We start from the raw sequence: 288,358 nt of genomic DNA on the forward strand, positions 1-288,358 counted from the left end.
TCTCAATTGGAAGTATACATTTTATTAATTCTAGTATTCGTATTAAATTCATTTCAGTGTAGAATATCTATCGTCACATGCTAGCTTGGATCACCTTCAGAATTTTTAATGAACAAATAAGGATATTCTAATGTCGGACATAGGTTAGGTTAGGTTAGGTTAGGTGGCAGCCCGATGTATCAGGCTCACTTAGACTATTAACTCCATTGTGATACCACATTGGTGAATGTCGGACTTATTTACATCAAAAAAAAAAAATTGTAAAATCCATTGAATGAATAAATGAAATGAACAAAATTTGGCTACCTTGACAAACTTCTCGACACAAAGATATTGTATTCTTCGTTTTGTAAGCTTGTCAAGGATCGCTTAAGATGTCAATAAACCCAGAGGAAAAATATAGACAAAAGTATCGCATCAACGAAGTCATCACGGCCTTTCAAGAGGGTTTTTGGATGAAGGTCGATTTTTTCTGTATAAAAAATATAATCTCGACGTAGTTGAAAGTATTTTAATTGACTTCCTAAATTTTGCAAAATTGTGTAAATTACTATTGCTTAAAAGGTTGTACTAACAGGTTGGCTAATAAGTTCCGGTCTGACACATAGATGGCGTCGCTAGTATTAAATGTATATTACTTTTATATAGCACCAACCTTCAAATGATTCGTGTCAAAATTTGACGTCTGTAAGTCAAATAGTTTGTGAGATAGAGCGTCTTTTGTGAAGCAACTTTTGTTATTGTGAAAAAAAAATTGGAAAAAAAGGAATTTCGTGTTTTGATAAAATACTGTTTTCTGAAGGGAAAAAATACGGTGGAGGCAAAAACTTGTCTTGATAATGAGTTTCCGGACTCTGCTCCAGGGAAATCAACAATAATTGATTGGTATGCAAAATTCAAGCGTGGTGAAATGGGCACGGAGGACGGTGAACGCAGTGGACGCCCGAAAGAGGTGGTTACCGACGAAAACATCAAAAAAATCAACAAAATGATTTTGAATGACCGTAAAATGAAGTTGATCGAGATAGCAGAGGCCTTAAAGAAAAGGAACGTGTTGGTCATATCATTCATCAATATTTGGATATGCGGAAGCTCTGTGCAAAATGGTTGCCGCGCGAGCTCACATTTGACCAAAAACAACAACGTGTTGATGATGCTGAGCGGTGTTTTCAGCTGTTAACTCGTAATATACCCGAGTTTTTCCGTCGATATGTGACAATGGATGAAACATGGCTCCATCACTACACTCCTGAGTCCAATCGACAGTCGGCTGAGTGGACAGCGACCGGTGAACCGTCTCCGAAGCGTGGAAAGACTCAAAAGTCCGCTGGCAAAGTAATGGCCTCTGTTTTTTGGGATGCGCATGGAATAATTTTTATCGATTATCTTGAGAAGGGAAAAACCATCAACAGTGACTATTATATGGCGTTATTGGAGCGTTTGAAGATCGAAATCGCGGCAAAATGGCCCCATATGAAGAAGAAAAAGTGTTGTTCCACCAAGACAACGCACCGTGCCACAAGTCATTGAGAACGATGGCAAAAATTCATGAATTGGGCTTCGAATTGCTTCCCCACCCACCGTATTCTCCAGATCTGGCCCCAAGCAACTTTTTCTTGTCCTCAGACCTCAAAAGGATGCTCGCAAGGAAAAAAATTGGCTGCAATGAAGAGGTGATCGCCGAAACTGATGCCTATTTTGAGGCATAACCGAAGGGGTACTACCAAAATGGTATCGTTAGATTCGTTGTATCGCTCTTGAAGCGAGCTATATTGAATAATAAAAACGAATTTTGAATGTGTCTTTCTTTTGTTAGACCGGGGACTTATCAGCCAACCTGTTATCATGAATTTTTATTAGCCAACACGATATATAGAACGAATTGTACAATAATCAAAAATAGTAAAAAAGACAATTTAATTTAAGAATCCAAAGATGTTGCAAATTAAGTGGCAGAATTTAACCACGACATTCATCATTTAATTCAAGCAGGAACTAAACTACAGAACCGCTCCCATTTTAGCACACGACTTATTCGGGAATCTTTTCGAATGTGTTTTTGTGGAATGAATAAATCAAAGCAGACCTAATATTTGTAATCTATGATGAAATAGACGAAAGCATTAAAACAACTTGAAATGAACCAGTCACTGACCGCTAATGAACTAGTGAACTAACTGACCGAAATGTTTCACTGATTCGAAAAGGGTTGAAGTGAGCGACCATTCCTCTGAACACTATGCGTAAGACCAATCTACCACCACCTTTGACGGAATTTCAGCAGCTGGTGAGGAGAGCAAAACAAGGTGCTAGCAGGTGGGGATGCCATTTAACATTTGCAAACCGCATAGTCTACCTTACAGAACCTGATGTATGGATAACAGACTGAAAGCGTTCCGAATAATCTTTCGAAATGAGCAACGATAAAAGTTTTGGAGCAACAGTGGCTAATATTAAAACTGAAATTAAATTTACAAGGCTATTTGGAATGGGTATTGTGGCATTTGGCGAGTCTTTTATGTGCTATAATCGGTTTAAAAAAGGCCCAGAATATGTCAGAACGGCAACAACCGCTGAAAACATTGAAGCAGTTAAGGAAAAGTTAGTCTATGCGATTTGAGTTGGAATAATGGACGTTTGTAGAACCTGTAAAACTGTGCAGAACACCGAGATGGTCGCAAGGGCGAAGATAACTCTATAGAGAAGTGATATTGAAGGCCCAGTTTTCTCGAATACGACTATCGAACCTTATTATATTTTGTGAACCTTTGGAGAATTTCCTCTTCCACTGCCCTGGAGTGGAAATAAATTGTCAAATTCATCTGAGAGACAGAAGTGTTTAGTTTTTCTTATAACTCTGATTGGCAAAACATATTTATGCTGTTTGCGGTCAACTGTTTGTATACTATCGGTCAACATAATGCGAAGTAATGTCGACCTCTGCAAATTATATATAAATTTCAGCCTCTGATCATATCGATCAGAAATATAAGCTATGAAGTTCACAAATTGGTTTCAGCTTTTCTATATTGTCCTGGTAATTACTCCTTTTTTATTAATTCCTATTGAATGTGATCTAAATCACCACTCCAATCATCAGTAATGGACTTAATGCCTTAGGTTTTGACTTAGACTATTCAGGCCATTGTGATACCAAAAGTGGTGATCTTCTCTCATATAAATGAGTGCTGTCCCTTTGTATGCAAGGCGGGCTTGCTAACCATTACACCACGTTGACTTCCCACTTAATTCTTTAAGGTGATCAACTAATCTTTAGAGTTATCTAGTGATCATCCTAAATGATATTTCTTTTGTAAGTGACTTATTGATAAGACTGACGTTAACTCTTCCTCTTTAAGAATCCTTCCACTACATCGATCTTCAACTCAACCTACATTCACTCTTATTGCTACTACTACTACTAAGTTTATTCGAACAGATAGAGAGATGTCTTCGTCGAAAAAATTATGGCAAATATCCCAAGGTATCCTCAAGTGAGGCACTAACGGCTCGCATCGATTGATAGTTGTTCTGGAAATTCTCCCGTAGAATTAATTCACGGGTTTTACTCTTACCACTGTGCACCGAAGCGGCACGGGCTATATTGTTTTCGATGTAGTTCAATTGCTTGAGTAGATCGTCAGCACTGCATGACTTCTGAGATGAACTCGAGGAGAGCGATTGTAGTTGAGCAGCGTTTTTCTCATTTCTACGTCCTATGCTGAATGATTCGCGCTTGCGATAGGATTGCGATTGCCGCCGCGAAGCTATCGAATAAGAACGGGACGATACACTGTTCTTGTTATTCGTACTCGAACAGAGACTTTTAATGTCAGTGGTTTGACTCAACTTGACATCGGCAAATACGGCAGCAGCCTCTACGCTTTTCTTGACACTCAGAGCCTCATGGGACTTCAAAGGTTTGCTATTGCCATTGTTGTTAAGATTGAATAGTTCGTAGTCCACGGCCAATTTTTCTGATGACTTTCGTGTCGATGAACGAGATTTGCGTCTGTGCAATTTATTCTTTCCATTGGCTTCCAAAGGTCGGTTGCCGGCATTGAGGGCTATGTGCTTGCAATAGCATTTGCTGGCACTAACGCAACTGTCGGTGTCACACCAGGTGGTGTCGGAATTGTGTGTATCCTCTTCTGCTGCAGTGGCAGCATTCTCCTCCTCTACCAGGGAACAATAACACTTGTCTTCTGACTTGCAAGAAATTAAGGATTGACGATTGGCTACGACATTGTGCCTTTTCGATGATTTACGCTCATTGCGTCGACGCAGCTCCCGTTCGTTAAGTTCATCTGTTCTCAAGCTGCAATAGCAACGATCTGCCGATGTACACGTGCATGATTCAGAATCGTAGCTACATTCCGAGCAGGAGACATAGCTGAAAATGGAAAATAAAAATTCTTCAGAAATCGGTTGAAAGCATTGTGCCAGAAGATATAGTATAGTCGGGGAGAATGAAGGTTGTTTTTGGTGAAAACCGAACCTGCAAGGTACATACCCGCTGCTACTGTTCCTATTTAAGCCAGGAAATGCATTATCTGGACGTACCAGAGATACATCGGAGCCACTGGTGGTGGCCCGATTTCTCTGATTGTGTTGATGATTAGGAGCACGTCCTTGGTTGGGATGTGAAGAAATGGCCGTGGGCGGTCCAATTATGATGGGTGGCTCGGATTTTCGATGATTCTCTAGATCTTTATTACGAGGCGGTTTCGGTGGTTTTCCACGACACGAGCGAAACTGTCCTAACTGAAAAACCTTCTTCAAACTTTTTGTGCCAAAAATAGGGGTTTTCGGTTTTTTCTGTAAAAAAAGGATTTAAGGTTTGAAAATGCAACGAATTTTCTCTGGTTTTCAACAAACATACCTGGGAATTACTGGAATATAGTTTGCGCTTCAGTTTCTTCTTCTTCTGTCGTCGCATGATATTTTTCGATCGTTGAAAGAGTTCATCTTTAGTTAGCGTTACGGCCAGTTTCAGCAGAAATTCCTTATAGATGGGCTTCAGATCATTGAAGGACATACCATCGGCATCTATGATGGCTGACAAAATATCATCCAAGGAGTGGAGATTTTCATGTAAACGGAATTCATTGAAGAGTTCGCTGAAACCAAGTGGTGAACTAGAAACATTGAAATGGAAGTAAGGAACGACTTTTCCGTAATTATGTTACAATACTAAATGGAATACATGGTAAGGGTGCATTTGATATCGGATATTCCAGGATTGTGCAAGACATAAATAGTAGTGCATGATTAGGTGGGAGTGTGCGTGTTTGGGATTTTGCATCTTATAAATAATCACAAACAATAATGTCACATTGTCATTTTCTTTGTTATTCCGTATATTTATGCACCTATAATGGTCAATGTTAGAAAAAAATGTCCTTAATGCCATTACCCAGTATTATTTTAACAGCACAAGGTAATGGCTCGTACCTGCTTCACAGCTAAGAATTGCCAAAAAGTATAACAAACAGTGTAAAAAAAGTGCCATGTAAGTGAGGTCGAATTGATCACGAAAAAATCGCACTCAAAACAGATTGAACCATTCAGGGCAATAAGTCAATTCAGAACTTGCTCATAAAATACTTCAGATTTTTAAATTTTACAAAACACTAAGTTTTCTTTAACACGTGGCAAAAAAAAAATAATAATAATAATATACATATCTAATCAATTTTCTAAAATATGTCGAAAAATATTTACTTAGGGTATGATCACATCAGGCAAATATTTGCCCAAAACGTGTGCCAAACTTTACTGAGGTGGGATAACCCACCGCTGAAAAACTTTTTGGTGTTCGGTCGAAGCAGAAATCGAACCCACGACCTTGTGTATGCAAGGCGGGCATGCTAACCATTGCACCACGGTGGCTCCCAGGTCTTGTTTAAAGCTGGGCTTTATCGATACAGCCCCCCATATATACCGATCTCCCAATTTGACTTCTTGAGTTTCTAGACGTCGTAATATTTACTCAATTAGTTTGATTTAGAAATGGACCGATCATATTGAGGGCATAGAAGCCGCAATTTTCCTCCGTTTTGACTGTAATTTGAAAAGCAGTGTTGTTTTGGGACTACAAATAGCCAAATATACCGTATATCGGCCCATATTCTGTTATAGACACCCATATAGACTGATTTCCCGATCAGTCTATATGGTTATATAGAAGGCGCAAATATTTCATTCCATTTTCTTGAACGCTCGAACGTGAAGTATAAGTTTTCACCAGAACTCAAGCAAAAATCGTTCTTATAAATCCAGAATCTGATGTAGTCTGTTCTGGGTAATTTCTAGATATTTGGGGATTTTTATGGGGACTTTTCGAAATCTGTTCAGTATAATAAATCAGGTTTACAAATTTTTTTTTTACATTCCTAAAATAGGTTTGGAAGAAACGAACCCCATTTATTCCACGACATTTGGACGTGAATCAGAAGCAACATTTTATTTGTGTGACCCAAGCTCCAAACTATTGGTCCCACATCTGCGTATATTACTGGCCGACCGAAAAATGAATCCCTAAGAGACACAGAATTAAAAACTAGGTATCGCTCTATATACCCTAGTAAAAATTGAGAGATCAGATTTGATATAATTGGGGGTCAAAAATGAGATATTAGATCTATGCAGATATGAATGTATATTTAAAAGCATCCCAGCAAAAAAAAAAAAAAAACGCCGCCAAAAAGTAGTGAAAATGTTCTTTTGGATCCGAAAGTGGTGCAAAATTGTCCCAGAAGCAATGAATTTAACATGGACTTGTCATATGAGGGATGTCCACCATTTCAACAGCCGTTGTACTGAATCACTTCTTAAGGTGTGATCCGATTTAATGCTTTGGATGTGATATGAACAAATTTGTGATATTTTGCCAAATAACTAATTTTTATAATTTTTAATGTATTCTAGCGCTTGTCTCAAATGTTTGACCTCAACTATTTTCAAAAATCCGCAATTTTTTAGGAGGGATTTCGCAAATTTGTCGAAAATGTTTAAATAATTTGTACCACTTTATTAATTCTTACTCTGTTTTTGCAAAATTTGAAACAATAAAAGATAAAATTACCCATAAAAATGTGTTATAAAAAATTAATTAAAAGAACTTCTTGTATAGTTAAAATAAAGAATATCTTTGCGAGGAAAAATTTGGAAGTATTTTTAAAGTTATGCCTTTAGAACTTCCAACTTTTTTCTGGGATGGTGTAAAGAACCGTCAGATATGAACAGATATTATGTAAGTTCTGGCAATATCTGTTGATATATTTAATTCTATTTGTACCATTAGATCTGTGTCATTTTTGAGATCTGATAATATTCAATTCAATATAAATTAGATTTAAGCAGATTTTCGGATAAGGTTATACCAAATTAGATCCTCCAATTTTCACTTCAAATCAAACTATATTAAACTAGCGTAACCCGGCCCGCTTCGCTGCGCCTCCTAAAGCATATTTTCGTTAAATTTGTCAACCATATCCTTCGATCTGAAAACAAATTCGAAAAGATTTGAACTCTTTTAAAGAGTAGGGTCAGGGGAAGGGCACAAAACTGTAGTACTGATTAATCACTCCATGGTTTCCACACACGTGCCCTGTACGTTAAAAAAATCGGACTACTTGCTTTTTCGTTTATATACAGAAATAGGGCAGTTATGCAGATGTAAAACGGATCGGCTTAACAAACGTCGGGTAGGGGGTGCTCACTTTCAAATCGTTGGATAATCTTCTACATTTCCTTTGAATTTCATGCGTGGTTTGTCAACATACCGTCCAATAAATCGGAAAAAGTAAAAGTAAATTGACCACATTAACATGTGTTTAAGTGTTGGACACGGAATATGTTTGGGAGCCTTTCCCAAACATATACCGGAAAATAAAGTACCTTCTACGTTGCCTGTCAACTTCATGTAAACTTAAGTTTTTTACTTAAAAAAGTCTGGCAGAAGTCTGTGGAAAGATCATAATATTATGTACCGAGTTCCCATTTATCGACAATCCTCTAATTTCAAAAAATCGGACAAAAGGGAACCCCCTCCTTCGCTCCTCCCCGACCAGATATCGTAAATTCAGGTACCCTATATTCATTTCACAAGCTACCCAATTTCACTATTCCCTTCCCCAACCAGACATCGAAAAATTATGAACCCTGTATAAATTTAATCATCTTCTCCCAATTTCAAATAAATCGGAGATTTACTTTTTTTTTAGATTTTGGTCTATTTTTGGTAAAGGGAGTTCACTTTCTTTGCAAATTCCAAGAAAATCTGTAAACCTTCCTTCAAGTTTTATAGAGTGGGGCAAGGAGAAGGTTCCCGTCCAAATATCACAAAATCAGATATCCATTATAATAATATAACCTACCCCACATCCTCTGTAAATTTAAAATAAATTGGAAAAGTTTAGTTGTTTCACGGTATGTACTTGAGGAGAAATGAGGTCTCCGTGTGCCCTTTTATTTTTCCCCGACCAAATATTAAAAAATCATATACTTAATATAAATTTCATAATCTTCCCCAAGTTGTCCGTAAAATGTCAGTAAGGGGAGGCCCCCCCTCTTCGACCAAATATTGAAAAATAAAATACCTGTTCTTTGCCTAAACGCCCCCTTCAACATTCCCTGAAAATTTCAAGCAAATCAGATAATTTTGTTCCAATTTTAAAAAAAGTCGGGCAAGGGGGAAGTCCCCCTTCCCGACCAAATGTGAAGAAATCAGGTATCTCATAATAAATTCATAACGTCACGGCGTGTTCTCTGTAAATCTCAAGTAAATATGCGAATTTTTGTTGTTTTACTGTACTTTAAACAAAAATCGTATTAAGGGTGGTCCAACTCCGTGACCAAATGCCGAAAAAAAAGTAGCGGTTCTATGTCACCCAAATCGGAGAACGTTGGACCAATTTTAAAAAGTCTGGCAAGGGGGATGTCCCCTTCCCTCACCGAGTATCAAAAAATGAGGTACCCTATTTTCACCACATGATTACCCTCTACGTTCTCCGAACATTTTCCACGTGAAAAAATAAATTATTTCATAACAAAGGCAACTGCGATGAATTCAAAATAGAAATTTTTGTAATGTGCGATGTATGTAAAAAAATATTTTCCCGCTTTTCCGTTCAAACTTTTCTTGATTTTTTTTGCTATACACCTCACAGAGCCCGAGACCATTCCAACGAATGCAAAGCCGTGGAAATCGGTTCGTGCGTTCTGGACATGCATCAAAGATGGCGCAGTGTATAAAAAAATTTCCCGCTTTTCCATTTAAACTTTTCTTGATTTTTTTTATACCCACGACCATAGAATGGTGACGGGGGTATAATAAGTTTGTCATTCCGTTTGTAACACATCGAAATATCGATTTCCGACTATATAAAGTATATATATTCTTGATCAGGGAGAAATTCTAAGACGATATAACGATGTCCGTCTGTCCGTCTGTCTGTCTGTCTGTTGTAATCACGCTACAATCTTCAATAATGAAGCAATCGTGCTGAAATTTTGCACGAACTCGTCTTTTGTCTGCGGGCAGGTCAAGTTCGAAGATGGGCTATATCGGTATAGTCCCCATATAAACCGACCTCCCGATTTGGGGTCTTGGGCTTATAGAAATCGTAGTTTTTATCCAATTTGCCTGAAATTTGAAATCTAGAGGTATTTTATGACCACAAATACGTGTGCCAAAAATTGTGAGTATCGGCCCATATGTTGGTATACCCCCCACATAGACCGATCTCCCGATTTTACTTCTTGGGCTTATAGAAACCGCAGTTTTTATTCAATTTACCTGAAATTGGAAATCTAGAGGTATTGTAGGATCCCAAATACGTGTGCCAAAAATTGTGAGTATCGGTCCATGTTTTGGTAGGGTCCCCATATAAAACGACCTCCCGATTTGGGGTCGTGGGCTTATAGAAACCGTAGTTTTTATCCAATTTGTCTGAAATTGGAAATCTAGAGGTATTTTAGGACCATAAAGAGGTGTGCCGAAAATGGTGAGTATCGGTCCATATTTTGGTATAGCCCCCATATAGACCGATTTCCTGATTTTACTCCTTGGGCTTCTAGAATCCGAAGTTTTTATCCTATTTACCTGATATTGGAAATCTAGAGGTATTTTCGGGTCATAAAGAGGTGTGCCGAAAACGGTGAGTTTTCGAGACGGTCCATATTTTAGTATAGCCCCCATAAGAACGATCTCCCGATTTAACTCCTTAGGTTTCTAGAAACCATAGTTTTTATCTGATTTGCCTGAAATTGTAAATATTCTGGTATTTTAGGCTCACGAAATTTGTATCGGATTAAGTTTTTATCGGTCCATTTGGTAATGCCTCCATATAGACCGACTTCACTTCTTGAGGGTGTAGAAGGCGCACTGATCATGAAAATTGCTTGAAACTCAATTTAAAATTTCCACATTTTACTTCTACAGATTTAAGATTTCAAATCAAGACATTATTTTATAATTTTCTTGCACACTTACAAGAGATGTTAATGATTCCTCTAAAACTCAAACAAAAATGGTTCTTATAAATCCAGAATCTGATATAGTCCTCATAGGTGAAATCTTAAAATTTATCTTCGGGAAGTGTCCTCAAGTCCTCAAGCCCTCCTGAAATTTCAAAGGAAACCCTAATATTTGGTTCATGGTGTTGGGTATTTAAGATTCGGCCCGGACGAACTTTGTGCTGTATATACTTGTTTTGCTATAAACCTTACGTAGCCCGAAACCTTTCCAACGAATGCAAAACCGTTAACCGATTTCCACGGTTTATATGGAGGCTATACATAAAAGCGGTCTAATATGGCATTGACAATACCGCCCGACTTACAATAATAACAAGTACTTGTGCCAAGTTTAAAGTCGACAGCTTGTTTCGTTCGCAAGTTAGAGTGATTTCTACAGACGGGCGGACATCCCTAGGTCGACTCAGAATTTCACCACGACCCAGAATGTGTTATCCCATCAAATGGAGGGTATAAAAAATCTTTTTACTTCCATTTACTACAGTTTTTTTTGGTCTACTCCATTCTAACAGCCATTTTCTCGGCATATTATTAAATCGGAGAATGCATCCCTATTTGTCTAACAAATGTTTGAACTATTTGCATACTTTTAGGCTAAACAAAAAAAAAATCGTTTTGAGTTATAAAATATTGAAATGTGTTCCTATAATATATATTTTACTGCACATGATAATTCGACGATTATTGGCCACACAGGCGATATGTGACATATTTTTGGATATATGTGAGTGGTAAATTGTACAGTTATCACCAAAAGCCACTTGCACATGAAAATATAATGGATCTAGACATGTGTGATTTTCATAAAACCTGAGAAGCAAGTTAAACGACTTGTAGATCAATTAGAGCAATAACTCTGACATTAATCTTGCGGAAAATATTGGAACGCATTGCCCAAGATTTCGAGCGAAATATTAAATATTCAGATTACGAATCGAGCCACAATCGTGGCTCATATGTTCTTACGGTATGTTGATGAATGATATGACCAACACGTTCCTTTGATATCGTTAAGGCCTCTGCTATCTAGATCAACTTCATTTTACGGTCATTCAAAATCATTTTGTGGATTTTTTGGACGTTTTCGTCGGTAACCACCTCTTTCGGGCGTCCACTGCGTTCACCGTCCCCTGTGCTCATTTCACCACGCTTGAATTTTGCATACCAATCAATTATTGTTGATTTCCCTGGGGCAGAGTCCGGAAACTCATTATCAAGCCAAGTTTTTGCTTCCACCGTATTTTTTCTCTTCAGAAATCAGTATTTTATCAAAACACGAAATTCCTTTTTTTCCATTTTTTTTTCACAATAACAAAAGTTGCTTCACAAATAACGCTCTATCTCACAAACTAATTGACTTACAGACGTCAAATCATTTGAAGGTTGGTACTATATAAAAATAATATGCATTTAATACTAGCGACGCCATCTATGTGCTAGACTGGGAACTTTTCAGCCAACCTGTTATTAGACAAGACTAAATGAGACCCAAGGAAAAGTAGCACCTTTTTTAAATTCGCATCTTAAAAAAAGGCATCCTGTCATATGTTTCTGGCGATTAAAGGTGAGTACTATGTTCGGTTTTTTCACCAAAACACTAAATTATAAGTACAAACATATTTATGAAGACGATTATATTTTGATCAAGTCTTACCAAATAATGGATGGAAAAGATCCAAGGAATTGATTGCAAATAATTTTATATTTCTAAATTAATTAATAAAAAAGTAACCGTGAAAACATGCTAGTTTTTAGTTAGAAAACTTAACATAGTACTCAGCTTAAAACTTAAAAATGTTGTTTTAAAAATTCATTCATAAACTTGACTACTTACCCTCCACCGCCGCAACCGCCAGTTCCAATTTTCTCTGAATTACGGCGTGCTGCTCTCGATTTGTACCGTGTAAGGCCTCCTGTGTTAAGGAAGCTACCGGATCTAGGTATTGCAACACGTGTTAAAATATCACCACTTGCATCGCCAGTTCGTAGACCATTACCGGAGGAAGCCACTGCAGCTGCTACAACTGCTGGTGGCATACCATTGCCCAAGAGCTGCGAAGCTCTATATACCGCATCGCCGCTTGATTTCCTTGATTGTGGTGAATTTCCATTCTTAATATTGTCATCAAATTTACCGAGGTATGATAACGACGGGGAATTTCGACTTTCTCTGCCTGAGGAATGCAATTTTCTGGACATTTCCCCAGGAATTGTAGTGGGTATAGGTGGCGCCCTTTTCGATTTGTGAGATTTACGTTTTCTCTCTTCTGTTGAAGTCTCTGCAGCTTCATTGATAATGTTGCTAGTGGAACTAAGTGAACTTGTTGCAACTCGCTTCTTGCGCCCCGATCTAGAGGATACCGAAGGTACATTTCCAACGCTACCGCTGGTACTACGAAAAGAGCTTTTCCTACCACCTGATGTAAGTTGGGAACGTGATAGGTAATTGGATCCCGTAATGGCAGAACTGCTGGCAATGCTTATACAGCTGACACCATTCTGATTACGTGGCGCTCTGCGCTTAGTACTGCGATGAGAGTTCGAACTTACATGGGCCATCAGACTTTGATACAGTGTCGCAGCAATGACAATGGCATCCTCGGTGCTCTTGCAGATGAATCCATGACACTCAAGAATTTTAGGCATACCAGCAGAACGCATCACTACAGCGAAAATAGGGGCATGCTGGTTGTTGGCTAGGCGTTTTTGTTCTACCACACTACAAATAGACATGGACATAACATTAGGATATGAGTACACAAATAGTTTGAGTAAATATTAAAAGTTCTTCCAAAGTCATTACTATAAATGTAAACCAAATGGTTTGTGAAGTGGGAAATAAGCGCATCTCTGGAAGAAAGTTTTTCTATACACAGTTTACCTAATGACCTGGGAAGAAGTTCCAAATTGGTTTGCTGGGATAGATAACACATCAATCTTAAGGCCAATTCTTTTTAAAACTTACCTTAATGGCTGAAATAATAAACTCTTGTCAATATTTTCAGGCGAAGTAATCAGTGGTAAAAATGCTGCTCCGCCATCATCTGCTGAGACTGTGAATTTAACCGCTGACCATACTGCAATATTGTGGAAAGGTGTGATGTCTCCTACTTCAGTAGACTTTGTGCTGTTGCTTTTGTTTGTGATCTTCACACGAAGACCTGTCGCACAAATGTCCAAAGTTCCTACATTTCTTTTCTAAAAGTAAAAAAAAAATCATGAGTTGTTTCATATCGTGGTAGGTATTCACTATTTGACCCTCGTACCTCTTCGTAGACTTCCTTTAAATAAAGCTCTCTCAAAGGCTCCTGTAGGCCCTGCAGACTAGTCACCTTATCTTTGAGTGGCAATGAACCTAGACAGGTTACGGGAAAACTGCTGGTAGCATCTTTAGCGACATCTGTAAAAAGCTGTTCGATCTGTGCCTGGACACTGTTGCTAATCCGTTGCACATCCTTTTTGGCATTGTCAGCCAGTATTTTTGCTGTTTCGTTTGTCTCATGCAAATAACTGGTGATGGAGCGTGTACTATCGGCCCCTGTACTGGCCAGTTCGCTGCGTCCATACATAATGATGGATCTGGTTCGATGAGAACCGTGAGGATCATCGAGGCGTTGGCTTCTTGCAGATCGGCTGAAATGTGTAAATAAAAGTATAAATATTAGAAATATTTATGTCTTTTATACAGAAAAAGTTTAAAACTGAAAAATCATATCTACATTAAAATTACACTGAAAAAATATTTACGTGATATTAAAGATTACGCAACCTAAATTTTATAATGCGCAATTTACAAAACATTAAGGACAAATTTCTTTAAAATAATGAAATTTTAATTAAAATAAAGTTTAACATTTTTGCTAAAAAAAATTATTTTTATTGGACACAAATTTTTGCTAAATTTTCTACTAAAGTGAAAAAAAATAATTAAAGAAAACGTCCTTAAATTAACTGAAATATTGAAACTTTAGAATATATAAACTTCGATAAATGGGATCTGTAACCTAATTTTAATTTTATTGATCCTAGATTTATAAGCAGATAGGTCGCTTAGAAATGTCTTTATTCGCGTCGCGTCTTTGGCTCGAAATCAATACCAAAATCCTTAAGGTCAAAATCGTTGGATCCAAGTAAACTTTTCTGTTTTTTAGGCTATGGTTTATTTTGAGTATGTTGCATTCTTGATTTAATTTTTTGAAATTAAAGAAATTCGTTGAAAAGTCTGCTATTATTTTCATTTTTAATCAATCAACATCTTATGATGATGGATATAAAAATGCTTAGAATATAGACTTATTTTGAGGAGGTATATTTTTTAAATTTTTACTGGCTTGGAGTCGCTACCGAAATCCTAACGGGAAGGTCAAAATATGGATCCAAGAAAACTTGTTATTGAGTGTATGGACCAATTTTTGCATGGTATTTAGAGGTCATCGTGCAGCGAATTTCAACCTGATCGGGGGAAATTTTCTTCTTACAAAATATTAAGGGAACATTTCATTAAAATAAAGAAATTTTAATTAAAGTAAAGTTTATACTCGTAATCTTTGCTCCAAACTTATTTTCATTAAATTCATTCAAATTAAAATTTAGGACAAAAATTTTGTAAATTTGCGTCCCTCCGTCAACGTCGCATGTCTTTTTAACTAAGGCTACTTTTTCTTAGAGTAAAGAAACACATTTTTAATTTAAAGAAATTGTCCTTAAGTTAACTGAAATATTGAAACTTTTGATTTAAGATAAAAACGCTTCAAATATAGCCTAAGACTTATTTTGCGGATTTAGCGTCTTTGGTACGAAGTTTTCGGTTTTTGGAATTAAGAAAACATTTTTTACTTAGATGTATCCGTTATAATTTGGATTTTTAAACTGGCATTTGTTTGTACGTGAGTGCCTTTATTAATAAACCGCGAAAAGTGAATGAAAATTTGATAAATGAGATAAAAATTTCTTTATTTTAAAGAAGCCGCATCTTTGGCTCGGAATCAATACCAAAATGCTTAAGAGAAGGTCAAAATCTTTGGATCAAAGTAAATTTTTTTTGGAGTGTAGGGGGGATATAAATAATTATGGAATGATATGGGCAATATTTTAAATAGCTTCTAGATGGCATAGTTGATAGCTTGTTTCGTTCGAATGGGGAATGAGGCCTTCTCTTTTTGGCTGGCTTTATACCGCGGTTGTAAGACCTGTGGCCACATATGGCTGTCATGTTTGGTGGACAATCGTGAGACACCAAAATCATATATCGAGAATAAATAGGGTAAATAGGACTGAACTCATCTATATGACAGGTGCGATGAGGACCACAGCCACTGCCGCTTTGGAGGTACTGATGGGATTTATCCCACTCGATTTACACGTAAGGAAGACGGCTGAACTGACACTTCTGAGACTTAAGAGCTTGAACACGCTGGAGAGGACAGCCTGCAGGCATACTGAAGTTCTGGCCGGGCAGTATAGAGAGACGGACCATATGGCCACGGAGCATGTTTATCATCACCAACCGACATACATTATAGCAAGTATGGAGGAGTGGGAAGACAGGAGGATACCCTTCGGAACCCTGAACATGTATACGGACGGATCAAAGATGGAGGAAGGAACGGGCAATCTATTGTAGTGAACTAGGAATAATAGAGTCTTACACGCTGGATAGTGATTGCAGTATTTTCAGGCTGAGATTTCTGCGATCACAAAGGCTGCTGAGTCGCGGTTGATGTGGCCGTTATTCAGAAGCGATATCAGCTTCTTCATCGACAGTCAGGCAGCTATAAAGGCATTGTTCAGTGCTGACATAAGGTCTAGGGTAGTCAGCCGCTGTTCAGTGAGAACTCAAGGTTCTCACTGAACAGCATAATATAACTCTGTGCTGGGTACCTGGGCACTATGGGATAATAGGAAGTGAGGAAGCGGATGTGCTGGCTAAGGAGTGTGCTCGTGGAACGAACAACGTCCTAGCGGACGTTTTTCCTCCACTATCTTCTTATCATTACAGGATAGAGGTTAAATATGATGAGCAATGGCGAAGACGCTGGGTCTCTTCGGATGGTTGCGAGCAAACCAAGTTGATATGGGATGAAAAGAAACGTAGGAACTGTGAAATTTTGTTGTCGATGAACAGAGAGGATTTACGGCCATTGATTGTTATCATAACAGGACATAACACACTTGGGAAACACATGGTAAGAATAGCACTTAAAGACGATGATACCTGGAAGTTACGGAGGACTCGTGCCACTTCCTGTGTCAGTGCCCAGCTTTATCCTTTAAAAGAAACAAGATACTGGGCTCCTTTTTCTTTCAGGCTCTCACTGATCTGCGGGAGTGCAGCTTAAGGAACATACTTGCATTCATCAGGGCCTCTGGTTGGTTATTCTGAGATTTCTTTCAAAGAGAACGAGTAGGTGGAAGTTTCTGTGGCAAAGCGGACCGCATCGGAAGGAGAAAGATTGAAAAATCACATCGAGGGATCACAATGGACCTATACTGGTCTAAGTGGGCATCAATTCAAGAAAATTGATGTTACCCTCTACAACCTAACCTAACTAACTTTCGTTCGAAATTAGCGTGATTTCAACAGGGGGACAGATAGCGCTAGATCGAACTACAGTCGAAGCTAGGTTTTACGAACGTTATTTCGTTATTTAGAAATATTCGTTAAATTGAACAGGAATATTAAATGTTAACTTTTATTGAAAATCGTAGTTTTTGTTACCAGGTGAGTAAAAATTCAGAAGCATTTGGCAAAATTAAAATACAAAGGCATTTAAAAAATATTACTTTAAATAATCCTTAAAACCGGATAAACTTGATATATCTAGGTTAGGTTAGATTGCAAAGAGGATCCAAAATTCGCTGTCTCATTAGAGCCTATATATACCCATGCCAATATTCGCCTTGATGTGTGCTGTAACTTCTTAGACCAATTCCATAATTTGTTTATAATCCCCGGTTTAAAGATGGGCCAGGCATAGGTAGTGTTCACAATAACGTCTTCTTAAAATGTCCAACATACACCATTACTCTGCTGCTCCTGCCGGCATAGACGTACTCTCAACGCTAGATCACAGTTTCGGCCGAGCACCAAAAATGTTTTTCAGCGGTAGTTTGTCCCTCTAAGTAATGATGCTGATATTCCTGTGTATTTCATTGTTTCTCTTCAGCTATAAGAAGGAGTCTCCTTGTCATTGAGCTAAATATAGAATCGGGTAGCACTCATTACTACGTAAGAAAAAAATTCACCACCTGTCCAACTGGCGATCCTACGAAAATTTGGTACATATTGCCACTAACAGACCTACCACAGGATTAGTACCAGTGCCCCAGTTTGTCGCATTCATTTCTTTCTATATTACTTTTCTCATCATTTTAAAGCGAATAAATTAATATTTGAAAAGTAAAAATGTTCCCACGCAGAAAATATATCATCAACATTTTTCCAAATGAAATTTCAGAAAATTTCAATGAAACTGTGACTGATTCCTCTTATTTTTAATTAAAATAAATCTCAATTATAAAAAATTTAATAATTTTTAATATTTAGTTTAACGACGTTTACTATTTTCTATGCTTTCATTTAAAATCGTAATTATGCCAATTAACAATTTAATTCAATAAAAAAGGTTTCAATTAAAAATATTAAAGAAAATTGTCTTCTATTACTAAAATCAATTAAATTTTTAATTGAACCGTTTAAAAATTAATTGAAAGTGGCCAAGAAATCAAGTCTATTTGCTTATAAATAATTCTATGATTGATACTATCATTTTTGTGATTGAAGACATTTTTATTAAAAAATAATTGGAGCAATTAATTTTGCGATTAAATCAGAAAAAATTCTGCGTATATGGTCCTCATAATTTTATTTTTTGAACATCTTGATTTATATGGACTTCACTTGATGATTGTTTAGGCCCGTGTTTCTTAGACATGAGGGTGGGACGTCCTTGGTTGTAAACCAGAACAGTCGGGAATAGAGCCAGTTTTATAGGTTTTCTTAAAATGTTTCCACTAAACCCCACCGTGGCGGCGCTATTGAGCTACATTTTCTTTCTTCGCCCAACAAACGCAATCGTGAGACTAATTCAGAGAAGTGTTTGACGGTTGCACGAGCTATCGCTGTGTTCGAAAAAAGGCATGGCCACAGTTCAAACCTCAAAATAATGGCAGATTTGCCAAACGTAGTGGATTACATTTTGGCGAATCCCTCTAATTCCCAACAGTGAGGCGTGGAGCACACAGACCCCGGGGAATATAAGTTATATAGATTCTGCACCGATCGTTCCAAATTGGATGGACAAGTGGGTTTCGAAGTATATTCTAAGGACCTGGAACTTAAAATAGCGAAACGGTTACCTAATCACAGTAGTGTTTTTTAGGCTGAAATATTGGCATTAAAACAGGTGGCAGATTGGCCGACAAATAATGTTCCAACAAATGTTGGCATTAATATATACTCAGACGGTCAAAATCCTTGGACTCTGTATTCTTTAACTCGAAAACGGCTATAGACTGCAGACCGCAAATCTCTCAACGAGATGACTGAGCAGTATTATCACCTAAAAGAGTGCCTGGCGTGATGCCGTGTCGTGCGTGAGCGTGAGTCACGAAAATAATATCTTCGTGAGTGTGCGTGAGTAAGGAATTTCGGAAAAACACGCTCACGACAATAATCCCGTTTACGAACATAAAATGCTTACGAATTAAACTCATTTATAATTTTAGTGTTAAGAGTTTCACAAAGCTCTCGATTTTAATCATATTCATATTTTCACGCAGGTTCTATATGTAAATTACTCATAAAATTATTCGTGAGTCACGATAATTTTCGTGAGTTACAACATTTAAAAGATTTTCGAGTGTGAGCGTGAATTCTACTAAAAAATATCTATCGTAAGTGTGCGTGAATAAGATCTCCGTCGTGAGTAAAATATTACTCACGTGCACACATCTAGTGCCTGGCCACAGGAACACGCCAGGGAACAACGAATCGAATGAGATAGCAAGGAACTACCCATTCTCCAGGGTAGCTAGAATCTTTGGTATGCCTCTGGCTATTTTCAAACTCATACTGCGTGAGAAATCTGTTATGATGACGAATGTCCGATGGGATAATAGCAAGGTTTTGCAACCACACCAAACAAATATGGCCCATTTAAACATAGCTGTACACTAGATATGCTAATATACTCAAGACGTCAGATAACACTCTTGATATCTGCTTTAACGGGTCACTGCCTGATAGGCGAGTGCGCAAACTCTATTTGCGTGAAGTATGATGCGCAGGAAAAGTAATCAATAAGGCGCCTCTTGTGTGAGTGTCCTGCATTTTGTGTAAGACGTAAGTTGGCTTGCCAGATGGCCGGGATTCGCCAGGACTATCCCAGAAGTATCCCGAATCTTTCACAAAATGTTAAAAAATCCCAGAATTTCAATTACTTGAATCGAAATACTAATTTTATGTTGGACAGCTGTTAAACATTATTTATTTAAAAAAAGAATTAGAAACTCATATTGGCTATAGAAAATAGCGCAAATGTCATTGTAGAAATTATACTTTAGTACTTTGAGAAATAAGCAAAGTTATGTCTACAATGCAAAATGTTCCGTTAAAATATACCACATAGTCCATACGTGATATATATTTAACTAAAAAAGGCCGATTAAATACGTATATAATAAAGTTTAAAGTTTCTATAGAAATAAAATTTTGACAAAATAAAATTTTGACAAAATTTTCTATAGAAATAAAATTTGGAAACAATTTTCTATAGAAATAAAATTTTGACAAAATTTTCTATAGAAATAAAATCTTGACAAAATTTTCTATAGAAATAACATTTTGACAATGTTTTCTTTAAAAATAAAATTTTGGTAGATTATTTTTGGCTCGAGTGGCAACCATGATTATGAACCGATATGGACCAATTGTTGTGTGATTGGGGATCGGCTATATAACTATAGACCGATATGGACAATTTTTACATGGTCATTAGAGAACATATACCAACACCATGTACCAAATTTCAGCCGGATCGGATGAAATTTGCTTCTCTTAGAGGCTCCGCAAGCCAAATTTGGGGGTCCGTTTATATGGGGGTTATACGTAAAAGTGGACCGATATCGACCAATTTTTGCATGGTTGTTAGAGACCATATACCAACACCATGTACCAAATTTCAGCCTGATCGGATAAAATTTGCTTCTTTTAGAGCAATCGCAAGCCAAAATTGGGGGTCCGTTTATATGGGGGCTATACGTAAAAGTGGATATATATGGCCCATTTGCAATACCATCCGACATTTTATGCTTGTCCCGACAAATCCCGGAATGTACGGCGCAAAGTCCGGGATTTCGGCAACCATCATGTGGCAACCTTAGGCGTAAGCGAGTTTTAGGGGCATATAACTTTAGATTACTGGTGGACTTGGAAAACGTTCACTTAAGCAGTCTGCTGATGTTTTTGGGCCAATCAGGTTGGTTCAACAGAAAGAAATAATCGGGCGGGTTCAAAGGTAAAAACTAGAAGTTGATATATGATATGTAACATAATAGGTACTCTTAGTTAATGTGGTATATGAGCCCGAAATAAATCTTTAACTTAACATAATCTAATGGAAATAAAATAAATTTTCATTATTTTTTTTGGCAGGGGTGAATAATTAAATGCAATTTTTTGAGTGAATAATTATGTCCATTGCAAGTTAATCAATATTTTCGGGAACATATCGAACCATATGCTGAATTAAGTAAAACACGAGCTGCATATGATGACTTTCGGTGCCTTCTATCTGAATGACTACATCGAAGGCAATGGAACAAAAGCCTTATTCAATAAAAGACAAACCGGATTGGTCAAAACACACATCATATGGAGTGACCATGGCTTAGAGAACATGCTAACACCGATGATGCTCCATACACTTCACTATGATCATCGATTGCATTGGTGATTGGAATAGCATTGTAGCACAATGATCTTGGAATGGATTAATACCGCTAGATGACACAAAAAATCTAAATCAATGTTCCCCGTCACCATTGTGTATGGTACGTCTAAGTCGGGCGACTATTGTCTTCATGGAAATTATGTTATCAATGGACCTGGAATGGAAGCTGTGAAGAGCAATCAAAACACCTCTTTTGGATTGAAATGCGAAGTCGATCAGTATGGCAGCAGTTGTGTGTGTGTGTGTGACTTTCTCATGGTGGCGATCAATTTATGGGACATTTGCGAGGCATTTGTTTGCTTGGTTATGGCGGCTTTAATTTAGGTGGCCTAGAATCGTCCATAATCGTAGCGAGATTTATTACCACAAAAAAAAAAACAGAAATAATATTGTAAGCCTCATTTGGAAGCTAACAGTTCTTTGAATTTAATTGTTTTATATTTTCAATAAGAGGTGTTTTGATCATCGTCATTGTTTTTACGCTTTGATATAGAAATGAAAATAATGGCAGGGTTATTCATACAAAACTCGCGGAATGATACGCCTTTTGTTTTCGTAGGTTCTTCTTTGTATGGCGATCCGAATATAATGCCAAGCCAAGCGTGTGGTCCAAGAAATGAAAGTAAACAGATTTTTTTTTAGTTTGTATGTAAAAACAAAAACTCTAATCATTAGAACGCTTCGGTTAGTTTGAAAAGTTAACGCAATACTTTTTCAAAAGAAATTCTCCGAAGAGTGGTTTCAATTTAGCAAGAAAAAAACTCGAATTAAATTTCATACTGAGAACATTCCGCAATTATAAACAATCATGGTGCAATGTTTATTATACACAAAACAAAATTGTCTATTAAAAAGACAATCATCATTATCATCTTTATTCTTCCAGTGTAGGAACCGGTTATTCAAACTAATGGTTGAAAAACCTTTAAGTTTCGTTCATCTTGAAATTGTTAAGAGAATTATGGGGTAGCCTTATTGACCGAGTATAAAATAGATGCCATAGGTCATTACCTTTTCGATACCATTTTTATACACTCCACCATAGGATGGGGGGTATATTAACTTTGTCATTCCGTTTGTAACACATCGAAATATTGCTCTAAGACCCCATAAAGTATATATATTCTGGGTCGTGGTGAAATTCTGAGTCGATCTGAGCATGTCCGTCCGTCCGTCTGTTGAAATCACGCTAACTTCCGAACGAAACAAGCTATCGATTTGATACTTTGCACAAGTAGTTGTCATTGATTTAGGTCGGATGGTATTGCAAATGGGCCATATCGGTCCACTTTTACGTATAGCCCCCATATAAACGGACCCCCAAATTTGGCTTGCGAATCCTCTAAGAGAAGCAAATTTCAGCCGGATCGGATGAAATTTGCTTCATGGTGGAGGGTACATAAGATTCGGCCTGGCCGTAAATACTTGTTTGTTTTTGATTTTAAAAATATTATTTTAATATATATTTATGATCACTTTATAAATGTAAATTTTAAAATTTTTGTCTTGTTCTGTTGAACATGGTGCTTACGTCCTTTACTAATAAACCGGGAACAGAGAAAGACAATTTGATAAATGAGATCTGTATCCTAATTTTATGTTATTGATCCTAGATTTAAAGCCAGATATGTCGCTAAAAAATGTCTTTATTTTAAAGAAGCCGCTCCGGAGGGGAGCCTCTAAGTTTTAGTGGGGGCTATATATATAATTATGGACCGATATGGATTAATTTTTGCATGAACAAAACATTTCGTTAAAAGTACGAAATTTGTCATTGTTTTACAACCAACGAAACTTTTCATTAAAAGTACGAAATACTTCGTTCATTTGACGAAGAAAAGTTCTTACAAATTTTTCGTAGTTTGTAAGAAAAAACTTCGTACTTTTTATAAAAAAGTTTTATACTTTTTATGAAAGAATTTCGTTTTTTTTATGAAATTGTTTCGTACTTTTTACGAAAAATTTGCATAGTTTTTATGACAAATATTACATACTTTTAACGAAACACTTTCGTACTTTTTAGGAAAACCTTTCGTACTTTTTGTGAAAAATGTTCGAACTTTTAGAAAAAAAAATTATAGTCCAAATTGCATTTAGTTGTAGTAACAAGTTTGAAAAATATCTTCAATACTTTACATCTTACGTTTTTGAATAACTTTTAGTTTGTTTGAGGGGTTTTAGACGATGCAATTGGTTGCGTGTAATTTTTTGTATTCTCTTTTAAAGTTGCTTCTTAAAAACTTCAGCATTTATACGTTGAAATTTTTCATGCAATCGCTTGAAATTTCAAGTTTCAGAAATGTCAAAAAATTGCAAGAGGAACGGAAAACATGAAATTTTTCTACCCCCTTTGCTTCTCTACCCCGTTTGCCTACAAACAAGAATTGCGTGCAATTATTGCATGCAATTATTGCATCGTCTAAAACCGTTCTTTGCTTCACTTTTATTCATAGCATGCTGTCACCAAAATGAGAAGTAGCATAGACATGCATTAAAAAATTGAATAAAGGAATACACTCAAGCACATTATCAACGACAATTTTATGTCACGAACGGAAATTTTTCAACTTCAAATGAAACTTCTTTGTTATTTCAAAGAAAATGTTTCGTACTTTTTATGAAGAAATTTGAATGCAGAATGTTTTGTAAAATATTCGTAAATTCATAAAAACTTATTCACAAAAGTCATGAAATTTGAAGAAAGTTTCGGTAAAAGTACGAACTTTTTATGAAGAAAACTGGAATATTTCGTAGACGTTTCGTATATTCGTAAAATGTTCTTCGTAAAATTTACGAATGAAAATTTCGTTGTTTTAATGAAGAATTCAAATAAACCGACCCCTAGACTTGACCTCCGGAGGTGTTAGTATACACCGAAAGAATTATCTTCATTAATTTTACGAAGAATTCTTCATTAACTATTCAATGAAGAATTAATTTAAATGCCTAAAAACTTAGCTTGAAATGAGGTTCTCCGTTAAAGTCATATGTCTTTCAACTAAGGCAAATTTTCCTTAAAGTAAATAAACATATTTTTGATTTAAAGAAATCGTCATTAAATTAACTGAAATATTGAATCTTTAGAATTAAAATAACAACGCTTCAAATATAGGCTAAGACTTATTTTGAGGATTTAGCATGTGTGGTTTAAAGTTTTTTCTTTGGAATTAATAAAACATTTTTTACTTTGAAGTATCTGTTATAATTTATTTGCTTGCCTTCAATACATTCTCTCATATGTTTGAAACATTGAAATTAATTTCAATTTGAAAAGTTGTTGTTAAGAACGCGACTATCTCAACAATTTCTCAAGTTGATTTCTAAGCTAATTCATTGAAAAAATTTTCGAAAGAGTTATCAATATACGGCATTTCCTCATTTCCCAGCAAAAAGAAAGCGTCGCCAACAAAGTAGTGAAAATTTTCTTTTTGAATCCGGAAGTGGTGCAAAATTGGCACATAAGCTATGAATTTAAGATTGGCTTGTCATAGGATTTAGCCGTTGTACTGAATTTGCATCAATTCTTGAGGTATAATCCGAATAGTGTGTTTTTTGAATGTGAATTATAAAATTGTGTGATACTTTACCAAATAAAAAATTTTTAACTTTTTTACGATTTTAATATATTCTATCGCTTGTCTGGAATGTTTGACTTCAAATACTTTCAAAAATTCACAATTTTTCTAGAAGGAATTTAGTATTTTTATACCCTCCACCATATGATGTATATTAACTTTGTCATTCCGTTTGTAACACATCGAAATATTGCTCTAAGACCCCATAAAGTATATATATATATATTCTGGGTCGTGGTGAAATTCTGAGTCGATCTAAGCATGTCCGTCCGTCCGTCTGTTGAAATCACGCTAACTTCCGAACGAAACAAGCTATCGACTTGAAACTTGGCACAAGTAGTTGTTATTGATGTAGGTCGGATGGTATTGCAAATGGGCCATATCGGTTCACTTTTACGTATAGCCCCCATATAAACGGACCCTCAGATTTGGCGGAGCCTATAAGAGAAGCCTATTTCATCCGAAATTTGGTGAGTGGTGTTAGTATATGGTCTCTAACAACCATTTAAAAATTGGTCCATATCGGTCCATAATTATATATAGCCCCCATATAAATCGATCCCCAGTTTTGAGCTTCGGAGCCTCTTGGAAGAGCAAAATTCATCCGATCCGGCTGAAATTTGGTACATCGTGTAAGTATATGTCTCTAACAACCATGCAAAAATTGGTCCAGATCGGTCCATAATTATATATAGCCCCCACATAAACCGATCCCCAGACTTGACTTCCGGAGCCTCTTGAAAGAGCAAAATTCATCCGATTCGGTTGAAATTTGGTACGTGGTGTTATTATATGGTCTCTAATAACCATGCATGAATTGGTCCATATCGGTCCATAATTCTATATAGCCCCCATATAAACCGATCCCCAGATTTGACTTCCGGAGCCATATAAAGCGACCCTCATATTTCGATTCTGGCTCTCTAATTACCGCGCAAAAGTCCATATCGGTTCGTAATTATTTGCAGACTTACCTGTATATACCTTTTTTATGTAATATATACCACGTATGGACTAACTTACAATTTAGAAGACGGTGTTAGGAAGTTTTGAGATACCGCGCCATTGGCAAGTGTTACCGCTACCCAAGTAATTCGATTGTAGTAGAAGTTTCTACGCAATCCATGGTGGAGGGTACATAAGCGTCGGCCTGGCCGAACTTACGGCCGTATATACTTGTTATTATTCTTATAGCTCATTTACACTACATTTCCAAAATCCACTTTAAATAGATTTCAACTGTAATTGGCATTATATATATAAGGGATTTCAAATCCACTTTGAATAGATTTCGAGCCTAATGTGTATGAGGTATTACTCTGTTTTTAAAGTATTTGAAACAAAAAGAAAATGGAAAAATTATCACATAAAAATATGAAAAAACGAGTTATACAAAAGTGAACAAAACTTTCCGGGTTGCAAAAAATAAACAAATAATTTTGTTGGGAGCACATTTTTGGAAGTGCTTTTAAAGTGGTGCCTCTTGAATAACTTCCAAAATTTTTTTGCTAGGTTTTTATGTTTATTGGCAATATATGGAAGACGTACGTAATATGAATAATAATGTACTAATTGAATTATACATAAAAAAGTACCTACCTTGTGTCGTCAAACATTAAATCGATTTTTAATTTGTACACTGAATTACGGCTAACACTGGATGAGGTCTCCTGGTGATCACTATCCAGGAGTCTAATTGCTGATGAATTACTACCGTTGGCTTTGCGTGAACGGACAGAATTCATTTTTGGCAAAGCAACAAGTTGATTATCCGATTTGCTGGTCACCATTCTCGATATTTTCAGAACTTTCAGTCAAAATAACTTCAAATGTTTAACAATCCTCGGACAATGAGTAAGCTAAGGGGAACACGGTGGTTGCATGTGGATGTGGCAAATAGCTGAGTAATAATCACTATGATTATTTGGTTTTTCTCGTTTCCACTTTGTATTTTTTTTTCTTTGTTGGAGGTTTTGTAATACTTCACATTCTGCTTCGTATTGTTGTTAAATATTTCAATTAATTATCAAGAAATTCACAAACTTTGCATCACAACAAACTTCCATGAATGTCTGTTTTTGTTGGAGCTATTTTGCATGCAATGTTGCCAGCAGTTGATTGTTGTTGACTTATTTCGAGTGTCCACTGTAAAATAGCAAGTGTTGCAAGCAAACATATAAATGAGATTGATGGCTGTTTCGTATGGCTGTAATAAATGGTTAGATACAATACATGAAAATATGGGCAGTTAGTTATGATTTAAGTATACTGCGAGATATTTAAATAAGACCAGCCATGCTCACATTATTATAGGATGAAATGAATTGTCCTTAATTAAACTTTTTTAATTTTTGCAGTTTGAAACTGCATTATCACGTGATTGTGGTACTATTTATGTGGTATCCAGCATCATTATTATATAATGATGCTGGATACCACAACCAGATGTATACAGCTGTGGTCGAAACAATATTAGGGTTCAAATCTTTGCATTCATGTGAATATTAGGAACATTTTTCGATACTTTATAACACTGCAAAGCAAAGTCAAATGAAAATTTCGATCTGACATTAGAAATTAACAATTCGTTTTGAGCGTTTAGAACAAACATTATATCTGGGTCGAATTAACACGCACCACCATGGATGACATATTAAAATTTTCCTTTGAGCAAATCGCGTCACAACGTATTTCATGATAATATATAGAATTTCAGATCAAATGATGAAACTTACTCCTTCAAGAAAATCCGTTCAAATGCTAAAGTTAACGAAACTAAGCTAAACTAAAATTTGCACTGTATGGAGACTACATAATACTCTAGATCTACAAGAACAATTTTTTCTGAGTATATACGGCCGTAAGTTCGGCCAGGCCGAATCTTATATACCCTCCACCATGGATTGCGTAGAAACTTCTACACTGAAAAAACAGTGAACCCACCAGGAAGAAATCTTTCGGTTGATTTTAGAAAATTTTGAATATTTGTAGAAAATTTTAACTAAACAGTATTACAAACGCTGGCAGCTCGCCGATGTTATAAAAATAAGTAAATATTTTTCGACAAATTCAAGAAAATTTATTGGACATAATTAAGTTTTTTCACTTGTTAAAGAAAATTTTGTAGTTTGATGGAAAATATTGGAGTTCAAAATTGCAAGAATGTCTTTAGTGACATACGAAGTTCATGATGAACGCATTTGTAGAAAAATTTACAAATTTAAAGAAATAATGAACTATTTTGTGGAATACACGAATTTAGTTAATCTTTATACTTCCTTTGTGTATATTTTTTTCCACGGTTTTAGTTAATTTAACTAATGTACGCAAAAAATTATTAGAGTAAAGGAAACTTTCTCCAAACATAATAATTCCATCAACTAAGATAAAGTTAAATAGGCTTTAGTGAAATAGAGAGTTCACTTTTTTTGAGTGTACTAAAGACTCTCATCCACAATCGAATTACTTTGGTTGCGGTACACTTGGCAAGGTATCTTAAAACTTCTTAACACCGTCCTCTCAATTGTATGTTAGTCCATACGCACTGAAAAAAAAGCATGCCCGGCTCCAAAGATTTTGTCTTTACTTTAAAAATTTTGGTATTGATTCCGAGCCAAAGAAGCGGAGAATACAAGTAAGGATACTATTAAGACACAATTCTCTTTTAAATTTGGGTTTTGTGTACTTGCTTCTAGGAGGCAAATTTTAATTTTTCGCTTTTTCAGCTTTTTTTCTTCATATTCTATCAAAGTCCTTTAAAAACGAGTTAACGACAACTTTATTTTCCAAATTAAGACTTGACTTCCAGTAGAAATTATGATATGTTTCAAGTAATAAACGTCTTTAAAATTAAGTGTTGAAAAACATGTCCTATATTTGAACGATTTTTTGCTTTGTAGTCAAGATGCAAAAAGGCAACAAATTTAAAGACAATTTCATTAAATGTAAAGAATTTTTCTGAGTTATTAAAGTCAAGTTGACCTTAGCCCAAAAATTTTTTCTCTCATGTTATGATACCCATTTTTAAGTGAAATCACTTAATTCTAAGGATAATACGACTTCATTGAAAAGTTTATCGACTTCTGGACAAGGAAAAAAACTTTATAGTAGAGAATTGCGTCTTCCGTGCTAACCAAAATTTGCATTCTTATTTTAAAGACATGAAATCTTTGACCAATATTTTTTTCAGTGCGGGGTATATATTAAACATAATAAGCCGATTAAATACGTATATAATTCAGTTTGACAAAATTTTCTATAGAAATAAAATTTTGACAAAATTTTCTATAGAAATAAAATTTGGACAAAATTTTCTATAGAAATAAAATTTAGACAAAATTTTCTAAAGAAATAAAATCGGGACAAAAATTTCTATAGAAATAATTTATTCTGATAATTGGTTGATAGTTTTGCTGCAAGTAGAGGATGCTGATGAGGAATGTGGTAATTCCGAAACGTGCGTCCATCCAACCATCTTGCAGTCTATAGGGCTTTGCCCAAATAAATTTGACAAACATTCTTTTCCTCTGTTGGTTAAGCTACCCTTGTAGTTTAGTCAACACAATGGTTTTAAAGCTGAGATCAAAACAACAAATATGATTGAAGTACAAACCCACAATGAAAAACAAATCACGAAATAAAATTTTGACAAAACTTTCTATAAAAATAAAATTTTGGTAGATTATTTTTGGCTCGAGTGGCAACCATGAATATGAAACGATATTGGCCAATTTTTGTGTGATTGTGGATCGGCTATATATAACTATAAACCGTTATGGACCAATTTTGGCATGTTTGTTAGCGGCCAAATACTAACACTACGTTCCAAATTTCAACCGGATCGGATGAATTTTGCTTCTATAGACCGATGAGGACCAATTTTTGCATGGTTGTTAGAGACCACATATTAACACCACGTACCAAATTTCAAACGGATCGGCTCCGGAGTTCAAATCTCAAGAGGCTCCGGAGTTCAAATCTGGGGATCGGGGTATATGGGGGCTATATATATTTATTGACCGATATGGACCAATTCTGGCATGGTTGTTGGAGACCATATATCAACATCATGTACTAAATTTCAGCCGGATCGGATGAGGGTCTGCAAGCCAAATCTGGGGATCGGTCTATATGTGGGCTATATATAATTATGGATAGGGACCAATTCTAGCATGGTTGTTAGAGACCATATACTAATACCACGTACCAAATTTCAACCGAATCGGATGAAATTTGCTTCTCTTAGAGGCTCCGCAAGCCAAATCTGGAGATCGGTTTATATGGGGGCTATATATAGTTATGGACCGATGTGGACCAATTTTTCCATGGTTGTTAGAGACCATATACCAATTCCATGTACCAAATTTCAGGCAGATCGGATGAAATATGCTTCTCTTAGAGGTTCCGCAAGGCAAATCTGGGGGTCCGTTTATATAGGGGCTATACGTAAAAGTGATCCGATATGACCTATTTGCAATACCATCCGACCTACATCAATAATAACTACTTGTGCCAAATTTCAAGTCGATAGCTTGATTCGTTCGGAAGTTAGCGTGATTTCAACAGACGGACGGACGGACGGACATGCTTAGATCGAGTCAGAATTTCAGCACGATCCAGAATATATATATATATATATACTTTATGGGATCTGAGAGCAATATTTCGATGTGTTACAAACCGAATGACAAAGTTAATATACCCCTCATCCTATGGTGGAGGGTATAAAAACGCCCCTTTTGATGGCTCGAGATCATACGAAAAGTAAAATAGGAAAATTTTATTTCCACTTTCAGGCAATTTAGAAAAGAAGTCAACTTAGGAGACCGGTGAATATGGGGGGTTACATCTACATTTAAAATTTTAGGCAAATTGGATAAAAATGCGTATTTTTTACTATCGCATTCAGCCATCCATTTGTGGATGCAAAATAACACAGTGTTCAAAATTTCATCGGCGAATCGGATAAAATATATGACGTTTAGCTGTTGAGAAATCAAATCGGGAAATCTGAGTATATGGAAGCTATACGAAATCATTAACTGATATCCATCAAATTTGACACATCTCTCAGAAGATTTAAAATACCTCTATATTTCTAGTTTTAGACAAATCGGTTAAAAATTGCGGAGTATACACAGGAAAAAAGTGAACTGTTCTATGCGAAGAATAAACTACCTACTGCGAAACTTGATCTAAAGTGTATTCCATTTTTTTGAAATTTCCATAGTGCGGTGTTAAAATAACGAGAGTTTTTCATTTCTATTTTAAACACCATTAACATATGATATTAACCAAGCCGTAGTTCATTCTTACTATGTTTGAGGAATATACGAAAATTTTCTTCTGCTTTTAGCATTGAACTTATTTGTCATCAAAAAATTCCACAAATGTGAAAACTTCTTAAAAATAAACTAAAACCAAATAAACCTAAAGCCAATAAAACCAATGTAATAGGGACGCGTTATTACAACAGATAGACAGACAGCCGGATGGACATCGTTAGATCGTCTTATTATTTCACCTGTTCACGAAATTTTAAACAAACGTTTTTATCTAGTGGAAAATCGATATTTTGATGTGCTATAAGCGGAGATGGAACTTCTTGTTATTTGGTATTAGCTATACGATTTTAAAAACTATAGGATATTTTCTTCCGTACCGTAATTATAAGAAATCAGTTGTGCGGGTGTTATTCAATAAAATAAATAAAAAATCTTTCCATATATAAAAAAATTTAACACGCCAGTACACTAAAGCTAACATTTGATCACATATGTGCATAATTTAATTCACATAATAATGATTATTTTTTCACAAAATAATGACATTTGGAGTATTTGTTAGATTGAAATTGAAAAAGATATTTTTTCTTTGGGTGTCAGTCAGATTTTTTTACACAATATGTAAATATTCATTTAAGAATTTCGTTATTTAATAAATTCGAAGAGGGCTTCTGTAAAGTAAAGATAATAAATTTTGCACAAATTTTACTTCAAAGTGCTTTTAATCTTCAATTTAAAACCAAGATTTTCATTTCAAAGTTAGAAATCTCATATTTTAATACTGCGTCCCTGTGAAGAAAACTTCCTTAATTTAGGGAACCAATATTCAAAATAAGTGATATATAGAACCTTTTGTTTGAAAATGAAACTCTTCAAATATAGCCTAAAAATTATTTTGAGGATGTTGATCGATTTTTGATAGTGGCCACAAACGACTTGTAGACTTGTACTAAACACAAAGTTAATATTTGATAGAAGCGGACATTTGATGTAAATACTAGAGGTCTGCACAATTTCATTTGTATATGCAGTATTTGCTAGATGCGTACACTTATTCGAAGTTTCGCAAAACAATTTGTTCATATTTTTATGAACAACAAAATCTACGAATATCTTCTTTTGTTACCCTCTTGTCTTCACTACCAACGAATTCAAATTCCTCTTTCGCTCTTCAAGTGTACTCAGAACGATCACGTCGAATATGTTGTGAGAACAAAACTGCATAGAGTACTACATGTACAATATGCAGTTTGAGAAATAGAAAGAACAGTTAATCTCCATTCTATATGTTTTCGGTTTGTTAAACTGAACGGCTAACGTTAAGGTAAGTATGTGACATATACATACATATATGAAATATGTGAGATACATACATATCTATAATTAGTCACAATGGAATGTGTTGCTTGGCACATAACTGAGAAATACTTGTGGTACCACGTGAAGTGAACAGAATTCACGTTGTACTCTTCCTCAAGTACTTACACTTTTATTGTTCCTATTTTTCGGAACACATATTGTTTCGGATAAGTACTCGTTCGTATTTGATAAGGAAGAGTTCTCTTCACTTCACTGCCTGCGCTCTGAGAGACATATAGTGTATGTACTATATTCGAAAACGAATTTCATACATGTAGTGAGAAGTTATTCGATGCAGACCTCTAGTAAATATTTTCGCGGTAACTTTGATAGTGAGGGTAAACAATTCATATTAAATTGTCTTCTATTGTAGTCACTCTGAATGAAAAGATTTTGTTCTTAGTTGTTTATTTGCTCTTATATAAAATAGTTGTTGAAACGTTTGCCTTTAATCTTTTTTATTTGCTGTTAAAGAATAGTTTTTAGCGTCAAAAGAAAACTAAAATTTGTATCATCAGAAAAGAAAAGTCTTTTATCTATGTTTCCAAAAAAAAGGGGTTGATTATCCTTTCTCAGTAAGCTGGTGACATTTCTGAGAATTTCACAGCTTCTCTAAGTGTTTGGCTATGAAAAGGAAGTATATTGCCATTGACACATAATCGGGCAGGATTCAGCGATAAGAGAGAAGTTCACCACTGTGGTATGTGATACCAAGCCTCATATATCGGGCTGCCAATATACCTAACCTATCTTTTTGTGTTATGCAAATATTTCTATGATAAGAAGATGTAAAATTATCCGCTTTAAATGCAGCTCAAAAAATTTAAAATGTACTACACCGAAAAAACTATTCTCATGAGGCCAAGGATTTCATGACCTTAAAAAAAGAATGCTAATTATGCTTCTCAAAAAAGACGTATTTCTCTGATATGAAGTTTTTGTCCAAAAACCGATAAACTTTTCAAAGAAATCGTTTAGTCTCCATAGTCAGGTGATTCGACTTAAAAATGGGTATCTTTAAATGAAGGAAAATTGTGGTTAAAAAGGTCAACTTTTATTTACTAATTCTGAAAAATTCTTTAATATTAAATAAATTGTCTTTAGATTTTTTGACATTTTGTGTCCTGACTACACTCAAAAGAAAGTTTATTTGGATCCAAAGATTTTGACCATCCCTTAAGAATTATGGTATTGATTCCGAGCCAAAGATGCGACTTCTTTGAAATAAAGAATTTTTTTAGCGACATATCTGGCTTTAAATCTAGGACTAATAAAATTAAAATTAGGATACAGATCTCATTTATTAAATTTTCATTCTCTTTTCACGGTTTATTAATAAAGGTACTCACGTACAAACAAATGCCAGTTTATAAATCCAAATTATAACGGATATTTCAAAGTAAAATAATTCCAAAAAAAATTTAAACCAAAGACGCAAAATCCTCAAAATAAGTTTGAGGATTTTTTATCTTAAATCTAAAGTTACAATATTTCAGTTAATTTAAGGACAATTTCTTTAAATCAAAAATGTGTTTCTTTACTTTAAGGCAAATTAGACTTAGTTCAAAGACATGCCACTTTAACGGAGGGACGCAAATTTACAAAATTTGTGTCATAAATTTAATGAAAAAATTTTTTGAAGCAAAGATTATGAATTTTATTTTAATTAAAATTTCATTATTAAAAAAAAAAAATTGTCTTTAATATTTTGTAAATTTCGCATCCTAAAATTTAGGTTGCATAATCTTTATTATCACGTAAATATTTTTTTCAGTGTACAAAGCAAAAATTCTTAAAAATAGAAGATATTGTCCACACTTTATTTTTTACTTGACGTCGAGTTCGAATTTGGACATCTAAGATGTCCGTAGAACATTTTTAAAGGACTTTGATAGCACCTGAAGAAAACAGCAGAAAAACTGATAAATTAAAAAGGGTCTTGTGTCTTAAATGTATCATTATTTCAATTCTCTGCTTCTTTGGCTCGATACCAAAATTATTAGTGTAAAGACAAAATCTTTGGAATCGGGCATCATTTTGTTCAAGGTAAAAATCCAAGTTTTTATAAAAATTCGACTTTTTCAAATTTCCAAAAAAAAGTCAAAAGGTCGAAAAGTTGACTTTTTTATAATGATTGCAATATTTTTCACTAGTGGAATTAAAGTTTTGTATTTCCCCATTGAAAGTCATTTAGTTGACTTTGACCCACATTAAAATTCTAATGTGCAGTCTCAGTTAGCTGCTGGCCTTATTCATATGGACCATAGTGTACATTCAGATGCACATATTGAGCACAGAGTTTAAAGTAGGTTTTTCACACACATCAGCTGACAAGTACATACAAACATATTGCCTAGCTATATTATATGGCTAATAAATTGAATACAAGAAATATTTATTGTTCAGATTTTTTTTTTGATTGGGTAAACAATCCGGCAATGGGTAGGGGTGGAGGGAGGCAGGGTTATTAATTTTCGTTCATAATTTGCACTACAATGGGATCGCATCGGTTTACTTTCACTCGAATCATTTGTGTGGTATGAACGGACCGTTGTTGCAGTGCTGCAAGCGGGCATGGATGGATTGTTAGCGTTTGACTTGCGTTAATTAGTCAACAAAACGAAGCAACGAAAACATAACACTTATGAGAACAGGTTCGATGCAAAACAACAAAAAAAATGAGGTACCATTCGATTTTTCGTTCCATTTTTGTGTTGCATATAAAATTGGCTATGCCGGGTGATACCTTACCTATAAAGTGTTATTGTCGTTTTTTCTTTTATTTTATGTTTGATGTCACAAATTCCTTAGTGTTTATTTACCTCAAGCACCAAATGTATTATTTTCGTTTTTTTCTTCTTCTGTTTTCAAATAAATTTGAAATAAAATTTCGCAAATTTATATTTTTTAAATTATTTTTCATTCAACACATTTTTCAAAATTACTCGTGATGAGGCCTTTTTGTATATGAAAAATAATTGGCTTTGGTAGATGCATTTCGAAAACAAAACCGAAAACATATTAACTAATTCAAGTGAACATACAGATACAAAACACATTTACACATACACGCACATACTTAAGTACCAAGTAGTTACAAAAAACAAACACCAAATAAGATATAAAGAAGATTTCCTTTAGCGCGTAACAAATGACTAAGTAGTGGAGCAATAATAAGATTTCAGTCAAAAAACAAAAAAAAGGTACTCCACTCTATTTTATGTTTTTCTCCGTTCCGTCGACATTGTTCAGATCATTTAAGCCGTGGTTAAGATACACGCGTTGTTTTCTTGACGAATGCGCACGCACAAATGTCGATGAGCTTTACAGCGTAAAGCTGAATGAACCTGAAAGCAGCTACTGCCGCTAAGCAGATGGCTTAGACTGAGAGATGGATGGATAGACTGACGGACGGACGCTTGGCAGGCAAGCAAGCGAAACCTCTAACAGCAAGATTTAGACAGTCTTAGACCCCAGCCAAGTGGCCTACAACTGTGCTATGGGCCAAGCGCTATTTCAGTAAGTGAAGGGGCAGACCCCATATGGACAAAGTTGATAATGGCTTTGCTAAATGAAGAAGAATATCTGAATGATGGAAGTTCATAGTAAGTTTTTTTTTTGCATGGGCGTATGTACCTGCACAATGCGCCCAAATGGCCATTGAACTAAGAAAATGCGGGAAATGAACGGTCTGTTGCATCTTCCCCATACACTGGCCAACTGTTTTGCCAAGCATTGAATCATATCTAATGAACTACATGTATACATGGATGGAACCACACCAATGTATACTAAATTTTATGGTTTCGGTTATGAATTAAGAAAATGAAAAGGCCAGCTAAATGGCCTCACTGGTTTGACACTGGTGCATTTTGAACATTTTTGGTCAAAAGCCCAATAACATAACTTTTTGGACCAAAGTATAACCAGAGGTGATCGTGGCTGTTCCTTGACATATTTATCTTGACCAACCGTACAGAGAAACAAAAATGAATCCATCATAAATGAATCCATGTAACTTTAACTATAATGACAACTTTAACTATTATATTTTAATAATTGCCACATAACATTTTCAAATTGAAGAGAATTTTTAGTTGTTTTCATTTGAGCTTAAAACCATACGTTGACTAAACTACAAGAGTAGCTTAACCAACAGAGGAACAGTATATTTGTCAAATTTATTTGCAAGATGGTTGGATGGACGGCCGTTTCGGAATTACCATATTCGTTATCAGCATCCTTTACTTGCAGCACAACTATCAACCAATTATCAGAATAAATTTGGTCAACTCACTAAACCCAAAGTTAAGTACACTCTAACCTCCCGAAAAAAGGGTTTCGATAGTCGGCTGTGCCTAAATAACTATCAACTATCGAAAACCTTTTTTCGGGAGGTCCGAGTGTAATTCACATGGTTTTAGGGCTTTGCCGAAATACATTTGATAAATATAATTTTCCTCTGTTGGTTAAGCTACTCTGTAGTTTCGTCAACGCATGGTATTAAGTTGAAATCAAAACAACAAAAATTATTGAAGAACAAACCAACAATAAAAGCAAGTGAGTAAAGTAGAAAGTCGGGCGAGGCCGACTATATCATACCCTAAACCACACCTACTGAGTTAGTAAACATAAGCATTTGTGGGGTATCATTGGTATGGTTTTTGGGTATCATTGGTATAGGTTTTGGAGATTTCCATATTTAAGAACATAAAAGGGGTACATGTTTAGGAGAGTCTTGTCACAATCTGAGCAGAAATGTCTAATATTAGGAGCTATAGTTTATTTTGCACCAAAAGAGTTAGTATGCCACTAATATTGAATCCATTATTAAACAAGTAAGTAAAGTAGAAAGTCAGGCGGGGCCGACTATATCATACCCTAAACCACAATTACAGAAATAGTAATCATAAGCATTTGTGGGGTAACATATAGGTCTGGGAGATAAACCGCAGTTGCATATTTAAGAAAATTAAGGGGTATATGTCTACGGGTGTTTTGTGTCAATCTGACTATAGCTCATAGTCAATGTTGCCAGGGAAAATGTTTGGTTTACCCTACAAGGACAAAACAAGTTCCCTACTTTCACATACATTCCCAAACAATTTTCCCTACTATATTTTTCGTTAAATTTAAAAAAATTTACAAAACAAAAATGGTTCTAAGTACTTTATTATCTTAAAACATGAATATGCAACGTATATAACTTAGAATATAAATTTGTATTACCACCACGGTTGCCACAGCTGGTAGAATTCTACCCAAATTAGTAATCTTTTTTGTTAAATCTCTATAAAACTAAAATTTAGGAAAAAGTTTCTACACTGAAAAAAATATTGTCGTGAGGTCAAAGATTTCATGTCTTTAAAATACGAATACAAATTTTGCTTAGCATAGAAGACGCATTTCTCTAAAATAAAGTTATTTTCCTTGTCCAAAAGTCGATAAACTTTTCAATAAAGTCGTATTGTCCTTATAATTAAGTGATTTGACTTAAAAATGGGTATCTTAACATGAAAGAAAAAATGTATAGGCTAAGGTCAACTTGACTTTAATAATTCAGAAAAATTCTTTAAATTTCATGAAATTGTCTTTAAATTTGTTGTCTTTTTGTATCTTGACTACAAAGCAAAAAATCGTTCAAATATAGGACATGTTTTTCAAAACTTTATTTTAAAGAAGTTTTTTACTTCAAACGTAGCATAATTTCTACTGGAAGTCGAGTCTTAATTTGGAAAATAAAGTTGCCGTTAACTCGTTTTTAAAGGTCTTTGATAGCATATGAAGAAAAAAAGCTGAGAAAGCGAAAAATTAAAATTTGCTTCCTAGAAGCAAGTACACAAAACCTAAATTTAAAAGAGAATTGTGTCTTAAAAGTATCCTTACTTGTATTCTCCGCTTCTTTGGCTCGGAATCAATACCAAATTTTTTAAAGTAAAGACAAAATCTGTGGAACCGAGTATGCTTTTTTTTCAGTGTATAAACAAATTTTTGTGAGAAATTTTTCTATAGAAATAAAATTTTGACAATAAATTCTATAGAAATAAAATTTTGAGAAAAAATTCCACAGAAATAAAATTTTGAGAAAAATTTTTATAGAAATAATATTTTGAAAAAATTTTCTATAGAAATACAATTTTGACAACATGTTCTATAGAAATAAAATGTTGACAAAATTTTCTACAGGAATAAAGTTTACCACACATTGTTAAAGATCAAGCCTTGCCGGCTTCTAATTTCCTCCTCTAGAGCCAACAAAATGTAAAAATTATTGCAAATTGTGTTGAGTGAAAATGTCCTATATTGTGGCCCTACGTCCCTACAAGACGCTAAATATTAGAAAAACCCTACATATAGGGAATTTCCCCTACTTCTAGCAACACTGGCTGTGTTGATATTGCACCTACGCAGTTAGTATGCCACTAATATTGAGCCCATTATTAAAACAGAGAAAATCGTTAAATTAGTGTGGGTAATAATTACAAATTTTTAAAAATCGTGCAATATTCTGATGTAAGAGCTACAAGTACGTATAAGTACGATCGGCTAGTACATCAAAATTTGAAATTTGAGTAACATTGGTTAATAAATAAGAGTACTATGGCCAAATTTGGGAAATTCATATATATGGAAGCTATATCTAAATCTGAACCAATTTGCGCGTTTGATTAATACCACAAAAGGTTACCTTGTGCAAGATTTGAGTAAGATCAGTTAAGAAATGAGGCATGTTTGGTCAAATATAAGGTTATTAGGGGCGAATTTTTCAAAATCGGGTGATACATATATGGGAGCTATATCTACATCTGAACCGATTTCGATGAAATTTTGCACATATAGTTAGTACTATAGAGGACTGGATCTAGCCAACTTTAGTAAGATCGGTTAATAAATAAGGGTTCTATGGCCAAATTTGGGAAAATCGGGCTAGACATATATATGGGAGCTATATCTAAATCTGAACCGATTTCAATGATTTTTTGCACATATAGTTAGTGCTATAGAATACTACATTTAGCAAAATTTGGGTAAGATCGGTTGATAAATAAGGGTTTTATGGCCAAATTTAGAAAAATCGGGCGGTACATATATATGGGAGCTATGGCTAAATCAGAACCGATTTCGATGATTTTTTGCACATATAGTTAGTGCTATAGAAGATAATATTTAGCCAACTTTGAGTAAGATTGGTTGATAAATAAAGGTATTGTGGCCAAATTTGGAAAAATCGGGCGATACATATATATGAGAGCTATATCTAAATCTGAACCGATTTGGATGAAATTTTGCAGACTTGAAGGGCAATGAACAGAATTACCTTTTGTCAAATTTGGTGACGATCCGTTTGAAAAAAAGCGCAACGTGACCATTAGCGTAGCTAGATAATTTTCCTAGGGGGCGCTATAGCCCCCCTAGCTAAAAATTTATAGACTGAACTTATAGGTTCAATTAATGTTTTATTTCATAAAGTTGAATAAAAAATTAGACATCAAAATAACTCGACAATTAATTTATAACAAAGCAACTAAAAGTAGTTCCACACATTTCCCAGCAAAAAAATTGTGAGTTGTTCTAAAGGCACAACTTTAAAAACACTTCCAAAAATGTCCTCAATTATTTTAACTACACAGGAAGTTTTTTTACTTCATTTTTTTTTCCATATTTTAATGTGTAATTTTTTGTTTTCTTTTTTTTCAAATAGTTAAAAAAAAGAGTAAGAATAAATAAATTGGTACAAATTATTCATTTATTCAAACTGCTAAATCCATTATAGAACAAGTATATACAGCACTAAGTTCGGCCGGGCCGAATCTTAACTACCCACCACCATGAACCAAATATTAGGGTTTCCTTTTAAATTTCAGGAGGGTTTGAGGACTTGAGGACACTTCCCGAAGATATATTTAAAGATTTCACCTATGAGGATTATATCAGATTCTGGATTTAAAAGAACCATTTTTGTATGAGTTTTAGAGGAATCATTAATATCTCTTGCAAGTGTGCAAGAAAATTTTAAGCAATTTTCATGATCAGTGCGCCTTCTACACCCTCAAGAAGTGAAGTCGGTCTATATGGAGGTATTACCAAATGGACCGATAAAAACTTAATCCGATACACGTTTTTGTGAGCCTAAAATACCAGAATATTTAAAATTTCAGGCAAATCAGATAAAAACTACGGTTTCTAGAAACCCAAAGAGTTAAATCGGGAGATCGTTCTTATGGGGGGCTATACTAAAATATGGACCGATACTCACCGTTTTCGGCACACCTCTTTATGATCCGAAAATACCTCTAGATTTCCAATTTCAGGCAAATAGGATAAAAACTTCGGATTCTAGAAGCCCAAGAAGTAAAATCGGGAAATCGGTATATATGGGGGCTATACAAAAATAAGGACCAATACTCACCATTTTTGGCACACCTGTTTATGGTCCTAAAATACCTCTAGATTTCCAATTTCAGACAAATTGGATAAAAACTACGGTTTCTATAAGCCCAAGACCCCAAACCGGGAGGTCGTTTTATATGGAGACCTTACCAAAACATGGACCGATACTCACAATTTTTGGCACACGTATTTGTGATCCTGTAATACCTCTAGATTTCCAATTTCAGGTAAATTGAATAAAAACTGCTGTTTCTATAAGCCCAAGATGTAAAATCGGGAGATCGGTCTATATGGGGGATATACCAAAATATGGACCGATACTCACAATTCTTGGCACACGTATTTGTAGTCCTGTAATACCTCTAGATTTCCAATTTCAGGTAAATTGAATAAAAACTGCTGTTTCTATAAGCCCAAGATGTAAAATCGGGAGATCGGTCTATATGGGGGCTATACCAAAATATGGACCGATACTCACAATTCTTGGCACACGTATTTGTAGTCCTACAATACCTCTAGATTTCCAATTTCAGGTAAATTGAATAAAAACTGCGGTTTCTTTAAGCCCAAGAAGTAAAATCGGGAGATCGGTCTATATGGGGGCTATACCAAAACATGGACCGATACTCACCATTTTTGGCACACCTCTTTACGGTCATAAAATACCTCTAGATTTCAATTTTCAGGCAAATTAGATAAAAACTACGATTTCTATAAGCCCAGGACCCCAAATCGGGAGGTCGGTTTATATGGGGACTATATCAAAACCTGAACCGATATAGCCCATCTTCGAACTTGACCTGCCTGCAGACAAAAGATTGCAAAATTTCAGCACGATTGCTTCATTATTGAAGACTGTAGCGTGATTACAACAGACAGACAGACAGACAGACAGACAGACAGACAGACAGACAGACGGACAGACGGACATCGTTATATCGTCTTAGAATTTCTCCCTGATCAAGAATATATATACTTTATATAGTCGGAAATCGATATTTCGATGTGTTACAAACGGAATGACAAACTTATTATACCCCCGTCACCATTCCATGGTGGTGGGTATAAAAATCGATAATTTTGGAAATTATTCGAGGAAAAACGTTTCAAACATGCATTAAAAATCATAAAAACAATAAAAAAATTATTTATTTGGGAAAATATCACAAAATTTTTTAATTCACATTCAAAACACTGAATTCGGATCTCACCTTAAGAAGTGATGCAAATTCATTGCAACGGCTGTTGAAACGGTGGACATTTGTCCTATGATAAGCTCATATTACATTCATTGCTTCTCCGCCAATTTTGCACCACTTCTAGACCCAAAAAGAACATTTTAACTACTTTTTTGGCGACGCTTTTTCGCAGCATTATTAAGATATTAATTTATGAAAGAATAGTTTTAATATTAATTACATTTTTTTAATTAAATTGACTAAACTAAATCAATCAAAAAGTCAACCACGGCTTTATTTCATAAATATCTGACTTCAAACATTGACATCGGCAACTGCTACCACAACCCAAGTAATTCGATTGTTTAGAAAGTGTTTAGCGGAACTTTGTGCGATTGTATATACTTGTTTAATTGTTATAAAAATTAAAAAAACTATTGACATTTATTGAAAAATGAAAAATCATAAATAGAGTTTAAAATTCTGGGGGGGGCTAAAATTTTTCTGGGGGGGTCTAAGCCCCCTCCCCAGAGGCCTTCCTACGCTTATGAACGTGACCCCATTTGTCGAAATCGGGCGATACACATATATGGGAGCTATATCTAAATTTGATCCGATTTCTTCCAAACAATAGCGTTCGTCCTTGAGCCCAAAAACCTCCCTGTACCAAATTTCAGCAAAATCGGTTAATAATTGCGACCGGAATCCTGTGAACAACAAATACATGGACAGAAGGACGGACGAACGGACACCAAGCGCTAGATCGATTCAGGAGGTGATTCTGAGTCGATCGGTATATATTTTATGAGGTCTAAAATCAATATTTCTGGTAGGCACATTTTTTGACAGATCAAACTTATTATACGCTGACCACTATGTGGTTTAGGGTAAAAAATACATTTAATACATGACGGTTTTAAAAAAATACATTTAATACATATACTATGTAAAAATACATATTTTTCAATGTTGTATATAGTTCATTTATAATATTAAAAATTTCATTAATATTATGTATACATTCGTAGTCAATGAAAACATGTATTTTTTTTAATTTATGAACTTTTTTCATACGATTTATGAATTCCGTGTTTGAAAATTTTTTGAGAACACTATTCATAAAAAAATGAATTATTTTTTCAACTAAATCGGATGAATTTTTCTCCTCCAAGAGGCTCCAGAGGTCAAATCTGGAGATCAATTTATTTAAGGGCTATATATAATTATGCACCGATATGGACCAATTTTCGCATGGTTGTTAGAGACAATATACTAACACCACGAACCAAATTTCAATCGGATCGGATGAATTTTGCTGCTCCAAGAGTCTCCGGAGGGCAAATCTGAGGACCGATTTATGGGGGCTATATGGACCAATTTTTGCATGTTAGTTATAGATCATATACCAAATTTCAACCGGATCGGATGAAATTTCCTTCTCTAAGATGTTCCGCAAGCCAAATCTGGGGGTCGGTTTATATGGGGGCTATACGTAAAAGTGGTCCGATATAGCCCATTTGCAATACCATCCGACCTACGTCAGGAGCCACCGTGGTGCAATGGTTAGCATTCACGCCTTGCATACACAATGTCGTGGGTTTGATTTCTGCTTCGACCGAACACCAAAAAGTTTTTCAGCGGTGGATTATTCCACCTCAGTAATGCTGGTGACATTTCTGCGGGTTTCAAAGCTTCTCTAAGTGGTTTCACTGCAATGGGGAACGCCTTTCGGACTCGGCTATATAAAGGAGGTCCCTTGTCATTGAGCTTAACATGGAATCGGGCAGCACTCAGTGATAAGAGAAAAGTTCACCAATGTGGTATCACAATGGAGTGAATAGTATAAGTGAGCCTGATACATCGGGCTGCCACATAACCTAACCTAACCTACGTCAATAACAACAACTTATGTCTAGTTTCAAGTCGACAGCTTGTTTCGTTCAGAAGTTAGCGTAATCAACAGATGGACGTGGTTAGATCGACTCAGAATTTCACCACCATCCAGAATATATATACTTTATGGGGCCTTGGAGCAATATTTCGATGTGTTACAATCGGAATGGCAATGGTAATATACCTAGTATCCTATGGTGGAGGATATAAAAAGGACGCAGGAAGTTTTGAACCCGAGTGTCAAGTTTTTATGAATTATTTTTTAATGATTGTACATTTGTATAATACACAGTTTTTTCGGTTCATATATTTGAAATTTAATTTATTCGCTTATTTAATTTGCTAACATTTATTTATTTATTTTTTTTAGTTAAAAGATAAATTTCTAAGACTTGGCAAAGTCCAGCAATTTTTTTCCAAAATGATAATTTTTGCTGGGTAGGAACTTCATGGGAAGTGGAACAAATCGAATGAGCATTCCTAGATGTGCTTTAAAAACTATTTGGGATCTATGCATTAACTAAGCTAGGAAATTTCTCTAGGTAATTAAATCAGTTGGAGTTATTAATAAAATTATACGTAGACTGAAAAAAGCTTGCTTGTTGAAATGAGCGGAAGCTTGTTCTAGAAGTAGCTATTATATTACCCAATTTTTTTTACGGTCCTAATGGAAACATATTTAGTTTTTGAGCAGGAAAATCAGCTCGAAACGAAATTTCAGACTAACGAAGTTGTCTCCTATTGGGAAATATATTTCTTTAATGGAAGTAAATCTTTGCTTATGGTACACGTTTAACAATAAATGAACACTTCGTTAGTCTAATATTTCGTTTGTCAGAAAATAGCCAGGACCCGCCAATGGTTCTATATAAACTGGTTCCTGTAACTCACATGACTGAACCATTTATCGGCAATACAATCGATGTTAAACTGTCGTATACCCTCAGGGAAACTCTGCCAGAATCCAAAATTAAATAGACTTTAAGTAGACTGGTTCCTTTTAAGACTCCTTGTCTAGTATCGTCTTTTACCACAATAGGTTAGGTTAGGTTATGTGGCAGCCCGATGTATCAGGCTCACTTAGACTATTCAGTCCATTGTGATACCACAGTGGTGAACTTCTCTCTTATCACTGAGTGCTGCCCGATTCCATGTTAATGACAAGGGACCTCCTTTTTATAGCCGAGTCCGAACGGCGTTCCACATTCCAGTGAAACCACTTAGAGAAGCTTTGAAACCCTCAGAAATGTCACCAGCATTACTGAGGTGGGATAATCCACCGCTGAAAAAATTTTGGTGTTCGGTCGTAGCAGGAATCGAACCCACGACCTTGTGTATGCAAGGCGGGCATGCTAACCATTGCACCACGGTGGCTCCCTTTTACCACAATGTTCGCTTTCGGCATCTTGAAATTTGGTTGTTGCTCCTTGTACCAAAAATTATTTAAAAGCTCTGTATTACACTATTTATATAAAAAGTATTACGTCTTGCCAATAAATCGAATATGGTGTATACAAAATATTTAAATGCGTATGGTGTTCATGGGATGGACACTATCTGTAGCAATCATTGTTACATATTTCCTATTATAAAATAAGGGGAGCCAATTGGCAATGGATTAATCTCAATTTATAAATTAGGGTGGGACGATCAAATTAAAATCGTAAAATAAAAATTCCGAAAATTGTTATCTTAAGTATTGTGTTTTTTCGAGTTTTATTTAAAATAAATTTATTTTGTTGCAATTTTTAGTATTATCATAAATATGTACTTTTTATTCTAACGCCTTTGTTGACTTCGTTCTGGAGAACGAAAGGCTTACATTCACAAATGTGAAACATTTTGAGGTCATTGGGATGAAATTTAACACTTTATTATTGAATTTCATACAATTTCAAAATGTTTGCGAATAGTTTTAAAAAATTAAACAGCTCGTTTGGAAATATGGTCCAGAAAATTCTGAACAAATTTTGTTTTCTTGAATTTATATAAAAATGTAAAATGTTTCGTTTGTCTACAACAAAATGTTAGTAAATATATTATAGACCGGATTAAAGACCTTCCAACATATTATATGTTTCAATAAAGCAAAACTCACAATATTTCGGCAGTATCCAAAAATACATTGAATCAATCAGTTAAAAAATCCATATTATAACAGATACCACAAAGTAATCTATATTTTCTATATCAAAGAAAATCAAAGATGCCAAATATCCACGATAAGTTTTAACCTATATTTAACATAATGCTCTCGTATCATTAAGACAAAAGATTCAATATCTCAGTTAATATAATGATTAATTCTTTAAATTTAGGAAATGAATCTGTGAAATTTTGGTCACTTCGTTAAAGTCGTAGTCTTTGAAGTAAGGACAATTTCCCTTAAATTAAGAAAAACATTTTTGACTTAAAGAACAAATCTTTAAATCTTCTGAGTTATTGAATCTTTGAATTAAAGATAACAAGTAAATACGGACAAAAAATTCGGACAGGCTGAATCTTATGTACCCTCGATTTACTTGGGTTGTGGTAACAGTTACCGATTGCAAGGTACACACAAACAATTTTTTTCTGATTCAATCACGAAATTAATTGATCCAATTAATTTTTTACTTGAAATGTCTTCAATCACGAAAATGGTGGTATCAATCACAGTTTTAATTGGACATTAAAAAATACTTGATTAAAAAATTAATTGATTTCATTAGCAAATTTCAATTAACTTTTTAATTGATTCAATTAAAAATTTAATTGATTTTGAATGCAAAATTCAATGAATTTTCTCATTAAAACTGTAGTTTGATTAAAAAATTAATTGTTTGAAATAAATTTTTAGTTAAAATATAAAAAAAAAATTCCATAAAATATAAAAAAATCCAATTTACTAAGGCTTCCGAGTTTGATTGAAAAGTTAATTAATTTTTAATTAAAATTTTTAAAATTTTCAATCATAGAGTTAATTAACCAAATACTTCTATCTTGATTAAAAAGTTACAAAAATGTCAACTACAATCAACTTTTTAATTGGAAATATTTTGGTAATATGATGATGATAATGAACCGATATGAACAAGAAAAAGTCGCTGGGGGCCAGATCTGGTGAATACGGTGGGTGGGGAAGCAATTAGAAGCCCAATTCATGAATTTTTGCCATCGTTCTCAATGACTTGTGGCACGGTGCGTTGTTTGGTGGAACAACACTTTTTTCTTCTTCATATGGGGCCGTTTTGCCGCGATTTCGACCATCAAACGCTCCAATAACGCCATATAATAGTCACTGTTGATGGTTTTTCCCTTCTCAAGATAATCGATAAAAATTATTCCATGCGCATCCCAAAAAACATTGGCCATTACTTTGCCAGCGGACTTTTGAGTCTTTTCGGAGACGGTTCGCCGGTCGTTGTCCACTCAGCCGACTGTCGATTGGACTCAGGAGTGTAGTGATGGGGCCATGTTTCATCCATTGTCACATATCGACGGAAAAACTCGGGTGTATTACGTGTTAATAGCTGCAAACAGCGCTCAGAATCATCAACACGATGTTGTTTTTGGTCAAATGTGAGCTCGCGCGGCATCCATTTTGCACAGAGCTTCCGCATATCCAAATATTGATGAATGATATGACCAACACGTTCTTTTGATATCTTTAAGGCCTCTGCTATCTCGATCAACTTCATTTTACGGTCATTCAAAATCATTTTGTGGATTCTTTTGATGTTTTCGTCGGTAACCACCTTTTTCGGGCGTCCACTGCGTTCGCCGTCCTCCGTGCTCATTTCACCACGCTTGAATTTTGCATACCAATCAATTATTGTTGATTTCCCTGGGGCAGAGTCCGGAAACTCATTATCAAGCCAAGTTTTTGCTTCCACCGTATTTTTTCCCTCCAGAAAACAGTATTTTATCAAAACACGAAATTCCTTTTTTTCCATTTTTTCACAATAACAAAAGTTGCTTCACAAAAGACGCTCACAAACTAATTGACTTACAGACGTCAAATTTTGACACGAATCATTGGAAGTTTGATACTATATAAAAATAATATGAATTTAATACTATCGACGCCATCTATGTGTCAGACCAAGGACTTATCAACCAACCTGTTATATATAAATTATGGACAGATTTGGACAATTTTTTGTTGATTCAATCACGAAATTAATTGATCCAATCAATGTTTGTCTTCAATCACGAAAATGATTGTATCAATCACAGTATTAATTTGACATTAAAAAAAAATTCAATTAAAAATTTAATTGATGTTGATTGCAAAACTCAGTTAATTTTCTTATTAAAACTGTAACTTTTTTCAATTACTTTCTTAATTGACTTACCCCCATTTTCATAAAGCTCCGTTAGTGTTCCGTTAACTAACCAATTTTTAAACCGTATTATGGACGAAGCTGTCATATTCCATATATATTCCATATACCAGTTAGGAACTTAACTGACGAAAATTTTTCAGTTAAAGTTAACTGGAGAGAAGATATTTGCAATTTACTTTCTGTTAACTGGCAGTTAAAGCCTAACGGAGCTACATGAAAATGGCCGTTAGTGTTTTTAGTTTGATAAAAACATTACTTGTTTGAAATAAATTTTTAGTTAAAATTAAAAAAAAAAATTCTATAATTTTTTCAATTTACTAAGGCTTCCGAGTTTGATTAAAAATAAATTAATTTTTAATTAAAATTTTTTAAATTTTCAGTCATAGAGTTAATTAACTTAATATTTCTATCTTCACTAAAAAGTTAATTGTATCAATTAATTTATTAATTGAAAAATATTTCAACTTCAATCAACTTTTTAATTGGATATATTTTGGTGATATGATGATGATAATGAACCGATATGAACCCATTTACGTAGTTAGCGACGAATTCCGGAGTTAAATCTTGGAAGAACGGTTTATATGGGAGCTATATATAAATTATGGACAGATTTGGACAAATTTTTGCATGATTGTTAGATTAACTTAATATTTGGACAAATTTTTGCATGATTGTTAGAGGGTGGTATATGCCCATGACAAACCAAATTTCCACCAGATATGATTAAATTTTTTTCAAGAAGCTCCGCATGAAAAAATTGAGGGTCATTTTATATGGGGGCTATACCTAAAACTGGTCCGATATGGCTTATCTACAATGTCTTCTAACCTACTAGATTGACTAAGCACTTAACCACGACCCACAATATATATACTTTATGGGGTCTAAAACCAATATTTCATTGTGTTACAAACGGAATGAGGGTACTATGGTGGAGGGTACAAAAAAGCTTTGAAAATGGGTAATATTTATGTTATTTTGAGAATTTTACATTTTTGGTTTAAGATTTTTTTTTAATAAGGAAATTATTTTTCGCTTTAATGTATACGTTATAATTTGAATTTAAACTGATGTTTATTTGTTCATGAATATCTTTGTTACACACCGCAAAAGGAGAACAAACAAACGATAAATAAGATCTATAATTTTAAATTTATAGAGCCTAGATTTAAAGCTATATAGAACCCAAGAAAGTATTTATTTTAAAGAGACGCCTTTTTTGGCACGGATAGACAATACTAAAATCGTTATGAGAGGATCAAAATCTTCAATTCAAGTAAACTTTGTTTGAGTGTATGTAGATTGCTGCCGTATATTTGATTCCGGAATTTTTCGTTTTACTTATTTACAATGCTTAATGCTACCGATGATATTTGCATTACCCAAGATACAAACAACCTAATACTTGATTAACACCCAACATCTGTTACCTCTTTTGGCAACCAGCCTGTCTTTCCTTAAAGCGCATGGTTTATCAATGAACCATAAACTTCACTTCAATCATGTCGCATTTCTTTCATATAATTTCATTATTTTGAATTGTGATTACTTTTGTTGTCAAAAACGTCAACAACAATGGGATGTACACTGAAAAAAATATTGTCGTGAGTTCAAAGATTTCATGTCTTTAAAATACGAATGCAAAATTTGCTTAGCATAGAAGATGCATTTCTCTAATATAAAGTTTTTTTCCTTGTCCAAAAGTCGATAAACTTTTCAAAGAAGTCGTATTATCCTTATAATTAAGTAATTTGACTTAAAAATGGGTATATCAACATGAAAGAAAAAATGTTTGCGCTAAGGTCAACTTGACTTTAATAATTCAGAAAAATTCTTTAAATTTAATAAAATTGTCTTTAAATTTGTTGTCTTTTTGCATCTTCACTACAAAGCAAAAAATCGTTCGAAAATAGGACATGTTTTTCAACACTTTATTTTAAAGACGTTTTTTACTTGAAACATACCATAATTTCTACTGGAAGTCACGTCTGAATTTGGAAAAAAAGTTGTCGTTAACTTGTTTTTAAAGGGCTTTGATAGCATATAAAGAAAAAAAGCTGAAAAAGCGAAAAATTAAAATTTGTTTCCTAGATGCAAGTACACAAAACCCAAATTTAAAAGAGAATTGTGTCTTAAAAGTATCCTTACTTGTATTCTCCGCTTCTTTGGCTCGGAATCAATACCAAAATTTTTAAAGTAAAGACAAAATCTTTGGAACCGGGCATGCCTTTTTTCAGTGTAGATGATATCTAATGCACTTACCAATATGTTTTAATTTTATTATTTTTAATACACTAAGCAACAAATTGTTAATAGATAAATTATATAGGGTGGTTATGACCACTCCTATATAATTGTTTGTTTGAATCCTTTGTTAAGAATAAATTTCTTTAAAAAAATCTTTAAAATCATTAAGTGAAATTAGCTTAGGTTAGGTTAGGTGGCAGCCCGATATTTCAGGCTCACTTAGACTATTCAGTCCATTGTGATACAACATGGGTGAACTTCTCTCTTATCACTGAGTGCTGCCCGATTCCATGTTAAGTTCAATGACAAGGGACCTCCTTTTTATAGCAGAGTCCGAACGGCGTTCCACATTGCAGTGAAACCACATAGAGAAGCTTTTAAACCCTCAGAAATGTCACCAGCATTACTGAGGTGGGAGAATCCACCGCTGAAAAACTTTTTTGGTGTTCGGTCGAACCAGGAATCGACCATGCCAAAATTGGTCCATATCGGTCTATAGTTATAAAGGGTGATTTGTTAAGAGCTTGATAACTTTAAAAAAAAAACGCATAAAATTTGCAAAATCTCATCGGTTCTTTATTTGAAACGTTAGATTGGTCCATGACATTTACTTTTTGAAGATAATTTCATTTAAATGTTGACCGCGGCTGGGTCTTAGGTGGTCCATTCGGAAAGTCCAATTTTGGGCAACTTTTTCGAGCATTTCGGCCGGAATAGCCCGAATTTCTTCGGAAATGTTGTCTTCCAAAGCTGGAATAGTTGCTGGCTTATTTCTGTAGACTTTAGACTTGACGTAGCCCCACAAAAAATAGTCTAAAGGCGTCAAATCGCATGATCTTGGTGGCCAACTTACCGGTCCATTTCTTGAGATGAATTGTTCTCCGAAGTTTTCCCTCAAAATGGCCATAGAATCGCGAGCTGTGTGGCATGTAGCGCCATCTTGTTGAAACCACATGTCAACCAAGTTCAGTTCTTCCATTTTTGGCAACAAAAAGTTTGTTAGCATCGAACGATAGCGATCGCCATTCACCGTAACGTTGCGTCCAACAGCATCTTTGAAAAAATACGGTCCAATGATTCCACCAGCGTACAAACCACACCAAACAGTGCATTTTTCGGGATGCATGGGCAGTTCTTGAACGGCTTCTGGTTGCTCTTCACTCCAAATGCGGCAATTTTGCTTATTTACGTAGCCATTCAACCAGAAATGAGCCTCATCGCTGAACAAAATTTGTCGATAAAAAAGCGGATTTTCTGCCAACTTTTCTAGGGCCCATTCACTGAAAATTCGACGTTGTGGCAGATCGTTCGGCTATTCATGATGAAATGTCAAAGCATACTGAGCATCTTTCTCTTTGACACCATGTCTGAAATCCCACGTGATCTGTCAAATACTAATGCATGAAAATCCTAACCTCAAAAGAATCACCCTTTATATAGCCGATCCCCAAAAAGAATCTACCAAAATTTTATTTCTATAGAAAATTTTGTCAAAATTTTATTTTACAGAAAATTTTGTCAAACTGAATTATATACGTACTCAATCGGCCTTTTTGATGTTTAATATATACTCCGTATGGACTAACTTACAATTGAGAAGACGGTGTTAAGAAGTTTTAAGATACCTTGTCATCGGCAAGTGTTACCGCAACCCAAGTAATTTGATTGTGGATGACAGTCTGTAGTAGAAGTTTCTACGCAATCCATGGTGGAGGGTACATAAGATTCGGCCTGGCCGAACTTACGGCCGTATATACTTGTTGTGATTGATTTTTGTATCAATTAAAAAATTTGTTGAATCAATTAAATTTTTAATTGAATATTTTTTAAAGCTCAATTAAAATCTTAACTGGAAAAATTTTCGTGAAATTTATTTCTGTAGACATATATATATGGGAGCTATATATATCTCTGGACCGATTTCGATGAAATTTTTGACATACAGTTAGTGATATTAGATTAGATTTAGCCAACTATGAATGCTATTGGTTGATAAATATCAAATTTGAAAAAAATCGGAGCTATATCTAAATCAGAACCGATTTCGATGAAATTTTGCAGACTTGAAGGTTGATGAAAAAGATTACTTTGTGACCAATTTGAAGACGATCGGTTTGGAAAAAAATTAAACTGAAAGAAGAATAAACTAACGCGTACGAAAATTGAACTAAATTGTACTCCACATTTTGAAATTTCCACAAAGCGTTGTTAAAACTAGGAAAATTTAATGCACTGTTGTACTTTTTTAACTGCAGTCTACGAAATTACACCCTCTCATAGAAGAAAAAACTTACTAAATGTAAAGAAGAAGATCATTAACGCAAGATCATGACAATTTTAAACATACAGTGGTTCATTCTTACTATTTTTGGGAATCGTACGAAAATTTTCATTTGCTTTAGTTCATGTGCACGGTCATTGAACTTTATACCCACGTTTAGTTCATAAAATGTTTGAGACATAATTGAAAAAAAAAAAAACGAAAATTGCATTGGGCTATGGAAATTTTCGCAAAAAGAATAAAATTTAACTACAAATAAATATTTTTTTGCAATAAATATAAGTTGAATTTATCGTTAGTTTAACTGCGGATTTTTTTTTCCTGTATATATGGGAGCTATATCTAAATTTGATCCGATTTCTTCCAATAGCGTTCGTCCTTGTGCCCAAAAACCACCCTGTACCAATTTTCATCAAAATCGGTTAATAATTTTGACCGGAATCCTGCGAACAAGAAATACATGGACAGATGGACGGACGGACACCAATCGCTTGATCGACTCAGGAGGTGATTCTGAGCTGACCGGTATATATTATATAGGGTCTTAAATCAATATTTCACATTTTTTGACAGGTCAAAGTTATTATACCTTGACCACTATGTGGTTTAGGGTATAAAAATAAGTTCAATTGTTAACGGTAGGCTTCCCAGCAAAAAATGAAGCACTATTTCAGCAGGATTGTAAGAGAGAGGGGGGGCAGTACCAACTGCTTATAAAACAACCGAATCAGCGGTGATTTTTGTGGGCGATGTCCCTATTTAGAGCAGCTTCTATATAGCGCTGATATAATTGCTCATTTCAATAGCAATATTGCTCAGAAGTGATATATAATCTTGAGTTTCCTATTTTATATCATTGGTGATATGAAGGAAAACAGTTCCAGAAAAAAATGGAGCACTATTTCAGCAGGATTGTAAGGGAGAGAGGCAGTACCAACTGCTTACAAAACACTCGAATCAGCGCTGATTTTTGTGGGCGATGTCTCGAATTAGAGAAACTTCTACACAGCGCTGATATAATTGCTCATTTTAATAGAAATAGTGCTAAGAAGTGATATATAATCTTGAGTATAGCATTGTTGGCATGAAGGAAAACAGTACTACCTTTCATGCATGTATACTGCATGAATTGGTTGCAATAACGTAAACGAATGATCATAAACTAGGTTGGCATGCAAGGCGGACGTACCAACCACTGCTCCACGATGCACAACTAAATGTAGGTTTCTGTTAAATAAAGTTTGTTTAATCGGCTCCTGGGCGCCGCAAACTATGCTATATAAATATAACTTATATGGATAATTGTCTATTGATGACAGTTACATAGCTCAGTGGATAGTGTGTTGGCTTACAAATTGCATGGTCCGCGGTTCGATTCTCCATCCAGGCGAAAGGTAAAATTTAAAAAAATTATAAAATCGAATAATTTCTTCTACATTGTTTGTATTACAGAAAAAGGTGCTAAGAACCAAAGACAATAAACTTAAGGAAGATAGGAAATTGGCTTGCGTCATAGCAAATGTTGCATTTACCATGTTAGTTCCATATGTTACATGTTTGTAATAAATGAAAAACTTAATTTCTAATAATCTAATAATCAAACGAGTATTTGTTAAATATGCATTGGAATCTTTCCCAATAAGTTATCCTTCCAGTTATTTTTCTAATTGATTGTTATTAGGTCTTCAAACTCTTGAAGATCGTCGGAAAGTTCAGTCGGTTTTTTTTGTCTTTGATTTGATCAATAATGTCATTGATTGTCCGGATTTGTTATTACGTATACCTCTGTACGTTCCTCCTAGATCTATGAGATATATTGATATATTTGAAATTCCTCTACACCGTGTGAACTATGCTTCCCACAGTCCGCTGACGCGTGTGTTTTTTACATAAATTATATTAACTTAAAATTTCAAAAGAAATTTGGGAAGAACATAGAGTTCGGCATTTCGAAAAATGATTTTAAATTATATTTCTCTACTAAATTTAGTTAAAACATAATTTAGAAGATTATATATGTATTCATCATAGTCTGTAAGGAATTTTTGTTCTAAAGACTGAAATAAATAAATAAATAAATAATTTTCTTAATGAAACAATGTTAAATTTTAGGCAACAGCAAAAAAATTACATTTTCCCCTTTATGGAAATTTATTTCGTGCAATTAATTTCTTTTTATTTGCATTTTAATGCTATGTCAATACTTATCGTATACGCGTTTGGTTCGAGTATGAAACTAACACCGTAAATGGTTTGATCTCCTCAGTAGCTAATTTCCTATCTTCCTGAATCTATAATCTTTGCTACACTGTTAGAAAAATATGTTTTTCATATGTTCCGATATAAACAAAATGTGTTTCGGGCACAATTTTAAAACACAATATATTTAAGTGCAAACATGTAATGATCCTAAACTAACACTAAATGTTTGGGACATCTATGTTAGTATGTTAGAATATATTATGTTTGGGGCATGAATGTTCCATAAAAATCATATGTGTTAATGCAAACATATACAAATTTACAAATTTCGACTAAACATACATATGTTGTGATATTTTATTCAAAGCGACAGAGAGAGTATAGAGAAAGAAATAGAGATGGAAACCGGGAGAGTTGACGAAAGATATCAACATAACACAGCGAAATCAAAAGAGAACAATTTCTGTGCTGTATGTGTGTTGTTTTATGATAAGGCCAAAAATTTGATAGGCTTAAGTCTAAATATTATTTAATTTGAATAAAGAGAATAGACATTCGGAACCAAGAGAATAGACATTTGAAAAACAAATAGCATATGGTTTCGCCTTGAGAGCAGCATTTTATGTATATGTGGACATGTGTTTTGTTTATCATTTTGGAATTTTGGGCACAATTTTTTTTCTTGGTTCGTTAAAAGAAATCAGGGGTCTTCATAAAAATAACGAAAGGGCACTATACTCTTTTTAGAGTTGGGACAGTCAAATGGAATAATGAGGAAATAGTGAAAAATTACACAGTAAAATGTATAAAAACAAAGTTAAGTTCCTCTTTATTAATAAGTAGTCCACGAGGAGTTGACGGACACCTTCAAATATAAAAGCGGGCATTAAGTTCGAGTTTTGTAGCTAAAACAATTTAAAACGTTTATTTTCTTTAAAATGAATTATTAAAGAAAAATAAAAGGCATTTTAGAGCGATGGTGTTAAATGCTATTAAAAAACTGTTCATGCCTAAATAAATTTATGTTTATATTATAAAATTATTTATGTATGTTTATACTCGACTCCACGTTCTTCTTTTGTTAGAGTTTTTGAATTCCTTCCAAATTTTAAAGTTTTGTACCAAAAACAGTTTTTTGTTACAAAATTTTAATTTTGCAATAAAAAAATAATATTTTATCCAAAACTCAGTCAATTTCGTTTATATCAAGCACTGGTACTGACTATAAATCTTTAATAACCCACTTTTCGAAGTTTCATTATAAAAATTTTATATAGTATAAATATAAAGGTGTAAATTAAAAAAAAAAGTGTTCGGTCGGAGCAGGGATTGAACCCACGACCCTTTGCATGCAAGGCAGACATGCTAACCACTGCTCCACGTGGCCAACAAATGCATGTTTCTGTTAAATAATGTTATGTTTGCATGGGCTCGTGGGCGCTGCAAACTATGCTATATAAATGTAACTTATAACGATAATTATCTACTGGTGACTATAACAGCTACGTAGTCCAGTGGATAGTGTGTTGGCTTACAAACTGTATGGTCCTCGTTCGATTCTCCGTGCAGGCGAAAGGTAAAATTTAAAAAAATTATAAAAGTGAGTAATTTCTTCAACATTATTTGTATTACAGAAAAAGGTGCCAATAACTAAAAAATTTCGTGGAAGTGAAAATTACGAGTATGTTAGGGAATGAGCACAATCGTGTTTGGGAAAAATTCTTCCAAGCATATAATATTTTTGGGCTCAAAATGCTTCCAAACATATAATATGTTCACATAAAACAAACATTTTACTGTTTCAGTATCCAATATCCAATATGTGCTTCCTGCAAAATATGTTTGGAGCATATGTTAAAGAAACGATGTTTTTTGAGGGTGTAAGAACTAAAAAATCTCTTGGAAGTGAGAAGATTGCTTTTTTGAGTTAGTCATTATGAAATTGTTTTTAAATCCTGTAAAGGAATAAACGTGTATCACAAATATTATAAACTTTTCTTCCAAATAAATTTCCTTACAGCGAAAAGCAAATGAGAATCGAACTTTGTTTGTCTAAAATTTCGTTATATCTATCAAAATCTGCACCGATTTCGATAGTTTTTTGCAGATATAGTTAATACTATAGAAGTTTACATTTAGTAAGATCGGTTAATATAACAGAGTTTTATTAATGTCATACTGCATCTATTGCCTTTAGACATTTTGGCCAAACAGTCAGCTGCAACAACGGCTGTGCGGTTGCGCGAGCTATCGCTGTGGTCGGAAAAAAGTTACGGTCACAGTTCGGTCCTCAAAATAATGCCAGATGTGCCTAACGTAGTGGATTACACTTTGGCGAGTCCACTTTTCGACAAAAAGTTTGAGACTCTAATTCCCAACAGTGAGGCGTGGTGTACACGGACCCCGGGGAATAAAAGATATATAGATTTCTACACTGATGGCTCCAAATTGGATGGCCAAGTGGGTTTCGGAGTATATTCTAAAGATCTGGAACTTCGAATAGCGAAAAGATTACCTGATCACTGTAGTGTTTTTCAGGCTGAAATATTAGCAATAAGAGAGGTGGCGAATTGGCTGAGAAGTAATGCTCCAAGCAATATTGGCATTAATATATACTCAGACAGTCAACCTGCAATAAAATCCTTGGACTCTGTGTTCCTCAACTCGAAAACGGCCATCGACTGCCGCAAATCTCTCAATGAGATGGCTGAGCAGCACAATATTCACCTAATATGGGTGCCTGGCCACAGGAACATACCGGGGAACTGCGAAGCAGATGAGCTAGCAAGGCTAGGAACTACCTTACATATTCCAGGGGAACTAGAATCTGTTGGTATGCCTCTGGCTACCTGCAAGCTCTTACTGCGTGAGAAGGCTGTCATGATGGCAAATGTTCGATGGGAGAATTGTAAGGGTTGTAACGACACCAAGCAAATATGGCCCCATTTAAACTTAAACCGCACACTAGATATGCTAGTGTTCTCGAGACGCCAGATATCACTCCTGATATCTGCCATAACGGGTCGCTGCCTGATAGGCGATTTTGCAAAAACTATTGGTGCGAAGTATAATGACTATTGTATGAGCTGTCATGATGCGGAGGAAAAGGAATCAATAAAACACCTCTTGTGTGAGTGTCCTGCATTGTGTGTAAGACGTAAGCAAATTTTAGGGGCATATAGCTTCAGATTACTAGCGGACCTGGAAAACGTTAACTTAAGCAGTCTGCTAATGTTTTTGGAACAATCTGGTTGGTTCAACAGAAGAAAATAATCGAGAAGGTTCAACGGTTAAAACTAGAAGTGCCCATATGTAATAGGTACTTTTAGTTAATGTGGTATCACAATGGACTGAATAGTCTAAGTGAGCCTGAATCTTAATCGGGCTGCCACTTTAACCTAACCTAATATAACAGAGTTTTATGGCCAAACTTCGTAAAATCGGGCAATACATTTTTATGGGAGCTATATCTAAATCTGAACCGATTTTCCATGGTTTTTTGCATAGTATAGTTTGTAGTATAGAAGATGGCATTGCACCAACTATGAATAATCTTGGTTAATAAATAATGGTACTGTGGCCAAATTAGTGAAAATCGAGCGATACACAGAAAAAAAAAATCCGCAGTTAAACCAATACTAAATTTAAACTAAAAATATTTGCTAGTAGTAAATTTTTATTATTTATTTCGAAATTTTCCACAGCTTAATGAAATTATTTTAAGTACGTCTCAAACATTTCATGAACTAAACGTACGTATACACTTCAAGGACCATACACATAAGTTCAATATGAATTACAACAGAAGAAAAGAAAAAGATTTTTTTCTTTACTTTTAGTTAATTTTTTCTTCAATGAAAGGGTGTAGTTTCATTAATGGCAGTTAAAATGTACACTAGGACATTAAATTTTCCTGGTTTTAAGAACGCTTTGTGGAAATCTCAAAATGTTGAGTACAATTTAGTTCAATTTTCGCACAAAGTGTTCATTCTTCCTATAAAACAGTTTACTGTTTTTCTGCGTGAGGTCTTGACTTAAATGTATCCTTGGCAACAAGTCTCACTTCTTTGGCTCGGAATCAATAAGAAAATAATTTAATTAGAAGTAAAATCTTTGGAACTAGGTAAACTTCTTTACACTGAGTATATACATTTTTCTCCCAAATAATGTCTCACGGAATCAATGAATTTAACACGATTTTAATGAAACCTTAAAAACGTTTACGTTAATGTATTTCGCCATTAAAGATATAGACATTGCTGCATGGTGTTCCATAGTGTAACCATTGGTCAAGATTTGTTATCATTGATGTGTTTTCTTGTCATTACTTTTGCTGAATTGCTGATTTATGTGAACACTTTTATTTTTGTTGTTGTTGTTTTTGTCGTTTTTGTCACTTTACACTTTGTAGTTTTTGCTACTTTTCTGAGCAACGTAGTTGTGTCACCATTTTTGGCTGACAGTTTTTTCTCAAAGCTGCATCCGAGTATAATGATAGCGGTTCAAAATTCATTGCCAACAGATACGGCTACTGACCATTGGCATCAAAACCCGACACAAAATTTCGCTACAAACTACGGTGTATGGTCATGGGCATCCGTGTTCGCTGATGCGATCGTATGCAACAACGCATGCGAATTTTCTTTTTTCAAACACTCGCGACAGTATTTTTGCGTCCCGGATTGCAATAAATTCACTGGTTCGAAGTTTTAACATGAGACACAAGCAACTTCATTCACGTCGGTCTATTAACTGATTCGTGTGTGGTTATCATCATCAGAGAATGGTGTGGCTTTGGCACACGTTACAAGTGGCTGCACTTAGTGAGAGTATTTATGGTTCATTCAAATTTTAAGGTGACCAACTGTGGAAAGGTTTTCATTTGTTAACATGGCAAAACAAAAGGGAGAGATATATTCGGCATATAGGCAAATAGGACGGAGACAAAAAATTTAGGGAGGTCGGCCAATATACACTGAAAAAAATATTGTCGTGAGGTCAAAGATTTCATGTCTTTAAAATACGAATACAAATTTTGCTTAGCATAGAAGTCGCATTTCTCTAAAATAAAGTTATTTTCTCCAAAAGTCGATAAACTTTTCAATGAAGTCGTATTGTCCTTATAATTAAGTGATTTGATTATAATTAAGTGATTTGACTTAAAAAAGCATGCCCGGTTCCAAAGATTTTGTCTTTACTTTGAAAATTTTGGTATTGACTCCGAGCCAAAGAAGCGGAGAATACAAGTAAGGATACTTATAAGATACAATTCTCTTTTAAATTTGGGTTTTGTGTACTTGCTTCTACGAGGCAAATTTTAATTTTTCATTTGTTCAGCTTTTTTTCTTCATATGCTATTAAATTCCTCTAAAAACGAGTTAACGACAACTTTATTTTCTAAATTAAGACTCGACTTCCAGTAGAAATTATGCTATGTTTCAAGTAAAAAACGTCTTTAAAATAAAGTGTTGAAAAACATGTCCTATATTTGAACGATTTTTTGCTTTGTAGGCAAGATGCAAAAAGACAAATAATTTAAAGACAATTTCATCAAATTTAAAGAATTTTTCTGAATTATTAAAGTCAAGTTGAACTTAGCCAAAACATTTTTTCTTTCATGTTATGATACACATGAAATCACTTAATTATAAGGACAATACGACTCCATTGAAAAGCTTATCGACTTTTGGACAAGGAAAAAAACTTTATATTAGAGAAATGCGTCTTCTATGCTAAGCAAAATGTGCATTCGTATTTTAAAGACATGAAATCTTTGACCTCACGACAATATTTTTTTCAGCGTAGGATGGGGGTATATTAACTTTGTCATTCCGTTTGTAACGCATCGAAATATTGCTCTAAGACCCCATAAAGTATATATTCTGGGTCGTGTGAAATTCTGAGTCGATCTGAGCATGTCCATCCGTCCATCTGTTGAAATCACGCTTACTTCTGAACGAAACAAGCTATCGACTTGAAACTTGGCACAAGTAGTTGTTATTGATGTAGGTCGGATGTTATCCGATCCGGCTGAAATTTGGTACGTGGTGGTAGGTTAGGTTAGGTTAGGTGGCAGCCCGATGTATCAGGCTCACTTAGACTATTCAGTCCATTGTGATACTACATTGGTGAACTACTTTCTTATCACTGAGTGCTGCCCGATTCCACGTTAAGCTCAATGGCAACGGACCTCCTTTTTATAGCCGAGTCCGAACGGCGTTCCACATTGCAGTGAAACCACTTAGAGAAGCTTTGAAACCCTCAGAAATAGCACCAGCATTACTGAGGTGGGATAATCCACCGCTGAAAAACTTTTTGGTGTTCGGTCGAAACAGGAATCGAACCCACGACCTTGTGTATGCAAGGCGGGCATGCTAACCATTGCACGACGGTGGCTTCCATAGTGGTGGTAGTATATGATAAAGGGTGGTTAAAATTTCGAGCGCCGATGTTGATTTTGAATAAAACACAAACTATTTAGGAAATTATTGTAATTTTATTTTATTATGATATATTGGTATCATTCAATTATGTATGGAACAAAATATCGGCCAAATGGGCGCCGCGACCTCGGCACACCTTCATCCGATGGTCCAAATTTGCGATGACGCTGAGGCATAATGGAGGTTCTATGCCGTTAATGTGCCGAATTATCTCATCTTTTAGCTCTTGAATTGTTGCCTTTTCTTTCAAATAACCCCAAAGAAAAAAGTCCAACGGTGTCAAATCACATGATCTTGGCGGCCAATTTACATCGCCATTACGTGAGATAACACAGCCATTGAATTTGTTGCGCAAAAGAGCCATTGTTTCGTTAGCTGTGTAGCAAGTGGCACCGTCCTGCTGAAACCACATATCGTCCACATCCATATCTTCCAATTCGGGCCATAAAAAGTTCGTTATCATCTCACGATAGCGAACACCATTCACAGTAACTGCCTGACCGGCCTCATTTTGGAAAACATACGACCCGATGATGCCGCCAGCCCATAAACCGCACCAAAAAGTCACTCTTTGTGGGTGCATTGGTTTTTCGACAATCACCCTTGAATTCTCATTCGCCCAAATGCGGCAATTCTGTTTATTGACGAATCCACTGAGGTGAAAATGTGCCTCATCACTGAAGATGATTTTCTTCGAAAATTGATCATCCACAGTTGCCATTTCTTGGAACCATTCTGCCCATTCACGACGTCCATGGTTCAAATTGAGTAAGTCTGAAATAGAGAAATGTCAAATAAAATTCGGAAAAAACTTGGCGTTTAGGTGTGGTTCACATTCAACATCGGCCCTTACAATTTAACCACCCTTTATTTAACAACCATGTCAAAAGTGGTCCATATCAGTCCATAATCATATGTAGCCCCCATATAAACCGATCCCTAGATTTGGTTTTGGAGCCACTTGGAGGAGCAAATTTAACCCGAGTCAGTTGAAATTTGGTACATTGTGCTAGTATATGGTAGTTAACAACCATGCCTAACTAGGTCCATATCGGTCTATAGTTATACACGCAAAAAAATAATTCTTTCCTCCCAAACGAAATTTTAGACAAACAAAGTTCGTTTCTCATTTGCTCTTCGTTGTAAGGAAGTGTATTTGGAAGAAAAGTATATACTTTTTGTGATAAACGTTTATTCTTTTCCAGGATGTAAAAACAATTTCATAAAAACAAACTCAAAAAAAAAAAAAAACATTGTTTCTTGCTAATTGCATTTTCCCTCACATCTTTCTCACATCCACGAGGTTTTTTTAGTTCTTACCATCTTTTCCTGTAATACCAACAATGTAGAAGAAATTATACAATTTTATAAATTTTTAAAATTTTTTTAACTTTTGCCTGGACGGAGAATCGAACCGCGGACCATGCACTTTGTAAGCCAACATACTAACCACTGAGCTATGTACCTGTGATGGTCATCAATAGTTAAATATCCATATAAGTTATATTTATATAGCATAGCTTGCGGCGCCCACGAACCGAATAAACAAAGTTTATTTAACAGAAACAAACATTTAGTTTGGCACCGTGGAGCAGTGGTTGCTACGTCCGACATGCATGCCAAGGGTCGTGGTTTCGATCCCTGCTTCGACCAAAGTTTTTTTGTTTTTGTTTTTTTACATATATTACAGATATGTTCGGAAGATTCCGAAAAAATTTTCAACATTACATTGTAGTATATTAAATTTTGAAATGTAAAATGTGTCTTATTAAAGACCTAAAGTCAGAAAAGAACAGTGTTTGATATAAACGAAATGGACTGTGTTATTGTTTCAAAAATAACTTTTTTATTGAAAAAATAAAAATTTTGTAACGAACGAATTTTTTTGGTGATAAAAGTTTAAAATTTTCGAAGCAATTCAAAAAACTCCAACAAAAGAAAAACGTTTTCGGTACACGTTTTCCAAACGTTTTTTTCTTTGCGTGTATATAGCCCTCAGATAAATCGATCCCCAATCACACAAAAATTGGTCCATATCAAATTCATAATTGTATATAGCCCCCATATAAGCGACCCCCATATTTCAATTCTGGCTCCCTACGTACCGTGCAAAAGACCATATCGATTCGTAATTATTTGTAGACTTACCTATACATACCTTTTTTGTCTAATAGATACCACGTATGGACTAACTCACAATTTAGAAAACGATGTTAAGAAGTTTTAAGATAACACAACCCCAGTAATTCGATTGTGGATGACAGTCTTTCGTAGAAGTTTCTACGCAATCCATGGTGGAGGGTACATAAGATTCGGCCTGGCCGAACTTACGGCCGTATATACTTGTTGTTATTGATAGTTGTTAGTTTCATTATTAAAGGTGTAGGATGAATTCTACTGAGAGATAAATATCGTTATATCATCTTAAAATGTTACCCTAATTTTAAGTGCTGCGCATTTAGTAAACCCGTCATTTCTATATCGCCATATAATTTCAACATTACCAACTTACCGTTATAAAATATCGTCGAAAACCTATTTTTGATATGCACAGAAAGAAGTTTGTTATTAAACTTATGCTAAACTTAACTTATTTTTATTGCACAATAATTATTTTATTATTTCTTTCGAAATTTTCAAAATATAAAAAAAATTTAGTTTCGCATATTTGATTCTAGAAAAAATTTCAGTTTTATTCAATTCAATTTCAATTTGATAGAACTACACTGAAAGTGATAAAAATTATTTTTTTTTCACCATTGTTTTAATTTTTAAATTTTTTTGTAAAGAATAAATAATTGAACAAAATTGTAGATACAAATTATATACACAAATGATTGGTTACCTTGTTTTTTAAGTTGAAAGAAAATCACACCAAATGTAATATTTCTTTACCACAATACATATAAACAAATACCCATGCGCGTTTTGTTTAATGTATAAAAATAAGGAATATGAGTATATTGAGGTGGTTTGAACAAATAGTTCGGAAATTATCAACGTATCGGCTTAAAGTAGACTTCATGATAATTGTAGTGATACTATATTAACCCTTTCACTACCGAAATAAACCTAATGTTAAAAACTTTAATGTATCTTCTGTTTGTCAAAGGGTTAAGCACTTACGGTAATTTTCATGTAGCTCCGTTAGGGTTTAACTGACAGTTAACAGAAAGTAAATTGCAAACATCCGTTAACTCCGGTTAACTTAAACAGTAAAATTTTCATCAGTTTAGTTGTTACTGGCATATGGAATATATAAAAAAGCGTCGCCAAAAAAAACTAGTGAAAAAGTTCTTTTTGGATCCGGAAGTGGTGCAAAATTGACGCAGAAGCGATGAATTTAACATGGACTTGTTCACCATTTCAACAGACGTGTCACTGAATTTGCATCACCTCTTAAGGTGTGATCCGAATTCAGTGTTTTGGATGTGAATTAAAAAATTTTGTGATAAAGGGTGATACGGTCAAAATTTGGTCAAGGGAAAACGCGTGTAAATCGGTGAAATCGTTTATTTAAAAAATCAAATTAAATTTCTTTTTCAAGTTCAATTAGTATAAAATTCAGGAAAAATATTCAGTTAGGCTTTCGCTTTTCCAAATCCGTATTGCCGGGCCTCACGCTTGACACCTGCCATCAGATTTTGTACAGCCACCTTGTCCACCTTCTTCGCCGCAGAAAGCCAGTTTGCCTTGACCTGCTGCTCGTCCTTAGCAGTTTTTTTGGTCTTCTTTAGGTTCCGCTTGACAATAGCCCAGTATTTCTCAATTGGGCGGAGCTCTGGCGTGTTGGGAGGGTTCTTGTCCTTGGGAACCACCTGCATGTTGTTGGCGGAGTACCACTCCATGGCCTTTTTACCGTAATGGCAAGATGCCAAATCCGGCCAAAACAGTACGGAACAACCGTGTTTCCTGAGGAAAGGCAGCAGACGTTTATTCAAACACTCTTTCACGTAAATTTCCCGGAAGCTATGAAAATGCTGCTTTTCGAGCCACAGGTGCAGATGGCTTGCTAAACCAGATATTTCTTTGCGAACTTTGACACTTTTATGTGCTTGAAAATATCTGCTACCTTTCCCCTTCCTTTTTCCGTATAAAACTCCTGTCCCGGAAGCTGCTTGTAATCGGCTTTGACGTAGGTTTCGTCGTCCATTACCACGCAGTCAAACTTCGTCAGCATCGTCGTGTACAGCCTCCGGGATCGCGCTTTGGCCGTCGTATTTTGTTTATCATCGCGATTTGGAGTCACTACCTTCTTGTAAGTCGATAGTCCGGCTCGTTTTTTGGCTCGATGCACGGCTGTAGACGATACACCCAGCTTATTTGCGGCATCTCGGAGAGAGAGGTTAGGGTTTCGCTTGAAACTACCGGCAACTCTCTTTGTCGTCTCAGCGGCTTCCGGTTTTCGATTTCCCCCCGATCCAGACTTCCTGGTTGTCGACAAACGTTCCCCAAACACTTTAATTACATTTGTAACGGTTGATTTGGCAACTTTAAGGGATTTTGCTAGCTTTGCGTGCGAGTAGCTCGGATTTTCGCGATGCGCGAGCAAAATTTTGATACGCTGCTCTTCTTGCTTGGACGGCATTTTGACAACTGAATTCCAAAATCAAAATAGGAGCAACATTCTACACACACACACCTTCAAAATGAGGGGTGTTCAGGTTTTTTTTTCGGATCACACCTAAAGAAGTGATACAAATTCATTGCAACGGCTGTTGAAATGGAGGACTTCCGTCCTATGACAAGCCCATGTTCAATTCATCGCTTATGCGTCAATTTTGCACCACTTCCGGATCCAAACATTTTCATTACTTTTTTGGCGACGTTTTTTTTTGCTGGGATAGTCATAAGGTCCTATAAGTGGATAAATTAAACGTACAAAAAGGGCACTGTAGCAATATCGTTAAGTTCATTGTCTAATATGGTCATAAACTGATCGTCATAGGCCTTTATACTGTATTTTTGGAATAATTCTATAAAATAACCTGCCATAAGTATAATCAACATATTTAAAAAATAAACATATTAAAAAGCAAAATATCGATGATTTTGAAGTTTGGGTATCACAAAAATGAATTTCGGAAGTGTACATTGTCCACAAATCAACTGCGTCTCGAGTTATAAACAGAGGATTCACCAAAACTGCGCACTTAGGTAGAAGAAAACCTAAGACTGCGCCAGTAGAAGATCATAAATACAATCAATTGAACTATGCAACAATTCACTCAAATATCATCTAAAGGGGTCAAAAATTAAATAAAATTGGATATATCACCCATAGCGATCAGATGTAGAGCTTTAGAAGTCGGTGTGTGATTATACAAATATGTCAAAAAACCACTTACTCATATTTCTAAGAAAAATAGGTTAGTGTGCCTTTAATTTCACAAAAAACAAGAAATGTTTTATATATTTTACTCCGACTCAAAGTTTAACTTGCATGGATCGGATGGTAGAAATTTAGTACGAAGGCTGAAAGGAAAGCCTAAATCCAAGAAATACAATAAGTTCCATCAATCATGGTGGGAACAATATTATGGTCTGGGATGTTTTGCTGCACTGAAAAAAAAGCATGCCCGGTTCCAAAGATTTTGTCTTTACTTTTACAAGTTTGGTATTGATTCCGAGCCAAAGAAGCGGAGAATTCAATTAAGTATACTTTTAAGACAAAATTCTCTTTTAAATTTGGGTTTTGTGTACTTGACTCTAGGAAGCACATCTTAATTTTTCGCTTTTCAGCTTTCTTTCTTCATATGCTTTCAAAGTTCTTTAAAAACAAGTTAACGACAACTTTATTTTCCAAATTAAGACTCGACTTCCGATTTCGACCTTCAAACCAGGGCTGCCAATAAAATTTCAAGAAAAATCGTCACATTTTTGGATAAAAATCGTCATAATCGGCACTTGCATTTTAAAAATCGTCAAAAAAATCGGCAATATAAATAATATTAAAATTATACATATTTTTTGGCTAAACACAAAACATATACAAAACAGAAAGTTAATGTACACAACTATGCACTTCAATAAAAAAAATATATAAAGAAATCAGTTTTGTATACAAATAACATTACCATAAAAATCATTTTCTGGTTAAACAAAAATATTTAGTCATTTTTGTATAAAAAATCTATTTTCCTAAAATATTGTTATTAATTGAGTAAGATTTTTATTTAAAAATTAAATATTTTGAAATTAAAGAAAAAGTCTCGTGTTTTCCAAAACAGGTGATTTTTATGGTGTTTCCGATAGATATGCCTATATGTGGTTATTTTTTATACTATACTAGAATTTTATCATAATTAGTTTCTATTGCACATTCTGAGTAAATCATTATCCATTTTGGTATTAAAACAACTTGAGTTATTTCATTTTAGGTTATTTTTTGAACAGAATATCCCATCCAATGAATTATTCTCCAACTATCATCTAATTTTAGTTTTTTGCTTAAAAATGTATACGTTTGCTGTTTTTTTTTGTTTCCGAGTTTTTTTCCCAAAATTTTTCAAATTTATTTTAATTTATTAAAAAATTTCTTCAAAATGTTAACACTTTAACTCCCTAAACTATGTGTCTAAAGAACTTAGTTAATATCGTTAAAATCGGAAAAAAATCGGAATTGTCCATTTTGTGAGTAAAAAATCGTCAAAATGCCGATAAATCGGCAAAATTGGCAGCCCTGCTTCAAACTCTCCAATAACGCCATATAATAGTCACTGTTCATGGTTTTTCCCTTCTCAAGGTAATAGATAAAAATTATTCCATGTGCATCCCAAAAAACAGAGGCCATTACTTTGCCAGCGGACTTTTGAGTCTTTCCACGCTTCGATTGGACTCAGGAGTGTATTGATGGAGCCATGTTTCATCCATTGTCACATATCGACGGAAAAACTCGGGTGTATTACGAGTTAACAGCTGCAAACACCGCTCAGAATCATCAACACGTTGTTTTTGGTCAAATGTGAGCTCGCGCGACACCCATTTTGCACAGAGCTTCCGCATATCCAAATATTGATGAATGATATGACCAACACGTTCCTTTGATATCTTTAAGGTCTCTGCTATCTCGATCAACTTCATTTTACGGTCATTCAAAATCATTTTGTGGATTTTTTGATGTTTTCGTCGGTAACCACCTCTTTCGGGCGTCCACTGCGTTCGCCGTCCTCCGTGCTCATTTCACTACGCTTGAATTTTGCATACCAATCAATTATTGTTGATTTCCCTGGGGCAGAGTCCGGAAACTCATCATCAAGCCAAGTTTTTGCTTCCACCGTATTTTTTCCCTTCAGAAAACAGTATTTTATCAAAACAAGTATTTTATCAAAATTCCTTTTTTCCATTTTTTCACAATAACAAAAGTTGCTTCACAAAAGACGCTCTGTCTCACAAATTAATTGACTTACAGACGTCAAATTTTGACACGAATCATTTGAAGGGCGGTACTATATAAAAATAATACTAGCGACGCCATCTATGTGTCAGACCGGGGACTTATCAGCCAACCTGTTAAAAGTCATAACATAAAATGTATTTGTAAATGTGGGAAATACGAATTTAGTAAATCTTTATGCTTTGTGTATAACTCAGAAATTACGAAATATTCTTCAACAAGTGAAAAAAATGTATTATGTCTAATGAATTTTCTTGAATTTTTCGAAAAATATTTACTTATTATTGTGATATCGGCGTGAAATCGCCGCTGGTCATACATTTTAGTTAAAATTTTTTAAAATTAATCTATATTTTCCTTCTTGTTGGGTTCAGTGCCTTTTGAGTGTAGTTTTCGTTCGACCCACCCTGATAAACATACACTACACATATCCAATTGCAACTTGTGAATATTTGCCAAATAAAACTACCATTGTCGGACCACCATGCATGACAAATTAAAGCAATTACCATGATCTATCCAACCAAACAAATGCTACCGGGGCCTAGGTGATGGTCATAATGAAATCTTAAGCTTCCAGTAATAACTCACAAATGAGTTCGCTTCCAACTCGGCTCTAATCCACAATATGAGTGACTTGCAAGTCACCATTCCAGTACAGAGTCATCTTGAACAGTCTCTACTCAATAGACGATGATGATGATTTGTTATCTTCTGGGATTTCTTTTTGTATTTTCCATTTTCTTTTTGATTCATTCTTGGTGGCTTGCATCGCCATTTGAAAAGAATTGACAATGTATCGAGGAATGTTCGAAACTTACGGAAATAACATTCATTGGATATTTCCAGAGTAAAACAATGTTGGCAATTCAACGAATTTGTTTGTATCTCTAATCGGCTTTTGGTAGATGGTTTAAAAGTTTCGTTTGCGATTTATCATACGCGTAACTGTAAACGATTGTTTTGATTTCTTTTATATTTGAAAAAACAAAAAAAAAATAAAAACAACGTTAACATTTGGCAAAAGATTTCGGTGTGTAATATTTCACTTTTACCAAATGTCTTACAATGACCGTTCTTCTTCATCATCAACCTACCACAAATGGTTACCCATAATAGTCTGGGCATAATAGGTGAACAATTAAATGTCAAGTCATTTATCAATGAGGAAAATGTTGTGCTAGGTAAAGCTCACATAGTTTGGCTTAAATATGAAATTCATGGGATCAGAAAATGGTTAATAAATAAATGTTGTTAGTTTCAATTAGTCAAAAAAAATGAAAAAAAAAAACATATAGAGGTGATAACGTCTGGTAGGTATAGTCAAATGTATTTGTATAATGCCGTTTTCTTGGTATACGCAAAGAACAAAGAATAAAATCGACAATATTATTTTTAATTCCAAACATGCTGCATTTAAAAAATTGTTTTTGCATAATGACCAACTAATTGAGAGCTTATATATCACAAGAATATGTTGTACGACACCAAACGATGCTCTAAATGTAATATTGGTTTTAGACTTTATTCACAAACTCAGTTCGAATCTTCAGATTAGAGACATTGACACTTGAGAAATGTCATTCATTTGGGCAAATATGAACGTGTTACATTTGATAACGAATATAAAGTCAATAAAAACCAATTCCTTTTTATATACGCTTTTTTCCTATAAATTTATATATTACACTGTTAGAAAAATATGTTTTTCATATGTTTCGATATAAACAAAATGTGTTTCGGGCACAATTTTTAAACACAATATATTTAAGTGCAAACATGTAATGTTCTCAAACTAACACTAAATGTTTGGAACACATATGTTAATATGTTAGAATATATTATGTTTGGGGCATGCATGTTTCATAAAAATTATATGTGTGAATGTAAACATATATAAATTTACAAATTTCGAGTAAACGTATATATGTTGTGATATTTTATTCAGAGAGCGAAAGAGAGAGAGAGAGAGTATAGAGAAAGAAATAGAGATAAAAACCGGGAGGGTTGACGAAAGATATCAAATTAACACAGCGAGAGAATCGAAAGAGAGCAATTTCTGTGAAACCGCTTATATGTTGTTTCGGAAACTGCTTTATGATAAGGCCAAAAATTTTATACGCTTAAGTCTAAATATTATTTAATTTAAGTCTAAATATTATTTAATTTGTGTATATTATAAAATTAGTTATGTATGTTTATACTCGACCCCACGTTCTTCCTTTGTTAGAGTTTTTGAATTCCTTCCAAAATATCAAACTTTTATACCAAAACCAGTTTTTTATTACAAAATTGTTATTTTTGCAATAAAAAAATAATATTTTATCCAAAAGCTCAGTCCATTTCGTTTATACCAAGCACTGTTTCTGACTGTAAATCTTTAATAACCCACATTTCGAAGTTTCATTATAAAAATTTAATATAGTATAAATATAAATGCGTAAATTAAAAAAAAAAAAAAACAATTGGTGTTTGGTCGGAGCAGGGATTGAACCCACGACCCTTTGCATGTACGGCAGACATGCTAACCACTGCTCCACGTTGCCAACACATGTATGTTTCTGTTAAATAATGTTATGTTTGCATGGGCTCGTGGGCGCTGCAAACTATGCTATATAAATGTAACTTATAACGATAATTGTCTTCTGGTGACTATAACAGCTACGTAGCTCAGTGGTAGTGTGTTGGCTTACAAACTGTATGGTCCTCGGTTCGATTCTCCGTCCAGGCGAAAGGTAAAATTAAAAAAAAAAATTATAAAATTGAATAATTTCTTCAACATTATTTGTATTACAGAAAAAGGTGCCAAGAACTAAAAAATTTCGTGGAAGTGAAAATTATATTAGGGAATGAGCACAATCTTCTTTGGGGAAAATTCTTCCAAGCATATAATATTTTTGGCTCAAAATGTTTCCAAAAATAGAATATGTTCACATAAAACAAACATATTAATGTTTCGGCAGTATCCAATAATATATGTGCTTCCTGCAAAATATATTTGGAACATATGTTAGAGAGGCGATTTTTTTTGAGGGTGTATTATATATAAATATACGCATATATACAGTAGGAAATTCTTTAGAAATAAGTTATGCAAATTTTATTTTAGAAAGAAAGTTACGTTCTTGAGTTTAAATGGAGAAAATTTATACAAAAATGTATGCCGATATAACTAAATAAAAGCAAGTTTATACGGCCGTATGTTCGGCCAGGCCGAATCTTATGTAACCTACACCATGGATTGCGTAGAAACTTCTACGAAAGACTGTCATCCACAATCGAATTACTTGGGTTGTGGTGTCTTTAAACTTCTTAACATGGTTTTCGAAATTGTGACTTAGTCCATAAGTGGTAGAGAGCCAGAATTGAAATATGGGGGCTAATACAATTATGAACTTGATGTGGACCAATTTTTGTGTGATTGGGGATCGATTTATCTGAGGGCTATATATAACTATAGACCGATATGGACCTAGTTGGGCATGGTTTTTAACAGCCATATAATAGCACAATGTACCAAATTTCAACTGACTCGGATGAGCTTTGCTCCTCCAAGAGGCTCCAAAACCAAATCCCGAGGATCGGTTTATATGGGGGCTACATAAGATTATGGACTGATATGGACCACTTTTGGCATGGCTGTTAAATATCATACACTACCACCACGTACCAAATTTCAACCAGATCGGATGAATTTTGCTTCTCCAAAAGGCACCGGAGGTCAAATCTGGGGATCGGTTTATATATATAATTATGGACCTATTTCGACCATTTTTGCATGGTCATTAGATACCATATACTAACACCATGTACCAAATTTCAGCCTGATCGGATGACATTTGCTTCTCTTAGAGGCTCTGCAAGCCAAATCGGGGGATCGGTTTATATGGGGGCTATATACAATTATGGGCCGATGTGGACCAATTTTTGCATAGTTGTTAGAGACCATATACTTACACCATGTACCAAATTTCATCCGGGTCGGATGAAATTTGCTTCTCTTAGAGGCTCCGCAACCCAAATCGGGGGATCGGTTTATATGGGGGCTATATATAATTATGGACCGATGTGGACCAATTTTTGCATAGTTGTTAGAGACCATATACTTACACCATGTACCAAATTTCATCCGGGTCGGATGAAATTTGCTTCTCTTAGAGGCTCCGCAAGCCAAATCGGGGGATCGGTTTATATGGGGGCTGTATATAATTATGGACCGATGTGGACCAATATTTGCATAGTTGTTGGAGATCATATGCTGACACCATGTACCAAATTTCAGCCGAATCGGATGAAATTTGCTTCTCTTAGAGTCCCCGCAAGCCAAATTTGGGGGTCCGTTTATATGGGGTCTATACGTAAAAGTGGACCGATATGGCCCATTTGCAATACCATTCGACCTACATCAATAACAACTACTTGTGCCAAGTTTCAAGTTGATAGCTTGTTTCGTTCGGATGTTAGCGTGATTTCAACAGACGGACGGACGGACGGACATGCTCAGATCTACTCAGAATTTCACCACGACCCAGAATATATACTTTATGGGATCTTAAAGCAATATTTCGATGTGTTACAAACGGAATGACAAAGTTAATATACCCCCATCCTATGGTGGAGGGTATAAAAATCGTAAAAACAATATTTTAGAAAAAGGTGTTATAAAAAATTCACCGCTTGTGAGATTTAAACCTGCGTTATATATTTTCTCATTCATACTAATAAAGAGCATCCTGAGAAGTAGTTAATTTTAGTAGTTAATTTTATGACCTGGTGTCATATCACAAACATTTGAATTGGCGTTTCGACGCTTCGTGTTTAATGGGGTTTGTGGCTGAGTGTGTTAAGGTGTTCTGGAGTGACAACAAACCCAGCTTCAGCCCCCAATGGGTGCGAAAAAGATAATAACACTACTTTACACTGAAAATTTACATTTCATGAAAGGTGACTTTTCTTATGTATTTTGATCAGCTGAATTGGAAAAAAATGGTTTGTACTTTTTCGGCGGAAAAGGGTAACAGTAAAACACAATTTTTTGAAAATTTGCTTTTTGCATCGATATTTTTTGAACCACTTAACTTATTGCAGATACAATTATACACGATTATTTGTCATCTCAATACCTTTCATTTAAGTACGATATTTCTAACTCGATATATAATTTGTTTAGTGAAAAAAGAGCGAAAAACTAAAAATAACGGGATATCTCAAAAACTGTTCCATAAAAAAATTTTTAAAAATTATTTTCGAATTCATTATATAAATATTGATACCAAGTACATACGGCCTTCCTGTTTGGTATCATTTATATTTATTTGCAGTCACATGATGTCTGCGTTTGTACATTCGATGAACACGAAGTAAATATGGCATGATTACTTATTGTTGAGTATATAAAAATATGTGATGTTTGCTTGCACGACATTGTAAATACAAATAAACAATGAATTAGTTTAAAAGTGGCGTCCTTTTTTCGAAGACGAAAAAAGTTTTTTCATAAAGATCATGACATTTTGGGTTGTGACCATGTTCTTTTAACTGGACGAAAAACATTTTTGACGAATACCATAACATTTTAGATAGTGACCATTGTTTTTTAATTCAAACAAAATTCTTTGTATCAATATAGAACTATGAGCCAACATGATTGCAGGTGAAAATGTTATGTGGCTGCCGCAAAAATATCTCCTATCATATTATTTTGCTCTTCAAATAGGGTCGTGGCAATCATGCTTCTTCTCTGCGTGTAATTCAAGTTTTTATAACTTGTTTTTTTCAACGCTTTTTCTTAAAGAAAATACTAAAATTTCCCAAGAATACGCCAAATTACGTGTTTATGTTAGAGACTGCGGCAGAAGAGGCTCACATGTATACGTTAAATCTACATCTGAAATACATAAGTAAAATTTTGACTCAATATTAAGAAAGCAGATTGCCAAAACTGTTACCAAAGATTCTCTTAAATTTTACCAAAATGTTACCAAATATTTTGGGTAAATGAACTTATAAGTAAAGCCAGTGATATTAATATATTTTGGCCTAATCTTGGAAATATTGCAGCCCATTGGCACTCGTTTAGTAACAACATATTGACGGAACTAAAATTATTTAATTCATCTTCAAAACACATACGAGTTTAAGAAGAGGAAGCAAGATCATGATAAAATTTGAATTTATTATAAACCATATAAAGCAATACCATTGAAAAAGGGTTGGTGTAGGGTATCATAACATCTGTTTCACCAATCTTTACCTCTTGCTAACCACCTCAAAAAAATATGTTAAACTAAAGCTTGAAGGCCTATGACATTTCTTTCTCTTAATAATATTCTCACGTTTTCTTGCAGGGAAAATACTCTTGACTTGACTCATTACCGCCTCAAATGTGTTTAATGGATTTGCCAAATAAGGAAGATATACGGTCGATACGATTTCTAAAATAAAACATTTCACAGTCTTTTCAAACTATGACGGTAATTAGAAACTACATCAAATCTGCCTTAAACTTAATTGAGACTGCTAAAAGCACCAAGATAATGTCGTACTGTATGTTGTCTATCTAAGGAGTTTGATAATTATATTGGATTTTCCTGATGTTTTTTTTTTTCTATTTTCTAATGACTGTTTTTATCACCCCATTTTTGCACAATAATCAATCCAAAGTAAACAACAAGAAAAAATATAATTCAACATAGAAAACATCCATTAATTTTAATGTTGCCTTTTTCTATTATCCGGCACTGATCATTTAACAATTCAAGTGTCATTTAACATTTTTCTCGCATATTCAGGGGAGGCTATAGAAAGACTCACTTTCATTTCTAACAAACCAAAAACCTAAAGAAAGCAATTTTTTAATCGTCGTAAATTATTCAACATTTTCAGATATACCCCACTTTGTGCGAATTTTGCCTTAAGACTTTGAGTGAGCAAATCATTGAGGGTTTCGTTGATCATCAGCAGTGTTCCATGACGCATTACCAGTTACCTTCGACATTTTAGAATCTTTTATATTTATCCTATCCTATTAGGCATAGTAAAACAATAATTACAATAGGTAATGATTGGGCGTAGCCCCAGCAAAAAAAAAAAAAATTCTTCCAAAGTCATTACTTTTAATGTACACCCAGAAATGCTTTTCTCGAGATGGAAGTAACTTTAACTTCCCAGCAAAAAAAAATAGTTTGAATCCCCAATTTTTGATCCGTAAATAGTGCAAACTTTGATCATGTCCAATAAATTTTAGATGGACTGGTCATAGGACGGGAGCACTCCTGTTTGGATCCTTTGCATTACTTTAGAAGTTGTGTCTTGGAAGTTCATTTAATGAAAAAATTAAAAAAAATTAAAAATGTTCACCAATTCACTTTTTATTTTATCAATATTTTTTATTACACATTTATTTTTTTATTATCCAATTTTTACGTTTTGAAAAACTTTTGCTCCCGCCGGTCGTTGATCCTGGGTCTATTGGCACCATAACAGAACGCCTCAGCCACAAACGCCATTGAATACGACATTATATAACAGCATAACATTATAACTACATTATAACTAAATATATTTTTTCCAGTTAAATTCAATAAAAAATTGAAATTTTTCATAAGTTGTAAAACCTTTCCAAAAGAACTTCCATAGAAGTTAAAATGTCAACAGCCACACGTTCAAATCTCCGCGGGGGTGACATTTTTAATTTAATTTTATATTGTTTTTATACCCTTCACCACTACTGTGGTACAGGGTATAATAAGTTTGTGCATTTGTATGTAACGCCACCCAGCAAAAAAAGCGTCGCCAAAAATGTAATGAAAATGTTCTTTTTGGATCCGGAAGTGGTGCATAATTGACGCAGAAGCGATGAATTTAACATGGGCTTGTCATTGGACGGAAGTCCTCCATTTCAACAGCCGTTGCACTGAATTTGCATCACTTCTTTAGGTGTGATCCGAATTCAATGTTTTGGATGTAAATTACAAAATTCTATGATATTTTATCAAATAAATAATTTTTATAATTTCTTATAATTTTTAATGGATCCAAACGCTTGTATGAAACGTTTGACCTCAAATATTTTCAAAAATTCACAATTTTTTCAAATTGGATTTAGATTTTTTTTCAACAAAATTTAAATGGTTTGTACCATTTTATGAATTCTTACTCTGTTCTTAACCTATTTAAAACAAAAAAAAGTTAAAAATACCCATTAAAAGTATGAAAAAAGCATGTTATACAAAATTGAATGAAAAGAACTTCCTGGGCAGTTAAAATAAAGAACATCATTGGGAGTGCATCCTCTGGAAGTGCTTTTAAAGTTGTGCCTTCAGAAGAACTTCCAAATTTTTTTGCTGGGCAAGAAGGAAAAGTCTGAGACCCATCTTTTAGTATACCGATCGTCTTAGAATTAAATTCTGAGTCGATTTAGCGATGTCCGTCTGTCTGTCCGTCTGTCTGTCTGTCTGTCCGTCTGTCTGTCTGTTGATGTATTTTTGTGTGCAAAGTACAGCTCGCAGTTTTAGTCCGATTGTCCTAAAATTTGGTATAGGGTCCTGTTTCGGCTCAAAGACGATCCCTATTGATTTTGGAAAAAATCGGTTCAGATTTAGATATAGCTGCCATATATATTTTTCACCGATCTGGTCATAATTGGCGTGTATATCAACCGATCTTCCTCAAATTCCGTACATCCGAATATTTTATGAGTCTCGAAAAACTTGCAAAATATCATCCAAAACGGTTCAGATTTAGATATAGCTCCCATATATAGCTTTCGCCCGATTTACACTCCTTTGTCCACAGAGGCCAATTTTTTGCTCCGATTTAGTTGAAATTTTGCACAGGGAGTAGAATTAGCATTATAGCTATGCGTGTCAAATTTGGTGGAAATCGGTTCAGATTTAGATATAGCTCCCATATATAGCTTTAGCCCGATTTACACTCATATGACCACAGAGGCCAATCTTTTACTCCGATTTAATTGAAATTTTGCACAGGGAGTAGAATTAGCATTGTAGCTATGTGTGCCAAATTTGGTTGAAATCGGTTCAGATTTAGATATAGCTCCCATATATAGCTTTCGCCCGATTTACACTCATATGACCACAGAGGCTAATTTTTTTGCTCCGATTTAGTTAAAATTTTGCACAGGGAGTAGAATTAGCATTGTTGCTTTGCGTGCCATATCAGGCTGAAATCGGTTCAGATTTAGATATAGCTCCCATATATAAGTTTTTCTGATTTCGACAAAAATGGTCAAAATACCAATATTTTCCTTGTAAAATCGCCATTGCTTAGTCGAAAAGTTGTAAAAATTACTCTAATTTTCCTAAACTTCTAATACATATATATCGGGCGATAAATCATAAATAAACGTTTGCGAAGTTTCCTTAAAATTGCTTCAGATTTAAATGTTTCCCATATTTATACCCTTCACCACTACTGTGGTACTGTGCATTTGTATGTAACGCCAAGAAGGAAAAGTCTGATACCCATCGTTTAGTATACCGATCGTCTTAGAATTAAATTCTGAGTCGATTTAGCGATGTCCGTCTGTCTGTCTGTCTGTCTGTCCGTCTGTCTGTCTGTTGATGTATTTTTGTGTGCAAAGTACAGCTCGCAGTTTTAGTCCGATTGTCCTAAAATTTGGTATAGGGTCCTGTTTCGGCTAAAAGACGATCCCTATTGATTTTGGAAAAAATCGGTTCAGATTTAGATATAGATGCCATATATATTTTTCACCGATCTGGTCATAATTGGCGTGTATATTAACCGATCTTCCTCAAATTCCGTACATCCGAATATTTTATGGGTCTCGAGAAACTTGCAAAATATCAGCCAAATCGGTTCAGATTTAGATATAGCTTCCATATATAGCTTTCGTCCGATTTACACTCATTTGCCCACAGAGGCCAATTTTTAACTCCGATTTAGTTGAAATTTTGTACAGGGAGTAGAATTAGCATTGTACCTATGCGTACCAAATTTGGTTGAAATCGGTTCAGATTTGGATATATCTCCCATATATAGCTTTCGCCCGATTTACACTCATATGACCACAGAGGCCAATTTTTAACTCCGATTTAGTTGAAATTTTGCACAGGGAGTAGAATTAGCATTTTAACTATGCGTGCCAAATTTGGTTGAAATCGGTTCAGATTTGGATATATCTCCCATATATAGCTTTCGGCCGATTTACACTCATATGACCACAGAGGCCAATTTTTAACTCCGATTTAGTTGAAATTTTGCACAGGGAGTAGAATTAGCATTTTAACTATGCGTGCCAAATTTGGTTGAAATCGGTTCAGATTTGGATATATCTCCCATATATAGCTTTCGCCCGATTTACACTCCTTTGTCCACAGAGGCCAATTTTTTGCTCCGATTTAGTTGAAATTTTGCACAGGGAGTAGAATTAGCATTATAGCTATGCGTGTCAAATTTGGTGGAAATCGGTTCAGATTTAGATATAGCTCCCATATATAGCTTTAGCCCGATTTACACTCATATGACCACAGAGGCCAATCTTTTACTCCGATTTAATTGAAATTTTGCACAGGGAGTAGAATTAGCATTGTAGCTATGCGTGCCAAATTTGGTTGAAATCGGTTCAGATTTAGATATAGCTCCCATATATAGCTTTCGCCCGATTTACACTCATATGACCACAGAGGCTAATTTTTTTGCTCCGATTTAGTTGAAATTTTGCACAGGGAGTAGAATTAGCATTGTTGCTATGCGTGCCATATCAGGTTGAAATCGGTTCAGATTTAGATATAGCTCCCATATATAAGTTTTTCTGATTTCGACAAAAATGGTCAAAATACCAACATTTTCCTTGTAAAATCGCCATTGCTTAGTCGAAAAGTTGTAAAAATTACACTAATTTTCCTAAACTTCTAATACATATATATCGGGCGATAAATCATAAATAAACGTTTGCGAAGTTTCCTTAAAAATGCTTCAGATTTAAATTTTTCCCATATTTATACCCTTCACCACTACTGTGGTACTGTGCATTTGTATGTAACGCCAAGAAGGAAAAGTCTGAGACCCATCGTTTAGTATACCGATCGTCTTAGAATTAAATTCTGAGTCGATTTAGCGATGTCCGTCTGTCTGTCTGTCTGTCTGTCTGTCTGTCTGTCTGTCTGTCCGTCTGTCTGTCTGTTGATGTATTTTTGTGTGCAAAGTACAGCTCGCTGTTTTAGTCCGATTGTCCTAAAATTTGGTATAGGGTTCTGTTTCGGCTCAAAGACGATCCCTATTGATTTTGGAAAAAATCGGTTCAGATTTAGATATAGCTGCCATATATATTTTTCACCGATCTGGTCATAATTGGCGTGTATATCAACCGATCTTCCTCAAATTCCGTACATCCGAATATTTTACGGGTCTCGAGAAACTTGCAAAATATCAGCCAAATCGGTTCAGATTTAGATATAGCTTCCATATATAGCTTTCGTCCGATTTACACTCATTTGCCCACAGAGGCCAATTTTTAACTCCGATTTAGTTTAAATTTTGTACAGGGAGTAGAATTAGCATTTTAACTATGCGTGCCAAATTTGGTTGAAATCGGTTCAGATTTGGATATATCTCCCATATATAGCTTTCGGCCGATTTACACTCATATGACCACAGAGGCCAATTTTTAACTCCGATTTAGTTGAAATTTTGCATAGGGAGTAGAATTAGCATTGCAACTATGCGTCCCAAATTTGGTTGAAATCGGTTCAGATTTGGATATATCTCCCATATATAGCTTTCGGCCGATTTACACTCATATGACCACAGAGGCCAATTTTTTGCTCCGATTTAGTTGAAATTTTGCACAGGGAGTAGAATTGGCATTGTAGCTATGCGTGCCAAGTTTGGTTGAAATCGGTTCAGATTTAGATATATCTCCCATATATAGCTTTCGCCCGATTTACACTCATATGACCACAGAGGCCAATTTTTAACTCCGATTTAGTTGAAATTTTGCACAGGGAATAGAATTAGCATTGTTGCTATGCGTGCCAAATTTGGTTGAAATCGGTTCAGATTTAGATATAGCTCCCGTATATAGCTTTCGCCCGATTTACACTCATACGACCACAGAGGCCAATTTTTTGCTCCGATTTTGTTGAAATTTTGCACAAGGAGTAGAACTAGCATTGTAGCTATGCGTGCCAAATTTGGTTGGTTATTTAAATGTATGTATTTGGGACAAACCTTTACATGTAGCCCCAAACATATTTGATGGATTTGATATAGTATCGAAAATGTGGATCTACAAAGTGGTGCAGGGTATAATATAGTCGGCCCCGACCGACTTTAGACTTTCCTTACTTGTTTTAACTGACTTAGTCTTCCGAATTTGATTAAAAAGTTAATTGTAGTAATTAATTTTTTAATAAAAAATTTTAAATTTTCAATCATTGACTTAATTAACTTAATGTTTCTATCTTGATTAAAAGGTTAATTATATCAATTAATTTATTAATTGAAAAAACATTCAATTTCAATTAACTATAAAGTGGAAAAGCTTTTGGAAATAAAACATTTGACTAAAATTTTAATACCAAAATTAGCAATGACTTACTCGGAATGTGCAATATAAGCATGCAATAATTATAATAAAATTATAGTACAGTACAAAAAAAAAACACATACTGTCATAATTATCCGATAAACGTAAGGATTGACTTTTTATTTTTTTTTATATTGTTGAATTAAAAACTATTTATTATAAGAATTTAAATTTTAATAATTTATAATTTTCTGTTTTATATTAAATAAATACTTTTGTTTTGTTTTTATTTAATATGTTTTATTTTAATATTATTTACATTGCCAAAATTTTGCAGATTTGTAAAACGCATTGCCCCGATTATAACGATTTATTCGGAAAAAGTGATGATTTTTCTTGAAATTTTATTGCCAACCCTGAATGCAGGTGATATTTTAGAAAGGCCCCTTAGAAACATTTGTTTTTTTTTTCTCAGGAATGGGGATGTAATATGAAAGGAAAATTGTGGTAACTAATGCTTTTGAACTTACCCATTACAAGCGGAAAACATCTACTTAACTATCACTCTCTAGGTATTTACAATGGTAGCGATTTTTTCCTAATGAGAATGAAAAAATAATGCAATAATAAATTAGTTTAGATTGTATAGTTAAGTCATAGATTATTAAAGTGTGGATAAAGAATCCGACTATTAGCAAAAATTACGTTCGAATTATTGGTAGCCTGATATATTAGGCTATTCCGCTCCATTGTGAAACCTCAGGTGGTGAACTTCTCCCTCGTCAATGAGTGCTACCGGTTTTATGTTGAACCAAATGGAATTGGGGAAAAAGTTATGTGAAGTTTAAATTTCCAAATTAAATTTTGTATGTTTTACATTAAGAGATAGTTTTCCTTCTTGAGTCGCCAATATTGTTATTGACATCTGTATTTACAGAAAAGAAAAATTAAATATGAATTTGTATATAAATTTCTATATTTTTATAAATGTGTGGACTTTTTCATAAAATCAAATTCTTCTTTTAAAATTATAATTTTTTGATAATGTTCATGGAATCTTCCATAAAATATATGAATCTTTACATAATATATGGGATAATATTGGTATCTTCTAGCCTAGAAGTTCTAGGCTTGAGAGAGCCACCACATAATATCCGGGGAATTTCCGGGATACCCGAAAATCAAGATTGGGAATCCTGGAAAAAAATTCACTTTTTGGATCTAAACTACTTCCTTATTTTAAATTTTACTCAAATCGTATAAAAATTACGGCTTCTACGCCACAAGAAGTCAAATCGAGAGATCGGTCTGTATCGGAACTTTATTAGGTTAAGTTGGGTATAGTGGCAGCTCTATATTTCAGGCTCACTTAGACTATTTAGTCTATACCACACTGGTGAACTTCTCTCCTATGAATGAGTTCGCCCGATTCTACACACAATTTTTACTGATTTAATCATTTTTAATTGAAATGTCTTCGATTACGAAAATGATATTAGCAATGACAATTTTAAGTGGACATTAAAAAATACTTGATTAAAAAATTAATTCATTTCATTAGCAAATTTCAATTAATTGTTTAATTGATTCAATTAAAAATTTAATTGTTGTTGATTGCAAAAATCAATTAATCTTTCATTAAAAACGTGTTTGTAGTTTGAGTAAAAAATTTATTATTTGAAATAAATTTTTACTTGAAAATGAGTCTTCCGAGTTTGATTAAAAAGTTAATTATACCAATTTTCTTTTTTATTTTAAAATGTTCAATCATTTACTTAATTGTTTCTATCTTGATTGAAAAGTTAATTAGTGAAAAGTACCTTTTCGCTCAAAAACATACCTTATTTGTACTTTCTTAAAAATTGTATTTTCCATCCCTGGTTGAATCCAAGACCCTGTATATGCAAAGCGTCCAATGGGAACAATATCAAATCACGAGCCAATATATACTAAATCTGGTATAGCTCTTTACATTAAAATATCGGTCTATATGGGGGCTATGTCAAAATATGGACCAATAAATAGAAAATTAATGTTAGCACAACTGTTCTAATTCTTCTTCAAATTCAAATTCTTTTCAAATTTTAAGCCAAGATTAAAAATGCAGGTTCCATGCTCTCAAGAAATCGAATCGTGAGATCGGTCTATATGACACCTATATCAAAACAAGTACCAATATATACTAAATTTGGCACAGCTCTTTATGGACCTAAAGTACCTCTAGATTTCCAATTTAATGAAAAACGTATAAAAGTGGTGTCGTCTATATGCTCAACAAGTCAAATATGTGGATCGGTTTAGAAAAAATTTCATATGTTGATTCTAAGAAGATGATTAGTAGTTCAAAATGATGTAAACACTTTAAAAAATATTTTTGTTATACCCTCCACCATTGGATGGGGGTATATTAACTTTGTCATTCCGTTTGTAACACATCGAAATATTGCTCTAAGACCCCATAAAGTATATATATTCTGGGTCGTGGTGAAATTCTGAGTCGATCTAAGCATGTCCGTCCGTCCGTCCGTCTGTCCGTCTGTCCGGCTGTCCGTCCGTCTGTGGAAATCACGCTAACTTCCGAACGAAACTAGCTATCGACTTGAAACTTGGCACAAGTAGTTGTTATTGATGTAGGTCGGATGGTATTGAAAATGGGCCATATCGGCCCACGTTTACGTATAGCCCCCATATAAACCGATCCCCAAATTTGGCTTGCGGAGCCTTCCGGAGCAGTAAAATTCATCCGATCCAGTTGAAATTTGGTACGTGGTCTAAGTATACGGTCTCTAACAACCATGCAAAAATTGGTCCATATCGGTCCATAATTATAGCCTCTTGGAGGAGCAAAAGTCATCCGATGCGGTTGAAATTTGGTACATTTCGTTAGTATATGGCCTCTAACAGCCATGTAAAAATTGTCAAATTTTATTACTATAGAAAGTTTTGTCAAAATTTCATTTCTATAGAAAGTTTTGTAAAAAGTTTATTTCTATACAATGTTTGTCAACATTTTATTTCCATAGAAAATTTTGTCAAAATTTTATTTCTATAGAAAATTTTGTAAAAAAATTATTTCTGTAGAAAATTTTGTCAACATTTTATTTCTATAGACAATTTTGTCAACATTTTATTTCTATAGAACATTTTGTCAACATTTTATTTCTATAGAAAATTTTGTCAACATTTTATTTCTATAGAAAATTTTGTCAAAATTTTATTGCTATAGAAAATTTTGTCAACATTTTACTTCCATAGAAAATTTTGTCAACATTTTATTTCTATAGAAAATTTTGTCAAGTTTTTATTTCTATAGAAAATTTTGTCAAAATTTTATTTCTATAGAAAATTTTGTCAAACTGAATAATATACGTATTTAATCGGCCTTTTTTTTGTTTAATATATACCCCTTATGGACTAACTTACAATTTAGAAGACAGTGTTAAAAAGTTTTACGATACCTTGCCATCGGCAAGTGTTATCGCAACCCAAGTAATTCGATTGTGGATGACAGCCTTTATGTACCCTCCACTTTAGAAGAAGTGGAGGGTACATAAGATTCGGCCTGGCCGAACTTACGGCCGTATATATTTGTTTTTGAGCTTGAATTTGTGGTTTCAATAGTGCTGTTTATTTGTGAAAATTTGCATAACTTAATTTGGGAGGAATAGATTTGTTAACGATTGTTAATGAAAATCTTTGCTTGTTATTATTCGTGAGGATGTATACTTTTACGTGCTGTAAAGTTTGTCTGCCCAAACTTGCCCATACTAAAATAAATGTAATTTTTCTAGAAATAGTGAAGATAAAAATAGCGAATTATTCTCATTTTGGCTGAAAAACAAAAAAACATAAAAATGCTATATTTACTTCCTGGAAAAGTTAAATACCACATAAAATCGACGAAGAATTAAGCTAATTAATTAAAACACAAGTAGTTATATTAAAAGGAAGTGTGAAAGCCACAAGAGAACCAAAATAATGGTCCTATGGGCAAAATTGGGGAAATCGGGCGATACCTATATATGGGAGCTATATCTAAATCTGAACCGAATTTGATGAAATTTTGCACACTTTAAGGGTAAAGCTGAGTACTATGTTTAGTTTTCGAGCTGAAAACCAGCTTTTTCTTCACGGTTACTTTTTTTTAATTAATTAATTTAGATATATAAAATTATTTGCAATCAATTCCTTGGATCTTTTCCATCCATTTTGCAAGACTTGATCAAAATATAATCGTCTTCCTAAATATATTTGTACTTTTAATTTAGTGTTATGGTGCAAACCCCGAACATAGTACTCACCTTAATATAAAAATTACTTTGTGTTAAATTTGAAGACAATTGGGTAGTAAATAAGCGCAGTATGATTTCATTTGTCGAAATCGGGCGATACATATATATGGGGGCTATATCTAACTTTGATCCATTTTTTCCAAATTCAACAGTGACTGTCCTTTCACCAAGAAAACGCGTTGTACCAAATTTTATCAAAATCGGTTAATAATTGCGACCGGAATCCTGCAAACAAAACAACAAACAACAACACAGACGGACGGAATTAGACTTAGTTCGGTATCTAAGTCTAAGTGATTTTGATGGTTAATATATGTTAAATCTTAATTATTAAAATAGATTTAATAAAATGACAACTGGTTTATACTATTTACATCAAGTTCTGGGGATAAGGCGCTTTCTTAATGACGAAAATAAGCAGGTATAAATTAAACTCCATATGGAATTAAAATTTCGACCTGGAATAAGGCGGACTAACTCCCTTTTTGTTGGTAACATTTGATTTTGATAAGAAATGTCGATATACAATGTTTGGAGATACTAGATTAGTTGTAAATAATTTTTGCCGCAAATTTTCAATTTACGGCCATAGCGTTATGCTAAATTTTGTATATATCGGTTGATGTTTTGATATAGTCCCCATATAGACCGATCTCCCGATTTGACTTTTTGAGGGTATAGAAGCACAATTTTCAACCAATTTCATTAAAAGTTTAAAACCTGAGTTAATTTAGGTTTACAAAGAGTTGTTTTAAATTTGGTATATATTGGTCCATCCCAGCAAAAACTGGGTAAGCACTAGTGATTCTTTCAGTAATACCGGTAATCAAAAAGTTACTACTTGCAGTATACCTGGGATTTAAAAATAATAACTTACACTGAAAAAACAGTGAACCCACCAGGAAAGATAACTTTCGATTAATTTTAGAAAATTTTGGAACTTTTTTAGAAAATTTTAACTAAACGGTATTACAAGCGCTGGCATCACTCCGATATGGCAAAAATAAGTAAATATTTTTCGACAAATTCAAGAAAATTTATTAGACATAACTAAATTTTTTCAGTAGTTAAAGAAAATTTTGTAGTTTTAAGAGAAATCTTGGAGTTCAAAATTGCAAGAATGTCTTTAGTGACATACGAAGTTCATGATGGACACATTTTTGGTAAAATTTACAAATTTAAAGAAATAATGAACTATTTTGTAAGAAATACGAAATTAGGAAATCTTTATGCTTTATTTGTGTATAACTTTTTCCCATTTTTTAGTTCATTTAACTAACATACGCAAAAAATTATTTGACTAAAATAAACTTTTTCCAAACATAATGATTCTATGAACTAATATAAAGTTAATATGGCTTTAGTGAAATAGAGAGTTCACTTTTTTTTGAGTGTACGTGTGTAGCAAAAAGTGATTCTTTCTATTAATACCGGTAATCAAAATCATATCTTGAGGTCCGGGTTCGGCTCTATAGTGGGCATCGTTAATAGTAGCGATAAGTAATGGCAAATTACATTTCAGAAAAAAAAATTGCCAATAAAATATACTTTTGTTTTCTAAAGTTGTATAACATAGTACATAATTTATATTACAAAATAACACCATTGAATAGATCCATGTCGTGGAGCGTGGTATAGTGTGTTGGATTACAAAACAACAGGGGTGAGTTAGCACTTTTTGGGTATCTTTATGGTAAAGATATTATTTTTGGAGAGCTGGTATGCTTGCGAAGAAGTACTTATTTTTCGACTGCTGGTATGATTGCACGGAAGTACTTTCCTTCAATGTAATGCCCGTGTAAAAGTATCACTACTGATATATGTACGAGGAAGTTGTTACCAATTTGGCGCAGGCATACTTGTACTCATACCTGGTAATAGGAGTTTTTGCTGGGATGTTTTGATATAGCTATGGATGCCAGACGTGCTCTTTTTTTACAAAATGTGCTCTTAAAACAAGATTGGCCAAAAGAGCACGAAAAAGTGCTCTATTTTTAGTTAAGTACTCTTTTTGTTCTTCTTCCTTTCTTTTATTCTTCTTCTTGTACCTTTCACTTTTAATTAGTTGCTGCCTAACGATTTTGTCCTCCTTTTACAATTTTAATATCTAAAAATATAAAAAATCATAAACCAATTTTTCACAAAAGGTTAGCGTCCTGAATGTTACCTGATGAATGAAGGGGTTGTTATTCTGTTGGTGTTTACTTTCTTTGTACACCATCACGAACATTGATATTTACGTTTAATAATTTACAAAAAACGAAAATTTTTCTCACTAATTTAAAATATTTTATATATATTATTTGTTATTTAGTATATTATTTTACTATATTATTTTTTAACAATCTCTCAGTATACCATTACAAGGCGATTTCAACTAAAAAGCAGCACACGCGCAAACATATCGATTACATCGATGACAGGTATCGATTACAGGTAGACAAAAGAAATATAGGAAAATTTCCTATATTCTAACAAATGTGTTTCATTAAATATTTTTCTATGACAATTGTTATTCGTATGTATGATAAGCTTTCTATAATAAAGGAAGTCAGAATTATCATTTTATAAGAAATTTTACTAAATTTGAGGAAACTTGGTTTTAGTTCATATTTTGTTCATTTCTATTTCTGCAAAAAATGACAGAAATACAACTACTAGCAAAGGGATATAAATCACTCCATGATCAAAATGCTAGCAAAATAAAACATTGAGCCAATATTGCTTGGGCATTTTTTAGTTCCAACAAGCGAAACCCAACAAATCCTAGTTACCATGACAATAAAAATGTTGAAATAATTTTCAATATTAGTATTAATAAATACAAAATATAGCATTTTGCAACAATGTATGCGTATATATAAATAAAAAATCGAGGAATATTTCAATAATAAACAAGTATATACGGCCGTAAGTTCGGCCAGGCCGAAGCTTATGTACCCTCCATCATGGATTGCGTAGAAACTTCTTCTAAACACTGCCATCCAGAATCGAATTACTTAAGTTGCGGTAACGCTTGCCGATGGCAAGGTATCTTAAAACCTCCTAACACCATCTTCTAAATTGTATGTAAGTCCATACGTGGTATATATTAAATCAAAAAAGATCGATCCAATACGTATATAATTCAGTTTGACAAAGTAGACATAAAATTTTGACAAAATTTTCTACAGAAATAAAATTTTAACAAAATTTTCTATAGAAATAAAATTTTCACAAAATTTTCTATAGAAATAAAAATTTTGACAAAATTTTCTATAGGAAGAAAATTTTGACAAAAATTTCTAAAGAAATAAAATTTTAACAAAATTTTCTATAGAAATAAACTTTTGACAAAATTTTCTATAGAAATAAAATCTTGGTAGATTATTTTTGGCTCGAGTGGCAACCATGATTATGAACCGAATAAAATTTGAACAAAATTTTCTATAGAAATAAAATTTTGACAAAATTTTCTATAGAAATAAAATTTTGACAATGATGAAAATTTTATTATGAACCGACTAAAATTTTAACAAAATTTTCTCTAGAAATAAAATTTTGACAAAATTTTCTATAGAAATAAAATTTTGGTAGATTATTTTTGGCTCTAGTGGCAACCATGATTATGAACCGATATGGACCAATTTTTGTGTGATTGGACCAATTTTGGTATGGTTGTTAGCAACCATATACTAACACCACGTTCCTAATTTGAACCGGATCGGATGAAATTTGCTTCTCGTGGAGACTTCGCAAGCCAAATCTGGGGATCGGTTTATATGGGGGCTATATATAATTATGAACCGATGTGGACCAATTTTTGCATGGTTGTTAGAGACCATATACCAATATCATGTACCAAATTTCAGGCGGATCGGATGAAATTTGCTTCTCTTTGAAGCTCCGCAACCCAAATCTGGGGATCGGTTTATATGGGCGCTATATATAATTATGGACCGATGTGAACCAATTTTTGCACGGTTGTTAGAGACCATATACCAACACCATGTACCAAATTTCAGCCGGATCGAATGAAATATGCTTCTCTTAGAGGCTCCACAAGCCAAATCTGGGGATCGGTTTATATGGGGGCTATATATAATTATAGACCGATGTGAACCAATTTTTGCACGGTTGTTAGAGACCATATACCAACACCATGTACCAAACTTCAGCCGGATCGGATGAAATTTGCTTCTCTTTTAGGCTCCGCAAGCCAAATCTGGGGATCGGTTTATATGGGGGCTATATATAATTATGGACCGATGTGAACCAATTTTTGCACGGTTGTTAGAGACCATATACCAACACCATGTACCAAATTTCAGCCGGATCGAATGAAATTTGCTTCTCTTTGAGGCTCCGCAAGCCAAATCTGGGGATCGGTTTATATGGGGACTATATATAATTATGGACCGATGTGGACCAATTTTTGCACGGTTGTTAGAGACCATATACCAACACCATGTACCAAATTTCAGCCGGATCGGATGAAATTTGCTTCTCTTTTAGGCTCCGCAAGCCAAATCTGGGGATCGGTTTATATGGGGGCTATATATAATTATGGACCGATGTGAACCAATTTTTGCACGGTTGTTGGAGACCATATACCAACACCATGTACCAAATTTCAGCCGGATCGGATGAAATATGCTTCTGTTAGAGGCTCCACAAGCCAAATCTGAGGGTCCCCTTATATGGGGGCTATACGTAAAAGTGGACCGATATGGCCCATTTTCAATACCATCCGACCTACATCGATAACAACTACTTGTGCCAAGTTTCAAGTCGATAGCTTGTTTCGTTCGGAAGTTAGCGTGATTTCAACAGACGGACGGACGGACGGACGGACGGACATGCTTAGATCGACTCAGAATTTCACCACGACCCAGAATATATATACTTTATGGGGTCTTAGAGCAATATTTCGATGTGTTACAAACGGAATGACAAAGTTAATATACCCCCATCCTATGATGGAGGGTATAAAAACTCAATATTAATAGAATTTCTCTGTATTTCCATGGTGGTGGGTATATATGCTTCGGCCGTGTCGAACTTAACTCTGCTCTTACTTGTTTTTGGTTATAATAGTTATTCTTAAATTCAAAAAATATTTTTTCTTGAAATGAAGAATTAAGAGAAACAGATAGACAAAAACGCTAATAAACGATTACTCCAATATCGCAACATAAATATTAAATTTCTATAATCTGATTTGATTTATTTATAAATTTGATATATTTATACTCTACACATAAATATATCATAAAAATGCAAAAAATTAGTTGCGTATAACTAATTTACAATTGAAAATTTATTATAAAAATGGAGCATAATTTCATGACTCGATACTTTTGCCCTATGCTTGGTCAGTAGTCATACCAATTTTGCAGTAAAATAATGTAAACATGTCACCATTATGTCATCTTGTCTTTTACGATTGCCGGTCGACAACATTTAGTAGACAGAGCATTGCTAATTAATTGTTACTTTGTGGTCAATGTTTGGCAAAACGTCTGCCACTATTCCACAGTGAATGGCCCAGATGAATGAAATGAATTTAATTGCTTGAAATTTATGGCAGTGACTAAGTCCATCCATGTTAACTTGGCAAGTTTGCTAGCACATGGTTTGCACTGACAGCATTTTCAGATTAATGTCATCTAAATAATGACGCAGTCAATTCGAAAATATCGAGCATTCATTTAACCATGACATATGGTTTATTTACACGTAGTGGAGGAAAAAGAATCCTCCTACGAATAGAGAAAGTGGTACACTTTTGTTTAGCCATTACAGTTGTTATGTAAATTTTTCAAGTTTCGTTTTTATTTGCCCTGTTAAAGTGAAAATTGTAATGGGCAGTAAATATCTCACATATGTAATTTCCTCACTTACGTATCCATATCATCTACGCAATTAGTTTTGTTGCTATTACATATGGTGGTTGTTTGATGCCGAATTTGTTTTAGTATGCACACATAATTATAATTATTTTTATTTAACTACAATCTTGAGTTGATGAACAACGATTTACATACCGTGGTAGCGTTCAGATTTACACTTCACTGATTAGCCTACCTGTAGCAGATACAAATGTTCACCATTCAAATATTTTTCGCATAAATTTGGATGATATGACTGTCATATAAAACAATTTATGTATTTGGCCTTTTTTGGATTGCAAAAAAAGGCGACAATATTTTACTTAGAATAATGATTAACTCGTAGCAACATCTGCCTTCAATTTCTCCAATTCTCGATAGCCAACACTGTTATTTGTGAAAAGGCCCAAGGCGTTACAAAGGAGTTCCTCTAGATCAGGAAGCATACCAGCAAGTATTTGGAATTTAAGGACACATTTCGTTAAACTATGGAAATTTTAATAAAACGAAACCCAAAAAAAGGGCTTCCAAAAAAATAGTTTGGATCCCCAACTTGTGATCCGGAAGTAGTGCAAACTTGCATCATTTCCAATGATTTTTACATGGTTTTGTCATAGGACGGAAGTATTTCGTATTCGGATCCTTTGCATTGCTCAACATTTTTTGATCCAAGTTGTGATCCGGAGGTGCTGCAAACTTGAACCATCTCCAATGAAGTTTGCATGGGCTAGCCATAGGACGGAAGTACTTCGTTTTCGGGTCCCTTGCATTGCTCAAAATATTTTGATCTAAGTAAAATTTCGTTTAAGTATGGGGATAAGAAAGTCGAAAATCGACGAAAAGTCAAAGTCGATTTTTCGAATTGTGTCCTAAGAATATCCTTACTTCATCTCTCGGAATCAACACCGAAATCATTATTGGAAACACAAAATCTTTTGAAGCAGGCATGAATTTTTTCAGTGCATTGCAAAAGTGTTAATTCTACTCTCAGCGCAAAAATAAATCACACACTGTAAATAAAACGGTTTTATATCGTATTGTATGTGAATACAAATAAATAAATAATAAATAATAAAAATAAATAAAAAGTATATACAGTACACGCTCACAAAAAATCGCTTCTGTAACATATACTCCCAAACCTATTTTGCTTCAAGCATATATATTTTTGGGTATTGCCCAAACATTTATATGTTTGATCTCTTCCAATATATAATATGTTTGAAAGCATATTGGTCTAAACAATATATGTTTGGGTAGTCTAAGTTCCAAACATTTTGTATTTTTGCATCCAAATTCAATAATGTTGTCTTCCTAAAAACAATATGTTATTATGTGAACATATAATATGTTTGGAAGCATTTTGCACCCAAAAATATTATATGCTTAAAAAAATTCTCCCAAACAATATTGTGCTCAAAATTTTATTTATTTATTTATATATTTACAATCATAATGAATTATGAAAATAAACAGGTAATATAGGTGCTAACAACATAGGTTTTCGACCTGAATGCTCAAAATTTTGTTTCTGCCCAATTGTATATTCCCCCACATCTTTCTCACTTCCACGAGATTTTTTAGTTCTTAGCACCTTTTTCTGTAATACAAACATTGTAGAAGAAATTATTCAATTGTATGATTTTTTTATTTTAATTTTACCTTTTGCCGGACGTGGATTCGAACAGCGGACCACACAGTTTGTAAGGATCAAAGAAGTAGCTGATCAATTGCCCAAGGAAAAATAAAATGTTAATTTTTTAATAACAAGCAACAACCACCAACTTAATTCAATATCGCTCCCTGTTAAATAGCGCTCCAAGCTACTAAACACATATATGTTTATAGGCTATTTCTAAATTAATATATGTTTGTATCCAAGCATATTATATTTACAAATATTTTATGTCCCAAACATAATATGTTCTAACATATTAACATATATGTCCCAAACATGTTATGCTAGTTTATGAACATTATATGCTTGCACTCAAAAATATTGTGTTTAAAAATTTGTGTTCCAAACATATAATGTTTATAGCCAAACATAAGAAAAACAGTCTTTTTCATCCGTGTAGTAAGATCGGTCGGGCCGAATCTTAACTACCCACCACCATGAATCAAATATAATAGTTTCCTTTGAAAATTTCAGGGAGGTTTGATGACAGATATTTTCCCAAGCATATCAGTTAAAGCAGTACGCTTCCCTCAGATAAATGTAAAGATTTTACATATGAAGACTAGATCAGATTCTGAATTTATAGAACCATTTTTTGTTTGAGTTTGAGAGGAATCATGAGAATCTTGTAAGTGTGCAAGAAAATGACGAAATAACGCCTTGATTTGAAATCTATAATCTGTGGATTTTCATTCCAATTATTTAAATGACTACGAGAAGTAAAATCTGGAAATTTTGCATTCAGTTTCAAGCAATTTTCATGATCAGTGCGCCTTCTATACCCTCAATAAGTGAAATCGGTCTATATGGAGGCCTTAGCAACTGGACCGATAAAACTACACTTCGTTATGGGTCTAAAATGCCAGTATATTTTCAATTTGTGGCAAATCGGATAAAAACTACAATTTCTAGAAACCTTAGGAGTTAAATCGGGAGTTCGGTGTAATGGGGGCTATACCAAAACATGGACACACAGTATTCAGCACATTTAATTGTAGTTCTAGAATCTAGACCCCAAATCGGAGGGCCGGTTTATAAGGAGGCTATATCAAAAACTTTACCGATACTCCATATAATCGGCACACCACTTTATGGTCCTAGAATACCTCTAGATTTCCAATTTCAGGCAAATTGGATAAAAACTATTGATTCTAGAAGCCCAAGAAGTAAATCTGGAGATCGGTTTATATGGGGGCTAAATCGAAACATGGGCCGATGAAGGGTGATACGTTCAAAATTTGGTCAATATAAACTTGACGTATTTCCTTCAATTTTGCATTTAAAAAACCTGACCACCCCTCATTTTGAAGGTGTGTGTGTGTAGAATGTTGCTCCTATTTTGATTTTGGAATTCACTCTTCAGTTGTCAAAATGCCGTCCAGGCAAGAAGAGCAGCGTATCAAAATTTTGCTCGCGCATCGCGAACATCCGAGTTACTCGCACGCAGAGCTGGCAAAATCGCTAAAAGTTGCCAAATCAACCGTTACAAATGTAATTAAAGTGTTTGGGGAACGTTTGTCAACAGCCAGGAAGTCTGGATCGGGGGGAAATCGAAAACTGGAAGCCGCTGAGACGACAAAGAGAGTTGCCGGTAGTTTCAAGCGAAATCCTAACCTCTCTCTCCGAGATGCCGCAAATAAGCTGGGTGTATCGTCTACAACCGTGCATCGAGCCAAAAAACGAGCCGGACTATCGACTTATAAGAAGGTAGTGACTCCAAATCGCGATGATAAACAAAATACGACGGCCAAAGCGCGATCCCGGAGGCTGTACACGACGATGCTAACGAAGTTTGACTGCGTGGTAATGGACGACGAAACCTACGTCAAAGCCGACTACAAACAGCTTCCGGGACAGGAGTTTTATACGGCAAAAGGAAGGGGAAAGGTAGCAGATATTTTCAAGCACATAAAAAGTTCGCAAAGAAATATCTGGTTTGGCAAGCCATCTGTACCTGTGGCAGCATTTTCATAGCTTCCTGGGCTGTCAACCAAGAAATTTACGTGAAAGAGTGTTTGAAAAAACGTCTGCTGCCTTTCCTGAAGAAACACGGTTGTTCCGTACTGTTTTGGCCGGATTTGGCATCTTGCCATTACGGTAAAAAGGCCATGGAGTGGTACGCCGCCAACAACGTGCAGGTGGTTCCCAAGGACAAGAACCCTCCCAACACGCCAGAGCTCCGCCCAATTGAGAAATACTGGTCTATTGTCAAGCGGAACCTAAAGAAGACCAAAAAACTGCTAAGAACGAGCAGCAGTTCAAGGCAAACTGGCTTTCTGCGGCGAAGAAGGTGGACAAGGTGGCTGTACAAAATCTGATGGCAGGTGTCAAGCGTGAGGCCCGGCAATTCGGATTTGGAAAAGCGAAAGCCTAACTGAACATTTTTCCTGAATTTTATACTAATTGAGCTTGAAAAAGAAATTTAATTTGATTTTTTAAATAAACGATTTCACCGATTTACACTCGTTTTCCCTTGACCAAATTTTGATCACCATTTTCGGCAAATCTCTTTATTTTCCTAGGATACCTCTAGATTTCCAATTTCAAGCAAATTGAGTAAAAACTACGGATTTTAGCCCAAGTAGTAAACTCGGGAGATCGGTCTATATGGGGGCTATATAAAAACATGACCGATACTCACCAATTTCGGCACATCTTCTTAAGGTCCAAAAATACCTCTAGATTTCCGATTTGAGGCACATTGGGTAAAAATTACGGATTCTAGAAGACTAAGAAATAAAATCGGGAGATCGGTCTATAAAGTGGCTCTATCAAAACATGGACCGGTACTCACCATTTTCGGCACACGTCTTTAGGGTCCTAGAATACCTCATTTCAGGCAAATTGCATTAAAACTACGGATTCTAGAAGCACAAGAAGTAAAATCGGGAGATCGGTCTATATTGGGGCTATATCAAAACATGGACCGATACACCCCATTTTCGGCACACCTCTTTATGGTCATAGAATACTTCTAGATTTCCAATTTCAGGCAAATCGGATAGAAAATACACTTTCTAGACGCCCAAGAAGCAAAATCGGGAAATCGGTCCATATGGGGGCTATACCAAAACATGGACCGATAGGCACCATTTTCGGTACACTTTTTGATGGTCCTATGATACCTCTAGATTTCCAATTTCAGACAAATTGGATAAAAACTACAGTTTTTATAAGCCCAAAACCCCAAATCGGCAGGTCGGTTTATATAGGGACTCTATCAAAACTTGGACCGATATAGCCCATCTTCGAACCTGACCTGCTTGCAAACAGAAGATGAATCTGTGCCAAATTTCAGGACGATAGCGTCATTATTGAAGGCTGTAGCGTGATTACAACAGACAGACAGGCGGACATGCTTATGTCGTCTTAGAATTTGTCCCTGATCAAGAATATATATATATATATATATATATATATATATATATATATATATATATATATATATATATATATATATATATATATATATATATATATATATATATATATATATATATATATATATATATATATATATATATATATATATATATATATATACTTTATATAGTCGGAAATCGATATTTCGATGTGTTACAAACGGAATGACAAACTTATTATACCCCCGTCACCATTCTATGGTTGTGGGTATAAAAAGGTTAGCAAAGAACGGCTGCGATCTACCGCAACCCAAAGATTATAGATTTGAGGAAGGTCGGAGATTGGCTTGCGTCATACCAAATGTTGCATTTGCCAGATTAGTTTAATACATGTTTGTAATCTTTTAGTTGTTATTTTTTAAATGAAAATTTTAATTTTCTTAATGAAACAATGTTAAATTTTAGGCAACAACAAAAAAAAATTACATTTTCCCCATTATGGAAATTTATTTCTTTTTATTTGTATTTTAATGCTATGTCAATACTTGTCGTATACGCATTTTGTTCGAGTATTAAACTAATGTGGTAAATGGTTTTATGTGCTGAGTAGCCAATCTCCCATCTCCCATCTCCCATCTTCCTCTTCTATAATCTTTGGTTACGATGTCGGTTGGTTTAAGATTGCAAGACACTGCGAACATTGTTATATACTATTGGTGTTTTTATTCTCGCATTTGTATCAATGTAAAAGATCGCATGGTAATTGGTGTCTTACTCACCGACATTTTGTGGGTAAGATTGCAATACGAAAAAAAGCCACCGGTTGCAGTTCTCTGAAGGTTAGGCCTTTAGTTCTCATGAGAATCTAAGTCAGGCATAAGATATATATGGGAGTTATATCTAAATGTTAATCGATTACAGTATAATTGAAAGATTACTTGAATAGCACACTTTACAATACAATCATTTGAGGTGAAACTATGGCCTCTGCGTCCATATAAGGATTGTCTTTGAGCCGAAATAAGATGATATGCCAAATTTAAGGACGATTGCACTTAAACAGCATAAATGCATCAACAGACACACAGACGGACATCGCTACTAAAGGTATACTAAAGGATGGATCTCATGCACGGTTGAAAGACTGTTTTTTATATGTTTGGCTATAAACATTATATGTTTGGAACACAAATTTTTAAACACAATATTTTTGAGTGCAAGCATATGATGTTCATAAACTAGCATAACATGTTTGGGACATATATGTTAATATGTTAGAACATATTATGTTTGGGACATAAAATATTTGTAAATATAATATGCTTGAATGCAAACATATATTAATTTAGAAATAGCCTATAAACATATATGTGTTTAGTAGCTTGGAGCGCTATTTAACAGGGAGCGATATTGAATTAAGTTGGTGGTTGTTGCTTGTTATTACAAAATTAACATTTTATTTTTCCTTGGGCAATTGATCAGCTACTTCTTTGATCCTTACAAACTGTGTGGTCCGCTGTTCGAATCCCCGTCCGGCAAAAGGTAAAATTAAAATAAAAAAAAATCATAAAATTGAATAATTTCTTCTACAATGTTTGTATTACAGAAAAAGGTGCTAAGAACTAAAAAATCTCGTGGAAGTGAGAAAGATGTCGGGGAATATACAATTGAGCAGAAACAAAATTTTGAGCATTCAGGTCGAAAACCTATGTTGTTAGCACCTATATTACCTGTTTATTTTTATAATTCATTATGATTGTAAATATATAAATAAATAAATAAAATTTTGAGCACAATATTGTTTGGGAGATTTTTTTAAAGCATATAATATTTGTGGGTGCAAAATGCTTCCAAACATATTATATGGTCACATAATAACATATTGTTTTTTGGAAGACAACATTATTGAATTTGGATGCAAAAATACAAAATGTTTGGAACTTAGACTACCCAAACATATATTGTTTAGACCAATATGCTTTCAAACATATTATATATTGGTAGAGATCAAACATATAAATGTTTGGGCAATACCCAAAAATGTATATGCTTGAAGCAAAATATGTTTGGGAGTATGTGTTACAGAAGCGATTTTTTGTGAGGGTGTGGGACTTAGAATTTGTTATACCCTGTACCACTGTAGTGGTGAATGGTATAAATTATTTTTAGAGAAGTAGATATGTACAGACATTCGGTAAATATGGATTTGTAAAATAATCCGATATAACAGTAATTCAAAAATGTGGAAAAGACGATATTTTTTAATTTTGTAAAAGTAAAACAAGTCGACATTTTCAAATTTGGAAAAATTCAAATGGTCGAATAGTCTCTGCACTGTAAGAATTGTCTTCATTATTTTTGCGAAACATTCTTCATTAAATATTCTTCATTCATTAAAATAATGACATGAACAGTCTCATTAAAATAATATAATTTTTTGTACTTTAAATGGAAAGTTTCTTTGGTTGTAAAACAATGACATATTTCGGTTTTTTCGTTTTCCTTTCTATGTGGCAAATTGGGCTGGGAATGTGCAGAACAGGATTTTCTGTCATTTGTGTCTCGCGTGCACAAGGCAAGACAGCAGCTTCCAAAATCTTAGTGGAGTCATCTTGATCTGGGTTAGATGAACAACATTATTTTGGTGTTTACTCAATCAAGAAAATTTTGTTGTTGGAGAATGACATGTTGGGGAATTTTAAAATTTCTTAACAAAATGTATAAAACATTTTCGTTGAAATTACGAAGAAGTTTCATTAAAGTTGTAAAATTTGCATTTGCTACATAAAACTGTCTCTACACAAAAAAAGTTTACTTGCATGCAAAGATTTGGACCTTACCCTAAGGATTTTGGTATTGATTCAGAGCCAAAGATGCGACAGTTTTAGCGGCCTATCTGTTAGAAAAATATGTTTTTCATATGTTCCGATATAAACAAAATGTGTTTCGGGCACAATTTTTAAAACCAATACATTTAAGTGCAAACATGTAATGTTCCTAAACTAACACTAAATGTTTGGGATACCTATGTTAATATGTTACAATATGTGTGAATGTAAACATATATAAATTTACAAATTTCGAGTAAACATTTATATGTTGTGATATTTCATTCAGAGAGCGACAGAGAGAAAGTATAGAGAAAGAAACAGAGATGGAAAACGGGAGGGTTGACGAAAGATATCAACATAACACAGAGAGAGAATGAAAAGAGAGCAATTTCTGTGAATCCGCTCGTATGTTGTTTCGGAAAACTTGATATGCTTAAGTCTAAATATTATTTAATTTGAATATTAGAATGAATATTCGGAGTGAAGAGAATAGACATTTGAAAAACAGCACGTGTTTTGCCCTTGAGAGCAGCATTTTATATATGTGTGGACATGTGTTTTGATTATCATTTTGGCATTATGGGCACAATTTTTTCGTGGTTCGTTAAAATAAATCGGAACGTACGAGGAGTAAGTCAAAATATTCAGGCAAAGGAAATTAAAAAAACCGTGGAATATATACAAAAATTACAAAGGGATCTTCATAAAAATAACGAAAAGGCACTATACTCTTTTAAGAGTTGGGACAGTTAAATGAAAAAAGGAGGAAATAGTGAAAAATTAAACAGTAAAATGTATAAAAACAAAGTTTAGTTCCTCTTTATTAATAAGTAGTCCAAGAGGAGTTGACGGACACCTTCAAATATAAAAGCGGGCATTAAGTTCGAGTTTTATTTATTTTCTTTAAAATGAATTATTAAAGAAAGGTAAAAGGCAAAATAGGGTATTTTTAGAGCGAGAATGCCAACTTAATAACGGCCTTAAAAGTAAAAATGAAATTAAGTAGAAAATACGATAAGTTAAATGCAAGAAAAAACTGTTCACACCTAAATAAATGTATGTGTATATTATAAAATTATTAATGTATGTTTATACTCGACTCAACGTTCTTCTTTTGTTAGAGTTTTTGAATTCCTTCCAAAATTTCAAACTTTTATACCAAAAATAGTTTTTTGTTACAAAATTGTTATTTTTGCAATAAAACATAATATTTTATCCAAAAGCTCAGTCCATTTCGTTTATATCAAGCACTGTTATTTTCTGACTTTAAATCTTTAATAACCCACATTTCGAAGTTTCATTACAAAAATTTAATATAGTATTAATATAAATGTGTAAATTAAAAAAAAAAATTGCTTCGGTCGGAGCAGGGATTGAACCCACGACCCTTTGGCCAACAAATGTATGTTTCTGTTAAATAATGTTTTGTTTGCATGGGCGCTGCAAACTATGCTATATAAATGTAACGTATAACGATAATTTTCTACTGGTGACTATGACAGCTACGTAGCGCAGTGGATAGTGTGTTAGCTTACAAACTGTATGGTCCTCGGTTCGATTCTCCGTCCAGGCGAAAGGTAAAATGTAAAAAAATAATAAAATTGAATAATATCTTCAACATTATTTGTATTACAGAAAAACGTACCAAGCACTAAAAAATTTCGTGGAAGTGAAAATTATGTGAAAATTATCACAATCTTCTTTGGGGAAAAATATTCCAAGCATATAATATTTTCGGGCCCAAAACGCTTCCAAACATATAATATGTTCACATAAAACAAACATATTAATGTTTCGGCAGTATCCAATAATATATGTGCTTCCTGCAAAATATGTTTGGAACATATGTTAAAGAAGCGATTTTTTTTTGAGGGTGTACAGATATTATTTATGGAAATTTCATTTTCTGTTCCATGTACACCGTCCAAAAATAACATTCTGCTCTTGAAACATGTTTGTACGTGCAGTATAAAAAAAAAGTTTGTTGTGAAAAAAACGTGGCAATGAGTACCACGGACGAAAAAGACTGTTTTCCTTAGTTTTGGGTGTAAAAGTTATATGTTTGGAACTCAAATTTTTAACACAATATTTTTAAGTGGAGGCATATAATGTTCATAAACTAGCATAACATGTTTGGGACATATATGTTATATAGAGATGTTATATATGAACAAATTTTGTTTGGGACATACAATTTTTGTAAATATAATATACTTGGATGCAAACATATATTAATTTATAAATAGCCTATAAACATGTATGTGTTTAGAAAAAGAGATCTAGAGAGTATGCTGCAAGTAAAAGAAAGAAAAATATATATACACACAGAAAATGTCATTAAATTTTTTTTTCTACCAGTGTATGCCTAAGGTGAAACATAATATCTTTGAACAATACAAATCATATTTTGTTTGGACCAATCCTGAAAATATATATGCTGGAAGTAAAATGTGTTTGGGAAATATGTTACAGAAGCTATTTGTTGAAGGTGTACACATTCAAAAAAAAACATGCCCCGTTCCAAAGATTTTGTCTTTACTTTAACAATTTTGGTATTGATTCCGAGCCAAAGAAGCGGAGAATACTAGTAAGAATACTTTTAAGACACTTTTAAATTTGGGTTTTGTGTACTTACTTCTAGGAAGCAAATTTTAATTTTTCGTTTTTTTTTTCAGCTTTTTTGCTTCATATGATATCAAAGTCGTTTAAAAACGAGTTAACGACAACTTTATTTTCCAAATTCAGACTCGACTTCCAGTAGAAATTATGCTATGCTTCAAGTAAAAAACGTCTTTAAAATAAAGTGTTGAAAATCATGTCCTATTTCTGAACGATTTTTTGCTTTGTAATCAAGATGTAAAACGACAACAAATTTAAAGACAATTTCATTAAATTTAAAGAATTTTTATGAGTTATTAAAGTCAAGTTGACCTTAGCCCAAAATTTTTTTCTTTCATGTTATGATACCCATTTTAAGTCAAATCACTTAATTATAAGGACAATACGACTTCACTGAAAACTTTATCGACTTTTGGACAAAGAAAAAAACTTTATATTAGAGAAATGCGTCTTGTAAGCTAAGCAAAGTTTGCATTTGTATTTTAAGGACATGAAATCTTTGGCCTCACGACAATATTTTTTTCAGTGCAGAGACTTATTTTCCTTAAAGAAACAACTTTGGAAAAAAATCGTTTATATATTTTTTTCATTGGAAAGAATTGCATTTTTCTGTGTACACTACATAATGATGTAGGGTATTCATTCTCTAGGCTTAAAAATAAGATACAGTTATGGCCTGTTCCTGTATATCGAACGAAAGTTTTCTTTCGTATTCCAAACGAAAGAAAATTGATTTTTGATCTTCTATTTCGAAAGGCAAGTCACTTCATATTTTGTTGTCGAGCAATAAACGAACATATACAATAAGTGTCAAGAAAAAAGTAAAAACATTGTTAACATTTGAGTGAATTGTCAGGCCAAAAATTTGAAAATACTCATTTTTGATATTCAATGTATTCTCATATAATCGAAACGAACTTTCAAAAATATAAAAAAACAAGTATATACGGCCGTAAGTTCGGCCAGGCCGAAGCTTATGTACCCTCCATCATGGATTGCGCAGAAACTTCATCTAAACACTGCCATCCACAATCGAATTACTTAAGTTGCGGTAACGCTTGCCGATGGCAAGGTATCTTAAAACCTTCTAACACCATCATCTAAATTGTATGTAAGTCCATACGTGGTATATATTAAATCAAAAAAGATCGATCCAATACGTATATAATTCAGTTTGACAAAGTAGACATAAAATTTTGACAAAATTCTCTACAGAAATAAAATTTTAACAAAATTTTCTATAGAAATAAAATTTTCACAAAATTTTCTATAGAAATAAAAATTTTGACAAAATTTTCTATAGAAAGAAAATTTTGACAAAAATTTCTACAGAAATAAAATTTTAACAAAATGTTCTATAGAAATAAACTTTTGACAAAATTTTCTATAGAAATAAAATCTTGGTAGATTATTTTTGGCTCGAGTGGCAACCATGATTATGAACCGAATAAAATTTGAACAAAATTTTCTATAGAAATAAAATTTTGAAAAAATTTTCTATAGAAATAAAATTTTGACAATGATGAAAATTTTATTATGAACCGAATAAAATTTTAACAAAATTTTCTCTAGAAATAAAATTTTGACAAAATTTTCTATAGAAATAAAATTTTGGTAGATTATTTTTGGCTCTAGTGGCAACTATGATTATCAACCGATATGGACCAATTTTTGTGTGATTGGACCAATTTTGGTATGGTTGTTAGCGACCATATACTAACACCACGTGCCTAATTTGAATCGGATCGGATGAATTTTGCTCCTCCAAGAGGCTCCGGAGGTCAAATCTGGATAATGTTTTATATGGGGGCTATATATAATTATGGACCGATAGGACCAATTCTGGCACGGTTGTTAAAGATGATATACTAACACCATGTTCCAAATTACAACCGGATTGGATGAAATTTGCTTCTCTTTGAGGCTCCGCAACCCAAATCTGGGGATCGGTTTATATATATATAATTATGGACCGATGTGGACCAATTTTTGCACGGTTGTTAGAGACCATATACCAATACCATGTACCAAATTTCAGCCGGATCGAATGCAATTTGCTCCTCTTTGAGGCTTCGCAAGCCAAATCTGGGGATCGGTTTATATGGGGTCTATATATAATTATGAACCGATGTGGACCAATTTTTGCATGGTTGTTAGAGACCATATGCCAACATCCTGTACCAAATTTCAGCCGGATCGGATGAAATTTGCTTCTCTTTGAGGCTCCGCAAGCCAAATCTGGGGATCGGTTTATATGGGGGCTATATATAATATGGACCGATGTGGACCAATTTTTGCATGATTGTTAGAGATCATATACCAACACCATGTACCAAATTTCAGCCGGATCGGATGAAATTTTCTTCTCTTTGAGGCTCCGCAAGCCAAATCTGGAGATCGGTTTATATGGGGGCTATATATAATTATGGACCGATGTGAACCAATTTTTGCATGGTTGTTAGAGACCATATACCAACACCATGTACCAAATTTCAGCCGGATCGGATGATATTTGCTTCTCTGTTAGGCTCCGCAAGCCAAATCTGGGGATCGGTTTATATGGGGGCTATATATAATTAAGGACCGATGTGGACCAATTTTTGCATGGTTGTTAGATACCATATACCAACATCATATACCAAATTTCAGCCGGATCGGATGAAATTTGCTTCTCTTTTAGGCTCCGCAAGCCAAATCTGGGGATCGGTTTATAAGGGGGCTATATATAATTATGGACCGATGTGGACCAGTTTTTGCATGGTTGTTAGATACCATATACCAACATCATATACCAAATTTCAGCCAGATCGGATGAAATATGCTTCTGTTAGAGGCTCCACAAGCCAAATCTGAGGGTGCCTTTATATGGGGGCTATACGTAAAAGTGGACCGATATGGCCCATTTTCAATACCATCCGACCTACATCGATAACAACTACTTGTGCTAAGTCTCAAGTTGATAGCTTGTTTCGTTCGGAAGTTAGCGTGATTTCAACAGACGGACGGACGGACGGACGGACGGACATGCTTAGATCGACTCAGAATTTCGCCACGACCCAGAATATATACTTTATGGGGTCTTAGAGCAATATTTCGATGTGTTACAAACGGAATGACAAAGTTAATATACCCCCATCCTATGATGGAGGGTATAAAAACTCAAATTCATTCGAATTCGAGTGACTGCCTTTCTTTCGAATGGGTTTTCGTTCGATATACAGGAACAGGGCATTAATCTTCAGTATGCGAAATTTTAAAAATATTTATCTTTTCCGCGTCTTAATTCTTTCTTTGGTTTATGGATCCTGGATCGCCTATTTGATATATTTTTCTTTTTTTGCTCAGCTGATTGCAGTCGATCCATCTTCACATAAAATTGTTCAAATGTGCTTGTGGCAAACACTAAATGGCTAAGCCTTATGATTGCTGTTAATTTGACACTAATTTTGATATGAGCTGATCTATACGTATTGTTGCACTGAGCCGTCATTAATCAGCTTTCCATGGAATAAAACCGCTTTTCACAGCCTCAGATTAGCGGACGGCATCATTTCAAACTCACGCATTTTACAACATCAAGCTTGAAAAAAGGCTTACAACTGTCGGTAAACTTAAGTTTTTTTTCTGTGGTTCATATGAAGAAAACCTCTCCACGGATTCATTGTCAGCCAATGCCACTCATCCTGTAAACTGGGCTCATAAACTGCCAACATTTTCCTACGTGACAGGTTTTCAAAGAGCACAAACTAGAGCAAATATTCATTGGAGCACCAAAAATAACTTGGCCACTATTCCACTTTATAGACGAATATATCCATCTCAAGTAGCTTGTGTGATAGTGATCACCAAGAAGAAAAAGGCAACACCAGTGTCCGTCCGAATCCAGTTCTAAAGGTAGGTCAAATTTACAGAATGCTGCTTCATAGCTAATGCTCTCTACACATCGTCTACTGGATGCTGCCATCCGCACGGGCAGACATTCTTAAAAAGACAAGACCAAATCAATAATTAACCGCTTTGAAAACTGTTACAAAGCTAGACGAAGCAGGTTTTCCATACAATTCTTTTGCTAAAATAATTTCTTAAGTTTCTTTGTTAAACAGCAATGCGAATGTGCCGCTACGTATACTCTGAGGAACAATCGATAAGCGAATTTAGATTAAATTTTATTGGATACTTTCTGCGAGACTTGCATTGTGAGTGTATTACTTGCATCTGAGAAGATATTTTCCTGCTTCGATGCTACACTTTTTAGATTGAAATGGCTTGTTTTCAGGTTTTTAGAAATGCTTTTTCTCACTAACCTCTATCGAAAAATCCAAATTCGTTAGGAACTCCTTAATTTTTCCATAACCCATCAACAAAAATTTTGTGCAGAAAATATTAAATGCGAAAAAATTATGTTTAGACATGTCAGTGAGAGAGAGAGAGAGTATATGGAAAGAACTAAAGATGGCTATGGGGAGAGTAGACGAGTGACATCTACAATAATACAGTGGGGGAATCAAAAGAGATCAAATCAGAGGTGTAAAAGGTGGTACAATTGTACTAAATTAGGAACAACCCACATTCCAAAAGTACAATTGTACTACAATGATATATTTCGTACAATTTGTAATATTCATTTCACCTTCAAGATTGCTGTAGAAGTCCAAGTGGCAATTTATAGTAATAATTGTTTCCAATATAAATTATCTTGTTCACATATTTTAGGAACTGACTAAATTAGATTCAAATGGTACAAAAGTGGTCCATTTAAAATCTGGATTTCGGTGTAACAAAATTCTGAAACTTTGCTTTGGTCACAAAACTTTTACAGGTAGAACCTTCGTCATTTTTTAAATGTGATACAATTTGAACCCAAAAAGTCCACTTTTTCATTCTCATTGGTACAAAATAAAAATTTGATGTTTCATCCCTGGATCAAATGCAAGTACTTGAAAGACATGTGTTAATGTAGATCCTCCCAAAAGGATCTACATCGTGGTCAAATTCTGAAAATAAATTTTATTGTTTGTGAATATATAAAGAGTAGTTTTTTAAGAGCTATAGTATACTTAAACAAGTATATACGGCCAGGACGAATCTTATGTACCCTCCACCATGGATTGCGTAGAAACTACTACGGAAGAATGTCATCCAATTCGTAGTAGTTTCAACCCAAGTAATGTCATCGAATTACTTGGGTTGTGGTATCTTAAAACTTCTTCACAACGTTTTCTAACTTGTGAGTTAGTCCATACGTGGTATATATTAGACAAAAAAGTTATGTATAGGTAAGTCTACAAATAATTACGAATCGATATGGACTTTTTGCGTAGAGAGCCAGAATTGAAATATGGGGGTGGCTTATGTGGGGCTGTATACAATTATGAACTTGATATGGACCAATTTTTGTGTGATTGGGGATCGATTTATCTGAGGGCTATATATAACTATAGACCGATATGGACCTAGTTAGGCATGGTTGTTAACGGCCATATATTAGCACAATGTACCAAATTTCAACTGACTCGGATGAAATTTGCTCCTCCAGAAGGCTCCAAAACCACATCTCGGCATCGGTTTGTATGGGCACTATATATGATTATGGACTGATATGGACCACTTTTAGCATGGTTGTTAAATATCATATACTACCACCACGTACCAAATTTCAACCGAATCGGATGAATTTTGCTCTTCCAAGGGGCTCCGGAGGTCAAATTTGAGGATCGGTTTATGGGGCCTATATATAATTATGGAACGAACACCACGTACCAAATTTGAACTGAATCAAATGAATTTTGGTCTTACAATAGGCTCCGGAGGTCAAATCTGGTGATCTGTTTATATGACGGCTATATATAATTATGGACCGCTGTTGACCAATTTTTGCATGGTCATTGGAGACCATATGCTTACATCATGTACCAAATTTCAGCCGGATCGGATGAAATTTGCTTCTCTTTGAGGCTCCGCAAGCCAAATCTGGGGATAGGTTTATATGGGGGCTATATATAATTATGGACCGATGTGGACCAGTTTTTGCTTGGTTGTTAGAGACCATATACTAACACCATGTACCAAAATTTCAGCCGGTTCGGATGAAATTTGCTTCTCTTAGAGGCTTCGCAAGCCAAATGTGGGGATCGGTTTATATGGAGGCTATATATAATTATGGACCGATGTGGACCAATTTTTGCATGATTGTTAGAGATCTTATGGTTAGGTTAGGTTAGGTTATGTGGCAGCCCGATGTATCAGGCTCACTTAGACTATTCAGTCCATTGTGATACCACAGTGGTGAACTTCTCTCTTATCACTGAGTGCTACCCGATTCCATGTGAAGCTCAATGACAAGGGACCTCCTTTTTATAGCCGAGTCCGAACGGCGTTCCACATTCCTGTGAAACCACTTAGAGAAGCTTTGAAACCCTCCGAAATGTCACCAGCATTACTGAGGTGGGATAATCCACCGCTGAAAAACGTTTTGGTGTTCGGTCGTAGCAGGAATCGAACCCACGACCTTGTGTGTGCAAGGCGGGCATGCTAACCATTGCACCACGGTGGCTCCCTAAGCGTTAGAATGCATTAAAAATCATAAAAAATTAAAAATGATTTATTTGGTAAAATATCACAGAATTTTATCATTCATATTCTAAACACAGTATGTGGATCACACCTTAAGGAGTGATGCAAATTATGATCTTGCCAAATTATGAGCCAATGTTTATGCCATCATCTCCTGGAATTCCTCAGTAAGTTACGACCTCTGCACTATTCTATATATGATCCACACTTAGAATTTCCAAACAATATCACAGGAAAACATACTGTTGGATTGTATCATTACGTTAAGACCATAGCTTTCTTGCGTACGGTGGGTCACTTGAAGTATGTCTATGTTAAATTAAAAGTTTTAAAGATTAGAGATCTTATACTAACACCATGTACCAAATTTCAGCCGGATCGGATGAAATTTGCTTCTCTTAGAGGATTCGCAAACCAAATTTGTGGGTCCGTTTATATGGTGGCTATACGTAAAAGTGGACCGATATAGCCCATTTGCAATACCATCCGACCTACATCAATAACAACTACTTGTGGCAAGTTTCAAGTCGATAGCTTGTTTCGTTCGGAAGTTAGCTCTTGTATTTTGGGCAAAAAAAATTGGATATCATCTCAGGGTAGCGATCACCGTTTACAGTTATGTTACGATTTTCATAATCTTTGAAGAAGTACGGTCCAATGATGCCACGAATCCATAAACTGCACCAAACTTTGACATTTTCTGGATTCATTGGTATATTTTGCAATGCTTCTTACCTTCAGTCCAAAATCGACAATTCCGTTTATTTACGTATCCATTGGGCCAGAAATGAGCTTCGTCCCTGAACACGATTTTTCGATAAAAATCCGCGATGAACTTTCTTAACAGATCACGCATTTTGTAATAAAATTCAATAATTTGGAAGCGTTGCTCGTTTACGTCTTATAAGACCTTTTATTATAGACATGATGGAGTATTAATTCGCATCAAGGATTCCTACACCCTCAAGAAAACAGGCTCTGCAACATATGCTCTTTAACACATTTTGCTTGAAGCATTTATATTCCCGAATTTCTTCAACCCAAATATGGTCACCGCCAAAATCAATTTTGTTAGTCGATTGTAATAAAATATGGATTAGTCGAATCGAAAGAATTTCCAGAAATTGACTTGGTGGCCAAATTTTATGTTCGACTGATTCAATAGGAATATGGTGCATATATTGATATTCAAATTTGAAAATTAACAAATCTTTGTCATAAGAATTCGATAGCTGATGTTGGTGTCCTTACTCCGAACGAAACAAATTATGGACTTAAAACTTTGATGAAGTAGTTGTTATTGTTGTAAGTATTGTAAATATTGGAAAATGTTAGGGCATTATATAGCCCCATATTAACCGATCTTCAGATTCGATATTAATATCGGTAAAACTTTTTAACTATCACACAATACATTATTTGAGAAATTTCTATAAATAGACAGAAAGTAGAATATGTTTGTTTGCATAGTTTACATACAGTGCTGTTCAAAACATTTGCAACTACACCGACTACTGAAAATAAAACGAAATTATAATGAAAACAAAAATATTAAAACGAAGACTTTAATGCCATGTTGTTGCTTATTGGGTCAGTCTTAAAGATTTAAGGGAATAGGGGAACTAAAGACTTTTTGATCATTTGTAAAATAATTTAAAACTAAGAGTTTTGAATTGTTCAAAACATTGGCAACTAATATTAAGTGCCCCAAATATTTAAAACTAACTAAAGTCTTTCCCAATTTAATCCCAAGTTTTCGTTTTATAATTCTCCAAAGGTTATTCTACGACGTTGACATTAGGCGAGTGAGCAAGCCAGTCAAGCACATGCAATCGGAAATCCATTGTTTTACCACCTTAAACGTGTGCTGGAGGTCATACTAGTAATAATAATCCATACAGACGGTTTTTGCAGGAATGCTTATGGCAATATTACATGGGACAAAATGTTTTTGTAGACTTCCGACAGCATAATACTCTCGACTCTATGAATCGGGCCAATAGCTTGCCCAGACCATAATATTGTCCCCACTATGATTGACGGAACTTTTTGTAATTCTTGGATTAATACTTTCCTTTGGACTTTATGACAAAATGAAGCAATGAAATAAACGTTATTCCTACAATGCCTTTTTTGTACGTTTAATATATCCTCTTTTAGGTCCTTATAACTACTTTAGGTACAAATATAATGCCATTAAAGGAGGAGATATTGCAGGCTGCTGGGTAGTTGCAAATGTTTTGAATAGGTCGACTCATACGATTCTTTACCTTTCGGCAAATAATAATGGTTTATAATAGCCCTTTTATTTACCCAATAATAATTTGGAAAAACAACTCCATAAAGACTATTTTTTAAGTGGGACGTAAATTATAAAATTCTTATTATGAGAGATTTACATAGATTAAGTTCATGGTAGGGTTAGTTGTAGATGTTTTGAACAGCACTGTATATAATAAATTTTGGAGGGTATATTAAAAGAAGATAATCCCAAATGTACTGCCCTTATTACTTAAATCTATGTCATTAGACGGAAAGAAACCACATTTGAATTCTTCAAACCCACTCTTGGCATAACGGCAGAATTCATATGCTCTTGCATTACTGACCCATATTCAAATATTTAAACATTTTAATAATAGCTACCATGCCAAAACCCCGAAACCACAGAAAACTAGAAAACTATGAGTGGTTAACTCTTCGTCAGCTAATGTAAATCATAAATAAAAGATTTTCTTTCTGGTATTCCAGTGAAATTATGATTTGGTATTTTGCATTTAATTACTGACCGCAATGATAAGCACAATCGACAGGTGAATACTACACACAAAGCTAGAAGTGAACGAAACAACCACCAGAGGTGTACATGCGCGTAACTCACACTCACGATGCACAATTTTTACTTATATATGCTTAGGCACGATATTTATGGTAGGATTCACGCTAACGCAAAATTGTCAAACGATTCGTACTCAATTCGAGTGTGGAAAGTTTTACTCATCCACTCTCAAGATCAGAAAAAGTCAATAACACACACGTGTCAATGATTATGCTTACGCTTGTATCACAACAAGTCACTTGTTCATCTCTAGAATCCACCTACACATGCTTCGTTAAATATTCATATTAAAATGGTCAATGATTTTGAATGTTAAATATAAAAATTAGGTTACAAGGTACCTTCTCAAATTAAGCTTTTTAATACAATGTTGTACATTATAGCACATAAGAGGATGAAGGAAATGAAACCCTCCCCCATCGGCAGTTTACAAGAATTTCTCCCTGACACAATAACCCACGACTGCTTTACTTGTGTTGTGAATAGGATGATTGAGAACAAAACTTGTATTTGAATCCAAAGATGTTGACCTTAACATTTGATTGGATTTTTGTATTCATTTTAAGTTAAAGACTGGCCCAGCAAAAAAAAGAGCTTCCAAAAAGTAGTTTGGATCCCCAATTTGTTATCCGGAAGTAGTGCAAACCTGGATCATCTCCAATGAATTTTACATGGGCTTGTCATAGGGCGGAAGCACTCCATTTTGAGGTCCTTTGCATTGCTTTAGAAGTTGTGCATTGGACGTTCATTTGGATCAAAAAAAAATTAAGAAACTAAAAAACAAAAATTTCCATATGAACCTGATATCACACCACGGAATGACATTCTAACTACTTCCTGAGATGTTCTTTATTATAAGGAATAACAAGTATATACGGCCGTAAGTTCGGCCAGGCCGAATCTTATGTTCCCTCCACCATGGATTGCGTAGACACTTCTACGAAAGACTGTCATCCACAATCGAAATACTTGGGTTGTGGTATCTTAAAACTTCTTAACATCGTTTTCTAAATTGTGAGTTAGTCCATACGTGGTATATAGTAGACAAAAGAGTTATGTATAGTTAAGTCTACAAGTAATTACGAATCGATATGGACTTTTTGCACGGTACGTAGAGAGCCAGAATTGAAATATGGTTGTCACTTATATGGGGGCTATATACAATTATGAACTTGATATGGACAAATTTTTGTGTGATTGGAGATCGAATTATCTGAGGCATATATATAACTATAGACCGATATGTACCTAGTTAGGCATGGTCGTTAACGACCATATACTAGCACAATGTACCAAATTTCAACTCACTCGGATGAGAATTGCTCCTCCAAGAAGCTCCATAACCAAATCTCGGGATCGGTTTATATAGGGCTATATATGATTATGGACTGATATGGACCACTTTTGGCATGGTTGTTAAATATCATATACGATCACCGCGTACCAAATTTCAAGCAGATCGGATGAATTTTGCTCCTCCAAAAGGTACCGGAGGTCAAATCTGGGGATCGGTATATATGGGAGCTATATGTAATTATGGGCTGATAGGAACCAATTCCTGCATGGTGGTTGGATACCATATACTAACATGACGTACCAAATTTCAACCGTATGGGAAGAATTTTGCTCTTCCAAGGGGCTCTGGAGGTCAAATCTGGGGATCGGTTTATATGGGGCCTATATATAATTATGGATCGATATCGACCACTTTTTGCATGGGTGCTTGAGTCCATATATTAACACCACATACCAAATTTCAACTGAATCAGATGAATTTTGGTGTTCCAAGAGGCTCCGGAGGTCAAATCTGGTGATCGGTTTACATGGGGGCCATATATAATTATGGACCTATATAGACCACTTTTTGCATGGTAGTTAGATACCATATACTAACACCATGTACCAAATTTCAGCCGGATCGGATGAAATTTGCTTCTCTTAGAGGCCTCGCAAGCCAAATTTGGGGGTCCGTTTATATTGGAGCTATACGTAAAAGTGGTCCGATATGGCCCATTTGCAATACCATCCGACCTACATCAATAACAACTACTTGTGCCTACTTGTATCTAGTCGATAGCTTGTTTCGTTCGGAAGTTAGCGTGATTACAGCAGACGGACGGACATGCTCAGATCGACTCAGAATTTCACCACGACCCAGAATATATATACTTTATGGGGTCTTAGAGCAATATTTCGATGTGTTACAAACGGAATGACAAAGTTAATATACCCCCATCCTATGGTGAAGGGTATAAAAACGCTGATTAAAATCTCACCAGCAATTTTTTTATTAAATATTTTTCTAAACAAATATTTTTTTATGTTATACATCGCTTTTATTTTATTATACCCACCACCATACAATAGTGATGGGTATAATAAAAATAATAAAGCTATCTTGCTTAATTTTTGCACAAATTCGTTTTTTGTCTCCAAGCAGGTCAAGTTGGAAGATCGTTCCGTATTTTCTATCCAATTTGCCTGAAATTTGAAACCTAGAGGTATTTTAGGACCATAAATAAGTGTGCCGAAAATGGTGCCCATCGGTCCATGTTTTTGTATAGCCCTCATATGGACCGGTCTCCCAATTTTACGTATTTTCAATCCGATTTTCCTGAAATTGGAAATCTATAGGTATTTTAGGACCAATAATAGGTGTGTCGAAAATGAGGTGTATCGGTCCATATTTTGGTATAGCCCCCATATAGACCGATCTCCTGATTTTACTTGGGCTTTTAGAAACCGTATTTGTAATCCGATTTTCCTGAAATTAGAAATCTAAATGTATGTTAGGACAACAAACAGGTGTGCCGAATATGGTGTGTATCGGTCTATGGTTGCTATGGTTGAGCTTCTAGAAACTATAGTTATTATCCCCCCTTGTAAACCCTCCCTCCGATTTTGGGTCTAAATTCTGTAGGTTTTTCAGAACCATAAGTAGGAGTTTTCAAAGGTAACTGTTATACTTGATGCATGGTGGTTGATATTAAAGATTCGGCCTGGTCTGGTCGAACTTACTGCTGTATATACTTGTTAAGACCCAAAATAGTTACTTCCAGTTTCACAACATTGAATATGTTATACATTTTATGAGATTTTATCTGATTTTTATCTATAATATTTACTATGCACGATTGATAGAAACCGTAGTTTGAACATTCCACCAATTCACTGCACTTTCTTTGTTTATTAAATAAATCCCTTTTGTTTAAATATTTTAATTTTTTGTGAATTTCGTTCATGTACTAGACACATACCGAAATTCCCAAGCAAAGCACCATTTGCTCTCATTTTTTCTCTCATTGTATTATGTTGTCATCTTTATCTTGTTCTCTATTTTTTAATATTTGCATCCAGAGACATTCAAGAAAATGTGATGTCGCAAACATAAAATGTTCTAATATATTAACATATATGCCCCCAAGCATGTTATACTAGTTATATGCTTACACTTAAAAATATTATGCTAAAATGTTGAATTCCAAACATATAATGGTTACACCGAAACATATGAAAACAGTCTTTTTCGTCCGAGTGGCTTCATGCACTTTGCTTCTATGTGATTCTGTGTTTCTGCCGTACACATTTCGTACTTTTATTTAGTTATACCTGCATGTTTTAACTCACAATAGCGGACTTTACAATGATGGAAATCTAGACTTATATTTTGTACAATTTAACAGGGTTTTCATATTACCTGACAATGGGTAGTCAAAATTGGTCCTAGCTTTCTCGCTGGTATTTGAGTTTCATATAAAAATAAATTGTTTTCAGATCTTTTATTTTTTACTTTATTTATCTTAAAATTTAAATGTTGAATTATTGGTAACGGTATCATTAATAACCACTTCTTATTATTTTATAATGGTATCCATATGCAGTGAATCATTTTCTTTCACAATTTTGAACACATTAACTGTGGACTACTTTCCCAATGAATTCAAACGAGTTCCAAGCTTGATTTAGATCAAAGGAAGTTTCCACTACTCTCACAATGATGTTATAGGTTTTTTTGGAATTCGAATCAAATGGTTAGTTTTTGAATAATGTACTGATAGTCCTAGTAAAGTTCAAATATTCGGTCAATTCGGAAGGGTTTTGTTTTCATTTGTTTAACATTTAATTAGATTTTTAATTATTTGATTTATTTTTATTTTGTTATTTTTTTTTGTTTTTTTTTTTGCGAAAATTTAGTTTGCCGATAATCGACCGAACCGTTTGAAATCAATATTGCAACTATGAAAATTGGAAATCATCCGCATTGATCGAAGTGGCTAAAAGAAAAGTATCCGCTAACAGCAACAGCATTCAACATTCACTGTCAATGTTGCCCCAGTAGAACAAGTTGTTGCTCCATGGTCTTTCTAGTTTTCATTTCCATTGAACAACAAGAGGCTGATGGCAAATGTTGGCCTTTAAATGTTAGCCAAGAGGACCGAGCGAGCGTGATAGGCCGTGACTAGGCCAAATAGTCAACATATCCAGTCCAATTGAGGTTATTAAATGTATAGGAATCACCATCTCCAATACTAAAAATTTTACCATTAAATTTAGCTCTGTTGCATACATAAACAGATAGCCTCAATTGGCAAATAGAGATGTTGCTATTGTATCACTTCCCCAATGCAATTAGAAATGCAATAAACATGAGGTAGATGGAAACATTTATTTTTTTCTCCAAGTGCAGATGGCCAATGGCTCCAAACACTTCATTTACATAAGTAACAATAGCCAGTGGTTTCCACAATAAAATGATCTAACAATGAATTGCATAAAATTATTAAAATAAAGTGTCAAGTCATCGAGAGGAGTTGCTGATTTGAGATTAATGACCAATAGTTCAGTTTGCTCCTACTTGCAGTTTAAAGCATCAGCAATCAGTCCATCACCAAAGTTAAGTTTTATGGTTTCGGTTATATGGTCAGCATATCCATGGCTACATAGTTTGCATGTGAGATTCTTTCATTCATGTTTTCTACCTTGACTCGAATTGTGACCCAAAATTTTCTTTTTGTTTACTTGTTTCCTTCTCATTTGACCTACTTTGATATTTTGCCATGGCCAGTTTACAGTACTGATACTAGCAGCTGACATAGAAGTGTCTCCGTGATTCTATTGGTCATGTTTATTTGTGTCGATATCATTATCATAAATTCGAAGTGATTCCTTTGAGGGTATTTTCACAAAAGATTTGTGTTAAAAGGGGAAAGATTTTTATAGTATCTGCTGGCAGCCGGAGTAACTTTGCCATTGTGAGGAAATATTTTGACTGAAATTCGTCAAATAATTTGAGGATGTATCTTTATTAAAAACGTCATATACGTTCATTATAAGTTATAACTTAACTTAAAATTATAAACCATTTCGCTATTTGTGCTCTTCGATCAAAAGATTAGTTTAGGTATAACAGGTTGGCTGATAAGTCCCCGGTCTAACAAAGAAAAACACATTTTTTTGTCAAAATTCGTTTTTATTATTCAACATAGTTCCCTCCAAGAGCGATACAACGATTATAACGACCTTCCAATTTTTTGATACCATTTTGGTAGTACTCCTTCGGTTTTGCCTCAAAATAGGCCTCAGTTTCGGCGATCACCTCTTCATTGCAGCCAAATTTTTTCCCTGCGAGCATCCTTTTGTGGTCTGAGAACAAGAAAAAGTCGCAGGGGCCAGATCTGGAGAATACGGTGGGTGGGGAAGCAATTCGAAGCCCAATTCATGAATTTTTTCCATCGTTCTCAATGACTTGTGGTACGGTGCGTTGTCTTGGTGGAACAACACTTTTTTCTTCTTCATATGGGGCCGTTTTGCCGCGATTTCGACCTTCAAACTCTCCAATAACGCCATATAATAGTCACTGTTGATGGGTTTTCCCTTCTCAAGATAATCGATAAAAGTTATTCCATGTGCATCCCAAAAAACAGAGGCCATTACTTTGCCAGCGGACTTTTGCGTCTTTCCACGTTTCGGAGACGGTTCACCGGTCGCTGTCCACTCAGCCGACTGTCTATTGGACTCAGGAGTGTAGTGATGGAGCCATGTTTCATCCATTGTCACATATCGACGGAAAAACTCGGGTGTATTACGAGTTAACAGCTGCAAACACCGCTCAGAGTCATCAACACGTTGTTGTTTTTGGTCAAATGTGAGCTCGCGCGGCACCCATTTTGCACAGAGCTTCCGCATATCCAAATATTGATGAATGATGATATCTTTAAGGCCTCTGCTATCTCGATCAACTTCATTTTACGGTCATTCAAAATCATTTTGTGGATTTTTTTGATGTTTTCGTCGGTAACTATCTCTTTCGGGCGTCCACTGCGTTCACCGTCCTCCGTGCTCATTTTTCGACGCTTGAATTTTGCATACCAATCAAGTATTGTTGATTTCCCTGGGGCAGAGTCCGGAAACTCATTATCAAGCCAAGTTTTTGCTTCCACCGTATTTTTTCCCTTCAGAAAACAGTATTTTATCAAAACACGAAATTCCTTTTTTTCCATTTTTTCACAATAACAAAAGACACTCTATCTCACAAAATTATTGACTTACAGACGTCAAATTTTGACACGAATCATTTGAAGGTTGGTACTATATAAAAATAATATGCATTTAATACTAGCGACGCCATCTATGTGTCAGACCGGGGACTTATCAGTCAACCTGTTAGTAGCAGACTCTTATTTTAGGCTAATTTAGACTACACAAAAACAAAAAAAAAAATCACGAAAATTTTTCCAATTAAAGTCTTAATTGAGTTTTAAAAAGTTTTCAACTAAAAATTTTATTTATTCAACAAATTTTTTAATTGAAATAAAATCTATCACAAAAATTAATAGCATCAATTTATTTTTTTATTGGATTAATTAATTTTTAATTAACTTTCAATTAATTTTTTAATTGATACTATCATTCTATGAATGCAGACATTTCAATTAAAAAATTAATTGGATCAATTAATTTCGTGATTGAATCAAAAAATTTTGTGTGTGTGTGCAGTGAATTGTGATAGGAAAATTGGTGATTTTCTTTCTTATTATTGAGTGTTCAATGAAGACCTCCTTTTTTATAGACGAGTTCGAATGGCGTTTCACATTGCGGTGAAAATACTTAGAGAAACTTTGAAATGCTCTGAAATGTCATCAGCATTGTCGAGTGAGGATAATCCACCGCTGAAAACCCCTTCCAATAGATCGCGTAGAAAGCTCTACTAGAGAGTGTCATCCACAATCAAATTACTTGGTTGTGGTAACACTTGCCGATGGCAGGATATCATAAAACATCTTGACGTTGTCTTCTAAATTGTAAATTAGTTGATATGAAGTCTATGCTAGACAAAGGACTTCACAAAGGCACGGCTTTAAAAATATCCTCCCAAAGGTGTTCTTTATTTTAACTACTCAGTAAGTTCTTTTAATTCTATTTTTTTATAACTCGAGCTTTTCATAATTTTTAAAGAGTAATTATTTAAATTTTCTCGAAAACTGTGCTAACCCTATATGTGAAAATATTTGAAGTCAAGCGTCATAAATTCATAAAAAAAAAACAAGTAAGGAAAGTCTAAAGTCGGGCGGGGCCGACTATATTATACCCTTCACCACTTCCTAAGTCCACATTTTCGATACCATATCAAATCCGTCCAATGTGTTGGATGCTATATAAATCCATACACATATATTCTGTATATCTGAGCAGATCTGTACAGAGTTCTGCAATACTTATAGATTTTACATTTAAGTCGGCTAATGCGCTGAGGTGGAACACAATGTTAGTAAAAAAAAAATAGGGGAAACATTTAAATATGAACCAATTTTGAGGCAACTTCGCAAAAGTGTATTTATGGTTTATCGGTCGATAGTCATTTTGATAAGTTTTCGACTTAGCAGTGACGATTTGATAAGGAAAATGTAGGTATTTCGGCCAGTTTTCCCTACACGCAAAAAAATAATTCTTTCCTCCCAAACGAAATTTTAGACAAACAAAGTTCGTTTCTCATTTGCTTTTCGCTGTAAGGAAGTGTATTTGGTAGAAAAGTATATACTTTTTGTGATAAACGTTTATTTTTTCCAGGATGTAAAAACAATTTCATAAAGACAAACTCAAAAAAAACATTGTTTTCTTGCTAGTTGCATTTTCCCTCACATATTTCTCACATCCACGAGGTTTTTTAGTTCTTAACACCTTTTCCTGTAATATCAACAATGTAGAAGAAATTATACGATTTTATAAATTTTTAAAATTTTTTACCTTTCGCCTGGACGGAGAATCGAACCGCGGACCATGCACTTTGTAAGCCAACACACTAACCACTGAGCTATGTACCTGTTATGGTCATCAATAGATAAATATCCATATAAGTTATATTTATATGGCATAGCTTGCGGCGCCCACGAACCGAATAAACAAAGTTTATTTAACAGAAACAAACATTTTGTTTGGCACCGTGGAGCAGTGGTTGCTACGTCCGACTTGCATGCCAAGGGTCGTGGGTTCGATCCCTGCTTCGACCAAAGTTTTTTTTTTGTTTTTTTTTTACATATATTCCAGATATGTTCGGAATATTCCGAAAAAATGTTCAACATTACATTGTAGTATATTAAATTTTGAACTGTAAAATGTGTCTTATTAAAGACCTAAAGTCAGAAAAGAACAGTGTTTGATATAAACGAAATGGATTGCGTTGTTGTTTCAAAAATAACTTTTTTTATTGAAAAAATAAAAACAAACGAATTTTTCTGGTGATAAAAGATTAAAATTTTCGAAGCAATTCAAAAAACTCTAACAAAAGAAAAACGTTTTCGGTACACGTTTTCCAAACGTTTTTTTTCTTTGCGTGTAAATAGGAAAAACATATATATGGAATCTATATCGAAATCTGAACCGATTGCAATCAAATTTCACATGCATAGTTACTGTGTTGAAACTACTCCCTGTGCAAAATTTCACGTAAATCGGATAACAACTTTGACCTCTGTGGTCATATGACGGAAAAACGGGCGAAAGATATATATGGGAGCTATATAAAAATCTGAACCGATTTCAACCAAAATAAACACACATGTGCAGAACCTTAATTCTACTGCCTGTGCAAAGTTTTAAGTTCAATTCGACTCCCTCTGCAAAAATTCACGTAAATCAGAGTAGCACTTTTGCCTCTGTGGGCATATTAGACCAAATCGGGCGAATGATATATATGGGAGCTAAATCTCTAAATCTGAACCGACTTCAACTAAATTTTGCACAATTAACGATACTATAAAACGTACTCCTTGTGCAAAATTTCAGGCAACTCAGGGCAAAACTCTGGCTTTTGAAGTCATATAAATCCAAATCGGACGAAAGATATATATGGGAGCTATATCTAAATCGGAACCGATTTTAACCAAATTAAGCACACTTAACGATACTATTAAACGTACTTGTTGTGCAAAATTTGAAGCAAATCAGCGCAAAACTCTGGCTTTTGGGGCCATATAAGTCCAACTCGGTCGAAAGATATATATGGGAGCTATATCTATATCTGAACCGATTTCAACTAAATTTGGCACAATTAACGATACTATTAAACATACTCCTTGTACAAAATGTTAATCACATCAGGGCAAAACTCTGGCTTTTGAAGCCATATAAGTCAATATCGGACGAAAGATATATAGGGGGGCTATATCTAAATCTGAACCAATTTCAACTAAATTTGGCACAATTAACGATACCATTAAACGTACTCGTTGTGCAAAATTTGAAGCAAATCAAGGCAAAACTCTCGCTTTTGGGGCCATATAAGTCCAAATCGGACGAAAGAGATATATGGGAGCTATATATAAATCTGAACCGATTTAGCTGATATTTGGCAGTTTTTACGGGACTGACAAAACATTCAAATGTACAAAATTTGAAGAACGTCGGTTCATAAATACGTGAATTATGATCAAATCGGTGATAACTATATATGGCAGCTATATCTAAATCTGAACAGATTTTTTCCAAAATCAATAGCGATTGTCTTCTACCCGAAGAAAGACGTTATGTCAAATTTGAGGACGATCGGACTTAAACTGCGACCTGTACTTTGTGCACAAAATTACATATACAGACAGACGGACGGACGAACAGACAGACAGACAAACAGACAGACAGACGGACATCGCTAAATCGACTCAGAATTTAATTCTAAGCCGATCAGTATACTAAAAGATGGGTCTATTATTCAATTATTTCTTGGCGTTACATGCAAATACACAAACTTATTATACCCTGTACCGCAGTAGAGGTGAAGGGTATAATTAAAAACTATTTATTTATTAAAATATCACAAAAGTTTTTTAATTCACAAATAAAATACTGCCCTAAAAAAGCATGCCCGGTTCCAAAGATTTTGTCTTTACTTTAACAATTTTGGTATTGATTCCGAGCAAAGAAGCGGAGAATTCAAGTAAGGATACTTTTAAGACACAATTCTCTTTTAAATTTGGGTTTTGTGTACTTGCTTCTAGGAAGCAAATTTTAATTTTTCGCTTTTTCACCTTTTTTCATATGCTATCAAAGTCCTTTAAAAACGAGTTAACGACAACTTTATTTTCCAAAAATAAATCTCGACTTCCAGTAGAAATTATGCTTAATTATAGGGACAATGCGACTGAAAAGTTTATCTTTGACCTCACGGCAATATTTTTTTCAGTGTGAATTCGGATCATACCTTAAGAAGTGATACATATTCAGTGCAATGGATGTTGATATGGTACACATCTGATACAAAAGATGCTGCTTCTTTAAAATGAGGACATTTGTTAGGGAGCTATCTAGCTTTAAATTTAAGGTCTATACAATTAAAATATAATATGGGATACATATCCGATTTATCGAATATTTTGTCTTTTAACGATATAGTAGCAAAGCTATTCATTTATAAATAAAAATTATTTCAAAAATTCACATTTAAACAGATATCTATCTGTACTACAAAGATTCCATATTGTTATTTTTTTTCTTTATTTTAACGGAGCCAAGCAAATTTCAAAGATTTGTGCCTTAAATTTAACGATTAAAATTTTATAGAAAATATTATGAACTTTCGTTTAATTAAAATATGTTTATTTTACCCACATTTTCATGAAGCTCCGTTAGTGCTATGTTAGCTAACGAACTTTTAAACCGCACTATGGACATATCTGTAAACTTGCCTATATATTCCCTATGTCAGTTAAGAAGTTAACTGCTGAAATTTTTTCAATTAAAGCTAACCGGAGAAAAGATTTTGACAATTTATTTTCTGTTAACTGGCAATTAAAGACTAACGGAGCTACATAAAAATTACCATTAAAGATATTTGTTCAAATGCGTTTTGTTAATACACTCAAAAAAAAAAGTTTACTTGGATCCAAAGATTTTGGCCTTACCCTAAGGATTTTGGTATTGAATCCGAGCCAAAGATGCGTCTTCTTTAACCCTCTAATGCCCAAAGGCGGGCTTCATTTAATAAGGAAGCTTTTAGTAAAACACACATTAAGACAACAGAAATGAACAAAATAAAAACAAAACTTTTTTGAAACTACCCAGCAAAAAAAGCGTCGCCAAAAAAGTAATGAAAATGTTCTTTTTAGATCCGGAAGTGGTGCAAATTGACGCAGAAGCGATGAATTTAACATGGGCTTGTCATAGGACGGAAGTCCTCCGTTTCAACAGTCGTTGCACTGAATCTGCATCACTTTTTTAGGTGTGATCCGAGTTCAATGTTTTGGATGTAAATTAAAAAATTCTGTGATATTTTGTCAAATAAATAATGTTTATAATTTTTAATGGATTCTAACGCTTGTCAGAAACGTTTGACCTCAAATATTTTCAAAAATTCACTATTGTTTCAGGTTGGCTTTAGCATTTTTTCGACAAAATTTAAATGATTTGTACCCTTTTATGAATTCTTACACTGTTTTTAAACTATTTGAAACAAAAAAAGTTAAAATTACACATTAAAAATATGAAAAAAAACAAGTTATAAAAAATTGAATTAAAAGAACTTCCTGGGTAGTTAAAATAAAGAACATCATTGGGAGTGCATCTTCTGGAAGTGCTTTCAAAGTTGTGCCTTTGGAAGAACTTCCAAATTTTTTTGCTGGGTATTCAAGAGGCTATGCTGAATTTTACGGTATAATTTTTTCTTGCTTAGCTCTCTTGCTTTTGTGTCGTTAACATTGAAAATTTAATCAGATGGCAAAAAATAGGGGCATTAGGGAGTTAAAATAAAGAAATTTTTTAGCGACCTATCTGGCTTTAACTCTAGGACCAATAACATTAAAATTCATTCTCTTTTTGCGGTTTATTAATAAAAGTACTCACGTACAAACAAATGCCGGTTTAAAAATCCAAATTATAACAGATACTTTAAATTAAAAACTGTTTTCTTAATTCCAAAAAAATTTAAACCAAAGACGCTAAATTTTCAAAATAAGTCTTAGCGTTTTTATCTTAAATCTAAAGTTTCAATATTTCTGTTAATTAAAGGACAATTTCTTTAAAGCAAAAATGTGTTTCTTTACTTTAAGGAAAATTAGCCTTAGTTCAAAGACATGGGACTTTAACGGAGGGACGCAAATTTACAAAATTTGTGTCCTAAATTTAATGAAAAAACTTTTGAAGCAAAGTTTATAAACTTTATTTTAATTAAAATTTCATTATTGTAAAGAAATTTGTCCTTAATAATTTGTAAATTTTGCATCCTAAAATTTAGATTGCGTAATCTTTAATATCGCGTAAATATTTTTTTCAGAGTATAATCATTTAAAAGTGTAATCACGCCGTTAGGATTTGTGCACACCTTTTCTTCCATAGGCTACAAAAATAGGGACATTTTCTAACCTCAAATGTCATCTAACCCCGCCTTTCGCCATCGAAGTTTTTTGACATTCTTACTTTGTCACACTGGCTTTTTGGCTTTACTTCATTCGAAGGTAAATTATGTTTGACGACAATTATTTATTAACCCATAAAAAAGCGTCGGCAAAAAAGTAGTGAAAATGTTCTTCTTAGATCCGGAAGTGGTGCAAAATTGGCGCAGAAGCAATGAATTTAACATGTGCTTGTCACAATTTCAACAGCCGTTGCACTAAATTTGCACCACTTCTTAAGATGTGATCCGGATTCAGGTTTTTTGATGTAAATTAAAAAAAAAAACTTTGCTATATTTTGTAAAATAAATAATTTTTAAATTTTTAATGCATTCCAACGTTTGTCTGAAACGTTTGACATCAAATATTTTCAAAAATTCGGAATTTTCCTGAATGAAATTAGCATTTTTTTGGCAAAATTTAAATATTTTTTTATCATTTTATCAATTCTTACTCTGTTTTTAACCTCTTTGGGAGGACATTTTTGGAAGTTCTTTTAAAGTTGTGCCTTTAGAACAACTTCCAATTTTTGTTGCTGGGTAAATAAAGCCCAATATTTTTGTTCACATTCTAAACCAGTGATTTTTATTTCTTCTACTTTTATGTTGCCACGCAATCAATATTTATCCTTAATATTTTGTAAATGTTATTTATTTATTTTAATTAACAGTTCAATATTTCTATTAGTGGGTTATGCTTTATGCAAGGATGAAAAGGTCAGGCTAAAGTGGCAGTCGATTTATTTCAGGCTCACTTAGACTGTCCATTGTATCCATTCAAGGATGATACTTTCACTATTTAATTAGGTGAACTAGAAATGTTTGGAGTTTGTTTTTTGATTTGGTGACATCCATAATTTTCACCACTTCTTAGACCACTATTTGCATAGCTGAGATTTGTAATCGGGCTAACATGGATATACCACGTATTTCTGGGTCATTGGCTATTTGTATATATTGATATCGCTACTTCTCATAAAACAGATGAATAAGGCGACTGCCACACAACACACACACAATGCCTGAGTTGCATGGATCCATGCATTCTGTCTATTATATCAGCTACTTTTTTGTGGTTATTCAATTGAATTTGAGTATGGAGCACAAAAATTTCCATTGAAGCTCCTTTCTACCTCGCTAGGTGTGCTGTATATGACAGTCGGGTTTAGTTGCATTGACCCAAAAAGGAAGGAAAAACAAACAGGATTACCAACAAAAGAACAACTTTTTGGTAAGCAATGCGTCCCATTGGACTTTTGGCAAAAGTGAGAATGCTCGCAGTGCGAAGCAATTGCATATTGGGGTCATGTACCACTTGCTCTGCGAAATTTGGGACATTTGAATATTTTTGGAAATTCTGTCTGGTGACTGAGGAAAGTCATATTGGTAAATTTATTTCCATTGAAATGTTCCAGATTAGAAGACATGCAAAAGAAAGTATCCTTACTTTCCCCAGAACCTGAACTGAAAAATAAACCATATGGCCAATTTAACACACCACTAGGAGCGAGGAAATTTTTGCATTATAGTCATGGGTGAAATTGATTGGACCTGACATAAATCACCTGTCAATTATAACATCCCCATAAACTCCTTTATGGTGTAATATTTTTCACCACTGGATGGAAATTCAATTAAAGGAATAAAGGAATGATTGACTAAGTAAGGCGTCGATGGAATACGCAAATACACAATGAGAGTAGAAGATCTATCCTAAAGGGACTATAAAAAGGCCAGGATGCAATGGGATAGCATGTCAGTCTTGGTTTTCCATTCGACACAAATCATCAACGGGAACATGTACCAGCAACGCCAAATATTCAACTCCATGGTGTTCTTTGCATTTGCGGTCTTTTGTTTATTCTGGATCCCCGTGGCTTTGGCGAGAAATGTGGACAACACCAAAAACGATGGACATGAGGTTTTGTCGGGGAATTTTCCCAAAAGCAACAATCAATTGAACGCACCTGGTTCCACTGGCTATTATGCAGCTAAAAGAGGTCTTCGATCTCTGCTATTTGCTCCCAGAGATTACCAAGTGAAAGCCCATGGGAAAGCTCCCTCCAATATGGATCTGGTTGACTTCTTGCTGGAATATGAGGATGATGATCGGAATAAACGCTTCGATGACTATGGCCACATGAGATTCGGTAAGCGTGGCGGTGAGGAACAATTCGATGACTATGGCCATATGCGTTTTGGCAGAAGCATTTAAATTTAGGCACCTCCCAATTCGGCCACCCGACATCCACGACACAACTGCAGCAAAATTTATTTTCTAATTGGGGTCTTAATGAATCACATCAGTCACACTTAAAATTATTTAAAATGCTTTTATTTTGAGTAAATTGTAAATAAAATTAATTAATACTCGTAATATGTCAATGTACATTGCAAGATGTTTAATGTTCCAAATATTTGTTTAGAATTTTATGAAATAAAAACCTAACAAGACAGGTTGAAAATGTAAAAAAATGATTTCATTGTGCTGTCAGAACTGGGGATTTCTGTGTTTTTTTATTAAATAGAAAATATTTTTTCAAGCTTGACAAAATCTTTTCTATTTGATACAAAAAATAGATCGAATAAATAAAATGATTTTTTCCGTTTTTATTGGAAACGTTATCACTCGGCAACGTGGACATTTCTCAAATGTGGTACATTGTAATTGAAAATAAAAACGCGGAGAAATATTTTAAAACAAGTAAATACGATCAAAAGTTCGGCCAAGTAGAATATATGTACCCCCTATGATGAATTGCGTACAAAGTTCTACTAAAGACATCCACAATCGAATTACTTGGGTTGTGGTAACAATTACCGTTTGTAAAGTTTAGAGTCTATAAATAATTATGAACCTATATGAACCAATTATCGCATGTTAAATAGAGGGCCAAATTTAAACCGGATCAAATGAATTTTTTTCCTCTAAGAGACATTCGAAGTTATATTTTTTAAAAACTAATATGGGTTCTATATATAATTATTGACAACTTTTTGAACGGTTGTTAGAGGGCATATATTAGCATCATGTACCAAATATCAACCGGGTCGGATGTAACAGGTTGGCTGATAAGTTCCCGGTCTAACAAAGAAAAACACATTTTTTTGTCAAAATTCGTTTTTATTATTCAACATAGTTCCCTTCAAGAGCGATACAACGATTATAACGACCTTCCAATTTTTTGATACCATTTTGGTAGTACTCCTACGGTTTTGCCTCAAAATAGGCCTCATTGCAGCCAAATTTTTTCCCTGCGAGCATCCTTTTGACGTCTGAGAACAAGAAAAAGTCGCTGGGGGCCAGATCTGGAGAATGCGGTGGGTGGGGAAGCAATTCGAAGCCCAATTCATGAATTTTTGCCATCGTTCCCAATGACTTGTGGCACGGTGCGTTGTCTTGGTGGAACAACACTTTTTTTCTTTTTCATTTGGGCCGTTGTGCCGCGATTTCGACCTTCAAACGCTCTAATAACGCCATATAATAGTCACTGTTGATGGTTTTTCTCTTCTCAAGATAATCGATAAAAATTATTCCATGCGCATCCAAAAAAACAGAGGCCATTACTTTGCCAGCGGACTTTTAAGTCTTTCCACGCTTCGGAGACGGTTCACCGGTCGCTGTCCACTCAGCCGAATGTCGATTGTACTTAGGAGCGTGGTGATGGATCCATGTTTCATCCATTGTCACATATCGACGGAAAAACTCGTGTGTATTACGAGTTAACAGCTGCAAACACCGCTCAGGATGATCAACACGTTGTTGTTTTTGGTCAAATGTGAGCTCGCGCGGAACCCATTTTGCACAGAGCTTCCGCATATCCAAATATTGATGAATGATATGACCAACACGTTCCTTTGATATCTTTAAGGCCTCTGCTATCTCGATCAACTTTATTTTACGGTCATTCAAAATCATTTTGTGGATTTTTTTTTATGTTTTCATCGATAACCACCTCTTTCGGGCGTCCACTGTGTTCACCGTCCTCCGTGCCCATTTCACCACGCTTGAATTTGGCATATCAATCAATTATTGTTGATTTCCCTGGGGCAGAGTCCGGAAACTCATTATCAAGCCAAGTTTTTGCTTCCACCGTATTTGTGCCCTTCAGAAAACAGTATTTTATCAAAACATGAAATTCCTTTTTTTCCATTTTTTCACAATAACAAAAGACGCTCTATCTCACAAAAGACGCTCTATCTCACAAACTAATTGACTTACAGACGTCAAATTTTGACACGAATCATTTGAAGGTTTGTACTATATAAAAATAATATGCATTTAATACTAGCGACGCCATCTATGTGTCAGACCGGGGACTTACTAACATCATGTATCAACCGGGTCGGAAGTAATTTGCTCTTGCAAGAGGTTCCGTAAGACAAATCTGGGGTTGGATTTATATGGGGGCTGTATATAATTATAGACCGATATCGACTAATTTTGGCATGGTTGTTAAAAGGCATATACTAACACCGATATGGGGCATAGTTCAAATCCGACTTACATCAATAACAACTATTTATACCAAGTTTAAAGTCGATAGCTTGTTTCAATCTGATGTTAGCGGGATTTCCATCAAACGGACGGACAAAGCTAGATCGAATCAGCATTTCATCACGAACCAGAATAAGCATGGGGTCTGAGATCAATATTTCGATATGTACGCCCTATACTATGATGGAGGGTATACAAATTATTAGCAAATATAATAATTAAAGAATACAGGAACATTTTCGCATAATAAATTAGTACCAACGTAGCGAAATTTAGAAAATGAGTGGCGATTTTTTTTCTTCATATTTCATGGTTATGAAGCCAAAATATGTAATTTTTGACAATGTACTCATATGGTGCTTATTTATACTTGAATCTATTGTCTGCATTTTAATGTCTTTGGTTGTTAGTTAAAAACATTTATGGTTTGAATTTGCAAATTAGTTTTTAGTAGTTAGGCTAGACATGGATTAGGTTCTACATCATTTTATTTCTGCATTGATTTTGAACTGGGTCCATAACTAGCAGCGCTTAGTTAATTAAGTACTAGTTATAAGAATAATATATTTGAGGAAGTGTCGGGAGCAAACACGAAAGCACATATGATAATAACACTATGAACATTTAAAAATTAAACCTGATGTTGTATAATACTTTATTTCTAATTAAGACAATACAATATAGTCTTAAGAATTTCCTGCTAACATTTGATTGTATCATTTACGTAAAAAAAGACTCAATAAATACAAATTATAAATTAAAAAATTACATTTAATTTCATTGTTTGAAAGTAAATGATCAATGCATTTAATTTCATCCTACCGATATGCCATTAGTAGTGTGAAGAATATCTAAAATTTTTTGTGTGTGCTTTTAGGAGCAATACTTTTATCCGGTGGTTGTTGTAATCATTTGTAATTCAACAAAAGATTAAGCGAAATGCCTAAATATATGTTTCTCATATAAATTCATTAAACACAGGGTAGCATATAATCACTCAAATTTATTTATTACGCTTATTAACCCTCTTAATGCCTAAGCACGTCTTTAGACGGGACAGCCCTAAAGACAACAGAAATAGATAAAATAAATACAAACCTTAGTTCAAACTGCGCAAATGACTTTGTACCATATACTGACTACCGATTTTTATTATTGTTTCGTTTTCTTGTTTATCTGTCAGAAACATTGAATATTTTACGCTAGTAGGATAGATCATTATATATAATATTGCAAATACTGAAATAAACTATAAGAAATAAATAAAACAAGTAAGGAATGTCTAAAGTCGGGCGGAGCCGACTATATTATACCCTGAACCACTTTGTAAATCCACATTTTCGATACTATATCAAATCCGTCAAATGTGTTGGGTGCTATATATTTATAAAGTAGAGGTGTGCACTTGACACGAAATTGTCGTGACTCACGAACATTTTCGTGACTCACGCGTGATTCGTGATTCACACTGACGGCAACGGCGTGAGTGTGCGTCAGCATGATTAACTTACCAAATGTCGTGCGTGAGCGTGAGTCACGAAAATAATATCTTCGTGAGTGTGCGTTAGTAACGAATTTCGGAAAAACACACTCACGAAAATAATTCCGCGTACGAACATAAAATGCTTACGAGTTGAATTCATTTATAATTTTAGTGACACTCTAGGTGTAAAGAGTTGTATAACGCTCTCGATTTTAATCAAACTCATGTTTTCAGTAAGGTTCTATAGGTATATTACCATAAAATGGTTCGTGAGTCACGACATTTTTCGTGAGTCACGATATTTAAAAGATTTTCGAGCGTGAGTACTAATTTTCTTTTCACGTGAGTCCTACCAAAAAATATCGTGCGTGAGTGTGCGTGAATAAGATTTCTCCGTCGTGAGTGTGCGTGAGCGTGAGCAAAATATAACTCACGTGCACACCTCAAATATAAAGATTTTTGTCCCAAATACATACATTTAACCCTTTCGACCCTAAAGTTGCCTGTTGGCAACTTTTTGTGTTTTGAGACTCACTGTCAGCGTTGTTTTTGTTCATAAAACTGTAACGGTATCGAAATATACAAAGGTTTTTATACATGTGACTTTTTTCAAACATTACAACAAAAATGTTAAAAGTTTTTATTAAATCAGTTGTAGTATATATCAAATAAAATATTTGTGGAAATCAAATCTTAGAATTACAAAAAACCAACACGTGAGAAATTTTTGAAGTTGTAAAGTTGCCTGTGGGCAACTTTGGGCCATTGTGGTAGTAAAATTTCATATTTTTGGACATAAGACCTAGAGAAAAAAAGGTTTGAAAACAATGATTTTGAACAAATTTGGGATGTCCCAGTGACGAGGAATGCGGCGATGATGTGGAGAACATATATGCAGTGCTGGGGAGGAATTTGGAAGGAAACGTAAAAAGGGAGGAAGCCATAGATATCGACCTTCTTGGCTGGTGGATTAGCACAAATATTGGCGCTTTATTATACTTTGTTTTTTTTTTTACACCGTCAGTTAAAATAGCACGGATTCAAAATAAAACAAGTATATACAGCAGTAAATTCGGCCGGGCCGAATTTTAAATACCCACCACCATGAATTAAATATGATAGTTTACTTTGAAAACTCTTCCTCGTAGTGGGTTACTTGATAATATATAGAATTGTAGGGGGTTTGATGACAAATCTTCTCCCAAGACAGTCAGCTCCCGAAGACAAACTTTAAAAATTCTACCTATGAAGACCAGATAAGATTCTAGATTTATGAGAACCAATTTTGTTTGAGTTTTAGAGAAATTATAAACATATCGTGTATATGATTAAATTACGCCTTGATTTGAAATCTTAAATCTGTAGAATTTTTCCGCTATTATTTAAATAAATACGATGAGTAAAATCTGCAAATTTTACTTTCAGTTTGAAGCAATTTTCATGATCAGTGCGCCAGCTATTTTAGAGAATTTTAGAGTTGAATAAACGAAAATACTTTATAACAAAAGGAAATTTCGTTTGTCTAAAATTTCATTATAGATTAATTTGCTGGAAGCAAATCGGATAAAAACTACGGATTCCAGAAGCCCAAGAAATAAAGCCGGGAGATCGGTGTATATGGGGGCTATACCAAAACATGGATCGATAGGTACCATTTGCTACTCACATATTTGTGATCTTAAAATACCTCCAAACAAATCGGCTAGAAAACATAGTCTCTAGACGCCCAAGAAGTAAAAATCAAGAGATAAGTCTATATGGGTGTTATACCCAAAAATGAACCGATATACCTCAATTTCGGCACACTTATTTGTGTTCTAAAAATACCTCTACATTTCGAATTTCAGGCAAATCGGGTAATAAATACAGTTTATAGAAGCTCAAGAATTTCAGGCAAAGCGGATGGTAAATATAGTTTCTAGAAGCCCAAGAAGCAAAATCGGGAGATCGGTCTATATGGGGGCTATACCAAAAAATGGACCGATGGGCACCATTTTCGGCACAGGAAAATCGGATAGAAAATATAGTTTCTAGAAGCCCAAGAAGCAAAATCGGGAGATCAGTCTCTATGGGGCCTATATCAAAACATGGACCGATGAGCACCATTTTCGGCACACCCTTTTATGGTCCTCAAATACCTCTATATTTCCAATTTCAGGCAAATTGGTTTTTATAGGCCCAAGACTCTAAATCGGGAGGTTGGTTTATGGGGCCTATATCTAGGGTTTCCATATGGATAATTTGCAAAAGAGAACTTTCGCTTTAAAAAAAGAGAACATTTTAACTAAAAAAGAGTTTACAGTAAAAAAATTCTTTATTAAATAATGAATAATTTTACTGATGTTAAAATTAAAATAATAATAGTTTCTAATGATAGAAACAACGAAATAAATATATAATAAAACAATAAAAAACAAAAAGAATCATATTTTCTTACAAAATAAACAAAATAAATTCAAAAATACGCTGTCAAAAATAAAACACACATGTTGCTATGATCTCGCCCACAATTGACGACGACAACGTATTGGTGTATTTACGTCGTACGTTCAATTACATCTATTTCTAATTTTACGCCGTACATCGGAACGTCGCAATTGTGTTCCGGCCTTTAATTTGTCAACAGATTTAACCCAGTAAACAATTAGTGGCGAATTCCTACTAAATAAATAAAATTCTATCAATCTAGGATTTTTTTTTGAAATAGAGTACATAAAGAGCACTGTTGGAAATAAAAATACGGCACCAAAAAAAGAGAGTGAACAAAAAGATACGAACACATAAAGAGAACATGTTCTCTTTAAAAGAGATGTAATGGGCCAATACGGACCATTTTCGACTCACCTCTTTATGGTCCCAAAATACCTCTAGATTTTCAATTTCATACAAATCGGTTGGTAAATATAGTTTCTAGACGCCCAAGAAGCACAATCGGGAGATCGGTCTATATGGGGGCTATATCAAACCATGGACCGATACGGACCATTTTCGACACATCTCCTTATGGCCCTAAAATACCTCTAGATTTTCAATTTCAGACAAATCGGATAGAAAATACTGTTTCTAGACGCCTAAGAAGCAAAATCGGGAGATCGGTCTATATGGGGGCTATACCAAAACATGGACCGATACGGACCATTTTCGACACACCTCTTTATGGTCCCAAAATACCTCTGGATTTCCAATTTCAGGCAAATCTGATAAAAACTACGGTTTTTATAGGCCCAAGACCCCAAATCGGGAGGTCGGTTTATATGGGGACTATATCAAATCTTGGACCGATATAGCCCATCTTCGAACTTGACCTGCCTGCAAACAAAAAACTAATCTGTGCCAAATTTGGGGATGATAGCGCCATTATTGAAGACTGTAGCGTGATTACAACAGACAGACAGACGGACAGACGGACATGCTTATATCGTCTTAGAATTTCTCCCTGATCAAGAATATATATATATATACTTTATATAGTCGGAAATCAATACTTCGATGTGTTACAAACGGAATGACAAACTTATTATATCCCCGTCACCATTTTATGGTGATGGGTATAAAAACAAAACATTTTCATGAATCACGCGTGATTCACTCGAAGCCGTAAATGAAATGTAAACTAAATCTCGTGAATGTGCGCGGACGGGACTAAACAAAAAAGTGTTGTGCGTAAGTAAAAATCAAATTGTGTTCGTGATTGTGAGTAAAATTTCTCCGGAATCACGCCCATGGAAAAAATTCACGTTTACGATAAAATTCACGTTCACGACGAAATTCACACTCATTATAAAACCGAGAAACAAAAAAAAAATTGTGCAATTTGTTCCGTCGTGAGTTATGAATGTTAATTACTCATCTGTATTTGCAGCGAGTCATGAGATTTGTCGTGAATCACAAGAATTTTCGGGAATGGTAATTGTTGTATCACGAACATTTTCGTGAATGAGGAATATTGTCGTGAGTCGCGGAAATTTTGTGAATTACGAGTATTTTATTGAGCCACCAAAAATTAACGTGTCCCGAAAATATTCGTGAATCATGAGATTTGTCGAGAATTACCAAAATTGTTGTGAATCGTGCGGTAGCGTGAGGCATAAACATTGTTCGTGCGTGAGCGTGCGCTAGTATGACTTTTCATTTGCTGAATCTGCGTGGGCGTGAATTCCTACCCACATGGCGTGCGTGAGTACAATTATTTCTTCTGAATGTGCCTGGGCGTGAGTGAAATTTCACTCACGTGCACATCCAAGTATACGTTTACTGTAAAAATGAAAACAAACTTTAAAAAATCCAATAAAACGTAATATGTCTATCATTACAAAACAAACCATTTTATAGTCACAATTGCCCAAAGTTGCCCACAGTCAACATTTTCTAACGCCCAAACGAATGGGCGTGGCGACACGAAATTTTGGCTACACGCTTCTTAAATGACTTCAACATGATTAAAAGTATAAAAAAATTTTTGCTGTACCGATAAAAATTCGGGGTCGAAAGGGTAAAATCTCACTCCATCTGAACAAAATGTATAATCTATAGACTTAAAATTTAAGTCGGCAAATGCCCAGGGATGGTACACTATGTTAGTAAAAAACAAGTATATACAGCACTAAGTTCGGCCGGGCCGAATCTTAAATACCCACCATCATGAACCAAATATTAGGGTTTCCTTTGAAATTTCAGGAGGGCATGATGACTTGAGGACACTTCCCGAAGATAAATTTAAAGATTTCATTCTGGATTTATAAGAACCATTTTTGTTTGAGTTTTAGATGAATCATTAACATCTCTTGTAAGTGTGCAAAAAAATTATAAAATAATGTCTTGATTTGAAATCTTAAATCTGTAGAAGTAAAATCTGGAAATTTTACTTTCAGTTTCAAGCAATTTTCATGATCAGTGCGCCTTCTACACCCTCAAGAAGTGAAGTCGGTCTATATGGAGGCATTACCAAATGGACCGATAAAAACTTAATCCGATACACGTTTTTGTGAGCCTAAAATACCAGAATATTTACAATTTCAGGCAAATCAGATAAAACTACGGTTTCTACAAACCCAAGTAGTTAAATCGGGAGATCGTTCTTATGGGGGCTATACTAAAATATGGACCGATACTCACCGTTCTTGGCACTCCTCTTTATGACCCGAAAATACCTCTAGATTTCCAATTTCAGGCAAATAGGATAAAAACTTCGGATTCTAGAAGCGCAAGAAGTAAAATCGGGAAATCGGTCTATATGGGGGCTATACCAAAATATGGACCGATACTCACTATTTTCGGCACACCTCTTTATGGTCCTAAAATACTTCTAGATTTCCAATTTCAGACAAATTGGATAAAAACTACGGTTTCTATAAGCCCAAGACCCCAAATCGGGAGGTCGTTTTATATGGGGACCATACCAAAACATGGACCGATACTCACAATTTTTGACACACGTATTTGTGGTCCTACTATACCTCTAGATTTCCAATTTCAGGTAAATTTAATAAAAACTGCGGTTTCTATAAGCCCAAGAAGTAAAATCGGGAGATCGGTCTATATGGGGGCTATACCAAAATATGGACCGATACTCACAATTTTTGGCACACGTAGTTGTGGTCCTACAAAACCTCTAGATTTCCAATTTCAGGTAAATTGAATAAAAACTACGGTTTCTATAAGACGAAGAAGTAAAATCGGGAGATCGGTCTATATGGGGACTATACCAAAACATGGACCGATACTCACTATGGTCTTCATGGTCATAAAATACCTCTAGATTTCCAATTTCAGGCAAATTGGATAAAAACTACGATTTCTATAAGCCTAAGACCCCAAATTGGGAGGTCTATTTATATGGGGACTATATCAAAACCTTGACCCATATAGCCCATCTTCGAACTTGACCTGCCTGCAGATAAAAGACGAGTTTGTGCAAAATTTCAGCACGATTGCTTCATTATTGAAGACTGTAGCGCGATTACAACAGGCAGACAGACAGACGGACATGGTCATATCGTCTTAGAATTTTTCCCTGATCAAGAATATATATACTTTATATAGTCGGAAATCGATATTTCTATGTGTTGCAAACGGAATGACAAACTTATTATACCCCCGTCACCATTCTATGGTGGTGGGTATAAAAATCGCTTATAAGAAAATGTAGCAAAAACACCATGTCTTTTTGTAGTGTTTTGGTGCGAAAAATGTTTCATATAAGAAAAACGTGCATAAGAAAAAACTGATAAAAAATTTCCAATAAGAAACTTTTTTTAAGTGTCGATATTTTTTAGTAACTTTTTTCGTAACTTTTTCTTTTTTGTAACTTTTTCTTTTATAGTTTATTTTAAATCGTAGTTAATTAGCGAACTAGTGGTATCACATATATGTTAATATGTTAGAACATATTATATTTCGGGCATCACATTTTCTTAATTTAGAATTTTTGTATAAACATATATATGTTTAGAAACGTCAGATAGTTCAGGAGAGAATAAAGAAAAAAAAAAGATGAAGATGGCGATGGAGATAGATAACTAAATACATCAACGTAACACAGTGAGAAAATTAAATGAGAATGGTGGAATGGTGCTCTGCTTGAGTGGCATATTATTTATGTTGATAAATGATCTGGCATCCATCAAATCGTGGGTACCAGAGTGTATTAAGAGAACGAAACTGTCAACCGAAACTGCGTCAGTAGGTGGCAGTCATGAGGAAATTTATCTACAACAAGAAAAAAGTGCCTTCGGAACTAAAGGAAAAAATGTTCATCAATTTAGTTTAGCCAATTAATTTCCATTAAGTTAAAGTTTTGTTTAAAATAAGAAAATTTACTTGCTTCAGTAAAAAAATCCTAAACTTAAAGCAGTTAGGAATAGTTCATTAACTAGAATAAGGCATGGAATTTTACTAATACTGTTTTCTTCGCTGGGTATAAGAATTTACTACTGAACAAGAAAATTGTATTCACTGACAACAAAGCATTCCTAAAAATAAACAAAATATGAACTAAAACCAAGTTTCCTCAAATTTAGTAAAATTTCTTACAAAATGATAATTCTGGCTTCCTTTATTATAGAAAGCTTATCATACATACGAATAACACTTGGCATAGAAAAATATTTTAGTTCATTCGTACTAAGAAGTATTCAATCCTTAAGGAAACTTAAGGAAACATACTTGTTAGAATATAGGAAATTTTCCTATATCTCTTTTGTCTACCTGTAATCGATACCTGTCATCGATATGTTTGCGCGTGGGTTGTTTTTTAGTTGGAACCGCGTTGTTATGGTATACGGAGGAACTGTTAAAAAATAATATAGTAAAATAATATAATAAATAACAAATAAAATATATAAAATATTTGTTATTTTAAATTAGTTAGAAAAAATTATAACTTTTGTGAAAAAATTGGTTTATGATTTTTTTTATTTGTAGATATTGAAATTGTAAAAGGAGGACAAACTCGTTACGCATCAACTTATTAAAAGTGAAAGGTACAAGAAGAAGGAAAAATGCGTTTTACGGTTGATGACATTACATGGAAATTGGAAATAGTGGAATAATAAACTAATATTTCAAGGCCAGTCGATGCTGTTGATTCTTAATAAATATATTTAATATATTAATAAAACGTGTATTTTATTGAAGAAAAAATTGCCTATATAAATAAATAAAATTGTGTTTAAAAACGAAGGTAAGCAGTTCTAAATTTGAAGTAAAAAGGTTTACCACAAATATCTAAGATTTGTCCCAATGTATGAAAAATTCAATAAAATAATTCCATTTATGAATTCAATTCAATTTCTCATTCTGTAGTAAAGTGGTACATAAATATAGTAAAATGTTATCTAATATATGGAATGCATTTTACCTAATTTCAACGAAAATCACATCGTTCAAAAAAATAAAAATGTCTTTGGCGCTATACGAAGTTCAATTTTCTTCACAATTAGTTCATTTTAACTTAACGAAGGGGTCACTTTTTTCTGGGTGTAATGTCATGCAGTTTTTGTCGACGCTTCTCTCAAATATTATACAGTTTTCGTCGGCGTCACCCAGTTCAGTTCTCTGCTGTAAATATTGTGGTTTAAGATACTTTTAGTTGATTTGTTGTGAATTATTTCATATGAAAATAATACAAATAAAAGAAGAGGAAATACAAACTTAAAATATATATATTTTGGGCACCTGTAGCATTTGGTTTGCACCCAGCTGTGCTCCACACAGACTGGTTTTTTACATTGCCCACATGAAGGACGCTTCCTTTTTTTCTCACCATGGTAGCACACATAGCAAGCGGTTTTTACTTTTGAATATCCTCTATCACCTTCATCAGGCATAGAAGAAATAGCCAACGATTGTATAGGTTCACCGATAATGTGTCTACAATGCTCAATTTGTTTTTTGTAATTGGTTTAGAGCCGTTAATACAAGATTCACGAAAAATTTAATGTTTTCGCTCCATTGAGGATTTTTATCCAATTTAAATACGCTTTTACTAACAAAAAATTGCTACCCGTCTAATTCAGATAGTTCACCGTCTTTTTCCATATGATATTCCCCCACTTCATTCTCATATAAATCGGGGTAAAATTTGGCCTCTGTGATCATATGTGTATAAATCAGACTAAAGATATACATGGGAGTTATATCTAAATCTGAACCGATTTAAACCAAATTTGGCCCGCATAGTAAGAATGTTAAGTCTACATCCCGTGCAAAATTTCATGTAAATCGGAGTAAAACATAAGCTTCTGTGGCCATATCTGTACAAATGCGGCGAAAGATATATACATGGGAGCTATATCTAAATCTGTACCGATTTAACGATTGACATTGCATATATGCAATGTTAGTTTCTTGCCTGTCTAGCTCCTATTCTTTTACATATTTTACCATAATTTTTTTTTGTTATTCACATTTTGGAAGCCGTAGATTATATTTGATAAGGATTTTGTCCAGTATCGCAACAATTTCATTTAAATAAAGCGAAATTAAAATAAGCATTTTGAGTACCTCGAAAAATTTAACTAATTTGTTTTAATATTATGAAACTTTCTTAAATTTTTTTTAAATGTAAATATAAAATGAAAAGTATAATCTATTCTAAACGCTACGTGTATAGTTTTATAATACAAATTATATTTACAAGTGTTCTACAATGAATGATATCATATCTGCAATTTCATGCGTTTGAGCCGATATGAACTGTCATTGCATATATGCCATATAATTGCATATGTGCAATGTCATGCATTCAATCAATTTTTGTTACTACTAGGACACTTAACGACGAATATGAATATAAAGACGAGTATTTTGTTGATGATGGAGATTTAAACACCGAGTTTGATATAAATCGAGGTCGTAGAAGAAGATTCGAGTTGATCCTTGCCCTACATCGTTGGAGAATCATATAACATACAAGCTGCTGGGTTGTAATTGTTACACGTATATCATCGTGATAGATAGGTTAAATGGGTTCAACATTTTTTTGCGGTGGTCTATCCCCTGTCAATATGTTGGTGGCAATTTTAGGTGTTTAAAAGCTTCCTCATGGTGGAAGACCGTTCGAACTCGGAACTATAGAGCTTAATATTGAATCGAACTACACTCAGTGATAAACAGAAGGTCAATATTGTGGTATCATAATTAACTGAAAAGTCGCCATTATACCTACCCTAAGTAAAAACGAGGGTCCAGATTTCCGTGTATCATATATGCTGGTATATACAAAAACCAGTTTTCAGCATGTTACGCTCCAACTTTCGTCGCCCCTTCGACCATTGCACTGTTCTACGTGGAACAGTGCAATGGTAAACGGCAAACGGTCTTGCATCTATGGGATTGCGTTCTCCAAGTTCACATCCCTTTGTGTTAAATGCAAAACTGGGGAATTCTGTGCATCAAAAAAGGCAGAAATTATTTAGAATCCCAAGAGTTTGACTTTTAATATTGCACCCCGAGAAGGAATATGATCACCTCAAACATGTTTCAGAAGTAAAATGTTAGTTTTCGATGGGGAACATGTAACATGTTTGACGAAACCATGCTATCTGATTTTGGCAAATATTTTATGTTTGGCGAGAAAACAATTTTTTTTAGTAAAAATGTTCCATTTTCCCCATCCAGCAATAAAATTTTTCACTTAAAACATTTTTTATCTCATCACTTTTCTCCTCTACCTGTGATATATAGATATAACAACGTGGACTAAAGAAATTGATTATCTGCATGAAATTGCATATATGCAATGTTACGTAACTTTTGCTTCAGTGATCAGAATCGAACGAAGATTGGTTTACGGTATCATAACTCCATATACAACAATTCTAACATACTAAATAATTTTTATCCTTGCTCAAATTAAATCATGCAACGAAGGGTTAAACCAAATTTGGCATGCATAGTAAGAATATTAGTTCTACTCTCTGTGCAAAATTTCACATAGATCGGAGCAAAACTGTGGCGTCTGTGGTAATATGGGTGTGTACCGGGCGAAAGATATATATGGGAGCTATATCTAATTCTGAACCGATTTCAATAATGTCGAACAAAAAATGTTCAAAAACAACAATATTTTTTCTGTAGCGGATATCAGAATGCAAAACAAACATAAAAAGGCGGTTGTGAAGTTAAACATAACAAAGGAAACAAAATATTTACATTTGTAAATGGTGGCAGATAATGTAGAAAAACATTGGTGCCTAAGCTAGGGTTAATACTCTCTGTGGGTACGATTCCTGCTTCGACCGAACACCAAAAAGTTTTCAGCGGTGGATTATCCCACCTCAGTAATGCTGGTGACGTTTCTGAGTGTTTCAAAGCTTCTCCAAGTGGTTTCACTACAATGTGGAACGCCGCTCGGACTCGGCTATAAAAAGGAGGTCAGTGATAAGAGAGAAGTTCACCACTGTGGTATCACAATGGACTGAATAGTCTATGTGAGCCTGATACATCGGGCTGCAACCTAACCTAACCTAACATCAAAAATGTTAAATGTTTAAATCTATACATTATTCAATTTACACATTAAATTTGGTATTCGGATCTTTAAAAACGATATGCATATGTTACATAGGCAATTTTTTTGAGGGTGTAAATGTTGAATGAATTTGTTTTTAAGTTTTGTTTATCTTATTCTAATGTTCAGATTGGAGTTCTTAAATTTTCCATTTTAATTTTTTTTAATAAAAACAGTTTAAAATCCGAAATTTTCGTTCTTCTTTCTGAAAGATATTTATGTGAAATATATTATATTCCTATAAGAAAGAAATTTCATTTATAAAAATATATGATTATAAGAAACGTTTTTTCTTATATGCAAAAATTGTCTATAAAAAACACTATAAAAAAAAATTGAGAGATTTTTTGAGTTTCTTATATTCGTTACCCACTGTAGCTGGCTACGCATATTGTGATACGCAATTAATATTCGGCTACAAAATGGGGGTTCCTTGTAATTGAAGTAAGTATAACATCGGACATTACTCATTGATAAGGGAGAGGTTCCCAAATTTCTATTCCTGATCCTCTAAAAACAATTTATAAATTCAACAAGAAAATTTTAAATCTGGAAGTTTCTATTTTTTTCATACCGGTTCATATTGTTGTATAGCTTCCCATAAGGATCGATCCTTAATTTCTGGTCATTTGCATGCAGAGAAGGTATGTGCACGCAAAGAAGAAAAAAACGTTTGGAAAACTTGTACCGAAAACGTTTTTCTTTTGTTAGAGTTTTTTGCTTCGAATTTGCTTCGAAAATTTTAAACTTTTATCATCAAAAAAATTCGTTTGTTACAAAATTTTTATTTTTTTCAATAAAAAAAGTTATGTTTGAAACAACAACACAGTCCATTTCGTTTATATCAAACACTGTTCTTTTCTGACTTTAGGTCTTTAATAAGACACATTTTACAGTTCAAAATTTAATATAGTACAATGTTGAACATTTTTTGGAATCTTGCGAACATATCTGGAATATATGTAAAAAAAAAAAACTTTAGTCGAATCAGGGATCGAACCCACGACCCATGGCATGCAAGTCGGACGTAGCAACCACTGCTCCACGGTGCCCAACTAAATGTTTGTTTCTGTTAAATAAACTTAGTTTAATCGGTTCATGGGCGCCGCAAGCTATGCTATAGAAATATAACTTATATGGATAATTATCTATTGATGACCATAACAGGTACATAGCTCAGTGGTTAGTGTGTTGGCTTACAAAGTGCATGGTCCACGGTTCGATTCTCCTTCCAGGCGAAAGGTAAAAAATTTTTAAAAATTTATAAAATTGTATAATTTCTTCTACATTCTTGGTATTACAGGAAAAGGTGTTAAGAACTAAAAAACCTCGTGGATGTGAGAAAGATGTGAGGGAAAATGCAATTAGCAAGAAAACAATGTTTTTTTTTGAGTTAGTCTTTATGAAATTGTTTTTACATCCTGGAAAAGAATAAACGTTTATCACAAAAAGTATATACTTTTCTTCCAAATACACTTCCTTACAGCGAAAAGCAAATGAGAAACGAACTTTGTTTGTCTAAAATTTCGTTTGGAAGTAAAGAATTATTTTTTTGTGTGCACGCAAAGAAAAAAACGTTTGGAAAACGTGTACCGAAAACGTTTTTCTTTGGTTAAAGTTTTTTGAATTGCTTCGAAAAGTATACACTTATTATCACCAAAAAAATTCGTTTGTTGCAAAACTTTTAATTTTTCAATAAAAAAAGTTATTTTTGAACCAACAACACAGTCCATTTCGTTTATATCAAACACTGTTCTTTTCTGACTTTAGGTCTTTAATAAGACACATTTTACAGTTCATAGTAAAAATTTAATATAGTAGAATGTAATGTTGAACATTCTTCCGACCATATCTGGAAAAAAAACTTTGGTCGAAGCAGGGATCGAACCCACGACCCTTGGCGACCGACGTAGCAACCACTGCTCCACGGTGCCCAACTAAATGTATTTTTCTATTAAATAAACTTTGTTTAATCGGCTCGTGGGCGCCGCAAGCTATGCTATATAAATATAACTTATATGGGTAATTGTCTATTGATGACAATAACGGCTACATAGCTCAGTGAATAGTGTGTTGGCTTACAAATTGCATGGTCCGCAGTTCGATTCTCCGTCCAGGCAAAAGGTAAATAAAATTAAATTTAATAAATAAATTAAATAAATATAAAATCGTATAATTTCTTCTACATTGTTTGTATTACAGAAAAAGGTGCTAATAACTAAAAAAACTTCGTGGAAGTAAGAAAGATGTGAGGGAAAATGCAATTAGCTAGAAACATTTTTTTGAGGTAGTCTTTATGAAATTGTTTTTACATCCTGGAAAAGAATAAACGTTTATCACAAAAAGTATATACTTTTCTTCCAAATACACTTCCTTTCAACGAAAAGCAAATGAGAAACGAACTTTGTTTGTCTAAAATTTCGTTTGGGAGGAAAGAATTATTTTTTTGCGTGTGAGAAAACCAAATACAAGTAAAGATACACACTAACTAGAAAACCACCATGTTATATTTTTATTTTACTGGTCTCGTGTTATATGTTTGCATTGTACCTCAACATGATGTTGATATGTATTTAATCAACATCATGTGATGGCTCTCGCACGCCAAGAGAAACCCAGTATTATTTCGTAAATTTTCGGGTATTATGTGAAAAATTCATAACAAGTATTTGTGACAATAATGTACTATGTATTCATTGATTTTATGTACAATTCATATATTATATTTTTTTCGCATAACTATTTTTATGACTTTGGATTATCTACCTAAATTTAGGCACGATAATATCGGAGGTTTTATACTGGAATCGGGTCCTGTCGCTTCCATCCTCTACAAGCCGATATCGTTTATCTTACTTTTTCTCACTAATAGTTAACCAATATGTGCAGTGCAGAATTGCATTCGATACGACAACGAATGTATACTACAGTCTCATAACTGAAATAATGAGGGCGATCATAATCTCAAAAACATGGATTAGCTACCATACATTCCTGAATTTGGTTACTCTTTTGATGTCGTTTGGTCATTAATCTTCTTTGAGCAACAAAAAGGAAGAGTGGAAATACAGTTTGTGGTTATTAAAACTACGCCAGCTACGGAATGAAATCGGGCATGGGTAACGAATCATCACATGTTTTAGGAACTAACACGCCCATGATTTATATAATTAAATCCCTTAATTATGCGCTTCCCAAAAAATAAGTGAAATTATGCTGACTGACCCTACATCATCGCTGCCAGAATCTAATTCTCTTGGTTGATCTGTCTCTCACCATCTACGCTTGGACTATCTACAGTGGACCGTCATCCGTCCAGCATCATGCAAACAGGTTCACATTGTTTAAATTGAGGCTGCAGCAGCAGCAGCCGCATCAACATCTAACATGTGGCTCGAACATCGCGTACTAAAGTCAATTTGCAATTGGACTTTCTATGGATGGTATTCATAAGTTTGGTTTTGGTTGGTAGTGTTAAAATTTCATTGCTGACCAGATTGTCCGCATTCCATTCAATCGCAAGAAAACAAACCAGGCACTTGTTTAGTTGAAGCAGCGAGTTGTGACTGACTGACTCACTGATTGGGTCGTATGGTCCGCCTTTTCGGAGATGGCGATGACTATAAAAGACCAAATTAACAGCTATCCACTAGCACATTGGTATGATGTACCAGTGTCTTCCCCTATATATGAATGAATGGTTATACATATCCAAAATGGTAGGGATGGAATGTGTTAAGGAGGGACGGAAAGTATCTGCAGGCTTATCAATAACCAACGAATAACCCAATACATTTCGTGCCGAACAATTCGCGTTGTTTTTGTGAGTAAAATCTGTCATCCACCCCTTTCCTCACATATCGAAAGGAGTGATGGTGATACCAAACATAAATTTGCCATCACCACAAATTTTGTTAATGAACAGTGCATCATTGTTGTAATGATAACAAAGTAAGCTATTTATGAGCTAAACAATCTGTAATCAGGACATAATTACTTCGACACGTTGCACACGTTGTCACGACAAGTCTGAAATTTGGTATATGGTGTTAGGTTAGGTTAGGTTATGTGGCAGCCCGATGTATCAGGCTCACTTAGACTATTCAGTCCATTGTGATACCACAGTGGTGAACTTCTCTCTTATCACTGAGTGCTGCCCGATTCCATGTTAAGCTCAATGACAAGGGACCTCCTTTTTATAGCCGAGTCCGAACGGCGTTCCACATTGCAGTGAAACCACTTAGAGAAGCTTTGAAACCCTCAGAAATGTCACCAGCATTACTGAGGTGGGATAATCCACCGCTGAAAAACTTTTTGGTGTTCGGGCGTAGCAGGAATCGAACCTTGTGTATGCAAGGCGGGCATGCTAACCATTGCACCACGGTGGCTCCCATATGGTGTTGGTATATGGTCTCTAACAACCGTGCAAAAATTGGTCCACATCGGTCCATAATTATATATAGCCCCCATATAAACCGATCCCCAGATTTGGCTTGCGGAGCCTAAAAGAGAAGCAAATTTCATCCGATCCGGCTGAAATTTGGTACATGGTGTTGGTATATGGTCTCTAACAATCATGCAAAAATTGGTCCACATCGGTCCATAATTATATATAGCCCCCATATAAACCGATCCCCAGATTTGGCTTGCGGAGCCTAAAAGAGAAGCCACTTTCATCCGATCCGGCTGAAATTTGGTACATGGTGTTGGTATATGGTCTCTAACAATCATGCAAAAATTGGTCCACATCGGTCCATAATTATATATAGCGCCCATATAAACCGATCCCCAGATTTGGGTTGCGGAGCCTCAAAGAGAAGCAAATTTCATCCGATCCGCCTGAAATTTGGTACATGGTATTGGTATATGGTCTCTAACAACCATGCAAAAATTGGTCCACATCGGTCCATAATTATATATAGCGCCCATATAAATCGATCCCCAGATTTGGGTTGCGGAGCCTCAAAGAGAAGCAAATTTCATCCGATCCGGTTGTAATTTGGAACATGGTGTTAGTATATGATTTTTAACAACCGTGCCAGAATTGGTCCATATCGGTCCATAATTATATATAGCACCCATATAAAACGTTCTCCAGATTTGACCTCCGGAGCCTCTTGGAGGAGCAAAATTCATCCGATCTGGTTCAAATTAGGAACGTGGTGTTAGTATATGGTCGCTAACAACCATACCAAAATTGGTCCAATCGCTCAAAAATTGGTCCATATCTGTTCATAATCATGGTTGCCACTAGAGCCAAAAATAATCTACCAAAATTTTATTTCTATAGAAAATTTTGTCAAAATTTTATTTCTAGAGAAAATTTTGTTAAAATTTTATTCGGTTCATAATAAAATTTTCATCATTGTCAAAATTTTATTTCTAAAGAAAATTTTGTCAAAATTTTATTTCTATAGAAAATTTTGTTCAAATTTTATTCGGTTCATAATCATGGTTGCCACTCCAGCCAAAAATAATCTACCAAGATTTTATTTCTATAGAAAATTTTGTCAAAAGTTTATTTCTATAGAAAATTTTGTCAAAAGTTTATTTCTATAGAAAATTTTGTTAAAATTTTATTTCTGTAGAAATTTTTGTCAAAATTTTCTTTCTATAGAAAATTTTGTCAAAATTTTAATTCTATAGAAAATTTTGTTAAAATTTTATTTCTTTAGAAAATTTTGTCAAAATTGTATGTCTACTTTGTCAAACTTAGTTATATACATATTGGATTGATCTTTTTTGATTTAATATATACCACGTATGGACTTACATACAATTTAGAAGATGGTGTTAGGAGGTTTTAAAATACCTTGCCATCGGCAAGCGTTACCGCAACTTAAGTAATTCGATTGTGGATGGCAGTGTTTAGAAGAAGTTTCTACGCAATCCATGATGGAGGGTCCATAAGCTTCGGCCTGGCCGAACTTACGGCCGTATATACTTGTTACTATTGTTGTCTTTTTGTGTGTCTTACTAAAAGATTTCGGTTTTATGTCCAATCCTGCCTTTAGGCGGCATTAGAGGGTTCAACTTTAAGTCCATTGTGATACCACAGTGGTGAATTTCTATTAGAGGTGTGCACGTGATTAATATTTTGCTCACGCTCACGCACACTCACGACGGAGAAATTTTATTCACGCACACTCACGATATTTTTTTGGTAGGACTCACGATCACGCACGCTCACGAAAAAAAATTTGTACTCACGTACACTCATGCACGAAAATCTTTTAAATGTAGTGACTCACGAAAAATATTATAATAATTTTATGAGTAATTTACCTATAGAACCTGATTGAAAACATGAGTATGATTAAAATCGAGAGCGTTATAAAACTCTTTATAGCTAGGGTGTCACTAAAATTATAAATTAATTCAACTCGTAAGCATTTTATGTTCGTACGCGAAATTATTTTCGTGAGTGTCTTTTTCCGAAACTCGTTACTCACGCACACTCACGAAGATATTATTTTCGTGACTCACGCTCACGCACGACATTTGGGTGGTTAATCACGCTCACGCACACTCACGCCGTTGGCGTCAGCGTGAATCACTACTCACGCGTGAGTCACGACAATTTCGTGTCACGTGCACACATCTAATTTCTATCTTATAACTGAGTGATGCCGGCATAAGTGTAGGAAGGCCTCTGGGGAGGGGGCTTAGACCCCCCAGAAAAAATTTAGCCCCCCCCCAGAATTTGAAAACCTATTTACGATTTTACATTTTTATAAAAATTAAACAGTATATACAACAGCACAAAGTTCCGCTAAAGGCTTTCATGCACAATCGAATTACTTGGGTTGTGGTAGCAATTGCCGATGGCAATGTTTGAAGTCTGATATTTATGAAATAGAGCTGTGATTGAACTTATGGTTTAGTTGAATAACTAACAGCTTGTTTCTGTATGTCGAACGAGTTCAACCGTTCGACTGAAATGCATAGAAACAGCTGTTTTTTGGTTATAAATTCAGCTGTTTGTTTCCATTTTAGTCGATCCACAGAGCTCATTCGACAAACAGAAACAGGCTGTAAGGCTCCTTTATTATATTGTTTAGTCTGGTTTAATTAAAAAATAGTAATTGGTATTAAAACTTTTCTTTCATAAATTAATATCTCAATAATGCTGCAAAAAAGAGTCGCCAAAGAACGTGAAAATGTTCTTTTTGGATGCGGAAGTGGTGCAAAATTGGCGGAGAAGCGATGAATGTAATAGGAACTCGTCATAGAACGAATGTCCACCGTTTTAACAGCCGTTGCAATAAATTTGCATCACTACTTACGGTGTGATCCGAATTCAGAGTTTTGAATGTGAATTAAAAAATTGTGTGATATTTTCCCAAATAAATAATTTGTATTTATTCGTTTTTTATTTGTTTTTTGGTCGACCTTTTGTTAGAATTATTTAAATATTTATAAAGACCTCGAGCTTCAAGAAACATTAAATTATAATAATTTTTATATTTTTTATGATTTTTAATGCATTCTAACGCTTGTTTGAATATTTTCAAAAATTATCGATTTTTCTATAATGAATTTAGCATTTTTGTGGCAAAATTTGAATAATTTTTAGCATTTTATTTATTCTTAATCTTTTTTTAAACTATTTGAAAAAAGAAAACAAAAATTACGCATTAAAATATGAAAAAAACTGAAGTAAAAAACTTCCTGTGTAGTTAATATAAATAACTTCTTTGTGAGGACATTTTTGGAAGTGCTTTTAAAGTTGTGCCTTTAAAACAAATCCCAATTTTTTTGCTGGGAAAAGTGTGGAACTACTTTTAGTTGCTTTATTATATATTATTTTGATGTCTATTTTTGTATTCTTTTTTATGAAATAAAACAATAATTGAACCTATAAGTTCAGTCTATAAATTTTTAGCTAGGGGGGCTATAGCCCCCCCTAGGAAAATTGTCTAGCTACGCTAATGGATGCCGGATTCTATGTTTAGCTCAATGACAAGGGACTAATATGCTAGTGTTTTCAAGACGTCAGATATTACATCAGGGTCGCTGCCTGATAGGCTGGCTGATTGGCGTAGTGTTTAATGACCACGGTATGAGCTGTCATGTTACGGAGGAAGGTGAATCAATTAAATACCTCCTATGTGAGTGTCCTGCATTTTGTGCAAGGCGTAAGCAAATCGTAAAGCATACTCGTATAGCTTTAGATTAATGGCGAGCCTGGGAAACGTTAACTTAAGCAGTTGTTAATGTTTTTGGAACAATCAGGTTGATTCACGAGATGAAAATAATGGGGTGGGTTCAAGGGTAAAAATAAGAAGTGCCTATATGTAATAGGTACTTTTTCTTAATGTGGTATCACAATGGACTGAATGGTCTTATCTAAAATCGGGCTGCCATTTTAACATAAAATAAGATGAAAACGGATAAATATTTCAATTGGATCGTAATTAAGTTTTATAAAAAAAAAAAAAAACAAGTATATACGGCCGTAAGATCAGCCAGGCCGAAGCTTATGTACCCTCCATCATGGATTGCGTAGAAACTTCTTCTAAACACTGCCATCCACAATCGAATTACTTAAGTTGCGGTAACGCTTGCCGATGGCAAGGTATTTTAAAACCTCCTAACACCATCTTCCAAATTGTATGTAAGTCCATACGTGGTATATATTAAATCAAAAAAGATCGATCCAATATGTATATAATTAAGTTTGACAAAGTAGACACAAAATTTTGACAAAACCATGATTATGAACCGCATAAACTTTGAACAAAATTTTCTATAGAAATAAAATTTTGACAAAATTTTCTATAGAAATAAAATTTTGACAATGATGAAAATTTTATTATGAACCGAATAAAATTTTAACAAAATTTTCTCTAGAAATAAAATTTTGACAAAATTTTCTATAGAAATAAAATTTTGGTAGATTATTTTTGGCTCTAGTGGCAACCATGATTATGAACAGATATGGACCAATTTTTGAGTGATTGGACCAATTTTGGTATGGTTGTAAGCGACCATATACTAACACCACGTTCCTAATTTGAACCAGATCGGATGAATTTTGCTCCTCCAAGAGGCTCCGGAGGTCAAATCTGGAGAACGTTTTATACGAGGGCTATATATAATTATGGACCGATATGGACCACTTCTGGCACGGTGGTTAAAAATCATATACTAACACCATGTACCAAATTTCAGGCGGATCGGATGAAATTTGCTTCTCTTTGAGGCTCCGCAACCCAAATCTGGGGATCGATTTATATGGGCGCTATATATAATTATGGACCGATGTGGACCAATTTTTGCATGGTTGTTAGAGACCATATACCAATACCATGTACCAAATTTCAGGCGGATCGGATGAAATTTGCTTCTCTTTGAGGCTCCGCAACCCAAATCTGGGGATCGGTTTATATGGGCGCTATATATAATTATGGACCGATGTGGACCAATTTTTGCATGATTGTTAGAGACCATATACCAACACCATGTACCAAATTTCAGCCGGATCGGATGAAAGTGGCTTCTCTTTTAGGCTCCGCAAGCCAAATCTGGGGATCGGTTTATATGGGGGCTATATATAATTATGGACCGATGTGGACCAATTTTTGCATGATTGTTAGAGACCATATACCAACACCATGTACCAAATTTCAGCCGGATCGGATGAAATATGCTTCTCTTAGAGGCTCCATAAGCCAAATCTGAGGATCCGTTTATAGGGGGCCATATATAATTAAGGACCGATATGGACCAAATTTTGCATGGTTGTTAGAGACCATATACCAACATCATGTACCAAATTTCAGCCGGATCGGATGAAATTTGCTTCTCTTTGAGGCTCCGCAAGCCAAATCTGGGGATCGGTTTATATGGGGGCTATATATAATTATGGACCGATGTGGACCAATTTTTGCATGGTTGTTAGGGACCATATACCAACACCATGTGCCAAATTTCAGCCGGATCGGATGAAATTTGCTTCTCTTTTAGGCTCCGCAAGCCAAATCTGGGGATCGGTTTATATGGGGGCTATATATAATTATGGACCGATGTGGACCAATTTTTGCATGGTTGTTAGAGACCATATGCCAACACCATATACCAAATTTCAGCCGGATCGGATTAAATATGCTTCTGTTAGAGGCTCCACAAGCCAAATCTGAGGGTCCCTTTATATGGGGGCTATACGTAAAAGTGGACCGATATGGCCCATTTTCAATACCATCCGACCTACATCAATAGCAACTACTTGTGCCAAGTTTCAAGTCGATAGCTTGTTTCTTTCGGAAGTTAGCGTGATTTCAACAGACGGACGGACGGACGGATGGACGGACATGCTTTGATCGACTCAGAATTTCACCACGACCCAGAATATATATACTTTATGGGGTCTTAGAGCAATATTTCGATGTGTTACAAACGGAATGACAAAGTTAATATACCCCCATCCATTGGCGGAGCTAGAAGTTTTCGCTGGGGGGGGGGCTATGCCCCCCCCAGACATCATTCAGAATTTTGTCGAAATTTCCGAAGCGATAAATTACCACTATTGATAAAACTATACATCCTCAATTTTATTGCGGTGTTAAAGGCAATATGCAGCAAAATCAATCAAAAACAAAAAAACTCAATCACAAAAATTAGTTGTATCAATTAATTATTTAATTGACTTTGATGATTGATACTGTCATTATTTTTTTTTGATTGAATACATTTCAATTAAAAATTAATTAGATCAATTAATTTCATGGTTGAAGACAAAAAATATTTTATTGTGTGTGGGAGCTGGTTCCACGACACCGCTATAAATAATCAAATAGCAACTTACCATTATTTAATATAACAAAAAATAAAAGCATTGCTTTAAGTATGTGTTTGAAAAATATTGTTTGTAATTTATTTTTAATTCAAGACAACAAACATATGATTTTTAAATTTTATTTAAAATGTGTGTTTTAAAACAGGACTAGAAATCATAAAGCAAAACATAAACTTAACATATTCATCGTGTATAAAAAATACTAAGAATAAAAAATTAAATAAAAGGAAAAAAATAAATTGAATGTTATAAAACGTCTATCTTCGATTAGTGTTTAAAATGTTTAAAATGTTTAAAATTGACAAATAAGAAAACTTGTCTTGGTTCATAGTTGACCTCAACCAGGTTTTTACTCGACGCATAGCAGAAAAACTCCTCTCACATCCAGCGGAGCTAATCGGCAGACTTATTGCAACTTGAATTAGTTTAAACAAATTTGGATAAATATTTTTATTAACATTGTCTTTAAGAGTACACATGTCAATTTTGTCGTGTTTAGTCAGGTTTTTTAAAAGGTTTCTCATTACAAGTGCCTCTGCTAAAAGTGAATTTGTATCGATTTGTAGGCAATTCTTATAGTTCTCAACAAATTCGGAAGCACCTTCTAAGTTGAGATTTCCAAATGCGTTTATAGATTTGGCCAATGGAAGGCTTTTAAATCTGTATTCTAAATTTTTTAAAATATTGTCAAGAAGAGGAATATATATTTTTGTTTCCCAAAAGTCAATGGCTGAAACATTTTCATTTAAATCTGAGCCGGCACCTTTTTCTTGAATAGACTGCATGTTCAACGTTGCCCTCTTCTTTCTTTTTGCAATATTTGTCGGATCTAACATAATGCCATTCTCCTTTGAAAATCGGTCAATTTCATTCCATATTTCAACAAAATTTTGTTTATGCTCTTTGAAAATACACAGAAAAAAATATCACCAAAATATTTCCAATTAAAAAGTTAATTGAAGTCGAAATTTTGTTCAATTAATAAATTAATTGGTACAATTAACTTTTTAATCAAGATAGAAACATTAAGTTAATTAAGCCAATGATTGAAAATTTTAAAATTTTTAATTAAAAAGTTAATTGATACAATTAACTTTTAATCAAATTCAGAAGACTAAGTCAATTAAAAAAGTGATGAACATTTTTTTTAAATTTTTGATTAAAATTTTTTTCAAACAATCAATTGTTAATCCAAATAAAATTTCTAAGCCAATTCAGAATATAATTGAAAATAGTTACCTTTTTTTAATTACTAAATTTATTGAGTTTTGCAATCAACATCAATTAAATTTTTAATTGAATCAATTAAAAAATTAATTGAAATTTGGTAATGAAATCAATTAATTTTTTAATCAAGAATTTTTTCTATGCCCAATTAAAACTGTGATTGATACTATCATTTTCGTGATTGAAGACATTTCAATTAAAAAATTAATTGGATCAATTAATTTCGTGATTGAATCAGAAAAAAATTTTTTTGTGTGTACTTATCATTGACGTTACTGTGTTCAGAGCCTCTCCGAGTGTGGCTGTTTTAGTTTGAAAATATTTGCTTAGCGTGTGTGTGGATTTGAGTGCAAAATGGAAAATGTGAAGGCAGACAATAAAATCTGGTGTTGTAATTAAATTTATCAAACCTAGAGCTTCTATAGAGTTTTTACCACGATCTGCGTTTGCTTCCTCATCTAAGGCACTTTTTATTGCAGTGTAATTTGTTATAATTGCTTTGCAATTTTCATATCTGCAGCTCCATCTAGTTGTACTTAAATTTTGTAGTGTATAATAGTTCGCATTCAGTCCATTGCTTATACGCTTCAAATCGCTTTGATTACCCGGTTTTGAAAAATGAGAATATAAACTTCAACAGCATTAAAAAATCTTGACGCAAATTGCAAATCTGAGCAAGAATCACCAATAACCAAATTCAATTTATGTGCCAAACAATGAATAAATACGGCTTGAGGATTTGATTCTTTAATCTTCATTTGAAGTCCATTTTTGTATCCTGACATAACGTTGGCACCATCGTAAGACTGTCCAACTATTGGGATATTCTCCAAATTTCTTATTTTCAAGAACTCCAGAATTATCTTTTGTAGAGACGAAGCATCACGGCTAACGGAACAATCAATAAACCCAAGAAAGTGTACCTCAACTTCTACACCGACAGCAAATCGTATTGTTATGGATAATTGCTCCTCTTTGAAACATCTGGCTTCGTCAACCATTAACGAGAAGAATCCGCATGCTTTTACTTTTTCGACAATAACATTTGTCACTGCCTTAGCGGAAAGTTCAATTATTTCGTTTTGAAAGTCGGGACTTGTATGGTTTATAGACTTATTGAAATTTGTTTTAAATACAGAGTAATTTTGCGCCAAAAACTCAGCAAATTCTAAAAAATTACCCCTGTTTTTGGAATTTGAATGTTCTCGGTGACCACGAAATGGAAGACCCTGACGTGCTAAAAGTAACACAATACCAATAAGTTTGTTCAAATATTCGGTATTTTCGTTTTCTGTTTGCAAATGGTGAGAACAGAATACAACGAAGCAACTGTCGAGAGCAGCGGTGCCAACTCTGTGGATTTTTCGTGATTTTGACGATTTTAGATGGTAAATTGCGCATGTGACGATTTATGATTTTAATCAACGTAGTTATAAATTGACTATTTTTGAAAATGTGCGTCTCAAGTTTCCTTTTAATGTTTTTATTACGTGTTTTTAGTTGTAATGTAAATATCAATATTAAAAAATATGCATAACATACATTCTCTGCCACAATCTTAATTGGATTAAACACATCGCAAAGCTTGAATTAAAATATAAAACAACTGTAGCTATGATTATTCTGGGTGGGCAAGAACTATTCTTGGGGGGCATAGCCCCCCAGCACCCCCCTAGCTACGCCAATGCCCCCATCCTATGATGGAGGGTATACAAATTGTTTATTGACATTCTCAGGACCAAAGACGTAACGGTGAAGACTCTGTTTACGAAAGTATTTGTGCCAAAAATTGGTGACATAATCTAAAATGTATATATTTCACTCGATACAATATCCTTTTGCCTTGAATACTACTCAGAGTCGGTAAAAGACAAGGTGCCCGTAAATGTATGAATGTACTCAGCCATATTTTCGTCACATTCCGAATTACTTATATGTTGTTTAGTCGAAAAACGTTCTACATTTCTAATTAAAGAAAGCTAGGCACTGTTTAAAAAATTCTACGAATGTCATTGCCCAAGGATTCCTTGATTAGTATGCTTGTCTTCAAGCTTCTTTCGAAAGAAGCCAAAGCTAGAGATCTCCGGATGTTTGTGTCATCTTACTCGTGGTGGAAGGATTGTGGTCACAGTCGCATAATAATTCATTAGGTAAGAAATTAACATAAACACGCTGTAAAAAAAACTCAAGTGTTTAACCTATCCACGATTCTTTTATTTATGAACATAAATTGAATAATAACAATAACAATAGTTAAAAAACTTGAGGAGCAAGCCCACAACATATTTATATACTTACGAATATGAGCCACTCCCAGACACTATGTTCCATGATACTTATATTAAATAGCACAATTATGTTGCTTACCCCAAACGAAACAGATTATATCAGCGAGAAATTAAAGTAACCTATTTTTCCAGGAGTACCTGAATCTCTGTTTGAAACTTCTCAAAGTTTCGAGAATGGATTCCGCGGTATGTAGCACATTTGGCATTGCATTCAGTACAGTAATCCCTCGATTTACGTCCACGCAGAGAAGAAACATGATTGTCACAATCATATTTGAAAGAAAATGGTCACAAACTAAAATGTTTTGATCTTTATGAAAAAACTTTTTTCATCGTCGAAAAAAGGACGCTACTTGAGAAAAGAAAACACAACAAGTGTATACGGCCGTAAATTCGGCCAGGCCGAATCTTATGTACCCTCCACCATGGATTGCGTAGAAACTTCTACGAAAGACTGTCATCCACAATCGAAATACTTGGGTTGTGGTATCTTAAAACTTCTTAACATCGTTTTCTAAATTGTGAGTTAGTCCATACGTGGTATATATTAGACAAAAAAGTTATGTATAGTAAGTCTACAAATACTTACGAATATGGAATTTTGCACGGTACGTAGAGAGCCAGAATTGAAATATGGGGGTCACATATATGGGGGCTATATACAATTATGAACTTGATATGGACCAATTTTTGTGTGATTGGAAATCGATTTATCTGAGGGATATATATAACTATAAACCGATATGGACCTAGTTAGGCATGGTTGTTAACGACCATATACTAGCACAATGTACTAAATTTCAACTCACTCAGATGAAATTTGCTCCTCCAAGAGGCTCCAAAACCAAATCTCGGGATCGGTTTATATGGGGCTATATATGATTATGGACTGATATGGACCACTTTTGACATGGTTGTTAAATATCATATACGATCACCACGTACCAAATTTCAAGCAGATCGGATGAATTTTGCTTCTCCAAAAGGCACTGGAGGTCAAATCTGGAGATCGGTTTATATGGGAGCTATATATAATTATGGGCTGATAGGAACCAATTCTTGCATGGTTGTTGGATACCATATACTAACATCACGTACCAAATTTCAACCGAATGGGAAGAATTTTGCTCTTCCAAGGGGCTCTGGAGGTCAAATCTGGGGATCGGTTTATATGGGGCCTATATATAATTATGGACCGATTTCGACCAATTTTTGCATGGGTGTTTGAGGCCATATATTAACATAACGTACCAAATTTCAACTGAATCAGATGAATTTTGATCTTCGAAGAGGCTCCGGAGGTCAAATCTGGTGATCGGTTTATATGGGGGCTATATATAATTATGGACCGATGTGAACCAATTTTTGCGTGCTTGTTAGAGACCATATGCTAACACCATGTACCAAATTTCAGCCGGATCGGATAAAATTTGCTTCTCTTAGAGGCCTCGCAAGCCAAATCGTGGGATCGGTTTATATGGGGGCTATATATAATTATGGACCGATGTGGACCAATTTTTGCATGGTTGTTAGATACCATATACTAACACCATGTACCAAATTTCAGCCGGATCGGATAAAATTTGCTTCTCTTAGAGGCCTCGCAAGCCAAATCAGGGGATCGGTTTATATGGGGGCTATATATAATTATGGACCGATGTGGACCAATTTTTGCATGGTTGTTAGAGACCATATACTAACACCATGTACCAAATTTCAGCCGGATCGGATGAGATTTGCTCATGCCTCAAAAGCCAAATTTGGGGGTCCGTTTATATGGGGGCTATACGTAAAAGTGAACCGATATGGCCCATTTGCAATACCATCCGACCTACATCAATAACAACTACTTGTGCCAAGTTTCAAGTCGATAGCTTGTTTCGTTCGGAAGTTAGCGTGATTTCAACAGACGGACGGACGGACGGACATGCTCACATCGACTCAGTATTTCAGCACGACCCAGAATATATATACTTTATGGGGTCTTAGAGCAATATTTCGATGTGTTACAAACGGAATGACAAAGGTTATATACCCCCCATCCTATGGTGGAGGGTATAAAAATTAACTTTATTTATTTGTTTTTATTTATTTATAAACTAATTCATTGTTTATTTGTATTTATAATGCCGCTCAAGCAAACATCATATATGTTTACACTATTTTATTTCAATTTCAACAATAAGTAATTATTCCATATTTACATCGTGCCCATCAAATGTACAAACGCAGACATCATGTAACTGCAAATAAAAATAAATGATCCATATAGCAAAATGCAGAACAAAAAACAGGTACATTTTTTCATTTCCACTTTCGTTTTTTGTGTTTACATAAAACCACGTGCCACTTCTGAATAAATAAATTAATACAAAACACAGTAATACCGTACTCTCCGTCCACTCCAAGAAACAATCAACACACGACTGTGTTCACTCCAAGAAACAATCAACACACGACTGACGCGCAAAATGAAAATCCTGCTCAATGTTTTTATAAAATTCTTTTCGCTGCAAAAAAGTTCAAAAATTAAATGGTCACGAAAAAATGTAAATGGTCTTTATGGCCATGTAATGGTTCTAGACATGTCTGTACTTAACCTATAAAAATACTTTTTTCCCTGTAAAAAAGTAAAAAAAATTGAATGGTCAGGTACATGATTTTCACGACCATTTAATGGTCTCAAATTCTATCATTCAAATGATTGCACATGTTTGTGGTATTTGAGAACAATTCAAATGCTTATTTCCACCATACATTTTTCTCCGCTCGAAAACCATTTTTACAAAGACAAAATACATTTTTACAAAGACAAAATACATGGCAATTACATACTCTATATAAGCATTAAATGGATGCGGCAACCATGTCTAAACATGGTTTTTCTGTACGTGTCGTCTCGGTTTACGTTGTTTCGATTTATGTCGTCAAATTTTTTGTTCCATCAAACTTCGATTTACGTCGCCGATTTTTTTTGCCCATTTTATCAGAAACGCCTTCCATAAGTCATCGAAACATTTTTTTTCTGAAATTCTTACCGAAATTACTGTATTACCTATATTTTTTTAAGTTTTCTATTATGCACACGCACATACATACATAAATGGACTTTACGTTTTTAATTCGGTTTACGTCGTCTCGATTAACGTCGTCAAATTCCGGTTATCACGTAAAGTAAAAACGTCTTTAAAATAAAGTGTTGAAAAACATGTCCTATTTTTGAACGATTTTTTGCTTTGTAGTCAAGATGCAAAAAGAGAAAAAATTTAAAGACAATTTCATTAATGTTAAAGAATTTTTCTGAATTGTTAAAGTCAAGTTGACCTTAGCTCAAAATTTTTTATTTTCATCTTATGATACCCATTTTTAAGTCAAATCACTTAAATATAAGGACAATACGACTTCATTGAAAAGGAAAAAAACTTTATATTAGAGAAATGCGTCATCTACGCTAAGCAAAATTTGTATTCGTATTATAAGGACATCAAATCGTTGGCAATATTTTTTTCAGTGTAGGCGTATTGTGTAAAGCAATTACAGATGCCTACAATATTTTTGCCAAATATTTAGCCCTAATAACTGAGGTAGGGAATACGATCGACCAGTGCTAACAGTGACCATAATGTGGAGAAAATTTCAAACAAATTTGTGTGATTATGTATTTAATTTAATAATTTAAAGTTTTGGACCAAATGAGATATTAGATCTAAATGTATTTCTTAACTATTTTTATGGCTAGTGGTCAATTTTTCCCCAATGTGCACCATCAAGTACAATCCTTGAGTCAATCTAAAATGTGCACATATTTTGATTGCTATTGCTAAAGCATAACAGTGTACGATACATAAATAAATTGTCATCAATGTCTCCCAAGTGTTCGTATGGATCGTTGTTAATATCACCCAGAAATTTGTGTGTGCAATCGCTGCAAGAGTTCAACTTCTTAAGCGAAGTTTTGAGTCAATGAATAACGAAACCACCGTATAGTGCTTTGATTATCTAGCAGAGATGCCGGTTGTCTTAAAGGCTTTTTCTACATTAAGTTGGGTCGGTAGATAAGTTTTGATATCCACGTGAACTGGATGGGAGCACACGCACAGAAAAAAACATATTTGGACATGGTTGCCGCATGCATTTAATGCTTATCTAGAATATGTAGTTGTCGCGAAAACCATGTATTTTGTCTTTGTAAAAATAATTTTCGAACTGAGAAAAATATATTGGCAATGGTTCTCAAATGCCGCAAACACGTTCTATTATTTAATTGATAGAATTTGAGACCATTACATGGTCGGGAAAGTCATATACCTGACCATTCAATTTGTTTCCTTTTTGCAAAGAAAAAACTATTTTTATAGGTTACGTATAGACATGTCTAGAACCATTACATAGCCATAAAGACCATGTACATTGTTTTGGTGACCATTTAATTTTTTATTTTTTTTTGCAGCGAAAAGAATTTTATAAAAACATTGAGCAGGTACACGCGATTTTCATTTTGCGCGTCAGTCGTGTGTTGATTGTTTCTTGGGATGGACGGAGAATACGGAATTACTGTGTTTTGTGTTAATTTATTTATTCAGAAGTGGCATCGTTGGCACATTTGATGGGCTTACTTCGTGCCCATCAAATGTGGATGGAATGATTACTTATTGTTGAAATTGAACCAAAATAGAGTGTACAAAAATATTCGATGTTTGCTTTCACGATATTATAAATACAAATAAACAATGAATTAGTTTATAAATAAATAAAAACAAATAAATAAAGTTAATTTTGTGTTTTCTTTTCTGAAGAGGCGTTCTTTTTTCGACGACGAAAATAGTTTTTCCATAAAGATCAAAACATTTTAGGTTATTCCCATGTTCTTTTAACTGGAAGGAAAACATTTTTGACGAATACCATAACATTTTAGATCGTGACCATTGTCTTTTAATGGAAACAAAATTCTTTTCATCAATATAATAACATTTTAGATGAGGACAATTTTATTTTTCTTAGAACCATGTTCACTGAGCCAACATGGTCGTAGGTGAAAATGTTACATGGTCGCCGCAAAAATAGCTCCTATCATCTTATTTTGCTCTTCGAATATGATTGTGACAATCATGTTTCTTCTCAGCTTGTATGTAGACCAACATTTTTGATACCATCTGAATTCCTTCAAATTTGTCGGGAGCTATATAAAGGTTTAGATTCCCATACACGAATATTTAAATCAGAACCGATTTGGAGAAACATTTTTAAACTTCTACAAAATCTCTAGACTGTAAATTTAAATCGAGTTCACAAGGATATCGGCTAGATTTCAGCAAGATATGTGGCCAACTGTCGCGTTTGTGACAATATTTGGCCACATCGAGCGACATTTACACTGCCGTAATTTTATATAAATTTTCTGTGAAAAGTATGGGGACATCTTCGCTGACATTGTGCCAATTTTGTCTAAATAGGAAGAATATATGGTTTATTTAAATCTGAACCGATTTGGATAAAATTCGACACAGTTGATAGAATGTTAAATCTTTCTTCTGTGTAAAATGATGATGTAAATGGCGTGCATACATGGGAGCTATGTCCAAATCTATATAAACCCAGCAAAAAAAGCGTCGCCAAAAAAGTAGTGAAAATGTTCTTTTTGGATCTGGAAATGGTGTAAAATTGGCGCAGAAGCGATGATTTTAACATTGGTGTGTCCTAGGACGGATGTCCACCATTTCAACAGTCGTTGCACTGAATATGCTTCACTTCTTTAGGTGTGATCCGAGTTCAGTGTTTTGGATGTGAATTAAAAAAATCTTGTGATATTTTGAGAAATAATTAATTTTTATAATTTTTTATGATTTTTAACGCATTCTGACGCTTGTCTGAAACCCTTGACCTCAAATATTATCTAAATTTCGTAGTTTTTCTAGAATGAATTTAGAAATTTTTTCGACAAAATTTAAATAATTTGTACGATTTTATTAAACCTTACTCTGTTTTTAACATATTTGAAACAAAAAAGGTAAAATTGTCATTTAAAAATATGAAAAAAGCGAATTATAAAAACTTCCTGAGTAGCTAAAATAAAGAACATCTTTGGAAGAACATTTCTGGAAGTGTTTTTAAAGTTGTGCCGTTAGAAGTACTTCCAAATTTTTTTGCTGGGAATTTGAACTAAATTTGGTACACAAAGCTAAAATCTTAATTCTACATTCAGGGAAAAAATTCAAGTAAATCGAAATGAAAATTTGGTTTCCGCTTGTTATATGAATCTAAATCGGTCGAAAGATATATATGGGAGTATATATAAATCTGAACCTATTTCAATGAAATTTAGCACACATGACCATCCATTGTACTCTTTGAAGGAAATAAAGGCAAAATTCTGGCCTCTAGGGCCAATTAAATCCATATCGGGCGAAAGTTATACATTGGAGCTATATCTTACTCTGAACCGATTTGATCCAAATTTGGCATTGATAGCGATAATATTAATTCTACTCCCTGTGCACAGCCTCACATAAATCGGAGTAAAACTTTGGCCTCTATGATCATATGAGCAGGCCCGTCTTTCCCACAGGGCATGTGCCCAGGGCCCCCTAGCTCCTGCCAGATTTCTCAATGTTTGCATTTAAATTGTGGACAGTGAAAATGAGGGAACAAATTCTATGTTAAAAATATATCAACTCTTGAAAGAACAGAACATTGACGACACATTTCCAAATGTAGAAATCGCATTGGGAATCTTTTTAAGCATGATGGTTACTAACTGCAGTGGGGAAAGTTCCTTCTCCACACTAAAAAGAATTAAAAATGAATTGAGAAGTACAATGCTTCAAGAGAGATTAAGATTAGGGATATCGCTGATGTCCATAGAATCCCAGCACAAAAAGCGTCGCCAAAAAAGTAGTGAAAATGTGCTTTTTGGATCCGGAAGAGATGAAAAATTGGCACAGAAGCGATGAATTAAACATGGGCTTGTCATAGGACGGATGTCCACCATTTCCACAGCCGATGCACTGCATTTCCTTCACTTCTTAAGGTGTGATCCGAATTCAGTGTTTTGGATGTAAATTAAAACCAGTAAGGAAAGTCTAAAGTCGGGCGGGGCCGACTATATTATACCCTGCACCACTTTGTAGATCTAAATTTTCGATACCATATCACATCCGTCAAATGTGTTGGGGGCTATATATAAAGGTTTGTCCCAAATACATACATTTAAATATCACTCGATCTGGAAGAATTTGATAGACTTCTACAAAATCTATAGACTCAAAATTTAAGTCGGCTAATGCACTAGGGTGGAACACAATGTTAGTAAAAAACCAGTAAGGAAAGTCTAAAGTCGGGCGGGGCCGACTATATTATACCCTGCACCACTTTGTAGATCTAAATTTTCGATACCATATCACATCCGTCAAATGTGTTTGGGGCTATATATAAAGGTTTGTCCCAAATACATACATTTAAATATCACTCGTTCTGGAAGAATTTGATAGACTTCTACAAAATCTATAGACTCAAAATTTAAGTCGGCTAATGCACTAGGGTGGAATACAATGTTAGTAAAAAAATATGGGAAACATTTAAATCTGAAGCAATTTTAAGGAAACTTTGCAAAAGTTTATTTATGATTTATCGCTCGATATATATGTATTAGAAGTTTAGGAAAATTAGAGTCATTTTTACAACTTTGCGACTAAGCAGTGGCGATTTTACAAGGAAATTGTTGGTATTTTGACCATTTTTGTCGAAATCAGAAAAACATATATATGGGAGCTATATCTAAATCTGAACCGATTTCAACCAAATTTGTCACGCATAGCAACAATGCTAATTCTACTGTCTGTGCAAAATTTCAACTAAATCGAAGTTAAAAATTGGTCTCTGTGGTCATATGAGTGTAAATCGGGCGAAAGCTATATATGGGAGATATATCCAAATCTGAACCGATTTCAACCAAATTTGGCACGCATAGTTTCAATGCTAATTCTACTCCCTGTGCAAAATTTCAACTAAATCGGAGTTAAAAATTGGCCTCTGTGGTCATATGAGTGTAAATCGGGCGAAAGCTATATATGGGAGATATATCCAAATCTGAACCGATTTCAACCAAATTTGGCACGCATAGTTACAATGCTAATTCTACTCCCTGTGCAAAATTTCAACCAAATCGGAGTTAAAAATTGGCCTCTTTGGGCAAATGAGTGTAAATCGGGCGAAAGCTATATATGGGAGCTATATCTAAATCTGAACCGATTTGGCTGGTATTTTGCAAGTTTTCCGAGACCCATAAAATATTCGGATGTACGGAATTTGAGGAAGATCGGTTGATATACACGCCAATTATGACCAGATCGGCGAAAAATATATATGGCAGCTATATCTAAATCTGAACCGATTTTTTCCAAAATCAATAGGGATCGTCTTTGAGCCGAAACAGGACCCTATACCAAATTTGAGGACAATCGGACTAAAACTGCGAGCTGTACTTTGCATACAAAAATACATCAACAGACAGACAGACGGACAGACAGACAGACGGACATCGCTAAATCGACTCAGAATTTAATTCTAAGCCGATCCGTATACTAAAAGGTTGGTCTATGATTACTCCTTCTTGGCGTTACATACAAATGCACAAACTTATTATACCCTGTACCACAGTAGTGGTGAAGGGTATAAAAATGTGATATTTTTCCAAAAAACAAAAAACAATTTTTATAATTTTTGTGATTTTTAATGCATTCTAATCTTTGTTCGAAACTTCAAAATTTAAATAATTTGTACCATTTTATTAATCCTTACTCTGTTTTTAACCTATTTGAAGTTGACGCTCTCGAAATCAGCGAGGTACCTAGGAGTTATTTTGGACTCCAGGCTGAACTGGATATAGAATATTGCCGATCGCATTAAGAGGGCCTATGTGGCACTATACTCGTGTCAAAAATTGGTCGGGCAGAGATGGGGAATGAGGCCTTCTCTTTTTGGCTGGCTTTATACCGCGGTTGTAAGACCTGTGGCCACATATGGCTGTCATGTTTGGTGGACAATCGTGAGACACAAAAATATATCGAAAATAAATAGGGTAAATAGGACTGCACTCATCTATATGACAGGTGCCATGAGGACCACAGCCACTGCCGCTTTGGAGGTACTGATGGGATTTATCCCACTCGATTTACACGTAAGGAAGACGGCTGAACTGACACTTCTGAGACTTAAGAGCTTGAACACGCTGAGAGGACAGCCTGCAGGTATACTGAAGTTCTGGCCGGGCAGTATAGAGAGACGGACCATATGACCACGGAGCATGTTTATCATCACAAACCGACATACATTATACCAAGTATGGAGGGGTGGGAAGACAGGAGGATACCCTTCGGAACCCTGAACATGTATACAGACGGATCAAAGATGGAGGAAGGAACGGGCAGCGGAATCTGTTGTAGTGAACTAGGAATAAGGGAGTCTTACACGCTGGATAGTGATTGCAGTATTTTTCAGGCTGAGATTTCTGCGATCACAAAGGCTGCTGAGTCGCTGTTGATGAGGCCTTATTCAGAAGCGATATCAGCTTCTTCATCGACAGTCAGGTAGCTATAAAGGCATTGTGCAGTGCTGACATAAGGTCTAGGGTAGTCAGCTGCTGTCGTCGAGAACTCAAGATTCTCACTGAACAGCATAATATAACTCTGTGCTGGGTGCCTGGGCACTATGGGATAATAGGAAATGAGAAAGCGGATGTGCTGGCTAAGGAAGGTGCTCGTGGAACGAACAACGTCCTAGGGGACGTTCCTATCATTACAGGATATAGGTTAAATATGATGAGCAATGGCGAAGACGCTGGGTGTCTTCGGATGGTTGCGAGCAAACCAAGTTGATATGGGATGAAAAGAAACGTAGGAACTGTGAAATTTTGTTATCGATGAACAGAGAGGAATTACGGCCATTGATTGGTATCATAACAGGACATAACACACTTGGGAAACACATGGTAAGAATAGGACTTAAAGACACGATGGTATCTATAGATGGTGCCTGGCCCCGGAAGTTACGGAGGACTCATACCACTTCCTGTGTCAGTGCCCAGCTTTATCCTTTAGAAGAAACAAGATACTGGGCTCCTGTTTCTTTTAGGCTCTCACTGATCTGCGGGAGTGCAGCTTAAGGAACATACTTGCATTCATCAGGGCCTCTGGTTGGTTATTCTGAGATTTCTTTCAAACAGAATGAGCAGGTGGAAGTTTCTGGGACAAAGCGGACCGCATCGGAAGGAGAAAGATGGAAAAATCACATCGAGGGATCACAATGGACCTATACTGGTCTAAGTGGGCATCAATTCAAGAAAATTGATGTCACCCTCCACAACCTAACCTAACCTAGTTGAAACAAAAACATTTCAAATGACCATTTAAAAATATGAAAAAAGCGAGTTATAAAAAATTGAATTATAAGAACTTCCTGAGTAGTTAAAATAAAGATCATTTTTGGGGGACATTCTTTGGAAGTGCTTTTAAAGTTGTGCCCTTAGAAGTACTTCCATTTTTTTCTGGCATGTGATGTGCTAAAAAGCATAGCATTTGAGGAAGTGATTAACGATTTTGCCTTATCACAATGGACTGAATAGTCTAAGTGAGCGTGAAACTTAATCGGGCTGCCACTTTAACCTAACCAAACGATTTTGCCTGTCTCAAATTTGGAAGGGTTCCTCTTCAAACGACATAAATTAGGCGGCAACCCTTATGACAGACCCCTAATGGCAATTTCCCATATCCATGAGAAAATACGATTGAGTCGTAAAAAGTTGTAAAGAAGTAAGTCGTTTAAAGTTGTTCTGCTCTGTCTGTCTATTCTAATCGAGTTTGTTTTGTCGTTACAGTTGTCGGTTTAAAGTGCCATCAACAATCGATCGATTATTATTTAAAATTTTTAATTTTACCATAGACCAAGAAAATATAAAGACATCGTTTGACAATTCACCATGGTTTTGTTTATTTTCAGTGCGCAGTCATTCCACTCAATTGCGCAGTCAAGTGACTCAATTTCTTTTTGGAAAACGAGAATTACCGTACAAATCAGTCAATATGCATTACAAAAAAGTTGTGTATAGAATGTTTTCCAATATTTAGTGTTTCATCAAACGAACAAAGGAAAGAAAACAAATTAAAGCCAAACTAAAAAATCACTCAATTGAAGACGAAAAAGGTCCATCTACGGTGTGCAGACAAACTACAGCGCTGTGAATTAACTTTCGTTGTCTATACCTTCCTTGGTCTATGATTCTACCTTTGCTCCTAATTTTTCGTATTTTTTACAAAAGAATTAATAAACTGAAATTTTTTGAATTTTAATATAATTGAATTCTTACATAGATTTTTAATCACTAATCTGTGAAAGCTAAGGGAGTTACGCTTGTGGCAAATATTACATTTATCTATTCGCTTAATGCGAGTAGCAATAAAAACCTTTATCGTTTTTTTTGTTTTGTTTATTATAACAAAATAATGTTCTGTCAAAGTCATAGGAGTCCATTATACTAATATGCCCAGGGCCTCTAAAAGGTTAAAGACCTTTAGAATAGATCTAGTGGGTGGAGTAAAAGAAAAATTCGTAGTTTGTACGAAAAACGTCTTTATCGCTATGCGAGGTTCACAATGGTCGTATTTGCGCATTGCGCATCATCCTTTTGTAAATCCAGAAATACTTTTATCTCATTTTCTTTTCATTTCGTTGGACATTACAATAATGCAACAACAAATCGATCCCCATACTTTATCCGATGGCTAATGCCAATAATCTGTTTTTTGTTTTCTTTCAGAAAGATTTAATTGATTGTCAATTTATTCTTGATTGCGACCCACTCTTTTAAATATGCTTCAATGTAAGGCCAGTAACGCTGCAAGTAATTAATGCAAAACATGCAAACCCACGTCGACAATATGCCACCAAATGGAATTCGTATGAGGCTCTAGGACGGCCAAATTCCATCACACCATTGGATGGATGGCTATATGCGACGTGACAGATAGTTATTTTTGGCATAGATCGCTAGACAATTGGTACCTTTACATAGTGCTGTTAAGTTTATATTGCCGATATTTTAGCTTGGAATGTTCCAAGGTGTTTAGGAGTTTTCAATTATATTTTTCGATATTATTTCATATATTTTACAAAATTATATAAATAAATTAATCTATGGAAAATGCTACGAGTTAATTACATGCTGCGGTAATCATTTACTAGTGCATTATGCTGAAGAGTTTGGATTAAAGAAATTTGTATTATATACGGGAAATAGCGTAGCAATATATCCAATATTCGAGCTTATTGAACATAACGATGATGGGAATTGATACTATAAAGATATTGAAAAGAAATTCCAAATAACAATCTAAACAAGCCTGTCCCTATGTATGGTTTATTTCTGGCTAATTCGAATATCCATAGCATATCCACACTGAAAAAAATATTTACGTGATATTAAAGATTACGCAACCTAAATTTTAGGAAGCGAAATTTACAAAATAATGAAATTTTAATTAAAATAAATTTTGTAATCTTTGCTTTAAAAACTTTTTTCATTAAATTTAGGACACAAATTTTGTAAATTTGCGTCACTTCGTTAAAGTCGTATGTCTTTGAACTAAGGCTAATTTTCCTTAAAGTAAAGAAACACATTTTTGATTTAAAGAAATTGTCCTTAAATTAACTGAAATTTACATTTAAGATAAAAACGCTTCAAATATCTGTGGTCACAACCCTTAACAGCCTAACTCAAGTTAGGATACAATTGAGTTATTAGCACCATCGTATTCAGCGTATCTAAATTTATTTGCTCTAAATTGTTCATGTTTGTATCTTTTCTATGAATATGTAGCAAAGTTTTCCAAAAAACACCTTCTCCTGATTTTCAGTCAAGATTCAAAACTTTAAACTCCTATACTGAAAATATTGAAAAACAGACTTAGGCTGTTATGGGTTGTGACCACGGATATAGGCTTATTTTGAGCGTCCTTGGTTTAAAGTTTTTTTTTTGGAATTAAGAAAACATTTTTTACTTTGAAGTATCCGTTATAATTTGGATTTTTAAACTGGCATTTGTTTGTACGAAAATGAAAATTTAATAAATAAGATCTGTATCCTAATTTTAATTTTATTTGGTTTTAATTTTTATTGGTGCTAGATTTAAAGCCAAATGGGTCGCTATAAATTTCTTTATTTTAAAGAAGTCGCACCTTTGGCTCGGAATCAATACCAAAATCCTTAAAGGAAGGTCTACATCTTTGGATCCAAGTAAACTTTTTTTTGAGTGCATAATATGGATATTCGAATTAATCTCTACACCGAAAAAAAAGTAAACTGTTTTATAAGAAGAATAAACTAACTCGTATGAAAATTGAACTAAAGTTTACCTCACATTTTGAGATTTCCACAAAGCGGAATTTTAATGCCCCGTTGTACTTCTTAACTGCAGTTCTCGAAATTTCACCCTCTCATAGAATAAGAAATTAACTAAAATTAAAGAAGAAATTCATTGGCGCCAAATCATGACCATTTTAACCATAAAGTAGTTCATTCTTACTATTTTTGGGAATCGTACGAAAATTTTCATTCGCTTTAGTTCATATTGAACTTATGTGTACGGTCATTGAACTTTATACTCACGTTTAGTTCTTAAAATGTTTGAGACATACTTAAAAAAACGAAATTTTCATTGGGCTGTGGAGAATTTCGCAAAAAATAATAAAATTTAACTACAAACAAATAATTTTTTTTTGCAATAAAAAAGTTTAATTAAGGTTAGATTAGGTTAGGTTAGGTTAAAGTGTCAGCCCGATTAAGATTCAGGCTCACTTAGACTATTCAGTCCATTGTGATACCACATTAACTAAAAGTACCTATTACATATGGGCACTTCTAGTGTTAACCGCTGAACCTTCTTGATTATTTTTCTTTGTTGAACCAACCAGATTGTTCCAAAAACATTAGCAGACTGCTTAAGTTCACGTTTTCCAGATCCGCCAGTAATCTGAAGCTATATGCTCCTAAAAATTGCTTGCGCTTTACACAAAATGCAGGACACTCACACAAGAGGTGTTTAATTGATTCTTTTTCCTCCGCATCATGACAGCTCATACAATAGTCATTATACTTCGCGCCAATAGTTTTTGCAAAATCGCCTATCAGGCAGCGCCCCGTTATAGCAGATATCAGGAGTGATATCTGACGTCTCGAGAACATTAGCATATCTAGTGTGCGGTTTAAGTTGAAATGGGGCCATATTTGCTTGGTGTCGTTACAACCCTTGCAATTCTCCCATCTAACATTTGCCATCATAACAGCCTTCTCACGCAGCATGAGCTTGCAGGTAGCTAGGGGCATACCAACAAATTCTAGTTCCCCTGGAATATGTAAGGTAGTCCCTAGCCTTGCCAACTCATCCGCTTCGCAGTTCCCCGGTATGTTCCTATGGCCAGGCACCCATACTGCTCAGCCATCTCATTGAGAGATTTGCGGCAGTCGATGGCCGTTTTCGAGTTGAGGAACACAGAATCCAAGGATTTTATTGCAGGTTGACTGTCTGAGTATATATTAATGCCCACATTTTTTGGAACATTACTTCTCAGCCAATTCGCCACCTCTCTTATTGCTAATATTTCAGCCTGAAAAACACTACAGTGATTAGGTAATCTTTTTGCTATTCGAAGTTCCAGATCATTAGAATATACTCCGAACCCCACTTGTCCATCCAATTTGGAGCCATCAGTGTAGAAATCTATATATTCTTTATTCCCCGGGGTATGTGTGCACCACGCACCACGGATTAGAGTCTCAAACTTTTTGTCGAAAAGTGGACTCGCCAAAGTGTAATCCACTACGTTAGGCACATCTGGCATTATTTTGAGGACAGAACTGTGATCGTAACCTTTTTCCGACCACAGCGATAGCTCGCGCAACCGCACAGCTGTTGTTGCAGCTGACTGTTTGGCCAAAATGTCTAAAGGCAATAGATGCAGCATAACATTAAGGGAATTTGTTCCTGTCTTGCTGAATGCGCCTGAAATACACAAACACGCCATACGCTGAACTTTATCTAAACAAGTCGGTTTCTGAAGTGCCGGCCACCAGACTACAACACCATATAGCATTATAGGTCTAACCACTGCCGTGTATAGCCAATGCACAATTTTTGGTTTTAGTCCTCACTTTTTTCCTATTGCCTTTTTGCACGAGTACAAAGCTACAGTTGCCTTTCTCGCCCTTTCTTCAATATTAAGCTTAAAGTTCAGCTTCCTGTCCAAAATAACGCCAAGGTATTTTGCGCAATCACCAAAGGGAATTTCAATACCCCCTAAGGAAATAGGCCTAACCGTGGAGAGTTTTGCGATCTTTGCAGTACATGACTAATTCTGTCTTTGCAGGATTTACCCCAAGACCATTGTCTTTCGCCCATTTCTCAGTCATCCGGAGGGCCCTCTGAATAATATCTCTGATTGTGGATGGGAATTTTCCCCTGACTGCCAGAGCCACATCTGCGTATGCCACCACTTTTATCCTTTCTTTTTCTAGAGTAACCAGAAGGCTATTTATAGCAACATTCCAAAGAAGAGGTGATAGAACTCCTCCTTGGGGAGTGCCTCTGTTCACATACCTTTGTATGTTTGCTTGTCCTAGTGTGGCTGAAATACGTCTCTTCATTAGCAGTTCGTCTAACAGCCTGAGTATACATGGATCAACATTCAGAGTTGTCAGTCCATTTAATATCGAACTCGGATGGACATTATTGAACGCCCCTTCGATGTCTAGAAACGCCACGATTGTGTATTCTTTGACAGATAGTGAGCTTTCAATAAAGCTGACTAGTTCATGTAGTGCGGTCTCAGTAGACCTGCCCTTCGAGTATGCATGCTGTCGTTTCGAGAACAAACTTGAATCGATGCTAGTTCTAAGATAGATATCTATCATCCTCTCCAGAGTCTTAAGTAGGAATGAGGATAAGCTGATTGGTCGGAAATCCTTCGCCCTCGAGTGAGAAGCTTTTCCCGCTTTAGGTATGAAAACGACTTTTGTTTCCCTCCACTTTCCTGGGATATGAGATAAGTTGATACATCCTTTATATATCACCGACAACCAGGGGATAATTTTGTCAGTTACAGCTTGTAACTCCGCCGGAGTAATTCCATCAGGTCCGGGGGATTTGAATGGTCCAAAGCTATTTAGCGCCCATCTTATTCTAGTTTCCGATACAATTTCCTCGACAGGAAACGACCGCTGAGCAACTGTGGCACCGCCAGTACATGGTTCAACCGTCTGATTTCCAGGAAAATGTGTGTCCAAAAGTACCTCCAGCGTCTCCTCACTGGACCTTGTCCAATTGCCCTCCGGTGTTTTAATGAAACCTGGAGCGGAGTTGGTGGATGCTAGAACCTTCCGTAGTCTGGAAGCCTCGGACGTATTCTCAATACTGCTGCAGTAATCATTCCAAGAGTTATGCTGAGCCTTTCTCAGTTCTCGCTTGTATCCTCTCAGATTCTTCTTGTAAGCGTCCCAGTCCTCAGGGGCTCTGGTGGACTTTGCCTTGTTAAAGAGCTTCCTGCAGGATTTCCTCATATTACTTAATTCCGTAGACCACCATTGTGGTCGATGTTTCCCCCTTGGCTTTCCTCTAGGGCATGCAGCTTTCAGTGAGATGTTGAAGGCCTTAGTAATCCGCTCCACTGCGTGTTCGATATCTTGCACATTTCTCATATTTGTCTCTGTTATTTCCGGTATCATCATATTGAACGATTCCCTATACCTATTCCAGTCAGCTTTCCTAACATTTGGCGGAAATATGGTCTTGGTGATATGAACATCAAATTTGAAACTGATGTAGCAATGATCTGAGAAGCTGTGTTCACTTAAAACCTGCCACTCAGATATCATTTCATTCAGTTCTTGCGAGGCCAAGGTGATGTCCAAAACCTCTTGCCTGTTTTTAGTGACAAAGGTTGGGGCATCTCCCTTGTTGCAAACTACCAGATTAGTTCGCAAAATAAACTCTATTAGCGACTCTCCCCTTGCATTAGTATCACTACTTCCCCATATACTATGATGTGCATTCGCATCGCATCCCATAATGAGTTTCGTCTTTGTTTTCAGTGACTCCTCCACTAAGGTCTTAACGGCATATGGAGGCATCTCCCTGTCATGTCCCATGTAGACCGAAGATACCCAATATTTGCATTTGGCTATTTCTAAACTGGCAACGACAGTGTCTGTATTGCACATTGAAGGAAGCAGAAACAAGTTGAGCTCGTTTTTAGCAATTATACAGGCTCGATTTACATCATTACCAGGATACTGCAATAGTTTGAACCCCGGAGTACTTAATTCACGTATTTTGTTTCTATAAACATATGGTTCTTGAATAAGAACTATATCTATGTCCCCTTTCATCAGGAGAACTTTTAAGGCAGCACATGCAGCCTTACAATGATGAAGATTTATCTGGAGGATCCGTAGGACCATCGAGATTTTCAACAACCATCACATCAGCCGCTTCAATCGAGTCATCAAGAATGTTCTCTTCACAGATCTCGGTGACTCTCGCAATAACCATAAGTTCAACTTTGGTGAGTTCTGAGGCAATAGAAACCTCCTCTCGCATACGGTGTCTATCCATGTCTTCAACTTTGGTATCTCCCTCGACTTCGAAAGAGGATCCGCTTACTTCAGATTCAGAAAGAGGATTGTCCATTTTTGAATCCTTTAGCTGATCGTTTTTATATACCTTCATTTGGATATAATGAAAGCCATAACATACACGGCCCTGGGACTTTGCTAGATGTGGCAAAGACTTAGTGTTCAATATAAACACTGCATGCCGTCTTGGTCCATCCACTTCATCCAAACGCCCAACCTTCCAATCAGCTGTTGGAAGATCTGGATTGCATCGTTTCAGTCTATTTAAAATAGATTCAGGGTCAGAAGGGTTTGCAGGTATCCACGCATGTGCTCTAGGTCTAGCCGGTATGTCTTTCTTCTCGACTAACTCTAGAGCAGATCCTTTCCAAACTTCACCAATTAGTATCAGAGCAGCTTTAAAACATTCTATAGACCTCTGGTCCTCAAATGCGACTAGCTTAAATCGTCCTTGATACCAACCAGCCTCTTGGTGTCGAGGATCTGGGCCGGGAAACTTTTCCAGCACCTGTGAGTAGACGACAGACAGAGCATTCTCAATTTCCCCCCATTTTTGCTTTGGAACCATACCGTCCAATGCTCCTTTATTACTGATAGCCATCAGCAGGCTGTCTTTAGCAACTGATGCAAACGATCTTTGATCCCTTTTGGAGGATGGCAGCTCATCCGGCGATCGTTCCCTTTTTCCAGTCTCAAGAATTCCTTGAGCCCATTTTAAGGAATCGCTTTGTTTAGCCGACAGCGTGCTTGGGTCGACTGATCCTAACTTCTTTAGGATAAACAAAGCATTTCTGCGTTCCTTGAATCTCTTTCGTGAGGGATTACCTCCTTTTGATGTCGTTACCTTAGAAAAAGTTAGACTTGTCATAGTGTCGCCACCTGACGACCCGTCTACAGGTCGACTAGTTGGGCCTACTCTTGGTCATTGCCCAGATTTATAACTCCAGTCGATACCCGTCCACTGGGCCCTGAAGTTAGCAACCCAGTGGATGACTTGGAATTTCGCTGCATGGTGGCTTAATATCCCACCACACTTGAAATTCGTAGTAGGTACCTATTACGATGAGTTTATCCGCTATTGAAAAACACGTCCGTTCCGTTCGACGGTTGAATAGAGAATTAGGGTTAGTTTAACTACGGAAATTTTTTTCTGTGTATAGAGATGGCGAGGGAGAAGATTCATATTGAGTCTTATAAGCTAACTTCTTATGAGAAATACATACGATAATTATTCTTCCCAAATTTTACCACTTTTCCCCACTCCAGTGCATCATCCTCAATATGACTACAATCTCTTAATCTTAATAGACTAGGCTTGTCAGATGGCCGGGAGTCGCCTGGATTGTCCCGGAATTTCTTCTCCAGGAAGTGTCCCGAATCTGTCAACGCATTGAAATAAAATCGCATTCAAAAATATTTTTGGTTCTGGATTTTCATACAATGTAAACGCACTTTTATCTGTCAGATTTTGTACCATTTCATTCTATCTCATCACTAATAACACAAAAAAAAAAAACACTATAACAATCGCCAACTGTGATATTGTGTTTGTATGCGAATTACCAAAAGAAATGCCAAGTGATAGAATATACACGCAGAGAAGAAACATGATTGGCACAATCATATTCGAAGAGCAAAATAATATGATAGCAGCTATTTTTGCGGCGACCATGTAACATTTTAACCTGCAACCATGTTGGCTCAGTGAACATGTTTCTAAGAAAAATACAATTGTCCTCATCTAAATTTTTTTATATTGATAAAAAGAATTTTGTTTCCATTAAAAGACAATGGCCACGATCTAAAATGTTATGTTATTCGTCAAAAATGTTTTTCTTCTAGTTAAAAGAACATGGTCACAACCTAAAATGTTTTGATTTTTATGAAAAAACTTTTTTCGTCGTCGAAAAAAGGACGCCACTCGAGAAAAGAAAACACAAAATCAACTTTATTTATTTGTTTTTATTTATTTATAAACTAATTCATTGTTTATTTATATTTATAATGTTGTGCAAGCAAACATCACATATTTTTACACACTTTATGTTGGTTCAATTTCAACAATAAGTAATCATTTCAAATTTACTTCGTGCCCATCAAATGTACAAACGCAAACATCATGTAACTGCAAATAAAAATAAATGATCCATATAGCAAAATGCAGAACAAAAAACTGGTATATTTTTTCAATTACACTTTCCTTTTTTGTATTCACATAAAACCACGTGCCATTTCTGAATAAATAAATTAACACAAAACACAATAATTCTGTATTCTCCGTCCATTCCAAGAAACAATCAACACACGACTGACGCGCAAAATGAAAATCGTGTGTACCTGCTCAATGTTTTTATAAAATTCTTGTCGCTGCAAAAAAATTAAATGGTCACGAAAACAATGTACATGGTCTTTATGGCCATGTAATGGTTCTAGACATGTCTATACGTAAACTATAAAAATACTTTTTTTCTCTGCAAAAAAGTAAAAAAAAAATTGAATTGTCAGGTACGTGATTTTCCTGACCATATAATGGTCTCAAATTCTATCATTTAAATAATAGAACATGTTTGCGGCATTTGAGAACCATTTAAATGCTTATTGCCAACATATATTTTTCTCCGCTCGAAAATTATTTTTACAAAGACAAAATACATGGTTTTCGCGACAATTACATATTCTAAATAAGCATTAAATAGATGCGGCAACCATGTCCAAACATGTTTTTTCTGTGCGTGTAGGCAACTATTTTCGAAAAATGTGACTGCTTTTGCTTGTCCCGACATCCCGAAATCCCGGAATGTTCGGCGCAAAGTCCCGTATTTCGATACCCATCATCTGGCAACCCTAACCCTAACCATCAATGTTTCATTTGTACAAATTATAAAACGGGAATGAATGGCCAGGAACAGGGATGAAAAATCAAAATTTGTAAATTGATTTTGGACTGGAATATTGTAACCGAAAAAATTTAAATTATTCATCAACTTGTAAAATAATGAAGGTGTCATATGTAAATGTTTTGTGCCCAAAGGAATCTGCACTCAAAAATAAGTTTACTTGGACCCAAAGATTTTGAATTTCTTTTAAGGATTTTGGTATTGATTCCGAACGAAAGTTGCGGGGTTTTTACAATAAGGATATTTTTATGCGACCTAAATATCTGGCCTTAAATCTAGGATCTATAAAATTAAAATTAGGATACAGATCTCATTTATCGCATTTTCTTTCTAGTTTTCCGGTATATTAATAAAGCTATTCACGTACAAACAAATTCCAGTGTAACAAGTAAGGAAAGTCTAAAGTCGGTCGGGGCCTGCTCCACTTTGTAGATCCACAATTTCGATAATATATCAAATCTGGCTCGATCTGGACAAAATTTGTTAGACTTCTACAAAATCTATAGACTTAAAATTTAAGTCGGGGTGGAACATTACGTTAGAAAAAAAGTCTAAAGTCGCCGACTATATTATACCCTGCACCACTTTGTAAGTCCACATATTCCATATTATATCAAATCCGTCAAATGTGTTGGGTGCTATATATAAAGGTTTTTGTTTCAAATACATACATTTAAATCTGACTCAATCTGAACAAAATTTATTATCTATAGACTTAAAATTTAAGTCGGCTAATGCCCTTGGATGGTACACTATGCTAGTAAAAACAAGTATATACGGCCATAAGTTCGACCAGGCCGAATCTTATGTACCCTCCACCATGGATTGCGGCGAAACTTCTACAAAAGACTGTCATCCACAATCGAATTACTTGGGTTGTGGTATCTTAAAACTTCTTAACATCGTTTTCTAAATTGTGACTTAGTCCATACGTGGTAGAGAGCCAGAATTGAAATATGGGGGACGCTTATAAGGGGGCTATATAAACTTGATATGGACCAATTTTTGTGTGATTGGGCAACGATTTATCTGAGGGTCTATATATAACTATAGACCGATATGGACCTAGTTGGGCATGCTTTTTAACAGCCATATAATAGCACAATGTACCAAATTTCAACTGACTCGGATGAAATTTGCTTCACTTAGAGGCTCCGCAAGCCAAATCGGGGGATCGGTTTATATGGGGGCTATATATAATTATGAACCGATGTGGACCAATTTTTGCATAGTTGTTAGAAATCATATGCTGACACCATGTACTAAATTTCAGGCGAATCGGATAAAATTTGCTTCACTTAGAGTCCCCGCAAGCCAAATTTGGGGGTCCGTTTATATGGGGGCTATACGTAAAAGTGGACCGATATGGCCCATCCGACCTACATCAATAACAACTACTTGTGCCAAGTTTCACGTCGATAGCTTGTTAGCGTGATTTCAACAGACGGACGGACGGACGGACGGACATGCTCAGATCGACTCGGAATTTCACCACGACACAGAATATGTTTACTTTATGGGGTCTTAGAGCAATATTTCGATGTGTTACAAGTTTTTGACTTAGTAGTGGCGATTTTATAAGGAAAATGTGGGTATTTTGGCCATATATATCGAAGCTATATAGAAATCTGAACCGATTTCAACCAAATTTGACATGCATATTTAGTATTTTAATTCTACTCCCTGTGCAAAATTTCACGTAAATCGGACTACAACTTTGAGCTCTGTGGTCATATGACGGAAAATCGGACGAAAGATATATATGGGAGCTATATCTAAATCTGAACCGATTTCAATAAAATTTAGCACACTTGACTACATTACTAATTGTACTCCTGGTGCAAAATTTCAACCAAATTGGGCTAAAACTCTGGCTTCTGCGGCCATATAAGTCTATATCGGGCGAAAGATATATATGAGAGCTATATCTCAATCTGAACAGATTTCAATCAAATTTGGCGCACCGGACTATAGTGCTTATTGTTCCCCTGGTGCGAAATTTCAAGCAAATTATGGTAAAACTCTGGCTATCTAAATCTGAACCGATTTCTTCCAAAATCAATAGGATTCTATTCTGACCAAAAGAGGAACTTGTGTCAAATTTGAAGGCAATTGGACTTTAACTACGACCTAGACTTTGCTCACAAAAATGTGTTCACAGACAGACGGACGGACGGATTTAAATGTTTCCCATATTTTTTACTAAAATTGTGTTCCACCCTAGTGCATTAGCCAACTTAAATTTTGAGTCTATAGATTTTGTAAAAGTCTATCAAATTCTGTCCAAATCGAGTGATATTTAAATGTATGTATTTGGGACAAACCTTTATATATAGCACCCAACACATTTGACGATTGTTATATGGTATCAAAAATTTAGATCTACCAAGTGGTGCAGGGTATAATATAGTCGGTCCCGCCCGACTTTAGACTTTCCTTACTTGTTTAATTTAAGGACGATTTCTTTAAATCAAAAATGTGTTTCTTTACTTTAAGGAAATTTTGCCTTAGTTTAAAGACATGCAACTTTTACGAAGGGACGCAAATTTTCAAAATGTGTGTCCTAAATTTAAAGAAAACATTTTTGAAGCAAAGATTATAAACTTTATTTAAATTAAAATTTCATTATTTTAAAGAAATTTGTCCTTAATAGTGTGTAAATTGCGCATCCTAAAATTGAGGCTGCGTAATCTTTAATATCACGTAAATATTGTTTTTTCAGTGTGGCAGAAACAAAAAAAAAACAGTCGTAGAATTGCCTCTAGTAATACATACTGCTAATATTTTTGAATATTTAAGTTGGAGAATTTCACCAGGATTAGCTGACACCTCGCTTAGATTTGGCTATAACATGGCTTGACATGACAGAATTTCACACTGTCCCTCGATATACGTGGAAAATGAATAAATTCATTATTTGATCGTAACGAGTCAAAATTCCAATATGTTTGTTGTCAAAGCCTTCATCATTATACCCTTCACCACTACTGTGGTACAGGGTATAATAAGTTTGTGCATTTGTATGTAACGCCAAGAAGGAGTAATCATAGACCAACCTTTTAGTATACGGATCGGCTTAGAATTAAATTCTGAGTCGATTTAGCGGTGTCCGTCTGTCTGTCTGTCCGTCTGTCTGTCTGTCTGTCTGTCTGTTGATGTATTTTTGTGTGCAAAGTACAGCTCGCAGTTTTAGTCCGATTGTCCTAAAATTTGGTATAGGGTCCTGTTTCGGCTCAAAGACGATCCCTATTGATTTTGGAAAAAATCGGTTCAGATTTAGATATAGCTGCCATATATATTTTTCACCGATCTGGTCATAATTGGCGTGTATATCAACCGATCTTCCTCAAATTCCGTACATCCGAATATTGTATGAGTCTCGAAAAACTTGCAAAATATCAACCAAATCGGTTCAGATTTACATATAGCTCCCATATATAGCTTTCGCCCGATTTACACTCATTTGCCCACAGAGGCCAATTTTTTGCTCCGATTTAGTTGAAATTTTGCACAGGGAGTAGAATTAGCGTTGTAACTATGCGTGCCAAATTTGCTTGAAATCGGTTCAGATTTGGATATATCTCCCATATAAAGCTTTCGCCCGATTTACACTCATATGACCACAGAGGCCAATTTTTAACTCCGATTTAGTTGAAATTTTGCACAGGGAGTAGAATTAGCATTGTAACTATGCGTGCCAAATTTGGTTGAAATCGGTTCAGAGTTAGATATAGCTCCCATATATATGTTTTTCTGATTTTGACAAAAATGGTCAAAATACCAACATTTTCCTTGTAAAATCGCCACTGCTTAGTCGAAAAGTTGTAAAAATGAATCTAATTTTCCTAAACTTCTAATACATATATATCGGGCGATAAATCATAAATAAACTTTTTCGAAGTTTCCTTAAAATTGCTTCAGATTTAAACGTTTCCCATATTTATTTTTTTACTAACATTGTGTTCCACCCTAGTGCATTAGCCGACTTAATTTTTGAGTCTATAGATTTTGTAGAAGTCTATCAAATTCTTCCAGATTGAGTGATATTTAAATGTATGTATTTGGGACAAACCTTTATATATAGCCCCCAACACATTTGACGGATGTGATATGGTATCGAAAATTTAGATTTACAAAGTGGTGCAGGGTATAATATAGTCGGCCCCGCCCGACTTTAGACTTTCCTTACTGGTTTCCTTATAATTAAGTGATTCCAATTACAAATGGGTATCTTAAAATGAAAGAAAATTTTGTTTGACTAAGGTCAACCTGTCTAATAATACTGAAAAATTCTTCATGAAATTGTCGTTTTGCATCTTGACAACGAAGCAAAAAAGCATTTAAGAATAGATGTTTTTAAACACTTTATTTTAATGACGATTTTAACTTGAAACAAAGCACAATTTCTACTTGAATTCGAGCGTGAATTTGTAAATTTAAGTTGTCGATAACACTTTTTATGAAAAAAAAAATTAATTTGCTACCTAGAGTCAAGTACGCAAAACTTAAATTTAAAAGACAATTTTGCCTACTTAGTTAAATTCTTCGCTTCTTTGGCTCTGAATCAATATCAAAGTCATTAGTGTAAAGACAAAATCCTTGGTACCGGGCATGCTTTTTTTCAGTGTAGAGCATTTTGAAGACTGAATATTTGAAACTGTACTAAATAGGCCAATTGTACTTTTGGGAATTCGGGTGTACCAAATTTAGTACAATTGTACCAAATTTTACATCCATGACCAGGAGTGTTATATGGTGAAATTAAACTAGTTCTAAGTTTTAATAAAATTAATAACATTTAAAGAAACCAAATAGAAATTTTGCGATATCTAAAGTTTATGAATTTAGGAATTTATAAATTCCATGCATACTCTGGTGAAGGGTCACGATGTGTTTCTACACTCAAAAAAAAAAACTTACTTGAATCCAAAGATGAAATGTGATCAAAATAATTTAGCCTATTTGTTCGATAACTAAGTTTATTTAAAGATTATTTTAAATCAAAAAAGTTTTCCTTTAACGAAAATTTGCTTTACTTCAACGATTTTGAAGAAATTTGTTCTAATATTGTGTAAATTGCGTATCATTAACTTTAGGTTGCATAATCCTTCATATTAGGGCAATATTTTGAATGTGATGTTTCATGGCTGGAGCATTTCTTTCAATAATCAAGTTTTGGCGCTAATATTTTTTTCTATTTCACACTTTAAGAGCTATATTGTGGAAAATTCGCAATGTGCAATGTGTCCGCCGTTCGCAGCAATTGGGCCTCAGTTAACAACATTGACAATTTTGTAGAATAATTTAATTGTGAAAATTTTCAAGAATTGAAACCGAACGATCTTCCGCAACGCAGAATATTCCGTGAGAGATGAACGAAGATATATTTTTTTATCGAAACTGCACTGAAAGAAGAGTTTTCTTTTCTGAGGAACGAAATTTAAGACAAACAAAGTTTTCTTCTGCAGCAAAAAAAATTGACTTTAAAAACAAATACAAAATATTTGAGAATATCGTTGCATCGTTTGGCATGAATTCATTTGCTCTTAAGGAAAATACTTTACATTAAAGGGAAATTTCGTTCCGGAGGAAAGTATTTCTTCTTTGGATGTGTGTTCAGCGACGAAGCTCATTTTCGGCTAATAAATAATAAAATAATAATAAATAAGTGTTCCGAATATGGTGGGTATCGGTCTATGTTTTTGTATAGGACATTTTTGGAAGGGCTTTTAAAGTAGAGTCTTTAGAACAACATCCACATGTTTTGCTAGGAAGGTCCATAACTACCCAGCAAAAAAAGCGTCGCCAAAAAAGTAGCGAAAATGTTCTTTTTGGATCCGGAAGTAGTGCAAAATTGGCGCAGAAGCGATGAATTTAACATGGGCTTGTCATAGGACAGCCATTGCACTGAATTTGCATCACTTCTTACTCTGTGTTTCCAATTCAGTGTTTTGGGTGTGAATTAAAAAATTTTGTCATATTTTGCCAAATAAATATTTTTTATAATTTGTTATGATTTTTAATGCATTCTAAGACTTGTCTGAAATGGTTGAACTAAAATAATTTGAAAAATTTGCAATATATCTTGAATGGATGTAGATTTTTTTTCGACAAAATTTCAATAATTTGTACCACTTAATTAATGCTTACTCTGTTTTTAACATTTTTGAAACAAACAAGTATATACGGCCGTAAGTTCGGCCAGGCCGAAGCTTATGTACCCTCCACCATGGATTGCGTAGAAACTTCTACTGAAGACTGTCATCCACAATCGATTTACTTGGGTTGCGGTAACACTTGCCTATGGCAAGGTATCTTAAAACTTCCTAACACCGTAAATATACCATACGTGGTATATATTAAACTAACAAAGGCCGATTAAATACGTATATAATTAAGTTTAAAGTTTCTATAGAATAAAATGTTTACAAAATAAAATTTTGACAACATTTTCTATAGAAGTAAAATTTGGAAAAAATTTTCTATAGAAATAAAATTTGGATAAAATTTTCTATTGAAATAAAATTCTGACAAAATTTTCTATAGAAATAAAATTTTGACAAAATTTTCTATAGAAATAAAATTTTGACAAAATTATCGATAGAAATAACATTTTGACAATGTTTTCTATAAAAATAAAATTTTGGTAGATTATTTTTGGCTCGAATAGCAATCATGATTATGAACCTATAAGGACCAATTTTTGTGTGATTGGGTATCGCCTATATATAACTATAGACCGAAAATCTGGGGATCGATGTATATGGGGGCTATACATAATTATAGACCGATATGGACCAATTCTTGCATGGTTGTTAGAGACCATATACTAACACCACGTACCCAATTTCATCAGGATCGGATGAAATTTGGTTCTCTTAGAGGCTCCGCAAGCCAAATCGGGGGATCGGTTTATATGGGGGCTATATATAATTATCGACCGATATGGACCAATTTTTGCATGGTTGTTAGAAACCATATACTAACACAATGTACCAAATTTCAGCCGTTTCGGATGAAATTTGCTTCTCTTAGAGCAATCGCAAGCCAAATTTGGGGGTCCGTTTATATGGGGGCTATACGTAAAAGTGGGCCGATAAGGACCAATGTTTGCATGGTTGTTAGAGACCATATACTAACACCATGTATCAAATTTCAGCCGGATCGGATGAAATTTTCTTCTCTTAGAGCAATCGCAAGACTAATTTGGGGGTCCGTTTATATGGGGGCTGTACGTAAAAGTGAACCGATATGGCCCATTTTCAATACCATCCGACCTACATCAATAACAACTACTTGTGTCAAGTTTCAAGTCGATAGCTTGTTTCGTTCGGATATTAGCGTGATTTCAACAGACGGACGGACGGACGGACGGACATGCTCAGATCGACCCAGAATATATATACTTTATAGGGTCTTAGAGCAATATTTCGATGTGTTACAAACGGAATGACAAAGTTAATATACCCCCATCCTATGATGGAGGGTATAAAAAATTAAATTTGCCCATTAAAAATAAGAAAAAAACGAGTTATAAATAATTTAATTAAAAGAACTTTCTGTGTAGTTAAAGTAAAGAACGTCTTTGAGAGTACATCGTTTGGAAGTGCTTTTAAAGTTGTGCCTTTGGCAGAATTTCCAAATTTTTTTGCTGGGTAAGTGTGCCGAATATGGTGTGTTTTGTATCTACCACATATAGAGTCTATAGACTAGAGGTGAGCACGTGACTCACGCTGATGGCAACGTTTTGAGTGTGCGTGAGCGTTATTAACAAACCAAATGTCGTGCGTGTGCGTGAGTCACGAAAATAATTTCTTCGTGAGTGTGCGTTAGTAGCGAAATTCGGAAAAATACGCTCACGAAAATAATCCCGCCCTCGGAATTCATTTACAATATTAGTGACACCTGGGATGTTAAGAGTTTATAAACGCTCTCGATTTTAATCATGCGTGAGTAAGATTTTTCCGTCGTGAGTGTGCGTGAGTAAAATATTACTCAAGTGCACACTTCTAATATAGACCTATCTTCCGACTTGACCTCTTGAGCGTCTAGATATCCCATTTTTGCCAGATTTGCCTTAAATTCTAAATATATAGGTATTTTGGGGACCGTAAATAGGGGTATTTGGTTTTGCCTAAAATGCAAATACTTGTCGTGCTGTAATATAAGCAAAAAATTTGTTACATGCCACACAGAACGTAACAATGGAGTTATTGGGAGTAACGTAACAATGGAGTTATTGGGAGGCGAGTTCGGTGGACATTTCATTTCACATTCGGGACCGGTCAAATGGCCGCCTAGATTATGCGATTTGTGGGGCTATGTAATGCTCATGTCTACACGGACGAAAAAGACTGTTTTTCATATGTTTGGGTGTAAAAATTATATGTTTGGAACTCAAATTTTTTAACACAATATTTTTGTGCAAGCAAATAATGTAATGTCGAAGTAACCAATTGGCGCCTTAAAAATATATTCACACAAAAAAATTTCATTAACATTTTTTACTACCAGTGTATGCCCCTAGGTGAAACATAATATGTTTGAACAATACAAACAATATTTTGTTTGGACCAATCCTGAAAATATATAAGCTTGAAGCAAAATGTTTTTGGGTATATGTTACAGAAGCGATTTTTTTGAGGGTGTACGTATACAGACAAGTCCGCTTCAATTCATGCATTGGAAGACGAAATTAAATTTATTTATGAGATACGGGCCGAAATCTTTGTCAAGCGCACGGACCGTTTGAGAGGAAGTCGCGGTCAACAGTTGTATGAAATAATTTTCAAACATTACAATTTTTATAGTACTGTCCATCAAACAAAGATTTCATAAATTTTTCTGAACTTTATGTGTGTGTGTTTTTTATTTTTACTAAGGTCTTTTATTTTTACTAAGGTCGCCTTCTGTGGTATTCGCGGTGACTACAAATTTTCAAGTGAAGTACGTTCGTCTAAATTTCCATTTTTGATGGGATGTGAAGATGTCAAAATTCAAAGATATGGAAATATAATTTTAGTACTTAAATCGAATTTGTTTGACTAATATTGCAACAAGTGTGCAATGTATTGACATCTTTGCATCAAGTTATGTCTTTTGAACTGGAAATCATCATGAATTACCAGCACATTCGGTAGTATGAAATTAACTCAAGCTACCTTGGAGCATATTCCTCATATTTCAACATCCGAGTAAACTCTGTTCGTAGGCCTCATTGTTGGAACATGTTCATGGCGCAGAAAGATCACCTGACCATTTACGACCAACGACAAAGAAAACAATGTTCTTCAAGCAAATTGCACTGGCACTCAGTACTGGTTATGTTGACCTGGAAATTATGCTGGAAACATGTCCATTGATCGATTCGCAAAACGTTTGCTAGTTACGAACGTGATTTTGGCCTGCCGATTTGTTTCTGGCTATCATCGATTGGATGCCAGTATTCCATTGTGGCGGCTGTGTGATGGTAGTACTCGTATGTATAATACATGGAATTATGCTGGTGAAAAATGATCGCGTCTTGTGAGTTAAATTGCGTAAGATATAAGCAATTTAAGCAGCCATTTAAACCAAGTGCGTTTGTGGCCCGTTTGGCGGTTCGAGTCATTTTTGGCTGGAAAAACCACTTTGGATAACAGCGACCCCGAGACGAGAGACGCGTCTGGTCTTAAGTAACGTCTGTGTCTGGTGGTAAAAGTTTTAGCATCGGTTTAATATGGGTTTATAAAGCTTCAAATACCACTCCCCAGCTCCCTAATGTGTCAAGTTTTAAATATGTCAGTAATGCAGTTTTCATTTACGTAGATAGAAAGCTCCTGTTTTTTATGCAATATTCAGCTGAAGTAAAAAGGAAAATAAAACAGGCACAATGCAAGCGTATGGGTATTGTAAAAAATGTAGCCATAAAACCTTTGACTGAAGAGATTTTCATAATTTTTTTTTACAATACTCAATTTTCTCATGGACGACCTCTGCCCAAGAAAGCTTTCACCCCAACTGTTATCATCAGCAGTATCCATAGTACAGAAAGTGTTTTCTCATGGCAAATAAAACGGTCTGACCATATGGCCATACACCAAATTCACCTGCTTGATTCAATCTAAGAAGAAGACTAAATCCTTTGGCCATAAGATCCCAAAAACAACCTGTTTTCGATATTTAGATGAATGTGAAGTTTCATTTCATTGTTTCATTTTAAAGTTTATAATTATTAACTTGGCAGTTTAATAATTGAAGAGATAATAAATCCTTTTTTTTTAATTTCAATTTTATTAATTTACCAATAAGTATAGTTTAGTTACACGTAAACAAACTCATTCAATAGTCGAGCTTAACAGACGTGTTCTTGTTTATTACTCGGAGTATTTAATTAAGTAGACAGAAAATAATTATTTTTGGTTTAAATCACAAAATTAAGTGATCCGGACACAATTAAATGGGGAAATTAATAAAATAAATTATTTTTTTAAATGAAATATTTTTCTACTCTCCGCCATAGAAAGGGGATTGATCTAAGATCCCGTCAAGTACAATATACAAAGTCTGAAACTAGTCGGTATTTCCAAAATTTCGTGAGATACTTATGTTTGATTTTGTTCCGTTTGTAACACATCGATATATTTCCAACTATAAAAAGTATATATGTATGTATACATTTATTTATTTTTATTATACCCTCCACCATTGGATGGGGGGGGGGGTATATTAACTTTGTCATTCCGTTTGTAACACATCGAAATATTGCTCTAAGACCCTATAAAGTATATATATTCTGGGTCGTGGTGAAATTCTGAGTCGATCTGAGCATGTCCGTCCGTCCGTCCGTCTGTTGAAATCACGCTAACTTCCGAACGAAACAAGCTATCGACTTGAAACTTGGCACAAATAGTTGTTATTGATGTAGGTCAGATGGTATTGCAAATGGCCATATCGGTCCACTTTTACGTATAGCCCCCATATAAACGGATCCTCAGATTTGGGTTGCGGAGCGTCTAAGAGAAGCATATTCCATCCGATCCGGCTGAAATTTGGTACATGGTGTTGATAAAGGGTGATACGGTCAAAATTTGGTCGATATAAACTTGACGTATTTCTTTCAATTTTGCATTTTAAAAACCTGTGCACCCCTCATTTTGAAGGTTTGTGTGTGTAGAATGTTGCTCCTATTTGATTTTGGAATTCACTCTTCAGTTGTCAAAATGCCGTCCAAGCATGGAGAGCAGCGTATCAAAATTTTGCTCGCGCATCGCGAAAATCCGAGCTAAAAGTTGCCAAATCAACCGTTACAAATGTAATTAAAGTGTTTGGGGAACGTATGTCGACAGCCAGGAAGTCTGGATTGGGGGGAAATCGAAAACCGGAAGCCGCTGGCTTTCTGCGGCGAAAAAGGTGGACAAGGTGGCTGTACAAAATCTGATGGCAGGTGTCAAGCGTGAGGCCCGGAAATTCGGATTTGGAAAAGCGAAAGCCTAACTGAATATTTTTCCTGAATTTTATACTAATTGAACTTGAAAAAGAAATTTAATTTGATTTTTTAAATAAACGATTTCACCGATTTACACGCGTTTTCCCTTGACCAAATTTTGACCGTATCACACTTTATATGGTCTCTAACAACCACGCAAAAATTGGTCCACATCGGTCCATAATTATATATAGCCCCCATATAAACCTATCGCCAGATTTGGTTTGCGGAGCCTCAAGAGAAGCATATTCCATCCTCTAAGAGAAGCAAATTTCATCCGATCCTGCTGAAATTTGGTAAAGGGTGATACGGTTTGGTCAAAATTTGGTCAATATAAACATGACGTATTTCTTTCAATTTTGCATTTAAAAAACCTGAACCCCCCTCATTTTGAAGGTGTATGTGTGTGTGTGTAGAATGTTGTTCCTATTTTGATTTTGGAATTCACTCTTCAGTTGTCAAAATGCCGTCCAAGCAAGAAGAGCAGCGTATCAAAATTTTGCTCGCTCATCGCGAAACTCCGAGCTACTCGCACGCAAAGCTGGAAAAATCGCTAAAGTTGCCAAATCAACCGTTACAAATGTAATTAAAGTGTTTGGGGAACGTTTGTCGACAGCCAGGAAGTCTGGATCGGGGGGAAATCGAAAACCGGAAGCCGCTGAGACGACAAAGAGAGTTGCCGGTAGTTTCAAGCGAAACCCTAACCTCTCTCTCCGAGATGCCGCAAATAAGCTGGGGGTATCGTCTACAACCGTGCATCGAGCCAAAAAACGAGCCGGACTATCGACTTACAAGAAGGTAGTGACTCCAAATCGCGATGATAAACAAAATAAGACGGCCAAAGCGCAATCCGGAGGCTGCACACGACGATGATGACGAAGTTTGAGTGCGTGGTAATGGACGACAAAACCTACGTCAAAGGTAGCAGATATTTTCAAGCACATAAAACTGTCAAAGTTCGCAAAGAAATATCTGGTTTGGCAAGCCATCTGTACCTGTGGCTTGAAAAGCAGCATTTTCATAGCTTCCGGGACTGTCAACCAAGAAATTTACGTGAAAGAGTGTTTGAATAAACGTCTGCTGCCTTTCCTGAAGAAACACGGTTGTTCCGTACCGTTTTGGCCGGATTTGGCATCTTGCCATTACGGTAAAAAGGCCATGGAGTGGTACGCCGCCAAAAACGTGCAGGTGGTTCCCAAGGACAAGAACCCTCCCAACACGCCAGAGCTCCGCCCAATTGAGAAATACTGGGCTATTGTCAAGCGGAACCTAAAGAAGACCAAAAAAACTGCTAAGGGCGAGCAGCAGTTCAAGGCAAACTGGCTTTCTGCGGCGAAGAAGGTGGACAAGGTGGCTGTACAAAATCTGATGGCAGGTGTCAAGCGTGAGGCCCGGCAATTCGGATTTGGAAAAGCGAAAGCCTAACTGAATATTTGTCCTGAATTTTATACTAATTGAACTTGAAAAAGAAATTTAATTTGATTTTTTAAATAAACGATTTCACCGTTTTCCCTTGACCAAATTTTGACCGTATCACCCTTTAAAGCGTTTTCGACCTCGTTGTCCGCCTGTTGAGGAAACTTTTAATATAATGATTGAAGGTGCACGGATCTCTGAGTGTCAATCAATGAAATATCTTCGTATTAATTTACAAACAACTAAGTGTGCCACCTGCTATTGACATGCTGCATAAATTTCGTAATGTTTTTAATGTAAAGACATAACTGTTACTCTATAATTCTTTGATTCGAAGCCATTTAAATAACTTGGCAATAATACATAACTTTCATTTGAGATCATTGCAAAGAACACAGAATAAGGCACTCAAAATTGTTTTTAATTCACCGATATTATACCCTACTTCGGAGCTATACAGCAATATTGCTAAAACAATTTTACCTGTGTATGGCGTAACATATATATTCAATGATTGGCATATATGTTCAAGGCTACTAATAATATCGGACTGGGATCAATACAATTTCTCATAAATCAAACTGCATTCAATAAAAAGAAATAATGCAAATTTAAACCAGGAATCGAGCATAGTGGATGTGTAGCATTTAACCAAATTTCCAATAATTTGAAGAATATATCATGAATTTCTATATTTAAAAGAGAAATAAAATCATTTGTATTGCGTGATATTGAAATGTTTCTGATGTAGTTTTCATATAAATTAAACAAAAATATTTTGAAATTTCAATGTAAAACAAATTTTAATTGTAAATGAATTTGTTATACACTCGACTAAAAGTATACTTGGATCCAAAGATTTTGACCTTCCCTTAAGGATTTTGGTATTGATTCCGAGCCAAAGATTGGGCTTCTTTAAAATAAAGACATTTATTAGCGACCTGCCTGGCTTTAAATCTGGGATCAATAAAATTAAAATTAGGATACATATCTCATTTATCAAATTTTCAGTCTCTTTTTACGGTTTATTAATAAAGGTACTCACGTACAAACAAATGCCAGTTCAAAAATCCAAATTATAACGGATACCTCAAAGTAAAAAATGTTTTCTTAATTCCAAAAAACTTTAAAGCAAAGATGCTAAATCCTCAAAATAAATCTTAGTCTATATGTGAAGCGTTTTTATCTTAAATCTAAAGATTCAATATATCAGTTAATTTAAGGACGATTTCTTTGCATCAAAAATGTGCTTCTTTACTTTAAAGAAAATTTGCCTTAGGTCAAAGACATCCGACTTTAACGAAGGGATGCAAATTTACAAATTTTGTGTCCTAAATTTAATGAAAAACATTTTGAAGCAAAGATTATAAACTTTATTTTAAATAAAATTTCATTATTTTAAAGAAATTTGTCCTTAATATTTTGTAAATTCTGTACTCTAAGATGTAGTTTGCGTAATCTTTGCTATCACTTAAATATTTTTTTCAGTGTATAAAGAGTAAATATTCATAACAAGTCTATAGGTACTGTTAAGGTTAGCTTCTACAAAGCAATTAGGGCGCTGGGGCAACATAGAATTTATGAATTGTAACAAAGTAAATAAAAAATATATTAAAAACGAAAACTTGACAAAAGTTAAAACAAATTACTAACTTATAGGAAAATGTTGAACTTACTATGGGTACATGCTTCTCTAGCGACATACGAAGTTCAATATTAACACTGGTTAGTTAAAAATAACTCGCTAATGGGTTCACTCTTCTCTCATTATTATAATTATGTGATTGCTGTCAGTCATTTTTTTCTTTTGAGGTTGTTTGAAACAATCAGACTGCACTCAAAAAAAGTGCAGAAGAAAAAATTATACAAATTTTATAAATGAAGCATAAATATTAACTAAATTCGTGTCTCCCTCAACATAGTTCAGACTATCTTAAAATTTGTAAATTTTACCAATAATGCGTCCATCTTGATCTTCGTATGACACTAAAGATTTTTTGCAATTTTGAACTGCAATTTTTTCCTTCACATTACGAAATTTTCTTTAATAAGTGAAAAATAGTCTACCCGTGTAAAAATTGAGAGATGTAATCATGTCTAATAATATCAATGTATATATAATTATATCTGCTCAGATATGGTTGTAGATATAAATAGATCTACGGAGATATGTTATGTATAGTGTTATATATGATTAGATCCGATTCAAGATCTCATTATATATGTTGTTATATCTATTTATATCAGTCATATCTGGTAAGATCTAATCTTCATATATGATATCATATCTAATTATATATACTATATATAGCTCCATATCTAATTATGTATATCGCATTAAATCATGAACCAGTTCTGTAACATGGATAAAAAAATATTTGTATATGTTTGTGTTTAAAAATAATGTGTTTGTTACGAGAATATTAACGTGATATACTTGATTACAAACACGTATGTTTGGTCGCACATCAAAACAAATGGTGAACATAACCAAACAATATTTATATGTTGTGATAGTTTCAAGAAACCCTTTCTTCATAAAATGCTTAACTTTCAGACACAACTGTCTTTTTGTTTTAAAAAATGTCACCCCATAACCATGACCATTAGCAACGCCTGTTGTTACTAAATTTGGAAAAAACTATATCAAATATTTGATAATTCGAGTTTGATATTTTATTTCATATAAAACTCAAATGTCTTCTCATTTTTTTGAGGAAGATAAAAGAGTAAGAGAAGCTGTGATAAGGTAAGTTTATTGTTTTGTTTCTATTTTTATATATTGAATATTCTCTTTTTTAAAAGGATGTAGTTGTGGTAGTCCAGGAAAAGATTAAAAGGAGACAGTGAAGAAGACGTAAAGACCAGGCCATATCCGAAGTTGCGCTAGAAGGAAGTATTATCCAATATCAAAAAGAATAAAAATTTGGAGATGATTTGCATTGTGAACCGGATACATTCCCGTGCAATTATGTTATTTGAGGCTTTGCACAAACCATTCAATATAGCGTTGGTTTAAATTATTGGGTACGAGATGCAAGTTTTGGTAAGTATATGTATTATTTGCAAATATATCTTTAAATAAACTGATAATTCTTCTGACTTGGGAAATGCCCTTGGTGGCTATGTATATATATTTTGTTTTTGTTGTTGTTGTTTCTTTTTTAATTCTTATACTTTTACACCTAGACATATATAATGTCAAACATATGTACATTATATATGTCTATAATATTAAATACTCTTTTCATTATAAAACCATAAAATAAATCTTTTTCATACCCTCCACCATAGCATGGGAGGTATATTAACTTTGTCATTCCGTTTGTAACACATCGAAATATTGCTCTAAGACCCCATAAAGTATATATATATTCTGGGTCGTGGTGAAATTCTGAGTCGATGTGAGCATGTCCGTCCGTCCGTCTGTTGAAATCACGCTAACTTCCGAACGAAACAAGCTATCAACTTGAAACTTGGCACAAGTGGTTGTTATTGATGTAGGTCAGATGGTATTGCAAATGGGCCATATCGGTCAAATTTTACGTATAGCCCCCATATAAACGGACCCCCAAATTTGGTTTGCAGACCCTCTAAGAGAAGAAAATTTTATCCGATCCGGCTGAAATTTGGTACATGGTGTTATTATATGGTCTCTAACAACCATGCAAAAATTGGTCCACATCGGTCCATAATTATATATAGCCCCCATATAAACCGATCCCCCGATTTGGCTTTCAGAGCCTCTAAGAGAAGCAAATTTCATCCGATCCGGCTGAAATTTGGTACATTGTGTTAGTATATGGTCTTTAACAACCACGCAAAACTTGGTCCACATCGGTCCATAATTATATATAGCCCCCATATAAACCGATCCCCAGATTTGGCTTGCGAACCCTCTAAGAGAAGAAAATTTCATCCGATCCGGCTGAAATTTGGTACATGATGTTAGTATATGGTCTCTAACAACCATGAAAAAATTGGTCCACATCGGTCCATAATTATATATAGCCCCCATATAAACCGATCCCCCGATTTGGCTTTCGGAGCCTCTAAGAGAAGCAAATTTCATCCGATCCGGCTGAAATTTGGTACATTGTGTTAGTATATGGTCTTTAACAACCATACAAAAATTGGTCCATATCGGTCCATAATTATATATAGCCCCCATATAAACCGATCCCCAGATTTGGCTTGTGGAGCCTCAAAGAGAAGCAAATTTCATCCTATCCGTCAGAAATTTGGTACATGGTGTTAGTATATGGTCTCTAATAACCATGCAAAAATTGGTCCACATCGGTGCATAATTATATATAGCTCCATATAAACCGATCGCCAGATTTGACCTCCGGACCCTCTTGGAAGACCAAAATTCATCTGATTCAATTGATATTTGGTACGTGGTGTTAATATATGGCCTCAAACACCCATGCAAAAATTGGTCGAAATCGGTCCATAATTATGTATAGGCCCCATATAAACCGATCCTCAGATTTGACCTCCGGAGCCCCTTGGAAGAGCAAAATTCATCGGATTCGGTTGAAATTTGGTACGTGATGTTAGTATTTGGTATCCAATAACCATGCATGAATTGGTTCATATCAGTCCATAATTATATATAGCCCCCATATAAACCGATCCCCAGATTTTACCTCCGGAGCCTTGTGGAGAAGCAAAATTCATCCGATTTGGTTGAAATTTGGTACCTGGTGGTAGTATATGATATTTAACAACCATGCCAAAAGTGGTCCATATTAGTCCATAATCATATATAGCCCCCATATAAACCGATCCCGAGATTTGGTTTTGGAGCCCCTTGGAGGAGTAAATTTCCCCCGAGTCAGTTGAAATTTGGTACATTGTGCTAGCGTTAACAACCATGCCTAACTAGGTCCATATCGGTCTATAGTTATATATAGCCCTCAGATAAATCGATCCCCAATCACACAAAAATTGGTCTATATCAAGTTCATAATTATATATAGACCCCATATAAGCGACCCCCATATTTCAATTCTGGCTCCCTACGTACCGTGCAAAAGTCCATATCGATTCGTTATTATTTGTAGACTTACATACATTTTTGTCTAATATATTCCACGTGTGGACTAACTCACAATTTAGAAAACGATTTAAGATACCACAACCCAACTAATTCGATTGTGTATAACAGTCTTTCGTAGAAGTTTCTATGCAATCCATGGTGGAGGGTACATAAGATTCGGCCTGGCCGAACTTACGGCCGTTTATACTTGTTATTAATTACGGTAATTTCACTAATTTTGGAAATTTGTAGATAAAATTATATATAATTAGATATATTAACATCTAATTATATCAAATTAGGTATAGTTAGATGTGGGCCTTTAGAAGTAGATCTGATCAGATATTACCATTTTTCGGATCTATCCAGATCCGCCTACATATACTACCATATCTAATCAGATATGGCAGGAGATCTAATAATATCTGGCTAGATCCACCAATTTTTACACGGGTAATTAGTTTTCTTGAATTTGTCAAAAATTTTCTAAAACTAATCTATTTTCTCTAAAATTAACTAATATTTTCTTTCCTGGTGGGTTTACTATTTTTTCAGTGTGTTTCAGTTAAATGCTATACGCATTTATCTTTTGGGCACAAAGGATCGCTTTAGGAAGTTGGATCAGCAACCTTGTTACATCTAGTAATTTTCTCTAAGGCCGTTACTAATTTCGCAATATCTTACAAAAAAACATAATTTTCAAGTTTACTTTTCTGTAATAATACTGAATTTTTGCATAAGACCACTGCCATTCAAGTTGTAATAAAATTTTCTAAAAAAAAGTTAATTTTATTTATTTTTATTTTTTAGCACCTAGTACCAACCATAAGGGCAGTTGTTAGTTTCGTTTTTTAATCAATTTTTTCTGCCGCTTTTGCCGAATGTCTTTTGTGTTCTTGAGATTTCCAAAATGTTACGAGTATATGGAATGCATTCTACCTAACTTCAGAAAATTACTTCATTCAAACAAATAAAAATGCCTTTGGCGCTATACGAAGTTCAACTTTCTTCACAATGAGTTCGTTTTAACTTAAAGAAGGGTTCACTATTTTTTCTGGGTGTATATGGAACATCATTTAGTTGCATTACGTATTAGCCACCTTGGATATAAATCTTGTTTTTATTACGACTCAAAAAGCTCACGTGTTTTAGATTTAACATTTTTTCTTTAGTCATAAGGATATGTGAAGATATTAGGTTAGGTTAAAGTGGCAGCCCGATTAAGTTTCAGGCTCACTTAGACTAGTCAGTCCATTGTGATACCACATTTAACTAAAGTACATTGCCCGCCTTGCATACACAAGGTCGTGGGTTCGATTCTTGCTACGATCGAACACCAAAAAGTTTTTCAGCGGTGGATTATCCCACCTCAGTGGTGGGATAATCCACCTGGTGACATTTCTGAGGGTTTCAAAGCTTTTCTAAGTGGTTCCACTGGAATGTGGAACGCCGTTCGGATTCGGCTATAAAAAGGAGGTACCTTGTCATTGAGCTTAACATGGATTCGGGCAGCACTCAGTGATAAGAGAGAAGTTCACCACTGTGGTATCACAATGGACTGAATAGTCTAAGTGAGCCTGATACATCGGGCTGCCACATAACCTAACCTAACCTAACCTATTACATATGGGCACTTCTAGTTTTAACCACTGAACCTTCTCTATTATTTTCTTTTGTTGAACCAACCAGATTGTTCCAAAAACATTAACAGACTGCTTAAGTTAACGTTTTCCATGTCAGCCAGTAATCTAAAGCTATATGCCCCTAAAATTTGCTTACGCCTTACACAAAATGCAGGACACTCACACAAGACGTGTTTAATTGATTCCTTTTCCTCCGCATCATGACAGCTCATACAATAGTCATTATACTTCGAACCAATAGTTTTTGCAAATTCGCCTATCAGGCAGCGACCCGTTATAGCAGATATCAGAAGTCATATCTGACGTCTTGAAAACACTAGCATATCTAGTGTGCGGTTCAAGTTTAAATGGGGCCATATTTGCTTGGTTTCGTTACAACCCTTGCAATTCTCCATCGAACATTTGCCATCATGACGGCCTTCTCACGCAGTAAGAGCTTGCAGAGACATACCAACAGATTCTAGTTCCCCTGGAATATGTAAGGTAGTTCCTAGCCTTGCTAACTCATCTGCTTGACAGTTCCCCGGTATGTTCCTATGGGCAGACAGTTATATTAGGTGAATATTGTACTGCTCAGCCATCTCGTTGAGAGATTTGCGGCAGTCGATGGCCGTTTTCGAGTAAAGGAACACAGAGTCCAAGAATTTTATTGCAGGTTGACTGTCTGAATATATATTAATGCCAACAATTTTTGGAACATTAATTCTCAGCCAATTCGCCACCTCTTTTATTGCTAATATTTCAGCCTGAAAAACACTACAGTGATTAGGTAATCTTTTCGCTATTCGAAGTTCCAGATCTTTAGAATATACTCCGAAACCCACTTGTCCATCCAATTTGGAGCCATCAGTGTAAAAATCTATATATCTTTTATTCCCCGGGGCCTGTGTACACCACGCCTCACTGTTGGGAATTAGAGTTTCAAACTTTTTGTCGAAAAGTGGTTTCGCCAGAGTGTAATCCACTAAGTTAGGCACATCTGGCATTATTTTGAGGACCGAACTGTGACCGAACATTTTTTCCGACCACAGCGATAGCTCGCGCAACCGCACAGCCGTTGTTGCAGCTGACTGTTTGGCCAAAATATCTGAAGGCAATAGATGCAGCATGACATTAAGGGAATTTGTTCCTGTCTTGCTGAATGCGCCTGAGATACACAAGCACGCCATACGCTGAAGTTTGTCTAAATTTGTCAGTAAATAAATTTGTGAAGATATTAATTTAGTTATTCATTCGGCAAAAGTGAAGGCTTTAGCATGTACAGTGAAACCTCTACGAAGTGGACACTAGTGATCGCCTACACTTTGTCCACTTATGAGAGGTTACTTTTAATGTGAGGTTATAATAAACGCCTCATGAAAATTGTCAATTTTTAAGAGGTGTCCGCTTTTTAGAGAGCTCAAATTTGGGAGGTTTGACAGTAAATACATGTTGAACTCGAAAGTATGATAATTAAAAACAACTATATACGGCCGTAAGTTCGGCCAGGCCGAAGCTTATTTACCCTCCACCATGGATTGCGTAGAAACTTCTACTGAAGACTGTCATCCACAATCGAATTACTTGGGTTGCGGTAACACTTGCCGATGGCAAGGTATCTTAAAACTTCCTAACACCGTAATATATACCACATAGTCCATACGTGGTATATATTAAACTAACAAAGGCCGATTAAATACGTATATAATAAAGTTTAAAGTTTCTATAGAAATACAATTTTGACAAAATAAAATTTTGACAACATTTTCTATAGAAGTAAAATTTGGAAAAAATTTTCTATAGAAATGAAATTTGGAAAAAATTTTCTATAGAAATAAAATTTGGAAAAAATTTTCTATAGAAATAAAATTTTGACAAAATTTTCTATAGAAATAACATTTTGACAATGTTTTCTATAGAAATAAAATTTTGGTAGATTATTTTTGGGTCGAGTGGCAACCATGATTATGAACTGATATGGACCAATTTTTGTGTGATTGGGGATCGGCTATATATAACTATAGACCGATACGGACTAATTTTGGCATGGCCTTATACTAACACCACGTTGTAATTTTCAACCGGATTGGATGAATTTTGCTCCTCCAAGAGGCTCCGGAGATCAAATCTGGGAACGGTTTATATGGGGGCTATATATAATTATGGACCGATATGGACCAAGTCTTGCGTGTTTCTTAGAGACCACATTCTAACACTATGTTCCAAATTTCTACCGGATCGGATGAATTTTGCTCCTCCTAGAGGCTCCGGAGGACAAATCTGGGGTCGATTTATATGGGGGCTATATATAATTATGGACCGATATGGACCAATTTTGGCATGGTTGTTAGAGACCATATAATAACACCATGTACCAAATTTCAGCCGGATCGGATGAAATTTGGTTCTCTTAGAGGCTCCGCAAGCCAAATCTGGAGGTCGGTTTATATGGGGGCTATATATAATTATGGACCGATGTGGACCAATTTTTGCATGGTTGTTAGAGACCATATATTAACACCATGTACCAAATTTAAGCCGGATCGGATGAAATTTGCTTCTCTTAGAGCAATCGCATGCCAAATCTGGGGATCGGTTTATATGGGGGCTATATGTAATTATGGACCGATATGGACCAATTTCTGCATGGTTGTTAGAGACCATATACTAATACCATGTACCAAATTTCATCCGGATCGGATGAAATTTGTTTCTCTTAGAGCAATCGGGGTCCGTTTATATGGGGGCTATACGTAAAAGTGGACCGATATGGCCCATTTGCAATACCATCCGACCTACATCAATAACAACTACGTGTGCCAAGTTTCAAGTCGATGGCTTGTTTCGTTCGGAAGTTAGCGTGATTTCAACAGACGGACGGACGGACATGCTCAGATCGACTCCGAATATCACCACGACCCAGAATATATATACTTCATGGGGTCTAAGAGCAATATTTCGATGTGTTACAAACGGAATGACAAAGTTAGTATACCCCCATCGTATGGTGGAGGGTATAAAAAAACTGTTTATCAATTAAAATTTTAGGTCTGGTTCATCAGGACAATAAAACACATTAATATTGGATACATACAATTTAAAATAATTTTATTTATTACATAGTCTGCTTTAGTTACTTTATGGTAATATATGTATATAGTTTTATATAATTGTTATCGTTAAGTAAATACATAATTTTATCTCATTTTTTTTATAAATAAAACAATCAAAGTTGCTGTTATTTGTTATTAACATTGTGAAATGATTGCTGGATGATTGGATATTTGATTATTTCAATATAGAGTATATATGCATAGGCTATATTTGTATGTGCAATCATCTACGAATACGTACAAATAATTAAAGCTAAAGTTCTAAATGTACCTAATATGGACAGTAGCATACAGTTTTCGGTGTTCCTTTTTTTTGAGTTTGTTACAATTGTAGGCTTTCCTTTTCTACACCTACCGATCTGTGACAACTACTAAATAAAAATTCTATTACTACAACTAGATTTAGATACTTCATGTAGATACCATTCTCTACAAAACTGCGACAGATATCAGGGCAATTGAATTTGATGCTATCGTATTGCTTATATATCTGCCTTTGGTGATGATGAATGGGTGCATTGAATCTGACGCCCCTGGAATGATCAAAATCTTCTCGAAATGAATATCGAGAAATCGATCCTACCGTTCAATAATAAACCTAATAAGGCACATACAATTATCTATATAAGTTTTTTGTTTTGTTTATTTGGAATTTAAATTAAATTTTCAATTCTCCAAAAATGTACAAAAGAGTAATCAGACAATATGAGCTCTTCTATAGAGAGAGGAAGTAAGACATATCGCCGATATATGATCAATAGAATGGTATTGATCATCATCGCTTGGCTATCGCTGCTATCTTTTGGTGCCTAATAGAAACTCTCTTAGATTTCTATGTTTTATGCGATTTAATTTAACAAATTAACGACTTTACAATGGAGACATAACGGGGGGTGTTAATTAATGTAAGTACACTAAAATGTGATCTTCTAACAAGAGTTACATATGACGACTACCTTGTAGATAAACCTAGATAACAATAAGAATTGGAGTTTCAATAAAAATAAGGGTTTCTTATGGTTGTAGGGGTAGGGGTGAACGTCATCCATCTGGAATGACCACAACAATTTCAGATATCAAAAGATCACTCAAAGAGCTGCTCTGTTGGACTTCCTCCGGGCCTGTGTAACTTTATGACTGCAATGTTGTGTTAGTGATAATTGACGAATCGTTTATTCGCCCTCCTTCCTTCCTTCAACGAATTTCTCTATGGGATGGCTGAACCAATTGCCAGAAACTGTTGGCTTTTATCTTCTTGGTTTGCCGAAACTGCTTGATGGCCCATTGCCATAAATGGCTGCTCCTCCTCCATTGCCATAGATGGCAGCTCCACCACCATTTCCATATATCGCTCCATTGCCATTCATCATGGCCGTCTGTTTGCGTTGCAGTGTGGAGGGACCCATATTACGAGTATCCTCTTGAGGCCCATCATTTAAATCCAAGCCGGCAACCATTTGAGCAATTTCTCGTTCCTTTTTCATATCGGGAGGATTAAATTGAAGACTAGCTAACGATCCGTGACTACGACTGCGATGCTCCTGGCGAATGGAGTAACTGAAGGCACGTTCATTCAAATGACCCTTACGGCGATAGATGCCAGTGCCGCCTGGCGACTCGGCTCCTGAATTTCCAGAGTCATCTAAGCCATTGCCCATAGAAGCGGCCAGTTTTCGACTTGATACCGACAAGGGCCTTGGTTCGCCAATCATCGATTGGGGTGGTGGTGGGGGAGCAGGTCCGCCCATCGTCTGTGCATGGTGGTAAGCATACATCGGTGGTACAATTGGCATGCCCACTGGTATGCCTGTGCTCTTCTTATCCTTCTTCTTCTTTTTCGTACTGGTTGAGGGTTGTAGGGTAGCATATTGTTGGGGTACCATAACGGGTACCTGCATTGGCATACCCATATGTGGGGGAGGATGATGCATCATTTGTGGTGGCATTCCTAGATGATGTGGTGGTGGTGGTCCAGGTGGAAAGCCCCGATGACTAATTGTATGATAATTTCTTCCCATCATATGTGGTGGAGGTCCGGGCATTGGTCCATAAATCATATTACCACCGGGTCCATGCATAGGCATACCTTGTCTTTGCATTACGGCTGGGTGTATGGGTTTTGGTCTTATCAAAGTGCCGGACAAGCTTTGACTGCTCGATGATTTCGAAGACTTTTTGTCCTTTTTCTTTTTGCTGCTCTCCTCTTTCATGGGCGGTGGGGGTACATCGATTGGATGGCTCATTTGTCGCATGCGAGCAGGTCGTCCCAATGTGGATGTGTTGCCTGTGTACATGTCGTATGGGCTCTCCATGACAATGCTGTCAAGTTGATCTTGTGAGCCACTCCATACTTTATGATTGGCATCACCATTGTATAGTGATGCATCACCATCATCAATGGCCACATTTAAATCTGCACTACTGCCATAAACTGAAAGTAGAAAAAAAGAAAATTGATTGTAATTAGTATTAAATTTTATATCAAATGATTATGATACATTAATTAAATCGATAGTGTTTTATGGTGGCATTTACAAATAGTCCGCTGATTCCTTATGCGAATATGACCACATAGCCTAAAATTCAATTACTAAACATTTGCCCAAATTTGCGTCTATTATCTACTCTTGTGATAAGTACAGGAAATCATATTTGGGGATAGTAAAATGCCTTTTTGTGAATATGGATTTAGTGTGTTTTTAATAAATGGCCAATCCTCTATACAAGTCGTTGCCGGTTACTTAGTTTCTTACAGATCAAAAAGATTTCTTCTAAGCTAACAGCACTTTTTTCGTATGGTCAGTTATGTGGCTTTACACAATCAACGTTTTTAGAAGAAACTACGTTGGAAGAAACTACGTTAGCCAGCACAAAAAATTTGGAAATTTTTCTAAAGGCACAACTTTAAAAGCACTTCCAAAAATGTCCTCCCAAAGATGTTCTTTATTTTAACTGTACAGGAAGTTGTTTTAATTCAATTTTTTTTATAAATCGCAATTTTTATATTTTTAAAATATAATTTGAATATTTATTGTTTCAAATAGGTTAAAAACAGAGTAAGAATTAATAAAATGGTACAAATTATTTAAATTTTGTCGGAAAAAATACTAAATCCATTCTAAAAAATTGCGAATTTTTGAAAATGTTTGAGGTAAAACGTTTCATACAAGCGTTCGAATGCGTTAAAAATCACAAAAAAATAAAAATTATTTTTCAAATATCACAAAAGTTTTTAATTCACATCCACAACATTGAATTCGGATCATACCTTAAGAACGGAGATACAGTGGTGCAATGGTTAACATGCCCGCCCTGCATACACAGGGTAGTGGGTTCAAACCCAGTTTCGACCAAACACCAAAAAGTTTTTCAGCGGTGGATTATCCGACCTCAGTAATGCTGGTGACATTTCTGAGTGTTTCAAAGCTTCTCTAAGTGGTTTCACTGCAATGTGGAACGCCGTTCGAACTCGGCTATAAAAAGGACGTCCATTGTCACTGAGCTTAACATAGAATCGGTCAGCACTCAGTGATAAGAGAGAAGTTCACCACTGTGGTCTCACAATGGACTGAATAATCTAAGTGAGCCTAAAATATTGGGCCACCCCTATATATAACCTAACGTAACATGTACACCCGGCGCCACGGCTGTTGAAATAGTAGACATACGTCCTATGACAAGCCCATGTTAAATTCATCGCTTCTGCGCCAATTTTTCACCAAAACATTTTCACTACTTTTTTGCTTGGTAACTTATGGTGATTTAGATTCGTCAAAAATTTGTTCCATATTTTGCACATACTAGATCGCACATTCAAACATCTGTTGTGAACGCTTATATTCTTTTGTCTAAATAATAGTGTGGTTGAAAATATAAAAGAAAATATATAGCGCGTGTATTGTGGTTGCTTTCAATTTCTGCACTACAGCTGATTAATTTACAAAGAAGAAGCATATCAATTATTTAGTGGCGCCAAATGTGGGGGCTGTACCTGAAAGTGGACCGATATGGCCCATTTGCAATACCATCTGACCTACATCAATAACAACTACTTGTGCCAAGTTTCAAGTCGATAGCTTGTTTCGTTCGGAAGTTAGCGTGATTTCAACAGTCGGACGGACAGACATGCTTAGATCGACTCAGAATTTCACAACGACCCAGAATATATATTCTTTACGGGGTCTTAGACCAATATTTCGATGTGTTACAAACGGAATGACAAAGTTAATATACCCCCCATCCTATGGTGGAGGATATAAAAATTATTTGCTTGTAGTTGAATTTTATTATTTTTATCGAAATTTTCCACACCTTAATGAAATCTTACTTTTTTTAAGTATGTCTCAAAAATTTTATGAACTAATCGTGAGTATAAAGTTGAATGACCGTACACATAAGTTCAATATGAACTAAAACAAATGAAAATTTTTGTACGATTCCCAAAAATAGTAAGAATGAACTACTGTATGGTTAAATTGGTCATGATTTGGCGCCAATGATTTTCTTCTTTACTTTTAGTTCGTGTTTTCTTCTATGAGATGATGTAATTTCGTGAACTGCAGTTAAAAAGTACACCAGGGCATTAAAATTTCCTGGTTTTAACAACGCTTTGTGGAAATCTCAAAATGTGGAGTAAAATTTAGTTCAATTTTCGTGCGTGGTAGTTTATTCTTCCTATAAAACAGTTAACTTTTTTCGGTGTAGGGGCAAAAATATTAACTACTGTAATCACTGCACTATGGTCTGGCGGACCCAATTTTTTGGCCAAAAATCAAAATTCTACATTCAAAATTTATTACTGTCATACGATAATAAATATTTTCAGATGTCAGAAAATATAGTTTGTTAAAATATGCGTCAAAAATCCGTTATTTGCCAGGGCTGACAACATGTGCAATTTTCTGCATTTTAATTTTCTGATTTTTAACATATCAAGAACACTTTGCAAAGTAAAGTGAAAATATATTATAAATATTTATAATATGGAAATGAAAGATGATGGCATGTACTTTAATTATCAAAAAAACAAAATGTGAAAATGTTAATTTGATATGAAATAATAGTGCTATTATATAAGCTCAAATTTTAAACATCAAAAATTTTCGTAAAATTAAATGGAATAAAACTAAAAAGTCCTCCTTATTCCACCTTGGCTTTAAAACGGGATGATTCTAGAACATCTCATGTTTTAAATTCCGCTTTAACCGTCTTCTTTTATCTTCTTTTTGAAGAATAAATGCGTTTTTATTTTAGGCACTTTTTGTTTCAAAAACCGAGATGTGCTCGGTGAATTCACACCGGAAAGAAGAAAAATTTGATAACGTTTTTAACCATATTGCTAAAAACTATGGAGATCTTAGCATTTCAGCGGAATATATTAACTATATTAAAATAAAAGTGCGAAATTATTGTGTAAAATTGGATCAAAAGCGGCAAAAATAGGCAGACAACTTGACAGATTTAATTTAGACAATAATGCTTGGCTTCAGGGAGAACTTTTTTTCAAACATCTCGTGGATAACAATTATTGTGTCTAATTTGATCGTTGGACAAGAATATTAGAAAGAAAATTAACTGAAATATACAAAAATACAATATATACATTTTTTAATTGTAATAAAATTATAGCTGTAGATCGGTTAATATGGGGGTTATACCAAAACATGGACACACCGTATTCGGCACACATATTTGTAGTCCTAAATTACCTACAAATTTGTATTTCAAGCAAATCGGATAAAAACTACGGTTTCTAGAAGCCCACTACCCCAAATAGGTGGTGGGTTATATGGGGGCTGTATCGAAACCTGGACTGATATAGCATAACTTTGGACTTGACATGCGTGCTGACAAAAAACGTATCTGTGCCAAAATTCATGACGATAGCACCATTATTGAAAGGTGTAGCGTGATTACAACAGTCTGCCTGACTGTTGTAATCACGGACATGTTTATATCCTAGAATTTCTATCTGAAATCGAATCGGAAACCGATATTTCGATGTATCACACTCGGAATGACAAAGGTATTATAAGCCATTCTATGGAGGAGGTGGGTATAAAAATATGAAAGCAGTATAGTTTGACACGCTGTCTCCCACCCTGTATTGGGGCAGACGGGTCTAAAAATGGATTAGTCTTAAAGGTTTTGCCCTTTTGAATCAATGTCTAGAATATTTTGTGGTGATCAGAACAACCGCTTAAGCGCTATGATTTTTGGCCAAAAAATTGGGGCCGCTAGACCATAGTGCAGTGTATTAAACCATACACTGAACAAATATAATATCGTGGGCCAAATATTTCTTGTCCTTAAAATAAAAATGCGAACTTTGCTTAGCATAGAAGAGGCATTTTTTGATATAAAGATTATTTCTTTGTCGAAAAGTCGATAAGCTTTTTAACGAAGTCATTTTGTCTTTATAGGTTACCCTTATATGACAATTTTGTTTGACTAAAGTCAACTTGGCTTTAATATATCAGAAAAATTCTTCAATATCAATGAAAACGTCTTTAAATTTGTTGACTGTTTGTATCTTGACTACAAAGCGTTAAAATATCCCTACTTCAATTCTCCGCTTCGTTGGTTCGGTATCAAAATGATTAATGTAAAGACAAACCCTTTGCAAACGGGCAAGCTTTTTTCATTGAAGAGAGACAATAACTTAGCATTGAGCTTAGAATATTGTTGGTATATAGCATTGGTATACAACCATGTTATACTTCACAGAACACTTAACTGTATGTTATTGCTCCCAAGATTACGATTTATTATCTCTAGTAGAATTGAGCCCAACTAAATAGTGTCGCACATTGAATTTTGTACATCGATCGATTACTAACTAACGGGTAAATACCAGCTTTAAGGCAACCTTCAGTATTTCTATCACATTTCGATTAGCAATGAAATACTTACTCATACCTATGATCGTTGTATTGCAATGGAAGTTGGCTTTATGTCAGAAATCTACGACTATTTAACATTGCTAGTAGCTATTGAACATCATATGATCGTAATGTGAACATTTTGTGAATATCCCCATCACACATACACACCTGTAGTAACTCATACAAAACCAAATGCACACTATTGCCACCTGTATGGGCGGAACGAATTGCCCTTTTTAAATGGTGTCATAAGTAAATATTTGAACAAATAACTTACAAATAGTCATACATTTTAAATAAACCTTTTTGGACAATGCCAATTGGATACGCGATTTGCAATCATAATCACTTTTTTTTTTGTAGAAATTGAATTTCAATTAGCTGAAATTATATTCCATTATAAATGCCTGTGTATGTGTAACATTGAAATTTGGAGAATCAAGGTTATTGCTGATAAAATATCGGTACAAATAATTTTAAGATTGTTTTCATATACGAGATTACATTAGTTGGATTACTTATAAAAAATATTATAAAAGTTAATCGTGTTTCATCCAGAAGGTAAACAAATTTTAAACTGAACAAGGAAAATGTAATAACCTGGTATGCTTTTTTAAGTACCATTTACGAAACTATATCGTGTAATAAAAGTATATGTACCCTCTACCATGGATAGATGGTTGTAACAATTGTATTTACACTAATAATATGGGTATTGGTTCTGCGCCAAAGAAACGGAAAATTTAAGTAAGAGCAAATTTAAGACACAATTCTCTCTATCAAAGTCCTTTAAAATTGTGTTAAAGCCAACGTAAATTTCCAAACGATTTCTTGCTTTGTAGTCAAGATGCAAAAAGTTAAAAAATTTAAAGAAGATTTCATTAATTTCGAAGAATTTTTCTGAATTATTAATGCCAAGTTGACCTAAGTCAAACAAAGTTTTCTTTCATTGGATGATACCCATTTTAAGTCGAATAACTTAACTAAAAGGACAAAACGACTTCATTGCAAAGTTTATCGACTTTTTGAAAAGGAAAAAGAAAATTTATATCATGCGTCTTCTATGCTTAGCAAAATTAGGATTCGTATTTTAAGGACATGACATCGTTGGCCTTACGACAATATGTTTTCAGTGTATATAAACCACTTTATTTATTGATCGACTAATATAATGCGATGGATAGGGTGAGATATATTCCTCGATTAGGCTTAATCTGGGGATCGGTTTATATGTGGAATATACCTACAAGTGGTCTGATATAGCCCATTTGCAATACCATCAGAACTAGGTTGGGTTTGGTTATGTATAAAGTGTGATACGGTCAAAACTTGGTCAATATAAACTTGACGTATTTCTTTCAATTTTGCATTTAAAAAACCTGAACACAACTCATTTTGAAGGTGTGTGTGTGTAGAATGTTGCTCCTATTTTGATTTTGGAATTCACTCTTCAGTTGTCAAAATGCCGTCCAAGCAGCGTATCAAAATTTTGCTCGCGCATCGCGAAAATCCGAGCTACTCGCACGCAAAGCTGGAAGTCGCTAAAAGTTGCCAAATCAACCGTTACAAATGTAATTAAAGTGTTTGGGGAACGTTTGTCGACAGCCAGGAAGTCTGGATCGGGGGGAAATCGAAAACCGGAAGCCGCTGAGACGACAAAGAGAGTTGCCGGTAGTTTCAAGCGAAACCCTAACCTCTCTCTCCGAGATGCCGCAAATAAGCTGGGTGTGTCGTCTACAACCGTGCATCGAGCCAAAAAACGAGCCGGACTATCGACTTACAAGAAGGTAGTGACTCCAAATCGCGATGATAAACAAAATACGACGGCCAAAGCGCGATCCCGGAGGCTGTACACGACGATGCTGACGAAGTTTGACTGCGTGGTAATGGACGACCTACGTCAAAGCCGACTACAAGCAGCTTCCGGGACAGGAGTTTTATACGGCAAAAGGAAGGGGAAAAGTAGCAGATATTTTCAAGCACATAAAACTGTCAAAGTTCGCAAAGAAATATCCGGGTTGGCAAGCCATCTGTACCTGTGGCTTGAAAAGCAGCATTTTCATAGCTTCCGGGACTGTCAACCAAGAAATTTACGTGAAAGAGTGTTTGAATAAACGTCTGCTGCCTTTTCTGAAGAAACACGGTTGTTCCGTACTGTTTTGGCCGGATTTGGCATCTTGCCATTACGGTAAAAAGGCCATGGAGTGGTACGCCGCCCAAGGTGGTTCCCAAGGACTAGAACCCTCCCAACACGCCAGAGCTCCGCCCAATTGAGAAATACTGGGCTATTGTCAAACGGAACCTAAAGAAGACCAAAAAACTGCTAAGGACGAGCAGCAGTTCAAGGCAAACTGGCTTTCTGCGGCGAAGAAGGTGGACAAGGTGGCTGTACAAAATCTGATAGCAGGTGTCAAGCGTGAGGCCCGGCAATTCGGATTTGGAAAAGCGAAAGCCTAACTGAATATTTTTCCTGAATTTTATACTAATTGAACTTGAAAAAGAAATTTAATTTGATTTTTTAAATAAACGATTTCACCGATTTACACGCGACCAAATTTTGACCGTATCACCCGTTAGTGGCTACAGGTTATTTTAGTCTCACTTAGACTTACCACAAGTGGTGAACTTCTCTCTTATTAATGAGTGCTGCTCGATTTTATGTTTACCTCAATGGCAAGGAACCTCCTTTTTATAGCCGACTTCGAACGGCGTTTCCCATTACGGTGAAACCACTTAGAGAAGCTTTGAAACACTCGAAAATGTCACCAGCATTACTGAGAGCGGGAAAACTGTTTGATATAGGGTCGAAACTCGTTTTGAACCCATTACACCATAAGACTACATCAATAGTAACAACTTGTCCTAAGTTTCAAGCCGTTTTATTTGGATGTTAGCGTCAACAGACAGAAGAACTTAAACGTGGGTTCAATAAAGTTCAATAACCTTACAGATAAGTTTAATATGATCTAAAGTAAAGCAAAAGATGGCGAAGTAAATCCCATAAATAAAAGAAATCATATCTTTGTAAACAAATATTTATAAATGTCTACTAAATACAATAAACACATTAAAAACTAAATAAATATCAGAAGCCCTATCTGTAGACCAAAGCTACTAATCTCTAATTGAAAAATCTTTATAATTATTTCAAATTAAAAACTTGGCATTAGGCTCCGATAAGTATGTTAGACTCGTGACTGCGCCGCTTCGGTCTTTTATAACAAATGAGAAATAATTTGTAGAATATTAATAGGCGTTAAATAGATTTTGAACAATGGTTAAACGGATGTGGTAGCCCATTAAATACCCAAGTGACCTGTGCCAGCCACTAATAAGTGCAACGTCGCTGAGTTTGTCTATGGTATGACCTTTTATGGGTACATCCCATAAAAGCGAGTGCACAAATCCATAACCCACTTTGCTTCTATGCTGTTGTCTTACTCTTTTAACATTGTCGTTTATTAGTATCTCTCTCAATCTCTTTTCACAATTATTACATTATCCAAGACGAGAATCGTAACATGAGTAGTGTTTCCATTGTGTCTTTTTCACTCGTCTCAAGAAAATATGGACAGACTGCTAACTTTAACGGTACACCTTTTAGCATGCACACGGTTGATGGCGTGTCCCATCCATCCATCAGCTTCATTCATGGGGCTTTGTTTGTGTGTGTGTTTTTTTTACTGATGCGATATGTGCGACTACCCTTCAGTTTTTTTGGTGCCAATTGACCCCTTTTTCCAAGCAATTGGAATTTTATACCGGTCATGGGACTGGTTGTATTTAGCCAATTGGTAGCCACTTCATGAATTTGTCTCTAGACCACAATGAACCCATCCCCTAACCGGTTCAAATGTCTCTATCACAGGGTTAATTAACACATTTCTGGCCCTTTTGCATCTATAACAGGGACAGTTCTATTTTTAGATTTTTTTTCAGTTATATTTTCCCTACATTTGTTCATTTTCTACCAATATCACAAACATTTAAATTGACGTTTCAACGCTGGGTGTTCAATGGCGTTTGTGGCTGAATGCGTTAAGGCGTTTTGTTATGCTGCCAGTAAACCCAGGTTCAAAACCTGGCCGGAGCGAAAAAGTTTTTCAAATTGTAAAAATTAGATAAAATAACATAAGACAAATAAAAAAAACATTGATAGAAATAAGAAGTAAAATTGGTGGAAAAATTTGTTTTTTTAGAACTGTCTCTCTAAAATGTCTATTTGAACTGGTTAATTGGTGGGTTGAAAACAACCGGTTAAAGGATTGGTTTGTAGGTATCTATGTGGGGGTCAATTGACCCTTCCTATGACAACCCCATGTTAATTTCACCGGTCACCTAACCAGTTAAAGGACCTGTACCGGCTATAAAGGACAGGTGAATCGACCGGTTTGGGACCAGTCCCAAGAACTGAAGGGTATTTAAGCCTGGTTTGTATATGGGTGACAATATTGCCATTTAATGCTTGCTCTGTTATCCCACTATTGTGTATTGGATAGGGATGTAGTTCAGTAGTGGGATTCTGTATTCAATTTTAATGATGAATCGCATCGTTAAGATGGGATAACAAGAAAAATAACATCCAAGGTATTCGGTAGACGTTTTAAACTACATTTACAATCGTTTAAAATCAGCTGTGTTGTTTTCTGTGCAGATAACAATAAATACTTCATTAAGTAAACAACGAAGATTTTTTGGTTGTTTATTTTCTCTAATGAATTCACGTTATCAGCAGAAAATGTCATTCATGCAAAATAGGGTCTTTAATTATGTACGCTACTTTTAATAGGAAAAAAATTGATCCCTTCTCTATTACAAAAAGAGTTTTCTGCAATATTTTAAAAATCTGAAGGTTCTAAGCCGTTCTAAGAATTTTATCGGGCGGAACTGCCTTAAATGGTCTTAAATTAAAGGGAATTTAATATAAGTTGAGAATATCACCCATTTTTCTCTTCCGGATTTGTGTATTTCTTTTAAATTTCCATACAATTTCCAATTTTGCAAACTTTTTTTGTCATTCCACCGTTTTTCGTAGCAGGGTTGCCAAGCGCAGCGCAGCTTAAACAACAGTTGCTACATATTAGTTACAGAATGACACGATCGTTAGTGCAAACACGTTTTTTCGTAGACAACGTAAACGATGCGATTATCGTGAAGAAATACAGAATCCCACTACAGAAATGAGTTCAATTATCCAACCTCTCTAATGAATTATCCAAATCCTTCTAATGGAAATAATGAAATCTATATTGAAAAAATGATATTTTAAGGAATCTTAAAAAAGAAAATTCCACTTTTATAACTGATTATAACTTTGGTGCATACTCCAAACAAAATTCCCCTTTCTTATTAACGTATGTTATGCGATTTAACGATTGTCTCTAGTTCTTTTTATTTGCCTTTAACGAAAATTCTTTAGCGTCAAAAGAAAACTTTGCTTGTATTAAACTTCGTTCCTCAGAAAAGAAAACTCTTCTTTCAGTTCTACTTTTATTTTTTTTAATTTTTAATTGAAGTTGAATATATATTCGAAAAAATATTTAAATCAATTTATTTTTACATTTTTATTGAAGTTGAATTACTATTCAAATAAAACATTTATTCATTTGAATAATTAACCGCGATTGAGGCAGTTTTAATAAAATATTAATCGGATCATACAATTTGGCGATGGTAGCTAACAAATATTTTGCTTGTATAAAGTGATTTCTTGAACCCATGTCTTGTTCTCCTAAATTTGGTTTTATTTGCTTTTTAAGAAAATACTTTAAGAAGGGAAGCTTTCCTCGATTTTCCCGCAATGACATCCCTAAACAAGATTACTAGTACAGAAATGAACATATGTATTACACATTTGGGAAATTTGTTTTTATTTTTCACTTCTTCCACATTTGGCAAAAATGGTGTGTTCAGTCATTAGAAATAGTCTCGTATTTTTTAAAGTATATTGACAAACAATATTTTGTCATTATTTAATTATCAGATGAAATACAGATCCAAAAAATTGTAAAACGGTCAACAACTCTTATAACCAAAATAAATTTGCCTCAATAACATACCTTTTTCTGGAGCCTTTTAATTTTTATAGCGAGTGGAGCTATATTTTAAAAATTTTGATATTTTCAAATAGAAATTAAAAGACTGTTTCATATGTTTGGGTGTAAAAATGATATGTTTGGAACTCAAATTTTTAACATAATATTTTTAAGTGCAAGCATATAATGTTCATAAACTAGCATAACATGTTTGGGACATATATGTTAATATGTTAGAACATATTATGTTTGGGACATAAAATGTTTGTAAATATAATATGCTTAAATGCAAACATATATTAATTTCGAAATAGCCTATAAACATATATGTGTTTAGAAAGAGAGGCCTAGAGAGTAAGCTGCAAGTAAAATAATGGAAGTAGCCAATTGGCGCCTTAAAAATATATCCACACAAAGAAAATTTCATTAAAATTTGTTTCTACCAGTGTATGCCCTAAGGACCAAACTATATATGCTTGAAGCAAAATGTGTTTGGGGTACATGTTACATAAGCGATTTTATTTTTGAGGGTGTAGGCGTACCCAGAAAGGCGTACGAAAGTTTTTGTGCCATGCTTCAAGAGATGGCATATATAATCGTATACGACTGGATCTAATCAGAATTTCATCATGACCTCCATGGAATATGGATTGTTATACTAATATTTTAAAATGTGTTAAATGTTTATAATTTATCATACGCATGCAGTGTGTCACACTGTGGAACAGGGTATTATGTATAAGTTAGTGCATATGTTTGCAACACCAAGAAGAGGACGAGATAGACACATGGTGTCTGGCAAAAATGTTCAGGGTGGGCTCCTGAGTCGGCTCCTGTCTGTGAACACATTTTTGCAATCAAAGTCTAGGTCGCAGTTTTGGACTAAAACTGCGAACTAGACTTCAAATTTGGCACAAGTATGTGTTTTGGCTCAGAATAGATTTATTAATTTTTGAAGGAATCAGTTTGGTTGAAATCGGTTCAGATTTAGATATAGCTCCCATTTATATCTTTCGCCCGATTTGCACTCATATGACCACAGAGGCCAATTTTTAACTCCAATTTATTTGAAATTTTGCACAGGGAGTAGCTATGCGTGCCAAATTTGGTTGAAATGGGTTTAGACTTAGATATAGCTCCAATATATATGTTTTTCCGATTTCGACAAAAATGGTGAAATACCAACATTTTCCTTGTAAAATCGCCACTGCTTAGTTGAAAAGTTGTAAAAATGACTCTAACTTTCCTAAACTTCTAATACATATATATATATATATATATATATATATATATATATATATATACATATATATATATATATATATACATATATATATATATATATATATATATATATATATATATATATATATATATATATATATATATATATATATATATATATATATATATATATATATATATATATATATATATATATATATATATATATATATATATATATATATATATATATATATATATATATATATCGAGCTATAAATCATAAATAAACTTTTGCGAAGTTTCCTTAAAATTGCTTCAGATTTAAATGTTTCCCATATTTATACCCTTCACCACTACTGTGGTACAGGGTATAATAAGTTTGTGCATTTGTATGTAACGCCAAGAAGGAGTAATCATAGACCAACCTTTTAGTATACGGATCGGCTTAGAATTCAATTCTGAGTCGATTTAGCGATGTCCGTCTGTCTGTCTGTCTGCCTGTCTGTCCGTCTGTCTGTCTGTTGGTGTATTTTTGTGTGCAAAGTACAGCTCGCAGTTTTAGTCCGATTGGCCTAAAATTTGGTATAGGGTCCTGTTTCGGCTCAAAGTAGATCCCTATTGATTTTGGAAAAAATCGGTTCAGATTTAGATATAGCTGACATATATATTTTTCACCGATCTGGTCATAATTGGCGTGTATATCAACCAATCTTCCTCTAATTCCGTACATCCGAATATTTTATGAGTCTCGAAAAACTTGCAAAATATCAGCCAAATCGGTTCAGATTTAGATATAGCTCCCATATATAGCTTTCGCCCGATTTACACTCATTTGCCCATAGAGCCCAATTTTTTGCTCCGATTTAGTTGAAATTTTCCACAGGGAGTAGAATTAGCATTATAGCTATGCGTGTCAAATTTGGTTGAAATCGGTTCAGATTTAGATATAGCTCCCATAATAGCTTTCGCCCGATTTACACTCAAATGATCACAGAGGCCAATTTTTTGCTCCGATTTAGTTGAAATTTTGCACAGAGAGTAGAATTATTTAGTATTGTAGCTATGTGTGCCAAATTTGGTTGAAATTGGTTCAGATTTAGATATAGCTCCCATATATAGCTTTCGCCCGATTTACACTCATATGACCACAGAGGCCAATTTTTAACTCCGATTTATTTGAAATTTATTTGAGTAGCTATGAGTGCCAAATTTGCTTGACATCGGTTCAGATTTAGATATAGCTCCCATATATATGTTTTTCTGATTTCGACAAAAATGGTCAAAATACCAACATTTTCCTTGTTAAATCGCCACTGCTTAGTCGAAAATTGTAAAAACGACTCTAATTTTCCTAAACTTCCAATACATATATATCGAGCTATAAATCATAAATAAACTTTTGCAAAGTTTCCTTAGAATTGCTTCAGATTTAAATGTTTCCCATATTTTTTACTAACATTGTGTTCCACCCTAGTGCATTAGCCGACTTAAATTTGAATCTATAGATTTTGTAGAAGTCTATCAAATTCTGTCCAGATCGAGTGATACTTAAATGTATGTATTTGGGACAAACCTTTATATATAGCCCTCAACACATTTGACGGATGTGATATGGTATGGAAAATTTAGATCTACAAAATGGTGCAGGGTATAATATAGTCGGCCCCGCCCGACTTTAGACTTTCCTTACGTGTTTTTACTAACATTGTGTTCCACCCTAGTGCATTAGCCGACTTAAATTTTGAGTCTATAGATATAATATAGTCGGCCCCACCCGACTTTAGACTTTCCTTACTTGTTTGTATAAATTTAGTGCGAATGGAAGAATTTGGCTTGTATCAGTATTGAACGGATTTCGAAAACCCAAAGATCCCAACTCAATAATTTCATCCCAATTCATGGTACAAAATTTCGGGAATAATCGCCATTACTGGCAACATTGTGTATAACCATTTACCTTCCCTAATGACATTTGTTAAATGAATGTGTTTCTGTAAACTTGTGTAATACCAAATTTCATATCTCATATATAATTTGGTAGCTTCTTTTGCTCTGCTTGGTTTTGTTGTTTGAATAGCCCAGAAATAGAGACATTCTGTCGAAGGCAGTTATGAGTAGTTTCTTTAGTTGTACGACAGGTTCCATTTGTTTAGTTACCACTTTCGAAAACCCCTTTACGATATGAATAATGATCAAGAACATTGGAAATGTCCAACATGGTGATTTACTAAACCATAGGGAGGATGATCTGCTAGAACATGATATCTTTATCCGCTTACTGTTGTTGTTGCGTTAAATTGAACGGCATAACTTAATCAATGATGCGAATATGTTGTTGTATTATGAGATTGACATTTTCAAATGTTCATTACCGTGAATCGGAGAGTGGGGCCATTGTAATGCTCAGTTTTCAATGTTAAGGTGATTCGATACAAACTTCATGTAAAAACGTTCGTTCATATTGTTAGAGTTATTGATTTTATGGTGCTAACAATGGGAAGATTTTCAAGTTCAAAAAGAATAACAAAGCCTAAGAAAAAAACGTGGTCAAGTTGGATACATATATAAAGTAGATCGATAGTATTTGCAAGAAATTATTAATGATTACTGAGGCACTGATTTTATTACATCGATGTACTTCATTGCAATGTATTCCAAATGGAATTCAACTTGAATACTAACATAGAAGTGATTACTGCCGTGCAATTCAAACGAATAATAACCACAAAGTATCCGTTAACAGTGGTTTTGAATAACACCAATACCAAACGAAACGTAATTTCAAATGTTGGCTTTTTTCATCGCCCATAGAATTACAATAAATATCTGAAATTTTGTGCTTCACTCGATTTGTAATACAAATTAAAGGTGTAACATAATTGTGGGCCATCACAATGGATTGCATAAGATGAAAGCAGATAGTGAAACTGCCTCTCTCCGCTACCACAAAAAATGGTTGAAATTGCATGTGGCTGAAGTTGTAAAATTTAATGTGAATTGCAAGTTCATACAACATCTTCCTATGAAAATGCATGGTAGACTTAATGCATGCGTGCGTGATTAACTTTTCCGTATTTTATGAAAATTGATGAGAGGTGTGTGTTAAGAGGCATACTTAAGTGATCATCAAATATTGTTGATTAAAATAATAACGAAAACGGGGATACCCACTAAAAATTAAGTGAAGTGCAACTGTTTCGAAGTCAAATAAAGGGGAAACATTTCCCGTCATAGAATGCTAATTACTTTACCAATCGATCTTTTATAAAGAATCACAATATCACTATATACCTCTACAGGGAGTGATCGAAAAAAGTTTACAAACACCATTGGTGAAAATTGCTCCAGTTTGTAGCAGTTTTTAAATTTTCATATTATTTCTGGATTTCTATACACTCATGATATCAAAATCTTTTTGGATATACACATTTAACGAAATACAATTATCAGAATAATATACAATATACAATTTATACATTTTTATTTTATAAACTATCCAATAAAATATATGTACGTTTACTTAATATGTTTTTTCGTAAATACTAGTTATTGAATTAAATTTTTTTATAATTTACATCATTCCATGTAAATTATAAAAAAATTATAAAAAATAAAATTGTCTGTTTTTGGAATGTGGACTTGTTGATTTTGATTGCTCTCTATTTGATCATATTTTTGTTGCAACCTTATATGCATTTGAATTATTTCCCATCAATAAAGTCTTAAAAACAGCTAAAACGTTATTTGAGATTTATTCTTAATAATGGATTTAATTGAAGTTAATTCGAGACATTGATGTTATGCAATTCACAAAAAGTAACTTTATCGGGTTATTATGCAAGCGAAAGACCATAAAAATTAAGTAATCGGAGAACTATCACGTTCGTATACATTGAAGTTTTCGATAAATATGCATTAATTTTTTCTTATGCCATTCTATTGGTGTCGAAATGTGAATATAACTTTAGAGACAAAAAAAAAAATGTGAAGAAGAGAAAATTTGGCTTAATTTTAGAATATTACAACCGCCGATATCACAAAAACAAGAATTTTTTTGATGTATTCAAGAACATTTATAAGACTTTATTAATTTGTTTCACATGCTAAGGAATCTTCAGTAGTTTGAAGGAAGAAAAATTCCAGATCGAATTTGCAAACATGTCATTAGCGCATTAAGAGCTTCGAAATAGAGGCATGTGGGGAAAAATTTACAAATTTTATGAAATTCTCATCTTTTTGTGGGAAATACGAATTTAGCATATTTTTATACCCACCACCATAGAATGGTGATGGGGGTGTAATAAGTTTGTCATTCCGTTATCATATCGTTATTATATACCGTCATATCGATTTCCGACTATATAAAGTATATATATTCTTGATCAGGGAGAAATTCTAAGACGATATAAGCAGGTCCGTCTGTCTATTGTAATCACGCTACAGCCTTCAATAATGACGCTATCGTCCTGAAATTTGACACAAATTCGTTTTTTGTTTCCAGGCAGGCAAAGTTCGATGATGGTCTATATCGGTGCTAGTTTTGATATAGTCCCCATATAAACCAACTTCCCTGATTTGGGGTCTAGGGCTTATAAAAACTGTAGTTTTTATACAATTTGCCAGAAATTGGAAATCTAGAGGTATTTTAGGACCATAAAGAGATGTGTCAAAAATGGTGAGTATCGGTCCATGTTTTGGTATAGCCCCCATATAGCCCGATATCCCGATTTTATTTCCCGATTTACCCTCCACCATAGGATGGGGGGTATATTTACTTTGTCATTCCGTTTTTAACACATCGAAATATTGTTCTAAGACCCCATAAAGTATATATATTCTGGGTCGTGGTTATATTCTGAGTCGATCTGAGCATGTCCGTCCGTCCGTCTGTTGAAATCACGCTTACTTCCGAACGAAACAAGCTATCGGCTTGAAACTTGGCACAAGTAGTTGTTATTGATGTAGGTCGGACGGTATTGCAAATGGGCCATATCGGATCACTTTTACGTATAGCCCCCAAAATTTGGCTTGCGAATCCTCTAAGAGAAGCAAATTTCATGCGAATTTGGTACATGGTGTTGGTATATGGTCTCTAACAACCATGCAAAAATTGGTCCACATCGGTCCATAATTATATAAGCCCCCATATAAACTGATCCCCCGATTTGGCTTGCGGAGCCTCTAAGAGAAGAAAATTTCATCCGATCCGGCTGAAATTTGATACATGGTGTAAGTATATGGTCTCTAATGACCATGCAAAAATTGGTCAACATCGGTCCATAATTATATATAGCCACCATATAAACCGATCACCAGATTTGACCTCCGGAGCTTCTTGGAAGACCAAAATTCATCTTATTCAGTTGAAATTTGGTACATGGTGTTAATATATGGCCTCAAACACCCATGCAAAAATTGGTCGAAATCGGTCCATAATTATATGTAGGCCTCATATAAACCGATCCCCAGATTTGACCTCCGGAGCCCCTTGGAAGAGCAAAATTCATCCGATACGGTTGAAATTTGGTACGTGGTGTTAGTATATTGTATCCAACAACCATGCAGGAATTGGTTCATATCAGTCCATAAATGTATATAGCTCCCATATAAACCGATCCCCAGATTTGACCTCCGATGCCTTATGGAGAAGCAAAATTCATCCGATCTGGTTGAAACGTGGTGGTAGTATATGATATTTAACAACCATGCCAAAAGTGGTTCATATCAGTCCATAATCATATATAGCCCCCATATAAACCGATCCAGAGATTTGGTTTTGAAGCCTCATGGAGGAACAAATTTCATCCGAGTCACTTGAAATTTGGTACATTGTGCTAGTATATGGCCGTTATGAATACTGGTCCATGTTTTGGGATAGCCATCATATAGACCGATTTCCAGATTTTAATTCTTGGCTTTCTAGAATCCGTAGTTTTTATCAAATTTGCCTGAAATTTGAAATCAAGAAGTATTCTAAGACTATAAAGAGGTGTGCTGAAAATGGTGAGTATCGGTCCATGTTTGGGTATATCCCTCATATAGACCGATCTCCTATTTCTTGGGCTTCTAGAATCCATAGTTTTTATCCAATTTTCCCAAAATTGGAAATCTATAGGACCACAAATACGTGAACCGTGTATTGGACCGTGTATTGGTCCATGTTTTGGTATATAAACCGATCTCCCGAGTTTAATTCGTGGGCTTATAGAAACCGTAGTTTTCATCCAATTTGCATGAAATTTGAAATCTACACCCTCAAAAAAAAAAAAATCGCTTCTGTAACATATGCCCCAAACACATTTTGCTTCAAACATATACATTTTCAGGATTGGTCCAAACAAAATATTGTTTGAGTTGTTCAAAAATATTATGTTTCACCTTAGGGCATACACTAGTAGTACAAAATTTTCTTTGCGTGGATATATTTTTAAGGCGCCAATTGGTTACTTCCTTTACTTGCTGCATACTCTGTAGGTCTCTCTTTCTAAACACATATATGTTTATAGGCTATTTCTAAATTAATATATATTTGCATTCAAACATTTTTATTTACAAGCATTTTAAGTCCCAAACATAATATGTTGTAACATATGTTATGCTAGTCTATGAACATTATATGCTTGCACTTAAAAATATTGTGTTAAAAAATTTGAGTTCCAAACATATAATTTTTACACCCAAACATATGAAAACCAGTCTTTTTCGTCCATGTAGAATTATTTTACGACGATAAAGAGTTGCGCCAAAAATAGTGAGTATCGGTCAATGTTTTAGTATAGTCCCCATAAGACTGATCTCTCGATTTAACTCCTTGGGTTTCTAGACACTGTAGTTTTTATCCGATTTGCCTGAAATTGTAAATATACTGGTATTTTAGACTCACGAAAACGTCCATTTGGTAAGGCATACATACACGCTCACAAAAAATCGCTTCTGTAACATATACTCCCAAACATATTTTGCTTCAAGCATATACATTTTTGGGTATTGCCCAAACATTTATATGTTTGATCTCTTCCAATATATAATATGTTTGAAAGCATATTGGTCTAAACAATATATGTTTGGGTAGTCTAAGTTCCAAACATTTTGTATTTTTGCATCCAAATTCAATAATATTGTCTTCTAAAAAACAATATGTTATTATGTGAACATATAATATGTTTGGAAGCATTTTGCACCCAAAAAATATTATATGCTTAAAAAAAATTCTCCCAAACTATATTGTGCTCAAAATTTTTTTTATTTATTTATATATTTACAATCATAATGAATTATGAAAATAAACAGGTAATATAGGTGCTAACAACATAGGTTTTCAACCTGAATGCTCAAAATTTTGTTTCCGCCCAATTGTATATTCCCCCACATCTTTCTCACTTCCACGAGATTTGTTAGTTCTTAGCACCTTTTTCTGTAATACAAACATTGTAGAAGAAATTATACAATTTTATGATTTTTTTATTTTAATTTTACCTTTTGCCGGACGGGGATTCGAACAGCGGACCACACAGTTTGTAAGGATCAAAGAAGTAGCTGATCAATTGCCCAAGGAAAAATAAAATGTTAATTTTGTAATAACAAGCAACAACCACCAACTTAATTCAATATCGCTCCCTGTTAAATAGCGCTCCAAGCTACTAAACACATATATGTTTATAGGCTATTTCTAAATTAATATATGTTTGCATCCAAGCATATTATATTTACAAACATTTTATGTCCCAAACATAATATGTTCTAACATATTAACATATATGTCCCAAACATGTTATGCTAGTTTATGAACATTATATGCTTGCACTCAAAAATATTGTGTTTAAAAATTTGTGTTCCAAACATATAATGTTTATAGCCAAACATATGAAAAACAGTCTTTTTCATCCGTGTATAGACCGATTTCGTTTCTTGAGGGTATAGAAGGCGCACTGATCATGATCAATTGCTTGAAACTGAATGTAAAATTTCCAGATTTTATATTACTTCTCGTAATCATTTCAATAATGGGGGTGACAATCTACAGATTTAAAAAAAGTGTACTAGTTGCTCTGCTCTGTCATCAAACCCCACTGATATTTCGTAGGAAATTATAATAGTTGATTCATGGTGGTGGGTATTTAAGATTCGGCCCGGCCGAACTCACTGCTGTATGTACTTATGTATTCATATTTAGACATAAATTTATTTTAGTTGAGGAAACTTTCTCATATTAGAGAAATTTTAACAAAAAAATAATAATTTCCATGCACTAAAATAGAGTTATAATGGTTTCAGTGCCCTGGCGAGTTGACTTTTGTTGAGTATATCCATTATTAACAAAACGTATTTCACTCGAATTTTGCCACCAATATACGATTTGTTCCCGATTTCATGAAATTGAAAATGCATTTCAATAATATTAGAAAATATCAACCCTTCGTTGAGATAAAAGAAAATAGCTCTTAGGGCCTTCGACTTCGTTAACTATCTGATGCAATTATTTCTGAATATGATGTTTCTCAGCTTTCGGATATCGTTCAAAAATAAAGAAAAGCTTAAAATAAAATTTTTATTAATTGTTATATATTTATTTCTATAAAAATACCTGATGAGCGATAACAATACATATTTCATAGTATTGGTTGATTGTTTGCACTGCTCTTTTCGAAATGCACTTCCACTTCACAAGAAGTTCTTTACACTTAAAAACATTTTTAAGGAATTCTGAACTATTTTGTGGGAACTATAAATTTACGTTAGTTGAAAATTATTAAAGTGGAGGGAACTTTTTCAAAACATAATAATAAAATAATAATTCCAAAAATTAAAATAGAGTTAAATTGACTGTAGTATTCTAGGTTCACTTATTTTGGTGGGTTATAACGACAATGACATGAAATTTAGGCCTGATGCCTTTAACAGTCCTGCCAACTCAAAAAAAAAAAAAAACACACACACAACTAAAATTTAAACCTGGAATGTAATTTTGACTACGGCTTATTTCAAGAAGCTATAATTTGCATCGTGAGCAAAAATGAGAACCAAAATTGAGTTTATTTTCTTACTTAATTTGTATTTAATTGGTATAAAATAAAAATTCATAAAATGGTTTAATTGTTGTAACTTAAATTTATCATTTCCCTATGGACTATGTATTTTAGATCGAAAATGAAATTACGCGTCGTTATTTTGACGAAGGATGACTGTCTAGGGTTAAACTTTGCCCTACTGTTTGTCCTCAGTAGCGTTCTTATCAGTAGGTGTGAAGCTTATGTTACTTCTCCCTGAACACTTCAAATGCATGAGAATATTTTCAAACAGAGGTCACCAAGAAATCACTATACTGGTGATTTTGGGAAAATTTTTACCTTATCATGGTGGTATTTGCAATCACATATTAGTTTGTTCGTATTTATTTATTTCAGTATATTATTTTTTTTTTGGTTTGATTTTGCAAATGAATATACATACACATGGTGTCCAGCCACATGCAATCCCATTTTCGATTGAATTCAAACACTTGCAAAACAATTTAACCGGTTGCCCGTTGTTGCAGCCGAAAGAAAAATGCTGTTTTGATTATTTGTTGAATATGTGTGGTGTGCAGTGTTGCATGTTTCCAGTGTGGTGAAAGGGGGGGTCATTGTTTTGTTTCAAAAATTCCTCGCCAAAGATCAAACCCCAAAATGAGTTCAAAACAAACACATGGCCAATGTAGTACACCAAAATTGTTTTCATTATTTGTGATATATATATATATATATATATATATATATATATATATATATATATATATATATATATATATATATATATATATATATATATATATATATATATATATATATATATATATATATATATATATATATATATATATATATATATATATATATATATATATATATATATATATATATATATATATATATATATATATATATATATATATATATATATTTTTTTTTTTTTGGCAGTAGATAATGCTAGGCGGACATGCTAACCATTGCTCCACGTGGCCAACAAATGTATGTTTCTGTTAAAAAATATTTTGTGTGCATCAGCTCGTGGCCACCGCAAACTATGCTATATAAATATAGCTTATAACGATAATTTTTACGTAGCCCATTGTATAGTGTGTTGGCTTACAAACTGTATGGTCCTCGGTTCGATTCTCCGCCTAAGCGAAAGGTAAAATTTAACAAATTTATAAAATTGAATAATTTCCTCAACATTGTTTGTATTACAGAAAAAGATGCTAAGAATTAAAAAATCTCGTGGAAGTGAGAAAGATGTGAAGAAATATGCAATTAGGCAGAAATAAATTTTTTTTGAGCATAATCTTCTTTTGGAGAAAATTCTTCCAAGCATATACTATTTTTGGGCTCAAACTGCTTCCAAACATATAATATGTTCACATAAAACAAACATAATAATGTTTCGGCAATATCCAATAATAACAGTACACTCGCGGTAACGTGAATACCGCATAACGTGAACACACTTTTACTTACACTAACTACTCCGTAACGCTGGAAAACATGAAATTTGACGTTAAAAACAGATTCACAATGCCAATTACAATTTCAAATACACTTACGGATTTTTTTATGATCTAGTTTGGCTTTTTTCGTGAATTCTAATTATTAATTAAAATTGGTTAAAAACTCCATACCCACTGATATTTTTCCGATCTCTCTTTTTTTTAATTTTTTCATGAAATTAAATTAAGTTTTTATTATTAAAAATATTTTTTTAATTTTTATTATTAAAAATAAAAAAACTATCACGCCAGAACGTGTAAAACTCGTCAATATGACTATGTTTTGTTCTCAAATTCGCTGAAGTTCGCTAACATAAACATTTTCGCTAACATGAACTCTCTTGGTTTTAATTATTTCACGTTACCGCGAGCGCACTGTAAGTGTTAAAAACAGATTCACATTGCCAATTACAATTTCAAATACCCTTACGGATTTTTTTTATGATCTAGTTTGGCTTTTTTCGTGAATTCTAATTATTAATTAAAATTGGTTAAAAACTCCATACCCACTGATATTTTTCCGATCTCTCTTTTTTTAATTTTTTCATGAAATTAAATTAAGTTTTTATTATTAAAAATATTTTTTTATTTTTATTATTAAAAATAAAAAAACTATCACGCCAGAACGTGCAAAACTCGCCAATATGACTATGTTTTGTTCTCAAATTCGCTGAAGTTCGCTAACATAAACATTTTCGCTAACATGAACTCTCTTGGTTTTAATTATTTCACGTTACCGCGAGTGCACTGTAAGTGTTTGCTGCAAAATTTGTTTGGAACATATGTCAGAGAAGCGATTTTTTTTTCCAAGAGTTATCGGATTTTGTTAGATAGGCATGTGATGAAACGTCGCTCATATTAATGGAATGGACCATGCAAACATACACGGCAAACGGGAACTAAAGCAATTAACGGATTTGGTTGGTTCAATTGTTAAAATAGGAAGTGAGTGAGTGTAAAGAAGAATGCAATAATGGGCTGTTTATGCTACCCATTCATTGAGGATTTAATAATTGCTCTGACGCCTTATTGAAAATTTTTATTTATTTTGGGCCATAGGGCATTTTATCAACACCCTCAAAAAATCGCTTCTGCAACATATACCCCAAACACATTTTTCTACAAGCATATATATTTTCAGGATTGGTCCAAACAAAATATTGTTTGAGTTGTTGAAACATATTATGTTTCACCTTAGGGCATACGCTGATAGTACAAAATTTTAATGAAATTTTCTTTGTGCGGATATATTTTTAAGGCGCCAATTGGTTACTTCCATTATTTTACTTGCAGCATGCTTTCTAGGTCTCTCTTTGTAAACACATATATGTTTATAGACTATTTCCAAATTAATATATGCTTGCATCTAATTATGTCCCAAACATAATATGCTCTAACATATTAACATATATGTCCCAAACATGTTATGCTAGTTGTATATGCTTTCACTTAAAAATATTGTGTTAAAACAATTTGAGTTCCAAACATACCCACCCAAACATGTGAAAAACTGTCTTTTTCGTCCGTGTACACTCAAAAAAAGTTTACTTGGATCCAAAGATTTGGTCTTCCAGTAAGGATTTTGGACATTTTTTAGCAACCTATTGATTTTAAATCTAGGATCAATAAAATTAAAATTAGGATACAGATCTCATTTATCGAATTTTCATTCTCTTTTCGCTATTCACTTATAAACATATGTTTTTGATTAAAAAAAAAAAACATAAAAAACTTTAAACCAAACACGCTGAATCATCAAAACAAGTCTTAGCCTATATTTGAAGCGTTTTTATCTTAAATCTAAAGATTCAACAAGTCAGTTAATTTAAGGACGTTTTCTTTGAATCAAAAATGTGTTTCTTTATTATAAGGAAAATTTGCATTAGTTCAAAGACATAAGACTTTAACGGAGGGACACAAATTTACAAAGTTTATGTCCTAAATTTAATGAAAACAAATTTTTGAAGCAAAGATTATAAACTTTATTTTAATAAAAATTTCATTATTTTAAAGAAATTTGTCCTTAACATTTTTTAAATTATGCATCTTAAAATTTTGGTTGCGTAATCTTTAATATCACGTAAATATTTTTTTCGGTGTATTTTTTTTAAATATATATCTAGATATTGTCATGACAATAATTAATACGTTCGTACAAAAATCCATGAATTAACACACTCTCTCATTGTTGTCCACATTTGAATAATTCCATGCGTACTTCAATCACTGTGAGAAAATGCCTCCGAACAAGACTCTAACGATATCATGTGGAATTTGGCAGATTGAACTAAATGATCACTAGGTTAACTAACAACGAACAACTTGTAATTTTCAACAGCTCAAATGTGACCATATATTGTGTTTACCACGGAGCGATAATATCAAAGCAACTCCCATCCTGTGGAGTAGTATGCGCGCGCCACCCCATTAGCATCCATGATAATGCCAAATGTTTGCAGCTGCACAATTCTTTGTTCGGAATCGAGAAAACATGAACACCGTAAACGAATATTGTTTTTTTTTCTGAATTCAATTAATTCTCGTTAAATATTTCTGAAAAAACAAAATCGAAAGCCGGTTCTGCTTATTCTCCTAGAATATGGGTCAGGCTTATTTCCAGTGTAGAAACATTTGTTCATTGGAAGAAACAAAAAAGAATTTTATGCAAAAAAAAATCTCCAAGCTAAATGAATAACAGACGAATACACCTTTAGCTCGAGAAACCTCATCAATATTTATTCCTATTCGATATTCCTTTCCATGGCGATCGCATCGATGTAGGCGATAACATTGCCATGTATGGCCACATACTTAGAGCTAAGAGTTGATGTATGCATCCATACAAAATGACTGGTAATTCTTGCATTACTCCATTACATCGATAGAGGAGGTTTCATCAGCATTTTGCATAACTCCAAAACCAGAGCACACAAATCTTCTTTTGAATGATGATGGGGCTACTGCCTGCAAACTAGAAATAAGTGTAGGAATATCAATTCGCTAGAGCAACATGAAGATAAACAACCAACCTCTTTATAGATTGTTTTCCAAGTCCAATGTTGGATTGTGTTATAAATGCATCATTATGGACTACTTTGGATCAGCATTGTTAGTTAAATTACTAAGTCAAATATTACCATACGGTCATTAATCGAGGATCGTTAAGAGAAATAGGTAAGAATGCTGGCAAGCAATACCAAGAGGATTCTCATTCTAAATTTCATACTTCTCAAGGAGACACAGATAATGTTGGACCGTTCGAAACCCCCAATGTCTTAACTGAAATAAGTCCTTATATACCAATCAAGAAAATTCTTCCAAAATTTTTCTTCCAAAAATTACGAAAAGTTGAAGTTGACTTTTGGTGATTTGAAATTGCGTCTAATTGTCGGTTGAATCACAAATACCACTTGAATTCATTATCGATTTCCCATTAGAAAGTCTACAATAGAGTCATAGTTGAACATTGCAAAAGCGGTTGGGCGACATTTTGTAATGAACTTACTCTACCAACAGATTTGCGTCATGAATTTGTAAATTTTACCAATAATGCGCCCATGTTGAACTTCGTAATGCAATAAAGCCATTTTGCAATTTTTATACAATTTTCTTTAACAAGTAACGAAAAAAAAATAATTAGGTCTAATAAATTTTCTTGAATTCGTCCAATTTGTGAAATCGGCGCTTGTAATACAATTTGACATTTTCTGAAAGTAACCAAAATTTCCCTTCCATGTGGGTTAAGTTTTTTTAGTATACAGTTCAGGCCTAGTAGCGTGATTGCCATTATTCGTGAGCTTAACACTTTACTTAACTGAAAATTTCAAATGCACTATGTTCCTCATTCACATTTCTCAAAAATTTCATTTGGCAGGGATGAACATAATATCAAAAATATGTAGAAGTAAGGAAATGCTACACTGAAGAAAAAAACAACAAGTATATATGGCAGTAAGTTCGGCCAGGCCGAAGCTTATGTACCCTCCACCATGGATTGTGTAGAAATTTCTTCTAAACACTGCCATCCACAATCGAATTACTTAAGTTGCGGTAACTCTTGCCGATGTCAAGGTATCTTAAAACTTCCTAACACCGTCTTCTAAACTGTAAGTAAGTCCATACGTAGTATATATTTGTTTTGACAAAATTTTCTATAGAAATAAAGTTTTGACAAAATTTTCTATAGAAATGAAATTTTAACAAAATTTTCTATAGAAATAAAATTTTGACACAATTTTCTATAGAAATAAAATTTTGGTAGATTATTTTTGGTTCGAGTGGCAACCATGATTATGAACCGATATGGACCAATTTTTATGTGATTGGAGATCGGTTATATATAACTATAGACCGATATGGACCAATTCTGGCACGGTTGTTAGAGACAATATACTAACACCATGTTCCAAATTTCAACCGGATCGGATGAAATATGCTTCTCTTAGAGACTCTGCAAGCCAAATCTGGGGATCGGTTTATATGGGGGCTATATATAATTATGAACCGATGTGGACCAATTTTTGCATGGTTGTTAGATACCATATACTAACACCACATTCCACTTTTGAACCGGATCGGATGAATTTTGCTCCTCCAAGAGGCTCCGGAGGTTAAATCTGGGAACGGTTTATATGGGGGCTATATATAATTATGGACCGATATGGACCAATTCTGGCACGGTTATTAGAGACCATATACTAACACCATGTTCCAAATTTCAACCGGATCGGATGAAATATGCTTCTCTTAGAGGCTCCGCAAGCCAAATCTGGGGATCGGTTTATATGGGGGCTATATATAATTGTGAACCGATGTGGACCAATTTTTGCATGGTTGTTAGAGACCATATACCAACACCACGTACCAAATTTCAGCAAGATCGGATGAAATTTGCTTCTCTTAGAGACTCCGCAAGCCAAATATGTGGATCGGTTTATATGTGGGCTATATATAATTATGGACCGATATGGACCAATGGTTATTAGAGACCTTATACCAACATCATGTACCAAATTTCAGCCGGAGCGGATGAAATTTGCTTCTTTTTGAGACTCCGCAAGCCAAATCTGGGGATCGGTTTATATGGGAGCTATATATAATTATGGACCGATGTGGACCAATTTTTTCATGGTTGTTAGAGACCATATACCAACACCATGTACCAAATTTCAGCAAGATCGGATGGTGCTTCTCTTTGAGGCTCCGCAAGCCAAATCTGGGGATCGGTTTATATGGGGGCTTTGAAACATTTCTGAGGGTTTCAAAGCTTCTCTAAGTGGTTTCACTGCAATGTGGAAAGCCGTTCGGACTCGGCTATAAAAAGGAGGTCCCTTGTCATTGAGCTTAACATGGAATCGGGCAGTACTCAATGATAAGAGAGAAGTTCACCAATGTGGTATCACAATGGACCGAATAGTCTAAGTGAGCCTGATACATCGGGCTGCCACCTAACCTAACCTATGGGGGCTATATATAATTATGGACCGATGTGGACCAATTTTGGTAAGGTTGTTAGAGACCATATACCAACACCATGTACCAAATTTCAGCAAGATCGGATGAAATTTGCTTCTCTTTGAGGCTCCGCAAGCCAAATCTGGGGATTGGTTTATATGGGAGCTATACGTAAAATTGGACCGATATGGCCCATTTGCAATACCATCCGACCTACATCAATAACAACTACTTGTGCCAAGTTTCAAGTCGATAGCTTGTTTTGTTCGGAAGTTAGCGTGATTTCAACAGACGGACGGACGTGCTTAGATCGACTCAGAATTTCACCACGACCCAAAATATATACTTTATGGGGTCTTAGAGCAATATTTCGATGTGTTACAAACGGAATGACAAAGTTAATAGACACCCCATCAAGCTTGTCATTGAGCTTAACATGGAATCGGGCAGCACTCAGTGATAAGAGAGAAGTTCACCAATGTGGTATCACAATGGACTGAATAGTCTAAGTGAGCCTGATACATCGGGCTGCCACCTAAGCTAACCTAACCTACCCCCATCCTATGGTGGAGGGTATAAAAATATTCACTTACAACGAATGATTATGCAACCTACATTTTAGTACACGCAATTGACACAATAAAAAAATTCAAAAAATAAGTTCATACTCTTTGTTTTAATTTTGTTTCTTTAAATGTGGGACAAGAAGTTTTGAATTTTGTGCTCCTCAGTTCAAATCGTATGTTTTTGAAACAAGGAAGATTTTCCTTAAAATAAAGAAAAACACTGATATTAAATTGTTCGTATTGCAGACAGAGTACTGGGCACTAAATAAATTACGTCGAAGTGAAAAATATGTGAAAAAGAAAAAAAACATGGTTCGTATTTATTAAATTGTGTTCGCATCATGTAATATATTTAGTCAATGTATCACAAAAAGTCTATACTTTCGTTCCAGATAAACTTCCTTAGAGAGAAAAGCTCATTGGAAAATTTAGATATTTGTTTATCTAAAATTTCATTTGGGAAGAAACAGTTATATTTTTACGTGCAGTATGTTAATATCTTACTATGAAATTTTCTCCAAGATTTCATTTTGATAATTCTGACAATTATACGCTTACCATAGAAATATTTTCTTTTTATTTTAGTGTAAATTATTGTCCTATTTTTAATAGCTTACATTGTGACAATTCTAAAATTTCGATGTAGATTATTTTAGAATTTAGTACCAGTATACGAGGAATACGAAACTCAATTTAAATTTGCTTATGACATCACCAAACTTAATAATGCATCCTCGTCATATTTTATGATTGTTTCGCTGAACTGTGTCGATGTTGTTAATCAAGACTTAGACAAGTATCTGGCATAGAAGAATTACCTCATGGCAGTTCGATTGAATGGCTTAGGATGCTATTCAATAATGCCGCCTGCAGCTATAATAAATGGATACATCAGCTGAAAAATCGACGCTAAATTCGTAAAGCCTTAACACATTGTGCACTCGGTTGCTGTTGTTGCTCTGGCTGCAATGTGGTTTTTTTTGTTGCTGTTACAATATTTTAGTCATGGTCAAGTGGTTATGAAATTGTATTTTACTTCTGGTTTATCTTCGTCAGTCACTCATCCAACACTCCAGTGTAATTTACAAAAGTTTTCCGACGAACCAATCGATATATTTTACATACAGATTGGTCGGTGATAATTTATCAATTAGCATTTTAGCTTTGTGTGTTTTTTTATTCTTCTTTGAGACTTTTAATTGGGTTAAATATACAACGTAGATGGTTGCATCAAAAACCTGAAATTTCAATAGACTACTATGTGGCAATAAAAAATGCTTCATTTAAATAATTTCATACCTGCCATTGTCGGTCAAATATCGACAATAGTCAGTATTTAAAGCTATTTTCTAGGTATGGACATAATTTCTTTAGCATGGCGTACCTTAGAATAAGGGTACCGATCTATCGAATACACAAGAGGATAAGGTACACGCAAAAAATAATTCTTGTCTCTCCCATTTCCCATGTATTTTTGCTGCAAGGAAGTTTGTTTGGAAGAAAAGTATATACAGAAAAAATAAACTGTTTTATACACTGAAAAAAAGCATGCCCGGTTCGAAAGATTTTGTCTTTACTTTAAAAATTTTGGTATTGATTCCGAGCCAAAGAACCGAAGAATACAAGTAAGGATACTTTTAAGACACAATTATCTTTTAAATTTGGGTTTTGTGTACTTGTTTCTAGGAAGCAAATTTTAATTTTTCGCTTTTTCAGCTTTTTTTCTTCATATGCTATCAAAGTCATTTAAAATCGAGTTAAAGACAACTTTATTTTCCAAATGAAGACTTGACTTCCCGTAGAAATTATGATATGTTTCAAGTAATAAACCTCTTTAAAATAAAGTGTTGAAAAGCATGTCCTATATTTGAACGATTTTTTGCTTTGTAGTCAAGATGTAAAAAGGCAACAAATTTAAAGACAATTTAATTAATTTTAAAGTATTTTTCTGAATTATTAAAGTCATGTTGACCTTAGCCCAAAATTTTTTTTCTTTCATGTTATGATATCCATTTTAAATCAAATCACTTAATACGACTTCATTGAAAAGTTTATCGACTTTTGGACAAGGAAAAAAAACTTTATATTAAAGTAATGCGTCTTCTATGCTAAGCAAAATGTGCATTCGTATTTTAAAGACATGAAATCTTTGACCTCACGACAATATTTTTTTCAGTGTAGCAAGAATGAACTACGTCACGCGAAAATTTAACTAAATTATACTCTACATTTTGAGCTTTCCACAAAGCGTTGTTAAAACAAAAATTAATTTTAATGCCCTAATGTACTTTTGAACTACAACTCATGAAATTACATCCTCTCATAGAAGAAAAAATTAATTAAAAGTAAAAACAAAAATCATTGGCGCCAAATTATGACCATTTTAATCATACTGTAGTTCATTCTTACTATTTTTGGGAATCGTACGAATCGTATTATACCCTGTACTGTGGTACAGGGTAAAATAAGTTTGTGAATAGTCATAGACCCATTTTTTTGTATACCGATCGGCTTAGAATTAAATTCTGAGTCGATTTAGCGATGTCCGTCTGTACGTCTGTCTGTTGATGTATTTTTGATCGTCCTCAAATTTGGCATATGGTTCTTTTTCGGCTCAAAGACGATCCCTATTGACTTTGGAAAAAATCGGTTCAGATTTAGATATAGCTGCCATATATATTTATAATCGATCTGGCCATAAATGACGTATTTATCAACCGATCTTCTTCCAATTTCGTATAATCGAATATTTTGTAAGTCTCGTAAATCTTGCAGAATATCAGTGAAATCGGTTCAGATTCAGATATAGCTCTCATATATAGCTATCGCCCGATTTACACTCCTATGGCCCAGAGGCCAATATTTTGTCCCGATTTACTTGAAATTTTGCACTGGGAGTAGAATTAACATTATAAATATGCACTCTGAATTTGGTTGAAATCGGTTCAGATTTAGATATAGCATTCGCCCGATTTACACTCCTATGGCTCCAAAGGCCAAAGGTTTACTCCGAATTACGTGAAATTTTTCTCAGGGAGTAGAATTAACATTGTAAATATGCGTACCGAATTTGTTTGAAATCGATTCAGATTTAAATATAGCTTCCATGTATATCTGTCGTCCGATTTATAGTCATATGACCACCGTAGATCAAAATCTACTGAAAATCCTTCCGATTTACTTATAATTGTGCACAGGGAATGGAAATAACATTTTTACTATGCATGCAAAATTTAGGCGAAATTGGTTCAGTTTAGATATAGCTCCCATATATATCTTTCGTCCGATATGCATTTATATGGCCCCAGAGGTCAAAATTTCATTCCGATTTACTTGAGGTTTTGTGCACACAGTTGAACAAATATTCTTGCTTCACATGCCAAATTTGGTCAGATTTAGATATAACTCTCATATATATTCGTCCGATTTAGTTTCATATGACCACATAGGCCAAAGTTTCATTTCGAAAATTTTGAAGTTTTGCACTGAGAGTTCAATTAAAATTTTAGCAATGTGTGCCAAATTTTATAAAAATTGGCTCAGAATTAGATAAAGCTCCCATATATATGTTCTTTCGATTTTAGAAAATATGGCCAAAATACCCACATGTTCCTTGTAAAATCGTCACTGTTAACTAGAAAACTCGCAAAAATGATTCAAATTTACCTATATATATATATATATATATCGACCGTATATATCGACCTATAAATCCCGGCTATTAAATAATTTAAATTTTGAGTCTTGATATTTTGTGAGAGTTTAAAAAATTTTGTCCAAATCGTTTCAATTTAAATATGGAAATATAAACCTTTATATAGCTCATAACAAATTTGAAGGTGTTAAGATGGTATCAAAAATGTTGGTATACATAGTGGTGAAGGGTATAATATAGTCGGCCCCGCCCGACTTTAGGCTTTCCTTACTTGTTTTCACTTTAACGACGTTTTTAGTTCTTAACACCTTTTTCTATGATACAAACAATGTCGAAGAAATTATTCGCGGACCATACAGTTTGTAAGCCAATACACTAACAACTGGGCTTAGTAGCTCTTATTTTCACCAACAGACAATTATCGCTATGACATCAACGCATAAGAAACGCAAATAATCAAACATATATATTTATGAAGCATAGTTTGGGCGCCCACGAGCCAATGTAAATAAACTTTATTTAACAGAAACATACATTTAGTTGGCCACCGCAATGGTTAGCATGTCCACATTGCATACAAAGTGTCTTGAGTTCAATCCCTTCGTCGACGGGTCACTAAAATGTTTTTCCGACTTAAAGTCGGAGAATAACAGTGTGAAAATCAAAAATTATTTTTTTAATGAAAAAATAAATATTTTGTGACAAAAATTTTTTTGGTTATAAAATTTTGAAATTTTCGGAGAAATTCTAAAATCTCCAACAAAATACAAAAGTTTTCGATACAAGTTTTCCAAACATTTTTATACCCTTCACCACTACTGTGGTACAGGGTATAATACGTTTGTGCATTTGTATGTAACGCCAAGAAATAGTGGTCATAGACCCATCTTTTAGTATACCGATCGACTTAGAATTAAATTCTGAGTCGATTTAGCGATGTCTGTCTGCCTGTCTGTGTGTCCGTCCGTCTGTCTGTATATGTAATTTTGTGCACAAAGTACAGCTCGCAATTGAAGCCCGATCGTCCTCAAATGTGGCATAGGGCCGTTTCTTGGAGCAGAGACAATCGCTATTGGTTTTGAAAAAAATCGGTTAAGATTTAGATATAGCTGCCATATATATTTATCCCCGATTTGGTCATAGTTAGCGTGTTTATCAACCGATTTTCTTGAAATACCGTACATCCAAATATTTTATGAATCTCCAAAATCTTGCAAAATATCAGTCAAATCGGTTCAGATTTAGATATAGTTCCCATATACATCTTTCGTCCGATTTAGACTCATATGACCACAGAGGCCAAAGTTTAATACCGATCTTCGTGAAATTTTGCACAGAGGGTAGAATTAACATTCTACCAATGCTTGGTAAATTTGATTGAAATCGGTTCAAATTTAGATATAGCTCCCATAAATATCTTTCGTCCGATTTGAACTTATATGGCCACAAAAGCCAGAGTTTTGCCCTGACTTACTTCAAATTTTGCACAAGGGGTACGTTTAATAGTATTGTTAAGTGTGTAAAATTTTGTTAAAGTCGGTTCAGATTTAGATATAGCTCACATATATATCTTTCGCCCGATTTGGACTTATATGGTCTCAAAAGCCAGAGTTTTGCCCTGACTTACTTCAAATTTTGCACAAGCGGTACTTTTAACGATACTATTGTATGTGCCAAATATGGTCAAAATCGATTCAGATTTAGATATAGCTCCCATATATATCTTTCGTCCGATTTGAACTTATATGGCCTCAAAATCCAGGGTTTTTCCGTGATTTGCTTCAAATTTCGCGCAAGGAGTACGTTTAGTAGTATCGGTAATTGTGCCAAATTTGGTTGAAATCGGTTCAGATTTAGATATGGCTCCCATATATATCTTCCGTCCGATTTGCACTCATATGACTAGGGGGCCAAAGTTATACTCCCATTTACGTGAAATTTCGCATAGATAGCAGAATTATTATTCTAACTATACATGTCAAATTTAGTGAAAATCGGTTCAGATTATATAGCTCCCATATATACGTACACCAGGGTTGGGGAAATATGTTATGGTAGACTGTTACACATTTTAGACCCATTTTCAATGGAAGTTTCCTCCAATTAACTGGATAGTGTTAGCCGATTTAAATTTTAATTCTAGAGATTTTGTAGAAGTAAAAAAATTGTCTCCTTTATATAGCTTCCAGCAAATGTGAAGTAGTTGAGATGGTAACACAAATTTTGGCCTACATAGGGGTGAAGGGTATAATATAGTCGGCTCCGCCCGACTTCAGACTTTACTTACTTGTTTTACCTATAGAAGTGAATAATAAGAGCTGTATTGGCCATATCTGGTTTCCCAGTGACCAAGCCCATATAATAATATTATTTTAATGTATTAATATATTATATTATTATTTAAAGTTTAGTTACACCGAAAAAAGTAAACTGTTTTATAGGAAGAATGAACTACCTCGCACGAAAATTGAAGTAAATTTTACTCCACATTTTGAGATTTCCACAAAGCGTTGTTAAAACCAGGAAAATTTAATGCCTTTTTTTACTTTTTAACTGCAGTTCACGAAATTACATCCTCTCATAGAAGAAAAAATTAACTAAAAGTAAAGAAGGAAATCATTGGCGCCAAATCATGACAATTTTAACCATACAGTAGTTCATTCTTACTATTTTTGGGAATCGTACGAAAATCTTCTTTTGATTTAGTTCATATTGAACTTATGTGTACGGTCATTGAACTTTATACCCAAATTTAGTTCATACAATTTTTAAGGCATACTTAAAAAAAGTAAAATTTCATTAAGTTGTGGAAATTTTCAGAAAAAATAATAAAATTTAACTTCTAGCAAATAATTTTTTTTTATCAAAAATAAGTTAAATTTAGCGTTAGTTTAACTACGGAAAATTTTTTCTGTGTAAGTTTTATATATCTTTATTTATAATATAATTCTATTGATTTAGTTTCATTTCATGAATTTATGTAATCAATTTGTATTGAAAAACCAAAATGTAGTGGATGAATTATAATGGCTGGGCTTTAACAGATTGAAATGGAACAAAATAAATGTTTTAAATTTAAATTAATGGAATTTTAATTAGTTTAAGTTATTTTAAATTAATTTATTAGAATGGCCTTATTTGTTTACTTTAAATGAAATTAAATTCTTATAAAATGTTTTTTTTTTTTTTATACCCTAAACCACATAGTGGTCAGGGCATAATAAGTTTGATCGGCCAAAAAATGTGCCTACCAGAAATATTGATTTTACCTACCAGAAATAAAATATATACCGATCGACTCAGAATCACCTCCTGAGTCGATTAGCGCTTGGTGTCCGTCCGTCCGTCTGTCCATGTATTTGTTGTTCACAGGATTCCGATCGCAATTATTAACCGATTTTGATGAAGTTTGGTACAGGGAGTTTTTTGGATACAAGGACGGACGCTATTGAATTTGGAAGAAATCGGATCAAATTTATATGTATCGCCCCATATATATGTATCGCCCGATTTCGACACATGGGGTCAAGTTGCACGTTTTTTCAAACGGATCGTCACCAAATTTGGCAAAAGGTAGTCTTTTACATCGCCCTTCAAGTCTGCAAAATTTCATCCAAATCGGTTTAGATTTAGATATAGCTCTCATATATATGTATCACCCGATTTTCCCAAATTTGGCCACAAAACCTTTATTTATCAACCGATCTTACTCAAAGTTGGCTAAATGTAATCTTCTATAGCACTAACTATATGTGCAAAAAATCATCGAAATCGGTTCAGATTTAGATATAGCTCCCATATATGTATCACCCGATTTTGAAAAATTCGCCCCTAATAACCTTATGTTTGACCATACAGGCCTCATTTCTTAACTGATCTTACTCAAATCTTACACAAGGTAACCTTTTGTGGTATTTCTCTTTTTTTAATAATGGGCTCAATATTAGTGGCTACTAACTCCGTAGGCGCAATATCAACACAGCCAGTGTTGCTAGAAGTAGAGGAAATTCCCTATATGTAGGGTTTTTCTAATATTTAGCGTCTTGTAGGGACGTAGGGCCACAATGTAGGACATTTTCACTCAACACAATTTGTAATAATTTTTACATTTTGGTGGCTCTAGAGGAGGAAATTAGAAGCCGGCAAGGCTTGATCTTTAACAATGTGTGGTAAACTTTATTCCTGTAGAGAATTTTGGCAACATTTTATTTCTATAGAACATTTTGTCAAAATTGTACTTCTATAGAAACTTTTTTCAAAATATTATTTCTATAAAAAAAAATTCTCAAAATTTTATTTCTATAGAATTTTTTCTCAAAATTTTATTTCTATAGAATTTATTGTCAAAATTTTATTTCTATAGAATTTATTGTCAAAATTTTATTTCTATAGAAAAATTTCTCACAAAAATTTGTTTATAGAAACTTTTTCCAAAATTTTATTTTTATAGAGATTTAACAAAGTACTTAGAACCATTTTTGTTTTGTAAAATTTTTTAAATTTAACGAAAAATATAGTAGGGCAAATTGTTTGGGAATGTATGGGAAAGTAGGGATCTTTTTTTGTCCTTGTAGGGTAAACCGAACATTTTCCGTGGCAACATTGGCTATGAGCTATAGTCAGATTGACACAAAGCACCCATAGACATGTACCCCTTAATTTTCTTAAATATGCAACTGCGGTTTATCTCCCAGACCTATATATTACCCCACAAATGCTTATGATTACTAATTCTGTAATGGTGATTTAGGGTATGATATAGTCGGCCCGCCCGACTTTCTACTTTACTTACTTGTTTTCTTATAAAGTTTTTTGATATAAAATAATTCCCTTACTATAATTTAATTCAATTTATTTAAAAGGAATAAAATTTAATTTAACTTAATTTATGTAAATTTAATTTGAAGTTATTTGAATTCACCATATTCTATTTAACTTAAACTATTTTTATTTAGCTTAAACTACTAAAAATGTATTATCTTTATTTTAATAATATTAAGTTAAATTCGTTTTTTTATACCCTCCATCATAGGATGGGGGTATATTAACTTTGTCATTCCGTTTGTAACACATCGAAATATTGCTCTAAGACCCCATAAAGTATATATATTCTGGGTCGTGGTGAAATTCTGAGTCGATCTAAGCATGTCCGTCCGTCCGTCCGTCCGTCCGTCCGTCTGTTGAAATCACGCTAACTTCCGAACGAAACAAGCTATCGACTTGAAACTTGGCACAAATAGTTGTTATCGATGTAGGTCGGATGGTATTGAAAATGGGCCATATCGGTCCACTTTTACGTATAGCCCCCATATAAAGGGACCCTCAGATTTGGCTTGTGGAGCCTCTAACAGAAGCCTATTTCATCCGATCCGGCTGAAATTTGGTACATGGTGTTGGTATATGGTCTCTAACAACCATGCAAAAATTGGTCCACATCGGTCCATAATTATATATAGCCCCCATATAAACCGCTCCCCAGATTTGGCTTGCGGAGCCTAAAAGAGAAGCACATTTCATCCGATCCTGCTGAAATTTGGTACATGGTGTTGGTATATGGTCTCTAACAACCATGCAAAAATTGGTCCACATCGGTCCATAATTATATATAGCCCCCATATTAACCGATCCCCAGATTTGGCTTGCGGAGCCTAAAAGAGAAGCAAATTTCATCCGATCCGGCTGAAATTTGGTACATGGTGTTGGTATATGGCCTCTAACAACCACGCAAAAATTGGTCCACATCGGTCCATAATTATATATAGCCCCCATATAAACCGATCCCCATATTTGGCTTGCGGAGCCTCAAAGAGAAGCAAATTTCATCCGATCTGGCTGAAATTTGGTACATGATGTTGGTATATGGTCTCTAACGACCATGCAAAAATTGGTCCATATCGGTCCTTAATTATATATAGCCCCCATATAAACCGATCCCCAGATTTGGCTTGTGGAGCCTCTAAGAGAAGCATATTTCATCCGATCCGGCTGAAATTTGGTACATGGTGTTGGTATATGGTCTCTACCAATAATGCAAAAATTGGTCCACATTGGTCCATAATTATATATAACCCCCATATAAACCGATCCCCAGATTTGGCTTGCGGAGCCTCAAAGAGAAGCAAATTTCATCCGATCTGCCTGAAATTTGGTACATGATGTTGGTAAATGGTCTCTAACAACCATGCAAAAATTGGTCCACGTCGGTTCATAATTATATATAGCCCCCATATAAACCGATTCCCAGATTTGGCTTGCGAAGTCTCCAAGAGAAGCAAATTTCATCCAAGCCGGTTGTAATTTGGAACATGGTGTTAGTATATGATCTTTAACAACCGTGCCCGAATTGGTCCATATCGGTCCATAATTATATATAGCCCCCATATAAAACTTTCTCCAGATTTGACCTCCGGAGCCTCGTGGAGGAGCAAAATTCATCCAATCCGGTTCAAATTAGGAACGTGGTGTTAGTATATGGTCGCTAACAACCATACCAAAATTGGTCCAATCACACAAAAATTGGTCCATATCGGTTCATAATCATGGTTGCCACTAGAGCCAAAAATAATCTACCAAAATTTTATTTCCGTAGAAAATTTTGTCAAAATTTTATTTCTATAGAAAATTTTGTCAAAATTTTATTTCTAGAGAAAATTTTGTTAAAATTTTATTCGGTTCATAATAAAATTGTCATCATTTTCAAAATTTTATTTCTATAGAAAATTTTGTCAAAATTTTATTTCTATAGAAAATTTTGTTCAAATTTTATTCGGTTCATAATCGTGGTTGCCACTCGAGCCACAAATAATCTACCAAAATTTTATATCTATAGAAAATTTTGTCAAAAGTTTATTTCTATAGAAAATTTTGTTAAAATTTTATTTCTGTAGAAATTGTTGTCAAAATTTTCTTTCTATAGAATATTTTGTCAACATTTTTATTTCTATAGAAAATTTTGTTAAAATTTCTACTTTGTCAAACTGAATTATATACGTATTGGATCGATCTTTTTTGATTTAATATATACCACGTATGGACTTACATACAATTTAGAAGATGGTATTATGAGGTTTTAAGATACCTTACCATCGGCAAGCGTTACCGCAACTTAAGTAATTCGATTGTGGATGGCAGTGCTTACAAGAAGTTTCTACGCAATCCATGATGGAGGGTACATAAGCTTCGGCCTGGCCGAACTTACGGCCGTATATACTTGTTATATATTCAAGTATATTTGTTATTATTTTCCATAGACAATTGGTAAGTAAAATTTAACTTTGCCAAAAGTTGTTTTATCGACCCCATAATAACAATACATTGGACGCAGAGATACAATCTTGAAAATCGGCTTTTAGATTAATGGACTTTTATCAAAATAACGGAAATTCGACTTTTTGACTTTTTGGAATCTTCAAATTCGATTATTGATATTTCTGAAAATCGACTAATAGTCTTTTGATCGTTTTGTAACAAGATGTTATCATTTATTTCAAACACTATTCTAAACGGAATATATATTTACAGATATGTGATGAATATAAATGTTAACCACAGTACAAATAATTTAAACAGTTGAAAAATTTAAATTTCCACTCGGAAAAAATCGCCTTTTTTTAACAAATTCATTGTAGTACAACATATTGTGAATTTCGTATCTTTTGAAAGTTCAAATAATTTTACAACTCTATAGTTAGTTTCTTAAATTTCGTATTCGCATACTGCTGATTCAAGGGATTTCTTCATTCTTTTTCATATAACGAATGAACCTAAAACGCCACATTTCACTTGTCACTGTGTAATTAGAATCGACTGAGGAAATATTTAATTGTTGCCATGACATAGACATTTCTACGAAATGTCCCACTTTATTTCGAAATGATTGAAAGCTTTCATTACCACCTAGATGTTAACTCACTGTGACATGCCAACGAATTTAATTTGTGAGCAGGTGTATTTCTATAGCTCCTAAAAAAAAAGAATTTCCCAAATTACATTTTATATACTGCAAAAAGTTAAAAAAAAAAAACGACAGAAATCTTCAGAAGATGGAGAAATTGAGTTATTATTTTATTTAATTAACATTTCGTACCTTGCCAACTAAAGAATTTTAATGCTCGTGAACCACTTTCACACATGTCTACTATTAACTAAGAAGGGCCAATGACTATGTGCGAGACAATCGTAAATGTTGGGGAAAATGTGCATAATTAAGTTCTTTAAATTTGCACATAAAAAACGGCATTTAAAACAATTTGCATGTGGAATAAACGGTAATAGCAGACAGCAAAGCCCACACCATTCAATCAATGTAAATAAAATTTTGAACTCGATACTGAATAACGTTCATTGACACAATGTTGATCTAGCTTCATGCGATCATTTAACATAAGTGTTGAAGAAACGACACTCACTTTTCTCTCTCTCTCCCTCTCTCACACACTTAGATATTCATGTGTGCATATTCTGTTAATAATCGAGTAGCAGAAAATAAAGTGGAACAAAATCATTAATAAAACTAGTTTAAGTCTAGTCTTTATATCGAGAATATAATAGGATGGAGCGGAAAAAAAGATAATTAAATGTTGCATATAAACGCTGTATGCATTACAGAAAGAAAATTAACTGGTATTTTCTTTATCAAATGACCTTTAAATTGGAGACTTATGTTATGTATGACACTTTAAAAGTGTATCTCATTAAATGGCAGATTAATAATGAGTCATATTTCCATTTCATTTAAATTAGTTATTAAAACTTGGGTTTAATTTAATATAATTCAATCTGATTTAGTTCAATTTTTTTTCTTAGATGCAGACAAGCTATTTTTTCTTGTTTTTTTTTTTTTCACCAGACATGACCTACTCTCATGTGCATACAACATACAACAATGGCTGGCAAAGTCACATAACAACACTCATATAATTTATGTTTATTATATATCAACAAAAGTATGGAAGTTGGTAGAGATAAGTTCATATGCCTGTTATATGTAGCAATGAATATGTAAATGCACCTGTGAGAACGAATTTACCACCAAGACTATGGTGGCCAACGTAAAAAAGTACTCTCCATCCATATGTTTTATACATTTTTCTTTCATCGACCAGATTGCTTTGACTGACAGACAACCCTGCTATATGTTAGCAGGCGGCTTTGGCAGCAACTGAAGAAAAACAAGACCAAAGCCGTTAAGAATAAGGTTACATAGCAGTTTGTTGTCAATTTTACCACAAATGTTGCCATTTGCCATAGTTATGGCGAAAAAATGTAACAATAAGCCATTAAGTTACAACCACTCGTTTGTTCGCCCGCTTCCCTTGGCATCGGTAGCCATTCATGGAAAGAATTTATTATTGTCCAATTATGAATTTATGCCGAAACTATTTGCTTGGGGCCACAAACCAATATTTAGTTTGGTGCATTGATATTTAACAATGTTTTCATGGTAGAGTTGTGGAATGGACAGTGTGCTTGCGAAGGAAATGATTGTTCACAAAACAAAAGACTTAAGCAACAAACTTGATTAGAAAAAATTTTCCTGTAGCCCTAGGGCCATGGGGCCCTCATGAACACAGACAAATTTCCATAATTAATACAATTTATTTTCAAATTAATTTTGTAATTTTTAAAATTAAAATTAGATTTCCAATCCCAGACATATTGTCATGGGCAACATCAAAGTCATCGCTTTAACCTTAATCTCGAAAATGTTCACAAGGTAAACTCACTTTGAGATAGTCTTCATTCATCGTCTCATGAATAAAGATATAAAAGCGCATATTAAAAAACCCCTATTCTTTCTCATTAGTAAGGAAAAATTGTAATAATGAAAATCACACATCGTTTTATGAGTCATTCCATTTCATATGCTGCATAAACAAGCGGAGATAGAAGTGGAAAAAAATTAGTGCAGCCTAATTTAATTTCAATCTCTTGGCTGTTTTATCCCAGAAAACAACGTTGTCCCAAAGAAGTTCTTTATTTGAACTACCAAGGAAGTTCTTTTAATCCAATTTTCCATATTTTTAAATAATTATTTTTAATTTTTTTCTCAAGTACTTTGGAAGTTCTTCCAAAGGCACAACTTTGAAAGCACTTCCAGAGGATGCACTCCCAATGATGTTCTTTATTTTAACTACCCAGGAAGTTATTTCCATTAAATTTTTTATAACATGTTTTTTTCATACTTTTAATGGGTAATTTTAATTTTTTTCAGATAGGTTAAAAAACAGAGTAAGAATTCATAAAATGGTAGAAATCATTTAAATTTTGTTGAAAAAAATTCTAAATTCAATCTGAAAAAATTGTAAATTTTTGAAAATATTTGAGGTCAAACGTTTCAGGCAAGCGTTAGAATCTATTAAAAATTATAAAAAATTATACAAATTATTTATTGGACAATATATCACAGAATGTTTTAATTACATCCAAAACATTGCATTCGGATCACACCTAAAGAAGTGATGCAAATTCAGTGCGACGGCTGTTGAAATGGAGGACTTCCGTCCTATGACAAGCCCATGTTAAATTCATCGCTTCTGCGTCAATTTTGCACCACTTCCGGATCCAAAAAGAACATTTTCATTACATTTTTGCCGACGCTTTTTTTGCTGGGTATTAAAATGCCATAAATTATTAAAATGTTGTCCTTTCTAGAAAAATTGCGAATGATTCAAGGTATTTGACAACAAGCGTTAGATTAGGTTATGTGGCAGCCCGATGTAATCAGGCTCACTTAGACTATTCAACTTCGAATAGCGAAAAGATTACCTGATCACTGTAGTGTTTTTCAGGCTGAAATATTAGCAATAAGAGAAGTGGTGAATTGACTGAGAAGTAATGCTCCAAGCAATATTGGCATTAATATATACTAAGACAGTCAACCTGCAATAAAATCCTTGGACTCTGTGTTCCTCAACTCGAAAACGGCCATCGACTGCCGCAAATCTCTCAATGAGATGGCTGAGCAGCACAATATTCACCTAATATGGGTGCCTGGCCATAGGAACATACCGGGGAACTGCGAAGCAGATGAGCTAGCAAGGCTAGGAACTACCTTACATATTCCAGGGGAACTAGAATCTGTTGCTATGCCTCTGGCTACCTGCAAGCTCTTACTGCGTGAGAAGGCTGTCATGATGGCAAATGTTCGATGGGAGAATTGTAAGGGTTGTAACGACACCAAGCAAATATGGCCCATTTAAACTTAAACCGCACACTAGATATGCTAGTGTTCTCGAGACGCCAGATATCACTACTGATATCTGCTATAACGGGTCGCTGCCTGATAGGCGATTTTGCAAAAACTATTGGTGCGAAGTATAATGACTATTGTATGAGCTGTCATGATGCGGAGGAAAAGGAATCAATAAAACACCTCTTGTGTGAGTGTCCTGCATTTTGTGTAAGGCGTTAGCAAATTTTAGGGGCATATAGCTTCAGATTACTGGCGGACCTGGAAAACGTTAACTTAAGCAGTCTGCTAATGTTTTTGGAACAATCTGGTTGGTTCAACAGAAGAAAATAATCGAGAAGGTTCAACGGTTAAAACTAGAAGTGCCCATATGTAATAGGTACTTTTAGTTAATGTGGTATTACAATGGACTGAATAGTCTAAATGAGCCTGAATCTTAATCGGGCTGCCACTTTAACCTAACCTAGACTATGCAGTCCATTGTGATACCAGAGTGGTGAACTTCTCTCTTATCACTGAGTGCTGACCGATTCCATGTTAAGCTCAATGACAAGGGACCTCCTTTTTATAGCCGAGTCCGAACGGCGTTCCACATTCCAGTGAAACCACTTAGAGAAGCTTTGAAACCCTCAGAAATCTCACCAGCAATACTGAGGTGGGATAATCCACCGCTTAAAAACTTTTTGGTGTTCGGTCGTAGCAGGAATCGAACCCACGACCTTGTGTATGCAAGGCGGGTATGCTTACCATTGCACCACGGTGGCTCCCTAAGCGTTAGAATGCATTAAAAATCATAAAAAAAAATTAAAAATGATTTATTTGGTAAAATATCACAGAATTTTATCATTCATATTCTAAACACAGTATGTGGATCACACCTTAAGGAGTGATGCAAATTATGATCTTGCCAAATTATGAGCCAATGTTTATGCCATCCAAACTGCCATTCACCATAAAAGCAAAAAAAATGTAACACCTGGAATTCCGCAGTAAGTTACGACCTCTGGACTATTCTATATATGATCCACACTTAGAATTTCCAAACAATATCACAGGAAAACATACTGTTGGATTGTATCATTACGTTAAGACCATAGCTCTCTTGCGTACGGTGGGTCACTTGAAGTATGTCTATGTTAAATTAAAAGTTCTAAAGATTACCAAACATCCCAAAGACTTTACAATTAAAATCAGATGGCGTATCCGAGGAATTTCAGCAATGAAAGTTATGTTAAAATTTTGGAAATATAAGCTTTGGGACCTTAAGGCAGTTTTTGACAACCAAGAAGCTTTGTACGATGGTTTTTCTATATTGCATTTGGGTGATAATGGTCTGATCTATACGCATATAGTGGACAAAGTCATGCCGGATCAAAATAATGAAATCATTGAGAAGAATCCACCCACACTAGTAGAGAGGGACAGTATGGCTGTATCTTCTAAAATTGGATATTCTACAAATGCAACTGCCGAGAAGAAGTAATCGAACAACTATAAATGAGTGTGTTGTGTTGTTTAATTTCTTTCTAAAATTAAAAAAGAGATTAAAAATAAGATAAAACAAGTAAGTAAAGTATAAAGTCGGGCGGGGCCGACTATATCATACCCTAAACCACCATTACAGAATTAGTAATCATAAGCATTTGTGGGGTAACATATAGGTCTGGGAGATAAACCGCAGTTGCATATTTAACAAAATTAAGGGGTACATGTCTATGGGTGCTTTGTGTCAATCTGACTATAGCTCATAGTCAATGTTGCCACGGAAAATGTTCGGTTTACCCTACAAGGGCAAAAAAAGTTCCCTACTTTCCCATACATTTTCAAACAATTTTCCCTACTATATTTTTCTTTAAATTTAAAAAATTATACAAAACAAAAATGGTTCTAAGTACTTTATTATCTTAGAACATGAATATGCAACGTATATAACTTAGAATATAAATTTGTATTACCACCACGGTTGCCACAGTTGGTAGAATTCTACCCAAATTAGTAATCTTTTTTGTTAAATCTCTACAAAAATAAAATTTTGGAAAAAGTTTCTATAAACAAATTTTTGTGAGAAATTTTTCTATAGAAATAAAATTTTGACATTAAATTCTATAGAAATAAAATTTTGAGAAAAAATTCCACAGAAATAAAATTTTGAGAAAATTTTTTATAGTAATAATATTTTGAAAAAAATTTCTATAGAAGTACAATTTTGACAAAATGTTCTATAGAAATAAAATGTTGACAAAATTCTCTACAGGATTTTGGTAGCTCCTCTAGAGCTACCAAAATGTAAAAATTATTACAAGTTGTGTTGAGTGAAAATGTCCTACATTGTGGCCCTACGTGCCTACAAGACGCTAAATATTAGAAAAACCCTACATATAGGGAATTTCCCCTACTTGTAGCAACACTGGCTGTGTTGATATTGCGCCTACGGAGTTAGTATGCCACTAATATTGAACCCATTATTAAAAAAGAGAAAATCGTTAAATTAGTGTGGCTAATAAATATAAATTTGTAAAAATCGAGTAATATTCTTATGTAAGAGCTACAAGTACGTATAAGTACGATCGGCTAGTACATCAAAATTTAAAATTTGAGTAACATTGGTTAATAAATAAAAGTACTATGGCCAAATTTAGGAAAATCGAGCGATGCATATATATGGAAGCTATATCTAAATCTGAACCAATTTGCATAATATTTTGCGGGTTTGATTAATACCACAAAAGGTGACCTTGTGCAAGATTTGAGTAAGATCAGTTAAGAAATGAGGCCTGTATGGTCAAACATAAGGTTATTAGGGGCGAATTTTTCAAAATCGGGTGATACATATATGGGAGCTATATCTACATCTGAACCGATTTCGATGAAATTTTGCACATATAGTTAGTACTATAGAGGATTGGATCTAGCCAACTTTTAGTAAGATCGGTTAATAAATAAGGGCTCTATGGCCAAATTTTGGATAATCGGGCTATACATATATATGGGAGCTATATCTAAATCTGAACCGATTCGATGATTTTTTGCACATATAGTTAATGCTATAGAAGACTACATTTAGCCAAATTTGGGTAAGATCGGTTGATAAATAAGGGTTTTATGGCCAAATTTAGAAAAATCGGGCGGTACATATATATGGGAGCTATAGCTAAATCTGAACCGATTTCGATGATTTTTTGTACATATAGTTAGCGCTAAAGAAGATTATATTTAGCCAACTTTGAGTAAGATCGGTTGATAAATAAAGGTTTTGTGGCCAAATTTTGGAAAATCGGGCGATACATATAGATGAGAGCTATATCTAAATCTGAACAGATTTGGATGAAATTTTGCAAACTTGAAGGGTGATGTAAAATATTACCTTTTGCCAAATTTGGTGACGATCCGTTTAAAAAAAAGCGCAACGTGACCCCATTTGTCGAAATAGGGCGATACATATATATGGGAGCCATATCTAAATTTGATCCGATTTCTTCCAAATTCAATAGCGTTCGTCCTTGTGCCCAAAAAACTTCCTGTACCAAATTTCATCAAAATCGGTTAATAATTGCGACCGGAATCCTGTGAACAACAAATACATGGACAGACGGACGGACGGACGGACGGACACCAAGCGCTAGATCGACTCAGGAGGTGATTCTGAGTCGATCGGTATATATTTTAAGGGGTCTAAAATCAATATTTCTGGTAGGCATATTTTTTGGCCGATCAAATTTATTATACCCTGACCACTATGTGGTTTAGGGTATAAATATACGTATAAAATAATACGTGTATTTTTCTGAAAAAAAAATCCTCTTGCTGCAAAGAGGCTTCACCAGCGTATAATCCACTATAGTTGGCTCATCAGATATTATTTTGAGAATCGCCAGTGTATATGTTTTTTAATGCTAATTCCCTAAAGTTTTTATACATGCGATCGGCGAATCGATTGTTGTAGTGCTGCTCACGGCACTACAACATCGTACACAATTATGGGTCTAATCACAGCCGTTTCGTTTTGATACGGGGGTGTTCAGAGTAAGTTTCTAAGTTTTCAGAAGAATAATGAACAATGTAATATCTTATAAAAAAGTTGTTACGGCCATTCTTTTTCATGACATCGAGGCAGAATTTTGATGAAAACAAAAATTAACTTCCGATGAAAAAATCAATATGTACAAGTATGGCATAAAGTTTTTAAAATCGGAAAATGGATGATTGGATTAGATTTTAATTACAAAACATAGTTTACGACTACGAATTTGAAGTAGCTGTATAAGAAAATGTGTTTTGAAAAATTTAGTACCACAGATGAAGTGTCCTCAAATATATTAAATTAGTGTATTCGATCATATTTGGTTCAGTCGATTTAAACGATACTTTTGACTACGCTGTGTTCTTTGCTTTTTGGAATGACTCATATTCCATAGCAATCAACAAAGCCATCAAGGGCTCTCTTTTTTTTTACGAGTTCCAAAGATTAAACAAACACACAAAAATGAAATGCACCCAACGAAATGGGTACACACTTGTTCGTTTGTGACAACAACAACATCAACAGTAAAAGAAAACTTTCTCACGCGTTTGGGCCACTGTTAATATATGGGCAAATATTTGTGCCAAAAAGAATTTCTACCCAAAATAAATTCATGTGGATGGTGTTTGTACATAGTTCATGAGTATTTGGCGTTATCCGCAAACTCATCCATGCCTCAGGTAAATAACATTTGACATGAACCTTGTTTTTCTCCACAAACCGCGGAATGCCAGGTGAGACATCACCGTCTGGTAAAGAAACACCTTCATGTCTCGAAACCTCATGGTAACAGAGAAATAAAAAATGCAAATAAAGAAAATACAAGGTGGTGGTATTTCTTTGCCATTTCTCTCAACAAAATTGAAGGAAAATTTATACGAAAATGTTCACATCACTGGTATACGATAGGCCTTTTGGCAAACTTATCAATGTTCGAATATAACCAGCATTATTCAACTCATCATCACATTCATTTCAACTCATCATCACATTCATATTAATCAGTAATTATCTAGCCTGAAAGTGATGGCTTTGCATATATCCATGGTCACTCTATCGTCTAAAACCCCACCATTGAGTTTTTGTCCAAAGATCGCCATTCCATTCAGACAAATAAAACAAACGCAGATTGAAAAACATTCAAGTAGCCAAGATCATTGGAAAGGTAATTAACAGTAATTAGCCAAAAATAAGACACTCGTTGAAAAAGCGAGTATATTTGGTTCATAAAGAAAATGTGAAAGTGACGTATACAACGGCAGCTGCAAATAGTAAACTGGACTTCAAAATAGCTCAAGTGCTTAATCGAAACAAAATTGGCTGTGAACGGCAGGCACATAAAATGCTTGATTGATGTCAGGTAATACGGGATTCTTTGAATCCCGATTTATTTCGAAAAAAGGGACTATAGTTTATTATATGTTACTTTCGAAGACAGTTAGGTTATGGTATTCGGAGCAAAACCTTTTGCCCATATTGACAGGTATTAATATTATTATCAATTGTTGTTTGTGTTAAAAATAAAACGTTTGCAACTTTTCTCTGTAAAAAAAGGTGTATCCATTTCGAACAATATATTTTGATTTTGAAACAGAAAATATAACTTAATAAGAAAGGTTGTGAAAGGTTTAAAAAGTCAAATGAGAAGACTAATCAAATATGAGTGGAATTGATCTTAACCTATAGAGCAAATTCACTTTTTCTCGATATTAACATTTATTGTTTTGACTATTGATCTGATTCAGCCCAAACCCGAGTTTGAATTTAGCCCGATATGATCGTATTAATTGTAATTGTCTATCTACATATTCGAAGGGAATCCCTGCACAACATTTTCCTAAATGAGAGACCAGTAAGGAAATAAACATTGTAGCACTACTTCACATTCTGCTCTTCAATCTTTATAAAGGAAAGAATTATTTTATTCTAAACACACAAATAGAAGCGAAATTATTGAAATTAAAATGCAAATAGCTTTGCATGCTGAAAAGTGTCAACGTGAGTTGGTACACTGAAAAAACAGTGAACCCACCAGGAAGAAATCTTTTGATTAATTTTAGAAAATTTTGAATAGTTTTAGAAATTTTTAACTAAACAGTATTACAAGCGCTGGCATCACGCCGATATCACAAAAATAAGTAAATATTTTTCGACAAATTCAAGAAAATTTATTAGACATAAATAATTTTTTTCACTTTTTAAAGAAAATTTTGTAGTTTGAAGGAAAAAATTGGAGTTCAAAATTGCAAGAATGTCTTTAGTGACATACGAAGTTCATGATGGACGCTGTTGTAGTAAAATTTACAAATTTAAAGAAATAATGAACTATTTTGTGAGAAGTACGAATTTAGTAAAACTTTTTACTTCATTTGTGTATAATTTTTTCCCGTCTTTTAGTTCATTTAACTAACGTACGCAAAAAATTATTAGAATAAACGAAACTTTCTCCAAATATAATAATTTCATGAACTAAAATATAGTTAAATTGGCTTTAGTGAAATAGTGAGTTCACTTTTTTTTGAGTGTAGGAATTATATTAAAAAAAAAATCTTCCAAATTAATAGGTAATTTTTCCTAGGATTTTGATGGTCAAATCTTGTGGTTTCCCTGTTGTAATGTTGTGAAATTTTCACAGAATTTAACACTCACTAATTTAAATAAGGCTCCCTGAAAAATGCCCCAAAAACGAAGTATAATAATTGCCCAAAGTATGTTCTTACAAAAGTTTTCATTTTGAAAAACCACACAACAATTTTGGGTGTTATAACATTTTTTTTTTGTAAAGGGACGTCAATTTCTCTGCTAATTCCAAGAAAATCTGTAAACTTTTCTACAAGTTTCATAGTGTGGGGCAAGGAGAAGGTTCCCGTCCAAATACCCAAAAATCAAGTACACCATATTGATTTTATAATCTTGCCCTACGGCCTTTGTAAATTTCACGAAAACTTGAGAATTCTATTTTTTTTCAGTTCTAGAGGAGGTCTCCCTCCCCGTTCCAATATCGAAAAATTATATATCGTATATTGTGTAGACCTCCCAGAAAATCTCAAGCAAATTATAAGTCCAATTTTCAAACAGCAGGGCCAGGGGAGGCGTCTCTTCCCTTCCAAATATCACAAAATCAGATATCCATTATAATACAATAACCTACCCACATCCTCTGTAAATTTCAAATAAATTAGAAAATTTTAATTTTTTCACGGTATGTACTTGAGGAGAAAGGAGGTCTCCCTGTGCCCTTTTATTTTTTCCAGGCCAAATATTAAAAACTCATATACCTAACACAAATTTTATAATCTCCTCCAAGTTCCCCGTAAAATTTCAGTAAGTCGACAACTTTTAGTTTTTTCACTGTACATAAAAAAAGTCGGATGAAGGGAAGGCCCCCTTCTCGTGGTCGAGAAGGTTGACATCGAAAAATAAAGTAGCGGGTCTTTGTCTAGACATCACTCCTAACCTCCCTTGGAAATTTCACCCAAAGAAATTTTGGCACAATTTTGAAAAAGTCAGGAAAGGGGATGTCCCCCCTCCCCCACCAGATATCAAAAAATAAGGAACCCTATTTTCACCACATGATTATCCTTTACGTTCTCCGAACATTTTTCATGTGAAAAAATAAATATATTTTATAACAAAAACAACTGCGATGAATTCAAATTACAAATTTTTGTAATGTGCGCTGTATGTAAAAAACAGAATTTTCTGCTTTTCCGTTGAAACTTTTCTTTGCTATTAACCTTACGGAGCCCGAGACCTTTCCAACGAAAGCAAAGCCGTGGAAATCGGTTCGTGCGTTCTGGAGTCAAAGCGCCAGGAAGGAAATCCCGGCTTATTTTTATATATTAGATTTCTAAATTAATATATGTTTGGATCCACACATATTATATTTAAAAACATGTTATGTCCCAAACATTATATGTTCTAACATATTAACAAGTTTATGCTAGGTTAGGTTAGGTGGCAGCCCGAAGTATCAGGCTCAATTATACTATTCAGTCAGTGATACCACAATGGTAAACTTCCCTCTTATCACAAGGGACCTCCTTGACAAGGGACCTCCTTTTTATAGCCGAGTCCGAACGGCGGTTCTCATTGCAGTGAAGCCACTTAGAGAAGCTTTGAAACCCTCAGAAATGTCACCAGCATTACTGAGGTGGGATAAACTTTTTGATGTTCGGTCGAAGCAGGAATCGAACCCACGACCTTATGTATGCAAGGAGGGCATGCTAACCATTGCATCACTATGCTAATTTATGAACATTATATGTTGCACTTAAAAATAATGTATTAAAAATTTAAGTTCCAAACACATAATTTTTATACCGAAAATATGAAAAACAGTCTTTTTCATCTTAATCATCTAAGACAAAAGAGAACATCAAACGAAGTAATTCCATTCAAATATGAGATGGGCAATCGATAAATATTCCAAAAATGTAGAGATTTTTACAACTCTCAACCCAGCAATCGATGTTGACGTAAATGACACCCATTGGTTTAGGTAAATATCTTTGCATACCAAGCACTGGCTATGTCAACGTAAGTCAATACAAATATTTGAAACTTAATTACGGAGTCGCAAAGAAATTTTAATGGCCATGTTAATGATGCCTGGGGTTACAATAGCAACAGCACAATATAAATAAAATTGAATCTTAACTTGTATTCAAATGCTAAAGATTTAACGTGTATATGAATATATTTCATTCGTATGAATACCAATGATGTTTCAGCTGCCTCCACCCCCCCCCCCCCCTTCCACAAAGAAGCGATTAGGCAGCCTCACCTTAAAAAGTACAGAAATACACTCACATAAAAAAATCAAATCAAATAGAAACTCAAAATTCATGGCGCATAGACTGTATGACAACAAACAACACTGAAATGACACCTTTCATTTCACCAGAAAAACTCCAATCCAAGCATCTTGAAAAAACCAACCTACAATAAAAGATAGCCGAATCAGCTCGAATCAGTGTTCAAATAACCAGTACAAGTCAGACATGCAAACTTTCAATAAATATTTACAGGCCAAGCGAGTGAACTGGGTGCATCCAATAGAAAAAGAGATATTTGACGATGGGTTTCATATTCCACACTTACATTTTAATCCGTATACTGAAAGAAGATTTTATTTATTTATTAAACTTATAGTAAATATAATAATAGAGATTATGTACCCTCCTCCATGGATTGCGTAGAAACTTCTACGAAAGGCTGTCATCCACAATCGAATTACTTGGGTTGTTGACCAATTTTTGCTTGGTTGTTAGACACCATATACTAACACCATGTACCAAATTTCAACCGGATCGGATGAAATTTGTTTCTCTTAGAGGCTCCGCAAGCCAAATCGGGGGTTCGGTTTATATGGGGGCTATATATAATTATGGACCGATGTAGACCAATTTTTGCATGGTTGATAGAGACCATATACTAACACCATGTACCAAAATTTCGCAAGTCAAATTTGGGGGTCCGTTTATATGTGGACCGATATGGCTCATTTGCAATACCATCCGACCTACATCAATAACAACTACTTGTGCCAAGTTTTCGTTCGGAAGTTTGCGTGATTTCAACAGACGGACGGACGGACATGATCAGATCGACTCAGAATTTCACCACGACCCAGAATATATATACAATTTCGTTCGGAAGGGAATAATTATGGTTTTACGTCTATTATTACTCCCTCCTCCAATTTGGCGGATCTATGTCTAGTGAATGCAAGTAAGTATCCTAATCATCGCTGCAAGTCCTCTGAAAATCCAAGTACACAGAAATGAGCTCATTTTCTAAGACAAATTTACCAAGTTTTGTTTACATTTTGAATTTGAAATTTTCCTTTCCATCTATTTTTAACTTCATTAAATACCAGCTTTTTGTTTTCCATACACACACACTGCATACGAAGAAATTCATAATTTATTCTTTGGATTGCAAAATCCCCTTGAGTGTTGAGCAGTTATATAAAAATCTTCACATATCAATGGAATGTTTAAACTTTCAGAGAAAACAAACATGATTTGTTTATCGGCCAAGTGAAAATCTCTACATCGGTATGGTCTTAATTTGTAAATGAATGAAATTACTATGTGATGGTTGCTCATGGTCTCACCATTATCACTGGGTCGCTTGAGTTAATCTCGACGGATTGTCTGATGCATGCGTAACAAACGATCAACGCTTCGCATTCATCGAACAGACAAAACTGCCAATCTGATGATTCGATAATTTTGAAATGCTAATTTGTATTGTAAACACCTCTTACATACATTTGAAAATCGTATAGGATAGTGGATCGATCGATTTTTTCATCAGCCATGAGATAAACTCTATGTCAGGTTGTAATTGCCTTTCTAAGGCAAGGGAAGGGGCCAAGAGTAGCGCGGTGTCTAGTCAAAACGTTTTGTCATTTAGACCAACCACAATGGCATTTTGTTTTCTTTACATCTAAGCCATTCTCTGGAAACCCGTTTTGAATTTATGGCCTGAAGTATGGGTCGGCGAGCGAGTGAAAGAAATCCATTGATACGCGTACGTAAGATTAGACGTCACATATTTTAGCCAAACTCGCAACGCAACTACAGGCAAAGTTGGACAACAAACCATATTTCCATGCATATTTTTTTGTCGGTACAACAATATCTTGACATATTAATATACAAACTTTTGTACAAACAAGCGGTCAAACGGACAGACAATCTGGCTGCCATAGACTGTCAGTTGACTAGTCGTGCCCATATGGGAGGAAATGTCTTCAGCGAATTCGAACGGAAGTGTTACACATTCAACGCAAGGCACATATAACATAACTGCCAAAAATGATTATAAAAAAAGAAATAAATTCCGCCAAATGTCCGGATTTAGCTATTGTCCCATACACACACACACACACACGTGCATATTGGTACATCAACATTTACATGTGTCACTAAGCTGGCCCACGTGAAAGTTTTCGAATTTGAGCAAAAATAAAACGAAATTCAAATTCTTCATCAGCCTTTGTAAATTTTATACATTGTGACCTCTGTTCAAATGGGTATAGTATCCCACATAAATGATGACGAAAAGCCTTCAATTTAGTTATTTAATAAAATAATGGGATTTCAAATTTATATTCAAACACACTTTTTTCAGGAGCACTTTCGAAATATCTGGATATAGTTTTGGAAAAATACTCTTATCGTAATGCAATGTATCCAATATGAGCCGCAAATGTTAGCTGGTTTGACTGTGGCAACGAATTCTTTTTTGATTTCTATCAAATATTTGCCCAGTGTGTCCATACCGTTAGGTTTGGCTAGATTAAATGAGCTGCTCAGTACTGTATTTTTCGGGCACCCTTAATGGAATTCCTCGCGACTTTGGATTGGAATCAATACCAAACTCATTAAAGTAAGGGGCGATATCTTTGGAATTGGGCACGCTTTTTTCAGTGTAATCAAGAAGGGGTAAATACTCCTGTAGGACATGTCTATGTTAAATTTATCACGCAAAACTGACGAACGTATTCAGAAGTGGAACTACTCTACTTTACATTATTTCTAGCGATATTCTAGAACAAAACTGGTTTCTTATAACTGCGGAATTTCATCAACGTAACTCTTGCCATTTTGGTAAAATCATTAGCGTTAAGCTACGGAGTGGGGGGGGGGGGTGGCTATATACCCACTATCTATAATACAGTAGTTTAATATATTGGAAAATCGTAAATAGGTTTCCAAATCCTGGGGGGGGTTAGCCCTCCCCCCCCCCCCCCAGAGGCCTTTCTACGCTTATGGGTAAAATAGTAAAGTGTCATAAATACACCCAGAGAAGGAATATGATCACCTCAAACATGTTTTAGGAGCAAAATGTTATTTTTGGGTGGTGACCATGTAACATGGTTTTCGCAACCATGTTATTTTCTTGGAAATCATGTATCTGATTTCGGCAAGCACGTTATATTTGACGAGAAAATAACATTTTAGTGACAAACATGTTACATGGTCACCATACAAAAAAAAAAAACATTTTGCTCTTGAAACATGTTTGAGGTGATCATATTCCTTCTCTGCGTGTAATAGCACCACAAATTTATAAATGTAAAATGCTTTCTGTGTTATAATTTAAACGAACGATACCAACATTCCATATTGTTGAACATAAACGATTAATATCTAATTTCTGTGTTTTCTTATAGAAAACAAACCTATTATTATCTTCATAATTGAAGCAATTTAAATTGAAAGCCAATTTAATCAATTAATTTTGTGATTGAAGTTAAAAGCTAGCTTTATGGCATTTTCTATTTCAAATGGCACATTTTGATCATTCTTAGCGGTAACACTATCTACAACCACTGATTTTGCAATGCCAAGCAAAATTGAGGTTCATGTTTTCTAACACAAAATTATAGAAACATATTCGGGCCTTGTTGAAATATCATATAATCAGATTTTTCTGAGTTTAATGGTAAGTGCACTGAAAAAACTCTTACCCATTTCCAAGGATTTTTTCTTTACTCTAAAAAAAATTAACTAAAATTAGTTTATTTTTTCCCAACAACAATGAAGCAAAATAAAAATCAATTATTACCATAATTTAATGAAAAACTTATTAAAAGTACGATTTTTATTACGACAAATACAAGAATAATTGGTTGAATTGAAAACTGCCTAATATATAAAAATTCCCTGATAATTAAATTCACAACACATCAATTACTATGTTCAATTGGACCCAGTGTAAAAGTTATTGATTTAATTGCCAAACAGCACTGCTTATGACGTTGCTAAGTAACGAAAAATAAATAAATACAAACAATAAAATATTATTTATTGTTATTGTTAAGAATCTTTTTTAAAGTACATACAAGGATATCCAAAATTCCTTCATTTGAAAATAATTTTATGACAACCTTACAATTTGGGTAATTGGGTTTGTGATTTTTATAATAAGCTGAAAATCAAATAAAAATATAATTGAAATCACAATTTTTGTATTTGATTCAAGTATTCACTTTTTTCTGTGAATGTGAGCACATGTTCCTTATTTGAATAATGTTTTGCTTACTTTAATGACGTGAAATAAAAATGAGAAAAAATTTTTTTTACAAATATAGTAGACAATTTTATTAAAAAATATAATAGTTCCTAAAATGGGAGAAGTTTGCTTGAGTTAAGTTCATAACTCTCTCAAATGAGTAAATTTTACTAAAATTCTACGTGCCTTGAACTTCGTATAGCGCTAAAGACATTTTCTTCCTCAACATATGAAATTTTTTTAAACAAAAGAAAAACAAATATTATTATTGATAAATTTTCTTCAATTAGACAAAAAGTATTAACTTATTTGTAACATGGGTCAGATTTATTAAAGACATTTTGACTTCAGTTCAACGGAATTTTCCATTATGTAAAAATACCCTATTTCTTTGTATCAGAGAAATGCGTTCTCTGTGGTACGCCAGTTCGCCTTTGCATTTTAAGGACAAGAAATACGCGGCCTCGCGACAACATTTTTTTCAGTGTAGATTAAAGTTTGAAACATATTTGAGGTGATCAAGGCCGTAGCCAGGATTTTAATTTGGGGGGGGGGGGCGTTTCAACTTTAAAAAAATATTCATATAATCTCATGTGTAGAAAATTTTATTTATGCAAAGGTATGTATACAATATTTTTATAATATTAAATTGAGCCGACGGGCTTTTTGGGCAGCAAATAAATCAATAACTTCTTCAGTCGGCAGATTTATTCGGCGATGAACCGACATTAATGCCAATCCTTTGAGTCAACTCTCGCTAGTCGAATTTCTAAGATACGTCTTTAATCTCTTCATTGTTGAAAATGAACGTTCGGATGAGCACGTAGTAACTGCAGGGATGGAAAATGCAGTACTATAGTACTTTTTTCAAAACGTTTTCACCCCGGTCAGTACCGTAGTACCCCCGCGAATGATTTAGTACCTTTTGTGTAGACATTTTTGAGTCGATATCAGATTTATGGTACAATAGCTTTGCCAAAATATTTTAATATTTTGAGAAAGTCTTTATCAACCTTATTTGCTAATAGTCTTTTACAAATATGGCAAAACAGACATGTTCATGTGGGAAGAAAATCTCGATTTTGTAAAAGATATAGTCAAAAACAGGATTTTATTGAACTTCAAAAATGTTTTAGTCGAAAAAAGAATGCGATTCTATATTATCAATTTTTTATTTCGGTAGAAAATGTTTTCTAAATTTTATTTCTATATAGAATTTTTGCAAAATTTTATTTTTATAGATAATTTTGTCAAAATTTTATTTCAATTGAAAATTTTGTAAAAATGTTATTTCTATAGGAAATTTTTGCAAAACTTTATTTCTATAGAAAAAATTTTGCAAAATTTTTTTTCGATAGAATTTTTTTGCAAAATTTTATTTCCCTTCGTTTTGTTTTGTTATTGTTGGTTTTGTTCTTTAAGCATTGTTGTTGTTTTTTATTGCAGCTTAAACCCATACATTGACTAAACTACAAGTGTAGCTTAACCAATAGAGGAAAAGAATGTTTGTCAAATTTATTTGGGCAAAGCCCTATAGACTGCAAGATGGTTGGATGGGCGCACGTTTCGGAATTACCACATTCCTCATCAGCATCCCCTACTTGCAGCAAAACTATCAACCAAATATAAGAATAAATTCAGGCAGTTCATTAAACCCAACAATAAACCACACTTGAACCTTCCGAAAAAAAGGTTTTTGTATGATAGCCGGCTATAGAAAATTTTTGCAAAATTTTTTATTTATATAGAAAATTTTTTCAAAATTTTATTTTCTTTAAAATTCAGTCTCTTGATAATAATCTTCCAGTGAAATTTTTGTTGAAATTTAGTAAAAAGTACCTTTCCGCTCAAAAAATACCTTTTTTGTACTTTCTTAAAAATTGTATTTTCCATCCCTGAGTTACTGGCAAAGTGACCAAAATTTTTAAAAGAATATGCACGTTTGGAAATATCTCTTTATTGCACTCTCCAAGTGCTTCCATCGCTTAATTAGGCAGGTTCTTTTCGCAGGTTTTGCGCCATTTCATTTACACATGTGTGTTTGGCTGTTTCGTTGTTGTTGCTATGGCCAAACAAAGCGAGTCATGTTCACAAAAAGAACAACAAACACACATAAAAAGCAGAAATACATTTTCCAAAAATGAAATTTGTGGTGCGAGAACAAAAACAATTTGTTTTTTTCGACCGTCGTTTGACGGGCTTTTCAACTAGTATTCTAGGATTTGTGCAAGTTTTATAGGTAAGCGTTTTCAAAATAAAACCTTCAGCTTTCCTTCAACATCTTCGATAAGATTTTTCTATGCAGCTAAAAATATATATTTATAAATATAAAAATATTCATTCATTTCGGGGGGGGTTTGATCCCCCTCATCCCCCCCCCCTGAATACGGCCTTGGGGGTGATAATATTCCTTCTCTTCGTGTAGCAAAAAAGGTTACACAATTCAAAGGAGTTAGGCTATGGTCACACTAGGCAAATATTTGACCAAAATGAGTATCAAACATTTTTCCAGAATAATTTTCCGAATGTCTGGATAAAGTTTTTGGAAAATAATTCTACCATGATGTTGTACGAGAGCAGTTCGGAAACTTCTTAGCCTAGCACAAAAATCGCGGTATAAACAGAAAAAAGTTAAGTGTTTTGGAAACTTCCATCTCTGTTATGAACACATGTTAAATTTTGCTTCGATCTGGCAACTCCTTCATATAGAAACTGGTGTTCAAAAAAGACGCATCCGCAATTTTTCTACAATGGAAAAATTAGAAATGCGTGCTGTCATTAAATATTTACATAAAAAAGGTTTATCGGGACAAGAAATTCATAATGATATGGCGAATGTGTTAGGTGAAAGTGCTCCTTCATATGCAACAGTAAAAATTGGGTTGCTGAATTTAAACGTGGTCGAACAAGCATTGAAGATGAACTACGTAGTGGACGTCCAAAAACAGCAACAACAACAGAAATTGTAGCCAAAGTGCATGATATGGTATTAAATGATCGACGAATAAAAGAGCGTGAAATTGCTAATATCACACTGAAAAAACAGTGAACCCACCAGGAAGAAAACATTTAGTTAATTTTAGAAATTTTTTAATATTATTAGAAAATTTTAACTAAACAGTATTACAAACGCTGACATCACGCCGATATCATAAAAATAAGTAAATATTTTTTGACAAATTCAAGAAAATTTATTAGACGTAATAATTTTTTTTCACTTGTTAAAGAAAATTTTGTAGTTTGAAAGAAAAAATTGGAGTTCAAAATTGCAAGAATGTCTTTAGTGACATACGAAGTTCATGATGGATGCATTTGTAGTAAAATTTCCAAATTTAAAGAAATAATGAACTATTTTGTGAGAAGTACGAATTTAGTAAAACTTTTTACTTCATTTGTGTATACATTTTCCCGTTTTTTAGTTCATTTAACTAACGTACGCAAAAAATTATTAGAGTAAACGAAACTTTCTCCATATATAATTATTCTATGAACTAAAACAAAGTTAAATTTGCTTTAGTGAAATAGAGAGTTCACTTTTTTTTGAGTGCATGGGCATCTCAAATGATCGAGTCCATTTAATTTTGCATGAAGAACTACAGATGAAAAAGCTTTCTGCAAGATGGGTGCCACCTTTGTTAACAGTCGATCAAAAACGCATAAGAATGAACATTTCTCAAGCTTGTTTGGATCGTTTTAAACGAAATAAAATGGATAACAATGGACTGAAGCTGGAGGAAGTGCCCCAAAGAAGACAATTCAATCGGCTGGTAAGGTTATGACAATGGTTTTTTGGGACTTCAAAGGTATTTTATTGATTGACTATCTGCAAAAGGGTAAAATAATAAATTCAGAGTACTATTGAAACCTTTTGGATCAATTAAATGTACAAATTAGAGAAAAACGTCCTGGCTTACAACACAAAAAAAAATAATTTTTCATCAAGACAACGCACCAGCGCACAAGAGTGTTTTAACAATAGCTAAAATCAACGAATTAAAGTACGAGCTGCTTGACCACCTACCTTATTCTCCTGATTTAGCTCCCAGTGACTTTTACTTGTTCCCAAATCTAAAAAATTCCTTGTTGGCAAGCATTTTACCTCAAATGAAGATGCAATTACAGTTGTAAACCACTATTTTGAAGACCTCGAGGAAAACTATTTTAATCAAGGGATAGAATTGCTAGAAAAGCGTTGGACTAAGTGTATTGAGGTTTCAGGAGATTATATTGAAAAATAAAAATATTTTTGAAAAACTAACTATTCTCTTTCATTGATAGGCTAAAAAGTTTCTGAACCGCCCTCGTATATCCAATATGAGCTAAAAATGTTAGCTAGTTTGGCTGTGGCGACGGATTCTTTTTTTATTTCTGTCAAATATTTGCCCAGTGTGACCATAGCACTAGTTTCTACTTTAATGAGTTTGGTATTGGTATTGGTATACAATTATGGAATAAGAACATTTTTTCTATTTGTATAGAATATTTTTTCTGTTTGTATGTTTGTATGAGACAATTTTGAAAATTTTCGCTTTCTGATTTAAGCTAGTTTTGAAGTAAGTGCACGGTTTGTGTTTTAATGTGCCTATATAGACATTTGTTATTTACACATACATCAATACATAAACACACATACATGACTTTGATTATATTTCAGTTTGAGTTGTTGTTTTTGTTTTTTTTTGGTATGCACTTTGTATCAAGTCTCACTATTTATGACCACTCCACTCAAATATGCAGTGACGGCAAAATTTACGTTTTGTCATAAATTTCACATTTTTTTTTATAGAAAAACTTGCATGCACATTATTACCAAATAGCTTCTTGTACAGCGTTTATTTTCAATACACCATACTGAAAAGGCATGCTTGTACATAGATACATTTTTTGGATTTGCAAAAACAAACAAAAGGCGAATAACATAAATTGACCAATTGGGTCAGTGGCCTAATGGTTATCGGTGTAATGAAATTTCTTCATGACGATTGGAAAAAGAGCGACAGAGAGAAATGTATGTTAATAAGAAAGTATTGAATGAATTAACTAAAAGTAATAATAAAATTATTTTATGATATGTGATTATTGTGATATACATACGAGTATAAGTCGTTTGTTTTGTGGGTATTTCTAAACCTAATATTAATATTAGACCTAATGAATCACGTGATCTTTTTTTATCGCTAAAAATTTTCAAAATCTTTTTTTAGCCACTGATTTAATCTATAATATTCGTATAATATATAGCAGAAATTTTCTGTTTAATTAATTCAACTTTCACTTTATGTGGTGACTGTTGTTTTGGTTCATTAATAATTATGAACATAAATAAAATTGGAATGTTATTGAAAAGTGAGTGAGAAAGAATGCACAAGTCGAAACATTTTGACTTTCAAATAATCTTAAGCTTTTTGGATTATATCATTTCAAACTAGAAGTTAATGCCAACTTAGATAAGTGTCCATGGACTTAAGGTAACCATGAGAATAAATTGTACAACTGCAGAGAGAGAGAGAGAGAGAGTCTACTGACTTCTACCCAAACAATTGTGGTTTAAAAAATTAAATTTTATTAAACTTGAAATTTATTTACAAAAATCCTCCACATATAAATTTCAAAAAAAAAAAACAAGTATATACGGCCGTAAGTTCGGCCAGGCCGAATCTTATGTTCCCTCCACCATGGATTGCGTAGGAACTTCTACTAAAGGCTGTCATCCACAATCGAATTACTTGGGTTGCGATAACACTTGCCGATGGCAAGGTATCGTAAAACTTTTTAGCACTGCTTCTAAATTGTAAGTTAGTCCATAAGGGGTATATATTAAACAAAAAAAAAAGGCCGATTAAATACGTATATAATTCAGTTTGACAAAATTTTCTATAGAAATAAAATTTTGACAAAATTTTCTATAGAAATAAAAACTTGACAAAATTTTCTATAGAAATAAAATGTTGACAAAAATTTCTATGGAAGTAAAATGTTGACAAAATTTTCTATAGAAATAAAATGTTGACAAAATTTTCTACAGAAATAAATTTTTTACAAAATTTTCTATAGAAATAAAATTTTGACAAAATTTTCTATTGAAATAAAATGTTGACAAACATTGCTATAGAAATAAACTTTTTACAAAACTTTCTATAGAAATGAAATTTTGACAAAACTTTCTATAGTAATAAAATTTGACAATTTTTACATGGCTTTTAGAGGCCATATACTAACGAAATGTACCAAATTTCAACCGCATCGGATGACTTTTGCTCCTCCAAGAGGCTCCGGAGGTCAAATCTGGGGATCGGTTTATATGGGAGCTATACATAATTATGGACCGATATGGACCAATTTTTGCATGGTTGTTAGAGACCATATACTAACACCACGTACTAAATTTCAATTGGATCGGATGAATTTTGCTCATCCAAGAGGCTCCAGAGTTCAAATCTGGGGATCGCTTTATATGGGAGCTATATATAATTATGGACCGATATGGACCAATTTTTGCATGCTTGTTAGAGACCGTATACTAACATCAGGTACCCAATTTCAAACGGATCGGATGAATTTTGCCCCTCCAAGAGGCTCCGGAGGTCAAATCTGGGGATCGGTTTATATGGGAGCTATATATAATTATGGACCGATATGGACCAGTTTTTGCATGGTTGTTAGAGACCATATACTAACACCACGTACCAAATTTCAATCGGGTAGGATGAAGTTTGCTCCTCCAAGAGGCTCCGGAGGTCAAATCTGGGGATCGGTTTATATGGGAGCTATATATATTTATGGACCGATATGGACCAATTTTTGCATGGTTGTTAGAGACCGTATACTTAGACCACGTACCAAATTTCAACCGAATCGGATGCATTTTGCTGCTCCGGAAGGCTCCGCAAGCCAAATTTGGGGATCGGTTTATATGGGGGCTATACGTAAACGTGGGCCGATATGGCCCATTTTCAATACCATCCGACCTACATCAATAACAACTACTTGCTCCAAGTTTCAAGTCGATAGCTAGTTTCGTTCGGAAGTTAGCGTGATTTCCACAGACGGACGGACAGCCGGACAGACGGACGGACGGACGGACATGCTTAGATCGACTCAGAATTTCACCACGACCCAGAATATATATACTTGATGGGGTCTTAGAGCAATATTTCGATGTGTTACAAACGGAATGACAAAGTTAATATACCCCCATCCTATGGTGGAGGGTATAAAAAGTATCAGTAAGGAAGATTTTGTTTATTTTTAGAAAATTTAGGTTGATATAAAAAAATTATTAAAACTGTATTACAAATGCAGATGTCATTCCAATTTCACAAAAATAAGTAAATCTTTTTCGACAAATTCAATAATATTTATAAGCCATAATTCGTTTTTTTTCACTTCTTAAACAAAATTTAGTAGTTTGTAGGAAAAAATTGGAGTTAAGTTAGATATAGTGACAGCCCGATACTTCAGGCTCACTTAGACTATTCAGTTCATTGTGATACCACAGTGGTGAACTTCTCTCTTATCACTGTGTGCTGCCCAACACTCAGAAATGTCACCAACATTACTGAGATGGGATAATCAACCGCTGAAAAACTTTTTGGTGTTTGGTCAAAACTGGGTTTGAACCCACAACCCTGTGTATGCAAGGCGGGCATGCTAACCATTGCACCACGGTGGCTCCCAAAAAATTGGTGTTGAAAATTGCAAAAACTTCTTTAGTGCTATACGAAATTCAAGATGAGTGCATTATTTGCACAATTTACTCATTTAAAAAAAAATTGTGAACTATTTTGTGGGAGACACGAATATAGTAAATCTATATGCTTCATTTCTGTATAATTTTTCTTCCTTTTTGGGTCATTTAACTAACGTACGTGAAAATTATTAAAGTCAAACATGAACTAAAATAAAATTAAATTGACTTTAGTGCCATATAGTTTCGCTTTTTTTTGACTGTGGTCACATAAATTACTTGGAATGAGAATACTCCCATTTTGACTGGACTTTTAAGGAAACGCTCTAAACTAGCAGCTACATTACATAAAAAAAAGTGAACTCATGTATAAATTAAATGTAGGTTAATTTTAGAAGTTTTTCAACTAAACTATATTACCAATGCAGATATGACATATTATATATGTCAATATGGATAATTTATAAAGCATAATAAAGTTTTGTCTCGTTATAGAAAATTTGGTACAGTAAGGGATAAAATTTACACATTTTAGAATTTTCTGAACTAAGTTGTGCAAAATTTGAATTTAGTAAAATTGTATGCTGCAGCGTCCCCGTTTTTGGGGTAAAATGTTTTGTGAAATTACTTTCAAATATGTAATAAAAAAATAAAAAATTAAATAAATAAATATTACAGAAATGAAAATTTTAAAAGAGATAGAGATTAACAATTAAACTATATGTTTACTATCATGATTATGAAAATATTAAAAATGGTAGAATACACAACATTTAATAAACAAATTAAAGATTCAAAGACGTTCAGGAGATAGCGAAGTGATTAAACAATTTCGCCTTAAATTTATTGGTGTCACTAACAGTTTGAATATTGATAGGTAGAGAGTTCCAAAGGCGAACGGGCGATATGAAGAATTGCCAGTCGGAAACAAGGCTGCGTTGCACTAATGGTATAATTTTCTTACCCCTACTAGAGCGAGTGAAACAAAGTCTCTCAAATAAATACTCAGGTGCACCGGAGTAAACAATTTTGTGGAGAAAGAGAAGGCTCCTGATTGACATCAAACCATCAAAAGATACAAGATATAATCTCCGTGCATATTGGGAAACGGAATCCCGACTATTCAAATTAAAAACTAAACTCCGAAGTACTATGCTTCCTTCACACGGCATCAACAAAATATTGGCTGACTGCATTCGATAGTTGATGAGATCATTTGCTTATTGAAATGGGAATTAAAAATTGTTAGTCATGTAAAACTCATTAGATAGCTATTGAAGGTCAGGAAACTTTGCTCATTGCAGAGAAATTGAAAAAGATAATTGACATAAACTGCATACAGCTTTATTTCTCTATTTTCAGAAAGAGCTATACTAGCTTTGTCGTACCGTTTGGCATTATGAAAAGATAGGTTAGGTTAGAGGACAGCCCGATGTATCAGGCTCACTTAGACTATTTAGTCCATTGTGATACCACATTGATGAACTTCTCTCTTATCACTGAGTGCTATCCGATTCCATGTTAAGCTACGGACAAGGGACCTCCATTTTATAGCCGAGTCCGAACGGCGTTCCACATTGCAGTGAAACCACTTAGATAAGCTTTGAAACCCTCAGAAATGTCACCAGCATTATTGAGGTGGGATAATCCACCGCTGAAAAACTTTTTGGTGTTCGGTCGACGCAGGAATCGAACCCACGACCTTGTGTATGCAAGGCGGGCATGCTAACCATTGCACCACGGCGGCTTATGAAAAGATAAAAAATTTTATTTCTGCTGCTGTTTCGGATTTCCATATCCTCATCAGTCCCCTTTATCCTCTCATTTCAATTATTAGAGTATATAGAAAAACAGGTATATACGGCCGTAAGTTCGGCCAGGCCGAATCTTATGTACCCTCCACCATGGATTGCGTAGAAACTTCTACGAAAGACTGTCATTCACAATCGAATTAATTGGGTTGTGGTATCTTAAAACTTCTTAACATCGTTTTCTAAATTGTGAGTTAGTCCATACGTGATATATATTAGACAAAAAAGGTATGTATAGGTAAGTCTACAAATAATTACTAGCACAATGTACCAAATTTCAATTGAATTGGATGAAATTTGCTCCTTCAAGAGTCTCCGGAGGTCAAATCTGGGGATCGGTTTATATGGGGGTTATATATGATTATGGACTGATATGGACCACTTTTGGCATGGTTGTTAAATATCATGTACTAACATCACGTACCAAATTTCACCCGAATCGGATGAATTTTTCTCTTCCAAGGGGCTCCGAAGGTCAAATCTGGGGACCGGTTTATATGGGGGCTATATATAATTATGGACCGATTTCGACCAATTTGAATTTTGCTCCACCACGAGGCTCCGGAGGTCAAATCTGGGGATCGGTTTATATGGGGGCTATATATAATTATGGACCGGTATGGACCAATTTTTGCATGGTTGTTAGATACCATATATTAACACCATGTACCAAATTTCAGCCGGATCGGATGAAATTTGCTTCTCTTAGAGGCTCCGCAAGCCAAATCTGGGTATCGGTTTATATGGGGGCTATATATAATTATACCATATACCAACATCATGTACCAAATGTCAGCCGGATCGGATGAAATTTGCTTCTCTTATAGGCTCGGCAAGCCAAATTTGGGGGTCCGTTTATATGGGGGCTATACGTAAAAGTGGACCGATATGGCCCATTTGCAATACCATCCGACCTACATCAATAACAACTACTTGTGCCAAGTTTCAAGTCGATAGCTTGTTTCGTTCGGAAGTTGGCGTGATTTCAACAGACGGACGGACGGACATGCTCAGATCGACTCAGAATTTCACCACGATCCAGAATATATATACATTATGGGGTCTTAGAGCAATATTTTGATGTGTTACAAACGGAATGACAAAGTTAATATACCCCCATCCTACGGTGGAGGGTATAAAAACATCATTAAACAGATGCTCATTTTTTAAATCTTTTTATTGCATAAACATTATTTGTTGTTAGTTTATTTTCTTATCTTTTCTTTCGAAATTATTTACAGTCAAATGCAATTTTCCTTATTCCAAGTATAACTCACACATTTTGTAAACTAAACGTCGGTATAAAATACCATGACCGATCAAATAAGTTCTATGTAAACTAAAGCTGAAGAAACTAAATATTTGTACCATTCCCAAAAATAGTTTGAATGAGTTGTCGGTGATTTTTAATTCACTTGTAGTTAATTTTTAATTTCATTAGAGAGTGTAATTTCGTAAATAGTAGTTATATAGAATATCGGAATATTACATTTTCTTTGTTTTAACAACGCATTGTGAAAATCTCAAATACAATTTAGTTAAATTTTCGTTTCTTCATTTTTCCCACAAAAATTTAGCTTTTTATCTGTATATATTGGTAAAAATCCCAACGTGCCCAAAAAAGAAATTCAGTCAGTGGAGGCGTTCTTATTTTCCGATTACACAACTCCAGTATATTCCATTGACAATCGATTTACTAGAGATTTAATGGCAATCTCTAGTCAATCGATAACATGCTCTCTTCTTTTATTCCATTTTTTCAGTATCTAACTCAAGAGTTATGTATATCAATCGCATGAGATTACCTCCTATATCATCGACATCATTTAAGTGACAAAATTGAAATTCGAATCGAAAACTATTCGAAACACTGTGCAAAAAATCCAGGAAGCTCAAGTTCAAGAATATTGCGTCTGAATACTAGCTGTTTTGGTAAACAAATTATATAAATATAAACAATTTGTTCAGTATTTTCAGTCTGTCAATCATGAAATTATCTCATATCCACTTCATTTCGAGTGGTATTTACTTAGACGCCCCAAAGCATTGCGAATGTGAAAAAACAACAGTCGAATGAATCACATATTACAGGTTTTGGCTATTAGTTGAGTATTGCTTGCCATTCGTGAGTTTTTTTTTTTATATATAAAAGTGCCATGATGAGACAATAATTTTCAATGTTTTCTTATTCACAATCAATTGCAGCAAATGGCAGAAAGAATTAGCCAAACAAAATTGTTAGATGAAAACAAAAGACTCAAGACACAAACTTGAATACTTACAATTTTTTACAGAGGTATACCCCTCAGCAGCACTGCTGGTACTATCGCCACCGTTCATTAAATGACCATTTGATTGGCGCCCAACACTATTAAGGGTGGTGATACTGCCCGCTCGCGACCGCCATCCTGAATGGCTGGCCGACGATGGCGGAACATGGTGATGATGATGATGGTTGCCATTCGAAAGGCCCACACTGGTGAGGTCACCATTCGATTTGCTGGAGACCATGTTGCTTTTAAGAGTTCCATAAACACTGCTGCCAGCACCGCCCCCGGTACTGCCTGTCTCCAATTGACGGGCGTATGAGTTATCTGCATATGCATGGAAACAACATCTGACTAGAGCATTGGCGGCAGCCTCGCGCTTGCATATGAACACGTGGCATTCGAGGACTTTGATGCCAGTGGTGCGACGTAGAATGGCTGCAAATATTGGTGGATGCTGGGCACGTGGCATACGTGCAAATGGCGAATCGAGTGGGAGAAATTTTGGTTCAGGATTCGAATTTCCCCGTTCGGGTATAAGGACTTGACGCACGGCGGCACAATAATGTAACGACTCAATGGGAAAGAATCGAGTAATTTCCTTAAGATTTTCATCGACATTCTCCAAGAGGATGCCATTGGACCAGACACTTAGCCAGGAGTCGATTCCTTTGGCACCTACCGCACCCTCTGAGGGATATAGGCTGCGTAGGGGTTCCTGTATACCCTGGAGTCCATCTTTACTCTGACGCGGTACGGCACTACCCAGATAGAGTACACGACAACGGCATATAGGTGTGGAATCACCCATTTTGGAAGTGGTGAATGCTCAGGAAGAAATTCGCACTTGCGATGGGCTGAAGGAGGGGTATGCCTGTGGTGCAGTGGTGATATTTCACTTCCTTGAGAACACGTTTTCAATGAAATGTCGTTGTAAACCAACACAACCACCACCAGAACTACTCCAATAGACGAATGTATGGGTGAATGAGTATGAATGTGTGTGTGGACAATAAAGATTGTGAACGAGAACGAGAGACGGCAACGGCAATCAAGAATAGAACGTAGTCGGTTTAAAAATGTGACAAGACCGCATGAGACGACAGAATGCGCGACTTAACGTTAAAGGCGACAGAGAGGCCGTCGTATGAGGGAATTCGAATGAAAGAACAAAACAAAATAACAAACAAACCGACCGACCAACCGACCGAGGAACTAGCCGAACGACAGTCAGATTTCTCAAGTCTACTTGGTATTCTATGGTATACCCGTTGTAGTTCTATCGTCTCTCTGTTGATATGGTGTTAGTTAGTTGATGTTATTGTTGTTTGTGCTGCTGCTGCTGCTACCGCTGTTGTTTGGCAAAAAGGTTGAATTTCTGGTTTTAGATGTTGTAGAATTTCTAGGTTTCTTCGAGAAACTCTTTTTCTTCTTAGGAATTCTTTCAATCTCCGCTATTGTGTACTCGTTGTTGTTGTTGTTATTGTCGTTTCAATTGTTGTTATTGTTTTTTTTTTTTTTGTTTCTTTTACCTTTCGTCTATTTGTTATGTTCACCCGATTGTTTCTTTATGCGTCTGTGTGGTTCTTTATTCGTACTAGATTAGTTTCAGATACTAAGCTTCTTCAAAAAAAAAAGATTTTTTCGTTTTGATTGATGTTCCGTTTTCTGTTGTTTTTTATTTTATTTTTCACAAAATCAGGGAAAATTTTTCATTTATTTTTTACACTTTTAATGGTAGATTCATGGATGTTGTACAATATAAATGGCGCAAAGGTATTCTCATATTTCTTCAACATCATAATGTTGCCATTTAGTTGCTGTTGTCGATGCGTTTTTTATAGCTTTTTCGTTTTTTTTTTGTAGCTCTTTTTGCTGTGTTTGGTTTAAAAAATTTATGGAATTTTTTTATTTGTTAATTTATTTTGTTGTTTTTTTTTCTCGTATGTATGCTGGAAGTTTTGACGATTTCTTTTGGAAAATAACAAAAATTTTTATTTATTCGTTAATCGTAAAATATATCTTTTTCTTTTATTTAAATTTGCACTTTTCACTTTGTTAATCACATCACATCGTCGTCACCAACGCGCATACCACAAAGACCCACACCGATACCAATGCATTCCTACACGGACACATCGTTGAACACATGGATTTACAGGCTCATTCGCATACACACACGTTCACATATACCTTTCGGGGTGACTGGGTGGGTAAATCTGTTCGGCGCGGCTACTATATTCCGTTGGGGGGAGAAGGGAAGGAGACTTTGAAAAGTTCACAGCGGAGGACCGAATCAATGAATTGTATGTGGATAGAATGAACAGCAAATGTTTACTTATCCCCCTTCACAAAAACGTCGCGCAGTTGGCTTTTGTATGTTTGTATGCGTAGATTTGGGAAAAAATGTCAGATCACTTGTATGTGTGATGCGAAAACTGAGGCAAAAACAAGATAAAAACCGCACAAAAACATTGGCCGCTTAATCCATCCGTACGATCGTTGTTGACGCGGCGCAGGTTCACTCAAGAATAGCTCAACGCGTGTACTTTCCTCAAGCAACTCGCTATTGTGGTTGTCTAGACATAAGGCCTGGTCTGAGCTGGCTCGAGTTGTTTTACCACTTTTTACGACTTTGGCATTTCACACCATGAAATCTTGCTCCCTCTTTGGGTTGAGTATATATTTGACAGAGCTCTCTTTGTGGCCGTTATCTTAATCTCTTTCTTAATAATGGCTTTGTATCTTTGTACAAGTGTTGGTATTGTATTAACTCCCTCTCTCTCTCTCTAGTTAGGTATTAAGATATTTGTGAGATTTCTCAAAAGTTACCTGTTGCACTCACCTTACTCAACTAAAATTGCCTTCACAGCATCAAATGTAACAGGTAGTTGTTGTTCGATAACAGTTCACCGATAAAGGGTGGATTAATATCGAATTACCAGTTAGACTAGCTCAGGTTAAATTATCATTTCGTTGAGGGAATGAGCACAAGCAAAAACTCTTTTAAGTCGAATAGACATTTGAGGCTTTAGAATTATGTTGCTTACATTGCTGAGAATGCTAACAGTAATATTTCTCCAATTTAACGTTTTGTTAACGCATGAAGTGCCATGTACACCATTTCCAAGAGAATAGAGAAAATGTTGCTTGAGTTTTCGTTTGTAATTTTATTGAAACAAAATCAACATAAAACGTAATCGACCTTTCATGTTGGCCCAAATCGAATAATCGCATTTTAACAGAAGCGAATATACACACGCATATACCAATAATTCTTTCTTTTGAAACGAAATTTTAGACCAATTAAGTTTTCTTTTCTTGTAAAAATTGTTGCTGTAAAGGTAAATAAATATTGTCACATTCTCAAGGAACTTTTTTGGAGTGAAATAATTTTAAGAGGCTTGGATGACATTTGGAGGAGGCTCTTGAAGTCCAATCTGGGAATTAATTTTTATATAGGGCTAATAACTATATGTATGTCGCTGTCGACCAATGTTTGTTTTGTTTTTTAAAGGCATATGACGAATATCAACGCACATGAGGAGGGATAAAAAATCTATTTTGGCAATCAGTCCATATGTTTTATATCTAATTACACTAGTTTACACTGAAAATGTACCATTTGATGATAGGTGACTTTTTTCAAATATTTTCATATGCTAAATTGGAAAATGAAGGTTGCTTTTTGTTATGAAACAGTTCTTGGGATATCGCGTTAATGTTAGTACTTAGTACTATGTTCGGGTTTTTCACCAAAACACTAAATTGAAACTACAAATATATTTATGAAGACGATTATATCTTGATCAAGTCGTGCCAAATAATGGATAGAAAAGATCCAAGGAATTGATTACAAATAATTTTATAGTTCTATATTAATTAATTTAAAAAAGTAGCCGTGAAAACAAGCTGGTTTTCAGCTTGAAAACTGAACATAGTACTCAGCGTTAGTTTTAGTTTTTGTCCTTTTTTTTACACTAAACAAATCATATCTCGAACTAGAAATGTCTGAATATATCATTGTTGGTATTTATATGCAAGGTATTGGCATGACAAACAAACGTGTACAATTGGATCTGTGATTAGTTATATCGATGAAAATAGAGCGCGCTTTCAAAAAAATCGTGTTTTACAGTGACTCTGTGCAGCCAAAAAAAGTATAAACCATTGAAAAACGTGTGAAAAAACCAACTAGAACTAGACCAACGATCGAAAACTGACAAAGTTATAAGCAATAGAGTGAATAGGGAATAAATCCGATATCAAATCATATAAATATGAGCCACTCACCCTCACAAGAATGCATTTTTGTGTGGCTGTTGAAAATAAATCGAAATTGTAATGAAAATAAAACCATTAAAACTAAGACTGGGAGCCACCGTGGTGCTATGGTTAGCATGCCCGCCTTTCATACACAAGGTCGTGGGTTCGATTCCTGCATCGACCGAACACCAAAAAGTTTTTCAGCGGTGGATTATCCCACCTCAGTAATGCTGGTGACATTTCTGAGGGTTTCAAAGCTTCTTCGCAATAAAAAGTGAATAAAGAAAACTTTTAAATGTAAATTCTAAGAGGAGGTTCAGTAGTTCAAAATGTTGTAAACACTTTAAAAAATATTTTTATTTTTGAACTTGAATTTGTGGATTCAAAAGTGCTGTTTATATGTGAACATTTTAGTACATAGTTATATTTGCGAGGAATAGAACAAGAAGTTTGTCTGCCCAAATTTGCCCATACTAAAATAAATGTAAGGGCTTTATAGTCAAATTTGGGAAAATCGGGTGATACATATATATGGGAGCTATATCTAAATCTGAACCGAATTTGATGAACTTTAAGGGTAATATAAAAATTACTTTGTGTTAAATTTGAAGACAATCGGGTAGTAAATAAGCGTAGTATGGACTCATTTGCCGAAATCGGGCGATACATGTTTTTTTCCTAATTCAACAGTGTTTGTCCTTTGATCAAGATAACACGTTGTACGAAATTTTATCAAAATCGCTTAATAATTGCGACCGGAATCCTGCGAACAACAAACACAGACGGACGGAATTAGAGTTAGATACCGAAGAAAGTGATTTTGATGGTTAATATTTGTTTAATGTTAAATAATAAAATTAATTAATTTCTTAATAAGGAAAATAAGCAAGTATAAATTAAACTCCATCTAAGAGTATATTCTATGTTATAGTACTCCAAGTGGAATTACAATATCGACCCCTCTATATTAACGCGCCTGGAATAAGGGTGTTTGACTCCCTTTTTGTTGGTAACATTTGATTTTGATAAGATATATCGATATATCATGTTTGGCGATACTACATTTATTGTAAATAATTTTTGCCGCAAATTTTCAATTCCCGCCCATATTGCGCCGTTCGGACTCTGCTATAAAAAGGACAGATAAGAGAGAAGTTTACCAATGTGGTATCACAATGGACTGAATAGTCTATGTGAACCTGATACATCGGGCTGCCACCTAACCTTAGACTTTAATGCAATGTTGTTGCTTATTAAGTTAATTTTAAAGACTTAAAGGAATACGGGAACTAACAAGAAAGACTTTTTGATAATTTATAAAATTATTTACAAATAACATATGTTACAGTGCACTCGGGGTAAAGTGAACACCGCCTAACGTGAACTCCGCATAATGGGAACACGCTTTTTCTTACACTAACTACTCCGTAACGCAGAAAAACATGAAATTTGACGTTAAAGGAAGATTCGCAATGCTAAATACAATTTCAAATGCACTTACGGAATTTTTTAGTGATCTACTTTGGCCTTTTTCGTGAATTTTATTTATTAATTTAAATTGCTTTATAATTCCATACCCACTGATATTTTTCCGATCTCTTTTTTTAATTTTTTCATGAAATTAAATTAAGTTTTTAATATTAATAATAACAAAAATAAAAGTCTATAACGCTAGAACGTGTAAAAGTCCCGAATATGGCTATGTTTTGTTCTGAAATTCGCAGAAGTTCGCTAACGTGAACATTTTCGCTAACGTGATCTCTTGGTTTTAATTAGTTCACGTTACCGCGAGTGCACTGTAAGAGTTTTGACCTGTTCAAAACATTTGCAGCTAATATTAAGTGTCCTATATATTTAAAATTAATTAAAGTTTTATTAACGATAAATATTAATAGTTGATACTACACGGACGAAAAAGACTGTTTTTCATATGTTTGGGTATAAACATTATATGTTTGGAACTCAAATTTTTAAACACAATATTTTTGAGTGCAAACATATAATGTTCATAAACTAGCATAATATGTTTGGGACATATATGTTAATATGTTAGAACATATTATGTTTGGGACATAAAATGTTTGTAAATATAATATGCTTGGATGCAAACATATATTAATTTAGAAATAGCCCATAAACATATATGTGTTTACAAAGAGAGACAAAGTGTATGCTGGAAGTAAAATAATGAAACTAACCAATTGGCGCATTACAAATATATATACACAAAAAAAAATTCATTAAATATAGGAAAAATACCATGTGTGAATATAACCAAGTACAAATTTACATATTATGAGTAAACATATATATGTTGTGATATAAGACTTCGCCAAAAATTGTATATGCTTAAGTAAAATATTAAAATGAGTATTCGGAGAGAAAATTCATTCGGAACCAAGATAAAATATATTTGAAAAAAAAGAGTATGAGTTTTGTTTATCATTTTCGCATTACGGGCACAATTTTTTTGTTCGTCAAAACAAATCGGAACGTAGGACGAGTAAGTCAAAATATTCAAACAAAGGTAATTAAAGGGATCTTCATAAAAACTAACGAAAGGGCACTATACACTGAACAAAAAGCATGTCCGGTTCTAAAGATTGTGTCTCCACTTTAACAATTTTGATATTGATTCCGAACCAAAGAAGCGGAGAATACAAGTAAGGATGCTTTTAAGACACAATTCTCTTTTAAATGGGGTTTTGTGTACGTGACTCTACGAAGCACATTTCAATTTTTCGCCTTTTCAGTTTTTCATATGCTATAAAATGTCCGTTAAAAACAAGACTTCCAGTAGAAATTATGCTATGTTTCAAGTAAAAAATGTCTTTAAAATAAAGTATTGAAAAACATATCCTATTTTTGAATGATTTTTGCCTTGTGGTCAAGATGCAAATGCAACAAATTTAAAGACAGTTTCATTAATTTTAAAGAATTTTTCTGAATTATTAAAGTCAAGTTAACCTTAGTCCAAAATTTGTTCTTTCATGTTATGATACCCATTTTTAAGTCAAATCACTTAATTATAACGACAACACGACTTCATTGAAAGTATCGACCTTTGAAGATCTATAAAAACAAAGATTAGTTCCTCTTTATTAAGTAGTTCAAGAGGAGTTGACGGATTTTTTTCGAAAATAAAAGCGGGCATTGAGTTCGAGTTTTGCCGCTAAAATTATTTCTCATTTTAGCGGCAAAACCAGAATAACATTACAACTTTTTCCGGTAAATTGTATTGTAACATGGTGGGGAAAGATCCAAAGCAACAATTGAATAAGCTTATTTTCTTTAAAAGAAATTATTAAAGAAAAGTAAAAGGGTAAACATGGCCATTTTAACGTGATAATGCCAATTTATACCGGCTTTAAGAATTAAATTATGCACAAAATTATTCGTTAATAAAAATTCATATTTATTTGTATTTCTAAATTAATGGTGTTACATGCTAGCAAACAATTGTTCACACCAAAATAAATTTATGTGCTGTTGTAAAATTACTGTTTAGAATTTAAATATAATGTGCTTTTGAATGGTTATCGTTAACCTTAGGATTCGATGGAAAAATATTTATATATACTCGACTTCACGTTGTTCTTTTGTAAGAGTTTTTGAATTTCTTCGAAAATTTTAAACTTGTATACAAAAATCTTTATTTGTTACTCAATTTTTATTGTTGCAATAAAAAAATAATATTTGATTTGAACTCAGTCCATTTCGTTTATATCAAGCACTTTTCTTTTCTGACTTTAACTCTTTTAAAAAAAGAAACTTTACAATTTCGTAGTAAAAATTTAATATAATAGCACCTTTTCGGGAACTTCCGAACGTATCTGGAATATACGTTAAAAAATATATTAAAAAAAAAATAAAAAAATGGTGTTGGTCGAAGCAGGGATCGAACCCAGGTCCCCTGTCACGCAAGGCGGACGACCAACCACTGCTCCACGCTGCCAACAAATGTATGTTTAACAATGTTATGTTGTTAAACAATGTTATGTTTGCATCGGCTCGTGGGCGCCGCAAGCTATGCTATATAAATATAACTTATAACGATAATTATCTCTTGATGACCATAACAGCTACGTAGGCCAGTGGTTAGCGTACTGGCTTACAAACTGTGTGGTCCGCTGTTCGAATCCCCGTCCGGCAAAAGGTAAAATTAAAAAAAAATTATAAAATATAATAATTTCTTCTAAAATGTTTGTATTACAGAAAAAGTGAGAAAAATGTGAGGGAATATACAATTAGGCAGAAAAAAAAATGAGCACAATCTTTTTTGGGAGAAAATTCTTCTAAGCGTATAATATTTTTGGGTTCAAAATGTTTCCAAACATATTATATGTTCACATAAAAACATATAGTTTTTTGGAAGACAACATTATTGAATTTGGATGGAAAAATACAAAATGTTTGGAACTTAGACTACCCAAACATATTATATTGTTTAGACCAATATGCTTTCAAACATATTATATATTGGAAGAAATCAAACATATAAATGTTTGGGCAATACCCAAAAATGTATATGCTTGAAGCAAAATATGTGTGGGAGTATATGTTAAAGAAGCGATTTTTTTGAGGGTGTAGAAACTTCTACGAAAGACTGTCATCCACAATCGAATTACTTGGGTTGTGGTATCTTAAATCGTTCTCTAAATTGTGAGTTGGTCCATACGTGGTATATATTAGACAAAAAAGGTATGTGTAGGTAAGTCTACAAATAATTACGAATCGATATGGACTTTTGCACGGTACGTAGGGAGCCAGAATTGAAATATGTGGTCGCTTATATGGGGGCTATATACAATTATTGATATGGACTAATTTGTGTGTGATTGGGGATCGATTTATCTAAGGCTATATATAACTATAGACCGATATGGACCTAGTTAGGCATGGTTGTTAACGGTCATATACTAGCACAATGTACCAAATTTCAACCGGATCGGATGAAATTTGCTCCTCCAAGAGGCTCCAAAACCAAATCTCGAGATCGGTTTATATGGGGGCTATATATGATTATGGACTGATATGGACCACTATTGGCATGGTTGTTAAATATCATATACTACCACCACGTACTAAATTTCAACCAGATCGGATGAATTTTGCTTGTCCAAAAGGCACCGGAGGTCAAATCTGGGGATCGGTTTATATGGGTGCTATATATAATTATGGACTGATATGAACCAATTCCTGCATGGTTCTTGGATACCATATACTAACATCACGTACAAAATTTCAAACGAATCGTATGAATTTTGCTCTTCGAAGGGGCTCCGGAGGTCAAATTTTATGGACCGATTTCGACCAATTTTTGCATGGCCATTAGAGACCGTATGCTTACACTTTCAGCCGGATCGGATGAAATTTGCTACTTTTAGAGGCTCCGCAAGCCAAATCGGGGGATCGGTTTATATGGGGGCTATATATAATTATTGACCGATGTGGACCAATTTTTGCATAGTTGTTAGAGACCATATACTAACGCCATGTACCAAATTTCAGCCGGATCGGACGAAACATTTTTCTCTTAGAGGCTCCGCAAGCCAAATCTGGGGATCGGTTTATATGGGGGCTATATATAATTATGGACCGTTGTGGACCAATTTTGGCATGGTTGTTAGAGACCATATACTAATACCATGTACCAAATTTCAGCCGGATCGGATGAAATTTGCTTCTCTTAGAGGCTCCGAAAACCAAATCGGGGGATCGGTTTATATGGGGGCTATATATAATTGTGAACCGATGCGGACCAATTTTTGCATGGTTGCTAGAGACCATACACTAACACCATGTACCAAATTTCAGCCGGATCAGATGAAATTTGCTTCTCTTAGAGGGTCTGCAAGCCAAATTTGGGGGTCCGTTTATATGGGGGCTATACGTAAAAGTGGACCGATTTGGCCCATTTGCAATACCATCCGACTTACATCAATAACAACTACTTGTGCCAAGTTTCAAGTCGATAGCTTGTTTCATTTAGAAGTTAGCGTAATTTCAACAGACGGACGGACATGCTCAGATCGACTCAGAATTTCACCACGACCCAGAATATATATACTTTATGGGGTCTTAGAGCAATATTTCGATGTGTTACAAATGGAATGACAAAGTTAATATACCCCCATCCTATGGTGGAGGGTATAAAAAAGGAGGAAATAGTGAAAAATTAAACAGTAAAATGTGTAAAAACAAAGTTTAGTTACTCTTTATTAATAAGTAGTCCAAGAGGAGTTGACGGACACCCTCAAATATAAAAGCGGGCATTAAGTTCTCTATTCAACCGTCGAACGGAACGGACGTGTTTTTCAATAGCGGATAAACTCATCGTAATAGGTACCTACTACGAATTTCAAGTGTGGTGGGATATTAAGCCACCATGCAGCGAAATTCCAAGTCATCCACTGGGTTGCTAACTTCAGGGCCCAGTGGACGGGTATCGACTGGGGTTATAAATCTGGGCAATGACCAAGAGTTAGGCCCAATTAGTCGACCTGTAGACGGGTCGACAGGTGGCGACACTCTGACAAGTCGAACTTTTTCTAAGGTAACGACATCAAAAGGAGGTAATCCCTCACGAAAGAGATTCAAGGAACGCAGAAATGCTTTGTTTATCCTAAAGAAGTTAGGATCAGTCGACCCAAGCACGCTGTCGGCTAAACAAAGCGATTCCTTAAAATGGGCTCAAGGAATTCTTGAGACTGGAAAAAGGGAACGATCGCCGGATGAGCTGCCATCCTCCAAAAGGGATCAAAGATCGTTTGCCTCAGTTGCTAAAGATAGCCTTGTGATGGCTATCATTAATAAAGGAGCATTGGACGGTATGGTTCCAAAGCAAAAATGGGGGGAAATTGAGAATGCTCTGTCTGTCGTCTACTCACAGGTGCTGGAAAAGTTTCCCGGCCCAGATCCTCGACACCAAGAGGCTGGTTGGTATCAAGGACGATTTAAGCTAGTCGCATTTGAGGACCAGAGGTCTATAGAATGTTTTAAAGCTGCTCTGATACTAATTGGTGAAGTTTGGGAAGGAGCTGCTCTAGAGTTAGTCGAGAAGAAAGACATACCGGCTAGACCTAGAGCACATGCCTGGATACCTGCAAACCCTTCTGACCCTGAATCTATTTTAAATAGACTGAAACGATGCAATCCAGATCTTCCAACAGCTGATTGGAAGGTTGGCCGTTTGGATGAAGTGGATGGACCAAGACGGCATGCAGTGTTTATATTGAACACTCAGTCTTTGCCACATCTGGCAAAGTCCCAGGGCCGTGTATGTTATGGCTTTCATTATATCCAAATGAAGGTGTATAAAAACGATCAGCTAAAGGATTCAGAAATGGACAAGCCCCTGTCTGAATCAGAAGTAAGCGGATCCTCTTGCGAAGTCGAGGGAGATACCGTATGCGTGAGGAGGCTTCTATTGCCTCAGAACTCACCAAAGTCGAACCTATGGTTATTGCGAGAGTCACCGATATCTCTGAAGAGGACATTCTTGATGACTCGATTGAAGCGGCTGATGTGACGGTTGTTGAAAATCTCGATGGTCCTACGGATCCTCCAGATAAATCTTCATCATTGTAAGGCTGCATGTGCTGCCTTAAAAGTTCTCCTGATGAAAGGGGACATAGACATAGTTCTTATTCAAGAACCATATGTTTATAGAAACAAAATATGTGAATTAAGTACTCCGGGGTTCAAACTATTGCAGTATACTGGTAATGATGTAATTCGAGCCTGTATAATTGCTAAAAACGAGCTTAACTTGTTTCTGCTTCCTTCAATGTGCAATGCAGACACTGTCGTTGCCAATTTAGAAATAGCCAAATGCAAATATTGGGTATCTTCGGTCTATATGGGACATGACAGGGAGATGCCTCCATGTGCCGTTAAGACCTTAGTTGAGGAGTCACTGAAAACAAAGACGAAACTCATTATGGGATGCGATGCGAATGCGCATCATAGTATTTGGGGAAGTAGTGATACTAATGCAAGGGGAGAGTCGCTAATAGAGTTTATTTTGCGTACTAATCTGGTAGTTTGCAACAAGGGAGATGCCCCAACCTTTGTCACTAAAAACAGGCAAGAGGTTTTGGACATCACCTTGGCCTCGCAAGAACTGAATGAAATGATATCTGAGTGGCAGGTTTTAAGTGAACACAGCTTCTCAGATCATCGCTACATCAGTTTCAAATTTGATGTTCATATCACCAAGACCATATTTTCGCCAAATGTTAGGAAAGCTGACTGGAATAGGTATAGGGAATCGTTCAATATGATGATACCGGAAATAACAGAGACAAATATGAGAAATGTGCAAGATATCGAACACGCAGTGGAGCGGATTACTAAGGCCTTCAACATCTCACTGAAAGCTGCATGCCCTAGAGGAAAGCCAAGGGGGAAACATCGACCACCATGGTGGTCTACGGAATTAAGTAATATGAGGAAATCCTGCAGGAAGCTCTTTAACAAGGCAAAGTCCACCAGAGCCCCTGAGGACTGGGACGCTTACAAGAGGAATCTGAGAGGATACAAGCGAGAACTGAGAAAGGCTCAGCATAACTCTTGGAATGACTATTGCAGCAGTATTGAGAATACGTCCGAGGCTTCCAGACTACGGAAAGTTCTAGCATCCACCAACTCCGCTCCAGGTTTCATTAAAACATCGGAGGGAAATTGGACAACGTCCAGTGAGGAGACGCTGGAGGTACTATTGGACACACATTTTCCTGGAAATCAGACGGTTGAACCATGTACTGGCGGTGCCACAGTTGCTCAGCGGTCGTTTCCTGTCGAGGAAATTGTATCGGAAACTAGAATAAGATGGGCGCTAAATAGCTTTGGACCATTCAAATCCCCCGGACCTGATGGAATTACTCCGGCGGAATTACAAGCTGTAATTGACAAAATTATCCCCTGGTTGTCAGTGATATATAAAGGATGTATCAACTTATCATACATCCCAGGAAAGTGGAGGGAAACAAAAGTCGTTTTCATACCTAAAGCGGGAAAAGCCTCTCACTCGAGGGCGAAGGATTTCCGACCAATCAGCTTATCCTCATTCCTACTTAAGACTCTGGAGAGGATGATAGATATTTATCTTAGAACTAGCATCGATTCAACGTTGTTCTCGAAAGGACAGCATGCATACTCGAAGGGCAGGTCTACTGAGACCGCACTACATGAGCTAGTCAGCTTTATTGAAAGCTCACTATCTGTCAAAGAATACACAATCGTGGCGTTTCTAGACATCGAAGGGGCGTTCAATAATGTCCATCCGAGCTCGATATTAAATGGACTGACAACTCTGAATGTTGATCCATGTATACTCAGGCTGTTAGACGAACTGCTAATGAAGAGACGTATTTCAGCCACACTAGGACAAGCAAACATACAAAGGTATGTGAACAGAGGCACTCCCCAAGGAGGAGTTCTATCACCTCTTCTTTGGAATGTTGCTATAAATAGCCTTCTGGTTACTCTAGAAAAAGAAAGGATAAAAGTGGTGGCATACGCAGATGATGTGGCTCTGGCAGTCAGGGGAAAATTCCCATCCACAATCAGAGATATTATTCAGAGGGCCCTCCGGATGACTGAGAAATGGGCGAAAGACAATGGTCTTGGGGTAAATCCTGCAAAGACAGAATTAGTCATGTACTGCAACGATCGCAAAACTCCCACGGTTAGGCCTATTTCCTTAGGGGGTATTGAAATTCCCTTTGGTGAATGTGCAAAATACCTTGGCGTTATTTTGGACAGGAAGCTGAACTTTAAGCTTAATATTGAAGAAAGGGCGAGAAAGGCAACTGTAGCTTTGTACTCGTGCAAAAAGGCAATAGGAAAAAAGTGGGGACTGAAACCAAAAATTGTGCATTGGCTATACACGGCAGTGGTTAGACCTATAATGCTATATGGTGTTGTAGTCTGGTGGCCGGCACTTCAGAAACCGACTTGTTTAGATAAAGTTCAGCGTATGGCGTGTTTGTGTATTTCAGGCGCATTCAGCAAGACAGGAACAAATTCCCTTAATGTCGTGCTGCATCTATTGCCTTTAGACATTTTGGCCAAACAGTCAGCTGCAACAACGGCTGTGCGGTTGTGCGAACTATCGCTGTGGTCGGAAAAAGGTTACGGTCACAGTTCTGTCCTCAAAATAATGCCAGATGTGCCTAACGTAGTGGATTACACTTTGGCGAGTCCACTTTTCGACAAGAAGTTTGAGACTCTAATCCCCAACAGTGAGGCGTGGTGCACACAGACCCCGGGGAATAAAGAATATATAGATTTCTACACTGATGGCTCCAAATTGGATGGACAAGTGGGGTTCGGAGTATATTCTAATGATCTGGAACTTCGAATAGCGAAAAGATTACCTAATCACTGTAGTGTTTTTCAGGCTGAAATATTAGCAATAAGAGAGGTGGCGAATTGGCTGAGAAGTAATGTTCCAAAAAATGTGGGCATTAATATATACTCAGACAGTCAACCTGCAATAAAATCCTTGGACTCTGTGTTCCTCAACTCGAAAACGGCCATCGACTGCCGCAAATCTCTCAATGAGATGGCTGAGCAGTACAATATTCACCTAATATGGGTGCCTGGCCATAGGAACATACCGGGGAACTGCGAAGCGGATGAGTTGGCAAGGCTAGGGACTACCTTACATATTCCAGGGGAACTAGAATTTGTTGGTATGCCCCTAGCTACCTGCAAGCTCATGCTACGTGAGAAGGCTGTTATGATGGCAAATGTTCGATGGGAGAATTGCAAGGGTTGTAACGACACCAAGCAAATATGGCCCCATTTCAACTTAAACCGCACACTAGATATGCTAATGTTCTCGAGACGTCAGATATCACTCCTGATATCTGCTATAACGGGTCGCTGCCTGATAGGCGATTTTGCAAAAACTATTGGCGCGAAGTATAATGACTATTGTATGAGCTGTCATGATGCGGAGGAAAAAGAATCAATTAAACACCTCTTGTGTGAGTGTCCTGCATTTTGTGTAAAGCGCAAGCAACTTTTAGGAGCATATAGCTTCAGATTACTGGCGGATCTGGAAAACGTTAACTTAAGCAGTCTGCTACTGTTTTTGGAACAATCTGGTTGGTTCAACAAAGAAAAATAATCAAGAAGGTTCAGCGGTTAAAACTAGAAGTGCCCATATGTAATAGGTACTTTTAGTTAATGTGGTATCACAATGGACTGAATAGTCTAAGTGAGCCTGAATCTTAATCGGGCTGCCACTTTAACCTAACCTAACCTAACCTAAGTTCGAGTTTTGCAGCTAAAACAATTGAAAAAGTTTATTTTCTTTAAAATAAATTATAAAAGAAAAATAAACGGCAAGACAGGGCAATTTTAGAACAATAATGCCAACTTAAGAAATTAAGTGCAATAACAATCAGTTTTAAATGAATTTAAAATGGTGTTAAATACTAGTAAAAAACTGTCCACGCCTAAATAAATTTATGCGCACGTTCTTCTTTTGTTAGAGTTTTTGAATTCCATCCAAAATTTAAAACTTTTATACCAAAAACAGTTTTTTTTTACAAAGTTGTTATTTTTGCAATAAAAAATAATATTTTATCCAAAAGCTCATTTCGTTCATATGTTATTCTCCAGATCTGGCCCCCAGCAATTGTTTCTTGTTCTCAGACCTCAAAAGGATGCTCGCAGGGAAAAAAATTGGCTGCAATGAATAGGTGATCGCCGAAACTGAGGCCTATTTTGAGGCAAAACCGAAGGAGTACTACCAAAATGGTATCAAAAAATTGGAAGGTCGTTATAATCGTTGTATCGCTCTTGAAGGGAACTATGTTGAATAATAAAAACGAATTTTGACAAAAAGTAGTGTGTTTATATTTGTTAGACCGGGGACTTATCAGCCAACCTGTTATCAAGCACTGTTTCTGACTGTAAATCTTTAATAACACACATTTCGAAGTTTCATTATAAAAATTTAATATAGTATAAATATAAATGTGTAAATTAAAAAAAATGGTGTTCGGTAGGAGCAGGGATTGAACCACGACCCTTTGCATACAAGGCAGACATGCTAACCACTGCTCCACGTGGCCAACAAATGTATGTTTCTGTTAAATAATGTTATGTTAGCATGGGCTCGTGGGCGCTGCAAACTATGCTATATATGCTATAACAGCTACATAGCCCTGATGATAGTATGTTGGCTTACAAACTGTATGGCCCTCGGTTCGATTCTCCGTCCAGGTAAAATTTTAAGAATTTATAAATTAATTTCTTCAACATTATTTGTATTACAGAAAAAGGTACCAAGAACTAAAAAATTTCGTGGGAGTGAAAGTTATGTGAGGGAATGAGCACAACCTTCTTTGGGGAAAATTCTTCCAAACACATAATATTTTCGGCAGTATCCAATAATATATGTGCTTCCTGCAAAATATATTTGGAACATGTGTTAGAGAAGCGATTTTTTTTGAGGGTGCACATAGGGTTCACAATTTTTTAGGTGTATGCAGAGAACAATAACTGACTGAAAGCAACACCGCTTGTTTATTTTAACATCTTTTAACTATGTGATTATGGTTTCAAATGAATAGATATTGCTTCAAATATTATATTAAAACATGAAGCCCCAAACATATACTTTTTAGCAGCGGAGCATATGAAAAAGCAAACATTTTTGTATTTCTTTTTTAAATTACCCTCAAATATATCTCATATATATTAATTCCAAATTTACTCCTTAAATATGGATAAGAGTGTACTAAAATGCATAAAAAATGACATTCTACATATCTACTCGTATGTGGGTATTCATGTGGCTACTTTGAGTAAAATGTTGAATACATTTGGCACTGGAATCTAAGCATTAATTTACTCACAAATCAGAAAAAATAGTAAACCAGACACTACTAGCTCTCACCGTATTCCCTGACATGACATTAAATGCATGAAATTATTTCCATTTGAGCATTGAGCTCAGCACCTTGTGGAATGGAATTTGGAATTGTTGGCCCACGTCACATATTTGTATCCCAATCGACCGACCCCTAATGTCTTTGGAATGCATTCAAAGTAAATTATTGGTTTTGTCTAAATCGCAATAAATAAATGCATACAACAATTATTTGTTAGCAACAAAAGAACAACAACAACAACTGAAATCTTAACACATTCCGGTTATGTTTCATTCTTGATAATTTGGTTTGTAGATATACAACTATACTGGCCACAATCAATGATTTCACATAGAATTTGTGAAATGAAATAAATTTCATGTCTGTGTGGAATTCTCATCAAATATTAAGGTACGGTGACAGAGGATAGGTAATTTACCTGAATACTTTTTCCTCACAATCGAAACCAAACTTTTTTTAGATTTATTGAAATTTTTCGAATTTTATTTATTAAAATTTTCAATCTAAATTTTCATATAGGTTAGGTTAGGTTAGGTTAGGTTAGGTTATGTGGCAGCCCGATGTATCAGACTCACTTAGACTATTCAGTCCATTGTGATACCACGGTGGTGAACTTCTCTTTTATCACTGAGGGCTGCCCGATTCCATGTTAAGCTCAATGACAAGGGACCTTCTTTTTATAGCGGAGTCCGAACGGCGTTCCACATTCCAGTGAAACCACTTAGAGAAGCTTTGAAACCCTCAGAAATGTCACCAGCATTACTGAGGTGAGCTAATCCACCGCTGAAAAACTTTTTGGTGTTTGGTCGTAGCAGGAATCGAACCCACGACCTTGTGTATGCAAGTCGGACATGCTATCCATTGCACCACGGTGTCTCCCAAAAAAAAAAACTTTCATATAAGTAGTGTAATAATAATAATGTACAATTATAAGAGGCAAATTAATTTATTCAATTTTTGTATAAAATATTCCCTTAGGATATCACTTAAATGGCCTTTAGATAAAGATATAGAACTATACGTACAGGTATCGATTACAGGTAGATAAAAGAAATGTAGGAAATTTTTCTATATCCTAACAAGTGTGTTCCCTTAGGTTTTGAAAGGATTGAATACTTCTTAGTACGAATGAAGTAAAATATTTTTCTATGTCAAGTGTTATTCGTATGTATGATAAGCTTTCTATAATAAAGGACGTAAGAATTATCATTTTAAAAGAAATTTTACTAAATTTGAGGAAACGTGGTTTTAGTTCGGTTTTTGTTTATTTTTACGAATGCTTTGTTATCAGTAAATAAAATTTTTATATCCTGCGTTACACTGTGGAACAGGGTATTATAAGTTAGTGCATATGTTTGCAACACCCAGAAGGAGACGAGATAGACGTATGGTGTCTTTGGCAAAAATATTCAAGGTGGGTCGATATAGCCATGTCCGTCTGTCCGTGAACACATTTTTGTAATCAAAGTCTAGGGCGCAATTTTAGTCCAATCGACTGCAAATTTGGCACAAGTATGTGTCTTGGCTCAGAATAGAACCCTATTCATTTTGGAAGAAATCGGTTAAGATTTAGATATAGCTCCCATATATATATTTCTCCCGATATGGACTTATTTGGCCCCAGAAGCCAGAGTTTTACCCTAATTTGCTTAAAATTTTGCACAAGAAGAACAATTAGTACTACACTCAAGTATGCCAAATTTTATTGAAATCGGTTCATATTTAGATACAGCTCCCATATATATCTTTCGCCCGATATGGA

The 288,358-nt window shown here is 34.6% G+C and overlaps 4 protein-coding genes across 4 annotated transcripts; 1 reads left to right on the top strand and 3 right to left on the bottom strand.

Annotated features, from left to right (window-relative positions):
• Positions 1–3,361: 3,361 nt before the first annotated feature.
• On the bottom strand, positions 3,362–115,863 carry LOC142221295 (uncharacterized). Its single transcript, XM_075290962.1, has 9 exons — positions 115,347–115,863; positions 82,116–82,183; positions 26,669–27,214; positions 13,809–14,175; positions 13,508–13,740; positions 12,377–13,261; positions 4,883–5,138; positions 4,514–4,818; positions 3,362–4,393 (listed from the first exon to the last, which is right to left on the bottom strand). The coding sequence occupies exons 3-9, from the start codon at positions 26,857–26,859 to the stop codon at positions 3,466–3,468; spliced, it is 3,165 nt and encodes a 1,054-aa protein (XP_075147077.1). The 5' UTR covers positions 26,860–27,214; positions 82,116–82,183; positions 115,347–115,863; the 3' UTR covers positions 3,362–3,465.
• Positions 115,864–126,269: 10,406 nt separating this feature from the next.
• On the top strand, positions 126,270–126,915 carry Dsk (Drosulfakinin). Its single transcript, XM_075311330.1, has one exon. It carries the CDS (start codon positions 126,280–126,282, stop codon positions 126,739–126,741), a length of 462 nt encoding a protein of 153 aa, XP_075167445.1. The 5' UTR covers positions 126,270–126,279; the 3' UTR covers positions 126,742–126,915.
• Positions 126,916–140,208: 13,293 nt separating this feature from the next.
• Positions 140,209–174,984, bottom strand: LOC142226606 (zinc finger MYM-type protein 1-like). The gene is made up of 4 exons (XM_075296703.1): positions 174,960–174,984; positions 174,731–174,886; positions 154,229–154,834; positions 140,209–140,393 (listed from the first exon to the last, which is right to left on the bottom strand). Exons 1-4 carry the CDS (start codon positions 174,982–174,984, stop codon positions 140,209–140,211), a joined length of 972 nt encoding a protein of 323 aa, XP_075152818.1.
• Positions 174,985–199,035: 24,051 nt separating this feature from the next.
• Positions 199,036–271,971, bottom strand: LOC142221296 (uncharacterized). Its single transcript, XM_075290963.1, has 2 exons — positions 269,432–271,971; positions 199,036–201,497 (listed from the first exon to the last, which is right to left on the bottom strand). The coding sequence occupies exons 1-2, from the start codon at positions 270,225–270,227 to the stop codon at positions 200,314–200,316; spliced, it is 1,980 nt and encodes a 659-aa protein (XP_075147078.1). The 5' UTR covers positions 270,228–271,971; the 3' UTR covers positions 199,036–200,313.
• Positions 271,972–288,358: the final 16,387 nt, after the last annotated feature.

The sequence above is a fragment of the Haematobia irritans genome, chromosome 1, assembly GCF_050003625.1.
Source record: "Haematobia irritans isolate KBUSLIRL chromosome 1, ASM5000362v1, whole genome shotgun sequence".
In the NCBI taxonomy this organism is placed as follows: Eukaryota; Metazoa; Arthropoda; class Insecta; order Diptera; family Muscidae; genus Haematobia; species Haematobia irritans.

Excerpts from the sequence above, each read along its gene's own strand:
- LOC142226606 (XM_075296703.1), bottom strand. The coding sequence starts at position 174,984 with ATGGTACAAAATCTGACAGATAAAA. Across the intron at positions 174,887-174,959 it reads ACAAAATCTGACAGATAAAA|ATTCGGGACACTTCCTGGAG; the intron begins GTGCGTTTACAT and ends ATGCGTTGACAG. Across the intron at positions 140,394-154,228 it reads TAAATTGAATTTGGTTATTG|AATTCCCCAGTTTTGCATTT; the intron begins GTGATTCTTGCT and ends TTTGATGCACAG.
- Dsk (XM_075311330.1), top strand. The coding sequence starts at position 126,280 with ATGTCAGTCTTGGTTTTCCATTCGACACAAATCATCAACGGGAACATG.
- LOC142221295 (XM_075290962.1), bottom strand. The coding sequence starts at position 26,859 with ATGGTGACCAGCAAATCGGATAATCAACTTGTTGCTTTGCCAAAAATG. Across the intron at positions 14,176-26,668 it reads TTAATGTTTGACGACACAAG|CCGATCTGCAAGAAGCCAAC; the intron begins GTAGGTACTTTT and ends TACACATTTCAG. Across the intron at positions 5,139-12,376 it reads GGCGGTTGCGGCGGTGGAGG|TTCACCACTTGGTTTCAGCG; the intron begins GTAAGTAGTCAA and ends CAATGTTTCTAG.
- LOC142221296 (XM_075290963.1), bottom strand. The coding sequence starts at position 270,227 with ATGGGTGATTCCACACCTATATGCCGTTGTCGTGTACTCTATCTGGGT. Across the intron at positions 201,498-269,431 it reads GTATACCTCTGTAAAAAATT|TTTATGGCAGTAGTGCAGAT; the intron begins GTAAGTATTCAA and ends TTCTACTTTCAG.